The 288,358-nt window shown below is 40.5% G+C and overlaps 1 protein-coding gene and 2 non-coding genes across 3 annotated transcripts; 1 reads left to right on the top strand and 2 right to left on the bottom strand.

Moving 5' to 3' along the window:
• Positions 1 to 20,443: 20,443 nt before the first annotated feature.
• TRNAC-ACA lies at positions 20,444 to 20,515 on the top strand. The gene has a single exon. It is a non-coding gene; the product is annotated as a tRNA-Cys (tRNA).
• A 44,731-nt stretch (positions 20,516 to 65,246) lies between these two features.
• MEGF10 (multiple EGF like domains 10) lies at positions 65,247 to 250,882 on the bottom strand. The gene is made up of 25 exons (XM_040241755.1): positions 250,569 to 250,882; positions 204,723 to 204,855; positions 193,499 to 193,600; positions 192,064 to 192,164; positions 156,549 to 156,641; positions 127,409 to 127,655; positions 125,509 to 125,629; positions 121,471 to 121,607; positions 114,944 to 115,156; positions 108,326 to 108,500; positions 106,891 to 107,011; positions 105,943 to 106,106; positions 103,058 to 103,160; positions 92,559 to 92,705; positions 90,969 to 91,103; positions 90,323 to 90,451; positions 88,796 to 88,924; positions 86,181 to 86,309; positions 82,548 to 82,676; positions 79,375 to 79,611; positions 77,683 to 77,804; positions 76,202 to 76,325; positions 69,570 to 69,614; positions 68,127 to 68,333; positions 65,247 to 66,637 (listed from the first exon to the last, which is right to left on the bottom strand). The coding sequence occupies exons 2-25, from the start codon at positions 204,836 to 204,838 to the stop codon at positions 66,456 to 66,458; spliced, it is 3,408 nt and encodes a 1,135-aa protein (XP_040097689.1). The 5' UTR covers positions 204,839 to 204,855; positions 250,569 to 250,882; the 3' UTR covers positions 65,247 to 66,455.
• On the bottom strand, positions 238,468 to 238,540 carry TRNAW-CCA. The gene has a single exon. It is a non-coding gene; the product is annotated as a tRNA-Trp (tRNA).
• Positions 250,883 to 288,358: the final 37,476 nt, after the last annotated feature.

Raw genomic sequence — 288,358 nt, 5'->3', positions numbered from 1 at the left:
CAATTGCTTTATGGCTGGGGATGACAAAAAATGTGCCATCCTATCTCAAAAATACACATTGTGGGAGAGGGGCCTGGTGAAACTCCCTCAACCTTGAGGTGTTTCTTTTATCTGATTAGAAGCTCTCCAACAGACATAAAATGCCTTGCTAAAAACTAGCAAGGGGGCACTCTTTCTTTCCCCTTCTGATGTCTATGTCAGAAGCTTTCCCTATCTCTATTACACTTTAATAAAACTTTGCTATACAAAAATCTGTAAGTAATCAAGCCTCATCTCTGTCCCCAGATCAAAATCCTCTCCTCTGGAGGTCACAAATCCCGATGTAACACACGGCTTGCAGCAGCAACCTTTCAAATGGATAAAGAATCTGTGGTACATATATACAATGGAATATTACTCAGCCATAATATTTGAGTCAGTTCTAATGAGGAGGATGAACCTAGAACCTATTATACAGAGTGAAGTCAGAAAGAGAAAAACAAATGTCATATATTAATGTATAAATGGAATGTAGAAAGATGGTACTGATGAACCTTTTTGCAGAGCAGCAAGGGAGACGCAATCATAGAGAACAGACTTGTGGGCACAGTGGGGGAAGGAGATGGTGGGATGAATTGAGAGAGTAGCATTGAAACATCGACAGTGAAACTCATGTTTGTTTTCTAGACTCTTCTCTTCCTGCATCTTCCTCCATCCCCAGGCACCAGCCTCAAGGACCCGCTACCTCACAAGCCTTTGGTCTGTTCACTCCCTCTTCCTGACATGCCTTTTTCCCTTTCTGTGTTGTGATATGCTTAGTCACTCAGTTGTGTCCAACTCTTTGCCACCCCAGAGGACTGCCAGGCTCTGCTGTCCATGGGATTCTGCAGCCAAGAATACTGGAGTGGGCTACCATGCCCTTCTCCAGGGGATCCTCCTGACCCAGGGATTGAAACTAGGTCCCCCACATTGCAGGCGGACTCTTTTTACTGTCTGAGCCACTCCTCATTTTTCAAGAACCAGCTCAAAGTTTTCTTCCACTATAAATCTTTGTGCATTGCATTTTTGTTGGTTGTGTCTATATTCACTGTTCATTTATAAGTTCCTTGATGGCAATAACTTTGTCTTTAGAATCCCAGTATATTCAAATGCATAAGCAGAGTGAGTACTCTATAAACTTTTTTTTGAATGGATTTGAATTTTCTATGAAGATCTATGCATAGAACAATCACTGCATAAAACACTTATAATCATTTCCTTTTCTCCTCTAAATAAGATTTTGCTAAAAATAATTATGTAGGAGGCAGAACACATATGCTTCCTTTGGAAAATCTGAAATTTTACTTTAAACAAGAAACCAAGCAACTAAAATGAGTTTTCTGGTAAAACAAATGAAAAAAACCACACTGATAATATGTGATAATACTACAAAAGATTCTAAATCTTTTTAGACTTTTGTATTTTTACAAAGTTAAGTTTGCATAATTTTAACTAGTTGTTTCCAATGCATAATAACTCCTAAATACGTATATCTATAGTAGTGTTTCTCAAACCTTTGAATGTAAAAACACTCCACTTCTCCCCTCTAGGTTTTACATCATAGTTTAGAAAAAAGAAAAAGGAAAAATAACACAGTTGTTTTTAATAAGCACATTCATTTTCAAGCAATAATGACAGCTCAAAACTTGTATTTATTCTTTTGGCAATTCAGCATTCTCTTAAAGGCTTAGAAATGAAATTTTGGAAAGACAGCCTAGGAGATAAATGACTCTAGGTCACATGCACGCATGCTCAGTTGTTACAGTCATGTCTGATTCTGCGACCCAATGGATCATAGCCTGCCAGGCTCCTCTGTCTATAGGATTTGCCAGGCAAGAAATCTGGAGCAGGTTGCTAAGCCCTCCTCCAGGGGATCTTCCTAACCCAGGGATTGAACCCATGTCTCCTGCACTGCAGGCAGATTCTTTACTGATGAGCCACCGGGAAAGCCCCCTAGTTCACATATCACATACCAACCCAAAAGCATGTACATAGCCATTTGGTGTCTTCCCACTGGCATTCTTTTAGAACTGTTACTGAGCAGGTCATCAGAGTAAGGTAGAAAGCACATTAGACTAGAAATCTAATACTGCCAATAATTAACAATGCAACTCTGGAGTTACCTTCTCTGAGCTTCAATTTCCTTCCCTGACAAGTGAAGGGTTGCTAAGTGATTTCTGAGACAGATGTTAATTATGGTTGACTTCCGAACAACATTAGTCACACAGTCGTTTCAGACTCTCTGCAACCCCAGGGACTGTAGCCCGCCAGGCTCTTCTTTCCATAGGATTCTCCAGGCAAGAATACTGCAGTTGGTAGCTATTCCCTTCCCTGGGGGCTCTTCTGAACTGAGGTACTGAACGTGGGTCTCCTGCATCATAGGCAGATTCTTTATCATCAGAGACACCTGGAGAAGGAAATGGCTGCTCACTCCAGTATTCTTGCCTGGAGAATTCCATGGACAGAGGAGCAAGGATGGCTATAGTGTGTGCAGCCACAGAGTCAGACATGACTGAGTGACTAACACTTTCACTTTTACTTTCCTAACAACATAAGATGAGAAAATTAGGCATTGTATTCATGAATATAGATGAAGAGTACTAGATACAATGTTATAAAATGGAAGTGCAGAGGATACAACAATGATGACGGCAAGGATGATGATATACATTGTGATTAGGTTTTCTCCCCAGGAGTGCAAGGATGGTTCCATTTCAGAAGAATGTACTGATGATTTAATAAATTTTAAATGTGAGAAAATCAATCTAATAATACCATTGTGCCCTGTGCTTAGTCGCTTAGTTGTGTCCAACTCTTTGTTACCCCATGGACTATAAGCCCTTCTGTCCATGAGGATTCTTCAGACAAGAATACTGGAGTGGGTTGCCATTCCCTCCTCTAGGGGATCGTCCCAATCCAGGGATCAAACCCAGATCTCCCGCATTTCGGGCAGATTCTTTACCATCTGAGCCACCAGGAAGTCTATAATACCAACAGATACAGAAAAAAGCATCTGAGAAAGTTCTACTCTTATTCACAATAGCTCTTGGTTAGCTAGTTGGACACGGCTGAAGTGACTTGGCAGCAGCAGCAGCAACTAGAATTAGAAGGCATCTTTCACGTGATAAAGAGCATATGCAAAACAGCAAAGAAGATATACTTAATGTGGAGCTATCAGAAGATTTCACTTAAAGTCAGAAATAATGAAAAAAGATTAAAAGTTTTAACAGGAAAAGTAAAAACCAAAACTGTTCTCATTTGCAGTGAAACTTCCTGTTGAAATCTTAAAAAAAAAAAAAAACAAAAACAAAAACCCTGCACCCCTTTTTTCAAGTTCTTAGTGATCTAGTCCATGGCTTTAAATAGCATCTATATTCTAGAGATTCCACCATCTATATGTTCAACCATTAACTTTTCTCCTAAATTCTAACCTATTCAGTAGCTTTAGCTTTTTGGTATTTAATCAGAAGGCTAATTAAAACTCTTGATGTTTCCAAAATCACTCCGCTTATACTGTTCCTGGTCAATGAATGGCAATTCTGCTTATCCATATGCTCTCGTAAAAAAGTCACCTTGGCTCAAACTCAGCATCAACAGTGGTAAGCCATGTTGGTAGAGTCTATCCTCTATACAATGTGATGAAAGTAGCACTTTCTTCTGTAGTCTTCTTCCCAAAGACCCATAATCCTGAGGAACCATGAGAATATATATTCTACAACATATCTGACCAGTATTCCTCCAAACTGTCAAGGTCCATAAAAAGGAACATATTTGACTCAGTGCTAATAAGGTGGATGAACCTAGAGCCTATTTTAGACAGTGAAATAAGTTAGAAAGAAAATATTGTATACCAACACAACAAAATACAAAGAAACTATAAGGGGCTAAAAATAACTGAACACACAGAGCAGAGGAAAATTATGGACAAGATATAGAGAAGACCCAACAGCCCATTTGCCATGTCTGAGGAACCAAGAACAAAAGCAGGTTACAGCATATGCCCCCCGACCAGCCCTGCACACAACACCACACGCAAACCACCTAAGGCAGTCCTCTGGCCCAACCCCTGAACACCCTAACCCGCACCCTATATAAGGGACCAGCTTGTGCCCCCTCAGTGAGCCAGTGAGCACGGGAAACTGGTGTTTGCTCTAGTTATCGCTTGCTGCAGCAGGGGCCCCAGTAAAGCCTTGCCTGAATTTCATGTCTGTCCTCATCAATTTCTATTGATTAAGGAGGCCAAGAACCCTGGTCAGTAACATAATTTGTGGTAACCATGAAGGGACAATTGTCCCCTTCCCAGAAGATCCAGGCACCCTCAGGCCTACTTGAAAGCAGCTTCCCCACGGGTGACAAGCTATCACCTGACTGACTGTCTTGTCTCAGAGTTACTACATTTGGTAAGTCTGCCCTCCTGGCCCCTCACCCTCATTCGGGAAAGTTTGCCTTCTTCTCTTTGTCTTTTCTCCCTCACCATTTTCCCCTTCTCTCTCCTGAAATCTCTCTCCTTCTCCTCTCTCTGTCCTCTCCAGCTTGTGTCCTACCCATCCGAGACAGTGGATGTCAGACAGCCCCAGAATCATTCCTCTCAGCTTGTGAGACCTGCTCACTCTGGCTGGGACTGGCTCACCCTGATGGGTGACGAGTAGCAGGGGAGAGATTCCCCTCACACCGGGGAGACCTTGGTCTCTCCCAAATGGGAGATTCACAAGAATGATTGCGGTTCAGACCTCATGTCGTGCAGGGGCTGGAAGTCCTATCACCCCAGTACTCTCATCTGTACTTTCCTGCTGCCAAGAGAAGCCCCCTGGGAACAAGCTGAGGCGGCAGATTTCTACTGACTGGTGTATGCATAGATGAGAGTCCCACAGATGATGTACAACTGACTGGTTCCTGAGCTTGATCACCCTGGGGGACAGTGGACAGGGTGCTCCCTCCTTCACTCGTCCTTTCTAGAAGTGCACAGGTTGGCGCCTGAATAGACACCCACAGGGGTGCAGATTGAAATGGCAATCTCTCTCTTTCTGTCTCTTTCTCTTTTTCAATCTTTTCTGTCCTTCCTTCCTTTATCTCTCCCTTGGTGCTCACCTCTACACTCCCATCCCCTTCATCATGAAGACTCCTTGTTTGTGTCTTTAAGTTTCTGTCATTGGTGGTGGTTGTTGTTTAGAAGCTAAGTTGTGTCTGACTCTTTCCAACCCCATGGATTGTAGCTTGCCAGGCACCTCTGTCCCTGGGATTCTCCAGGCAAGAATACTGGAGTTGGCTGCCATTTCCTACTCTGGGGGAGCTTCCAGACCCAGGGATCGAATCCAATCTACTGCGTTGGCAGGCGGGTTCTTTACGATCTGAGCCGCCAGGGATGTCCTCCTTCTGTTATTGGTACATGTTTTTAAAAGGATCTTTCTTCTATGTACTTCTGCAAGTCTCTGTCTACAGTGTGGGCATAGTGGAGCATTCAAGTCTTGAAATGCAAAGACAGCCCACATTGCCTGAAACTCCAGCCTTGGGTTACTTAGTAGGATTTTAAAGAGTAAAACAATAGAAGAGAGGAGCTTGCATTTTTCTCCTCTGCCTTTGCAACGTAACTATTGTGCCCGGATCCACCTGGAGTCCCCCAGACCGAGGAAGAAAAAAGGAGACCTTTTACATTCAAGTGGAAAAACTATGAGATATCTGGCTTTGTCAAAAATTAACTTGTCTTGCTTAAACTTGTGGATTTAATACAGACCTGTCTTTAGAGTTATCAACATTAAGTATAATATTTTTCTTGTACCTTAGGTCACTGAAAATCACTAAGTACATATTGTTTCTGTTATCAACTTTGTCAGGAAGGAAAACTGCCCAATATGATTCCACTTTTAAGTAAATATAACTAGGATAAGAGCTTTTCAGTACTTCTATAGAATTTACTGAAAAGCTCTTGTCCTGTTATATTTACTTAAAAGTCCTTCCAGATTTTGATAACTTAAAACTAAGTTAAGTTAAATGATAGAAATTCACTGAGTTTTCAGGTCATTTTAAGTAAAATGAAATACTGGAACATTAATTGCTAAACAGGTCTATATTTACCCACTTTCATTTTCTCGTAAGAGGCAAACTAAAGATGTTTTGGTTTATTAGATACATCTTGCACCATATTAAGGAAAGGAACTGTGCTTTGGGAACACACATGTTTCTGGAGATTATAGGATATTCCAATCAGGGAATGCTAATGTCAAAGACACTTCATGGCTGCCACATGAGGCCCCTGGAGCATCCCAAAGAGAGATCCTAAACTAACTGGGTTCATCTGGTATGTTAAATTACACAGGAAACATTGTTCAAACTCACTGTTGCCTGTGTCAGATGGAATCATCAGGGTTTCCCCAGTTTTATCATGACTGCCAAACAGATAGTGGGGAGGGTTTGGGGTTCTACTTCTAGTCTCACAGCTTACTCTATGTGAAAAAAAAAAAAAATCCCCTGTGGGAATATTCCCTGTGGCGTTTTCCATTGTGCCCATCTCCAATTCCTCCGCGAGTTCCTTTCTGTACCTCTAGGACCCTCTTTGCTTCAGACTTTGACAGCCCAGGCACTGTGACAGACTTCATATTGGACTGGCCACTTCCGAGCAGCCAACATCCTAGACTTCACAGATGCTCAATCTCAAGAAACATCTTCAGTGTAGGGAAACTTATTATAGGACAAAAGCCTCCTGGTAAATGTTTCCAGACTTCACTTCTAGAAGGGCTCTTTATTGGTTGCAGGTTACTCAACATGCGAGGATCCTCTTCTAAGCCAGAAGAAACATCTCTGCAGTGTATCCTTAAAAACTGGAAAATTTTCAAAATAGGCTGGGAAGAGAAAAACTACTGTAACATTGCCTGGCCCTGGCATAAGTTAGGGAATGGAGGGAAATGGCCTGAAAATGGGTCTGTAAACTATAATGTTGTTGTTTAGTCCTCAGTTGTGTCCGACTCTTTGGGAGCCCATGGACTGTAAGCCCACCCAGGCTGCTCTGTCCACAGGATTCTCCAGGCAAGAATACTGGCATGGGTTGCCATTTCCTTCTCCAGGGATCTTCCAGACCCAGGGATTGAACCCTCATCTCCTGCATTGGCAGGTGGATTCTGTACCACTGAGCCATCAGGGAAGCCCTCTTTTCTGATTAGGAAGGAGAATTGATAGAAACCTACTTTTTATGATCAAAACACCAACATTCTGACCACTTCACCTTGTTTAATATAAAAATGGCAATAACAAATCTTTTCCATTATTAGGTCTACAGCCTATGGAGATTATAAATCCATCGGATTTATAGTCCATGAAGTCCTCCTTGAACCCTCAAAAAATTTCTTTTCTCTGAACCTTTATTAAATTTTATCTATATAAAATAACAGATAAAACTATCTGTTATAAACTATCTATCCCTTATAACTATCTGCCTTGCTTTGTTTCTTACTTTCTATCAGACTCCCAGGACAAAGACCACAGAAAACATGTTCAGTTCAGTTAAGTCACACAGTCGTGTCCGACTATTTGCGACCCCATGAATCGCAGCACGCCAGGCCTCCCTGTCCATCACCAACTCCCGGAGTTCACTCAAACTCATGACCATGGAGTTGGTGATGCCATCCAGCCATCTCATCCACATGTTAGCAGATATTAAAAAAATGATTTGCTTGATGTGACCTTCCTATTGAGACTTAAAAGAAACCATTAAACCATGTGGCAAACCTCATTGAAACCCACTAATTTTGAATGCCCCAGGTAACACTGAAAACAAAAATATCTGAAAAACATGTAACCTACTCAAAAGACAATTTGAAAGTGCCCATTTACAACCACTTGATTCACAATTTATAAGTCCCTATTTGGTGATGTTGATCTGATTGTATTATACAATCAGTACTGTGGTCCTTTGACAATGTTTTGTTAATTAGGCTGCCTTCCCTCTAGCTTATCTAAGAGAAAATCTGTGGTAAGAACAATCCTGGTAAATAAGAAATGACCCCGTCACCTGAAACATACTAGGTATATGATACTTACCATTTTGCAATTGGATCTTTGCTGTCACAAGATGGGAAAAATGAACTGAGGTTCTCTACATTCAAGCATTCATGATCCTTTACCAAAACCTCACTCTATGTGACTCCTGTAATCAAAAACTTGGGAAATCAGAAAACACTTACAACATCTTAAATGATCCCCTTTCAACCTTCCTCAGCTCTCAGGGACGAAATCAAGCCCCACCTGCATCCCTGGAGCCACCTACTTCTCAGGTCCTTCTTACCAATCCCAACTTCGCCTCTTTATATCCTTTTATCTCCTCCATCACACCAGGAAGGAGAGACTAATCCCTCTGGGGTAATGTGTAGAGGAACTTCCTGTCATCCAGAATCAGGTTCAAAGTTCACCCACCTCTGTCCCACAAGGCCTTCATGCCCTTCGTGAAGTAGCTGATGGGAACAGAGCAATTACTGGAGTGCACGTCCCCTTCTCAACAGGGGACTTAGGAATCTGTAAGGAGAGGTTTGGCAGGTTCTCAGAGAACCCTGACAAGTTTAGAGATGGATTTATCATGCTGGGGTTGACATTCTCTCTCACGTGGCAGGACATCATGGTTATTCTGGCCCACTGCTGTACCCCAGATGAAAAGGAGTGAATACCTAGAAAGGCCAGGAAACACGTAGATGGTCTAGTGGCCCCAATCCACATCAAATTTGTTAGGCAGGTGTGGATGCAATCCCAGAACATGACCCACGTGAGGACTATGAAGGTTGTGTAGGCCAGGCTAGGATGAGGTGTTATATTACTCGTCTGTCAGATGGACTGAAAGGTGTATGGTGAATCCTGTAAATTATGACAAGATCCGAGAGATAACACGGTAAAGATAAAAACCCACAGTCTTACTGAGCCAGCAGACAGAGGCCTTCAGCAGGCATACCAATACAGACCCTGAGTCCACAGAGGGGAGGACTCTACAGCTCATGCATTTTATTACCCAGGCTACTCCTAATACCCTGAGAAAATTGCAGTTACGTAGTTTTAGAACAGGGTGAAGTCCAAGGAGACAGAGAATTCAGAGAATACATCAATTAGTAGCCCCAAATACCCACCTGCTGGTCATCAAAATATTCCACAAGACATCCCCCAAGAAATGAGGAAATGAGTAGATCCTACAGTTTGGGATACCTCAGTGCCAGAAAGGGCAAGAAGTTTGAGGCTGGGCCACAAGTCCCATTGTCACCTTGGTAGAAGAGGCCTTCAAGATCTGTAACAACTGAGACTTCATGGAGAAAGCGAATTAGGTTAAGAGGTTAAGAAAGAAAACACAGCTTTTGGCTGCTATGATCCACCCACCATCTCGAGAGACAGACCCCTAGAAGCCACCTGGGCCCGAACCAACATGCCTTTTGCCAGAAGGAAGAGCATCAGAAAGGGGTCTGTCCTGAGCACCCTCCTATAGGATACCCGAGGGGCAACGCTGACCACCCCAGTTCCTTGCAAGTCTCTTGGATGAGAGGTTCCCGCACACTCACTGACGGGGCCCAAGTGCCTGCCTGGTTCCAGATCCCACTCGATCCATCCTCATTACTCCTACAGAGCCTCCGGTCACCCTCTGTGTGGCCGTAGAGAACTGAGTTTCTTGTAGATACTGGAGCTGCCTGCTCTGTTCTGACTTGGCCAGCCGGCCCCCTCTCCAACCGTGATTGTACTGTGACAGGAGCCGGTGGACAGCCAAAGGTAGGGCCGTCTCCCAGTGCCTGTGGTGTCGGGTCTACTATTATTATTCACTCCTTTTTGTATACACCAGAATGCCCTGTATCCCTCCTTGGAAGAGATTTGCTAAATAATGAGGAGCTAGAGATTCCCAGGTGACTCAGACAGCAAAGAATCTGCCTGCAATGCAGGAGACCCGAGTTTGATCCTTGGGTCTGGACGATCCCCTGGAAAAGGAAATGACAATCCACTCCAGTATTCTTGCCTGGAGAATCACACAGACAGAGGAGCCTGGCAGGCTACAGAACATGGAGTCGCAGAGTTGGACATGACTGAGTGAGTAACACTTGCACTTTACATAGTTTTAGAACAGGGTGAAGTCCAAGGAGATAGAGAATTCAGAGAATGCATCAATTAGTAGCCCCAAATACCCACCTGCTGGTCATCAAAATATTCCACAAGACATCCCCCAAGAAATGAGGAAATGAGTAGATCCTACAGTTTGGGATACCTCAGTGCCAGGAAGGGCAAAATGTGTTCCCCCAATAAAAATAAGGTTAAAACCTCAGGGAAATACCCCTGGAAAAGACAATATCCTTTAAAGCATGAGGCCCTGAGGGAAATCCAACTAGTGCTCACCGAATTCTAAAACACAGACTCATTAGGCCCTGCCAATCTCTTGCAACATCCTTCCCATTCAGAAGCCTAACAGAGAGTGTTGATTTATGAACAGTGAATGAGGCAGGCATCACTATTTACCCAAACCCACACCCAAGTACCTGGGAGTTCTCAACACTTCTCTGTTTTGAACCTCAAAGATGTGGGATTTTTTTTCCCTATATTCCCCTATATCGAGATCCTCAATATATCTTTTTGCCTTGAATGGAGGGGCTCTGACACCCAGGAAGCTACCAAGTATACCTGGACAGTGTTTCCACTGGGTTTTGGGAACAGCCCCCAGCTATTTGGAACTGAGGGAATGGAGTCTTGAGAAGGGAACTCTGCTACAATATGTTGATGATTTATTGATAAGTAGTGAGGGCAAACAAGATTCGAATAAAAGTACTGTTAGGGTCCTAAATTTTCTGGCAGAAAGGGAATATAAAGTGTCTCCAACCAAGGCTCAAATCTCACAGCAGTGGATTCAATATTTAGGATTTGATCCCAGGGGCACAAGCCCTGACCACAGATGGAAATACAGCAATTAGTGCAACCATCTCCAACCACAAAGAGGCAACTCTGAGTTTTTCTCGGGTTGGCTGGGCTCTCTTGTATCTGAGAGATTCCAAATTATGGCCTTATAAGCAAAACCCCTGTGCATGCATGCTCAGTTGCTCAGTAGAGTTTGACTCTTTGTGATCCTATAGACTATAGCCTGCCAGGCTCCTCTGTCCATGGGATTTTTCAGGCAATACTACGGGATTAGGTTGCCATTTCTTCCTACAGGGGATCTTCCCAACCCAGGGATTAAACCTGTGTCTCCTGTGTCCCCTGCATTGGCAGGTGAATTCTTTACCACCGAACCACCTGGGAAGTCCCAAACCCTTCTATGAGGCTCTAAAGTGAGAAGAAAGGGAACCCCTTCAATGGAATACAGAACACCAGTGGGCCTTGAGACTCTAAATATTGAGCTGAGTAGAGCACCAGCATTGGGGCTTTCAAATTTGGACAGCCTTTCACTCTCTACGTTCACAAGAGGTCAGGAATAACACTAGGAGTCCCAAAATATGGGACAAATCAGAGACCAACTACTTTCCAAAACAACTGGATTCAGTGGCCCTGGGATGGGCAAGCTGCCTGTACGGAGGAGCAATCATCAGTTCAGTTCAGGTCAGTCCCTCAGTTGTGTCTGACTCTTTGCAACCCCATGGATTGCATCATGCCAGGCTTCCCTGTCCATCACCAACTCCCATCATCAAACTCATATCCATTGAGTCAGTAAGGCCATCCAACCATCACATCCTCTGTTGTCCCCTTCTCCTCCTGCCTTCAATCTTTTGCAGCATCAGTGTCTTTTCCAATGAGTCAGTTATTCACATCAGGTGGCCAAAGTATTGGAGTTTCAGCTTCAACATCAGCCCTTCCAATGAATATTCAGGACTGATTTCCTTTAGGATGGACTGGTTGGATCTCCATGCAGTCCAAGGGACTCTCAAGAGTCTTCTCCAACACCACAGTTCAAAAGCATCAATTCCTCAGCACTCAGCTTTCTTTCTAGTCCAATTCTCACATCCATACATGACTACTGGAAAAACCATAGCTTTGACTAGATGGACATATTTTGGCAAAGTAATGTCTCTGATGTCTAGATTGGTCACAGCTTTTCTTCCAAGGGGCAAGTGTCTTTAATTTCATGGCTGCAGTCACCATCTGCAGTGATTTTGAAACCTAAAAAATAAAGTTTGTCACTGTTTCCATTGTTTCCCCATCTATCTGCCATGAAGTGATGGGACTGGATGTCATGATTTTCATTTTCTGAATGTTGATTTTTAAGCCAACTTTTTCACTCTCCTCTTTCACTTTCGTTAGGCTCTTTAGTTCTTTGCTTTCTGCCATAAGTATGATGTCATCTGCATATCTGAGGTTATTGATATTTCTCCCAGCAATCTTGATTCCAGCTTGTGCTTTATCCAGCCTGTCATTTCTCATGATGTACTCTGCATATAAGTTAAATAAGCAGGGTGACAATATATAGCCTTGACATATTCCTTTCCTCATTTGGAACCAATCTGTTGTTCTATGTCCTGTTCTAACTGTTGCTTCTTGACCTGCATACAGATTTCTCAGGAGGCCGGCCAGGTGGTCTGGTATTCCCATCTCTTTCAGAATTTTCCACAGTTTATTGTGATCCACACAGTCAAAGGCTTTGGCATAGTTAATAAAGCAGTAGGAGATGTTTTTCTGGAACGCTCTTGCTTTTTTGATGATCCAGTGGATGTTGGCAATTTGATCTTTGGTTCCTCTGCCTTTTCTAAATCCAGCTTGAATATCTGGAATTACATGGTTCATGTATTGTTTAAGCCTGGCTTGGAGAATTTTGAGCATTACGTTGCTAGTGTATGAGATGAGTGCAATTGTGTGGTAGTTTGAACATTCTTTGGCATTGCCCTTCTTGGGATTAAGAATGAAAACTGACCTTTTCCAGTCCTGTGGCCTCTGCTGAGTTTTCCAAATTTTCTGGCACATGGAGTGCAGCACTTTCACAGCATCATCTTTCAGGATTTGAAACAGCTCAACTGGAATTCCATCACCTCCACTAGCTTTGTTCGTAGTGATGCTTTCTAAGGCCCACTTGACTTCACATTCCAGGATGTCTGGCTCTAGGTGAGAGATCACACAATCGTGGTTATCTGGTTACCCAGATAAGATCTTTTCTGTATAGTTCTTCTATGTATTCTTGCCACCTCTTCTTAATATCTTCTGTTTCTGTTAGGTCCATATACCATTTCTGTCCTTTATTGTGCCCAGCTTTGCATGAAAAGTTCCCTTGGTATCTCTAATTTTCTTGAAGAGATTTGTGGTCTTTCCAATTCTAATGTTTTCCTGTATTTCTATGCACTGATCACTAAGAGAGGCTTTATTATCTCTCCTTGCTATTCTTTGGAACTCTGCAATCAAATGGGTTATTTTCCCTTTTCTCCTTTGCTTCTCTTCTTTTCTCAGCTATTTGTAAGACCTCCTCAGTCATTTTGCTTTTTTGCCTTTCTTTTTCTTGGGGATGGTTTTGATCACTGCCTCCTGCACAATGTCATGAACCTCTGGGACTAAACAAGATGGTGGAGTAGAAGGACATGCACTCATCTCACATACCTGTGAGAACTCCAAAATTGCAACTCACTGCTGAACAACTGTCGACTGGAGAATGTTGGATCACACCAAAAAAAAAAAAAAGATACCCCATGTCTGAGGACAAAGGAGAAGCTCCAGCAAGACAGTAGGATGCACAAAATTGCATTTAGAATCAAACCCCATACCCACCAGACACTCAGAGTGCTCAAACAAAACCTTTTCCACACCAGGAGACCCCACAGAGACTGAGTTTGAGCATTACCTGTGGAGGTATGGTTCAGCAGTGGCCTGTCGCAGGGGCAGGGGCTCTGGGTGCAGCAGATCTGAGCATGGCATAAGACCTTTTGGAGGAGGTCACCATTAACAGCACCATAGAGCCACCAGAACATACACAGGACTGGGGAAACAGACTCTTGGAGGGCACAAACAAAACCTTGTGCACACCAGGACCCAGGAGAAAGGAGCAGTGACTCCACAAGAGACTGACCCAGACTGGCCTGGGAGTGTCCAGGAGTTACCAGTGTAGGCACCCCAGGTTGGCAGGTGCCCAATATGCTAATGGAGAACAGTGGAGAAATAACTCCAGAAAGAATGAAGAGACGGAGCCAAAGGAAAAACACCACCCAGTTGTGGATGTGACTGGTAATGTGATTGGCAGAGGGATGGGTCAGCGGTGGCCTGCTGCAGGGTTGGGGGCACTGTGTGTGGCAGTGAATGCACGGACCTTTTGAAGGAGGTCGCCATTATCTTCATTACCTCCACCATAGTTAGGCCTCAGGTTAAACAACAGGGAGGGAACACAGCCCTGACCTGCAACAGAAAATTGAGTTAAAGATTTACTGAGTATAGCCCTGCCCATCAGAACAAGACCCAGTTTCCTCCACAGTCAGTCTCTCCCATCCTTCTCCATCAGAGGGAAGACAGAATGAAAACCACAGTCACAGAAAACTAATCATACTGACCACATGGACCACAACCTTGTCTAATTCAATGAAACTATGAGCCATGCCGTGTAGGGCCACCCAAGATGAACAGGTCATGGTGGAGAGTTCTGACAAAACGTGGTCCACTGGAGAAGGGAATGACAAACCACTTCTGTATTCTTGCCTTGAAAACCCCATGAGCAGTATGAAAAGGCAAAAAGACAGGACACTAAAAGATGAACTCCCTAGGTTGGTAGGTGCCCAATATGCTACTGAAGAACAGTGGAGAAATAACTCCAGAAACAATGAAGAGATGGATGGAGCTAAAGCAAAAACAACACCTAGTTGTGGATGTGACTGGTGATTGAAGTAAACGTTATTGTTGAGCTGTGAAAGATGCCAGGATTCTTGGCCTCTGAAGGAGAGGAATTCAATCTGGGACCAGTGGCGAGGCTTGATCGCTCAGAGTGTTTGTGTAATAAAGTTTTATCAAAGTATGATAGAGATAGAGAAAGCTTCTGACATAGACATCAGAAGGGGGCAGAAAGAGTGTCCCCCTGCTAGTATTAGCCAGATGTTATATAGTTACTAGCAGTCTGCTAATTGGAGAAAGGAAATGTCTCAAAACTCAGAGACTGGCATCAGGCCCCTCACCTATAACATGCATTTTGAGATAACATTGGCACAAGGTGAGTTGTCCCGGGCCATAAAATGATTGACATGAATCTTGAAGAAAGGCAGATTTCCAAGCAAATACAGGATCATTAACATAGCTTAAGAGAACATTTGCATGAGTAAAACATACTGGTTTGTTAAGTGGATTCTGAGTTTTAGGTGGAACCCACTTGAAGACAGAATCTAAGGTAAATACGTAGTTCATTAACAATGTATTTTTCCATAAGAAAAATACATTGGTTAGCTCAAGGTCTGAGAAAAGCTAAGTTCAGGTGGAACTAGGTGTCATCATGGCAACACAGAATTTTAAAAGAACCTCTTTTTAAATTTGTAGAGAGGAGGGGAAAATATCTAACACTTGTAGTTTATTTCCTCCTGCTGCTTAAGAGAGAGAGAAAAAATGTCTGACACTTGCAGCCTGTTTCCTCCATTTGGAGACCCCTGTCCTTCCTGCCTGTTACCTTCTCAGAAGTAAAGTCCAATGCTATAAAAAAACAATATTGCATAGGAATCTGGAATGTTAGGTCCATGAATCAAGGTAAATTGGAAGTGGTCAAACAGGAGATGGCAAGAGTGAACATCAACATTTTAGGAGTCAGTGAACTAAAATGGACTAGAATGGGTGAATTTAATTTAGATGACCATTGTAAATGGTCATCGTAGATGACTGTGGGCAAGAATCCCTTAGAAGAAATGGAGTAGCCCTCATAGTCAACAAAAGAGTCCGAAATGCAGTACTTGTGTTAGGTAGTTAGATTAGGAAAAAGGAGTCCAAAATGGTGGTGGCTAAAAGACAAAGGGAAAAGCCCAAGGAAATAGAACAAAGGAAGGTCCGAGGACTGGAGTGAGAACCTCAGGTAAAACAAACAGCACTCCTGGCTAGCCCAGTTTACATAGGGCAGGCTCAGGGGGAGGAGAAAAGACATATAAAATGAGGAGCCAAAATTGGGCCTGGGGACTTCTCTTCTCCTCATGCCTTTTGGGTCAGCCCACCCTCATGCCTCAAGGATGTATTTTCCTTCGCTTGCCAATAAAACTGAGTTATAACCCTGGTCCATCTGACACTTCAAATTTTTTGCTGTGGTGAGACAGAACTGAGGAAATTACACACTTCCCTGACACTTGGATGCAATCTCAAGAACAACAGAATGATCTCTGTTCATTTCTAAGGCAAACCACTCAGTATCACAATAATCCAAGTCTAGTCGGACACGACTGAGCAACTTCATTTTCACTTTTCACTTTCATGCACTGGAGAAGGAAATGGCAACCCACTCCAGTGTTCTTGTCTGGAGAATCCCAGGGACAGGAGAGCCTGGTGGGCTGCCATCTATGGGGTCACACAGTCGGACACGACTGAAGTGACTTAGTAGCAGCAACAGCAGCATCCCCCAACCAGTAATGCTGAAGAAGCTGAAGTTGAATGGTTCTATGAAGACTTACCTGACCACCTGACCTGCCCCTTCCAAAACCTATATGCAGGTCAGGAAGCAACAGTTAGAACTGGACATGGAACAACAGACTGGTTCCTAATCGGGAAAGGAGGACATCAAGGCTGTATATTGTCACCCTGCTTATATGCAGAGTACATCATGAGAAATGCCAGACTAGATGAAGCACAAGATGGAATCAAGATTGCTAGGAGAAATATCAATAATTTCAGAACTGCAGATGACACCACCCTTATGGCAGAAAGTGAAAAAGAACTAAAGAGCCTCTTGATGAAAGTGAAAGAGGAGAGGGAAAATTTTGGCTTAAAACTCAACATTCAGAAAACTAAGATCATGGCATCTGGTCCCATCACTTCATTGAAAACAGATGGGGAAACAATGGAAATAGTGACAGACTTTATTTTGGGAGGCTCCAAAATCACTACAGATGGTGATTGCAGCCATGAAATTAAAAGATGCTTGCTCCTCAGAAGAAAAGTTATGACTAACCAAGACAGCATATTAAAAAGCAGAGACATTATTTTGCCAACAAAGGTCCATCAAGTCAAAGCTATGGTTTTTCTAGTAGTCATGTGTGGATGTGAGAGTTGGACTAAAAAGAAAGTTAAGCACTAAAGAAGTGATGCTTTTGAACTGTGGTGTTGGAGAAGACTCATGAGAGTCCCTTGGACTGCAAGGAGATCCAACCAGTCCATCCTAAAGGAGATCAGTGCTGGGTATTCATTGGAAGGACTGATGCTGAAGCTGAAACTCCAATAGTTTGGCCTCCTGATGTGAAGAACTGACTCACTGGAAAAAGACCCTGATGCTGGGAAAGACTGAAGGTGGGAAGAGAAGGGGACAACAGAGGATGAGATGTTTGGATCATTTCACTGACTCAATGGACATGAATTTGAGTAAAGTCTGGGAGTTGGTGATAGAGAGGCCTGACGTGCCACAGTCCATGGGGTTGCAAAGAATCGAACATGACTGAGCTACTGAACTGAACTGATGAAGACCTACAAGACCTTCTAGAACTAACACACAAAAAAGATGACCTTTTCATTATAGGGGACTGGAATGCAAAAGTAGGAAATAAAGAGATACCTGAAGTAACAGGCAAATTTGGCCTTGGAGTAGAAAATGAAGCAGGGCAAAGGCTGACAGAGTTTTGCCAAGAGAACACAATGGTCATAGCCAACACCCTCTTCCAACACAAGAGAAGACTCTACACATGGACATCACCAGATGGTTAATATCAAAATCAGATTGATTATACTCTTTGCAGCCAAAGATGGAGAAGCTCTATACAGTCAGCAAAAACAAGTTGGGAGCTGACTATGGCTCAGATCATGAACTCCTTATTACCAAATTAAGACTTAAATTGAAGAAAGTAGGGAAAACCCCTAGACCACTTAGGTATGACCTAAATCAAATCCCTTATGATTATACAGTGGAAGTGAGAAATAGATTCAAGGGATTAGATCTGATATAGTGCCTGAAGAACTATGGGCAGAGGTTCATAATATTGTACAGGAGCAACCATATCCCTATTGGTTAATGAGGCTTCCAAGCTCACCCTAGGACAACACTTAGATGGGTTAACTCTTCAGTGGTACAATCTGTACTGAAGTCAAAGGACATCATTGGCTGGCTGCAGAAAGGTTAACAAGATATCAGGCTCTCCTAATGGACACCCCCAGATGACCTTAAAAGTATACCAACTCAACTCTGCTTCCAGTGGTTGAGAGTGGAGACAGCACAACAATGTATAGACACCACAGAACAAACTTATTCCAGCTGATTTGATCTTCTAGATGAACTTCTTCACAGTCCTGAGGTCGAATGATTTACTGATGGGACCAGTTTTATAGAAATAGTAATCCAAAGGGCAGGGTATGTATGCCTTAGTTAGTCTAGATGAAGTCACAGAAGCCAGGGCCCTGCCACCCCAGACATCAAAAACCAAACTAAACTAATTGCATTAATGAGAGCTTTGCAAGTAGGGAGGGATAAGAAATTAAATTTTTACTGACTCTAAGTATGGGTTCCATATGCTACATGTTCATGTTACAAAGAAGGAAGCATGTTAGCTGCTAGAAATTCCCCCAAAAAACATAAAGATGTGATTCTTGATCTTTTAGAAGGAAAGCAGCTCCTGACCCAGGCAGCAATAGTCTACTGGAGGGGCCAACAGAGGGATGGGCGGTCTGTGAGCCAAGGAAATAGCAAAACTGATTAGATTACAAAACAGGCAGCTCCTCGGCAGGAACCTGAACAAGTTATAGTTCTAGTGGTTGGCTCTCCCAGCCTCCCCAGTACTCCCCACAGGAACAAGAACATGCTGAGGATTGGGGCTCTGAGAAGGGAAGCACATATTGATATAAAAAGGAAGGGAAGTTTCTAATTCCTGACTCCCAACAATGGGAACTAAGAGCTTACATGATACCACCCCTTAATGGGAGAGATGCACTATGGGACTCAGTGCAAAAGGCTTTTTTCAGGGAAGGGGCTTAAAAGAACAAAAAAATAAGTGACACTTGCCTGTGATTTATGAGCCCATAATAATTCACAAGCCAATCCGATCTCTCCTTTGTCACTCAGGCCAATTTAGTACCGAGGGACATATCTCGAGGAAGACTGGCAGTTAAATTTCACCCAAATGCCGCCATGATCAGAGTATAAATACCTTCTGGTGTTTCTTGATACTTTCACAGAATGGGTTGTAGCCTTCTACATCCAATCTGGAAAGGCCATGGAAGTTGGTTCAGTTCAGTTCAGTCGCTCAGTCGTGTCCGACTCTTTGTGACCCCATGAATCGCAGCACTCCAGGCCTCCCTGTCCATCACCAACTCCCGGAGTTCACTCAGATTCACGTCCATCGAGTCAGTGATGCCATCCAGCCATCTCATCCTCTGTCGTCCCCTTCTCCTCCTGCCCCCAATCCCTCCCAGCATCAAAATATTTTCCAATCAGTCAATTCTTCACATGAGGTGGCCAAAATACTGGTCCCTTTTAAAGAAAATAATTGCTCAGTTTGGATTTCCAAAGTCCCTCTAGAGTGATAATGGGTCCTTTTTTATAGCCAAAAATCACACAGGGGCTCAAAATGACCCTAGGGATAGACTACAAGCTACATACCTCTTGGCATCCTCCCCCGACCACGACAGGTAAAAAAAATAAACCATACTTTGAAAAAAACCTTAGCAAAGTTCTGCCAAGAACCTATCAAACCCGGGACCAACTTGTTTTCTATTGCGCTCCTCAGGGTCTGTGTAGCCCCAAGGAAAGGTCTGAGGCTCAGTGCATTTAAAATGACCTATGAGAGGCCTTTCTTACTACTGACATTGCACTAGAGAAGGAAGTGAACCAGACCCTGAGGTTTATTATTAATCTAGGACAAGTTCAGAAGGCAATCTAGGACTATGCCCACAAAACACTGCCAGCTCCCATTAAAAATACAGAGGAAGGAACAGTTCACAGACAAACCCTGGGGACCAAATTCTTCTTAAAACCTGGAAAGAGGCTCCCCTGAAGACCAACTATTGCCAAGATGGAAGAGCCCTTATAAAGTAATTTTGGCCACACTCGCTGCTATCAAACTGCAAGGATACCTAGTTGGGTACATTTGTCCAGACTAAAGCTTTTACCTCCAGAAACCCCACAGGTCACAGCAGAGGAAAAAAATACATCTGTGAGCCAGTGGAAAACCTGAGATACCTATCCAAAAGACAGGCCCCATCAAAAGGTAGTTTGTGTGATACCTAATACTACCTGCTGCCCCTGGATCAATGCAACAGGACAGGCAGAAGTTAATATTAAGGAAATAAACGCCTGCACAGAGTGGCTTCACAATTTTGGCAGAGGCAATATTGCCTCCACTGCTGGACCAAGACTTGGACTTCCCTGGTGGCTCAGATGGTAAAGCATCTGCCTACAATGCAGGAGACCCAGGTTTGATCCCTGGGTTGGGAAGATCCTCTGGAGAAGGAAATGGCAACCCACTCCAGTACTCTTGCCTGGAAAATCTCATGGATGGAGGAGCATTGTAGGCTACAATCCATGGGGTCGCAAAGAGTCGGACACGACTGAGTGACTTCACTTTCCCAAAGTTAATCTGGTTCCTTCCCTTTCTAGGCTCTTTAATGGATATTATTGTTCTTCCCTTGTTTGTTTCAACTTCTGGTTAGGTTCGTGTCTTCTAGGCTCTAACAGTTTGAAGTAAGGCTCACTCACGATGGCTCAAGGTATTCGACCCATTTCAGGGGTGGCCCAGGTCCCTACAGTTCTTTGGAATAATCAGCAGGGAACTTCTATACCTCTAGGATAGGTTAAGATCTTCAGCCCCTGTCCAACAGAAAGAAGTTTCAGAAGAGACCTTCAGCCCCTTACCCTTTACGAATAATGGTGTAGCATCTCTCAGTGGGGACTCTGTGACAGGCTGGAACCTGGGACCCTTTGCTGCAATGCTTGCACCTGGACAAACATCTCCATGAACAAGATACAAAGAAACTATAAGGGACTAAAAATAACTGCGTGCCTGAAAAGTTGGGGAAAATTATGGACAAGATAAAAAAAAAAAAAAGACCAAAAAACCTAACTGTTACTTCTGAACAGCCAGGAACAAAAGTAGGGTCTAGAGCAAAGCAGGGTATTAGGCATGCCCCTTGGACACACCACCACAAAGGGGTGGGCAAGTCACCTAACCCACCCCTCTGACCCAACACCTGAAAACACCCCAACCCTCATTCCATATAAGGAACCAGCTTACCATCCCCTCAGTGAGTGAGTGACCAAGAGGGAACCTGTTACTTGGTTTTAACCCCTGCCTCCAAATCGCTGTAGGTATCCCAATAAAACCTTGCCAGAATGTCTCCTCTGGCCTCTCATCAATTTGTATTAATTAAGGAGGCCAAGAACCCTGTCAGTAACACATGCATGAATGCACACATATGCATACACACCTTGGAGCTATTTCCACATCATTCATTTCTGCTACTTCATTTATAAAGAGCTACATATATTGATACTTCCATTGAATGGATTAGATTGCCAATAATTTCTTTAACTTGTGCCAATTCCTAAACATTTAGTTCATTTCAATCTTCTGCTAATATCAGCAATGCTATATTGATTCTACTTGGATACATGCCATTTTACACCTCACCAGCATATCAGTAGAATAAATTCCCAAAGGTAGAGTTACTTAATCAAAGATATGTTTTTGGAATTTTGATAAATATTGTCAAATTTCTCTTCACTGGGGATGTTTTGATTTATACCCTCATCAGTAAGGTATGAGGCCTGCTTCTCTACTTCTTCTCCAACTAAGGTTTGTTACCAAATATTTGAATCTTTACTGATTTACAGGTGGAAAAAATATTCCTTTGCATTTATCTTATGAAGAGTGAGATTAAGCATTTTTGTATTTCTTTTGATGTGATCTCTGGTTTACATTATTGACTTTATAATTAGTTTATAGGCAGGAGAAGAAGGGGACGACAGAGGATGAGATGGCTGGATGGCATCCTGGACTCGATGGACGTGAGTCTGAGTGAACTCTGGGAGTTGGTGATGGACAGGGAGGCCTGGTGTGCTGCGATTCATGGGGTTGCAAAGAGTTGGACGTGACTGAGCAACTGAACTGAACTTCATACAGTAAAGAAATTAGGCATTTATATACAATACATATCACAAATATTTTGTCTTCTTTGTAATTTGGGTTTTGACTTTGTGTGTGTGTGTTTGGCCGTGCAGAAATTTTTTATCTTTCTCGTATCAAATTACTAGATCTTTATGATCAGTTCTTCTTTACTACAACAAAACTCAGATGATAAATTTTAATTGAGATCCTATCAGGAAAATTGCATTAAAGACAACATATCTTTATAGTGCTGTCTTGTCAAAAACAGTTTTTATGTGCCCTGATAGCATTTAATTTTTTAAAAAAATTAGAACTTAAATATTTCTTCATAAGTTTTTCTTAAGTATTTTATATTTTTTCTGCAATTGTCAATAGGGTCTTTTCTTCTATTGAATTTTTTAATGGATTATTGCTTTTATATGGGAAGGCTACTTATCTCATCATTTTAATTTTTTCACCAGTCATCTTACTGAATTGATTTGTATCCAATAGCCAATGAATTCATTTGCTTTTGTTAACCAATTATTTATAAATTTACACTTCTTATTCATATCATTTTTTTTAATTAATTTATTTATTTTTAATTTTTACTTTACAATTCTGTATTGGTTTTGGCATAGATTGACATGAATCCACCACAGGTGTACATGCGTTCCCAAACATGAGCCCCCCTCCCACCCCCCTCCCCACAACATCTCTCTGGGTCATCCCCGTGCGTCAGCCCCAAGCGTGTCATATCCTGCATCAGACATAAGAAGGGCATTCGGCCATTAGGTCTAAAACCATTAGGCCATTCAGGTATAAATCAAATACCTTATACAGTGGAGCTGACAAATAGATTCAAGGGACTAGATCTAGTAAACAGAGTGCCTGAGAAACAATAGACAGACGTTCATAACATTGTACAGGCAGCAACCAAAACCATCCCAAGAAAAAGAAATGTAAGAAGGCAAAGTGGTTGTCTGAGGAGGCCTTACAAATAGCTGAAGAAAGAGAAGTGAAAGGCAAAAGAGAAAGGGAAAGATGTACCCAACTGAATGCAGAGTACCAGAGAATAGCAAGGAGAGATAAGAAAGCCTTCTCCAGTGAACAATGCAAAGGAATAGAGGAAAACAATAGAATGGGAAAGACTAGAGATATCTTCAAGAATATTAGAGATACCAGGGTACATTTCATGCAAAGATGGGCACAATAAAGGACAAAAATGGCAAGGACCTAACAGAAGTACAAGAGATTAAGAAGAGGTGGCAAGAATATACAGAAGAATTGCACAAAAAAAACTCAATGACCCAGATAACCATGATGGTGTGATCACTCATCTAGAGCCAGACATCCTGGAGTGTGAGTTAAGTGGGCCTTAGGAAGCATTATTATGAACAAAGTCAGTGGAGGTGATGGAATTCCAGCTGAACTATTTCAAATTCTAAAAGCTGATGCTGTTAAAGTGCTACACTCAATATGCCAGCAAATTTGGAAAACTCAGCAGTGGCCACAGGACTGGGAAAAGTCAATTTTCATTCCAATCCCAAAGAGAGGCAATCAGTGCCAAAGAATGTTCAAATTACCATACACTTGCACTTATTTCACGTGCTAGCAAGATTATGCTCAAAATCCTTCAATCCAACTGCTTCAGCAGTACATAAACCGAGAACTTCCAGATGTATAAGCTGGATTTAGCAAAGGCAGAGGAACCAGAGATCAAATTGTCAACATCCACTGGATCATAGAAAAAGCAAGGGAATTCCAGAAAACATCAACTTCTGCTTCATTGACTAAGGTAAAGCATTTGACTAGGTGGATCACAACAAAATGTGGAAAATTCTTAAGGACATGGGAATTCAGACCATCTTACCTGTCTCCTGAGAAACCTGTATGCAGGACAAGAGGCAACAGTTAGGAGTGAACATTGAACAATGGACTGGTCAAAATTGGGAAAAGAGTACATCAAGGTTGTATATTGTCACCTTGCTTATTTAACTTATATGCAGATTACATCATTTGAAATGCTGAACTGGATGAAGCACAGGCTGGAATTAAAATTTCAAGGAGAAATAACAACTTCAGATATGCAGATGATACCAGTTTAATGGCAGAAAGTGAAGAGGAACTAAAGAGCCTCTTGATGAACGTGAAAAAGGAAAGTGAAAAAGCTGGCTTAAAATACAACATTCAAAAATGAAGATCATGGCATGTGGTCCCATCACTTAATGGTAAATAGACAAGAAAAAAGTGGAAACTGACAGATTTCATTTTCTTGGGCTCCAAAATCACTGCAAATGGTGACTGCAGCCATTAATTTAAAAGATGCTAGCTTCTTGGAAGGAAAGCTATGACAAACCTAGACTGCATATTAAAAAGCAGAGACATCATTTTGCTGACAAAGGCCTATATTGTCAAAGCTATGGTTTTTACCAGTAGTTATGTACAGATGTGAGAGCTGGACCATTAAAAAGACTGAGGACTGAAGAATTGGTGCTTTCAAACTGTGGTGCTGGAGAAGACTTTTGAGAATCCCTTGGACAGCAAGAAGATCAAACCAGTCAATTCTAAAGGACATCAACCCTGAATATTCACTGGAAAGGCTGATGCTGAAGTGCCAATACTTTGGCCACCTAACGTGAAGAGCCAACTCACTGGAAAAGACCCTGAAGCTGGCAAAGACTGAGGGCAAGAAAAGAAGGGGGTGGCAGAGGATGACATCACTGACTCAGTGGACATGAGTTTGAGCAAACTCAGGGAGATAGTGAAGGTCAAGGAAACCTGGCATGAGGTCGCAAAGAACTGGACACAACTTAGTGACTGAACAACCCTAGATTTAGCACTAGTCGTTTACAACTATTCCAAGCCCACTTTTAGATAACATTATATCACTTTACTTTCTCTAATGCTCTTCCTCTCTTTATGTAGATCAGTGTTTCTAATATATATTATTTTGTTTCAGAAATAGAACATCTTCTAACCTTTCTTGCTAGGCAGCCTACTAACAGGAAATTCCTTCTATTTGCTGAGAAAGTTTTTATTTCTCTTTCACTTTTGAAGAATAATTTTGCAGGGTACAGAATTCTAATTGGTATTTTTTTTCTTTGAATGCTTTAAATATTTCACACTATCTCTTTTTTACACATGCTATTAGGGGCCTTGAGTATATGCAGTCTTTATTTTTCTGTCCTGATTCCAGCTACCAATAAAGATTTTGTGAGTTAACATGATCACATAAGCACTCTACTTCACAGTCTGATCAGAAATACTAGTTATATTTACACCAAAATTTGTATTACAGGGGTCCCAGAAGGAGAAGAGAGAAAGGGTCTGAGAACATATTTGAAGATATTATAGCCAAAAACTTCCATAACATGGGAAAGAAAACACTCAAGTCCAGCCACAGCTAGACTCAAGAAAATTATAAATGGGAAAGCTCACCAGCAAAGGTAAACATGAAGTAAAGGTATGAAATCAGCCTCATACAAATATGATGTCAAAACCAATGCTCCTTTTTGTGGCTGAGTAATATTCCACTGTATATTTGTAGCACAACTTCCGTAGTTATTCATCTGCCAAAGGACATCTAGATTGCTTCCATGTCCTAGCTGTTGTAAACAGTGCTATTAAAACCAGGGATATATGTGTATATTCAATTATGGTTTTCTCAGGGTATATGCCCAGTAGTGGGATTGCTTGGTCATATGGCAGTTTTATTCCTAGTTTTTTAAGGAATCTCCATACTGGAGCTCAACCTACTACTCTGTGACAACCTAGAGGGGTAGGATAGGGTAGAGAGTGGTGGGGGAGGGTCAAGAGGAAGGGGACAAATGTGTATTTGTGGTTGATTCACGTTGTCATGTAGCAGAAGCCAACACAATATTATAAAGCAATTATCCTCCATTTAAAAACAAATGCTCCAACCAAAAGAGATAGATTGGCTCAATGGATACAAAAACAAGACCTTCCAAGACTGAACCAGGGAAAACTAGAAAATATGAAAAGACCAATCACAAGTACTGAAATGGAAACAAGTAATTTTAAAACCAAAAAAAAAAACAAAAAAACAAAAAATAAGTCTAGTCCAGATGGCTTCACAGGTGAATTTTATCAAAAATTTAGAGAAGTTAACATCCATCCTTCTGAAACTATTTCCAAAAAAATTGCAGAGAAGGAATACTCCCAAACTCATTTTATGAGGCCAATACCAGAACATCATCCCAATACCAGCACAAAGATACTACAAAATAAGAAAATTGCAGGCCAATATCACTGATGAACATAAATGTAAATGTCCTCAACAAAATACTAGAAAAACAAATTCAACAAAACATTAAACAAACTGTGCCCCATGATCAGGTGGGATTTATCTCAGGGATGCAAGGATCCTTCAGTATCAACAAATCAGTGTGATACATCACATCAAGAAACTGAAGAATAAAAGCCATATGATCCTTTCAACAGATGCAGAAAAAGCTTTTGACAAAATTCAATGCCTGTTTATGATAAAAAATAAAGCTCTCCATAAAGTGAGCATAGAGAGAACATACATCAACATAATTAAGGCCATATATGACAAACCTACAACTAACATCATCCTCAACAGTGAAAAGTTGAAAGCATTCCCTCCAAGATCAGGAACAAAACAAGGATGTTCATTCTCATCACTTATATTCAACATAGTTTTAGAAGTCCTAGCCACAGTAATCAGAAGAAAAAGAAGCAAATGAGTGCAAATTAGTAAAGAAGTAAAATTGTCACTGCTTGCAGATGACATGATACTATACATAGAAAATCCTAAAGATACTACCAGAAAACTACTAGAGCTCATCAATGAATTTGATTAAGTTACAGGATAGAAAATTAACACACAGAAATCTCTTGCATTCTATACACTAACAATGAAAGATCAGAAAGAGAAATCAAAGAAACAATACAATTTACCCTCGCATCAAAAAGAGTAAAATATATAGGAAAAAACCTACCTAAGGAGGCAAAAGACCTGTACTCAGAAAACTAAGATGCTGTTAAAAGAAATAAAAGATGACACAAACAGATGCAGAGATATACAATGTTCTGGGGTTGAGAAAATCAATATTGTGAAAATAGCTATACTACCCAAAGTGATCTATAGATTCAATCCATTCCCTATCAAATTACCAATGGCATTTTTCACAGAGTTAGAACAAAATATTTTACAATTTGTATGGAAACACAGAAGACCACGAATAGCCAAAACAAGCCTGATTAAATAAAGCAGAGCTGGAGGAATGAGGCTGCCTGACTTCAGACTATACTAAAAAGCTACAGTAAGCAAAACAGCATGATACTGGCAGAAAAACAGAAGTACTGATCAATGGAACAGGGTAGAAAGCCCAGAAATAAACTCATGTACCTACGGTGAATTAATCTATGACAAAGGACCCATAACTATACAATGGAGAAAACAACAGTCTCTTCAATAAGTGGTGCTGGAAAAACTGGACAACTACATGTAAAAAAAATAATTAGAACATTCTCTAATGCCATACATGAAAATTAACTTAAAATGGATTATAGATCTAAATGTAAGGCCAGACACTATGAAACTCTTAAAGGAAAACATTGGCAGAACGGTCTTTGACACGAATCATAGCAATATCTTTTTGGATTTATCTTTTAGAGTAATAAGGACAAAAATAAACAAATCAGACCTGGTTAAATTTAAAATTTTTGCAAAGTAAAGGAACCATAAACAAAACAAAAAGATGATGGAGAGTATCATGGAGCTATATACACTAACATATATAAAATAGATAGCCTGTGGGAATTTGCTACATGACTCAGGGAACTCAAGCCAGGGCTCTGTGATCGATGGGGTGGGAGATCCAAGAGGGAAGGGACATACGTATATCTGTGGCTGATCCATGTTGACGTGTGACAGAAACCAACATAATAATGTAATTATTCTTCAATTAAAAATAAATAAATTGAGGAAAAAAACCCAAAACAAAAAGACAAGTCATGGAATGGGAGAAAACATTCACAGACAAAGCAACCTACAGGGGAATTAATCTCCAAAACATACAGCTTATGTAGCTCTCTCTATATATATATACATATAAAATCAACCCAATCAAAAGTGAACAGAAGATCTAAATACTCGTTTCTCCAAAGAGACATACAGATGGCTAAAAAACACATGAAAAGATGCTCAACATCAATTTTGAGAGACATGCAAATCAAAACCACAATGAAGTATAACCTCACATCAGGCAGAATGGCCATCCTCAAAAAGTTTACCAGCAACTGATGAGGGTGTGGAGAAAGAACCTTCCTACACTGTTAGTGAGAATGGAGGTTGGTACAACCACCATGGAGAATAGTATGGAAGTTCCTTAAAAACTAAAAATAGACCTCCCGTATGATCCAGAAATCCCACTCTGGAGCATATGACCAGAGAAAACCATACTTCAAAAAGATATATGTACCCCAGTGTTCATTGCAGCACTCTTTACAGTAGCCAGTACATAGAAGCAACCTGGGCTTCCCACGTGGCGCTGGTGGTAAAGAACTCTCCTGTCAATGCAGAGACTTGAGAGATGAGGGTTTGATCCCTAGGTCTGGAAAATCCCCTGGAAGAGGGTACGGCAACCCACTCCAGTATTCTTGCCTGGAGAATCCCATGGACAGAGGAGTCTGGTGGGTCTCAGAGTGGGACATAACAAGCTATTTAGCACACACGCACGTACATACTTCTAACTGAATCACTTTTCTGTACACCTGAAACTAAGACAACATTGTAAATCAACAGCGTGCTGTGCTGTACTTAGTTGCTCAGTTGTGTCCAACTCTTTGCATCCTTACTGACTGTAGCCTGCCAGGCTCCTCTGTTCATGGGGATTCTCCAGGCAAGAATACTGGCATGGGTTGCCATGCCCTTCTCCAGGGGATCTTCGCAAGCCAGGGATTGAACCCAGATCTCCCGCATTGCAGGTGGAATCTTTACTCTCTGAGCCACCAACTGTACTCAAATGAAAAAAAAAAAAAAAATTACCAAGAAAATACAAATGAAAAAACATACACATTGAGAAGACATTCTGTTATTGTCATAAGTAAGTTTGTTACATTTCCTCAAGCATAAAATCACTGATTGGATTAAATAATATTGAGAGCCTCAACCAGGGCTCTCTCAATCATCCGATTTAATACTTTAATCTTGCAAGACATCTTTGTGTCATTTTTGCAAACCTCCACTAGGGGGAGGGCTAATGTATCTCTCATAAATAGTGTAGATGAAGTGAAAGGTTCTTCCAGCAGCATTTGAGTACACATCAATGCTTCACCATCACGGATGTTCCCGTTAAAGTGAAGCAGCAATGTGTTCTGAGAATTTTAAAACACCTTTATATGGGATTTATTATCTTATTATAGTTTCTTACTGTATCTGGGAAGTTTTTCTTTGGGCCTGTAGAGGGAGCTCAAAGCTTAATTTTTTTTCCCTCTGAGCTTTCAGCACTTAAAACTACCATTGTCATTAAGACCCTGAGTTTTACTAGATTTTTTAAAAAATAAATAAATAAACAAACTCTGTGAGATATTCTCAAAAATAAAGTAAAAAAAGTTTTTTAAAAAGTCACAAAGAGTATAAATGATCTATTACAATAAACTCTGTGATCAACACCCTATTGACATCTAATCAAGGTTAAAATCCTTCCTGTCTATAGGTAAATTTTTTTCCTACTATATATATTTAAATTTTCCTTTAAGTTAGATTTTAGGTGCCCAAGTTTTGATATGTAGGGACTATCTTTGTAATTCCATTCTAGTTACTTTCTAACCTTATAATAATTCTTTGACCCATGACTCATTTAGAATTGTATTTAAATTTACCAGTCTATGAAGATGTCGTCTTTTCATTGAGTTATATCTGTTTTCATTGCACTGAAATAAAGGAACACAGTCTGTATAATGTCAGTTCTTTGAGATGTGTTGAGACTTGCACTGGTTTTTGGGGCTTTAAACTATGAGTGCAAGGAAATGGTGTGTAATAAGATCCTAACTGACATTTATTGTTGGCTTAGTGTTTTCCAAAGTTGCATAGTTGTCGATGGACATCTTTGCTAGGCATTCTAAGAACACGTGGGGCGGGTTTTACAACCCTTAGACCATCACTCACTTCAATGGTGCATGATACTAGTCTAGGGAATTGGTTATGTGTTGATGAAAAGGCTGAGGAAGAAACGCTGCAGAGCCACGGTGTTTCTCCTCTCCATCCATATGTCGTGTTAATGCTCCTCTCATTTTAATCAAGGAGCCTGTTTCAAAAGAACCGATCAGAGAGCTGGACAGGTGTTTCCTAGACTCGGGGGATACTAATTGGTACCTGATTCATGAGTAAAGATGAGAGCCTGGCTGTAGGTCTGCCTGGATTTGGCCTGACTTTCAGAATCTGTTAGCAAAAAGAGATGCATAGTTCTCTCAAGATTTCACTGCTGCTTGGGAGGGAGATACTCCCAAGAGCATGATTTAGAAGAGACAAGGTGCCTAAAGCAGAAGGGTAGACTGTTAGCCAATCCAGGGATTTGTAAATTGCCAAGAAGTCTCCAAATAAATTTTCACAAAAGTAAGAGCCAGAGTTTGGGTATGACCACAAACCAAAGCTTCATGCCAGATTGTAACCCTGTAAACTTTCAAAAATTGTTCCCTTTTCCTTAATCCCCTTTTATGCCCCACCTCCTTTTCTCATTGGCCAACAACACATCTAGGAAGTAACAAAGGGAGATTTCCAAGGAAAAGGAAAGAAGCGAACCACATCAAGCTTTCCTGTGGTGGGCTTTCACACCTATGATAATTGAGCTTGGGAGAGAGAGTATCTAAGATCATGTGAATGTAGAGTTATTTATACCGGACCAGACTAGACTCTCATTCCCCAAAAACAACAGGAAGAGCTGGACTTGTTGAGATTACATTCAGGAGCAAAGTCCTTAGAAGATGAAAGATTTGCTGTTTTTCCTTGCATTTTATAAAAATTAATTTGATATTTCAATAAATCATACTTAAAGATACATCTTTATCCATGTCTATACCTGTATCACTATTATGTATATCTACACACACACACACTTATATAACTTTAGTGCAAGATTGTTAGATTTTTTAAAAATGCTACACTTTTCCCATTTTCCACTTTTCCTTGAAATTTTCTCACTGTTTCTTTATATAGATTGAAGCCACACTTTTAGGCTCACATGGATTCAAAATCATGGCTTCCAAGTAAATTATTTTATCCATGTGTAGGAATTATTTGTCCCTAATAAACTTTTGCCTTACAGCCTATTTTGATATTAATATAAAAATGAAAACTTTCTTTTGATTAGTGTTGCTTGATACATTTTTTCCATTTTTGAAATTTCTATCTTCCTACATTGTCATGCTTTAAGTATGTCTCTTTTAAACAAAACGGAGATGAGTTTATTATTTTATATGAGACTCTGACTTTTATCTGACTAGTATAATCTGTTACATTATTTTGTAATTTATAGATTTTTATGTTCTTAGTTTGTGCTTTTATATTTGTGGTATTGCTATGCTTCATTTTTCCTCCATTTTTACAAATTAATCAAAATGACCACATTTCTTTGTGTCCATCAGCTGATGAATGATGACAATGTGGTATATTATAACAATGGGATATTACTCAACTATAAAAATAAATGAAATAATACCATTTGCCAAAACATGGATGCACCTAGAGCTTATCAAACTGAGTGAAAGAGACAGAGAAAGATAAATATCATATGATGTCACTTATATGTGAAATCTAAAAAAAAGATACAAATGATCTTATTTACAAAGCAGAAATAGACTCCGAGACATAGAAAACAAACTTACGATTACCAAAGGGGAAAAGCATGGGTAGGGGGAGATAAACTGGGAGACAGGGATTGACATATACACACGGAACTACTGGATCACACAGGGAACTCTCCACAGTACTCTGTAATAACCTATATGGGAAAAGAATCTGAAAAAGAATGCATATACCACAGAAAGCTAACCAAAACGATCACATGGATTGACTGTGTTCTTTGCAGCCAAAGGCAGAGAAGCTCTATACAGTCAGCAAAAACAAAACCTGGAGCTGACTGTGGCTCAGATCATGACCACCTTATTACAAAATTCAGGCTTAAACTGAAGAAAGTGGGGAAAGCCACTAGGCCATTCAGGTATGACCTAAATCAATTCCCTTATGATTATATAGTGGAAGTGAGGAATAGACTCAAGGGATTAGATCTGGTAGACAGAGTGCCTGAGGAACTAAGGATGGAGGTTCATAACACTGTACAGGGCGCAGTGAGCAAAATCATCCCAAGAAAAAGAAATGCAAGAAGGCAAAGGGGTTTCCTGAGGCGGCCTTACAAAGAGCTGAGAAAAGAAGAGAAGCAAAAGACAAGGGAGACAGGAAAAGAGAACCCAACCAAATGCAGAGTTCCAGAGAATAAATAGGAGAGATAAGAAAGCCTTCTTAAGTGAACAATGCAAAGAAATAGAGGAAAATAATAGAATGGGAGAAACTAGAGATCTCTTCAAGGAAATTAGAGATACCAAGGGAACGTTTCATGCAAAGATGGGCACAATAAAGGACAGAAACGGCAAGGACCTAACAGAAGCAGAAGATATTAAGAAGAGGTGGCAAGAATACACAGAAGAACTATACAAAAAAGGTCTTAATGACCCAGAAAACCATGATGGTGTGATCACTCACCTAGAGTCAGACATCCTGGAGTGTGAGTCAAGTGGGCCTTAGGAAGCATCACTATGAACAAAGCTAGTGGAGGTGATGGAATTCCAGCTGAGTTATTTCAAATCCTAAAAGATGATGCTGTTAAACTGCTGCATTCAATATGCCAGCAAAATTTGGAAAGAGCAGTGGCCAACAGGACTAGAACAGGTCAGTTTTCATTCCAATCTCAAAGAAGGGCAATGCCAAAGAATGCTCAAACTACCATTTCCTGGTAACTCAGACAATAAAGAAATCTGCTTGCAATGTAGGAGACCTGGGTTAAATCCCTGGGTCAGGAAGATCCCCTGGAAAAGGGAATGGCTACCCACTCCAGTATTCTTGCCTGGAGAATTCCATGGACAGAGGAGCCTGGTGGGCTACAGTCACTGAGGTTGCAGAGAGTTGCAGACACGACTGAGCAACTAAAACACTTCACCATACAGTTGCACTCATTTCACATGCTAGCATGGTAAGGCTAAATATCCTTCAAGCTAGGTTTCAGAAGGATGTGAACTGAGAACTTCCAATGTACCTTTGATTTAGAAAAGGGAGAGGAACCAGAGATCAAATTGTCAAAATCTGCTGGATCATAGAAAAACCAAGGGAATTCCAAAAACAATCTACTTCTGCTTCACTGACTATATTAAAGCCTTTGACTGTGTGGATCACAACAAACTGTAGAGAATTCTTAAAGAGATGGGAATACCAGACCACCTTACCTGTCTCCTGAGAAACCTGTATGCAGGACAAGAAGCAACAGTTAGAACTGGACATGGAACAAGGGACTGGTTCAAAATTGGGAAAGGAGTATGTCAAACCTGCATATTGTCACCCTGCTTATTTAACTTATACACAAAGTACATCATGCAAAATGCCAGGCTGAATGAATCACAAGCTGGAATCAAGATTTCCTAGAGAAATATCAACCACCTCAGATATGCGGATGATATCATTCTAATGGCAGAAAGCAAAGAGGAACTTAAGAGCTTCTTGATGAAGGTGAAAGAGTGAAAAAGCCGGCTTAAACTCAACATTCAAAAAACTCAGATAATTGCATCCAGTCCCATCACTTCATGGCAAATAGATGGGGAAAAAAAATGGAAACAGTGACAGATTTCATCTTCTTGGGCTCCAAAATCACTGTGGATAGTGACTCCAGCCATGAAATTAAAAGATGCTTGCTCCTTGGAAGGAAAGCTATGATAAACCTAGACAGCATATTAAAGAGCAAAGATATCACTTTGCCAACAAAAATCTGTGTAATCAAAGCTATGGTTTTTCCAGTAGTCATGTATGAATGTGAGAGTTGGACCATAAACAAGGTTAAGCTCCGAAGAATTGATGCTTTCGAATTGTGGTGCTGGAGAAGACTCCTGAGGGTCCCTTGGACTTCAAGGAGATCAAACCAGTCAATCCTAAAGGAAATCAACTGTGAATATTCAATGGAAGGACTGATGCTGAAGCTGAAGCTCCAATGCTCTGGCTACCTGATGCAAAGAGTTGACATTGCAAAAGGCCCTGGTGCTGGGAAAGATGGAAGGCTGGTGGGGAATAGGGTGACAGAAGATGAGATGGTTGGATGTTGGATAGCATCACTGACTCAATGGACATGAGTTTGAGCAATCTTCAGGAGACAATCAAGGACAGGGAAGCCTGGCTTACTGAAGTCCATGGGGTTGGAGAGTCACACATGACTTACCACCTGAGGAACGAATAACAATATATACATCTGCATAAAAATATTCCCCATTTCCTTTTCTCCGCTTCACTGACTGCTCCCCATACTGACTTTCTTTTTATACTTTGTCGATTTTCTTAATCCAAAAGATTAATTTCCTTAAAGTAACACAAAAATGTTACAAAGTCAAAGCTTTAGTGCTTAGGTTTAGGATGAAAAGGAACAGGCTAACAACCCACTCCAGTACTCTTGCCTGGAAAATCCCATGGATGGAGGAGCCTGGTAGGCTGCAGTCCATGGGGTCACTAAGAGTTGGACACGATGGAGTGACTTCACTTTCACTTTTCACTTTCATGCATTGGAGAAGGAAATGGCAACCCACTCCAGTGTTCTTGCCTGGAGAATTCCAGGGACGGGGGAGCCTGGTGGGCTGCTGTTTATGGGGTCGCACAGAGTTGGAAACGACTGAAGTGACTTAGCAGCAGCAGCCTTCCTATTATTAAATCCCACTCCCCGGAAGCAACATCTTTGAACACTTTCAGCTCTTTCTTTGAATAATTATATTCATTTTATAAAATATTATTTTATGCTACTTTAAAAAATACTTACTCTAGACATAATCTACTGACTTAACCAGTATGACTACTTTCCTGGGATTTCCTCTTCATCATCATCCTGCTATTACTGTATTACCTCTGCTACCCCCATACTCCATGATTCTTGTTTCTTATTTTCCCAGCCTGTCTTGAGATTCTGAAAATTACTTCTGAAGATTACTTTACAAAAGGGTGCCTGGGATGCAGCTTTTTCTCCGAATTTGCACGTCTAAAGATGATTTATCATACTCTGACACTTGATTATTTGACTGAATATGGGGGTGTGAAATCTAAACCAACAATCATTATCCCTTAGAATCTCAAAAGCATTTTCCCATTCCTTATACTTTCCAATATTTCTGCTGAGAAGTACAATGTCATTCTGTATCTGATTCTGTGATTCCTCCTGGAAACTTTCAACTTTTTCTCTTAATCACCCATGTATTAAGGTACTGATGTTTCACAGTGATGTACTTTCTTAACAGACTTTTTGTTTCTTTTCATTCTACTCTGCAATCAGTGGGGCATCTTTAATCTGGAATCTCGTATCTTTGGATCATTAAGTTTTTCTCTATTAGATCTTTGACACTTTCCTACTTTTTTTGTTTCTTTTTTCTAAAGCTATTATTTGGCTGATAGAGCTCTTAATATGATCCTCTAATTTTCTTTCCTTTCTCTATTGCTGATCCATTAAATTCCTGTTCTGCTTTGTGGAATCATTTTTTAATTTTGTATTCTAGTTCTTCTATTAAAAATTTTGGTCCTGCAGTCCAAATTTTCCTTTCCAAAGCTTTTTTATGCTCTAATTTTTCAATGGGAATTTGTTATTATTTCAAAGGTGCAATACATTCTATTTTTCATAGAATATTAATCAATTATATTCAAATTATTTGCTCCATCTTCCAGATTACTTTCTGTTTATTCAATTATTTTTATGGCTCTCTTTTACTCTGGAAAATTTCCCTGAATGTCTAGTGCTCACGGGATGTCTATTCACATTTAAGAACAAGGCCCTTAAAAGCTAATTGAAATTTCTCTTATTGATATCCCCACATGATAGAGGATCTAGAATTGTTTTTTGTTTTCTGTTTCATTTGATTATCTTGGGCCAGTCAGTTTCATCAATGAGGGGTCTGGTCTTTGTATCATCTACCTGAGACTCTCGGCCTGGGTATCAGTCCTCTGAGAGCCCAGAGGAAAGGAGAGGACTGGGGAAGGAGCTTGCAGAATCTGACTCTTCTTTTAGTTTAGCACCTCACCCCTGCTCTTGGTCACACCAACCCAATAACACCAGAGCTTCTCGAGGACAGTGTCTTCAGAGAATAAACTTTTTTTTTTTTTTCTTGCTGTGGTGAGGGAAAAGCAGACATTTTGTTTGCAGCATGGAGGTGATTTGAGGTTTGAACTGCTTTCTGTGCTTTCAATCAATTCAACTCCACAACCCCACTCCCCCCACTCCCCACACCAACGCATGCTTTAACAAAACCTGTTATTTGCAATTCTCTGTCCTTTCCTAACTGTGTGATGTGAATTGGATTGTTTCTTATAGGTTTTACTCATTAAAGGCTCTTGTATTTCCTATTCCCCTGCTATAATGTATTTTTCTTTTTTTTTTTTATAATGTATTTTTCCAGTTAATACACTTTATGTCTTCAATTATTTTTAAACACAGGCTGGCTGTTGTCATCCCATTTTCTCTTCTCCTTTTCCTTGTGCGTTTATCTTTTATTTTTTTTGCCATTTTAATGGAATTTGGGAAATATGTGGTGCTAAACACGTGTTCAAACTAGCACGTTTATACGAGATCCTACCTTTCCCTTTTTGTGCTTTTGATTGGCAGTGAAAGTCGCTCAGTTGTGTCCGACTCTTTGCGACTCCATGGACTATAAAGTCCATGGAATTCTCCAGGCCAGAGTAGGTAGCCTTTCCCTTACTCCAAGGGATCTTCCCAACCCAGGGATCGAACCCAGGTCTCCCGCATTGCAGGTGGCTTCTTTACCAGCTGAGCCACAAGGGAAGCCCAAGAATACTGGAGTGGGCAGCCTATCTCTTCTCCAGTGGATCTTCCTGACACAGGAGTCAAACTGGGGTTTCCTGCATTGCAGGCAGATTCTTTACCAACTGAGTTATTGTGCTTACTTGACTTTAAAAGGATAAATTTACTCAAATATTTATCTTCTTCCTGAACAATAACTATTCCATAGAATGATTTAACTATTTTCCCATATTTCATGTTATCTATGACCTAGGGTTGTTTAAAAAAACTCTCATTAACTATGTCATTTGCTGTTTATAATTCTCATTTTAAAAATATCCATGTATTTATCATTATTTTCTAGGATCCGTGCCTTCATTTTGGGTTCAATATTCTTATTCCTGAATTATATCAGCAAACAGGATCTGTGAGTAAAATGCCTTACTTGTTGTCTTTTTAAAAACCAAAAATGTTTTAATTTTGCCCTTACTTTTGGATGATATAAACTATTACAGTCTTGCTTCTTGATAATTTTTCTGAGAACTCTATTTCAGATCTTGTTTCTGCATTTGTTTGGTCCCTATCAAGAAGGGTTTAGACAGCAAGAGCTTAATTGAAGGAAATGGTGGTGAAGGAGAAAAGGAGGGAACTGGAGGAAGTAGGGAGCTATCAGACTGGGGGTGCAAGTCTGACTCCTCAAAGGAGAGAGGGAAGGAAGGGTGTTGGATACATGGTGTTTTAAACTCCCTAAGGAAGTTTCTGCCAGGCCATTGGGAAACCTCAGGGCACAGTCACTCATTAGAAGACTTCTGAGTCTCAGAGAACTCAGTCTGCCTTAGTACCCCTAGAGTACTTAGCCACCAATTTGGATCAGGCTGTTGGAAGTATTGCCTCTGCCTGAATGTGGGGATAGATTCAGAGCAAAGCACCTGGAGCCATTCATCAATTACATTCCCTACCGGAGAGCTGACCTGCTCAGTTTCATGGCTGCTATAGATTCCTGTTTGTGTAATCTGCTGAGTAACCCTGACACTTTAAATGACTGTATGTTTCATTTCTAGAAATTTCATTTTATTCTTTCTCTAATCCACTTATTCTTTTGTCTTGATATGTTGGTTCTCCTTATGGATTTCATTCCTTTGTTTCAGTTTAGTTCAGTCACTCAGTCGTGTCCGACTCTCTGCGACCCCATGAATCGCAGCACGCCAGGCCTCCCTGTCCAACACCAACTCCTGGAGTTCACTCAGACTCACGTCCATTGAGTCCGTGATGCCATCCAGCCATCTCATCCTCGGTCGTCCCCTTCTCCTCCTGCCCCCAATCCCTCCCAGCATCAGAGTCTTTTCCAATGAGTCAACTCTTCGCATGAGGTGGCCAAAGTACTGGCATTTCAGCTTTAGCATCATTCCCTCCAAAGAAATCCCAGGGCTGATCTCCTTCAGAATGGACTGGTTAGATCTCCTTGCAGTCCAAGGGACTCTCAAGAGTCTTCTCCAACACCACAGTTCAAAAGCATCCTTTGTTTATCTCTCTATAAATATACATAAGTATTTTTTCCCTTTTCAGATGGATTATCTCAAATTCTTGAAGATGTTACTCTTCTGCTTACTGTATTTGCTAATTTCTAAGTATGATATATTTCCTCATTTGTTTGGTAATGTTTGTTGTAAGTCCATCTTCAGTAGGAATTGTTGTATCTTTAATATTTAATTGTTTATCTTTAATCCTATGTGGCTTGAGTTGTGCAAGTGACATTTTGGAATGATATTGATTTTTACAATATCTTTTATCTAGGGATATCACAAGCCACTGAATAATTTTTATGTCAGACTTTCATCTTAGATGAACTATTTACATTTTTTATGGAGATTTTTTCCCTATACATTGCTTTGGACATTCTTCCCCATTCTTGGTCCTGTAGATGTCACTTTTCTAGCTTCCTGTCATAAAGTGAGCAGCCTTTCTTGTCTTCATGCATGTTTTTAGCTCATATATGGAGGGCGAGACTCTTATTTCTAGGCAGACATTAAGTCTTCAGCTTCTAGGCCTGTAAGACCTGACTGTGGGTCTGAGATCCTACCTTCTGACCACAGTGGTAATAGTCTCTACTTCCACTGCTCTGCATTTCAGGAACTCTCTTTGATACCAAAAGGATTGTCCCCTCCCTTTTTTTTTATCTTACAGTCTCAACCATAGTATTTACATTATTTTTCCTATTTTTTCCCCAGAATCTTCAAGTGCTTGTATCAGGAAACAGTCCATGTTAGCTGAGTCTACCACAGTTTAGGAACCAGAGTTGTCCTCCTTTGAATATCCCTTCTACCTGGAATGGCCTTCTGCATCTTTTTTATAAGACCATGTTCTACTTATTCTTCAAGACCCATCCTGAGAGATGTTCTTCTGGGTCTTTCTTCCTACATCCTATTCCTTTAGCCAGAGATAATCATTCCCACCTTTGAACAGTAATACTACATTATTTATTATCTGCCTAAAGCACAGCATAGCCCCCTTTCATAATAGTTACTGCATTACCTCAGATTTTGAGAAAAATAGCCAGGCACTCAAGACAGCATTATCTATAAACAGAGGTGTAGTGGAAAAAAAACTGCATCAAATGTTACGTACCTAAGTGTCTTAACACCTTTTCACTTTACTTATCCATAAAATGAATTAGACACCCATTCTTAATTAACTTGCATGCTAATTTAAATGGATCTTTCATTTAAAGAGAAATAAACTTAATGATGAAAACAGCGAACCTAAATTGCATGTGACATTCTAGGAGAATTTATAAACCGGGAGTATTTCAGACACATTACAAAGAAATATTGCCTTGGTATTTAATTTAAAGTAGCATAAGATAAATCAGAATGTGAGGAAAACATAGTTTAGCTTCCACCTCTGCTAAGTCATCAGATTTCATTGGACAAATAAATTTCCTCATCCCACTTTCAAGGCACTTTGCTCAGGGCATCTGTGGAAGTATCCAGTAAAATCAGTTCTATGAAATCAACATTGCTTGGGTATGCATGGTATAATGGTTAGGAATGCAAGATCTGGAGTCAGACTGCTTGAGTTTAAAGGCTGGCTCTTCCACTTTCTGGTTAAATGAACTTGGAAAATTATTGAACCTCTGTTTTGTAATCTGTAAAATGGGGATAATAACAAGTTCACTCCTTATTATGAATATTAAGTAAGTTAATACATATGGAATTTTGAACAGCATCTGGCATGTATTCTAGTAGCTACAAGAGCAACTACTAATGGTCAGGCACTGGGTTAAGAACTGGGAATTGAAGCTGAAGAGGGTTCTTATAAGAAGACAGGAAACTGATCTTGAGTTAAATATTTATCAAAAGCACTGATTAATAGATTAATGGTTGGGTAGGAACACTTTGCAAAATCTTGGTGCAAACTATCAAATTATCTTTGATGCATTTAAGAAAAGTATATTTAGCACTAATTACTCCTGTGATAGAAGGGAAGAAGCAGTGGTGTCCAAGATCTGAAATTCATTTCCATTTGGCTTTAAAGAGCATGATGTTATTGTTAGGGGCCAATTTGTCTTCTGTGTGTCTTAGTGAAGTCAATATTAAATGATTTTTCACTTTATGATTGTAACAGTCCATCACAGAACTAATCAGCTCATAGCTTGGCAGGGAAAGTCAATCTGGATCATTAATTGGTTGCGGAGGATTCACACAGTACATAATACATAACATCAGTAAACTCACTCAAATGAAACAGGTGTTCAACATCAATGTAAAATCATTTTTATAGGGAGAGGGGTTAAAATTTAAGAACGTGTTCTATTGTATTCAGCAAAATACTTAATGTGAACAAAGTTAAAATTAATCTTTATTTACCACAAGTTAGATGATATTTGTACTGTTATAGCATGTGCTTTTAGGTAATAGAAATGATGATAAAATTATGTTACAATAACTTGGCTTCTTTTTTTCTTCCACCATCTAAACACTATCTGTTGTGGAATATGGAAAGAACTTTAGTTACATACAGAAATGAAAGTTTTCTTCTACTAGAAATAGTGGTATAAAAGGTCAAGTAATTCTAAATTGTGCTTGTCAGTTTTAGAAACTTCAAGTGAAAAATCATTTTGGAAGTACAGAAGGTAACATTTAATTCTCACCTTTATTCAGAAGCTTTGTAAATCCCTATTTACTCTATTTCCCTTCTTCCTTTGGCTTTTGTTGCAAACTGGCTGTTACCTAATGGGAAACCATTGCCTGAATCGTCTGCTGTAGGTATTTTCCACTTTCATTAACTAGAAAGCTTAAAGGGGCCGCAAGGGGACTCACTTACATTTTTTTCCTATTCATCTTGACTATATTAATTATTGGAATTGTCTTGGTAACAATTGAGATAAACTCTCAATATAAAAAAATTTTTTTTCAAGTATTTCTTAGACTACTGAGAAAGAAAAGGAGCAATGAGACATGCAGGAAAACAAAACTAACCAGTTTCTTTGTGACAGTGCAGAGATGCGGCGACTTTGGGGTTAAAGTGCGTTTTACAATTAAAGGCATTAAAAGTTAACATGAGATTTCTGAACCGTTCAAGAAAAATCTGCCAAACGGGGTCCTACAAACACAATACTTTTGCTGTTACAATAAGCTATTATGTTTCATACATTTAAAACATTCCATTTTTTTTTCCTGCCAAGCAAAAAAAGTTCAGAAGCATGGAATTCTGAACTCTAGCAGACAATGAACAGAAACCCGAAGATCAATGTGTTTCTAAAGGATTATATTGCGGCCAGTGCTTCCCAGACTGTTGGCTTATTGTGAGAAACTTAACTCCTTCAAGCTTTTCAGTAATTCACCCCTTTTGTCCATGTCAAGATGAAGTGGCCCCTTGTTTCTAACAATGGATCAGATCATCAAAATCCCCGCAAGTGCACAAAGCAAGGAGGCATGTCACACTGTGCAAACGGCCTTCAGCTTGACTGCCACGGCAGCATTACCATTGTGTCACATGCTGGCAGAGCCAGTGCTACAGGTCCAGAGCCACTGGGTCAGGCCATCATCCAGGGTGGAAGAATCCACTTAAAATATCAGCAGTTCATGAACAAACCCACGGACATATTTCACTTTACAAGTGACAGCAGCAAGCCATCAAGGTGATTCTCAACCCTGCCTGAGAGATGGCTGGAAATACAAGGAAAGAAAGGGGAAAAACAATCAGAGAAGACTGTATTGAAGAATGAGTCTTCCCACAGTGAGAATGGTATATTCTGTTTAGAAACAATTACTCAATTGGTAAATGAGGATTATTTTCCAAAAAAAAGTTGGAAGAAAAGAAAAGGAGGCCCCATCATGCAACACCTTCTCCTGCTTTTGCAAGAAAATATCTGTTGCCTTGCAGATACCAAAAATGAACTAGTGGTTACCAGAAAGGGAGAGGTTGCGGGAAGGACAAAATAGGAGAAGGGAATTACGAGGAACAAGCTACTAGGTACAAATAAGTTACAAATTATCCTCCAACTAAAGATAAATAAGTTACAAAGATGTAATGTATAGCACAGGGGATACTGTGTTTTATATATCTTATAATAACTCTGGAAATGTGCTAGTCACTCAATCATGTCTTACTCTTTGCAACCCCATGGACTGTAGCCTGCCTGGCTCCTTTGTCCACAGAATTGTCCAGGCAAGAATACTGGAGTAGGTAGCCTTTTCCTTTTCTGGGAAAAAACTTTGAAGTATAACCTATAAAACTATCAAATGCCTATGTCTTACATCTGAAACTAATATAATACTGTAGATCCACTATACTTAAAAAAAAAAAAAGTGGCTATTGCAGTTAGGCACTTCTTTTTTGCCACATCAACACAAATCTGGTTTATCATTTCTTACACCATATTCTAATTTTGAAGTAAATTATTAGTCTATAAGCTCCCCCATGCACATACATTTCCCTCATTCATTGTTTTGTACTTTTTGAGAATTTGTGAACCTTATATTTAGACATGGTTAATAAAAATCACCATCGAGTGGGCCTTAGAAAGCAACATTACAAACAAAGCTACTGGAGGTGATGGAATTTCAGTTGAGTTATTTCAAATCCTGAAAGATGATGCTGTGAAAGTGTTGCACTCAATATGCCGGCAAATTTGGAAAACTCAGCAGTGGCCACAGGATTGGAAAAGGTCAGTTTTCATTCCAATCCCTAAGAAAGGCAATGCCAAAGAACGCTCAAACTACCACACAATTGCACTCATCTCACAACGCTAGTAAAGTAATGCTCAATATTCTCCAAGCCAGGCTTCAGCAATACGTGAACCATGAACTTCCAGATGTTCAAGCTGGTTTTAGAAAAGGCAGAGGAACCAGAGATCAAATTGCCAACACCTGCTGGATCATGGGAAAAGCAAGAGAGTTCCAGAAAATCATCTATTTCTGCTTTATTGACTCTGCCAAAGCCTTTGACTGTGTGGATCACAATAAACTGTGGAAAATTCTGAAAGAGATGGGAATACCAGACCACCTGACCTACCTCTTGAGAAACATATATGCAGATCAGGAAGCAACAGTTAGAACTGGACATGGAACAACAGACTGGTTCTAAATAGGGAAAGGAGTACATCAAGGCTGTATATTGTCACGCTGCTTATTTAACTTATATGCAGAGTACATTATGAGAAATGCTGGGCTGGAAGAAGCACAAGCTGGAATCAAGATTGCCGGGAGAAATATCAATAACCTCAGATGTGCAGATGACACCACCCTTATGGCAGAAAGTGAAGAGGAACTAAAAAGCCTCTTGATGAAAGTGAAAGAGAAGAGTGAAAAAGTTGACTTAAAGCTCAACATTCAAAAAACTAAGATCATGGCATCTGGTCCCATCACTTCATGGGAAATAGATGGGGAAACAGTGGAAACAGTGTCAGACTTTATTTTTGGGGGCTCCAAAATCACTGCAAATGGTGACTGCAGCCATGAAATTAAAAGACGCTTACTCCTTGGAAGGAAAGTTATGACCAACCTGGATAGTATATTGAAAAGCAGCGATATTACCTTGCCAACAAATGTCCGTCTAGTCAAGGCTATGGTTTTTCCAGTGGTCATGTATGGATGCAAGAGTTGGACTGTGAAGAAAGCTGAGCGCTGAAGAATCGATGCTTTTGAACTGTGGTGTTGGAGAAGACTTTTGAGAGTCCCTTGGACTGCAAGGAGATCCAACCAGTCCATTCTGAAGGAGATCAGCCCTGGGATTTCTTTGGAAGGAATGATGCTAAAGCTGAAATTCCAGTACTTTGGCCACCTCTTGTGAAGAGTTGACTCATTGGAAATGACTCTGATGCTGGGAGGGATTGGGAGCAGGAGGAGAAGGGGATGACAGAGGATGAGATGGCTGGATGGCATCACCGACTTGATAGACGTGAGTCTGAGTGAACTCTGGGAGTTGGTGATGGACAGGGAGGCCTGGTGTGCTACAATTCATGGGGTCGCAAAGAGTTGGACACGACTGAGTGACTGAACTGAACTGACATATTACAAAACCTATTTCTGGATTGAAATAATTCACAAAGAGCCAGTACCAATTATTAAATAAAAATAATTATAAAGTCATTGAAAAAATAAACATCTTTAAAACATATCATAAGCCCAGGTATTTTTCTGATATTTTTACCAGTTTTTCACCTTGAACATATATTTACCATCTTACAACAACTGATTTGAGGGTATATACTCTAATTTACAACTTCTGTCAGACATCCTCAGTTTTAAATGTCATGGGAACACAGAATCAGTGTTGTGTTAACTCCTGAGTTGCAACCTCACTTTAAATGACTTAAGGTTCCCTTTTCATTTCTGACCCTATGGCCACCTTCTTGAGAGCTAAATTAAATTCTTTGTTGAGTCCATAAAATGAGGATCTGAGGCCCTTTTAGAGAATCTCCATTCAGGTCTACTGAGTTATTTCTCTCAGGATGAATAGAGATTATTAGGTTTAGAGATGAATATTACCTTTTATATTCCCAGGGGAAACATAAAAAGGAGACAGTTGTGACAAAATCTAAACTTGAACCTTTACTTTTAAAATGTGTTAAATACTAACTAGCAAACTGAATCCAACAACATATTAAAAGGATTGTACACTATGATAAGATGAAATTTAACCTAGGGATGCAAAGATTTTTCAGTCTCTACAAATCAGTATGATACGCCACATTAACAAGCTGAAGAACAAAAATCATACGATCATCTCAATAGATGCAGGAAAAGCTTTTGACAAAATTCAGTCCCCGTTTATGATAAAAACTCAACATAATACAGGCCATACATGAGAAATCCATAGCTAACATCACTATCAAAAATTATGATCATGGCATTCAGTCACTTTATGGCAAACAGAAGGGGAAAATGTCGAAGCAGTGACAGATTTTATATTCTTGGACTCCAAAATCTCTGTGGACAGTGACTACAGCCATGAAATTAAAATATGCTTGCTCCCTGGAAGAAAAGCTATGACAAACCTAGACAGTGTATTAAAAAGCAGAGACACCAGACTTTGCTGACCAAAGTCTGTATAGTCAAAGCTATGGTTTTTCTAGTAGTCATGTACAGATGTGAGAGTTGGACCATAAAGAAGGTTGAGCACCAAAGAATTAATGCTTTCAAATTATGGTGCTGGAGAAGACTCTTGAGAGTCCCTTGGATGGCAAGATCAAACCAGTCAATCCTAAAGGAAATGAACCCTGAATATTCATTGGAAGGACTGATGCTGAAGCTGAAGCTTCAGTACTTTGGCCACCTGATGCAAAGAGCCAACTCATTGGAAAACACTCTGATTCTGTTAAAGATTGAAGCCAAAGAAGTGGGCAGCAGAGGACGAGATGGTTAAACAGCATCACCAACTCCATGGACATGTGTGGCTTCCACATAGTGAAAGACAGAGGAACCTGGCATGCAACAATCCATTGGGTTGTTCAGACTCAGCGACTCAGACTCAACATCATTCTCAATGGTGAAAAGCTGAGAGCATTTCCTCTAAGATAAAGAACAAGACAAAGATGTTTACTCTCACCACTTTTATTCAATATAGATTTGAAAGTCCTCACCATGGCAATCAGAGGAGAGAAAGAAATAGCAGGAATTCATATTGGAAAAGAATTCAAACCAGCATTGGAGGTGACATGATATTTTACACAGAAAACCCTAAAGATGCTATCAGAGAACTACTAGAGCTCATCGATGAATTCAATAAAGTTGCAGGATACAAAGTTAATACACAGAAGTCTCTTGCATTTTTATGCACTAATAATGAAAGATCATAAAGAGAAGTTAAGAAAAAAAATCCCATTTACCATTGCATCAAAAAGACCAAGTTCAGTTCAGTCGCTCAGTCGTGTCCAACTCTTTGAGACCCCATGAATTGCAGCATGCCAGGCCTCCCTGTCCATCACCAACTCCTGGAGTTCACTCAGACTCACGTCAATCGAGTCGGTGATGCCATCCAGCCATCTCATCCTCTGTTGTCCCCTTCTCCTCCTGCTCCCAATCCCTCCCAGCATCAGAGTCTTTTCCAATGAGTCAACTCTTCACAAGAGGTGGCCAAAGTATTGGAGTTTCAGCTTTAGCATCATTCCTTCCAAAGAAATCCCAGGGCTGATCTCCTTCAGAATGGACTGGTTGGATCTCCTTGCAGTCCAAGGAACTCTCAAGAGGCTTCTCCAACACCACAGTTCAAAAGCATCAATTCTTTGGCGCTCAGCCTTCTTCACAGTCCAACTCTTGCATCCATACATGACCACTGGAAAAACCATAGCCTTGACTAGACGGACCTTTGTTGGTAAAGTAATGTCTCTGCTTTTGAATATGCTCTCTAGGTTGGTCATAACTTTTCTTCCAAGGAGTAAGCGTCTTTTAATTTCATGGCTGCAGTCACCATTTGCAGTGATTTTGGAGCCCCCCAAAATAAAGTCTGACACTGTTTCCCCATCTATTTCCCATGAAGTGATGGGACCGGATGCCATGATCTTTGTTTTCTGAATGTTGAGCTTTAAGCCAACTTTTTCACTCTCCACTTTCACTTTCAAGTAACCTGGAAATAAACCTACCTAAGGAGCCAAAAGACCTGTACTCTGAAAACAACAGAACACAGATGAAAGAAATTGAAGATGACACAGATAGAATGATACACCACGTTCTTGGATTGGAAAATTTAATATTGTGAAAATGACTATATTACCCAAAGCAATTCCCAAGGCGATCTACAGATCCAATGCAATCCCTATCAAAAGAATAATGGCACTTTTCACAAAACTAGAAAAAGAAGTTTTAGTCTGTATGGAAATACAAAGGACCCTGAAGAGCCAAAGCAATCCTGAGGGGGAAAAAGCACTGAAATAATCAGGTTTCCTCAGTTGAGAATATACTACAAAGCATCAGTCATCAAAACTGTATGGTACTGGCACAAAAACAGATATATTGATAAATGAAACAGGACAGAAAGTCTAGAAATAAACCCACACACCTGTGGTCATTAGTCTACGATAAAGGAGGAAAGAATATACCTGAATAAAAGACAGTCTCTTCAACAAGTAGTGCTAGGAAATCTGTACAGCTACATGTAAAAGAATGAAATTAGAATACTCTCTAACACCATACACAAAAATAAACTCAAAATGGATTAAAGACCGAAATGTAAGGTAAGATACTATAAAACTCTTAGAGGAAAACATAGAAAGAACACTCTCTGACATGAATAAAAGCAATATTGTTTTGGATCCACCTCCTAAAGTAATGAAAATAAAAACAAAAATCAACAAATGGGGGCTCATTAAACTTAAAAGCTTTTGCACAACACAGCAAGGGAAACCATATGAGAAATAATATTTGCAAATGATACAACCAACAAGTGATTAACCTCCATAAAATACATAACATACATGTGAGCTCACATGAAGCTCACAATCAATAAAAGCACATGAAAATGTGCTCAACATCAGTAATTATCAGTTCAGTTCAGCCGCTCAGTCATGTCCAACTCTTTGGGACCCCATGAATTGCAGCACGCCAGCCCTCCCTGTCCATCACCAACTTCCAGAGTTCACTCAGACTCACGTCCATCGAGTTGGTGATGCCATCCAGCCATCTCATCCTCTGTCGTCCCCTTCTCCATAATTACTAGAGACGTGCAAATAAAAACCACAGTGAGTTATAACCTCACACCAGTCAGAATGGCTATCATCAAAAATTCTACAAATAATAAATGCTGGGGTGGGGGGAACCCTCCTACACTATGGATGGAAATGTAAATTGGTACAACCAACATGGAGAACAGTACAGAAGTTCCTTATAAAACTAAGAGTAGAGCTCTCATATGATCCAGAAGTCCCACTCCAAGACCAATATCCAGAGAACACCATGCTTCAAAATGATACATGCAACTCAATGTTCATTACAGCACTATTTATAATAATGAATATATGGAAGCAACCTAAATGTCCATTGATAAATAAATGAATAAAGACGTGGTGTATATATATATATACCCAATGTAATATTACTCAACCACAAGAAAGAATGAAACAATGCCATTTGCAGCAAAATGGTTGGACCTAGAGATCGTACTAAGTGAATTAAGTCAGACAAATATCTCATGATATCACTTATATGAGGGATCTAAAAAAAAGATGCAAATAAACTTATTTACAAAACAAACAGATTCACAGACTTCAGAAACAAATGTATGGTTACCAAAGGGGAAACACAGTAGGGAGAGATAAATTAGGAATTTGACATTAACATATATACACTACTGTATATAAAATAGTTAACCAATAATGACCTACTTAATAGCACAGGAAACTACTCCATATTCTGTCTTAACCTATATGAAAAAAAACTGTGAAGAAGAATGGATATATGCATATGATCAACTGAATCACAAGCTAAACTCAAGACAAACTGCCTTTTACCTCTCTCCATCTCCTCTGACCTGGACAACCACACATAGGAATGTTTGCTGGGTTAGAGAGGACACACCGGATATTCACAAGATACCTGTACACATTGGTTTATTAATTCATGCTGCGTTTCTCCTCTGATTAGACACAAACTGATCAAAGGAACTAGGGTCCTTTGTTCAATATTTGGAAAGATTTCTCTTCCTCCCTGAGTTTGTATTGAGGCACAATTTCACTTCTTGGATAACTCATTTGATTTCTGACTGAACTTTGGTCCATGAGAATTCAAAGCCCTTCAGTGGAAATTGCCAAGTTATCATGAGCTTGAACTTCCTGTATTTCACATTAGCTGCCTCACAGAAACTTTACAGTGCTAAGAAAAGCAGTCAAGACCTAGGGGATTAAATCTGTGTGGATGTGGTCAGATTTTACACTCCAATGAGAGCTCAAAGCTGTGGACTATTGGGTTAAAAAAAAAAAAAAGCCCAGCCCCATCTCACTGATGTGCTGCAAAACTGTGAAAAAAATCTTTAGCTTTCAAAAATGGTAAATGACCATACTTCATTTTTATTCACGCCATGGAAATACTTAAAAAACAAACATAGACTAGATCACATATGATGCTGAATCTAGGCAAAACCCTGCTGATAGCAGAGATGGCAGCAAGTATCAAAAAGTCATAAGATCACTGCGCAAGGTAACTGAAAATAATTGCAGAGAAATAAAAGGTTAACAGAGGTATCCAAGCCCTATTTCTCTTGGGTTTGTCTTACTAATTTATGCAACTATTTGAATGTCTTGATCAAATATAAATGAAATCACTTGTTGCTTAAAATAGAAAGTCATTTATTGCCCAGCAGGGTTTTGACAGGAAAGGATTCAGCCATTATTCCATACATGTTTGGATAAGAAAATCAGGAGGGAAAAAGTGTAGAATTGGAAAGTTTGAATGAATTTTACACTCGTTCAAATGAATAAGTAATAACTTATTACCTGAGTAATAACTTAGATAATAACTGACTCAAGAAGTGAAAGAAATGTCTGATTACAATGATTTTAGTGGCTGTTTTTAAATAAATATTGTGAATCTTATTCTTGGGATGCATAGTTGCATTTTAATATTTTAGAACTTTTCATGGATTCATGAAGTACCAGTTACTGAGGAAACACATTAATACTTTTCCTCCTGGCTTTGCCATCAAACACCAGAAAGAATGGTGGCTACATACAAGGAAGAAAATTCAATTTAGACTAGAAGCTTCCAAAAGGTAAAAATAATTTTCTAAACGTACAACATTTCACTCTGCACCATATACATGGAAACCATTACGTGAAATACTAAAATGAAACTTTCAAAATGCACATTTTTTCCATTATCAAAAGAAAATAGCTAAAATGTTAATAATTGAGAATTTCCAGTAAAACAAAGTAGGCCCTTCTTAGTGTGGTATTGAACCGAGGAATAAGGATCTTTGGCACATTCAAGAGGAAAGAAAAATTCAGCACTTGTTTGCAACACAGTTTCACAGGCATAATTTTAAAAAGTCAAAATTTACTTAATATAAAAATGGTATTTTAGACTTCCAGCTTCCAGTCCTGCATGTAAGGAGCTTAGAAGTCGCCACTTCATTCAATAACCAGTAAAAAGTCAAACAGACTAAAGAATCAGCATAAAGATGGATTGTTCTTAAATCCATCAGAAAAGGGAGGTCACAGGGCAGACCACTGCTCTCCAAACTGAAGAGACAGATGGATAGAGAGAGTCATGACTCACCAGAGCAGAAACGGCTGCAGGAAGCAGTGCTGAGGCAGAAAAACCCAAACTGCAGTTAGTGAACTGCCGGAGGCTCAGTGTGGACAAATCTGAGAATTAAAAACTCCAGAGGGGCCCAGTCACGGGGGACCTCCACGCTTTCATGAGCTCAGGGAGCTCAGACTAGGTTCTCACAGTGAATATCAGAAAAAAATCCTCTCTAGCTTCTATCAGGGTGCGGGGTAGGGGAACCATTTTGCAACACACCAGAGCATGCCCTTAACAAACTTAACTCAGGAGAAACTAATTAACCACAGCCTAACCTGACTTGGGGGTTTCCCAGGTGGCACAGTGGTAAAGAATCCACATGCCAATGAAGGAAACCCAAGAGACGTGGTTCATCCCTGGGTCGGGAAGATCCCCTGGAGGAGGAAATGGCAACCCACTCCATTATTCTGGCCTGGAAAATTCCATGGACAGAAGAGCCTGGGAGGGAGTCGGACATGACTAAGCAAGTAAGCACACATGCAACTGACTGGCAGGAGGGAAATTTCAGCCTTTTCTCATCAACTTGTCCCACCTAAAAATTGAGAGCACCTGTGAAGTTCACAGCCCAGAAGCAAGGTTCAGGAAAAGCTGAGACCGATCACAGAGTTAAAGAACGCTTCCCCTGTTTGGGAGAGAATGGATACATGTATATGTATGGCTGAGTTCATTTGCTGTCCACCTGAAGCTATCACAACATTGTTAATTGGCTATACTCCAATATAAAATAAAAAGTTAAAAAAGAGAATGCTCTCCTTCCCTCCATACTTCATCACTGCTTTACTGAAGACCTATTTATCTCAGTTCCCTTTACCTAATACCTCATGTACATCTTTTAACAAAAAATTATGAGGCATAGTAAAAGGCAAAAGCCAAGTTTGAAGAGAACAAGCATCAGAACCAGAGTCAGACATGGCACCAAGGTTGGAATTACCAGACCAGGAATTTTAAAAAGCTATGATTAAGGGATGATTAGTGGCAAAATATACAACATGTAAGAACAGGTGGATAATATAAGCAGATAAATGGAAATTCTAAGAAAGAATAAAAAAGAAATGCTAGAGATCAAGAATACTGTAACAAAAATAAATGCATTTGATGGGTTCACAGTAGATTGAACACAACTGAGGAAAGAACCTCTGAGCTTGAGAATATAACAGAACTCCTAAAATTTGAAAGCAAAGAGAAAGAAAAACCAGAACAGAGTATTTTAGAACTGTGGGACAGCTATGCACAATGGGAATAGCAAAAGGAAAAGAAACAGACAGTATTTAAGCAATAATCAAGAATTTCCCCCAAATTAATGTCAGACACTAACCTACAGATGAAGTGGAGAAGGTTGGTGAAAGACTAGACCAACTGGGACAGAACAGACAGCACAGCAACAAGCCACGTAAATATAGTCAACCGATCTTTGATAAAGAAACAAAGGCAATATAATGGAGCAGGGACTGTTTTTTCAACAAACAGTGCTAGAGCAACTGGACATCCACTAGCAAACCATGAATCTAGACAAAGACTACACCCTTCACAAAAGTTAACTCAAAATGGATCAAAGACCTCAATACAAGATGCAAAACTATAAACTTCCTGTAAAATAACATAGGAAAAAACCTAGATGATCTTGGATACGATGATGTCTTTTTAGATTCATCATCAAGATATGATCCATAAAAGAAATAATTGATAAGCTGGACTTCATTAAAGTTGAAAACTTCTGCTCTGCAAAAGACAATATCAAAAGAATGAGAAGATAAGTCGCTAAATCAGCTATGTGTTGTTGTTCAGTTGTGTCCAGTTCTCTGAGATCCCATGGACTGTAGCCTGCCAGGCTCCTCTGTCCATGGGATTTCCCAGGCAAGAATATTACAGTGGGTTGCTGTTTCCTTCTCCAGGGGATCTTCCCAACTCAGAGATCCAACCCAAATCTCCTACATTGGCAAGTGGATTCTTTACCACTGAGTCACCAGGGAAACCCATTCATTGTAAGTGACAATGCAAAATGACCAGCCACTTTGAAAGACAGTTTGACAGTTTTTTACAACACTGAACATTTACTTGCTACACAATCCAATGATTACACTCCTTGGCTTTCATCTAAATGAATTGTAAACTTATGCCCACACAAAAACCTGCACATAGATACTTATTGCAGCTTTCTTTATAACTGTCAAAACTTGGAAGCAATCAAGATGTCATTTAGCAGGTGAATGGATAAACTGTGGTTCATCCACACAGTGGAGTATTATTTAACACCAAAGAGAAACAAGTTATCAAGCTATGAAAAGATATGGAGGAAGCTTTTCAATGTACACTACCAACTGGAAGAAGCCAATCTGAAAAAGCTACATACATATGATTCCAGCTATATGACATTCCAGGAAGTGCAAAACAACAGAGAGAGTAAAAAATCAGTGGTTGCCAGGGGTTAGTGGGGAGAGGGGAATGAATAGGTAGAATACAGAAGATTTTTAGGGCTATGAAGCCACTCTGTACAATACTACAATGATGGGTAAATGTCACTATACCTGTATGTACATTAGTCAAAATCCATAAAATGCACAACAGCAAGAATGAACCCTAAAGTAAACTACAGATTTTGAATCATAATGATGTGCCAATGGGAGTAAATGTACCACTTTGGTGAGGATATTGACATCAGGGAAGTGGTACAACAAGGAACATTTTTGGGGGAGCTCTACATACTTTTATGCTCAATTTTGATGTAAACCTAAGACCATTCTAAAAAATGAAGTTCATTAATTTATTTAAAAATAGTTTCCTAACATGAGATTATCCCTGTATTAAAATAATATTTGCTCTTTTCACAGCAGCATCATTCCACAAAGGTTAGGACTTTTCCACAAATTATCTCATGGACATTTTTCCCCCATCCTTATTTCTCTATTGTCATCAGTCGCTGGAAACACCAGATGTCACTCCTATAGTGTAAGGTAAAGTGATTTAAACAGAGCTACCCAGAAGGTTCATCTTACAGCTGAACAGGTTAAATCAGGATTTGGAACTACTAGTTTATCTTTTCCTATCCTTAGTGTCCACGAGTGGGTTGCCATTTCCTTTTCCAGGGGATCTTTCTGACCCAGGGATTGAACCCAGGTCTCCCGTGTTGCAGGCAGACACTTTAACCTCTGAGCCACCAGGGAAGCTCGACTAAGAATCTACTAAATGACTAATCACCTCAGAAGTGTATCTTATGCCATTCTACTAATTCTAGAAAATTACATTTATATCCCTTCTTCCTACAATGATAACTTTGGTAAATTTGAGCTTCAACAAACTATTTCAACATCTCAAAATTATTTTATATTATTTTTCAGTAAGTGGCACATTCACCTGGAGATTTCAAATATATACTTTACATCTTATGCCAATTCTAAGAAGAATAGTGTATCTTTTCAGGTGAATAGACTAGAGTCAAGTGAAATGAACTTTCATGATGAAGATCACAGGTGTCTAAACTAAAAATCACCAATCCTGCCACTCCATATTTCTTCTTTTTTTCCTATCATTCTCAAATGATATTGACTTAGAGTATGTGCTCATTCGGACAAAGAATTTAAAGTAGTCACATTAAAACCACTAATAAAGCACTGCAAAAGCAGGCAATGAAGATAGTAAGGTCTATGTAAAATAAATATGGAGACTTACTGCAACTGTAATTAACCATGGAATTGAGGTCAGAATCCCTTAAACATACTACCAATATTTTCTTTGCAGTATGAAGCAATGTCACTTGGAAGAGATGGTGTGGTCTGTATGCAGTGGGATGGACGTGGGGAAGGAGTTCATAGAAGGTTGAGAAGATCCTCTGCAGACTAGCAGAGAGAAATCAAGGAACATCTGATTCTATTAAGAAAGGCTGCAGGCCATCTACTCTAGTCAACAATGTAATGATTACACACAAGCAACAGGCTCCAGTTTGATGTGCTTTAGGTAACAAGATGCTGAGAATAGCTGTGAGTAAAAATGTCAAGAAGAAATCCACTGGGACTAGAGGATTTGGGTACTGGCTGATCACCCCCATAAGAGCTGAGGTCACCAGGCAGCTCTGTCATTGGGCCACAGTCCTTCCTGCTTCTCAGAGCAGTTGCTGGCTTTCCAAAATTCCTCTGAGGTTTTCCTGGGAGAACTGATTTTCTCTTAGCTTCTGAACCAATTTCTTACAATATAAGAGCTCTGACTAAAAAGTAGTGAGAGTCTAGGTTTTGTTTTAATGAATAATTCAGGATGGAAACACTAAGCAAAGTTTTCCTTGAAATAATCACCTTGGGCTGTGACAAAAATTTTTTTAGAGATACTGTCTTGACTTAAATCAGTCTGCCTTTAGAAACAGTAACTGCCAAAGAGGAAATTTGTATTATGCTTAAAGACTAAGCATAACATTTTAAAACATAGCCAAGTAGGAGACTCGGGTTCGATCTCTGGGTCGGGAAGAGTCCCTGGAGGAGGACACGGCAACTTACTCCAGTATTCTTGCCTGGGAATCCCCATGGACAGAGAAACTTGGCAGGCTATAGTCCATGAAGTTAGAGTCAGACATGACTGCGCGAATGAGCACGCACACTTGCAAAGCATTAATGAAGCACATCATGTTCTTACATGTGTTTGTTCAATCAAAATTACCTTATGAAGCCCTATTTTATTTATACCAGGTGCTCAGCTCATAGAACTGGTTACCCTACTAAATGAAACAGTGCTCTTTTCATATCCAAAAGACATTTTCTAGTGATTAATATGGCCCCATGGTTCCCCATTCTAGGTTTAAGTGTATCCATTGGTAATCACCTTATACTTTTCACTGTGAGGGAAAATAGCGGTATTTTCAGCCTCGGCATGTTTTCCCAGCTTTCTCCCCTCTTTGTATCCTTTTAAAATAATACATTCTTTCTGGAGATAAACATTTCAGTTTAGCCCCTCCAGCTTCTCTTTCAACATCTCAGGCAGGTAAGAAAAATCCTGCCTTTCATTCTGATGATTTAAAATTACCTTGGTCAAGTGACTTCACTCTAGTTTTTTTTCTACCAGAAAAGAAAATCTACCTACAGCACAAATAAAATATTCATAAAATTTTATATTTAATAAACATATGGCCACAATTCAAACATAAAGGACAGCAATTGATACTTAGCAATGCCCAGCTACTCAGTGAGTAGAAATACTAAAGTGAATCTTTTTAAGCTTAGAATTATTTTAATTTTAAACCGATGTACTTTTATTAGGAAAATGAAATTGGGAGAATGCTACAAATCCCTGCTTTTTCATTCTTTTCAGAGAGCTGACTGTTAAACATTTACCAGCGTACCACTGGGGTCACTAGGCTGAGACCAAGGAAAGAAAAGAGCCATGAGTTTAAGTAACAGAACCAAGTGCCACCATAAAGCAGAGCAGACAGAGGTGTTTGCACAGGGCCGATTTCACAACACGTATTTTTACCTCAGAATACTTGGGTCTATATTCTTCTTAGGCTGATGCAAGCCCAGTCCTGTGAAGCAGAGACAGAAGGAAGATCCTGGAGTACAAGCACAGTTTTAAGAAAGTTCAGGTCAGGCCAGTGGGGAGTCTTTGAGCCAAAGTCACCCATCAAAGGAGTTCCTCATTTCAAAGTTAAGGGCTTTCCTTGGTTTCCTTCCTGCACTCAATCATCGCCTGAGAGCAGCCCATGGAAAGCAAGGCCTTGGAGCAAATGTTGTGCAGGGAGACACGGGGACAAAGGGAGAGATGGGGAGAAGTGCGGGAAAGAAGACGGGGGAGGATTTGGGCACAGGATGAAGACCAGCATATGGCACAACTGAGCTGTAATAGAAGGTTCACGAATGTAAAGACTGGGAGAAGTTGAGTGTAACATTTTCCACTAAAATAAACTCCCTAGCAATAGCTGCCAGAAAATTCAGTGGAACTGCTCTTGACATCCAAAACCTCTGGAACTGGGGCTTTCAGGTTTATGGGCAAAATATGAAAGACCTGACTTAAGCTTTGAAATAAAATTTTAAAATATTTTGCTATACAGGTTGTAGTTATCCTATATCCCTTTATGTTACTAGCTTCCTGAATGTTTAGCTCTCATCACAAATTATTGCACTTGTAGAATGGGACAGAAGGAGCAACATTTCCAAGTCATCTAAAAAATATGCTGAGGAATAACAAAGTCAAACCTGGCATTGCCAAACTAAGCAGAAGCCATTATTCATTCATTCATTACTTAATCATTGTAACTTTCCTCTACAGTTGCATGTGGATATATTGACTATATTATTATATAATATAAAATACTATATTACTATCAAGCCAGGTCATCTATAAGAAATAGGTTATAAAAAAGTCTCTTTTTCATTAACCATAAAATCAATCTTAAAACATGATTCTGCATATTGGAAAGTGATGACACATACTAGCACCACTTTCTTCATAAACCTTTGTGGTGTGGCATGCTTGGTAGAACTCAAGCACGAATGCTAGCATGAACCTCCAAATCTGCATGGGACATAAAATGACTTCTATGTAAATGAACTTTGGCTTTCATCCACAATCACTGAATTCTTCACCTTGATCTCAATATGGCATCTAAAGTTCTATTCTAAACCCTTGGATGCAATGTCTCAAGTCTCCGACCATGGCTGGACCTTCAGAGAAGTTAGCGTTCCTATCTTCTCTTATTGTCCTAATATACGAGATGGAGCTAAACTAGCCTGTTTACAGGCTGAACTAACCTGTAAGGTTAAGTAGAAGCCTAGAAAAGGGAAAGGCTCAAGCATCAGTCTAGCAGTATTTTCTCTGTTTGTGATGTATTTAGTGGAGGTTTCAAGAAATTAATGGACTTCAAGTTCTGCTCTTACATATTGAAAGATCACTTGCTCTATAAACTTCTCAGTCATCTGCAAATCATTAAATACACTGTGGCAGGTTGGCTACTTCAAGGCATATGTGGATTTTTCTACTGCTTTATCATCAGTAAACAAGTCCAGGCCATCAATATAGGAGGAAGTACAACCCACCATAAGCTGACAGCCATGTACACGTTCACTGATTCCTTAATAATAATTCAGTAAAGGATGATTGGGCTTCCCTGCTAGTTCAGTCAGTGAAGAATCTGCCTGCAGTGCAGAGACCAGGGTTCGATCCCTGGGTTAGGAAGATAACCTGGAGAAAGAAATGGCAAACCACTCCAGTATTCTTGCTTGGAGAATCCCACAGATGGAGCACCCTGGTGGGCTACAGCCCATGGGGTTGCAAGTCAGACATGACTTTGTGATTAAACCATTACCACCAAAGGATGACTGGCTGGTGGTTTGGTATTTCTAGCTTATCCTGTGCCAGTCTGTCACACAGAGTCCTTTTTCTCTTTCTGTTGCCACAGTCTCTTCCTGATCTATGCCAGTTGGATCAGAGACTTCAAGAAGAATGAAATGGGGCTATTTAACAATCGCCTGTCAAGTAGCCATGCTGTCCTAGGAAGAGAGGAGCTGCTGCTGCAGAAGCATAGTAGGCAGGAGAACACGTCAGACAGTCTTTTACCCTTTCCTGCTTCCACCCTACACTCTCTCTATTCAATATATCTTACCTTTGTAAGCACTCTGTTAATTCTACTTGTACTATTTTAATTTTTTCTAGAAAATTCCATGGATGGAGGAGCCTGGTGGGCTATAGTCCATGGGGTCGCAAAGAGTCGGACACAACTGAGCGACTTCACTTCATTTCACCATTTTAATTTTTTCTAGTCTTAGAGTTTAGAAAACTCATCAGGACTTATCTGTTTCCATGTTTTTTCATTAATTCTCTTTCTTTTTTTTATTATTTCTTTATTTTTATTTTACTTTACAATTCTGTATTGGTTTTGCCATACATTGACATGAATCCACCACGGGTGTACATGCGTCGTCCAGTAGATCCTTTCATATCTGAAAGATCTAAAAAACTGAAAGATTCATAGTACACAAGAGTATAGATTATGGAATTTTTGTTCTATATTTTTTTGGTTACTACTTCAATTGTTTTCCCTTCTGTCTCACTACTGGGTCTCTTGGATGAGTCTTTCCCAATTCTCTTACTCATACTTACCATTTTTGAAATTTTCTCTTGATTGCATTTCTTAGTAGTTACCATACTTTTTGTTTTTATATTCCTCTATTAAATTGTCAAGTGGGCCTTAGGAAGCATCACTACAAACAAAGCTAGTGGAGGTGATGGAATTCCAGTTGAGCTATTTCAAATACTAAAAGATGATGCTCTTAAAGAGCTGCACTCAATATGCCAGCAAATTAAGGAAACTCAGCAGTGGCCACAGGACTGGAAAGGGTCAGTTTCCATTCCAATCCCAAAGAAGGGCAATGTCAAAGAATGTTCAAACTACCACACAACTGTACTCATCTCTCACGGTAGCAAAGTAATGCTCAAAATTCTCCAAGCCAGGCTTCAACAGTACGTGAACCGTGAACTCCCAGATGTTCAAGCTGATTTTAGAAAAGGCAGAGGAACCAGAGATCAAATTGCCAACATGTGTTGGATCATGGAAAAAGCAAGAGAGTTCCAGAAAAACTTCTACTTCTGCTTTATTGATTACTCCAAAGCCTTTGACTGTGTAGATCATAACACACTGTGGAAAATTCTTCAAGAGATGAGAATACCAGACCATCTTACCTGCCTCCTGAGAAATCTGTATGCAGGTCAAGAAGCAACTGTTAGAACTGAACATGGAACAACAGACTGGTTCTAAATAGGGAAAGGAGTACGTCAAGGCTGTATATTGTCACCTTGCTTATTTAACTTCTGTGCAGAGTACATCAGCCCAGAAATACTGGGCTGGAAGAAGCACAAGCTGGAATCAAGATTGCCTGGAGAAATATCAATAATCTCAGATACACAGATGACACCACCCTTATGGCAGAAAGTGAACAGTAACTAAAGAGCCCGTTGATGAAAGTGAAAGAGGAGAGTGAAAAGTTGGCTTAAAACTCAACATTCAGAAAACGAAGATCATGGCATCTGGTCCCATCACTTCATGGCAAATTGATGGGGAAACAATGGAAATAGTGACAGACTTTATTTTGGGGAGCTCCAAAATCACTGCAGATGATGACTCCAGCCATGAAATTAATAGATGCTTGCTCCTTGGAAAAAAAGTTATGACCAACCTAGACAGCATATTAAAAAGCAGAGACATTATTTTGCCAACAAAGTTCTGTCTAGTCAAAGCTATGGTTTTTCCAGTAGTCATGTATGGATGTGAGAGTTGGACTATAAAGAAAGCTAAGTGCTGAAGAATTGATGCTTTTCAACTGTGGTGTTGGAGAAGACTATTGAGAGTCCCTTGGATTGCAAGGAGATCCAACCAGTCCATCCTAAAGGAAATCAGTCCTGAATATTCATTGGAAGGACTGATGCTAAAGCTGAAACTCCAATATTTTGGCCACGTGATGCAAATAACTGACTCACTGGAAAAAGACCCTGATGCTGGGAAAGACTGAAGGTGGGAAGAGAAGGGGACAACAGAGGATGAGATGGTTGGGTGGCATCACTGACTTGATGGACATGAGTTTGAGCAAGCTCAGGGAGTTGGTGATGGACAGGGAAGCCTGGCATGCTGCAGTCCATGGGGTTGCAAAGAGTTGGACATGACTGAGCAACTGAACTGAACTGATTACATTTTCAAATTGAGAAATCCTTATCTTCAGTTCTAGGAAACTCATTCTGGTCCTATAATTATAAGTCTAGCTTCCCTGGTAGTTCAGCGGTAAAGAATCTGCCTGTCAATGCAAGAGATTCAGGTTCGATCCCTGAGTTGGGAAGATCTCCTGGAGAAGGGAATGGCAGCCCATTCCAGTATCCTTGCCTGCAGAGCTCCATGGACAGAAGAACCTGGCATGCTACAGTCCAGGGGATCACAAAGAGTCAGACACGACTGAAACGACTTAGCATGCGCGCACTCATACAGTTCAGCAGGCTCTCCCCACACTCCCTTCCCCACAGTGCAGCCCCATCCACTCTCAGCTGTCCTTCCATCTGCACCTGCTTTCAAAGACTTGATATCTCACTGTGTGTGGAAACTCTTCAGGTTGCCAAGGTCAGCCTTTGACTTTTTGGACGGCTGTATTCTCCAGGATAGGAATGTGAGGTCAGGTCACTATCTGCCCACAAACCCACAACCAAAAGTTTAAAAATAATTTTCAAATCCTAGGAAGATAACATATCACTGGAAGGTGAAATTATATTATTATGGCTTTTCTAAATTATATCTCTAGAAACTAAATATGCACAGAATATTTTTATAGTAAAAAAAAAATAGATCAGGATACATTCACACAAACATGTACTTTTTATAATATTCATTAAATGCTCACTTCTGATTTACTAGCTTCATCACTTACCTGGTTATTGCAAACTGGCTCCAATCCTTAGATAATTTTTCATCATAGTTATGATAGCTAACACTTTCCAACTATCTACTATGTATCAGGCACTAAAGTAAGTGTTTTGTAGGTATAAAGGTATTAAATTCTCACAAAACCCTTTGTAATAGGTACTATTATTTCCAACATATTATAATATAGAAACCAAGGTCCTGAGAAGTTAAGTGACTTACCAAAGTTATGCAGCTAAAGTAGATGCTTTATCCTTTTCATGAAATAATGAGCTACTTGAGCTCATATCTTCTATATCTCTGCAGCCCCAACTGCTCTTGGCACTCAGTCAGTTCAGTTCAGTTCAGTCACTCAGTTGTGTCCGACTCTTTGAGACCCCATGAATTGCAGCACGCAAGCCCTCAGTAAGTAAACAGTGATTGAGAAGCAATGCTTTATTCATATCTGAGCCCTAGAACAGAGGGCTATAAAGTGCTGCTGCTGCTGCTAAGTTGCTTCAGTCGTGTCTGACTCTGTGCGACCCCATAGACAGCAGCTCACCAGGCTCCCCTGTCCCTGGGATTCTCCAGGCAAGAACACTGGAGTGGGTTGCCCTTTCCTTCTCCAAGGCATGCATGCAGGCTAAGTCGCTTCAGTCATGTCTGACTCTGTGCGACCCCCTGGACAGCAGGCCACCAGGTACCTCTGTCCACAGGATTCTCCAGGCAAGAATACTGGAGTGGGTTGCCATTTCCTTCTCCAGCTATAAAGTGAGACCTCCAAAAAATTTTAAATTATAAAATGAAGCACTAACAGGTTACTGAGATTTAAAAAGCAAATCCACATAAGATAACCTGTTTTTTACAGAGACCTGAATCTCAGGCACTAACCTGGGTTCCAAATATGAACAAAAATGTTCCCTCTGTCTTTAAAGAACAAGTGATCTGGAGAAAAAGCAGGTATATAAGCAATTAAATATAATAAAATATAGTTGTTGTTTTTTTTAAATATATATAGTGCTAAGGGATCACATATGAAAAAATATTAAATTTTTTTTCCAGTAGCATCATAAGTTTTTTCTCCTCTTTAATTAACAATAGAATCAAACATAGAAATAAACAGTGAAGTTTTTATTAGAAAGTTTATTGCATTAATCTACAAACTCATTTAGTCGTCTATATAAGAATGTTGTCTAATACTGATGAAAGTTTAATCATCTTTGGGAAAAGAGATATTTTAACACCGAAAGCATTTTTTGTTTGCTACAATCACATACATCCTAATATGTTTTAATTCTTTTCCTTTTAAAAATATATATTGTGATTTATTCATATCAAAAGGAAGCCTAGACTAAATACTGAACTAGAATAGACAGACTAGTGTTAGGCATCAGTATTAAGGGGACCCTAAAACAGCAACTGGTCGTACATCTTTAGTTACTAGACAAACACCTGTGTGATACACACTTACACATCCAGGTACACGTCCATGACATAAAGCCTTTAAGACCAACACACTTCTTAAATACTTAATATGAATAATTAAGACATGTTACTTAAAGATAGAAAATCTATTATTTAAAGGACATAACCTTAAAACTCAAATTTTTAAAATGATTTCATCTCATTTTAAGTGACAAACAAACTAACATTGACATGAACCCTAAATGGTATCGTAATACTCTTTGCAACTTTGTAATATTTATAGTTTAAAATCCTAATAATTGATAACTATTATTGTGACTCTGAGGTCAAAATGGTTACATTTTCATCAAGTGGTTTGCATTTCTCACAACATAAAGTCACTGAGCTAGTGGATTTGTTTGGGCTTGATAACTGTCCTGTTACAAAATTCCACATTGGTTTTCCTGAATTTGGAGAATAATTTTCCAGAGAGATAATGAAAACACATTAAGCTCCCTGTTAACATTACTGCTGTAGCATAGGAGAGAAATTTATATCAAACATTGTAAATAATTATGAAATATTCTTTATTTATATAATTAACTACAAATAATTTTCTCTGTATTAAAGCAAGCATACAAACTATCATTTGGGCCAGTTTTGATGTATTTATATAGAAATACAAATAGGTTATAAATTTTCTGATACATAAACCTCTAGAGAAAGTATAATAGTTTGGCTGACATCCCTACATGAATGGTTTTTGGTACATGTCACCAAGTTCATTCACTTCTTTGACCACAATAGGATATAGAGAAGAGATTATTTTTAAGGTTTCAAATTAACATGGGTTCCCTGGTGGCTCAGACAGTAAAGAGTCTGCTTGCAATGTAGGAGATCTGGGTTAGATCCCTGGGTTGGAAAGATCCCCTGGAGAAAGAAATGGCAACCCACTCCAGTATTCTTGCCTGGAAAATCCCATGGACAGAGGAGCCTAACAGGCTACAGTCCATGGGGTTGCAAAGAGTCGAACACAACTGAGTGACTTTACTTTCAAAGGTCATGAAAACAGATTCACTGTATACAAAGCATAACATTACCATTAAATCGAATTTGATATATCTGAAAAAGCCCCAAACACTAATTTCAGGGGAAAAACTGTCAGATTCTTTTGTCTCCAATTCTCATTCTGACAAAAGTGTTTCTACCCAAAGGTATCTTTACCCAAGTCTTTATCAAAGTATCTAGAAATTTTTTACCTTTCAACTAGATCTCTTCAAATATAGCGTGTAGTTTTACAATATCCACAATGCTATGTGTAAGAGTTGCCTCCGGTCCAAATGTCGTTTTAGGACACCAGCCATCCCGAGGAGGCGATCTGTCAGAAAGATCGCACAAGGAGGAACACCAGTGCCCCTCTGGACCCGCCTCTGTTTCCTAGGTTTTCTATTTACATTGCTGTTGCCTTGGGACATGAAGGTTTCATTTTTTAAAAATAGGGGAATGAGAGAAAAAAAAGGTGTCTTTTTTTTTTTTCAAACTTATCTCCAGGGAGTAATGGGAAATCTCAACTTACCATGGAGCTCTGAAGAGATGAATCTTAAAAGTGGAAAGCTGCCTTCTTTTTTCTAACCAAAAAGGACTCTTGTGTGGTTATGAACCCAATTGTCTCAATTAGATCTCTATTCCCTAGAATCAAGGGCCAACCAGCAGGTCACTGTTGAAATAAATCAATTGTTTCTAAGGTGTGTTCCGGGCAATTCCCATTTCCCTGAATGAACTTTGGAGTTCCCTGAAAGAAACAGCTATCAAAGAAGTATATTTGTTCTCTCATCCACCTGATCAAACCAACATCAGAGGTGCAGGTGTGTGACATGAAAGCACAGGGTATCCCTGCTCGGTGACTGGCAAGGACAATGCCTTCTGTATACTACTGGCAGAATGGGAATACAATATGTATTTGTGAATTGACTTGCTGATACAGGACACCGCACAGGTTTTCACGTCTTTAAAAGATGGATGGCCACTGTTTTCTCTTACAAAATTGCTTCTTCATTCAGCTTTCAGCCCTTCAGGTTGCCCAGGTACATCAAAGAGAAACTGGTTTCCTTGCATGGAATCAGCATTCTCCTGAGGTAACTCCCTTGGAGTGAAAAATGTTAACTACATTAAGAATACGCAAGGTGAATATCTCTTCTGGTTGGCCTGTTAGAGTGCACATTTAAGCCCACTGTAGGATAATTATTCATAATGCCTTCATTTACTTTCAAAAGTGTCCCAGTTTGGATAATTGATTATATGATCACCCTAATGAAGGTCTTCAGTAAGATCAGTCTGTAATGATTCCCCCTTCCTCTTCTCTTTGGTTTAACCAAAACTCAGGACCCACAGATCAAGAGGAACTCCATTTTGGAATATTTAAATGCTTCTCCATTACCATTATAAATCATTTACTTGTTACTATACTATTTTAGTAATGCCCCATTTTAATGGATTCGATTTATATATTTTCTTCTCTTCCCTCCAAAAGAAACAAAAGCAATACATTTTTCTGAAGCAAAAAGAAAAGTGGCCATAACACAAGAAACAATAAACATATAATATTTTTTTCATTAACAATCCAAACACTACAAAACATAGAATATACAACTTAAAAATGAAAATACAAATTAATGAAAAATGGGGTACATGTCATATTAGCAATGCAAAAGACCAGCTTAAGCATAGTTTCTCTAAATCAACAATTAATCAAAGGAAAGTGCCCTTTTCTCAAATATGCACAAAAATATTTCGGTCACTTCTAGGGAAAAATTAATCAAAACTTTCTGCTAATTCTATATTACAGCATGTATTACTAATGGCTTACAAAACTTAAGCATCATCTTACACCTAACATTTACAACCTTTTCCAATCATTAGACACTCATTCAATCCAATCTGTCAAAAATAAAATTATTTCATTTCTATATGTATGAAATAATTACTGATATGTTATGGATCTCAAGTGGTCAATGTGTATGATTGGGACAGTGATCAGAATAACGTCATGGATCTAAAATGGGCCAAGAAACAGAGAAGCATCTCTGTCTGGCACATCTGTGTATTCATTGCTGCAGTAATTCTATTACTTCTAAAGTAATTCTAAATGTACATGTCCTCGTCCTACAAAAAAGTCTAAAGTTTTCATATGTAAATTTGCTCTGCCCCTCTAGAGTTTATGTGGAGTCTGTCTAGTAATGTCACTTGACAGAATGTTTCCTGCTGGGTTCCTATTATTCTTACAATAATGTGTCCCGCTGAAAAACGTTAAACAATAAGGACTCGATGAGATGGCCCTTTTCTTCTATGTGTTGAGCATGTGACACTTTAATGAAGTAAATTTCATGGTAAAATGCACAATCCTAGGTACAATTCTATGATGCAAATGAGAAAGAAAATATTTAAATTTTAATTTTTCAAGCAACAATACCAACATCCACTGCAACCCGTGTCTCTGAAAGAGTCCTGCACGGTCATGCTTTTAGCCAAGATTTTACAATAAGTCATGCTTCATGGGTGCAGTTCTAATACTAACAAAAATGGGAAATCACACTGATATCTCCTTCTGAGCCACCTGTATAAAAAGGACCTATGGTCAGTTAGCCTCAGCTTTGAGCTTTTGGGTTCATCTCCAACAATTGCCTGTGAAGTAGATTAACATTCACATAGGGTGGCAAACTTGAGGATGGAGAAGAACCGAACTGCAGTTCTGGAAAGGGGTCCAGTGGCTACCCAGTGGTCTTTGGTGTCATTCACTGCTGCTGCTGCTGCTGCTGCCACCATCCTCTTGCTTGGGGGAAGATGAACTGTCTCGGACTGGCAGCAGGTCATAATGGCAAGGGATGTGACTGTTCTTTGGGAGGTCATATGGATCCTGGGTGCGATGCCCATTATTGTTGAATATTCCTTGGACAACACTCACTGTAGGTTCTGTGACAACCAGGGACACATTAATTGATAAACAATGGGAAATTTAAAAATATACAATATGGCATTTCATGCAAGTATCAAACATGCCAGAGGAACGTTCATAAAAATATAAGAAAGTATTTTAAAAAAACAAACAATCCTTGTATAATTCCATAGAGGTGACTACTCTGTGGTTGGTAACCCACTGACACAAACGATGTTCAGAACAAAGGGTGACTGTGTGGTTGGGATGAAGACATCAAGGGAATATAAAGAAACCCTGGACATGAATCACTGTAAAACCTGGGGGATAATCTAGTCCAAGCCCCTTCCTGTACAGGTAACAACAACAAGGTCTTTGGCGATCACTTGATTCATGGAAACGTGTAACAAATTCACAGCTTTAGGATTCGGGACTCAGGCTTTCAGTTGTGTTCCCATCTCACAGTGGTGGGCTTAGGGGACAATTCAAAAGGGAACTGCTGCTCACTTCCAAAAATAAATTTAGTTCATCCTGGTTTCCATTTTAAAAAGCTGTCTTAATACTGTAAAAAGAGTCGCATATCTTTCTGTGACATTTCTATGGCATAAAATGAATGACTGGTGACTAGAGTTAAATAAGTCACTTCATTTACAAGTACAGTTGACCCTTGAACAACTCAGGGTTAGGGCTGCTCTACACATAACCCCAACCCACCACAACTTAAAATCCATAGTCAATCTTTAAATTGGCCCCACTATTTACCATCTCACATCCTTGGATTGAACCAACAGAAGAGTGCATAGAAGTATAGCATTTACTAGTGAAAAAAATCCGTGTATAAGTGGATTCATGCAGTTCCAACCCATGTTGTTCAAGGATCAACTAGAATAGAGAATTTTTTAAGGTTCAAATCATAAATACTGGGAAAGATATGGAGAAAGAAAAATGAAAATGTAAAGCTCTACTATCCAGGATTGCTCTGGTATGTTTTAGCTTCCTCAAATGGATGTGCAAGGGGCAATCAAAATAACATTAATTGAATTCTTATTAATTTGTATCAGATTCACAGCTGGGAATATTACTGATCTATTAGACAAATACAGAAGTAAAATGTTAAAATTCTGCTAAAAGCATTATATTGGTATAATGGATGCAACCAGGAAATGGAACCATCTGTTTAATCCACTTGAACCATTTGTTTTGGCTAACTCAACATATTAGCTAATATGATACACGTGCTGTTCCACATGCATGCTAGAATATTCACTATGGTTACAAAACAAAAGATGGATAACCAGGGAGGTAAGAAAAAACCTACTTTGACTTTTCGAAATAGTATTTTTCCTGCAAAGTTCATTCGACACCAACTAATATGGTCACCATAAACACAGGCTGAATTTAAAATACAGACCATTATTTACCATAAAATGTATATAAACTGCAACTACTGTATTCTCAAGGACTTTAAAATTGTTTCAAAAGAATATTCTCATTCACTAGATTCTTTCTTTGGTTAAGAAAACTTACCAACTTCATAGACATTCTTGTTGGCAGAGGCTGAGTTATTGATCTCTGCATATGGGGAATCTCTCCGCGCTGGTGACTTCATCTCCACATAACCACACTCTGAGTGTTTGGGAATAAGGACAGGTGGGTCTTTAATAGTGGCGTATGGGTTTTCAGAACTGCTTAGGGAGCAGTTACTTGAATTATATTCAGAATGCTTCCCCAGGTCTGTGAAGAGAGACAGAGGGGTGAAAAGCAAATGTTATTTCATAGGCAACAACATTTATTTTCTTGGCGATTAACAGATTACTTCTTTTTCTTTGCATCTAGTTTTATATCATTTCTAACGACAGAATACTATCCATTCTCCACTTATTTCGGAGAAAACCAGCTATAAAATTACCCATCCACAAAGTAATTGTGGCTCCTCTCTAAGGTGAGGATCAGTGTAAACATCATGGATTTGATTTCATTTTCTGACTCTTTGCGACCCCATGGACTATACAGTCCATGGAATTCTCCAGGCCAGAATACTGGAGTGGGTAACCGTTTCCTTCTCCAGGGGATCTTCCCAACCCAAGGATCGAACCCAGGTCTCCCACATTGCAGGTGGATTCTTTACCAGCTGAGTCACCAGGAAAGCCCCTTTTATTATCACACTCAAATAAAATTAACTCCACTCTATTTTACTAATAGTCTTTGGATCCTCAAAGGCTTTGACCAAGACCTCACATGTTGCTGGCTCCAGGAGCACAAGGAGGTTCTATTTTGATGGTGAGGAAGGCAATTGCGCTGTAAGGCTTCCTCATAAAACCTCAGGTCTGGGCACATGAAGTTATTATTCAAATTCTTCTCAAAAAGCTGTCTTCAGTGAACATGTAACCAGGCTGACCTCTTCCTCTTTTCCCTGCTTCTTCCTTCTTCGTATTTCTCTCTCTCCATAAGCCATATTTCTTTGAGGGGAATTATGAGTGTTTTCCCAGCAAACTAAGATCTTGGTTCTCTAAAACTTCTGCTCTAACAGGATCCACCTACATTCACACTCTTGCTGGCAGTCAAACCTGGCTGTGGGTTTGTTAGAGTAATTTACCACACTAACTGCCTTCCCAGGTGGGACTAGTGGTAAAGAATCCACCTGCTAATGCAGAAGACATAAGAGACACAGGTTCGATCCCTGGGTCAGGAAGATCCCCTGGAGAAGGGAATGGTAACCCACTCCAGTGCTCTCGCCTGGAGAATATCATGGACAGAGGAGCCTGGCAGGCTATCGTCCATGGGGGTCACAAAAGGGTCAGACATGACTGAAGCAACTTAGCACGCATGCACGCACCACAGTAACAATGCTACCTTTTCTCTGGAGTGCCAATTTTTCTGGTTTAACAAATTATTTTTGTCTCTGAGATTGAAAAACATTTTAAATTGTGATTCTGATAAATGTATTTCTTCTGCAAATTCAGGCAATACCTTTCAAGGATTTTCCCATATAACTTCTGTCAAGTCCAAAAGCACCTGTGACAAAGGAAGAAAAAAAATCCAGTGAGAACTGAAAGGAAGAGGAAAAAAAAAAAAAAGGAAGGGAAAACCCATCTACTAGTCTCAGGTCACTGGAGTATGATGGTTTGGGCACCCACAGTCTCCCCACTCCAGGAAATAACCAAGGCTGCTGTTCTCCAAACCTTGACACTGGATCACTTGGGTCAGATGTTGCAGTACTTCAGAGTTAACAAAATGTTATGTATCATCCTGAGCTTTCTCTTGCCTGTTTCAGTGGCTTTGGGAAAGGCTGGTCAACATGGGGTAGACACCGAGGAACCAATGAACCAAGAAGGTTGACTTGATTCAAGGTTGCTCAATGGAAAAGACACAGCCAGGCAGACTTGAGACAACGGACTGGACTCCATCACTTGTTAGCTGCATGACTTTACACAGACATTCAACTTGCTGAGCCTCAATTTTCATATCTCTAAAACAGGGAAAACATAACTCACCTTCTAAGCCTCACAGGGTTGTTGTGAACATAAAGTGAAACAGACCATATGGAAAGGCGTTGTAAATGCTGAGGTGTCATATAGATGAATGGTATTTCAGTTACCGTAATACTTTTTTAAAAAATTGATTTTGCTGACATATACCTGATTTACAATGTGTCAGTTTTTGTGGTAGAGCAAAGTGATTCAGTTATACATATATTTTTTCATTATAGATTATTTTAAGATATTGAATATTGTTTCCTCAAGAATCTGCCTGCAATGCAGAAGACCCAGCTTCGATCCCTGAGTTGGGAAGATTCCCTGGAAAAGGGAATGGATATCTATCTACTCCAGTATTCTTGCCTGGAGAATTCCATGGAGAGGAGCCTGGTGGGCTACAGTCCTTGGGGTCACAAAGAATCAGACACAACTGCATGACTAACACTTGCACTTTCCCTATACAGTAGGGCTTTATAATCTACATATAGTAGTTTATATGTGCTAATCCCAGACTCCTAATTTACCCCACCGTCTTCCCCCTTTGGTAACCATAAATTTGTTTTCTATGTTTGTGGGTATATTTCTGTTTTGTAAATAAGTTCATGTGTATCATTTTTAAAGATTCCACATATAAGTGACCTCACATGGTATTTGTCTTTATCTGATTGATTTACTTCATATAGTATAATTTCTAGGTCCACCCATGTTGCTGAAAATGCATTATTTCATTCTTTTGATGGCTGAGTGGTATTCCATATGTAGTATATACACGTGCATACCACATCTTTATCCATTCTTCTGTCGATGGACATTTAAGTCTCTTCCATGTCTTGACTATTTGACTATGAACATGGGGTGCATGTATCTTTTTGAATTATAGTTTTATCTGGATATATGTCCAAGAGTGGGATTGTTAGATCAGATGTGCATACATATGTGCAGTTACTTCAGTCGTGTCTGACTCTTTGTGACCCCATGGACTGTATCCCATCAGACTCCTCTGTCCATGGGATTTCACAGGTAAGAATACTGGAGTGGGTTGCCATGCCCTTCTCCACGGCATTCTTCCCAACCAAAGGGATTTAACCCACATCTCCTGCATTGGCAGGCAGATCCTATACCACTGGGCCACCAGGGAAGCCCTGTTAGACTCTGTGGTAGCTCTAGTTTTAGTTTTTTAAGGAACTTCCATACTGCTTTCCACAGTGGCTGCACCGATCAATTACTATAACACTTCGTGTGTCACTACACCCTCAGCTGCAGTCTATCTGTAAGCAATCCAGGGTATCTGCAATTATTCTTTAATAGAATGTCACGGATTTAGGTTAAAAACAGAAAGTAAAGTAGTAACTTGTGATGAATATTCAAATAACCATGAGAAGAGTAAGGAAATTATTTCCCTGCATGGCATGTCTGTGCATAATTTTCTTAGAGTGGTATTAAACTCAAGTTCAGAGGGTGATATTCCCTGGGGATACACATTTGTGGAGAAAGAGGGAGGATCCCTGAAGGAGAGAGTGTGTGTCTACTATCAATTGTTAGAGGACACGAAACAGGGATGTCTACCTCTCAGGCGTGCTCTCTTGAGTCTGGTATGTGAAGAATAGCCAGGCAAGCTCCCAGATAGTGGGAAAGGCACCAAGTTGTTCAGGAAGACAGGATAAAAGAATGTGTGGTGAAGAATCTGCCTTGCCATAAAGAGATCTGGCCTTTTTGCCCTTGGTTCCTGAGAGGTGATCTCTAAGTCCTTGGAATGTCCTGCCCAATACAAGTGTTTCTTTTACTTGGGGGCCTGGACAGTCTAACAACAGTGATTTATGTGAGGGGGTTGAGCCACTTGGTATCAGCTCACCCTCCAGATGGACTGAAGACTAAAGTCAGCCAGATGGACAGTCAACCATGTCTCTGTGACCAAGCCCCCCTAAAAACCCTAGACACTGACGCTGAAGTGAGCTTCCCTGGTTGGCGACACCCTGTGTACCGTCACACATTTTTGCTAGGAAAAGTTAGCACTTTCTATGATTCCGTTGGAAAAAGACAACTGGAAGTCTCACACTGTGAACTTTTCTGGACTCTGCCCCGTGTGATTTGAATCTGTATCTTTTTGCTGTGATAAACTGTAACCATAAGTGTAACAGCTTTTAGTGAGTTCTGTCTTTATAGTAAATTATTGATCCCAGGGGCAGTCTTAAAGACCTTCAAATTTGTAGTTGCTATCAGAAGTGAGGCTGCTCTTAGGGATTCCTGGACTTATTAAAGTGACTCTATGAAGACGAGTAGTGGCTGTGGCCTGAGAGCAGCTTAATCAAGGAAGTCTACACTGATGGTGAAGTCGCTCAGTCGTGTCTGACTCTTTGCGACCCCGTGGACTGTAACCTACTAGGCTTCTCCATCCATGGGATTCTCCAGGCAAGAATACTGGAGTGGATTGCCATTTTCTTCTCCAGGGGATCTTCCCAACCCAGGGATCGAACCCGGGTCTCCCGCATCGCAGGCAGACTCTTTAACCTCTGAGCCACCAGGGAAGATAAGTCTACACTACCCTTTGCCTAATTCTCTTGGCCACCTCCAAGCTGTGGCAGTCTTTTTAAATGTCCATCTTGATCTTAGCTGTGCAAGGTCTAGCCTTCCCCAAGGGAAAGCAACATGAAGGATAACAACTTAGGGAATAAGAGTGGGGCTATGAGATTAGCCATGCTTGGCAGATTCCGTCTCTTCTGCCCTGGTTGATCAGAGCGCAGTTTTAACAAAGGAGCAAGTGGGCTTTTTCATAAACTCCCATCTGTCTCAGTCTCTGAAGAGGTGTTTTCAAATGCTCAAATTAATCTACTTCATACAATAAGCCAGAACATGATCCTTATCTCTATTTTTGTGTGTTTTTGTTGTTCAGTTGTGTCTGACTCTTTGCAGCTCCATGGACTGCTGCACGCCAGCCTACTCTGTCCTCCAACATCGCCTGGAGTTTGCTTAAATTCATGTCCATTGAGTTGGTGAAGCTATCCAATTATCTTAACCTCTGCTACCCCCTTCTCCTTCTGCCTTCAGTTTTTCCCAATATCAGGGTCTTTTCCAGTGAGTCAGCTCTTTGCATCAGGTGGCCAAAGTATTAGAGCTTTAGCTTCAGCAACAGTCCTTCCAATGAATATTCAGGGTTGATTTCCTTTAGGATTGACTGCTTGGATCTCCTTGTGGCCCAAGGGACTCTCAAGAGTCTTCTCCAGCACCACAATTCAAAAGCATCAGCTCTTTAGCACTCAGCCTTCTTTATGGTCCAACTCTCACATATGTACATGACTGCTAGAAAAACCATAACTTTAACTATACAGACCTTGATCAGTAAAGGAATGTCTCTGCTTTTTAATACTCTATCTAGGTTTGCCATAGCTTTTCTTCTAAGGAGCAAGGGTCTTTTAAGTTCATGACTACAGAGACGATTTGCAGTGATTTGGGAGCCCAAGAAAATAAAATCTGTCACTGTTTCCATTTTCTCCCCTTCCATTTGCCATGAAGTGATGGGACTGGATCTCTATTTTACAAATGAACAAATCAGTCTTGAGAGGGTGAGTACAAGTGTCATACCACAGAACCAGGAATTGATTTCAGGGCCTTTGCGTCAAATTCTGGGCTCTTTCAGACAGCATTACAACTTTTCCATCATTTAAAACACTGCACACTTCATTATCCATAATAAGCCATATTCTGTTCTTTGTAAGAGAAGACTTTTTCTACGCCACAACTTCACAGGGATATTAAATGCAGAATTACTTTTGGATGGGAACAAACCAAGGAGATCCAGAATTTCCAATGAAGATTTTATGTTCCTAATAATCAGTCCCTTGGGTCTCACTGAGACAGAAAGCAGAGAAATTTATATGTGACCATTACAGTGACTGTGTATTCTGGAATCAAGACAAACTCCGTTAAGTGGAGATGGAATGAGAGAACTTTTCCCTCATTAGTGCTGGGTGGTATTTTACTAAGTACAGTTATCATCTTGATTTTACACACTTTCATCAGCCTTTTTGGAGAAGGAGATGGCAACCCACTCCAGTAATCTTGCCTGGAGAATCCCACGGACAAAGGAGCCTGGTGGGCTACAGTCCATGGAGTCGCAAGGAGCTGGACATGACTGAGCGACTAACACACACCACACACAATTCATGTACTTCTTTGAGCTAGATTATTAACCTTCCTAAACTTAAGTGATTTCACCAATAACTATACTGTAAATCTGGCATATAAATAATTTTACTGTAAGTGTGTAGATGTACACATCCTATTGATAATGTTAGTGAAGAATTCAGATAAAAGCTAAGAATTTGAACTTATTTTCTATTACAGTAGTAATAGGGGATTCCAGAGCCCACACATGGTTCCTGCAAGTGGCTTAGATGAATTGACATCTAAGGTGTTCACAGAAGGATCAGAGAGGGAGTGGGGAGAAGACCAACTATGAGACCCAGTTTTACCATCTTCCTTCCATGAAATCTTAGACAAGAGTTAACCTGTTTCTTCCTTTATAAAGCAAGATTTGTGGAAGGGCCCACACAATGAGGGGTGCCAGATTTGGCAAACAAAAACATAGCAAGTCCAGTTAAATTTGAATTTTAGAGAAACAACAAATAATTTTTTGAATAAGTGTGCCTTGTGCGATACTTGGGATATACTTATCCAAAAATTATTTGTTTCTTATCTGAAATTCCAAATTAATGGGACTTCCTTCCAACCTTATCATTAAATAAATACATATGAAAGGGTTTGCTTTCAATACATAGGAAAGTGACGATAAGACACTGCACCCATGTTAGTTACTATGTGGAGCTCCTCCCTGAGAATAAGAATATACCACATGCTGAATGGGGAGTCACAGCAGTTATTTAAGTGGAGTCACTCCAGGCCCTCTGCAAGAGAGCCCTGAGGTTAAAACAATTCTTGTCCTACTACAACACTGTTTGTCCTTTCCACTCTTATCCTCTCTAAGGTGGACAGTGGAGTTTCCCAGGAGCCACACCAAGTGTGACATCACTCTTGATTGGATGCAGAGCAGCTATGAAAATTCAGCTGACCTCTATTAAGTCAGATGTCATAAAAGTGTTAAACAGTGGCCGTTCTTCTCAGTAATTTTTTTGTTGTTTCATTTTGAAAAAAGTAGTCATTTTTCACAAAAATGCATTTTATATTATCAGGAAATAAGAGTTGTTATAATCAGTAAATTAATAAACAGCCCTCTGATTTTATTTCTACTCTGGCAAATATCAATAAATATAACCCATGTTAGTAGGGGCTTTTGGGGATCCTTGATTACTTTTTTAAAAATTAACTTATTTATTTTAATTGGAGGCTAATTACAACATTGTGGTGGTTTTTACCACACATCAACATGAATCAGCCACGGGTACTATATTAAAGTGTTTTGATTCCCAGATGTTTGAGAACCTCTGACTCACTATATTCCCAATGATATCTCCATTTTCTCACCTAAAAGAGGAAAGGGCCTCAAGTAAGGGTACCTCATTTTGTGAATGTGTGTGCTAAGTCGCTTCAGTTGTGTCTGACTCTTTGCCACCCTATGGACTGTAGCCCAGCAGGCTCCTCTGTCCATGGGATTCTCCAGCAAGAATACTGGAGTGGGTTGCCATGCTCTCCTCCAGGGATCGAACCTGTGTAGCAGAGAGCAAAGAGAAGCACACATGCGGGAACCAAGCTGACGGGGTTCAAATCCCAGCTCTACAATATCACAGGCTTTGAGGACTTCCACAGCTGACTTAACCTCGTTATGACTCAGTGTCACAATGGGAGCAGGGAGATGATGATGCCAATCATGGTACCTACAGCAGTACTTGTGAGAATTGAGTTGATACATGGAAAGGTGGGGTGTAAGCCACAAGCAGGCAGTGATCCTTGTCTCTTTATTGATTCCTTGTTCACAGTAAGAACTCAATACATGCTGAATAAATAAAGCACCTAGGACAGTAAAAGCCCCACACAGGGATTAGGTATAACGCTATGTCTTTCTTTTTCTGTGCATATTTTCAATAGTTGCTTTGGCACTGTTGTGGATCTCTGAGTGTTTGAAGTGACTAAAAGATAAAGATGCTGGTGGAGGTTGGGGGATGGGGAACTTGCCGAGCTCGTTGAGGTAGCCGCCATGTTTCCAGTCTGCAGGCAGTGTGCCTGTGTAATCTACCACAGGGCCTCTCTTCCCAGGATTCACATTTTTCAGATTCACAAACAGCTGATTATTTTTTGACTGTTAAAAATATAAACAACAAAAAGATTTTAAAAAGAAAATACAATATGGCACAGTGCAGTGTTACCCATCTAGGGGAAGCAAGTCCATGGAGCGTATCAAGGACTGGTCCTTACATGAGGATGCACCAAGGGACAGAGGTGACCACTTCTGACCTGGTGAGACTTAGAGGCAGCAGGAGTAGGTGCCCCTCAGCCCTAACCATTCCCTCCATCACCTTACTTCTACATTTTAAGTTGTTGCTCTGTGCCAATTAGGCCTCACTTGGATTTACATACATGGAACTTTGAACTAAAAAAAAAAAAAACAATTTCTGAGCCTTCCCATCAAACACTGTATAATCATGTATGAGTCATTCTTAGCAGTTTTCTTAGCTATAAGCATGAAGATAATATGATCAACTTTTCTCCCTCCCTGAATGGGAATGAGAACAAATTGTATGATAAATACCAAAGTCTCTGGAGAATATGAAATGCTATTTAACTATGAGGTACTATAATTAAAATCTAGCTGCATTAATTTAATTGCAACTGAATAATTTAATTAGCTTGGCTTTCTTCTAATAGAGAGCTGGAATTAGACAACGGAGATCGAAAATATAACTCGAGCACAGTTGGAAGGGAGAAATGTTTGGGATTTCAGAGCACTCTGGAAGAGGCCTGGTGGTGAGCTGGATGGGTCCAGGGGAGCTGCTCCAGTTTCTAGACAGCCCTGGGCCTCCAATCTCTCTGGGCCTCTGTAAAATAGGATAATCACTCAAGTCATAGGATTGGTATAAAGATTAAACAAATTTATATTTGTAAAGTGATTAGAAACACCTGGCACATAGTATTAGGTTGTTTTGTCTGGTAACTTTTTACCCACCAAACTGCAATTTCATATGGTTCAATGAAAATAAATAAATGCATATTATTATTGTTGTCATTACCCAAGTACAGGTGGCCAGGAAAGGGCACTAGAAGGTGATCACAAAAGACAAACCTGCCAGTTTTACCCGGGCTGGAGTCTGCTATAGGTCTGCTATGAGACATTATTTTAAAACCACATGCAATATTAGAAACACTTTCCAAAAGAAGTGCAATGGAAACAGTACAAGTTACAGAGACAGAGAGACTGACTCACCTCACTGCAGCCTCACTCACAAGCTATGTTTGGAAGTGACTTAAGTTCCCCGTTACTTAGGGCTTTTTTGTCAGTAAACTTGGGATCCTAATACACACCCATGGGACTGTTTGGAGGAATAAGTGAGATAATTGACGTACGTATGTGGAATGGCAGCTGGCCAACCGCGGCCCTCAGGCACGCCTGTTCCTTGCTCTTCCCCCGCCCCTCAGCGACCTGGACCGTCTCCTCTCACCTTGGCAATCCTGTCCCTGTTGTTGACGTGAGGGGATGCGGCACACTGGGTGAGCGTGTGGTAACTGGGATTGGTGAAGTAATGGCTGTTAGCATTTCCACCGCTGCCATGAGGAAGGGTTTCTGACAACAAAGAAGGAAACGGTTAAGATGGCAGGCTCCTTAAACGTGTGTGGGAAAGAGGGAAGTGAAGCAACAAGAACAACTGTTTGGACTGATTCCAGATCACAAGCGGGCAGAATCCCCTCCTGCCCGGCATGCTCAGCGAAGCCTGTGGAAGCAGCAGGCGCCTGCCTTTCTGTCCACCTCCTGGAAAAGTCTGAAAGCATCCACCAACAACTGTTCTCTGCTCTGGGGCTTGTACAAGCTGGGAAGGCATTGCTTTGAAGCTTCTTCCACTGTAACTTCCCTCTGTGTTTAAACACTTGAGCTCTTGAGACAATATTCTTTCTATTTCTCTATCTACTTATAAATCAATCTATCTACCTACCTAGCTACCTATCCATCCATCCATCCATCCATCCATCCATCCATCCATCCATCCATCCGTCTGTCTAACTGTGCTCGGTTTTAGTTGCAACATGTAGGATCTAGTTTCCTGATCAGGGATTGAAGTCAGGCCCCCTGCATTGGGAGCATGGAGTCTTAGCCACTGGACCACCAGGGAAGTCCAGACAATACTCTGCACTAGAAATGTACCACTAAGTAAATCAGCTACTTTATGGATTCCCACAGAATCACTTTATTTATAAACCTGAAACCCTTCACTGATTGCCCCCAAATTAACAAATGCCTTAAGGTTGCAAATTCTTCACTTATATGAATCTTCTGAAGACTGAATGCATCACTTAAAAATTTACTTTTATGGGGTCTTGTGACAAAAATGAAGATTCAGGGGTTTTATTAAAGAACAGCCTTGGTTCTTGGAGAAGGCAATGGCACCCGACTCCAGTACTCTTGCCTGGAAAATCCCATGGACGGGGGAGCCTGGTGGGCTGCCGTCCATGGGGTCGCAAAGAGTTGGACTTGACTGAGCAACTTCACTTTCATCCATTGGAGAAGGAAATGGCAAGCCACTCCAGTGTTCTTGCCTGGAGAATCCCAGGGACAGGGGGGCCTTGTGGGCTGCCATCTATGGGGTCACACAGAGTCGGACACAACTGAAGTGACTTAGCAGCTTAGCAGCAGCCTTGGTTTTTGCTAATCCCCTCAAACTGTTTATGTGAGTTGGTTGCTGTGTGGCTAATGATGTACATGGGCTCCAGGACAGGGTGGAGGGTACCTGGGAAGAACCCAAGGCCAAAGACAGAAGACCTGTTTTTTTTCTCTGATCTGCTCCATGACCTTGGTGAAGTTATGGCCACCTCTTCCTCTCCCCTCCCTGTCCCCCACATATGACAACAGCTTGGGATCAGGCGTCCAGCAAAGCTCCTTCTAGGTTGACATTTCCAACATTTAAAGCAACCATATAATGAACTCAATTTGAAATCTCTCATAAGAGAAAACAGTGTTGATTTTACCATTATTGACACATAAAACACATCTCTAACAATGCATCTTCTCCAAACATAAAAGCTGCTCAAGGCTAATTGACAGTACCAATGGGCAGCACAGCCAAACACTCGGTTTCAAAGAACCAGGATGAAGTCTCGCTTTTCATGGGGTGAAATGCCTCTAACGAGTCCAGTCTCACCTGAAATGGCATAGTCTGCATTCATGACCCTCATGGCGGGGGTGTAGGTAACCGCTGGCATGCTCGATTCCTTCCCCTTCTGCCTGTGTCTATAAATAATGAACAATGCCAGGAGGAACAGAACAACTAAGGCAAGAACAACGATGCCCGCGATGGCCCCGATCTGGTAGGAAGCAGCGGGGAGCGCCGTACTGGTCCTGCTCAGGCTGTTCAGATTGCCCACTATGATAACACCAGCTAGAAAAGGAAGAGGAGAGATGTGAGCAAGGATGACAATGTGCCAGACAGATATTTGATCTCTATTTACAAAAACCTCCCACAGTGCTAATAAAGCTTGGATATTTTCAGTACATGAAATCTTCATTTGGAAACTTGTGAAAACAGAGCAGGAAGGAAGAACAGACAGTCTTCATTTTCATACGTTGTTGGTTTGTCTGTGTCCAGAAGAAGTATTCACTAAGGTTCAGAAAAAAAAAAAAGAGAGAACCCAAAGATTCAACAGTAGGGTTTGGGAGCATCTCCCAGATTTCTGATTAAATGCTTAGACCAGAAATTAGTTGGGGATAACAATTTATCTAATTTTTACTGTTTTTTATTTACTGTCCAGCATTAAGCTTATGAGTGGCTAACTCAAGTCCCTAACTTAATATTATGTCTCTCTTTAGCATTTCTAAGAGGAAAGTAATTTTCCTTCCAATTAAGAATAAGTCCATTATAAATCTCGGAGAAGGCAATGGCACCCCACTCCAGTACTCTTGCCTGGAAAATTCCATGGACGGAGGAGCCTGGTAGGCTGCAGTCCATGCGGTCGCTAAGAGTCGGACACAACTGAGTGACTTCACTTTCACTTTTCATTTTCATGCACTGGAGAAGGAAATGGCAACCTACTCCAGTGTTCTTGCCTGGAAAATCCCAGGAACGGGGAAGCCTGGTGGGCTGCCGTCTATGGGGTCGCACAGAGTCGGACACGACTGAAGCGACTTAGCAGCAGCAGCGGCAGCAGCAGCAGCAGGCATTATAAATCTAGTCCAAGATCAGGATCTGTCTGGTCCCAATTTCAATAGGCCTTTTATATCAGAAAGTATATTCTATGCAGAATTTTCCAGGACAGAAAAGTCTGTCCCAATACCAAGTAACATCACCTCGCCTAAAACCTTACTTTTTAAAATTCAGAATTTCACTTTACATAGTTCTCCCTCAAGTTCCATCAAGTGAAGACCCAAGTGATATGAGCTGAGAGTCAAGAAACCTGGTATCTAAAAACAATTGATTCATACATTTTGAACTTTCCCTTAAGCTCCTAGGCTGCAGTTTCATCATCTGTAAAAGAGGAAGCTGGCCTCCAAGAAGGTTCTTCCAGCTCAAGTGTCCCTATGACCTTCTTATAAGACAACATGCCTTGAAAGGAACCAAGGCCAATGTAGTGTGATCACAATGGACAATGCATTGTAACAATGATGTGGCTGCGGAATATAATGTCAGACTTTTATGATGGCCAAGTACAAGTCATGGACATGTCAAAGTTATTTTATGAAAGAAAGTTAAATACAAATACCCACATAGTGTACAGTTTAAGATAACTCCACTTACAAGAATTTTATGAAATTTCTATATGAATTTTCTAAAGCCTTTATCACCTGTTTGTTTAAGACTACATGCACTAGGAGCGCTCATGTTTCTGAACCATCTTTCTTAAGGGTGCCATCTATCCCAGAATCAGAATTGCTCAAGTAGGACTGATTACGTTTACTATATTTGCAGATGACTGTGCCATGCATCCTAGTTAAGAACCAAGGGGACAAGTTTCTTAAGAAGCTAAACATGCAACCACCATACAACCCAATCCTTCTACTCCTATGAACTTGCCCAAAAGAAAAGAAACCCTGCTGCTGCTGCTGCTAAGTCGCTTCAGTCTGTCCGACTCTATGCAACCCCATAGACGGCAGCCCACCAGGCTCCCCCGTCCCTGGGATTCTCCAGGCAAGAACACTGGAGTGGGTTGCCATTTGCTTCTCCAATGCATGAAAGTGAAACGTGAAAGTGAAGTCGCTCAGTTGTGTCTGACTCTTCGCGACCCCATGGACTGCAGCCTACCAGGCTCCTCTGTCCATGGGATTCTCCAGGCAAGAGTACTGGAGTGGGGTGCCGTTGCCTTCTCCAAAGAAACCCTATGATGCCACAAAGACTTGAAACACTATTGTTCACAATAGTTTTATCTGCAGTAGCCCAAACTGGAAGCAGTCCAAATGTCCATTAACAGGTGAATGGATAGGTAGACAAATTATGGTATAACCACGCAATAGAACATTATTCAGCAACAGAAGGAATTGAAGTATGGAGATACACAACAACATGGTTCAATATCAAAATAATTATGCTGAGTAAATAAAATCAGATGAAAAAGAGGAGAGTATGGTTCTACATATATGAAATTCTAAGAAATGCAAACTAATCTCTAGTGACAGAAAGTAGATCACTTATCAACTGAGACCTAGAGGACAGCGGTGGTCGGGAACAGCATGAGGAAATTTTGGGGGGTGATGATATATTCATTATTTTTATTGTGGTGATAGTTTCATGGATGTATAGATATATCAGATTTTATCAAGTGGTATTCTTTGTTTTTTACATATGTGTTGTATTGGGCTGGCCAAAAAGTTCATTCAGGTTTCTCTGCACACTGTTATGAACTTTTTGCCCAACCCAATATATATATACACATATGTGTATGTGTGTATACAAAATATAATTATATATGTGTGTGTTGCTTTTTTACAGCTAATTATATCTCAATAGGGCTTCCCTTGTAGCTCAGTCGGTAAAGAATTTGCCTGCAGTGCAGGAGACCTGGGTTCGATCCCTGGGTTGGGCAGATCCCCTGGAGAAGGAAATGGCAACCCACTCCAGTATCCTTGCCTGGAAAATCTCATGGACAGAGGAACCTGGTGGATTGCAGTCCATGGGCTCACAAAGAGTCAGGCACGACTGAGCAACTAACACACATGTCTCAATAAAGCTGAAAAAATTGAAGGCACAGTGGAAAAGTCATGAGCTTCGGAAATCCTAATATATTCTACTACAGATATTAACATAGGTAACCTCGGGCAAATCACTCCGCTTCTTTGAGCTGCAGTGTCTCCACCTGAGTAATCATCTGTGACTAGCATCCTTACCTTGATCACATCGTGCCCCCTTCCATCCTGGGCTGCAGTAACAGGTTCCGGTGATGTGGTCACAGGTAGAGTTGTTCAGACAGTCACATATCTGGCGGCAGCCATAGCCATACGTCCCTGCAGGGCACTCTGAGAAGGAGATGAAAGTCCAATGTAGCTCTCCAGCCTTGGGAACCTGGGGTAAGGGTCTCACTGTATGATCTGGTGTGCCTGGAGGCCAGCCCTTTCAGGGGACCCCTGTCCAGGAGACCTGAACCATCCAGGGTGGCCTACAGCTGGCTGGCATTCCCTGAGTCACGCTGGGACTCTAGAGGCCAGGCGGCAACGGATTGGAGACTGACTCTCATCACAGCTCTTGGCTCTTTCAGAGTGTACATGCCCTCCTCCTTGATGGAGGCCTGTAGAGAGTCTCAGGAATCCCAATAGAACTGATGAAGACCATCATTAAGGGCAATCTGAGATGACGCCACCAGGCAAAACTATGGGGTAAAAGGGGACCACGCTGAAAAATATAGACTGGAGATGCTTCCTTGGGAAGATGCATGTTTTACTGTAAGCTTTAAGATCTGCCGAAGGCATATTCTGCCTTGGATTCGCTGGGAACTGGGAAGGGGGGAGAGGGCAAGTTTGTTAATGTTCTAGGTAAGAACTTCACTTACCATGCGTGTGCTTGGTCGCTCAGTCATGTCTGACTTTTTGGTACCCCATGGGCTGCTCTGTCCATGGGGATTCTCCAGGCAAGAATACTCGAGTGAGTTGCCAAACCCTCCTGCAGTGGAATCTTTCCAACCTAGGGATCCCACTGAGGTCTCCCACATTACAGGCGGATTCTTTACCGTCTGAGCCACCAGGGAAGCCTTCATTTACCACAAAAAGCCTCAAAATTTGGATTTGCAGGTTGAAGTCTGAGACACTAAAATAATGGGATTTTTATGATATAGTTGTGTAAGCGTTAGGCATGAATTTCAAAGAATAGACTGCTGCTGCTGCTGCTAAGTCGCTTTAGTCGTGTCCAACTCTGTGCGACCCCATAGACGGCAGCCCACCGATCTCCCCCGTCCCTGGGATTCTCCAGGCAAGAACACTGGAGTGGGTTGCCATTGCCTTCTCCAATGCATGAAAGTGAAAAGTGAAAGTGAAGTCCCTCAGTCATGTCGGACTCTTAGCGACCCCATGGACTGCAGCCTACCAGGCTCCTCTGTCCATGGGATTTTCCAGGCAAGAGTACTGGAGTGGGGTGCCATTGCCTAAAATAATGGGATTTTTATGATATAGTTGTGTAAGAGTTAGGCATGAATTTCAAAGAATAGACTAGGCATGTTAAATGTAAAAATGATCGTGACAAAATACAGATGCTTTTTGTAAAATGAGCAGCAGGGGGCGATGCACAATCATGATCAGAGTTCTCTGTCACACACAGGGTTTCTGTTTACACAGGAGCATTAGGAGAAGTCTCCAAAAATCAGGACGTTTTAATTTGATGTTCAGAGTAATCATGGAAGTACTCTAAGATGTGCTTATTTAATAAGACTATAAATAGTCTAGCATTTAAGTGAAAGTCAGTTTAAAGCCTATTCTGGCTTCCAGGTATATATACATGTGTATACATGTTTAGGGGGCTTCCCTGATAGCTCAGTTGGTAAAGAATCCACCTGCAATGCAGAAGACCCCGGTTCAATTCTTGGGTTGGGAAGATCCGCTGGAGAAGGAATAGGCTACCCACTCCAGTATTCTTGGGCTTCCCGAGGGGCTCAGCTGGTAAAGAAATCCACTTGCAATGCAGGAGACCTGGGTTCGATCCCTGAGTTGGGAAGATTCCCCTGGAGAAGGGAAAGGCTACCCACTCTAGTATTCTGGCCTAGAGAATTCCATGGGGTCGCAAAGAGTCGGACACGACTGAGCCACTCTCACTCACTTACTTACTTATACATGTTTAGACATGTACATACATAATTATATTGCATACACAAAGTGGTGTACAGGCAACTGTGCAACTAAGTACCTGTTTCATGGTTAAATGAACCATCAGTGCAAAACTAAAATGGGGCCATCTTTGTCCAGGCTAACTCCTGAATATCACTCTTGGTATTTACTAGATGCAAGGATATGCAAATATATTCTAGAGTTTAGGGTTTGGGCTTCCTAAGTGGCTCCAGTGGTATAGAACCTGCTTGCCACTGCCAGAGACAGAGATGCGTGCTCGATCCCTGGGTCAGGAAGATCCCCTGGAGAAGGAAATGGCAACCCACTCTAGTATTCTTGCCTTGAGAATCCCATGGGCAGAGGAGCCTGGCAGACTACAGCTCATAGGGTTGTAAAGAGTCAGACACCACTACAGCAACTTACTACAAGCATGATTCTAGAGTTTAGCAAATAAGATTGAGACAACCTGGCTGTCCAGTGGTGATAGGGGAGGGAGCCTGATGGAGGGAGCATGATGCTTTATTGCCAAAGACCTGCCAACCTTTCCAGGCAACAATGCCCCTACAGCCATGTAATCTTTGGTACGTCTTTCTCATGAGCACACCCTCTATAAGCAGGAAGTGTCCTGCACCTTTCCTGTCATTTATGATAAGAGAGTGAGCCTCATAAGCTCTAAGACCTGATTTATTCAGTGTGAACACTGAATGAAAGTCACAGAGAAAGGAATAATAAACTACCCTGAAACACGAAGTCTAAGGCTAATGTTCTTACAGCCCTGGGAGCAGCTGCATGGCTGCTAGGATAGAAATGGAAACATAAGGATGGGGAATTCCTACAGAGCATACTCTCCCTGAGTGGGAGTTTTTACAAGAACAAAAAAATGAAGGCAATATATTGTCTGGAAGGTTGTTAAGATTAAGATGAGGAGTAGTTAGTGGAAACAGTATAAAAACACTATTTAGAGAAAGTTGTCAAAAGCGTAGCCATATTTGCACAGACTCACCCCCACCCCTATAGTGGATCTGGCTCTGGGTTCCCAGCCCCTCTGAATGCACACTCCTCTTGGGTTCCTGTGGGCTTCTTTGGTGGCTCAGATGGTAAAGAATCTGCCTGCTAATGCGGGAGACCCAGGTTCGATCCCTGGGTCAGGAAGATCCCTTGGAGGAGGGCATGGCAGCCCACTCCAATATTCTTGCCTGAAGAATTCCACGGACAGAGGAGCCTGGTGGGCTACACCCATGGGGTCACAAAAAGGACACAACTGAATAACTAACACACACACCTGGGTGCCCAGCCCCCCTGAATGCACATTCCTCCATCGTGAGATCAGGTTCTGCCTCTGCCATGAAGAAAACTTGACTGGCTCTTTTAAAGCTCTGAGCAGCCATGTTCCAAAAACAAGAAGGGGAGGAAGAGAGAGCCAGCATGAACAGATGGAAAATTTGAATACTGTCTTTACCCTCGTAACCACACTCCCTCCACCCAGATCGCTGATCAGTTCCTCAGAAGAATTCTGAGGACAAAGACAGCCAGTCAGAATCCCAAGGTGGCCGGGTCTCTGGGAGGGGAGGTCAACTGTGCTGGGAAGTGACCAACCATCAGCTCAAACACCCTCAGAGCTGTGGGTCCTGCCTTCACATCGCCAGCTATGTAGGAACACTGACTCTAGGGAAACAGCAGCACCCAGAGATGCTACGCTCTCACACTCACTCTGCTCGCAGTGCTTCCCCATGAAGCCGGTGCGGCAAGTACACTGCCCGGAGATGTGGTCGCAGTCGGCTCCGTTTTGACACCGGCATACCAACGCGCAGTCCTTTCCATAAAAGCCCAGGGGACATCCTGTGCGAGAAAGAAGGACAGCAGTGTCAAGAGGCCATCGAGGAGAAACTCAGCTCTGCCTCCAACGTGTTTGAATCTGAAGGATGCTGAGCCAGCAGAGAGAGAATAAAGATAGTAATGCAATCAGAACTTCTTACAACAGCTTTTGTGGAGCTCTTTGGAGGAAGCTTCCTGAGCAGAAGGCAGAAGAGTTCCATGCCTGGGGCAGTTTAACCATCACTTGTATCCCAGGAGGCAGGCTGCTGTCTTCTTCTTCTTTTTTTTTAAACCATTTACTTTGTATTGGGGTATAGCCAGTTACCAGTATTGTGAGAGTTTCAGGTGAACAGCAAAGGGACCCAGTCATATACATCTATATATCCACTCTCCCTCAAACTCCCCTCCCATCCAGGCTGCCACATAACCTTGGGCAGATTTCCATGTGCTATACAGTAGGTCCTTGTTAGTTATCCATTTTAAATATAGCAGTGTGTACATGTCCATTCCAAACTCCCTAACTATCCCTTCCCGTCAGCAGCCATAAGTTCATTCTCTAAGTCTTTGAGTCACTTTCCGTTTTGTAAGGTAAGTTCATTTGTATTATTTCTTTTTAGGTAACACATAAAAGGTTTGGTGTCTTCTAAAAAAAAGCATCCCATCAACCCCAAGGATATCTGGGGACATTTCTTTTAGTTTTTTTTTTTTTTCACTCAACTATTAGAATCTTGGATTCAAATTCCATGAATTGAACTAAAGTACTTTATGCTAAAATTGCCTACATGCTTCTACTTACAATACAGAATGTCTCCAAGTCTGCTACTAGGCCTGTCTTCTGTATCTGTTACTAATTTAGATAATAGCATCTTCTTCCACAAAGATGTATAGTAGAATTCTGAACTTAAAAACAAAAACAAAACACTGTACTTCATAGGTGCATTGTTAAAAAAAAAAAGCAGCACTGAGCCTTCTTGCTGCTGCACAATGTCAAGACAAAGACCACTGGGCTGAGGACATGCACAAGTGATGCTGGCTTTCCTGGGCCAGAGTGGCCCTGCAGGAGAGTTCAGGGCTCTCCGCCATCATGAAAGCATCAACGCAGGCTGTTTCCAAGCATCACATGCGCTTTTTCTTACAGTGGTTTTAATGAAGGTTCATGTTTCAAGAAACAGAGGCAGAGTAAGGATGCCAGCAAGTGACATCATTGCTACATATCTATTTAGCACCTACCCTGTGCCAGATTCTTTTCCTACATCTTCTCATGAAATCTTTACAGTAGCCCAGAAACACAGGGATATTCTCCCTCTATAGAAGGGAATCGTGTCCACGTGACACAGCCAGCAAATGGCAGGATGGCAGGGCCACGATACAAACACGGGGAGGTCTGGCTCCAGACCCCATGTGCCTCCCACTGAGCTGTGCTATTTTTACTTTAAAAGGCCCTCTGATTGAAGCAGGTCCGAATTTTAGAATTACACACAGTGAGTTTTAAGTACTTTTCCCTGAAGAGCTGAAAAACTTTCTATATATACAATCTTGGCAGAATATGCTTGAGACACCATCACAGCTCAAGGTCTACCTCTCCTTCTAGAAACTTCCCAAAGACATGTTCAATGTATTCTCTAATTTTGTTCTCTAATTAGTATTAAATAAGAATTGCTTAACTTCCGACCCATCTTTCTTCCTTAGCTCATTTTCGTTATTTGAAATTTTATATTATTATCAATGATCACCATAATGCATGCTCTCTTGTCTTGCCTCCTTTACTGCATTGCAGACAAAAGGGCAGAGATCAGTCTTTTTTTTCCCCCCATAGCGCTGAGCTGTGAATTCCTTTGTACATTATACCGTATAATGCTAAAAGTCTCCTAGAAGAGATGGTGAGGACATTATGGGATATAAAATGGACGAAAGAATGAGTGGTTCTTGAAGCATGATCCCTGACTGATATCACCCCCTGGAAGGGTGTTAGCAGTGTGAATTCTCAGGTCCCACCCAGACCAGCTGAATCAGACACTCTGGGAGCAGGGCCAGCAGTCGTGCTAGTCCAGTCAGCCGGCTGACTGTGAAGCTCACTAAAATTCTAGAACCTCTGAATCAGTCTTCTCCCAGAGCACACATTAGGTCAGGCAGTGAGGCTTGCCGTCTTCACTGCATTTCTAATAACTGTCACTTATCTTAATCTTTGTGCTACTAGAACAACTGAGCCTTATAAATAGGGCCTGGTGAAAGCAGAGAAGAGAAAGAAGCTGCACGCTGTCACTTACAGCACTGTTCTGCCTCAGTGTCCTGATATGACACGGGGACAGCAAGCCTGAAACGTGGCAGCTCTTAACCGCCCAGAGGAATGCAGACATCTAGAGGTCACTAGGTGAAGAAGCCCTCCAATACCAGGAACCCTGATGAGCTCAGCTCATCCATGTGCAGGGTAGGGCCATGTCCCCAGGAGTGCCCCCCCCAACCCCCCGCCACCTTGACTTCTGGTGAGGCTCGGAAGGCGTGCCGCTTACTCTGAGTGCAGTAGAGCCCCGTCCAGCCTGGGGTGCATTTGCATTCCCCGTCGTAGGCGCTGCAGAAGGCCCCGTTGTGGCAGTTGCATGTGTGGATGCAGTTCGGGCCCCAGTGCGCCGGGGGACAAGCTGAAAGCACAGCACAGTGTGGAGAGTTCAGTGCGAGTCCCTAGGCCAGCACCCCACAGAGAGGATCCCACCCGCCTGACACAGCTCCTTCAGTGGACAGGTCAGTAGTGAGCATCAGGACTGAGAGCGACCATGCTCCACACAGGGCTCAAACCCAGATGGTGATGCTGACGCCAACAGTGCCATCATTACGATGTGATATTCATTCACGTGCTGCAGACCGAGGTGGGCAGAGCAAACATCAGCCCAAGTTTACAGAGTTAGTTACCTAACAAACCCACACTGAGCACCTAGATATGCCCAGCACTGTGCTAGGTCCAGGGGTGATGGCAGATAACAAGGCAAGGTCCACAGCACCCTCTGAAAGCTGACATTTTTGTAGGGGAGGCAGGCAAACCAATCAGCCAGCCACCCAGCCAGTCAACATAAGGGCAGTAAGGACTATAAGAAAAAATAAAATAGGGAATTGGGGACAAGACTGATGGGAGCTATTCCTTTATGGAAGGTATCTCTGGGGAGAGGACATTTGAGTAGAGATTAGACGGGCAAAATGGTGTGACTTGAGATAAGTACTCAAGGTCACATAATTCTTATCTGTGATCTCTAAACCTGCACTTGTCACTCCACTCTAGAGTTGTCCCTAGAGGCTTGTTTAAAACATGAAGTCTCCTATTTTCATGTGAGAACAGATTTACTATAAAAACTCTGAACTGGAAGAAGCAGAACATAATCAAACTAAATTATTAGGGGTCATCGCCTATCAACGAGCCATGAGAACCTCAGATAAAGGAAGATTATAGGGCAAAATGATTTGCTTTATATTCATACCAATGCTTCAAGAACATAACTACTTAAAAGAAGGAACACTTACAATTTCTATATGGTTATCCAGTAGGGAACATGGCCCCCAAAAGATGATAAATAAATGTGAAGTAATTTTAAAAAAGAAAAAAATTTCTCCCATAATTGTGTGTACCGTTTTTGCCCAAGAACAAAGGGAAAACAATAGGACACTTGAAGTCTGGAATGAAGCTTTGAGTGGCTTCTGAGTACAAGACCCTCATTTTGCAAAGGAAAATCATTTTAGTGAATAAGCAAAGTGCTAGCTATTTAGGTTCTTTCCAAGGCATGAGTTAGATTTAAATACAGTAAGCAGCCTCCAATTAAAATAAATAAATTTATTAAAAAAATAATAAAATAATGCAAAAAAAGATTTAAATACAGGATCATTGCATCGAACTCTTAATGAAGGGGGAAAAGCTACTTAAAAATTTTTTAAAATCTTCTAACTATTCATATATTATTTCTTGATTATTTAAATACTCATATTTTGATCCTAAAGAAAGTAAAAACAAATGGAAATACATGGCTGACCAGTTGTTCCCAAACAAGACTTACGTTGAGAGCAGTCATTGCCGATCCACCCTGGGTAACACTGACAAGATCTGTCAATGGGGTTACAGGTTCCATTGTTGGTACAGGTACAAATTCCTGCACAGTTTTTCCCAAATCTGCCACTGGGACACACTGTGAATAAATTGTAGGTCAGAAACTCATAATTACATCTCGTCTCACAGAAGCCTAGACTCAGGATAGGAACAACTTTAAAGGTCATCAACCCAGCTGTGCCTCTGGTAAGGTGCTTCCACTCAAGAGCATCCCTCATCCTAAATGGGCTCATTTTTGCAAACATCTGAAGCCAAAGACCCTCATTAAGGCATCACAAACCAGGAGACATCACCACACTTTTAGAAATCTCCACTGGCTTCTCGCTCAGGGAATCAAAATCCTTCCCTCATATTGATTTTTCATGGAAGGCTGTTTCCAATTAAAACTGAAGAGTAGCACGGCTCAAAGAATAAAGAGATTGTGCTGGACTGGCAAGCCAGCTTTCCCAAAGCTCAAAGCCATATTTACAGAAGCTGCAGACACAGCCTACTAGGAGCCGCCGCTAGCTGCAAATGTGTCCTTTGGGAAGCCTGAGGACAGACTGCATGGGGTGTGCTCACCACCACATGTTTCTGCCAAAGTCTGTGCACCCTACCTTCATTGCAGAGGGCGCCTGTGAAGCCAGGCAAGCAGTCACACAGGCCTGTGATGTGGTGGCAGGGCCCACTGCTGTGCACACACTGTGGGCACGTCTGGCTGCAGCGATGCCCATAAAAACCAGGGGAGCAGACTGAAAACAGAAAGGAAATAGTTATCTTCCCTGAGACATGTTTCTCCCGTATTCCACATAAGGATCTGGTTCAAGTTTGGGATAAAAAAAATTATTTTTAGTGATAGTGAGAATTTTCCAAGTATAAATCAACAACAAAAGGAATAAGGGCAGTTTTTTAAAATGAAAAGAAGCTGCTGCTGCTGCTGCTAAGTCACTTCAGTCATGTCTGACTCTGTGTGACCCATAGACGGCAGCCCATCAGGCTCCCCCATCCCTGATGTTCTTGCCTGGAGAGGCAAGAACACTGGAGTGGGTGGCCATTGCCTTATCCAATGCATGAAAGTGAAAAGTGAAAGGGAAGTCGCTCAGTCATGTCGGACTCTTAGCGACCCCATGGACTGCAGCCTACCAGGCTCCTCCGTCCATGGGATTTTCCAGGCAAGAGTACTGGAGTGGGGTGCCATCGCCTTCTCCGTGAAAAGAAGCTAGCAAACTCTGAATTGCTTGAGGGCAAGCAAATGTCTTAGTTCTCTTTATTTTCCCATTTATGGCCCCAATTAGCTTGAAGCTTGGCATAGAGCAAGGGCCTGGAGAATTTTCACTGAGCGAATAAATGAGAGAAGGAAAATTCTAAATACTAACAAGGCCCAAATAAATACATGTTAATCCTTTATTCCTTAAGAGTCATTACTGGCAATAAATAGATCTACAGTTAGAATTAAAAGATTGTCCCTCCTCAAAATGGTTCAGGTTAATGATTGTGATTGAAAAGTGAAAAAGCAAAATGCTTCATAATTAGGTTCTTCACAAGACATTATTTGGATTTAAGTATAGAAAGACAGCATAGATCTCTTATACAGAAACTAATAATTAAAAAATAGAATAATGTATCTTATAATTAGTCATATATTCATTTTTTATTACATTTACTAAAAGACTTAGGGAAATCTTATGGATTCATACTCTCTAACTCAAAAATTCTATTGACCCATGTCATCAGTCCCCATTTTTACCTCTGCAACCCTTTTTTCCCCAGAGCACTGGCTTTCAGACTACTAGCAGGGTGTATAATTTGCCGCTAGGTTTGGCTGATGTTGACTTCTGGTAATTGAGGTAAGGCCAATGCCAAAATGGCTGAATAAAATAGTTACAGGTCAATGGATTTCTGGAACACCATTTGCAAGGTTTAAGGCAGGATCAAGAAACTGACGATGGTGCCAATGAGGCAATGAAATCATTACTGAGAAGAAATGGCTAGAGCCCCATCTGTTAGCTTAGTCCTGAGGGATGGGAAAAATGAAGCCTTTGGGGCAGGGCTATGGAGCTAGGACAGCTCTGTAAAGGACAGGATGACCTACGCCGCTCCTCTGCCCTCGACTGCAACAGACCATCTCTATGAACTGAGAGGTGATCATTTTGTCCACGGTGATCTGAGAAGGGGAGATGGGAAGTGCCGGCTAGCGAGACACTTACTTCTCTGACAGGTGGTGCCTCGGAACCCCGGCGCACACTCGCAGACGCCGTCCTCGGGGGAGCAGGAAGCCCCGTTTTCGCAGTAGCAGGGGAGGGAGCAGGTCGGGCCCCAGCGCCCCTCGGCACACACGCTGTCACAGTGGATTCCTGGAACGAGGCACACGGGGGCTGGGTGAGACGCCGCGAGGGCGCGCGCCTCGGGGCGCTGAGTCAGGGGCCAGGACCAAGGCCGCCGCAGCACACCCGAGCTATCCTGGGCGGCAGTGAGCAGGGATGACCCGAACCCTAAAATCCGCGCATACACAGCAGTTCATCATCATATAGTGCATCACATATCATAGCACTAAAAGAATCCCAGGACTACTCTCTACAGCATCATAAAGGAGAAGAGACAAAACATCTTTCTTATACCGATTTTTCTGCCTTAGGAGGAGAAAGCAGAGAAGAAGCCCAAGGGCTCTGTGTATTGAAGGTAAAATTTATCAAAAATACTATATGATTTAGCCGTCAGTGCCTTCCTCCCTTCCCTATTCTTTATTTTTTATAGAAAAGTAGGCAAACCATAGAAAGATAAAGTAAGAAAAAGGTGGTTAAGTAATTTTACCTAAAGAAAATCTTCCCCTGGAGCAAACAAACATAATCTTAAAATATTTTGAAAATACATTATGCAAGACAGAAAGATATACTAATCTGTGCCGCCAAAGTCCTCTTTAAACATTTAATCCAGCACAGGCAGGATATCACAAATGATCTTACTCATAGCTGTTATCTAAGTGATTGATTATTGAGAACCCATGTGCAGGTATTTAACTCTTAGTCTGGAAATAGGGAAACTTTAGAGTCATTCACCAGTGAACAAATGCCTAAAAGAAACAGAGAGAAAATCCAAAGTTGCAAAAAATAAAACCAGGTTTTATTTCAGATAAATGGAACTCTCCTTTGTAAATTCGTATTCGAAATACCATAGGGGCCTCTTTCTTGTAAGTCACAGTACTTCACAACTCAGAGAAATGCTGTCTGAATTGAGAGGCAATAAGAATGAGTTCTAATTAGGAGTGAACCAGCGACTGCTGGCCTCAGACCAAGTGAAAACATGGTAAGAAGGAGCCCACTCCCACTCTTGACGATTCCAGAATGAGAATTCTGCTTGCACTAAGGAGGCGGACAAGTCCATGTTTTGTATTACAGTTTTTGCTCTTAAACTGATTAGGAGAAAAGTTACCGTGGCCTGAACCTTAATACAGAAGCAGTTCCAAACCCTAACGTGAACACTGTTAATTGGTGGCCAGTCATTTCTACTGAAATAACTCCACTTTTCACTCTTCCTGGTTTTCTCCATCTGAAAGTCTTCTGCGTGGTAAAGGCCGTTAAGTAGGCATGAAAAAGCACAGGCCTCATTGTGTCTCACTGGAATTGACAACAGACTGTTATTTCAGCCTGGACTGCTGGCTGAAGAAAGGCGAGCAGGCCTGTTAGAAGCCAACTGGGGTTTAAGTGTTCCCCATAGAATAAAATGCAGAATTCTGGTCTACTATGATTTTTTTCCCCTTGAGCTCACAAATATTTGATCTCTCTTGCAAATCTCTTTTGAAAAACTGAGATGGGATTGCAAATGCTCTACTCTCTAAGCACGCTAAAACAGTCCCAAAGTCTAAGCTAGTGTTCTGACTCACAATTACTAGGCAGACGCAGCAAAGGGACTGAGGACCAAACCACTTAGAAAGAGGCTGCAAATGTAGTTTGTTTTGCAAACTTGAAAGAAGTACCCACAAAGGTAACCTGTTTCATTCTCTAATTCAAGTTCAGGTTCCGATCTTGAGCCAGGACTCCTGCGTTACAGCAGGTAAAATGAGACACTTGTCTCATAGAGACCCAGACAACCCTAGCCATTTTGGTCCGGAGTTACCTAGGCAAATCCCACTTAGGATTTTAGAGAAGTGGAAGCTGAGTGAATATTTGGATAATCTGAAAGTCACCCTGAAAATTAATCCTGAGTTTTGACACTGTTTTTTGGGGGTAGGAGTTTGAGGGAGGTAGAGATATAGACATTTACATGGTTTAGTTTATCAGCTACTTAACAGATTTTTACAAGACATTTCATAAAATGCAGTTAAAATGGAACGGAATACACTCTAGATCAAAAAGTATATGCTGCTTTTCCATATTAGAGATTATCATGATTTACATATTAATTAGCACATTCTCAGTTAGAGCATGTTAAGAAAAATAACTCCAGGGCAGATTGGCAAATCAGAATAAAGGGATCCTTTTTTTATACCTATTTCCTCCTCTGTAATAAGTTTGTCCAGCTGGTTAGCATAACAATCAGTGAAAATCAACTTTATCAAGGTAATTTTCATAGATGTAACAAGGCCCCTGATATAGCAAGGAGATCCATAGCAGAGGTAAGCTTTTTTTCACGTAATTTACCCATCACTTCATTTCTGGAGAATCAGGTAATTCTAGAGATCACCTATCAAGACTTCTTTCTCTAATCACATGAGTATATTTCAACAAAATCAAGCTTATATTTAAATAATTTATTTTAGGGCTGCAAAGAAGTCTTTTTTTGGCAAGTAAATTTTAACAATTCTATTACCAACTCCCCCTGAAAATTCAATTCCTTTTCTTTTTCTCTATCACTAGTAACAGTCAGTCATCATTTTGCAGATATTAATGCCAAGTCTATTTGGAGACAAATATAAGGCATGTCTCAGTCAGGTGGCAACTCCAGGAAAAAGGCATGAAGCTGTCTTTTCCCCTTTTGCTTCACCTTTTTCTCCGGTTGCTATTCATCCCTTTCAGACCTCTGTGGCCTTCTGTTATCTTTTGCTTCATCTTATAGTCAGAAAGGGATAAGATAAATTTATTATTACTGAGGGGTTATCACCTTTAGAAAATTAGTATTTTAGAAAGCATACCTGTTAGAAGCCTAAGAAATAAATCACTGTGAAATTTAAATCTGTAAGGCTAATAGAAATTCAGGAAGTAGCCCTGGGGTAAGTGCTTTTCTAGGTCACAGTTAGTGTATGGACACTGATGTGCCCTCCATATAAGGCTAACCCTAAAGTGAAACTTTTTCCAGAATAGGGAATTATAAGTTTGCTTTAACTATTTTGTGGGGTAAGGTAGGCAGCTGGGTGTTGTGTGTGAGTGTCTGTTTTATGCCTTACTTATTTCCACTGATTTCATCTTACTCTTTGCCAACCTTGCTGGAGTCCTATAAGACACCTTTTTGTTTCCTTGTTTCAAAAACAGAAAAGAGAATTCAGCTCAATAAAAATTGAAGGGGTCTAGACACTGCTGGCTTGCTAATGACAGGTTCTCTAAGAAAGACCTCCAACTCTAGAGTGACGATGGCCCCAGGAAAGACATATTCAATCCTGTCTGGAGATGATGATCAGGGAAGGAAGTAGCTTGTGAAAGTGGAGGAGGGTCCCAGGCTAATAAAATGGTGGTGCAAGCCCTAAGAAGTATGTGTCTATCCTTCAGAAGTCAAAAGTGTTGGCGACGGCTGAACTGGTGCTGGGAAAAGCAAGAAAGACAGTGAGGCAGCCAGGCAGTGGTCACAAGAGGAGGAGCCAAGGATGCCATTCTATGGAGTATGAGCTTCCTCCTGGGTTAACAGTGAAAACAATGGCAAGGTCTTGAACTAAATCAATGGCACCTGAGGGAGATGAATTCCAGAGAAGTAGAGAAGAGAATGCAGATGAAAGACCACTCTCCAGCCCATCCTCCATCCAGGGTAATATAAGAAATCTCACAGCCCCATGAGAGTTGGTGCCTACTATTCTCACTGCAGTGGCCAGTACATGAAGGATGCTAAATAAATGTCTTTTGAATGAGTCAATAAGCACAGTTCCTCTTTCCAACATAATATTCAGGACCATTTTCTAATTGGATGGAGCAACCATACCATTCTTTGTTTCTCTGAAGAAGATATGAGAAGAACATTCAAACCAGGAAGCCCAACATGTTAATGTTCTGTATACCTAAAATGAGGACCCTTGCTAGCTAAGGGAGTGGAAATGTCTGCCTTACTTATCTGGGGCAAGACAGACTTTCATTAGCTCAGGTCTGTGATTTTAAATGTTAGTCCAGATTATAAAGCAACCGGAGATCTAAAGGGTATCTTGAGGAAATTCCTTTGGAATCTTTCTCAAAGTACAGATAGAGGCTTTAATATGAGTTACTTTGGGAAACAATTTCCTACACTATTTGGAAGAAGGGACAAAACAGAAAGGGGATATCTTTAAATTTGTAGGATTCTCTGGTTCAATGGAAGTATTTTTTTCCTGATAAATGTTCTAATGCTGATAAGGAAATCTATGAGGGACTGCTTTTGCCAGGACCAAGGACAAAGAGCTCTTTGATAGCCCTCAAGAGTTGCTAGGCAATGGCTGAGTGACCGTGATAAACTTCAACTAAGCAGCTCTAAAGAAATGCTCATGCATTTAATGCCTGATGCATTATGCCTGCGGCCTTCACGTGAAATCAGCATTCACTAGGCATTTGTGATTATGTGAATGCAGTAAATAAATCATTTGGGGTGTTATTATTTCCCTCTCTCAGAGATCTAACCCAAACTCCTGGTCTTGCTTAATTGTTTATATTCCTTATGCCAGTATTGCAATATTTGGGCATCAGTGAATGAAGGAAATGATTTCAACTCGATGTCCTGTTCCCAAGCAACCAACTACTAAATATCTATTACAGTGAAGAGTGATTTCTTAATAATCACTGGGTTTGGTGATTATAGGAGAGAGGAATCGAAGACACTCAGCAACTGAATACTTGGTCATAACACTGTCCCTGATTTCTAATCCTCTGGACACCCAAGGCATACAGTAGTGCAGACAAGCAACTCTCCAGCGTATCGACCTCTGCCCGCCCAGTGCCTTCCCTGGGAGCTATAAGCACCTTCCTGCCACCAGGAGCCGGTACCACCTCATCTTCCCGCTCCCAGCACCAAACACTGCAGTGGCATACAAGGTGGAGACACTCTGCAAATGGTTGTTAAATCAAAGTTTTCTCTTTGTATACTATTCATGTAAATGTTAAAGGTCCATTAGAAAGGATCTGCTGTTGGTCACCAGGTTGAAAACAATCTTCATAAGTAAGTAATGTAAATCAGAGATGTTTGCATTTGCAGTGGCAACAGCAAACACCAGAAATCCTGGTCTGCCTTCATCTGGACTCAGATAAAAGCAAACAGGACAGAATGCTGGGCAGACTGGTGAAGCTAGAAGCTCGGCTTTCTCTGCAGCCTCTCTTTTAGGAAGGTGAGTGCCTCCCTTCACCCTCCCTTTAGGGACCCCATGTTTTGCTTTTAAGTTACTGCCTCTCCCAAGCCCACAAGACACGTAACAAAGCATATGCTACATTTCCCCACTCCCCTGTCCACCCCCAATACCTTGAAGGGTCAAGTAGTGAGTCATTCATTTGCTTACTATGACAATTCGGGCGTCACAGATCAGTACCTGGTGTTGCAGCTCCCTTACTCAGCTGGGCAAAGTTCGTGTGTGTAGAGCCACTTAGAAAGGTATCTCTAAGCTTTTTCTAGTCTTCTGCCACTGGCTAGGAGGCTTTCTGTAGCAGAAATGCTCCCCTGGACTTCCAACTTCTTCACTCATTAGAATAGCAAGGTAGAGCAGAGGCCAGCCCACAGATGGGTAATCGCTACTACAATTACTGGGGTTACTTTTCAAGTAACAGACAAAACCACCAAGTAAGGCTGTGCAGGTTGCACACTGCACAAAAGCCTTTGGCTAAAGGGCTAAGTCAGAGTATAAATCTAGCCTGTTGCTTTCTACTACCAAGAAGCACACTCTGAGGCATTTCAAACCTTTTCTAAATTTATACAAAAGGTACTTTATGGGCTGGCAATGGCTCTATCCTTCTCACCCACCCTCCAGATTGTCATTCAGTAGGTCTGAAGTGGGGCCAAGAATATACAAGTTAAAGGAGCTTCCAGGTGACAATGATCTTAGCCGGGGTTGGGAACCAGGCTGGAGGCTACTTATCTTCCCAGACAGCTGGAAAGAAATCTTGATTAGCTGTAACACTCAGCAAAGAGGTGATCTAGCTGACTGAAGTCAGAGAGGAAAGGAAGGAGAAAAGAACAGTGGCATGTTTCTAGTGTTTTGGGGAAGTACTTTACAAAGCATATCACTCCACTACTCTGGAAACACACATACACATACACATAGACCTAATTATATTTCTGGAATTTCAGGATAATGAGTTTGAAAAGTCATCTCACTTATGTGTGTGTGTGTGTGTGTGTGTTGTGTGTGTGTGTGTGTGTGTGTGTCTGTGTGTGTTTAACAGAGGTGTGGGGGACGAAGCCCGGGACACAAGGATGTTTCATTCTTCTCTTTCTCTCTTTTTTTTCTTTTCTTTCTTTCTTTCTTTTTTTTTTTTTTTTACTGCAATCTGCCTCTGTTTGATAAAGTAACCTATCGGCTAAACACATCAATAAATTAAGGTTTTAATTAACAGCATATAATAAAAGTGTATGTCTCTCCTTTTGAAAAATGGTACATTTCTTTTGGAAATAGTATCTAGGATGTCAGATGCAATTTTGGTGAGTGTTTATGGCAGTACATTTTGAAGACTTATTTTATGACTAGGCAAAATGGGACAATCAATTATAGTATAAATAAATAAGAGTCTCATTTCCTTTAAGAAAAAAAAGACCGTCAAACATTAGAAAAGAGAATGAAGTTACAAGGGTGGTGAATGAGCACCTTGGTGAGACAGCAAGCTGACTCCCTCTGTATATCATGTTAGAGCCTGGCTTCCTCAGTGTAGGTATGTCCATTTCTTTGTAAGGAGGGATAAAGCTCTCCTGACCCTTTTTTTTTTTTTTAATCTCCACACTCCTAGGCTAGATCTGTCTCTCCTCAGTGTCCTCAGCAGCCGAGCACTGTTAGTGTCCCTACAGATCAAATCTCGATAATTTGGTCAAGGGAAGAGTCCAGGTTTCCAAGTTAGATTTCACTGATTCTTTTGCAAAGGCCATGCTTTTATCCCACATATTTGCTACCCTCTCTAGCAATTCTCTACATATCACCGAGAGCAAACTCTACAGCAAGGAGAAAGGAAACAGAATCACTTGCTTCCCTGAACTGAGGTTATTTATTTTGTCCAAAACCTGATATCTAAATGAAAAGCAAAGTTTTTTATTTCAAAATGTCCATATGAGGTACTCATTCAAAATAAGTTTGTGATGAAAAATGATAAGTCTACCCAGTGTTGACAATGAAATAATACAGAATCTACTTTTCTTTTAAAAAAACAAGGCAATTCTTGATCCAATTGTAGGGTGTTTTTCAAAACTTCAGGAATTTTCTTTTCCTGTATACACATTTGCTTATACAAGTGTGTTCTGTGAGTGTGGGGGATGACCTCTCTAAACCATGTCTCCCAGCAGCCTTAGATTCTTAGCAGACCAAGAGTCCACACAGAAGACCCAGAGAAGTAAGACACTGGTGCCAGGAAGCAAAGAGATGGTGAGCAACAAGTGATAGAACAATGAAGCAGCAAAACTTCCTCTGCTTTGGAGAAGCAGACCAGTCACAGATGGACAGAGGATTACAAGATTATGCCGTGTGACAAAGCCACTGCATTCCCGCAGGAGCTCCACAGGTCTAAGGCCAGATGGGATCATTTGTCTTACCCCATGACCCAGACTATGGAATGCAACTAACACATTTTCTGGCTGGCTTCAGGCCAAATCATATCTCCTGGTTTTCTCATGTATACAACAGCATGCTTTTCACAAGCTGGTTCTAAACCATCAAAGCAGGTGTATACTTGATCAATGACTGGTGGGTCCAGGAATATGTCACATTTCCTCTACATTCATAAGACAAAAGTAGCCTTGGTGGAGTATGGCCCAAAACAAATGATGTGGCTTCGCTATTAGAAAAGCCCTGAATACGCCAGGGGGTTAAAAACGCTATTTGCTTCACTGTGGTCATTGAGAACTTAGTAGTGGTCACTCCATTTGAGAACTTCAGTAACCCTTGCGAAGTCACAAAATCTGGTTTAATTTCTATGTATTAATAGTTTTAACATGTAGTAATTGAGAACCAAGTAGAAACATGGGAAAGTGGAATTTCATACTGTAGAGTCGGAGTTATCTCAGTCTTTGCAAGTCAAGGAGGAACTGGAGGACTGTGGAGTCTGTTTCAGTGGGTAGCTCCTAGTGACAGAAAATAAAGTCTATTACACAAGCCTTGACCTGTTCCCAAGATAGCTCTCAGACACTAGAAATCAAACATAAGACATTTTGTCTCAGTTTGTCAGAAGCCTAAGAAGCTCTCAACAAATTGCAAAGAGCTGAGAGATACCACTCCTGAGGTTACTGATGGCATCCTTATTTTCAAAGATCTGAAGACTTAATATTGTTAAGTTGGCACTATTCCTGTCATGGATATATAGACTCAATTCTCTTTAAATTTCCACTCTGTTTCTTTGCAGGAATTAACATGCTGATCCAGAAACACAAAGGGAAATTCAAGGAACCCAGGCTAGCCAAACAATCTTGAAAAAGACCAAAGTTGAAAGACACACTTTCCAATTTTAAAATTTTCTACAAAGTTACAGCAATCAAAACAGTACGTTACTTACATAAGGATAGACATATTTGTCAATGGAATAAAACTGAGAGCCCAGAAATAAATAAGTCACATTTATGGTCCACTGATTTCTGACAAGGTTATCAAGAAAATACAGTGGGGGAAACAATTCTCTTCTCATCAAATGGTGCTGGGACAGCAGGATTTTGACATAAACAATGGATGAATTTGGGCCCTTATGCACACCATATGCAAAAACAAACTCAAAATGTATCAAAGACTTAAATGTAAAAGCTAAAATTATAAAACTCTAAGAAGAATACAGAGGCATAAATCTCTGTTATCTAGGACTAGGCAATGTTTTCTTAGACACCAAAAGTACAAGCAGCAAAAGAAAAAGTAGATAAACTGAACTTTATAAAACCTTTCTGGTGGCAAAAGACATCATCAAGAAAGTTAAAAATAACTCACGGAGGAAAAATATTTGCAACTTACATATATGAAAAGGTCATAGAGCTAGGGGACAAAGAAACATTATAACTCAATAATAATAAGACAGATCCAAGTCAAAAAATGAGCAAAGTATCTGAAGACATTTCTACAAACAAGATACACAGACGGCCAATAAACACATGAAAAGATGCTCAACATCATTACTTATTGAGGAAATGGAAATCAAGAACACAGAGATAAGATTTCACACCCACCAGGATGGCTGTAACCAAAAAAGATGGATAAATAACAATTGTGGTGGGGAGTAGAAATCTCATACATTGCTGGTAGGAATGCAAAATGGTGCAGATGCTTTGGAAAACAAGTGTAGTAGTTCTTGAAAAGGTTAAGCTTAGAGTTACCATACAACCCAGCAATTTCACTCCTAAGTATATACCAAAAATATATACATCCACACAAAAGTTGTACATGAATAACAGCATTTTTCATAATATCCAATTAAGGTGGAAACAATTCCAATATTTATTAATGGACAAATGGGTAAATAAAATGTGGTCTATCCAAGCAATGGAATATTATTTGGCAGTCAAAAGGAATGAAGTACTGATATACACTCCAATATGGAAGAACCTTAAAAACATACACTAACAGAAGGAATCCAGATACAAAACACCACATATAGGCAAGTTTACAGAAACAGAAAGTGGTTGCCTAGGGTAGGGCAAAGGGGGTGGGGCCGTGAATTGGGAGTAAATGAAGACTAACTGCTAATAAGTACTAATGGGGTTTTGGGAGGGACAATGAAAATTTTCTAAAATTGATAACTGTACAATTCTTTGACTATACTAAAACATACTGAATTCTACACTTTAAATAGGTGAATTCTATGATATGAGAGTCTATCTGTCTATTTACCTATCTATATACCTATCTATATATCTATCTATAAAGAAGTTGCTAGTTATCTGCACTGATAGTGAGACCTTACCTGAAGGCTCAAGAGAACTGCCATTGCATGATTCAACAAGAAGTCATCCCTGGATTATAGACTGATTGTTGGTGTTGTTCAGTCGCTAAGTCATATCTGACTCTTAGCGATCCCATGGACTGTAGCCCACCAGGCTCCTCTGTCCATCAGATTTCCCAGGCAAGAATACTGGAGTGGGTTGCCATTTCCTCCTCCAGGGTACCTTCCTGGATCAGGGATTGAACCCATGTCTCCTGCATTGACAGACAGATTCTTTACCACTGAGCCACCAGGGAAGCCCACAGATTAATTAGGCCTAGTAGTAATATTTTGAGGGTAAAGATTTATCACCTTACTGGAGATATTACCATATTTTCATTTTTGGGGGGTGGGGGGAAAGATTGACCTGTGAGTGTTTCTCTGAGGTAGCAAGGGACAGCACTAGGTACAAATTGGCATGTTTCCCATTTCAAGTAGTGGCCCGCGGCTCTCACCTGACCATCCGGGGAGGCAGCGGCAGTGACCCGTGGTGGGGTGGCAGCCATCCGCATGGCTGCAGTCACAACGCTCAGCACAGTTCAGCCCATAAGTGCCATCCTACATGGAAGACAGCGGTGAGGGATGGGAATCCCACAGCGGGCGACCTCAGTCAGCCGTTTAACAAACAGCACCCTCCCCTCCAAAACACCTCTCAACAGCATGAATTACAATCACCTCTTTCCGTGTCTTCTTGGTTCCTAAAATACTGGCTGCAAGGGGTTAGTGTTTTCAAAACACTCAAACCTTAGTTTACGTCTAGCATACAAATGGTGAAACCAACTATGTCAATATGCTGGTGTGTGTATGTGCAAAGATAGGTAAACATGCCAATTAATTAAAAGAATCTTTATCTCATTGGGAGCCATAACTCATAAAAATATTGTCTTTTTGTTCCTAAAGATTTTTATAAAATAGTTCAGTACTCCTTACAGGGTATTCTTTTTCCCCACTGAGGTATAATTCACATATGTTACATTAGTTTCAGGGGTAAAACATAATGATTTGATATTTATATATATTGTGAAATGATTACCACAATAAGTTTAGTTAATATCCATCCCCACACACAATCCCAGAATTTTTTTTTTTCTCCTACAGAACGTTCTATTTGTTAGTGGAAAAAGAAGATTCTGATCCACATAAAGAAGCCCATTACGTGGAATCTTAAAAAAAAAAAAAAAAGTGGTACAAATCAACTTATTTACAAAACAGAAGTAGAATCACAGATGTAGAAAACAAACTTGTGGTTATCAGGGGGTAAGGGGACAGAGGAGGGGTAAATTGGGAGATTGGGACTGACAAATACATACTTCTAAATATAAACTGGATAACTAATAAGGACCCACTATTTAGCACAGAGAAATCTACTTAGCACTCTGTATATGGCAAAGAATCTAAAAAAAAAAGAGTGGATATATGTATATGTATAACTGATTCACTTTGCTGTAGACCTGAAATTAACACAATGTTGTAAATGAACTATACTCCAATAATGTTTTTTTAAAAGAAGCCCTAAAATTTAAAAAACAACATAGTTCTAATTGAATTAAGATCATGTCCATAAGTTGTCAGTGAGATATACAGAACTATAAGGAGAAATGAATACCTTTTGTCACTTTTTCCTAATCAGCATCCTCTCTCCCATGATGACATCTGAACAGCACGAGGCATTCTGATTCAAGCTCCTAGGCAGGGGTGGACTGCGTGCTGGCACACCCTCCCCTTCATCCCCTCCCAAACCTTAATGTTTTCACATGCACATCCGCGTTGGTGGTCCAGCGGAGATGAGACTCTTCACGGACGTGACCATTTAGTTTGTGGGAGAGGAATGAAAGCTCCACATTTACAAGCCCCGATCCTTCATGCCAGGTCCTGAGGAACTAAGGGAGGGCACTGCAAACCTCCCACAGCACCGAGCACTAAGGAAAACAGGGGCTGTGAAATTACCAACAGGGAGGCACCCAGAACCAGCATTCAATAGGCGCCTGCATGCTCAGTCACTCAGTTGTGTCCAACTCTTTGCAACTCCATGGACTATAGCCCGCCAGGTTTCTCTGTCCGTGGGGTTTTCCAGGCAAGAATACTGGAGTGGGTTGCCATTTTAGTAGGTGTTAAATGACATATTCATTTGTCTAGTGATTAATAAGATAAAACATTTTTTTAAATTAAGTTCTGCTAATGTTTGCCCAGGCTTTTAGGATTTCGCTTTGCCATAATATGAGCCACTAAAAACCATTTCCAGCCGTGTCTGATTTACTAATGCATCTAATAACATACCAAAAAACAGCCAAGATGGTGTAGATTTGATTTGTCTACGCTTAGACTTGCGTAAGTGAAAGGTGATCTTGAAGCCCGTCTCAGAGCACTGATAATCTGCTCACTGGCGGGTGACAGGAGGCAAAACTAACGAAACTGTGTCCTAGGGGTTTGGAGGGCATGGGGTAGCACCCCGGGCTCTTTAGCTGGGAAATGGGTTGCCCTTAATGAGGAGGCAGCCCGGGGAGAAAAGCGCTGTGTGGAAGGGCCCCCTGGAGCTGTCCAGTTCAGGGGGTCATGCTGTCACTTCCTCATCACGTGACCCCCAGGGGGTACAGCATTCACACCACTGAGAGAATGCTCAATGGGTTGGGAAAAAACAACTGCCTAGGGAGAGAAAGCTATGGAATAGAGGGAAGGAAACTGGCCCTGTACTTTAGAGGGAGAAAGTGAAATGGGCTGTTACTACAGAATGCACTGTCCATTGCCCACTCTTGTTGGCCTGTGGCAGACTCAGTACGGGGGCGGGGGCGTATCTCCAAAGTAGGTGAAGAGGAGGGAGTCGGCACTGAACCATGGAAATATATGGAGATCTGGGTGACTCCAGAGATATTTGTGCTGAAAGATGGCTGTTTCCAAACCTTTCACCATCTCACTGAGCCCTTCTGTGACACCATCACCACCCCCCTTTCAATGCCCTGCCACTTTCTACCCCAAAGGCTGGGGGATTCCCATTATAATGGAAACACAATGTTTGGAGAGTTGACAGGCATACACTGGCTGTTTGACAAATACTGATGACTGGTTGCCATGAAGAGATGGGTATATCAGAACAGAGAAAACAGAGGGGAGAGGTGGGAGGAACTAGGAGAGAGAGGATAAAAGGGATTCTCACAAAGCTGCCTAACCAATTTCTGCATCTTTCCCTCTTCTTACCCTGTATCCAATCTGAGTTCAAACATTTCAATTCTTCTACAGTGGCGCTATTTTGGTTCACAATAAGGGACCTTAAATCATGAAGTCTGCAAAAAATAAGGTAACCCTCTGCCATTGGATCCTCCCAGGCCTCCCAGCTGAGTCATACCTGGCAGGGAAATTCACATTTCTCCCCACGCCATCCAGGTGCACAGGTACAGGTTCCATCCAGGGTGTTGCAGGCTCCGCCATTGAGGCACTGGCATGTTAAGTTGCAGCCAAAACCCCATGTGCCACTGGGGCAGCTGATGGAGCAGTCCACCCCATGCCAGCCTGCCATGACAAGAGTGCCAGGGCACGTGAACAAACAAAGGCAGCACGGAGCTGGCCAGCCTCTCCCAGCCACACTTCCCTTTAGAAACATCTTGGAGGTAAGCAGCAGTGGCCCTGCCCTAGCGCAGGGAGCATGGCTCTGCCGTGCCACGTAAAGCCTTTCTCAGAACTGAACCAGAGCACCAGCACAGCGGTCAAGTGAGAAGCACTACTGGGCTACTGGGGGAAAAGAGATCAAGTTGGGGGTACCTCACTATCTGACATGCAGTGATACACACTGTGGAGTGTGGAGTTTTGTGCAGGTCAGGAAATAAAATATTTATATGGGAAGGAAAAGGAAAGTGCGTTTGAAAGAACATCCCCATCTTTAAAGCAGGACCCCATGAACCATGAACAGTGAATGTCCACAATCCTGGCTGCTGCAGAAACTGCGGATAAAGATGCTCTGGCCCCCACGTACAATCGGGTGCTTGACTGCATCTTTTGTTAGGACTCCAGGCCAGTCTGTTTAGGGGCACAGACACAGGTCTGCTTGCTTACTCTTCCCCAAAGCACAGAGACTCATTGAGTTTGGGGCTGGCAGCGACTTCAGAGATCATCTCACGGGAGCCTCTCCCCTTGACTCTGGAAAGCAGGAGCGCCCTTCCCAGGTGAGGGTCTTTGCTGAGTCCGGGCACTGTATTTTGGCAAAGCTGGAGCTAGAATCCTGGTCAAGGTTTCTTTCCTGTGTCTTTAGGAGCTAACAGGACTGGGAATCAGATAACAGACTCATTCACACACTCACCTGCATTGCAAGTACAAGATCCATCCACAGGAGAGCAGACAGCGTCATTTTTACAGCTGCAGAGCGAGGAACAGTTTATCCCATAGGTCCCCAGAGGGCATGGGATGGAGCAGTCAATTCCCTAGACAAGCGCAAATAGGAAAATGCGTGCAGTTTGACCACCTGAAATACGGCCAACACAAATATACAAAAATATATCTTGGCTGTGCTGATTATACTCTCTCTCTCATTTTAACACATTGTATTTTTTTAAGAGTTTTATAACTATTCAGATGTACAAACTGTACAGATCCAAGGGCAATGCCACCTGGCCTATATTTAGGGTACAGGTATTGAATATGACCCCCAAAACCCTGCTGCCTTCATTACTTTTCCTTGGTAGCAAACACAAAATCCTCTGTCCTTGCTCATACACATAGATATAAAACAACAAGCTGCAGCTGTAAAATTATGGCCTATAAATAAACATAAATATGAACTATACATTAAATTGCAATGATTCCTAGACTGCTTTATGTAATATGTAATATGATCAGTCGGTAAGGCAAAGAAACAGAACACATTTAGCCTGCAGCATGATTCAATTTATTATCTGACAGGGAGCATTAAACACAGAAGCTGGTCACCGAAGGTGACTGGAGGTCACCTCCTTTAAAAGCAGAAGAGACAAAGAGACTCTTAAGGCTAATTCAAGGGCTCAACCAAAGCATTGTGACCCAGGTTAGAAAACCCTGTAAAGATCTCAGCTCTGAGATTTTGTGACCCACTCGTTCTATATTATATGTTCTGGAATAATCATCAACATTCTTCACAGTTTAATGTTCTATTTAAAATGGGAGAAAATAATTCAAGAGCAGCCCATTTTCCTTTAAAACAAAAATTACTAATCTGTGGCTAAGAAATCCTGGAAACTAGCAAAATTCTGCTTTATGAGCTTATAGGCATATTTGAAAGGTCTGGATTCTCAAAGGGACTGAAAAACTTACATACTACTAATCCTTGGCTGTTAATACATAATAAATGCTAACTATGCCTTCAAATTGCATGGAATTAAAACATAAACTGTGGACAATAAAACATATCCTATTTGGAAAAGTAATTTCTTTGCTGTCTATAAATTATCTACATGATGAGATGATTACATAGTTACATAAGGAATAATTAAAATACATCTTACTTCATGATATGTATTAATTAAATTATTAAATATTAATGCCACTTTAGAGTTTTACCAGCTTGCCCAGGCATCATTCTCAAGTAATTATTTATACCTCTTATTATTTTTTTCTCTTTATTTTCTTCCTTGTTAATGATGCGATCGGTTTTTTGCACACTCACTGGACTTCAGAGAAAGGTCATATAAATCATGGTATCAATGTGCCCTAAGTTCCACCCCTCCTCTCCTCCTTCTGTGGAAGTAGCCCAAGCCACTCACTTTGAATCCTGGGGCACAGATGCACTTTCCTGTCACACTGTCGCAGTCAGCCCCATTCTGGCAGCTGCAGATCTGTTGGCAAGCTTCCCCATAGAATCCAGGAGAACACGTCTCATTACAGTAGAGTCCCGACCAGCCTGGCTTGCAGGCACACTCTCCAGACATGGGGTGACAGCTGAGGGATGTGGATGAAAAGAGCAAGTCACTCGCGGGTAAACATGACACCCAAGGCTTGTACAAATGTTGCTCTAGCCGTGATCACGAAATGTGTTGGTAATTCCATACACAACAATTTAAACTTCATTCTCAGGCTTGATATGCTTTAATTAATCGGCTGAAACCTGACTGGTACCACAAATGGTGCATGAAATCAGCATCATGCTCTAGCAGGATGACTCTTGTAACTGTGTCCCTTTGTCTGAAACTCATTTTAATTTTTGTCAAGTGAAAGCACTAACACAATAAGAGGTCAACTAGATAAGAGGATCTGAAGAACTCAATCCAACGAACACCACCAAGTCAGTTAGCAAGGGTCATGTCCAAGGAACCCCAGAAGCAGTGACCTTTTCAGCCTAGCCTACTTCTCTCAGCTCCCCATACCTGGTGGCGGAGCAGCTGTCTCTACCTGAAACGGCAGCCACATTGATGGGCCAGGCACCCAGCTGTCATTCCACAGCAAATGGACACATCAGCTGTGCTGAGGCATGGGTTAACAAGGCTCACACAATAGGGTGCTCTGTATCGCTCAAAACACATGTGCTTCTCGCCAAAGGAAAATCTGAACAAGCAAACCAGCTCTGCTCACAACTGGAAGACTGTTGAAGATGGTCTTCCTCCCCTAATGGAGATAAAACCCTCCCCTTAACTTGGGCTATAACAAAACCCACTGTCTCATCTAGACGTCTGCTAAATGACCTCCCACCAGAGGACTGTTCACAGATTTTCTGCAAAGAACCATGACCTGGAAGGGATAAGGACTGAGGCTGTGAATTCCAGCTCTCCCACAACCTGGCCAACCACAGTGGAAGCACATAACTTCCCTGGGCCTGACATCCTAATCTGTCAAATGAGGGTCTCGCCACACCTAATCTCATTTCCTGTCTTTTTCTGAAAGAAAATGGCTGTAGGTTAGACAGTTTGCTACTCATTTTCAGAAATTTATTTAAATATGCTTTTGGACCCCTGTTGCAACTAAGTGCCCATAAACAAAGGCTTAGGCATCCATCACAAGCATGACTCAGGAAACATGGAAGGAAGGAATATCCAAGCACTATATATAAGATGCTTTCTTGGGTATAGAAGATTTGGATTCCAAAAACAAGATCTGAATCTCAAATCTACTTAGAATTACTCAGATCTATGTGTCTTGTATTTACCATTGGGCAAAACACCCAACATCTCCATGGCTTCTCAAACTTAACCCATTAAACATGGAGCCCTGGCTCTTCTCTTTCTTCATTCCTCACTCAGTGTTTCCTCTCCATTGCTGCTACTGCTACTAAGTCACTTCAGTCGTGTCCGACTCTGTGAGAACCCACAGATGGCAGCCCACCAGGCTCTGCCGTCCCTGGGATTCTCCAGGCAAGAGTGCTGGAGTGGGTTGCCCTTGCCTTCTCCAATGCATGAAAGTGAAAAGTGAAAGTGAAGTCGCTCAGTCATGTCCGACTCTTAGCGCCCCCATGGACTGCAGCCCACCGGGCTCCTCCGTCCATGGGATTTTCCAGGCAAGAGTACTGGAGTGGGGTGCCATTCCTCTCCATTACTTCCCACTAAAGCAATGGAACCAACCAGCCACTCAGCGGTTTAAGTTAAAAACCTCAGTTATTCTTAATAACTCTCTCTCTCTCATCTCCTGTATTGCCTTCATCACTAGGACCTGACCATTCGAACTCCACAATATATCTCAACTCTATCCACATCTCTCCATCTCCAGTGTCACCATCCTACTCCAGGGCAAGGGTATCTGTCTTCTCCACTCCTGAAGAGCCTTTCAATCTTCCTTCCTGTGTTCACTCATGAATCATCAACTAAAAAACAGATCATATGGTATCATCTTCCTTAAAATTCTTCAAAGCCTCCCTTAGAAGCCTACACTCAGAGTAAAATGCATACTGTTTAATATAGGTAGAGTGAAAATTATTTGCTGTCTAAACCAGGGCATTTTTAAGAATAAAGAGAAAGTTACTAACAATTACATTAGGACAACAGACCTAAACCAAACAGTTCCGAGACATTTATCCGAGACATCGGATAAATGATGACCTTAGGAGTCGGTGATGGACAGAGAAGGCTGGCGTGCTGCAGTACAATCTTATTTTTACCATCCTTCCCTTGTTACCGTCCTTCCCTTGTTTCCCTTCCCCTCTAGGCTTCGAGCTCCAGAAGAACGAGAATTAAGCGTGTTTCGTTACCATACAGTGTGCCCATGGTAAACACAGATTGAGTGAACAGGTGAAAACATCAGAGTTGATGTGTGTGTATGTCAGCAGGGGTGGGAAGCTGGGCATAGAATCTGCCTCCCCTGATCTCTCCAAGTCACCCAGCCTTGTTAAAGTATAATCTGTATGTCTGCATACAAAGGCCAGATGTCCCCTAAAATTAGTTTTTAAAATCTCAACTTTATAGCTTAAAAAGAATCACCATTAATTGCAGGGAATAGTCATTTAAGTGACATTTATGATGATACTGCAAGCAGATGTACAGACCAGCGCTGAATGTGTGCTAACACCATGCTAAGCAATCCATGTGGATGATTTCATTTAAGGCTCACAATGTTAGGTATGACTCTATTTTTTAAATGAGGAATAGAGATCTGGAAAGAGGTACTAATTATTCCAAGTCTCGCACAGGTAATGGCAGAATCAAACTTGAACCCAGATTTCTTTCTCTGTTTCCACACCAAAGGAAAAGGAAATTTGATAGCAGTCTGCTAGGAGGGCTAGATATGAAAAGGAATTGTTAAAACTTAGGATTTTGCACAGATAAAAGGGTTATTATTAGGACCAATAGAAGCCTGAATTGTGCAAAAAGCAGGGGCAAATTTAATTTTATTTTAGCAAGGCCCTACATATGACAAAAAGAAAAGAAATATTCCAAATGATGAACTGGTTAAAGTAGTTTACCTTAAGATAGATACTATTTTTAAAAAGGACATCTTTTGGTAGGAAATGTTACTCAATAATAAAAAGCAAAAAGCAATATACATGGTATAGATATAAATGTTAAACAGAATAGACAATTCAGGGACAGGAAATTGAACTAAGCTAGAGGCAGACAGAGAAATTGATATTCAATGCCCCCTGGTGAGTATTAGTACAGCATACTGGTTCTCAGATTGATTGACACCAAAATTAGTATTCTGCAATTTGTAATTAGATGTAGGAAACTAGAGCACTTTGGAGGCATTTGATGGGCTCTCATGCAGGCAGCTTAATTGGTAATGAGATTTACATGTCGTTGTTAGAGGAGCAGAGTGGAGGTTGAAGGGTAATATCCTCCTACCTGATTTCTTTCTAAACAACAGATCACTTTGTGTAATATGGAAATCGGATTATACACAGATAGGAATACCTACCATTTTATACATGTATATATATAACTAGATAAAAACATTCTAGTAAGTTTTTCAATTTAAGAGTTCAATTATCACAGGTATCCAATATAATGCTGGCTAAAATAGAGTCACTGAACTTCTTTGTATTCATTTCCTTAGCTATTATTAAAGCTCAAATATATGACAATTAGGTGGCATTTGCAAGTAGGCACATCCTGATTGCCCACAGCTATTAAATGTCCTTATTAACAAGAGCTAATATACATATCTCATGTGGAATCTCAGTGAATCTTGAATTTTGTTTTCCTATTCAAAATTATTTCCACTACAAAAGTCAGTTTTAAGAATTCTAGGTCACAGAGAATGCCCTTAGGCTCTATAATAGTACTGTAATTGAAAATACTAACATCACTTATAAATATATTTAAATTCATTTCAACCTTATGGTAGCTTGAAAAATAAAAATGGTTACAGATGCATGGTAACTCCGCCCCCTAAGAGATGGAGTATAAGGAAGCTGGACTTGGTTATGATGCCTTCTCTGTCTGGAGAGACATTAGCAAATGTGGAATAACCAAAGGTTTGGAAAGCATTTGCATATTGGGGCTTGCCCTGTCTCTTACAGCTGTTGAGAAGCCAGTTACCATGTACAGACACTCAGGCTAATGTGCTAGATTGCTCAGTGACTCCCATCACTCAGCCAAATGCTAGACACATGAGAGACACAGGAATTCCAGCCTCTAGTTGATCTGCCAACTGAATACACACAGACCACCAGAAGAACCACCAAGCTGAGCCCAACCCAAAGAGTCAAGCAAGAAATCACCAGCTAATACATAAATGTTGTTTTAAATCCTTAAGTTTGGGATAGGTTTTTGTTTTGTTTTGTTTTATACAGCAAAACTAACTTATACAAACCCTTACTCAAATATATGGCTTCAATATATGTAAATATGTGAACATTCATAGAACTCAAAATTTACCTAGAGATACTATAAATTAATAGTTTTCATTTCATTAGTTATCTCAATAATTATAACAAAGGATTTTAGGATAGACATCATGTATTATGCAATAGCAAGCTACACTCTTGTCTGACTAAATGGTAGGCTAAACTTTGAATTAATACAAAGATTCTATGCCTTTTGGTTCAAAGGAACTTTGTGTTTTCAGGAATTTTACATAGAATTCTGAGATTTTAGAGTAGAAGGGTGGCTCCAACTGTGAATTCAAGAAGACAAGAGTCATATAATCAATGGTCAACTGGTTTTAATAAGAATTTGTACAAGTTAATCTTTTAAAATAGCTTTTATTATTTGGGGAAGCACTTCATAGGCTAACGGTCTTTGATCTTCTGATTATTTGTTATATATTATCAGACAGATTTTAGTGTTCTTTTGATCTATGTAACTATCAAATAAGTTCATTTACTTCTTTGTTAAAGCATATGTGCTTAGGTACACATGACCTATGTCAAATTTATACAATATTGACATCAATCAAATAACTGTCAACTTGTACCCTGCATCTACTATTATGATAACTAATTTCAGCAAAATCAACATTTCCTCTGCTTCTCCAATTCTTCTCAAAGCAGAGATCCTTTGTATAGGTTTATTAACCTATTTGATTTCAGACTGTATCTACATTCAATGAAACAGCACACTGGCATTAAAAAGTCCTTAGCTATTACTAATGAGAATTACCTTTCATTGGGACAAACCAAATGCAACACTGGAGAGTTGAAAAACAACCAAAAGCCTGTAGAGATTATTCATTTTTACTCTCCAAATGTTTGTTTAACCTGTCCTGTAAAGATGGTGACATTTCCCAATGAAGAAGACCAGAAATTGACTAAAGAAGCTTGCTAACTGCTGGAGACACATTAAGAAAGCACTTCTTTAATATGCCCACTAAAATGTATTTCAGTGCATGCACACACACTGCAAAGTCTTTTTTTTTTTTTTTTTGCTCCCAACAATGGTTTAAAGAAGAGACCAACCACAGGCTTCTATTTACTTTTAACTTTAGTACATTTGAGATTTAATGTGACCAAAAGTTATCCTTCAGAAGGATAAATGAAGTAACAGCTGTGCTGAATGCAAATAAAGGTAATTCTGGTATCATCTGAACTGCTATATAATGTACCACATTATAGTCAAACTCAACTTTTCCAGCAGTATGTAAACGAGGCCCAGAATTCTAAGTGATGTGTATCTGGTCCTTGGGGGAGGCAGAGGAAGAAATGGTTGGAAAGACATTTTCAGGGGCAGACAAAGTACAGTAAAGTGGGTGGGACTTTGGTTTCCTGTTCTTAAGTTCTTCGAGCGATTTTTGAGCCTTTAAAAGACCCCTGTGAGTTCTATGTTCAAGTAATCAGTTCTGAACACACATCTCACATGTGACAACCACAAGTGAAGCACTTTCTCAAAACTTCCCCTAGTACACTTCCTGCCTATACAGACGTTGAGTAAAGAGGCTGCCATGAGAATCATTCTGTGATGGTTTTACATACCCAACTGGGCTTAACCTGTCTCTCATTGCATCTTGGCTGCTAAGGGAATGTCACAGAATCCCTCTCTTAGGGAAACATTGTACTAACCTCAGCAAGTTTAATTTTTTCCAGTGGTCATTAACAGAGAATAGGATTTCATATCCATCCACAGCCAGAACAACTTTAGCACTTCTGACTTGGACCATTGAGTGTAAAAGTTTTCCATATACTGAGTGGTTGCTGCCCAGGATGATCCAGAGGCAGGAAGGGTCTCAGGACGGGAATATCTCTACTGATGCCTTCTTCCAAATAGTGGATAGTTGTGTTAGTCACTCAGTCGTGTCTGACTCTGTGACCCCAAGGACTATAGCCTGACAGGCTCCTCTGTCCATGAAATTCTCCAGGCAAGAATATTGGAGTGGGTTGCCATTTCCTCCTCCAGGAGATCATCCCAACCCAAGGATCGAACCTGAGTCTCCTGCATTGCAGGTAGATTCTTTACCATCCGAGTCAGGGATCCTGCAGTGAAAACTTTAACAGAACACATCACACAGGGGCAGCTGACCCTCACCTGAGAGTGTTGTCCCCATGGCAGGGACACCGCTTGTCACATCTGATGCCATAGAGTCCTTCTGGACACAGGCGCGCTTCACAGCGGTCGCCAGAAAAACCTGCTTCGCAGAGGCAAGAGCCACTCACGTGGTAACACTTCCCTCCGTTGACACACTGGCAGGTCTCCGCACAGCGAGCTCCATAGGTGCCAACGGGACACTCATCCTGGCACCTGTCATGCAGGAGGTGGGAGTGTAAGATTAGTCAGTACCTTGTGAAAATAAACAGTAGGTTCAAATGGGCTTTGTGGTATACATACTTCGATCCTTTTCGGATTTGATATTTACTTAGTGATTGTCCCATCATAGATATGAAAAGCATTAAGAAAAATTAGAATAGTAACAGTCATATAATCTGTTTAAAGAAATAGTAAAATCAAAAACAAAATATGAATTTGGGATGGGAAGCATGTTTTATCCCTAGTCCTTGCTAAAGGTATACATAGCACTTTAGTAGATACCAGGAAAGGGAGAAAATGAATTGCCCAGGGAATTAAAACATATGCTGTCTCTTAAAAAATGAAATAATTCTATTTGCAGTAAACATGGATGGACCTGGATATTATCATGTTGAGTAAAGTAAGTCCGAGAAAGACAAACATCATATAATACCACCTATATATGGAATCTAAACAAATGACATAAATGAATTTATCTACAAAACAGAAACAGACTCATAGACACAGAAAACAAACTTACAGTTACCAAAGTGGGTAGTGGGCAGAGGGAGATAAATTAGGAGTTTGGTATTAACAGAAACACACTACTATATTCAAAATAGGCAAACAAAAGGACCTACTATATATAGCATGGGGAACTATACTCAGTATCTTTTAATAACCTAACATGGAAAAGAATCTGAAAAAGAATAGGTATGTATAATTGCATCACTTTGTTGTTCACTTGAAACTAACACAAGATTGTAAATTAACTATTCTTAAATAAAATAAAATATATGCTTTCCCCATTTCAAAATGAAAACTTTGGAGCAAATTCGAAACCAAATGTTAATTCTCTTGGCTTTTATGTTGATATTAATTTTTAACCTCGCCACAGGTCTATCCTTTCAAAGCTGAATGGCAATAACTGCTCCTTATTCAGAAAGTTTTGTAACTTGACAAAGAAAGTCTGAGCTATTGAAATCAGGTGTCCTCAATTTCAACATGGGAAACTCCCACCAGGAGGCAGTAGAGAGACTGTGAGTTCCCCAGCACAAAATTTTTATTAAGTGGGGTTTTGTCCTCTTGGAAAGAAGGGCTACCAAACAGCAAGGGGAAAAAAAAAATTAGATTTCAAAAATCCACCTTATTGTCTTTTAAAAAATGGCCTTAGATTGTGGGATGAAGATATGCTCTGGGTAAGTTAGATCGGGTGGGAAGCCGAGGTGCTGGAGGGACTCAAGAAGAGAAAATCCTCATGGCTCCATGGAGCGTATGCCCCCCTTTTGGGCCAGCTTTTTCTTTCTGACCAGGCAAGGTGACTTGATAGGATTTTCCGCAGCAGCAGGAGTGCTTTCTGCCAAGGGAGAGGCAGCCGGAGTCTTGCCTAGCCAGAGAGCTGCCACAAGCAGAGTACTCTTTGTAGTCTCATCAGCCACTTCCCATGTGGCTCTCAAGTCATGCCAGACCCAGAGTCAAAAATGTAGGTCAGCACTGCATTTTTTCAGATGGGTACAAGGCAAGCAGCAAGTGCACGATAATGAATCCAAGCAGACTTCAAAGCAACAGGAAAGGGGCTGAAAAGCAAACATTTTCCACAAGGCTTTGCATATTGTTAATGATAGAGTGTGAGGACTAATAATACCAGGGCTGGATAGGATTCTAGTTAAGAGCAAAGGATAAATCTTGAGAACCCTTTGATATTTTTCTGGTTAACTCTGGTTCTGACATATTTAAGGAAAAGGGACTCTTGCAAATTTGGTTTTACAGACTGTAGACTTTTTTTCAATAGGCAAAGTCTTCAAATCAATCACTCGACAAAGCATTAGAAAAGTTCTGGAGTAACTGAACTAAGTTCATTTAGCATAAAATCAGATGTGTGTTGCAAAGTTACACACGAGTATACCTATTTTTAGACCAGAGTGTTTTTTAAAGGCACTCTATTTTTAACTTCTAAGCAGCTTTACTAAGCCAAGTCAGTTAGTTTACTTCCCAAAATGTAAACTTTAGAGAAAGAAATGCTGTCAGTCAATCATCCGGCCTCTTCATGGCTCTGCTAAAGGTTGGCAAGACGGTTTGGCAACCTGTCTGTGCAGATGTCCTTGCAAGGCAATATCAGAAAAAAAGAAAAAGTTATGCTCAAGGTAAATCATATTACTAAAAGAAACCCAAATGCTACATTTTGGGCTCCAGGATTTTAACTTGAGGAAAAGCAAAGCCCTAAAAATGGGGAACAGGAGAGAAATGGGAAGCATGGGAAAATGCCACCAAAGACAGGGGAGTGTGTGACTATTCTATCTTGGCAAAGATTTCCTTCTCTCTGAGCAAACAGAATCCATAATAGCTGGGCATGACCCAGATTTACCTTTCTAACCTATAATTAAACACACTACTAAGTTTGTGTTTCAAACGGCAAAAAGCCATTCGAATTTTTCTTACAAAAGTAGTCAGTAAAGCTTGGTTCACCATCCTGCTTCTTTTCATCAGTGTTGCACTTGTAAGAGAATCATGTTGGTTTCCACCTACCACACCAAAATGGTAGGATATCTTTCTGGAAGTAGATCTTTTCCATCTTGAAAATAAACACAGTGGTGAAGTAGATTACACCCTTCTCATTGGCTGAGTTAAGAGTCTTTGTCAAGCAGTCTTACCTCCCTTTTGGGCTCATTTTTCCAAAAGAAGCATCATTTCCCAACAAATTTTATGCCCTCAATGTTGCTTTTGGTCCCATGTGGAATAAGGAAAGTAATCTTAGAAGTCATTAAAAGAGGAAATACTTCCTTTCTTAAGAGATGGCAGAGAGGCAGGTAAAAATATAGCAATAAATACTGGCTACAGTAGAAATATGAAAATATGAAGTTCCTATTTTATTTTACTTTTTTAAAGATTTTTTGAAATAATACCCTGGAATTTGGAAAAATGGACACACATTAAGTTGTGATAATCTAGTAAAACATGACACTAAGGCCCAAACCAATGAGGGTCATAGACTTGACTATCACTTTGGTTATCTTATTGCATCTCACAGTGAACTTATGGAAAAGAAAGTGCATTAGCAGGGAAGGGGTGCCAGGTCCCCTTTTCTCCTTTGTCCTTTTATATATGGCCTTCCAGAGTGACAGGGATAATTGGGCCAAACCATGATTTACTGTGAAAGAATCACATTCCTCATCAGACCGGGATCAATAGATCTGCTGCCTGCCTTTCAAACACCTGAAACTTCTGCTCTTGGGAAAATATTCATATAAAGAACACTGGGAAAGAGTCAGCTTTTCCTCCATACTGGAAGCAGAAAAGACTGCCTCTGTTGAAGGCTACTTCTGCATTCCCCCAATTGCTGTCTCTAACTCTGGACTTCCCCTCCTTTGGCCCACATTCTTCTTCACTGTGAGGATGGTACAGAACACAGCATAGCGTAACATTCTGGGGCTTCCCCTTAACAGAGTCCATAATTGATCCACAGACCTCTCCACCTAGCTAACACGTAGGAGGCAACAATCACGTACATGGACTCACGCTAGGCCATCAGAAGCCCCGGTGCAGTGACGCCATGACAACCCATCAGCACTGAGAACACTCTTTCAGCCCCTTCAGGAGGATTTGTGTGAGGATCTGAGAGCCACCATAGTTGGCTGTGCCACATGACCCTCCCTCACCACACTGTCCTCTGAAACCACCCCACAAACCCTACAGCCTATTATGGGGGCATCCCATGAGCTGCTCTGTCTGCCTACGAGGTGCCTGTTTTGTTTGTTCTGTGTCCTCTCTGCCTGGGAGGGCCATCCCCACATCTGGGGTGCACTCTGGGCCAGCTGCCTGTGGTGGTACTTGCTCCCCTCTGGCCTGACCTCAGTGGTCATGTTTTGCTGACTTCTCAAAACCGGGGAAAGGGCAAATGGCCCCTGGACTGCTTTCCCCACACCTTCTGCCACAAATGATTACATAACCACTCACTGTCTCTTTCACGATGACAAATGTGCTTGATATCATTGTGTTGTGTGTACTGTGTGTTTCCGTGTATCAGAGTAGAATTGGAAACAGGAGTCATGTCATCAGTTCATCAGAAAAAAAAAAAAAAAACTACAACCGTTATAAAAACAAGTTAAGAAACAAGTTCCTTCTTCACTTTCCTCTCTTACTCTGGCTCTTTGCCTGCCTGGCCTCAAATCAAAAATTCACCTGAAAATTAGCTGTTATCCCCTTTCCCTATGTTCTAAATGAGTATAAGCCTGCCTGTATGTTTGCTAATTTTATGTTCCTTGAATTTGAGACTTAAATCCAGACAGGGCAATAAAACTAATATATTTAAATTTTTAGTGTCCAAAAATATTACACAGAACTATTACTTAGGGTTCTGCTTGGTCCCATGCCTCTCTTGCCCTGATTCATCTTTTTATGTTAAGACTTTAATACAACATGGATCCAGAATTCATCTAACAACCTCATTTTCCAAAATACAACCATAAACCAGGAAGCAGGGCCCAAAAACTTTCTGAGTACCCCAATTACATGTTATAGAAACCATGTGCTAAAGGTGCCAATAATTCATAACGTCAAAAATTAAGGAAAATACATAATTGTATTAATGAAACTAAATAGATATTACTTTAAAAGTTTCTAATAAAAACAGAGATTTTTTAAAAACTACTCAAAGATGAAAAAGACCATCTACTAGAAACCAGTAACAAACAGGAAACTATACTGGAGCCATTTTCAATTAAATTAGGAAGAAGATAGGAATTCCCACTTTTATCTGTATTTGTCAACATTCATTTAGAAGTTTGGGCTTCCCTCATAGCTCAGTTGGTAAAGAATCCACCTTCAATGCAAGAGACCCCGGTTTGATTTCTGGGTCAGGAAGATCCACTGGAGAAGGGATAGGCTACCCACTCCAGTTTTCTGGCCTGGAGAATTCCATGGACTATAGAGTCCATGTGGTCGCAAAGAGTCAGACACCACTGAGCAACTTTCACTATTCCACTATACTATTTAGAAGTTTAAATTAATGCAATCACTCAAGTAAATGACATAATACAAATACTGAAAAGAAGAGACTAATTTATCTTTATCTGTAGATAATAAAATAACCTTAGTGTTTGCTAAAAGTAACATGAGAATTAAATAAGAAGTTTGGTAGAGTGACTAAATAAAAAATAAATATTCAAAGACAAGATTTTCTTTATCCAGTAATGTCCAATTAAAACTTAAATGGGATTCTTCAAAAATTATAAAATACTTATAAATAAATTTCCTAAGAAAGTGTGAAGCCTAAATTGGAGGGGGAAAACACCCTACAGTATCTTATTAAAAGTCATAGACCAGAATTTTAGAAAGAAAAACATCAGAGAGGAGAGTGAAAGGAATTTTTAATTCATAGATATAAAAAAATAATGATAGCTGATAGCTAATATTTATACAGTTTCTAGATATCATTCAAGTTAATAATCACTAGTATTTATACAGTTCATAGAATCACTCAACTACAATAGTAGCTAATATTTGGAAGATTTAGCACTGTTCTAAAAGCTTTAATGTACTCATTTAATTCTTACAACCCTAGAAGAAATTACAATTATTGTTTGAACATTATAGATGAGCATATTTCCAAGGACAGAGGTTTCAAATTCTTTGTTTGGGGCTAATATACTCTTCTGCCTCTCAAGCCTCTTTCTCTAATTTTACAGACAAGCTAACGAGTTTGGTTATCAAATCTTTCAGGATATAATGGATTAAAGAGCAAATTAGAAGCTGTAAGCTAAACAAAGCACTCTGGGTAACACTTTACCACCTAACACACAAAACGGACAAGCTGTGGATATAAAACCACACACCACACAAGCATCAGGAGAGACCTGTAAGTCCCACCGGGTCTTATTCCTATCACCACCACACAGTTAAACGACACACATTGTTAAGAGTACACGGCGTCGTAGGAAGGAAGCTTTATGCCTGACATATTTTTTAAAGATACCTGAGTACACACCCTATTTTAAAATAAATCTATCCAAAATCTTTAAAATGTTAGAAGTGTTGGGGTTTGAAGTGGCTGCCCTCATCATGTAACTGTAGGAATGAGCCATTATGGGTTTCTGATATTTTCTCATTTTTTAAAAAAAATGCTTTCTCTGCATCTTCAATTCACCATCGTTGTCAGTGGTCCAGTCGCTATGCACTGAGTTGGGAAGGAATCTGTCAAATACACTGATACCTTAGAGATGCTTCTCGGAAGATTATGGAATAGTCACAGACAAATGGCAGTAAGTGTGCTCCCTGGACCCTCCCAGCTTCGCTTCCAGGCCATAGTCAGAGAGGCGCAAGGCTGCCCTTACCTTTCCCCGGTGAACCCGGGACTGCAGTGACATTGGCCTGTGGCAGCATCGCATACCCCTCCATTATGGCACTGGCATTCTTGCGAACAGTTCTTTCCAAAGCGACCCTCGGGGCAAGGCTGGCCACACACTGTGCCCTGCATTCAAAGAGACTTGGAAAATTAGCTGCGCCTCCAGTCGGGGAAGGGTCAAAGAAGAGAGAGAAGGGAGGAAAGAGAGGAAGCAGGAAGGGAAGGCAGGGTATGGGAACAGGGCTGCACAAAGGTTAGATAAAGGAGATTTTAGAACACAAACTCTGTTTATCACCTCAAAGCTGTTAGAAATTCTAAATTGACTTTTTTTCTTAGTAAGCCTAAATCTCAAGATAGACGCATAGGTGGCAGCACAGTAATCATAAGAAATACCTATGTTAAAAAAACAAAGTCACCTCAAATGATTATGGGAACCTAAGGCATTCACACATCCTCCTAAGTGTTCTTCCTTGTGTCTTACATGTACAGTAAGTGAACAGCACTTATTGAGCATCCATTACATAAATGATAACATCTGGCCCAAATGGAATATTCAAATACTTTACCATATGCTCTAGAGAAAATACACCTTATTGTTGGTTTTACTTCTTATAAGGAAGCATTGAAAAAAGGATTGACATTTTGTGTATCTGAATTAACATTAACATTGCCTAAGAAATACTTCAACAGAAACAATTCTAGACATTTTATTTTGGAAGAAAAGACACTTTTATTTTCAGCAGGTTCAACAAACATTGCTGGGCCAAGATCAATAGGAAAACTAATTTCCTGGGAGAGAAATCGAGAGAGTAACTTGGACACATCTTCTCACCCTAGAGGCTGTCTGTCTTGTCAGATATTGTCATATTTATTCCAGTCCTATGTGGAGAAGCATAAGATACTTTACCGATAAGTCAATGAAATACTCTACTATTTTCTACTTCCTTTGGCTACATAACTTGGCTTTGTAGTTTATCATGTATTTATTGGAGTTACTATTACATCAAACAAAATAACCCCAAATAACAGGGATTTTTACAATGTTTTTAACTGTTGGAAGCTGTTGCTTTGTCCTCCTTCTCTATAAAAAAGACAGACTGTGGGCACTCTGAAATTGGAGGCTAGCGAACACCAGATGGTTTTGTAAATGTTTATTCTGGATAGCATAAGAAAATACATTTCCTCTAACTCCTGGCTACCCACAAAGGCAGTTGGTGTGCTAATTAAGTCTCCTCTGGTGGTTTCTAGCTATCTACCAATGAGAAAAGTTCTTCCAGAATCTTGGAACTGAAAAAGCCTTTGAGAGATGATTCAAATCAGTGCTTAAGTGAGAATCATCTATGTGCCAGGCATCGTGCTAAGCTCTGAGAATCAAAGATAAAGTCACAACCTTTAATTAGCTCACAATATGATGAGGGAGACAGATATAAAAATAGCTCTAACCCCTCATTCTAGCACAACATATTAACATGACTAGATGAAATAAATATGTCAAGGGTCAATCCATGGTAAGCCAGGGTTCTGGTGAAAATTCTCACTCTCTCAGGAACTACTCACATTTTGTAATGGTCCCACATAAGCTTTAGAGATGCTGTTGAAATAGTGTTTGCAAAGAAGGATTAATGTGAGTCAATAGCTTTAAGTAGAATATTATTGGGCTTCCCAGGTGGCTCTAGTGCTAAAGAAGCTGCCTGCCAAAAAAAAAAAGAAAGAAAGAACCGCCTGCCAGTGCAGGAGACACGGGATACATGTGTTCGACCCCTGGGTCAGAAAGATCCCCTGGAGGAAGGCATGGCGACCCACTCGAGTATTCATGCCTGGAGAACCAGGGACAGAGGAGCCTGGTGGGCCACAGTCTATAGAGTAGCAGAGAGTCAGATACGAATGAAGTAACTTAGCATGCACACAGGACATTATTAGTTGAAATATATACTTGTGTATGTGTAATAGGAATATATAGCCACCTATGAAAAGCACCTGGGATTACTGCACAAATAAAATGTTACAAAGAGAAGTGTAACTGAGAAGCTCAGCTGCACTTAGAGAAAAATGACCTGAAACATTCAGTAAGAAACATCCATCAGGGTAGGGGTGCAGAATATATGGGAGGCTCTACTCGGCTGATGGAGAGGGCCATGTGTCCTCCTACTGGGACTCACGGTAACCAAACTTGTGGTTATCAGCATCCTACCTCATGACCACTCCAACCCAGAAGAAGAAGGCTTCAACCTCAAGATGAGGCAACCCTGCAGACAATATCTACACAAAAATTCTGCAAGTAACATTTCTACAGCTCATCCAAAGAACAATGTAATGACCAGCGTTTGCAAAAGGCTGACTATAAGACATAAAAGAAGAGAAGGAATCAAAGATATGTCAGCATTTCTACTTTGGGCAACTAAGAGAGAAGTGTTGGTTTTAATGAAGACAAAAAAAAAAAGTAAAAAGAGAATCACCTTAAGAAAGGTTTAGGTGTATGACAAATCTGGTTTTACAAACACCGACTTTGACAGGGCTGCTTCCAAGTCAGTAGTTTTCCAAGAGCTTCTCTATTTGCCTCACCATCATGCACTCAATAAAAGGCCCCTTGCACTGACTCTATTGCTCCATGGAGTTTCTCCAGGCTCTGCTTCCTTGTCTTGTCTGCTTATCATTTCCAACTCTTGCCTTGGGTCTGATATTTCTTTTTCACCTCTCCTAGTGGTCTTACCATCTTGAACCCCATCTTACTTCCCATGATTCTGACTGGAAGTGGACTCCAAGTCTTCTTTGCTCTATTCCTACAACAAGGGCAATACCATGTCTGCCTCCTAAGGCTCCAGCCTAGGCATAGTTCAGGCAGATAGTGACCCATGTCTTTAGGTGAAACTAGGGTGGGGGGTCTAACAGCACAGTGACAAATACATATCTGTGTTCAGATCAGAGAAAGTCAAGGTTGAGAAAAATCAGCTGATGACTGTTAAAGTAACGGATCTTAATGAGACTTCCAGGAAAGATGTATCAGGAGAAAAGAGAAAGACTGGTGTGAAACACAGGAAATAAAATGGTATATAAAAAAAGAGAGATTAGGAAAAGAGATCTTTAATAACAGAGGAGGGAGAAGGGGTTATCAAAGAAGTGGAGAGAGAGATTAGGAAAGGGAGGTGAATGAGCCACAGAGTCAAAAGCTTCGGAGGAACGAAGTAGAATGAAGATGGAGGAGCTGTTATTGAATCTGGCAATTACATCACTTGCACCCCGGCAAGAGCAACTTCAGTACAGCTCATGGAGATGGAAGATAATCATGAAGTAAACTGCTGTTTTGTTTTCTGTATGTTCATGAAGGAAACAGACATTGGTTATTCACTCTTCTGTCTTCAAGCAGACTTTTACAGAAACCAACTCAGAGAAACATGAACCAATACTATTGCCTGATTTTAGAGTAATCTACCTAGTAAACCAGCTTTGACATTGTGTATTCCACATAAGATCAAGCCTGTGAGATACTACACAAAGAAAGAGCATCACGGTCAAAATTGCAAAGTGTAGTAAGGTACAGATCATTACACTAAAGGCTCTGAGTTCTTCAATACTTGGAAAACTTGATTTACCTCAATGAGTCTCCAGATTCAAAGACCAAATAACTTTTTCACACAACACTTAACCTGTTGAGAATAATGTTCCCAAAGAATAATAATGATCCATAGAACATAATTATGAAAATGCTTATTTGAATCCTTACAGTGTTTAACAGCTTTTGCTGTCATGTGAAAGGCAAGATACTTCCCTTTCATATCCTGAAGGGAGATGCAGGACAGATGGCCTACTAACTTTTCCATGAGGACCCTTAGTAAACTTCAAGTTCAGGATTTAATCACCTTCTGCCTTCTCTGGACTAAAAAATTCCTGCTGTGAAATGGTCAGATATTTCCAATTTTGAAATTTTTATCCATTGATGTGACATTCTTTTGTATTAAAGTTCTCCCCATGCATTTTCACTCGGGTATCCTGAAACAGGGGGCTTTGGCGGGTGGGGTGGGATGCTTACCAGCCAACCAGAAGGACAAGAGCACTCTCCAGTGACGTGATGACATACACCTCCATTCTGGCAGGGGCATCTCTGCTCACACTGTGGTCCATGCTTGCCAGGGGGACAAAGGTCCTCACAGCTGAGGGATTAACATGTGACAAAGGACACCATAGTTTATTCCAACCTATGACCCTTAGGTTCACAAACACAGCAGCACCCAGGACCCTAAAACAGACAAGCTCCTCTGTTCAATATTGTTCGTTTCATTAACATCAAGAGCACCAATCATATTGACTGGAAGGGTCAAGGGGTCACCTACTCCTTCCCTTTTGGGGGGATATTTTCTATTGAAACCATTTCAATTTGAGGAGAATCTGTCCTATCAGAGAGATGACTCTCGCTGGCCACACACTCCTTAGTGACAGGAGCTATCCAGGCAACTCTCAAAAAGCCCATGCGTTACACTGGAAGTGTACTTGGTGTGTTTGTTCTAATCTCAAAGAAGAAAGAAACATCTTCACATCAACTGATTAGTACATATTCCTTGTACTCAATTTTTAGCATTCTCTTCTTCAAAATGATGAGCCTCCTCCACAGTAAATGAGTATACCTCCTACTCTAAGCCTCCGCCTTTTTTACTCTCCTATGAAATTGCTTCAAATTTCTCAAAACCTTATTCAACTGGGACCTTGATAAAAACCCATAAAAGCAACATTAACAATTAAATAGTCTGAGATGCTCATCCATTTTTCTGAAAATCAGGGCTTTCTTGGCTAATTCAGTTTTTTCTTTAGCTCTACTTTACAGCCTTAACCCTGTCAGCAGGAAGCAGCTACCTAATGAGCCACATTTTTTTCAAGTTTTAGTTCTGTGATTTACAGGTGTGATTTTCTCAGTAAGGGAACAAGATTTTTTAAATCTCACTTTTTTGGGAAAATTCTGCCTCTTAGTCTGTTTGCTAATACAAGCAAACCGAAGAATGCCCTTCCCACAAAATAAAGAAAGTAGTAGAGACAAGGGCTTCCTTGGGAGCTCAGCTGATAAAGAATCCACCTGCAACGCAGGAGACCTTGGCTCAATTTCTGAGTCGGGAAGATCCCCTGGAGAAGGTATAGGCTACCCACTCCAGTATTCTTGAGATTCCCTGGTGGCTCAGACAGTAAAGAATCTGCCTCCAATGCAGGAGGCCTAGGTTCCATCCCTGGGTTGGGAAGATTCCCTGGAGGAGGTCATGGCAACCCACTCTAGTATTCTTGTCTGGAGAATCCCCATAGACAGAGGAGCCTGGTGGGTGTCGCCAAGAGTCAGACACAACTGAGCAACTAAGCGTAACACAGTAGAGATTAAGTACTTGCTTCTGTGTTTTCCAGAAAGAATTAAACTGTGTGCACATATACTACACAAATGTGATACAAGTCCTTTTATATTCACAAAACAACACATGCATATTTATGAGCCTTAAATAACCCAGCTAACCTTTGAGCATAAACTATTTCTAACATCTATTTCCTTCTCTAAGGCACTGAACTCATCCTCTTTTATCCATCTAATTAACTGCCACACAGAGCAGAACAACATGGACCATTAATAGCCAAAAGTGTAAAATGAACGCAATCGAGGAAGTGTCAGATCTGCCCCAGAAACCCCAAATATTGCTACTCAACACACCATCCAGGCCCCTCTATCTCTGCTCTGCCAAAGAAAGGCAGGGAAGCTGGTTCTGAGACCCTGACTGAGCTCTGATGCTCGACAAACAAACAGCAGGAGCACCTAGCGGCCGTCACTGCCTGGAGTCCTGTCCCCTCAGTAACTCCTTAGGCAGCCAGAGAGACAGAAGTACAGGAATATGAGGCTGGCAGCAGCGGGAACAGAGAGGGTGGGAGGGCTCTGCCACGCTGCCCAGGGGCGCATCACTTACAAGGCTCCAGTGTATCCGGGTGGGCAGCGGCACTCCCCGGTGACATGATCGCAGGTCGCTCCATTCTGGCACTGGCATCTCTGGTGACAATCGTTACCGTAGGTGCCCTGCTCACAGCGCTCCTCACAGCGCCAGCCCCGGAAGCCCGCAGCGCAGTGGCAAGCCCCCGTGATGGGGTTGCACAGGGCCCCATTTTTGCACTGGCACCGGCTGCTGCAATGAGGCCCCCAGTGATCACCGTCACAGGCTGAGGTTGGGGAAAGAAACAGTGGAGGGCATCAGAGTGTGGGTGTGGATAATGGCCAGCTCTTCAGTACCAGCTTTCCTCTCCCCTTGGAGAGAGTGGCTGGATGACCCTTTGTCACCGTTTCTCCACTGAGCAGCAGGGCTTGGGTACACACCTACGGCAATATTTCACTGGTGCTCAGCCCTGGACCACTTTCTATCACTGCATTCCTCAAGCATCGCTTGAGGCCTGTGCTCAGCCTGCTCCCTGCACCTGGAGTGTTGTGTGTGATATGGGCAAAGTCACTGGCTTGGGGAGGGTGTGAGCAGTTGTGGGCAGAGAGGAGGCTGACTAGGCAGGTGGGAATGGTCAGCTTATGCAGGGGTTTTATACACATCAAGAAGTTTGGATTGTATCTAGTTGACAGAGGATTGGTAATAAAGGATTTTAAGCACTGAGGGTCAATGGAGATTTGCCTTCTAGTAAGATCAGCTGCCTGCAGCATGAAGAAAGGGCAGGAAGGAACTGACAAGAGCCAGGAGACCGGGCAAGAAGCATGGTAGTCAGCGGCTTAGTGAGGAGGCCTGGACTCCCTCAGTGACCAGAGGGACAAAGAAATGAGCCTCATGCAGTCCACTGTGCGGTGGGCTGATCCTGCTAGCTATGGGCCTGGGCCGAGCTCCCGAAAAGGAAACTGATGTGCTTTCACGATAAATCAGTCAAAATATGTGTGACTGGAAGGTAACAAGAAAAGGCAGGAAAAAAAAAAAAAAACTGACTAAAATGTTTAAGTCATTGACTTATTTTAAAAATATAACAAACCAGAACCTGAAAGTGGACAGCAAATAAACAGATAAGAGGTAGATAAAACCAGGAAAGACAAAGGCAAAAAAACCCAGCATTTAAAAAGCTTTAAGATGCATTTCCCAAGAAAAGGAATAATGGCTTTGATTCAAGTCAAAGAGCTGGAAAAAGCAGAGAAGAAAAAAAACTTCAGTCACAAACATTCTAAAATTTATCAAGAGTGACAATAAGCAAAGTCTACTCTTAACATGCATTGCCTAGTCAGTCATCCATTTATTAATTAGATGCTATAAAAATCACTGGGGAAGAAGTACCCTGCCTAGAGTTCCTAGGATAAATTGCCTTTATGATGAAACAAAGTTTCATCTCATAAAAATTTTGTAATACAGAATAAACTATTGAAAAAAACAAAACTAGGTACACAGAAAACAACTTTTTAGACTTGCAGGATTCAGCTTCCAGTATTAGAACCTACCTTTCATTTCATAATATCAAAAAATTTAAATGAATAATTCCATTTCTAATAAGTATGGCTTTAGTCTTATTAGTACTTTAATAAACATACTTTAACACAATTAAATAAAAGCAGTGAGAAAGAATTATTGAACCTAAAGCAGATCAAGAAAGCAATTACCTAAGAACAATCTTCTTTCACAAAATAAGATTAGGTGATGGTTCCAAGATGAGATTTCAGCTTAACTATTATTCATAAGAGTATTTTTTTTAATTGACTGTGGATATGGACAACCCTCCTTTTTCTTTCAGTTTTAATTCTTTCAATCTAAGATCCATTCTTAAAAAAATTACATGGTGTGTTTCTTGAAATCCTCCCAGCTATCTCAGTTGGAAAGGAATCTATCTTGTTCTGAAGGTTCCCCCAAAGTAAACAAGTCCTTTGTAACTAGTGCCCTGGTTCATCAGTCCTAAGAGTAAGGAAAACCATTCTATGTAAGTCAAAGGCATTATTCTACAGTTTGATCTTCTCGTTCCCCCACATCTTCTTCACAGTATAGTCAATCTAGCGTAGCATTGTTCTCTATATTATAAATGATTTTACTCCTTAAATGTAAATACATCCTTGATGCCAGTATAGCCCAAATATATACTAAATACTACAACTTCAATACTTTGATGCATTTTTTTAAAGTTTATTCAATTTCACACATTTTCTCTGCTGAATCCTCTCCAAAATGTCCATATTCCTTTCAACTTCTGGGAACCTCATTTTAAATTAAAGATACATTTTTCCTTATGTATAATGGAGAATTAATTAATTGACAAAAGAAAACAATGTAGCTAATAAATCTACCTTGATAAGGATATCATGATCATGTTAAAAGAATTAAAACAGACAAACAAAACAACTCATGAAGGGTTAGAGTCCTTTCCCCTCACTGTGAAACTGGGTTTAAGGGTGGGCTGGAGCATATACATTTTATAGAGTATATTTTACAATAAGAGGTGAGTGGTAGGAAGAAGCCAAGTACTGAGGGGACAGAGCTGGTCTCTCCTCTCCTTCATAATTCATTTATTTGCCCACCCACTTCAACAGCTTGTCTCCCAGCACAGCAGTCAGGCAGATATCAGTTCTATTATGATCAGACAAAAACAAAACTCGTAAGATATCTCCTTGTGGTAGAAACAAGCTTATAGCAGAAATTGATGACTATCAGCATCAATCCATCAACCTATGTAACACAGTAGTCAAGAGACATGAGATCGATCCCTGGGTTGGGAAGATCCCTGGAGAAGGAAATGGCAACCCATTCCAGTAATCTTGCTGGAAAATCCCATGGACAGAAGAGGTTGGCAGGCTACAGTCAATGGAGTCGCAAAGAGTCAGACACTACTGAGCGCACACACATACACACACATCAGCATCAAAGAAAGGGTTAAAGCATTAAGGAAACATTATCTGGCCGACATGGTTAATTTTCTGGCTGTGTCTAAGCATTGTGGCATGCTTTGAAGTGACAGCTTCTCCCCTCGGGGTTGTATTTCCCTAAAAAACCCATTGATACACATGCCTCACAATGTGAGTACGAGACACCAACATGGACTCCGTTGGGAGGAAAACCCACAGACAGAAGTCTACAGAAAAACAGACAGGAAGTAGAGTAAGTAAGATACAGAAGCCTGGCTTGAATGTTGGCGTCACTGTGACTTCCTTTTTTCATTTGTCAGATTTAACTGCTTCAGTACATCCACTGTTAAATGTACCCCAGTGAGTTACACAGTTTATCACACAAAAGCCAGCTTTCTTCCCTGATTACTACATACACAAGAGTATGTTGAGTGTCCTGACAAGAGGCAGCATTTGTTCCTTATATTTAATGCCAAGCTTGGACATTTATCCTGAATTCAACTACTGCATTTGGAAAGACAGTTTGAAGAGAGTGAACTCAAATTATCTGGCATCTTTTAGTTAACATTTCACACAAATTTCAAGGGGCAAATGTTTCACTCCTCAAGAAAAAGGGACTAGGTTGGTTTCTCCTACTGACAACCTTTCAAAAAATATATGTATAACTGAACCACTGTGTTGTACATCAGAAATTAACACAATATTGTAAATCAATTATACTTCAATAAAATACATTAAAAAAAAAAAACAATGTAGTTAACATGGAAATAGCTTGACTAGCCTAACAGGAAAAGGTAAATGAACAAAATTTTGTTTCAGATTAAAGAACTCAGATGCTAATAAGGGGGTGATGCTTCCTTTACAGCTACTGGTTTCAGCTCTCATTGTGCTAACAGCTAGAAACAGGCTGTCAGAGGCCATGTGCCCAGATTAATGCAGATATTTCAGGAGACAGCTTATCGAGGGTCTCAGCATAGACAGCTTACTCTAAGAAGTTCTCATAATAAATTAAACAAATAAAAGGAAAAAAAAGGAATTTAAAACTACTATGCAATATCAGAAGTGTACAGTCCATGCTACAAACCCTTAAGGACAACTAGCAGAGCACTGAAGAGAATGGACTTACCCCTGGGCCCTTATGGCTGTAACTTCTAGTGACCAGAGGTTACACTCAAGGGCTAGGGACTGAAATTGACTCAAGCCTAAATCTTTTAAGTACATGCTTTCTGCCAGGCGTGGTACTAGACCTTGACTTCAAACAAGAATAATAAAGCTCATGTTTCTACAAGCTTACAGTTTAATGACAAGGTGTCAAGTTAGTAGGCAAGAGCATAAATACGCTGTGATAAGCGGTAAGGTAAGCATATGGACTGGGTACAATGGGAAACACAGGGATGATATTAACTAGTGTTGGTGAGTAGGGAAAGGCTTCCCTAACAAAATGATGTCTAAGATGAGACATAATGGCATAGTGAACCATATATAGGTAAAGTCTGAAGGATTTGTGTGTAGAATAAAGGAGGAACTGCGAGAGGGAGGCTGCAGGCAGTTTTACATTCAGAAAGAATGATACGTGCAACAACCAAAAGGTTTTGAAAAGACCATCATGAATGCTCTCTTGGGGTTCTACGCTATTACATCATTGCCCTCATCATCTTTCTTAGCTGTGTGCATAACAAAAAGAAGAACAGAAATAAGCAGAGAGGAAGAAATATTAGACATGTCCCCTCCATCAGTCCTCCCTAGCCTGCCACACTCAGTCCAGAACCTCTGAGCTTCAGGTCCATTCTACAGACCCAATCTGAGATGCTCTCTGAAAAACGCATTGTGTGTTTTCCATGACACTAACTTAGCACTTAGATCACAGTTTTTATATATGTTTGCCTTTTTTCACATCCCTCAAACTGAATTTCACAGATGTTAAGACACAGGCCTGGCGTGCTGCGATTCATGGGGTCGCAAAGAGTCGGACACGACTGAGCAACTGGACTGAACTGAACTAAGACACATAGACACCCTTGTACATTTATCAAATGTCAGCAGAAGGTTTCATACAACCATGTCCTGGCAGTCACCTGACTGACAATGATAAAGAGAAGCATTCTGATTCAGAGATGTTGCTGTTGTTGTTCAGTTGCGAAGTCATGTCTGACTCTTTGTGACCCCGTGGACCGCAACACACCAGACTTCCCTATCCTTCACTGTGTCCCGGAGTGTGCTCAAGTTCATGTCCATTGAGTCGGTGATGCTATCTAAAGAGCTCATCCTCTGCCATCCTCTTCTCCTTTTGCCTTCAATCTTTCCCAGCATCAGCGTCTTTTCCAATGAGTCAGAGATATTAAGCTGTGAAAAACTGTGCCCCTGAGTCATGAAGTAGTATAATAATGACAATGAGCTTGATCCTAACAGTGAGGATGATAATAACTCCCTTTCTGGGAACACCAGCACTCTTTGCACTACTGTGGGAGTTCAGATACTATATCCAGTTTAGAGATTAGCCTGGGAAAATGTATGAGAAGCCCTTGACTCATAAATTCATCTTTGGGGATTTTTCCAAAGGAAAAAAACATAAGTATATAAAGATGACATCAATTCACTATAGTTAACTCACTAATAATATTTACAAATTGTGCCCACCGATACTGTTGAAAGCACCTGAGACAGATGAACGACCAGTGTCCCTATGAAGCAGGGACTACAGTCATCCTTATTTTATTGAAGAAACTGAGAACAGTTGATATGCTTAAAGTCATACAGGTAAAAAGGAGTGAAGAACAGATCTCCTGTCTGTTTTCTAAACCACAATATTCTTCCCCCTCCAAAGCTATAAGGATGTTTATCCCAGTGCTGTTTATAATAACAAAAAAAAATTTGAAACAACCTAATTTTCTAGAAGTAGAAGACTGGTAAAAAAAAATTGGTATAATCATACAACAGAATACCATGCATCAATTGAAAGTGATATTATAGAAGAATACTTAGTGAACTTGAAAAGTGAAAGTGAAACTTGCTCAGTTGTGTCTGACTCTTTGAGACCCCATGGATTATACAGTCCATGGAATTCCTCATGCCAAAATACTGGAGTGGGTAGCCTTTCCCTTCTCCAGGGGATCTTCACAATCCAGGGATCAAACCCAAATTCTCCACATTGCAGGTGGATTCTTTACCAGCTGAGCCACAAGGGAAGTCCAAGTGAACTTGAAAGGTGTTTGTAAATATCGTTAACTGTAAAAAGTAGACTAAAAATATGTATCACATGATTCAATTTCAGCAACAGACTAGAATCAACTACATGAAACTGTCATTAATTTAGGTTATAAATGACCTCATGTTGGCCACTGTATATGACTGGCCCTAATGTATGGGGGAGAGAGGAGAAGAGGGAGAATGAAAAAGACACAGAGACAGATACTGAAAAGGTCTGTGGTCACATGGGAACACTTGGTTATTCTGGATCTTAAGACTGTGTGTGATTTTTCTCTAATTCATCCGAATTAACTAGATTTTCTAAATTCTCTGTAATTGAATGTATCCTTCTGGTGGGAGGAGAAAAGCAAGCGAAAAGTTCTGCTTCTAAATAGTTGGATCTGCTAAGCATCTGTACTGTGTCATGCCCTATGCTCCGTGCTTTACCCACCTCTCTCTAGTCCCTACAGCACCAACAAAGTGGTATAATTATCACCTTTAGCACACAGAGGACATTTAGGATGAGAACACTTAGGTAAAACATCCAAAAACACTCAGCTGTGGCATCAGTATTCAAACCCAAGGTTGTCGGCAAACAAAAGTCCAGACACTGGTCACAAGGCCATTCTGCTCCTGAGGCAGTGAAATTAAGTATTTTGGTTAAACATAATACCTCACAATGATGTGTTTCATCTAATATGATCCATTAAGGTGGAGCAGCCAATGATAAGACCTTCCACTGAGCAAGCTTATGGGGTCAGCTGGTGACTCAACATCGAGGGGCACTAAGAATAGGAAATTATCTCAGAGGTGAAAACATAGGGTGTTTATCAAAGAGAAAATAAAATGAAGGGGACAATCAGATCTGAAGAGCTGTAAGTTGAAAATGATTCTATGTAAACAAAAAAGCCAGTGAGCTCACTGTGAAAACAGTACTGATGCCATTAGTTGAGTACTCTGACCAGAAAATTAGGTCCACACAGTACCTGGTACAGGGCTGCTCTCAAGATGCAGATGGTGAGTGAGTGAAAGTGAGAGCACACACAGAACAGGGTAACTAACATGGACAAGCAGTTCAGTTCAATTCAGTCACTCAGTCGTGTCCGACTCTTTGCAACCCCATGAATCGCAGCACACCAGGCCTCCCTGTCCATCACCAACTCCCAGAGTTCACCCAAACTCATGTGCATCCAGTCAGTGATGCCATCCAGCCATCCCATCCTCTGTCGTCCCCTTCTCCTCCTGCCCCCACTGCCTCCCAGCATCAGGGTCTTTTCCAATAAGTCAACTCTTCACATGAGGTGGCCAAAGTACTGGAGTTTCAGCTTCAGCATCAGTCCTTCCAAAGAAATCCCAGGGCTGATCTCCTTCAGAATGGACTGGCTGGATCTCCTGCAGTCCAAGGGACTCTCAAGAGTCTTCTCCAACACTACAATTCAAATGCATCAATTCTTCAGCACTCAGCCTTCTTCACAGTCCAACTCTCATATCCATACATGAACACAGGAAAAACCATAGCCTTGACTAGATGGACCTCAGTTGGCAAAGTAATGTCTTTGCTTTTCAATATGCTATCTAGGTTGCTCATAACTTTCCTTCCAAGGAGTAAGTGTCTTTTAATTTCATGGCTGCAACACCATCTGCAGTGATTTTGGAGCCCAAGAAAATAAAGTCTGACACTGTTTCCACATCTATTTCCCATGAAGTGATGGGACCAGATGCCATGATCTTCGTTTTCTGAATGTTGAGCTTTAAGCCAACTTTTTCACTCTCCTCTTTCACTTTCAGGCTTTTTAGTTCCTCTTCACTTTCTGCCATAAGGGTGGTGTCATCTGCATATCTGAGGTTACTGATATTTTGCCTGGCAATCTTGATTCCAGCTTGTGCTTCTTCCAGCCCAGCGTTTCTCATGATGTACTCTGCAGAGAAGTTAAATAAACAGGGTGACAATATACAGCCTTGATGTACTCCTTTTCCTATTTGGAACCAGTCTGTTGTTCCATGTCCAGTTCTAACTGTTGCTTCCTGACCTGCATATAAGTTTCTCAAGAGGCAGGTCAGGTGGTCTGGTATTCCCATCTCTTTCAGAATTTCCCACAGTTTATTGTGATCCACACAGTCAAAATCTTTGGCAGAGTCAACAAAGCAGAAATAGATGCTTTTCTGGAACTCTCTTGCTTTTTCGATGATTCGTTGGATGTTGGAAATTTGATCTCTGGTTCTTCTGCCTTTTCTAAAACCAGCTTGAACATCTGGAAGTTCACGGTTTACGTATTGCTGAAGCCTGGTTGGAGAATTTTGAGCATTACGTTACTAGCGTGTGAGATGAGTGCAATTGTGTGGTAGTTTGAACATTCTTTGGCATTGCCTTTCTTTGGGATTGGAATGAAAACTGACCTTTTCCAGTCCTGTGGCCACTGCTGAGTTTTCCAAATTTGCTGGCATATTGAGTGCAGCACTTTCACAGCATCATCTTCCAGGATTTGAAACAGCTCAACTGGAATTCCATCACCTCCACTAGCTTTGTTTGTAGTGAAGCTTCCTAAGGCTCATTTGACTTCACATTCCAGGATGCCTGGCTCTAGGTGAGTGATCACACCATCATGATTATCTTGGTCGTGAAGCTCTTTTTTGTACAGTTCTTCTGTATATTCTTTCGACCTCTTCTTAATATCTTCTGCTTCTGTTAGGTCCATACCATCTCTGTCCTTTATTGAGCCCATCTTTGCATGAAATGTTCCCTTGGTATCTCTCATTTTCTTGAAGAGATCTCTAGTCTTTCCCATTCTGTTCTTTTCCTCTATTTCTTTGCATTGATTGCTACGGAAGGCTTTCTTATCTCTCCTTGCTATTCTTTGGAACTCCGAATTCAGATGCTTATATCTTTCCTTTTCTCCTTTGCTTTTCACTTCTCTTCTTTTCACAGTTATTTGTAAGGCCTCCCCAAACAGCCATTTTGCTTTTTTGCATTTCTTTTCCATGGGGATGGTCTTGATCCCTGTCTCCTGTACAATATCACAAACCTTATTCCATAGACAAGCAGAGAAACCTGCAAAACAATTATCACAATTCTAGGTACATTCTCCCCTCCTAACCTACTTCAGGTCCGTCTAGTCAAGGCTATGGTTTTTCCTGTGGTCATGTATGGATGTTAGAGTTGGACTGTGAAGAAGGCTGAGCACCGAAGAATTGATCCTTTTGAACTGTGGTGGTGGAGAAGACTCTTGAGAGTCCCTTGGACTGCAAGGAGATCCAACTAGTCCATCACAAAGGAGACCAGTCCTAGGTGTTCATTGGATGCTAAAGCTGAAACTCCAATACTTTGGCCACCTCTTGTGAAGAGTTGACTCATTGGAAAAGACCCTGATGCTGGGAGGCACTGGGGGCAGGAGGAGAAGGGGCCGACAGAGGATGAGATGGCTGGATGGCGTCACTGACTCGATGGACATGAGTTTGAATGAACTCTGGGAGTTGGTGATGGACAGGGAGGCCTGGCGTGCTGCGATTCATGGGGTTGCAAAGAGTCAGACATTACTGAGTGACTGAACTGAACTGACTGAACTGAACCTACTTCAAACCCTCAGTCTAGCTTTCCATGCAAGAAACAGGGAAAGAGAGAAGAGATTTCAAGATGCATCGAGTTTTGAAGATGTGTCAGCATATGCAGCTATTTCATTTTATCCTCATAACTCAATGAGCGAGGTATAATTATTCCACCATATCATGTGAAAAATGGACTTAGATGATAATTTGCTCAAAGTCACTTAGCGTTCAAGTAGCAAAAGCAAGAGTTCAATCCAAACCCAGCAGGGCCTCCCAAGCTGTGATCTTGCACGTGCCCTGCAGACTATCCCATGTCACCAACACCATTACAGGTCCTGCTACCATTGCACGTCACTGGCCTTTGCCAGCTTTTCAGGGGGGAACAGCGTAGGACACAAGTCACACAGGTGTTTTGAGAAGTAATGCTTGTTTGCCTCAATGACAGTTCCCAGGTTCCAAAGTGTTAGTACAGGCTCATCAGAACGGCTTGATAAGGAATGTTCCAACACGTCCACAGCCACACACGTATTGACAAAACCAAGGCCATAGGAAAAAATCTTTGAACAAATGAGAGATGGTTTAGTAAATCTCTTGTTTCTGTATAGACCAAGAATAAAGAAAGGAGAACAAGTAGAGATACAGAGAAGTACTAAATGGAGAGAGACTCCCAGAGGAAGGAACAAGGACACATTAATACAGTGTCTTACCCAAAGGACTCCTTCATCAGAGGGAAAAAAAAAAAGGATGAAATCATTTTTCCCTGAGAGAAAAGAGTAATGTTTACCATCACATTCACCTTGTTATAAAATTCATCAATCACTTAGCTGGGGTACAATCACTTAACACTGGACAGGCCTGGACCTTAGGAGGGACACTGCAACTTCTTAGCCATGAAATTTGAACAAGTTCCTGACTTTCATTATATTTAATTTTCTGTCATATGGGGATGGTGAAACATACTAATTACATCTAAAATACTTGTTGGTATGTATGACACAGCACAGATCTGGTGGCAGCAGAAATTTTATTCTGTGGTTGGCTCAGTGAAATGTCCCAACCCTGAAAAAAAAAAATCCTCCAGCTGTGTATGAGGCTGGAATAACAGGCCTGTCGTTCGTTTGTATTATTTGTTTGTCTTGCATGAATCATTCACGCCAAAAAGGACAAGTTGGTTCTCACAATGTGAATTCCAAAAAAAAACAAAAAAAAAAACAACTTGCCAAGTAACTCCATATAGTAAAAACCAAGCCCTGGTATCCCTCTTTTCATCCATTTTTTTAGTAAAGCCAATTGGAAAAAGCTCAGGCCTGGGATGAAACCCAGTGTTAATTTACATCCTATTCTTAAATGTCAATTAAAAACTGGATTTAGAAATTTCTCATTTGCTGATGATTAACGTGTCCAGAGAGGTGCAGGCTCACACATGAAGCTCAGAAATGTAAACGGATAAACTTAGAAACAAATATGTGAGCTTCTTAGAAATTGTCCTCTTGGACTAAAGAAGTAGATGGTGATAAATAAAATCTCGAAGATCTGCCATATTAGAAGGCATCAATCCCAGCACTTGATTTTTCCCCGGCTTATCTACATCCACGAAGACCACAGAAACAGCCTTGAAACACATTTTGAAGTATAATGTACTTTCTTAAAACAACTGGTTCTGAATTATAGAGAATAACAAAAGAGCTCAATTCTGTGTACTTGTGTTAGGGCTAAACAAACCCTAGATGAGCTGAGTAGTCCATTTTTTGTTCTTTGCTTTTCTTTTGTCTCGGTTTAATATTTCTGGAATCAAAGAAGTAAAATTGTGGAACTATATGGAATTCTAGAACCTTGTGGATACATCTCTGCTGCCGCTGCTAAGTCACTTCAGTCGAGTCTGACTCTGTGCGACCCATCTCTACCAGACACTTAAAACGGGAAAATGTATTGAATCTTAGAACTCATGTTTATCATAGGGAAAGTGACGTCAGTTTATAATACATAACTACCCTCACCAGGGTTGCTGTTTAAAGTAACTATGTCTATAAGTGCCCTTAACATCTAAATGTCAAGCATCTATTAGGTTATATCAGTCAGCTATATGGACGTAAAAATACATTTTTACGTGGAGTTTCACTGTGATGTTCTCCATTGACTTTAAACACAGGATAATCTGTGATTATTAGAGAAATTAACAGGAAAGAAAATTCAGCCTTTCATAGTCTCATATGTAAACAAAGAACCAATAAGTCATTTTCAAGAAAGTATCTCTATAGAGTGAGTAGGTTTTAGAAGAGACCAAAATAATTTTTTGCTGTCTCAAAGGATAGAAAAACACGATTCTTCCTGAAACATATACCCTTTCTTCCCAAGCCGTGGTTCCCTCAGGGTCTTTTATCTCCCTGTGATTTCATTCCTTGTGCCTCAGGCTAACAAGTCTATGGTGTGTCATTCCCTTTTGTTAATGTAAAAGAAAAGATCCTCATTCAAAACATCAAGTGCTTTAAAAATAAAACAAGTTTGTAAAGCTTCTCCATCCATGAAGAAGAACAATAAAAATGTATTTTCCAGATCCTCTGAAAGCACTAAAACCTCATGTCCTTCACATGTCAAAAAGCCGGCTGGAGAGCTGACAGAGTGCCAGCAATCGCTGTTGACAACCACCCAGTACTGTTTATATTAATATTATTCAGTGGCTGAGAGAGAACCTTTATTCTTCTTCTTCAAAAAATGTTTATTAAATGAAGTTCTGAAGCATGAACTGTCATTTTTTAACTACAGTGGATGCTTATCCCAAGCGATGAGCTGGGGCAAAGGGCGTGAAATGTTTATTCTTTAAAGTGTCTAAATATAAATGTTGATGTCTCTCAATGAGAGCATATTGATGACTCTATTCACGGTGCAGGAAAATCTCCAGGATATAAATTGTAGGCTGGGATTTGTAAGGGATTTGGGGGGATTATATTTATATTCACTGAAGTCAAAAGCATAGCAACAGCCTCGAGAGCCATTACAGGGTGTTTTGCTCTATAAAGTCTTGCTATAGTTTTGCTCTTTTGCTCATTCATTCTTTCATTAAAAAGGTACTAAGCAGTTTCCAACCTAGACAGCATAATGAAAAGCAGAGACATTATTTTACCAACAAAGGTCCGTCTAGTTAAGGCTATGGTTTTTCCAGTGGTCATGTATGGATGTGAGAGTTGGACTGTGAAAAAAGCTGAGCACCGAAGAATTGATGCATTTGAATTGTAGTGTTGGAGAAGACTCTTGAGAGTCCCTTGGACTGCAAGGAGATCCAACCAGTCCATTCTGAAAGAGATCAGCCCTGGGATTTCTTTGGAAGGACTGATGCTGGGGCTGAAACTCCAGTACTTTGGCCACCTCATGCGAAGTGTTGACTCGTTGGAAAAGACTCTGATGCTGGGAGGGATTGGGGGCAGGAGGAGAAGGGGACAACAGAGGATGAGATGGCTGGATGGCATCACGGACTCGATGGACGTGAGTCTGAGTGAACTCCGGGAGCTGGTGATGGACAGGGAGGCCTGGCGTGCTGCGATTCATGAGGTTGCAAAGAGTCGGACACAAAGAGCAACTGAACTGAACTGAACTGAAGCAGTTTCCATGGCTACTAAGTTCTTTTTGTTGAGCACTTACTATTGCTCCTCCCTAAGACCTGTCCTATAGTTTTCTTTATCTACTGGAAGAGACTGGCCCATAGTGAGACTTATCAGAAAAGAACGTGCTAATATAATAAGCCTGCTTTGGTGTTGGAGAAGACTCTTGAGAGTCCCTTGGACAGCAAGGAGATCAACCAGTCCATCCTAAAGGAAATTAACCCTGAATATTCACTGGAAGGACTGATGTTGAAGCTGAAGTTCCAATACTTCAGCCACCTGATGCGAAGAGCCAACTCATTGGAAAGGACCCTGATACTGGGAAAGATTGAGGGCAGGAGGAGAAGGGGACAACAGAGGATGAGATGGCTGGATGGCATCCCTGACTCAATGGACATGACTTTGAGCAAATTCCTGGAGATGGTGAAGGACAAGGAAGCCTGGCATACTGAAATCCATGGGGACACAGAGTCAGACACGACTGAGTAGTTGAACAACAATAAGCCTTGCAGTGCACAGGATGCTTGAGGAACACAGAGGCCTTCCATCCATTGCCTTATATCCAGAGGCCTTATATCCTCTGGGCAGAGGAGAGCAAGGACAGCGGAAGGCTCCCAGAGGAGGAGGGCTGGAGGTGAGTACCCAAGGATATGTACTCAGGACTACCACTATGCAAATACTTATTATCTCCATCCTGGATGTGAGAGGCTGAAAGGCCTTAAATGATTTGCTTAAACTCAAACAGTAAGGAAAACCAGGCCCCAAACCCTCAATGCTAACAGGATGGTCTGAAAATTTTAAGTTTTCTTGAGTAAAAAAAAAAAAAAAAATTTAATCAGAAGACCAGTTCTATTTAATACTACAGCAAAGGCTCACAAACCCACAACCTAGAATTAACTGTTATGAGCAGTGCATCACATTTGCTTCATCACTTAAGGAAAGAAATAACACATTATAAAGTCCCTTTTATCTCCTTTGTACCTTATTTTCAGTTCTTTCCCTACTCCTTCTCCAGAAGGAACCCCTGTCAGGATTTTAATGTGTATCCTTCTAGTCTGTGTGTCCAGAAATAATGTATTGAATTATTTTATTTATTGGTTTTACAAAAAAAATGTGTATATAACTGTGCATCTTGATTTTTCACCCAATATTATGATAACTGAGATCTACTAATATTGATAACACTTATTAATATGATGTATTATCAATACTAGATAGAAGTTTATAGGAATGAATGGTTACATGGCATTACACTGTGTTAACAATCTCCAATAAATTTATCTTTTCTCTTATATAATGCCATTTTTACTTGTCTCTGAATTTTCACTGTTACAAAGATGCAAAGACTATATCCCCTATACATGAATGCAAAAGTTTCTCCAAGGTATACAAATTATAAATAAGTAAAAATACTGAATCATATGGTGTACACAAAGAATAATTTTACTCTAGAGCAGCCAAACCACTCTCTAAATTTATTCTGCCAACTTGCTCTCCTGAGAGCAGGGTGTGGAGGCTTCCTTTCACATTCTCATCCAACATGCAACATTGTCAGACTTCTAACCTTTTGCCAATCAGATGGTGAAAAATGACATTGTGTTCCTTTATCATGCACTTCCTCAGTTATTACAAGGATAAATATATTCTCACATGCTTATTAGCCAATCAGGTTTCCTTGCCTCTGAATTACCTTACTGTATCTTTTGCCTTATTTAAATTTGAGAGGTTTTTTTTTTTTTCTTATTGATTTGAGAGTTCTTTATATAGTCTATCAACACTAATCTTTTGTTTTATATGTTACAAAAATATTTCCATTCTCTTCCTTCTCTTTTACTTTTGCTTATGGTGTCTTGTCCTAAAGAATCATTTAACTTTGGTGTAGTCTAATTATTTTAAGGACTAACTTTCAGCATGGATAAATCTGCTTTGTGTAATACTCATTTTACAACATTAGGCTATTTTTATTTGTAAAGGTGCTTTTCTTTAGTGTATGAACAAAAATTCACAGCTATATACTAATCAAGTTCAAATCAATTCCATTAAAATTTAAACTTTCTTTGGAAGTTACTTCCATTCATTGTGTGCAAGAGTAGCAAAACTATTAGGTTTTCATAGAATTATGGGCCAAGATCAAGGCACTTATAACCTCTACTATACTTATCCTACTGAAACAGTCTTTATAAGTAGTATAAATACCACTGTTTCATTACTTTCTACCCTTTATTGAATTATTAGTTTTATAAAAAAATGTGTATGGTATTGTGCATCTTGATTTTCACCCAATATTATGATATTGAGATCTACTAATATTGATAACACTTATTAATATGGTATATTATCAATACTATATAGAAGTTTATAGGAATGAATGGCTACATGGCTATACTGTGTTAACAATCTCCAATAAATCTACCTTTTCTCATATTCAATGCCATTTTTATTTGTCTCTGAATTTTCACTGTTACAAAGATGCAAAGATTATATCCCATGACTTCAAACATGATTACTGTGCTCTAACACACATGTACAAATATTCAAACTTTTTAAAGTCAACTAGGTTGTCAATTAATTAAAAGGTATTTTGACCAAAGAAGGAATAAAACAGTTTTTGTTTAGTCTTATCTTCCTGGAAGAAAGTTTCAAGTATTTAAAAAAATATATATTCTTTGACACAATCACAAACAATAAGACATTTGAAACAGTCATAAAAGATACTGGACTATATATTAAACCAGAGCACTTAATTTTAGATAATTAACACACACATAACCTTATGAGAGGAAATGTACATGGCTTTACTAAAATCAGATATTAGCCTGCTTGATATTACAGGTAAGGTAACAAGTGAGGCTACAGAACCATCTAACATTGTATATTTCATCCCTTTACTCTGCACAGAACAGCTAGGAAGCACATTACTGCCATCAGAATATGGTTGCCATGTGATTTGAAATACTCTGTAGTCTGAATTCTTCACCTAATTTCTTACTATTCATACTCTGCTGCTGCTGCTAAGTCGCTTCAGTCGTGTCCGACTCTGTGCGACCCCATAGACGGCAGCCCATGAGGCTCCCCTGTCCCTGGGATTCTCCAGGCAAGAACAGTGGAGTGGGTTGCCATTTCCTTTTCCAATGCATGAAAGTGAAAAGTGAACGTGAAGATGCTCAGTCGTATCCGACTCTTAGCGACCCCATGGACTGCAGCCTACCAGGCTCCTCCATCCATGGGATTTTCCAGGCAAGAGTACTGGAGTGGGGTGCCATTGCCTTCTCCAATTCATACTCTGTCTTGGTACAAATTATTAGCTAAGTTTTATATCCTCATATAAAATTTCTACTTTGAGAAGTAATATCCTCAAGTTTAGATGACAACATTTTTAATAAGCCTTCTCCATTCAAGTAAGGACTAATTTTCAAATACCTTTTTTAGTCATGGGGCCACCATTTCAGAAATCACAATACCATGTGAGTATACCCACTCCGGTATTCTTGCCTAGAGAATCCTGAGGACGGAGAGGCTTGGTGGGCTACAGTCCACGGGTCACAAACAGTCGGATACGACTGAGCGACTTCACTTTCACTATACTATACAGACTTTTTTCTCTTTAAGGTGAGTTGCTGCCTATGTACACAGTGTCTTCAGTCTATGGAAACCACACCTAGTCCATCTCACCTGGCTTCTACAATCTCATTGCAGCTGCCAGTGCATGGAAATTTACCAAGGATGAAAGAATCTGCAGTGTACACAGCCGAGGGGAATCCTGAAATCACTGGAGCCTGAGCCCCCTCAAGGTCTCAGAAGGAAGGACTTCAGGTCATAACCTTTTCTAGAAGACATTTGACCACTTCCTCCTTTACTCCTTTTGCCTATGTATTTGTAGATGGACTTCCAAAACTATTAAACTGAAAGCATTTGAAAACAGAGGTAGAACCATATTCATCCCTCATATCTCCTGTTTATATCCATTACTGCTCCTAAAACATTTATGCCTTCATTCTTTCCTTCCACAAATATTTACTGAGAATCATTGGGTACCCAGAACTGTGCTAGACATTAGGTGAATAAATTAGGTAGGCAGCAGTGAAAAAAACAGACAAAATTCATGTTTCTATGGGCCTCATATCCTGGAGGGAAATACAGACCAAAAAAGAAGTGAACAAATGAAATATTTTCAAATAGTGCCATAAAAAATTAAAAAGAAGATGTAATAGATAGTTATGAGGGAATATTCTTTATATAGAGTCAGGGAAAGCCACTCCTGGTGGCGACACTTAGCAAGTCCATTGGCCTTAAGAAGCCAGCCATGCACAGTTCCAAGGAGGAGAGCCTTTTTGTCAGAGGAAATATCAAGTGCAGAGGCAAAAAACGGAACTACTGTGTTCCAGGAAAAAGAGGCAGAGGCTAAGCAGTGTGGTACCCTGAGTGATTGGTGGGATGAAAAGGGGGCAGGAAGGTATGGACGGACAGATCAAACAGGGCTTGGTGGACGACATCAGGGCTTTGGCATTTATTCTAACAGTAATGGGAAATACTGGGGAGTTTGTGGAAGGGGAGCGGCATGTTCTGAAGGACATTTTGACAAGATCACTCTGGTCTCAGTAGAGAGAACTGACCCCAGTGGGGCTTGAGTAGATGCAACAGTAGGGAGACTATCAGTTCACTTCAGTTCAGTCGCTCAGTCGTGTCCGACTCTGCGACCCCATGAATCGCAGCACACCAGGCCTCCCTGTCCATCACCATCTCCCGGAGTTCACTCAGACTCACGTCCATCGAGTCCGTGATGCCATCCAGCCATCTCATCCTCGGTCGTCCCCTTCTCCTCCTGCCCCCAATCCCTCCCAGCATCAGAGTCTTTTCCAATGAGTCAACTCTTCCCATGAGGTGGCCAAAGCACTGGAGCTTCAGCTTTAGCATCAGTCCTTCCAAAGAAATCCCGGGGCTGATCTCCTTCAGAATGGACTGGTTGGATCTCCTTGCAGTCCAAGGGACTCTCAAGAGTCTTCTCCAACACCACAGTTCAAAAGCATCAATTCTTCGGCACTCAGCCTTCTTCACAGTCCAACTCTCACATCCATACATGACTACTGGAAAAACCATAGCCTTGACTAGACGGACCTTAGTCGGCAAAGTAATGTCTCTGCTTTTGAATATATTATCTAGGTTGATTATAACTTTTCTTCCAAGGAGTAAGTGTCTTTTAATCTCATGGCTGCAGTCACCATCTGCAGTGATTCTGGAGCCTAAAAAAATAAAGTCTGACACTGTTTCCCCATCTTTTTCCCATGAAGTGATGGAACCGGGTGCCATGATCTTCATTTTCTGAATGTTGAGCTTTAAGCCAACTTTTTCGCTCTCCTCTTTCACTTTCATCAAGAGGCTTTTTAGTTCCTCTTCACTTTCTGCCATAAGGGTGGTGTCATCTGCATATCTGAGGTTACTGATATTTTGCCTGGCAATCTTGATTCCAGCTTGTGCTTCTTCCAGTCCAGCGTTTCTCATGATGTACTCTGCATAGAAGTTAAATAAGCAGGGTGACAATATACAGCCTTGATGTACTCCTTTTCCTATTTGGAACCAGTCTGTTGTTCCATGTCCAGTTCTAACTGTTGCTTCCTGACCTGCATACAGATTTCTCAAGAGGCAGGTCAGGTGGTCTGGTATTCCCATCTCTTTCAGAATTTCCCACAGTTTATTGTGATCCACACAGTCAAAGGCTTTGGCATAGTCAATAAAGCAGAAATAGATGTTTTTCTGAAACTCTTTTGCTTTTTCCATGATCCAGTGGATGTTGGCAATTTGATCTCTGGTTCCTCTGCTTTTTCTAAACCCAGCTTGAACATCAGGAAGTTCACGGTTCATGTATTGCTGAAGCCTGGCTTGGAGAATTTTGAGCATTACGTTACTAGCATGTGAGATGAGTGCAATTGTGTGGTAGTTTGAGCATTCTTTGGCATTGCCTTTCTTTGGGATTGGAATGAAAACTGACCTTTTCCAGTCCTGTGGCCACTGCTGAGTTTTCCAAATTTGCTGGCATATTGAGTACAGCACTTTCACAGCATCATCTTCCAGTATTTGAAACAACTCAACTGGAATTCCATCACCTCCACTAGCTTTGTTCGTAATGATGCTTTCTAAGGCCCACTTGACTTCACATTCCAGGATGTCTGGCTCTAGGTGAATGATCACACCATCATGATTATCTGGGTCATAAAGATCTTTTTTGTACAGTTCTTCCATGTATTCTTGCCACCTCTTCTTAATATCTTCTGCTTCTGTTAGGTCCATACCATTTCTGTCCTTTATCGAGCCCATCTTTGCATGAAATGTTCCCTTGGTATCTCTAATTTTCTTGAAGAGATCTCTAGTCTTTCCCATTCTGTTCTTTTCCTCTGTTTCTTTGCATTGACCGCTGAAGAAGGCTTTCTTATCTCTTCTTGCTATTCTTTGAAACTCTGCATTCAAATGCTTATATCTTTCCTTTTCTCCTTTGCTTTTCGCCTCTCTTCTTTTCACAGCTATTTGTAGGGCCTCCTCAGACAGCCATTTTGCTTTTTTCCATTTCTTTTCCATGGGGATGGTCTTGATCCCTGTCTCCTGTACAATGTCACGAACCTCATTCCATAGTTCATCATGCACTCTATCTATCAGATCTAGGCCCTTAAATCTATTTCTCACTCCCACTGTATAATCATAAGGGATTTATCACAATTAAGAAAGAATGGTGGCTTGGATTTGAATAGCACCAGGAAAGAGTAGCAAAAGGTTAGATGTTTGAGGTTGAACCAGGATTTTCTGATAAACGGATATACAGGGCAATTACTCAAAGCTATAAAAAAGGAAAAAATCAATAAATGATGTGTAGTGAAGTTAAATAAAATGACAGTCCAGCCTTGTATTTACAGCTTATGAACTGATTAGCGCGGGTAACATAAACATGTATAGTGTTCTCAGGATGCCCAGAGCAACACAAACCAAACATGAATTCATCTGGTAAGGACATTCATGGTCAGAGGTTGGGAGAAAAACAACACCAGAGGCTCTGTCTGGGGAGCCTCTTGGCAAGCAGCTGTGAAGGGAGAGAGGCTCCTGCTCAAGAAGGGTGTGGCCTTCAGGGCAAAATGTGTTTGTGCACGGGTGTTAAGTCATGTCCGACTCTGTGACCCCATGGACTGCAGCCCACCAGGCTCCTCTGTCCATGGGATTTTCCAGGCAAGAAATGCTAGAGTGTGTGCTGTCATTTTCCTTCTCTAGGGGATCGTCCCAACTCAGGGATTGAACTCACGTCTCTGGTATTTCCTGCACTGGCTGGTGGATTCTTTACCACTGCGTCACCTAGAAATGAGATATCCACAAAGAGCCGCTCCATCTATTCTCTAGTCCACAGACTGGACTGATTCGAAGTCTGGTGGGAGGCACATTTGTCACACAAGGAATTGTTAAGTAAGTAGGACTTCTGTGGTGTTGAAATGGTAAACAATCTGCCTGCAATGCAGGAGACCCAGGTTTGATCCCTGGGTCAGGAAGGTCCACTGGAGAAGGGAATGGCAACCCACTCTGGTATTCTTGCCTGGAGAATCCCCATGGACAGAGGATCCTGGCGGGCTACCGTTCATAGGGTCGCAGAGTTGGACAGGACTGAGTGACTAACATGTTCACATCATTTGTTGATCTGTTATCATGCCGCCAGGCACAGTGCTGAGTGCTGAGTACTCAGCAGGTATTGTATCATTTAATTCTCACAAGTATATCACATAGATACTTTGAAACTTCTTTTAAGCTTAGGAAAGTGAGGCGTCGAAACAGCACAGAATTGAGAACCATGAAGTCTACTGCCATTCAGTTCCAAAAGGGAGTTGGGTGAGTAGAAGTGGAAGAGATTGTCTGCCCCTCCAAAGAGGAACCAACAACAGCCCAGATTTCAGACTTTCACGAGGGCAAAATCAGCAGTTTCTGTGTGTGACCGCTATCACTCACGCAGTCCATCAGTGAAATTGCTTTCATGCAGTTCTGATGAAACATTCATTCTGAGCTCAGTCCTTCCCACCTGCCATCAATGTCTGGCCCCCAGGCCAGTGAACCCAAATGATCCACTCTTATTCCTGCTGCTCCATCAACCTGATTTCTAAAGCAATTCTGACAGTGCGATGGGTATGTTAACAACTTGCCACAAGGACTGGGCTCCAGTATCTTCTCTCCCCAGACAACATCGATCCTCCATTGTGTCCAGTCAATAGACCTTTCCATCAACAGACCTTGCTGGCAAACAAGTCAGCTTTTTGTGCCTTACAATTTCTGGCTTGTAATATCTTTCAAATGGATTCCCCCATTCGAATATCCTGCAGGCAAATTCTTATTACTTACTCCAAGCAGCACAGCATGTTTGCTTTATCTAAAAGGTTATCTGTGTTCTTAATGCTGTATTGGAAATGTTTGGGCAAATTTGGCCTCCTAGGCATGTTTTCACTAACTCTAAGTACATTTAACCAGAAATGCTATTGATGACTAAAATAAACCTCAGTCTGGATATTTTAGACCAAAATTAATTTCCATTTTTTGTTCTACTTGGTACTAATGTGAAAAGTCTGGGGAACAAGCATTTGAGAACTATTTGCTGGCTGCTGGCTGACTCAGGATATGTGTCTCTGTGTGTTTCTGGATATGCCCTCTCGCCAGAGGATAAATAAATTTCTCTATAGACCTTTAGAAAATCACAAATAGAATTATATGGGCTGAGAGAACAAATGTGTTATTGCTACTCATACAAAAGGTTTAAAGGGTTTCTGAAACAAAGAAAGGTCTTGGGGATTGCAGACACATACTTATGAGAGTAAATCACACACAAAATCATAGGTTTAAAAGGGATGATACATATAATCTGGCCCAACATCCTTAATGTTACAAATGAGGAAATTACAAATTACTAAGGCATCCAACCAAATTGGTGTCATTTTAAATGACATGTTTGTACACCCTCCACATCTCTCAGGAATTTTCCTTTGCTATTTTGTCTGGTGGTGTCAGTCTTGCCTCCTGTTGTCATTCCCCTCGGTATCCCTGACCTTGTCACCTTCGTGAAACCTCCTTTCCCACTTCAGAAGGCACCATACGCTTGTGGTTAAAATTTCTGGCTCTGAATGAGATGCAAGTCCAGCTCCATTCTTTACCAGAAGTATAAGCGTAGGCCAGACACTTAACTTTTCTGTGCCTCCATTTTCTCATCTGTAAAATAGGAACAAGAACTGTAACTCTCTCATCTTGTTGAGCATTGAATGAGGTTATTTCCTATAAAGCCCTTGCAATAATGCTTGGCACACAGGGAGTGCTGGTTAACGATGACGCTGTCGTCATCAGCGTGTCTACCTTCTGCCCCTCTTGGTATCAGCAGGTCATCTCTTCTCCAGTTCACCAAAAGAAGAAAGGTCACCAAATATGAATCCGCTCAGATCCTCCTCCCCACTGCCCAGGAGCTCCTGAGCTCAGAAACCTATCCACATTGCTGCCAGCCACTCTTTCCTCCCTCATTCTGTTGGGAACCGGAAATACTTTGTACTTCAATCCTTCCATCAGAGTCAGGATGCCATCTGTCTTCTCAGGAGCCATGTTCCCTCATTTAAATGACCTCTCAATTAAACCTCCAGACTTTCCCTCTCTCACTTCCCTCTCAGCCTCTTTAACCTTAAAACACAATCAAAAGCAAACAAACACACACAAAATTTGCTCTTGAGCTTGCATCTATTACTAACTCCCTGTCTCTTTGTTCCTTCTTGTTGACCTTCCAGCTAAGTTTCTGGAAGATGAGTCTATGCTTTAGCATCTTTGCAACACCCCTCACCACTGCTACTGCTACTGCTACTGCTAAGTTGCTTCAGTCGTGTCCGACTCTGTGCGACCCCATAGACGGCAGCCCACCAGGCTCCCCCGTCCCTGGGATTCTCCAGGCAAGAACACTGGAGTGGGTTGCCATTTCCTTCTCCAATGCATGAAAGTGAAAAGTGAAAGGGAAGTCGCTCAGTCGTGTCTGATTCTTCGCGACCCCGTGGACTGCAGCCTACCAGGCTCCTCCGTCCATGGAATTTTCCAGGCAAGAGTACTGGAGTGGGGTGCCATTGCCTTCTCCGACCCCTCACCACACAGCAGTCTTCTTTCTGTTTCCAGCACTACATCAGGTCCTTCTTTTTAGTCCACCCGGAACATCTCTCACTGCTCCACCCAGGACCATTTCTGGCTCCTTCCATCCACCTCTTCTCTTGAGGCTGTTCTCTTCCCCAGGACAAGACACTTACATGTCTGTCTACTTTTCTACGGACTTCCATCTCTGTGGGTCCAGCAACTGCCAATGGTTTCTCTATCCCCAGCATCCAGCACAGTTCCTTGCACACAGTAATCAATGAAAGTTCACATCATGAACACATGAATGACCATCTCAGAGTCACACATTCAATCTCGTTAAATGAAACAAACATTCCCTGTGCTCCAGTCACATGACAGCAGAGTGGAGGCTAAAGAGATTAATAATACACAGCCCCTACCCTCCAGGAGCTGTTTATCATCCAGTGAGAAAGAGAAATCCAGGATTGATGAACAGACCCAAGATATTGATGGGGTGGGAACAGAGAGAGAACAGGAAAGAGGAGGAAAGAACGAAGTGGAGGTAAGATAGATTAACATCATATAGGCTAGGGTACACATCAAGATGCCAGTAAACATAAAATACGTGTGTGCTTTTTAAAAAAATCATTTAATCAAATCTAAAAAGAAGCAATATGCCTAAGTCTAGTTAAATAAACCATGATTTCACTCCACGCAAACAAACTCTGCTCAGTTCTCTCACACACCTGGTTTTTCATACAGAGGATACATTGAGACTCAGGAACACTGATTATATACCACATATAGGAATCTGTCCATCCACTGACAAGGTGAACAGTCATACTAAATCTCCAAAGGCAGCCTTTGTAAACTTGTGCTTGGGAAGGTAACTGTCAGACTTAATCTCTCATGTATATATTGAAAAGGAAAAAATATACAAGACAGATAGTTGTGTGTGACAGTTATCAATTTATTCATTTTAAACTCATAATGTAAATAAAAGGAGCTATTCTGGTTGGAATGACTTATCCTGATCATCGGGGGGGGGGGGGGTTGGGTTGCTGCTACATAGTGGGAGAAAGCTGAACTCTGTCTGGAACCCAAGGGATTCTGTGGGGCACCTCTTGGAACTCACATGCCCAGTAGTAAAGGTTAATGGAAAGGGTCAACGAGCAAAGAAAGGCAGGACAACTGAGAATTCAGGAGTGGAGGTTTGAGTCATTCCTCCAGGCAAAGAACCCTAAGCAGCTGAGGTCTGGGCTGAGAAGGGAGATATCTGAAATGGGGAAAAAAGAGTCCATATACCCAAGTACAGCCTGTGCGTCATTACAGAAAAGAGTTCTCTTTGCTTGTAACATCTACAGGTTTATTTGTAGAAGCTATTTTTTCTTTTCTTTCTTTGCATTTTATCTTATATAAAATAAAAGTTGTTGGAAGGTAACTTTACTATCTAGGTAACAAAATATTTGACTTCCTTGGTGGCTCAGGAATAAAGAACTTGCCTGCCAATGTAGGAGACATGGGTTTGATCCCTGAGTTGGGAAGATCCCCTGGAGATGAAAATGGCAATCCATTCTAGTATTTCTGCCTGGGAAATCCCATGGACAGAGGAGCCTGGCAGGCTACAGTCCATGGGGTTTCAAAAGAGCCGGACATAGCAACTAAACAACAGCAACAACAAAATATTCAGTGGAACTTCATATGAATTTCAGGAAAATTTAACATAAGCAGCAAAGGATACTACGACTGTTGGTACCTACATCTCTTTATTTTGAGGAAAGAGCAAAGAGCATCCTAACTTGTAAGATGGCAGGCTGTGTTTTATTAGATGGAAATGCTGAGTTGTTTTGTTTATCTGCAAGAATTCAAATGTGTATAGAAAGGTGTACAGGAGACCTAAGGAACCAAAGGAGTAGATTGTACGTACTTTATTGCCTCTCAGTGCTAAAGTTATCCTCCATTTTTATCTACAAAATGGATATGGGCCATGTAAATACCCTTCCTTGCCAGCTGGCTGACTGTTAAGCACTTTCCTAGGGTGCTGAGAGACACTGCGAGAGGAAGGCGCGTCCCATTGTCTTTCTAGTGTGCCAGCTCAGCTGACTCCTAAAATGCCTGCTCCTCCAGTGTGGGCAACTTCTTCAACATTCAGCTCCTACAGTGCATTGTGACGAGCAGCACCTATTAGCTAGCAACATCCCGGGCACCTCCCTCGGGCTACCAGTAAAAGAGTGCTTCTGATAAGACATTTCTCCAGAACAGCTTTCTCAGGCATCCTACAGAACAGATTTCTAGCAAGTTCCAGACAGCAGATTTCCAGCAAGTCCCATGAGGAGTAAACCACAGCAGCCTCTCTGCCATTCAGTAAGCTGTGGCTGTGTTCTCATAGGGTCTGTACCATACCCCTACTGGGGCTTCCTCTTTGAATATTCTATCTCAGCCCTGGGAGTATGGGTGTCCCTTATATTTGCCATTCTTGGATTCCTTTCAGTGTTATCTACTTTTTACTAGCCAATGCCCACCACAATTTCCTGTTACAGCTAATAATCCTTTTTAATAAACCTTCCCTGCTCAAGTTACAATATTTTCCAGGAGCAACGAGCACATCCAGTATCCAGATCTTGGTTTCTAAATACAATTCTTTAATGGCTCATTCTAGGATTGAAGTAGGAAAAACACAAAATGAGACTGAAGAATCCTACAGTAGCAGAAAGTAAGGAAGTGCTCAAAAGACAGAACAAAACATAAGAGCCAAACAAAAGCATCAGGGCATGTCAAAAGGACACAGAAGCCACCTAAAACAATGCCCAATTGCCAAATCTAGAACAATTTAAGCAACAAAATAATATATTGATTTTTCATATAAATATATATAAGCCCACACTGATATAAATGACTGACTAAATGGGAGAGAATAAATAAATCTTCTTTACAGATGAATTCCAAATAACATATATAGATAATCTCTCCTCCCAAAACCATGGAGCTTAATCCCTATCTTTCACCCTTGGGGGCAGACTAGACTTAGTGACTTATTTCTGGAGAACAGAAATGGAAAAGAGAAAAATAATAACTTTATGTGGAGAAATCTGGCAAATGATGAAGGTTAACCGAGTGATGACGTCATCGGTGACGTCATGTGAATACCATCATAGAATGATATGAGGTGGGCACTTCAACTTTGTGACATTCTTTTAAAAACTTGTACCCCTAGTCTAGTCATGAGGAAAACACAAACTGAGAGACATTCTGTAGGATACCTGGCTAGTTGTCAAGGTTACGAAAAACAAAGGCTGAGTAATTGTCACAGACCAGAGGGGACTGGAGGGACAGGACGATGCAGTGTAGTGCCCAGGACTGGATCTTGGCAAAGAAAGAGGACTTGAACAACAACAAAAATACTAACAATGAAATTCAAACAAAGTCTCGAGTTTAACAGCAATATACTGGTAGTGAACTAACTGTAGTGACCAGTAGTGAACTACTGGTAGTGACCTGAGCTGCATTCAGGTCAGTTTCTTTTGGCAATTAGTTTTGCCAAGCTAATGCTAACTTAAGATGTTAAAGGAAAAACTAGGTGTGGGTATATATGGAAGCTCTCTACTATCTTGTAACTAAAATTGTTCCAAAATGAAAGGTTTCGTCAAAAAAATTATTGCAATTTCTGTCTCCTGAATGGACCCTGACTAATACAAGGAATTGATCTAATTAAAAAAGAAATCATTTTCTCAGTCTAACATATAGTATCAAATATATGCATAATGATAACCAGAGAGGAAGATACAGAGAGATAAAAGTCCTTGGGAACTAGGTCATTTTAACTCTGCTACTTAATAGGTTACTAGAGTATGCATTTGCTTCAAGAATTATTTGGCTGAGAGTATTAAATCACACACCTCCTAATGAGGCATATTAGGGTAACAACTACAGACAAAACCCAGGCAACAAAATTCAGTGCTCTGACTCAGAACAGAATGTAGGTGCTTAAAAAAGGTGTTAGAAATGTTTTCTCAGATATCTGTCCACGTTTACTGATGCTTCTGTTCATGATAATACCAAAACATGGGCTGTGGAGAATAAACTAAAAGTCACCTCAGTATCTTCACCCAGAATTGAAAGAACATGTGTTTCTTTCTAGAAGAATTCTAGAGGCTTCATTAAAAAGTTCATCAATTCCAAAACAAAGCAACGGTTAATTTTCTAGAAGGCCTAAGTCAGTTCTAGAGAGTCTGAAACCCATGTTGGCTTTCCTTTCGTTTATACACACTTCAGCCTGATCTCTTAGCATGAGGTAAGCTGCAGCTCTTAGGAGACAAAGTGTGACTATGACTAAAATCATTCCACAACTTCCCGCCTGAAATTAGTAATAACAAATCTCATTTTTCAGATGAAGAATACAGCCACTCTTCTCTTTCTCAATGGTTTATACAATAATGTTATTTTTCTTCTAAATGTGTAGGCACAACTGATCTTTAAGCTGGAAAAGTCAGTGAAAGCAACATTGCATTTGAGGTCAGTTAGCCAAAAAAATGGACATGAGCCAGATCCCACATCCTAAACATTTTGCCTCAACAGTGTGAACAAAATGCCCACTCTCCTCCTGATCTCCAGCAGAAGCCAAACAAAACCCTGCAAGACAGTTACCCATTGGAATGGGACAGAGAGCCATGTACACACTCTCCCTAAGACACAATAAAAAGGCTCTTTCACATGGGATGTTCTGTGCACAGACAGCACAGGACCTCCCCTGGAGATCGATGCTGTTTTAGAGACAGCCAGGAAATCACAAGCTTAAAACAACGTAGTTCTAACAAGATAAAGAATAACTTCCCCAATTCCAAAGGGAAGCAAGTAAAAATTCCTAAAACCAGCTTGTCTATTATACATAGCCTGATGTTCTTTTTGACTGGTTTCAGAAATTCTTTGGTGGCAATGAGGACAAATCTGAGTTGTCGTGAGAGCTTGGTAATTTGAAAACTATTATTCCCTTTCTCTAAATGTTAACATTTCATGCATTACAATTGAGTTGCACTTCAGCTCTTTCTCACATTTTTCAAGGCAAAATGAAGTATAAAGGAACAGGAAGAGTACACAATTACACGCACAGCAAGGAGTTAGCCAGAAAACTTAAGTTTTAACTGTGAAATTTAGGAAAGCAACTGTATTACATGACATTCCATCATTTAATCCTCATAATCATGAATACAGGATTTTTAGTGCAATTTGTTTATCATCCAAAACACCATCATTTTAGAATTATAATTCTAATACAATGGAGACAAATTATATGTTATGAATTAGTACCTAAATGGTCACGAATTTTCATTTACTACCAGTAATTCACCCCAGTTATCTGAAAAAGTACTTATTATTGGTACCTCAGAGTTCAGAGATAAATAAACAAGCATTGAAAATATCAATTTTGCTTCTGCTTTAAAACCAACAAGTGGTAAATTGTCATCACCAAGAAAATATATTAGATATATGAACAAGTGAAAACAGATGTCAGAATACAATAGCTGTGTTACCACAACTGCCTTACTGAATGAAGGAATCTGAATTCTGGATCCGACTCTGGAATATGTATTCACATTCATAGAAGTATCAGAATCAGATTGCTGAGATCTCCTGCTTTCCAAGTGTCTTTCTTTATACTCTATTCATAACAGTCCTATGTATAACACGTGTAGAGGTTTCAAAGAAACACTGTTTGTGAGCTGGGTTGGGGATCCACACCACATTCTGCACTGGGCTGCAGAGGGAAACCCATGGAGACAAGGGGCTCATACAGCAAAAACATCCGGAGACAGACAACGGCAGGTGCACACTCACCACTGGAGCAGTTGGTCCCACCCCAGCCAGGCTCACACTGACAGGTGTTTGGAGCAATGCAGCGACCATGGACACATTTATCAGCACAGTGGGCTGTCAGAGAGAAAAATCAATCAAATAAGGAAAGTTGGCACAAGAAAAAAAACCCCAACAACACAGCTGTTTCACATATCAGTCTCAAGTATCGCTTAAAAACAACATGCATGCTTGATAATTGTCTTCATTCCGTTCCTCGGTCCTCTTGCAGCCCACTGTGTAACCAGACAATTCCCCTTCTTATTTTGATACCTCCAAATAAATGCCTTCATGTCTACTATTTAATTCTACTTCATGCTAAGTTAGAAAAGAAGTTTCAAGGAAAACTGCCTGATCTACTTTTTAAAAAATTATCAATGACTACCAAATACAGCCTCTTTGTTTCAGCAGACGCATATGTAGATGCACAAACATACCACAAAGCAAGATCTCAGGACTCCAAGGCAACAGAGGAGACCAAAAGGTATTCCCTTCACATAACACCTTTACTAGAAACAACAGTCAAGTTTCTCTGTGCATGTGTTGTTCATAACTATGACACAGCAGAGCTAGATATCCTTTGTTGAGGAGAATAGCTGAAAAATGTCATCCAGGTCTTTAGGAAATAGTAAATCTCAGATCCCATTTCATTACTGCATATTATTGGTATGACCCAACCTGTGAAGATAGGGGATATCATTGCAAACATGAGCAGATGGGTAGTCTGATGATTTCCAAAACAAAGCTCAATGGATAGATAGAAGGGGACATCAGAAAGATGCGGTGTTGAACATCAGTGTCACTCACATGGTTAAACCTTCTTTAAAGTATCTGGATATATGAGTAATTGTGAAAACAATTCAGAAGAGTTTGGATTTAAGATCTTCCAAAATTTTACTTAAGGATGGTATAAGCTGTCCTATGCTTGAGAGATAAGTTTTATTAATTCATTTGTTATTATAAAGATAAAATGGAGCTACTGCCCAATCAAAATACCAACAAGCAAAATAAACCTGTCTCTTAGGGGAAAGAAGAAAATTACAATATTTTCAATTTATATTTCCTCAATAAAATGGGAAAAAATCTTTCCGTGTCATTAAATATCTTTAGTGTGATTTATATACTGTTGTAAGTCTACATTGTCTATATATTTATTATATATTATATTATTATCAGATATACACATATATATATATGTTGCTGAGTCAAAAGTGATCATCACTTTTAAGGTTTTTATCAAGAAAATTCAGACATTAAGAGATATAAGGAAAAGACATTTTAGGTGAAGAGACAGCAAAAGCAAGAGTAGAAGGAAAAATAAATGGAAGTGAGAAGATCTGTCTGGGTGCAGTGTTTGGAGCAGTATCTTTGGAAAGAGAAAGAGAGATACTTTGAAAATCAAAGTATCAGGACTTGATTCTGAGAATTAGTGGAGAATATTCTAAAGAAAGATATAAATTTGTTACAAGAAACCATCAGGTAGGTCAGCTGATAAGGACACTACAACAGAATAGAGTGATCAAAATTTCAGGAAATAAAAGTTTATGTCCTATTACCAAAATGATTCCTTAATACCCAAGCAATTTGGTGAGGGGTACCTGCCATACGAGCTAGAGATTTTGACACTAGAGTTCCAAGGAGTTGCTTGTATGTGTGTGCTCAGTCACTCAGTCGTGTCCAGCTCTTTGCAGCCCCATGGACTGTAACCCATCAGGCTCCTCTGTCCGTGGGATTCTCCAGGCAAGGGTACTGGAGTAGACTGCCATTTCCTTCTCCAGGGGAATCTTCCCCACCCAGGGACTGACCCATGTCTCCTTCTTTGGCAGATGGGTTCTTTACCACTGAGCCACAGTTACATATGTAACTGTAATTAAAAGCAAAATCTGTGACGTATGAACACACTGCCCTGTAACATGCTGACTCATGCTGCCAGGTTAAGTCGATATGTGCCCATTTTAGGATTCAATGTCTCCTGCCATTTCCATGCATGTTTCATATCGTAGATGGGTCATTCATTCAAAAGGACTTACTATTATTTCTTTCAGTTTTAGGTATGCAAGTACAAGACAGCAAAATGCCATAACTGGAGTATGTAAGGTTCCACAAAATGTCACACAATGCCCAGAAGATGTAATAGGACGTTTAATAGGATGAAAACTTGTATTTCCTGACATTCCTCTATACTGTTGCAGTATCTTCATCAGGTGACCTACCTGATGATTTCTTGTAACCAATTTATATCTTTCTTTAGAATGCTCCTGCTGCTGCTGCTAAGTCAATTCAGTCCTGTCTGACTCTGGGCAACCCCATAGACAGCAGCCCATCAGGCTCCCTTGTCCCTGGGATTCTCCAGGCAAGAACACTGGAGTGGGTTGCCATTTCCTTCTCCAATGCATGAAAGTGAAAAGTGAAAGTGAAGTCGCTCAGTTGTGTCTGACTCTTAGCGACCCCATGGACTGCAGCCCACCAGCTTCCCCCATCCATGGGATTTTCCAGGCAAGAGTACTGGAGTAGGGTGCCATTGCCTTCTCCATTCTTTAGAATATTCCCCAGTAATTCTCAGAATAAAGTCTGATACCTTACTTTGATTTTCAAAGTATCTCTCTTTCCAAAGATATTGCTCCAAACACTGCACCCAGACAGATCTCACTTCCACTTATTTTTCTTTCTACTCTTGCTTTTGCTTTCTCTTCACCTAAAATGTGTTTTCCTTATATCTCTTCATGTCTGAACTTTCTTGATAAAAACCTTAAAAGTGATGATCACTTTTGGCTCAACAATATATATGGGTGTGTATCTTATAATAATATAATATATAATTTCCCCTAATTGTGCAGGGGATGGTCTGGATCCTGAATCACACTGTTACATGGTAGCATGTACAGGACACTCACATCTTACAGAGGATGCTGGCACCCTTTGTAAACACGCAGATTTGACAGTGTTTGGTGCAACTTGGCTAACGGAGTGATGACATCTATGTTTGCAACATATTGTTAGTGATCAGTCTTCAGACATCCAGTTTCCAATTTCTCCTCCTTCAAGATAGTAAATCTACTTAAAATTCTGTTTCCACTTTCAAGTTTGAGAAGTTTGAAAAATTAGATACTATTTCTCTTTAATATGAAACCAGAGTTTTCTGTTACTGTGCATTTAAAAGAAAACACAGAAATTGTTTATACTGGTAGATGAAAAGAAGTACCATTCATATTCTCAAATTTCAATATTTATGTCTATTTAAAATATTCTTGTTCTCATCCATTCATTTTATACTAAGCAAATGTTATAAATGTTAACTTATAAGGTAAATTGATATTAATAAAACACAACTTTGTCTTTATATCTTAGGCATCTACATATAATTTCATTTGATCAAAAAAATCAGTTCCACCGCTTGAAACTTGCAAAATCTCTGGGTACCCAGGTCATTGGATTGGATGACAGTAACCTGGGGGTTTATATCTACAAAGAGCATGCAGCCAGGAGAGGAGGAGTTTGGGGGATACTCCATGGGCAAGTCTCGATTTGCTCCTCTCCCTTTTTCCTCTCTCATTTTTTTCATTCCTTATCTTCCTTTATGCTTTCTTTTACTGCACATCTTTCTCTCCTCCAAACTATGTCTTTGATATGCACAGTCATGATACAGACTATAAACTAAACTGTGGTTTTAGGTGTAGTTTAGCTCTTCGCCCCTGGGTGACACCAAAAGATTTTGCACTGTACCTACCTGAACCAACCAGAAAGAAAGGACTAAGCAAACCGGTCTAGAATCTTTTCTCTAATATATTACTAAAATGGGTAAAAAAAAAAAAAAATGCATGGTAAGTTGAACCTGGGTATGAAAAGGTTAGGGATCAGAATTGCATATGCTTGGATACCAGTTGATTGATCTTTGTTGCTTTTGTTTTGTTGATTCCAAGAAAGGATACTAAGTGAATTCCAACATGTAAACATCAAAGAAGATCTGCTTCAAAATGCTTTGAGATTGCTGAATACTCATACAAATGCTCTCGTGTTTGATTCCTGATGATACAAACTCTGTATTTTATGAAATGAACACCAAGAAGACTAGTCAATTGTCATAGACGAAAAACTCCTATGATGGTATTTTTTAAATCTAATTGTTTTTTTAAATGAAAACCTTGAAATAACTTTTGGCTAAAGTCTAAAGCAAAACATAAGTAGATAGCAGAAAACAAATTAGACTGCAAGTTAATTAGGAATTGGAAGGCACAATCTGCTTTCCTAACAATTTTTTTTTCCTTCCTTAAAGCTAGAGTCAAAGGAATCACCTCAAGGCATTGAAGCCTAAAGTCAAATAATGATCTAAACAATGAAATATATTGTTGGTACAGATCCTCAAAGGAAAGAACACATGCTACGTGGTACAGAATCCACATGGCATTAGACTGCAGCACAAGCATCTTCTCTGTTCCATGCCCTGTCCCATAGCTCGGGACTCCCCACACCCAGCAGCATTTCTCATCAAGAACCCACAGACCAGTGAGAGCAAAGACAGACAATGGAGGAGATGAGAGCAAGCTAGAAAACTTTATGTCCTCTGATGTACCAATTCTCCAAGTTGCAGGAAAACGACCATAGCATCTGTGGTGATAAACAGACTCTCCCTCTAGGAAGCTGGTTGAGCTAGACCCCTACCCTAGTTTCATCTTTCCTCTTTCAGCCTCAAATGCCACCTACTCTGGGTGCTGAGCTTTCAGGACTAACAACCTCCACGTGAGGAACCATGGTGAGTTAAAGACATGAATTTGTCATATAGAAAATTCCAGGGTCAGCTGGAGAAGAAGACAGGGAACAGCGGTCACTTGTAGCAAATGCTCAACAGCTTAAATTTCAAGAAGCACAAAAGAACCATCCTAAGTATGGCGTTCTCATCCATGGGAAACTGTCATTTTATTCCCTATTCTATTACTATTTTTTAAAAATATTTCTTTCTTTATTTTTGCCTGTGCTGGGTCTTCATTGCTGACTTTTGTTTAGTTGCAGAGAACAAGGAATACTCTCTAGTTGCTGTACATGGGCTTCTCATTGAGGCAGCTTCCCCTATTGCAGAGCACAGGCTCTCTGGTACTCAGGCTTCAGTAGCTGGGACACGTGGGCTCAGTAGCTGCAGCTCCCAGGCTCTGGAGCACAGCCTCAATAGCTGTGCCACAGGGGCTTAGTTGCTCTGTAGTATGTGGCATCTTCCCAGATCAGGGGTCGAACCTGAGACCCTTGCATTGGCAGGCAAATTCTTGACCACTGAGCCACCAGGGAAGCCCTGTTCTTATTTTCAGAAATGCAATTAATAACAGGAAAATGCTAACAAAGACAGTCTACCCAATATGATTCTTTTTCACATCTCTCTTTAAGAAAATGGTGAAGAATCACATTCTGAGTTTTCAATCATCTTTTAGACACTGATGTAAGCTGACTATGTGGAGCCATTTGGTATACCACTGCAGACACATCAGGTTTACCAGGGGCAGGCAAGGCATCCTCTTCCCTCAAGAACTAGGGGGCAAGACACACTGATGAGAAAAACATGCTCTATCTTTGAAGTGAAAGCTGTGGACAGCCTGTCTGCCTGATGGACAGGTGAGGACTGACCTCATGACCCTGGAATCTTCTCTAATGAGGATCCTGTTTCAGCCTTAGTTCCTAAATCCATTTAAATCCCATTACCAGTTACATGGCTCTCATTCCTTTCACTTGTAAATACTTGCTTTTAATACTGGGAGCTACTAACTACACTCAATAGTTTTCTCTTCTGCCATAAACATCTCCCTTTGGATTTACACCTAAGCTATGGAAGAAAGGTGGAAGTAAGAGTAGACAGACTAGAGATGCCTTTAAACCAGTGGCATCATTAAACAGAATACCTACTGTGTCTTAAAAGGATATATTATAATCAATGCATTTAAGTCAATTTGAAAAATGCTTCCATGACCATCTCTTGTAAATAACTGTCCACTAGAAACACACCAGATGGTCAATACCAAAATCCGATTGATTAAACTCTTTTCAGCCAAAGATGGAGAAGCTCTATACAGTCAGCAAAAATAAGACCAGGAGTTGACTGTGGCTCAGATCATGAACTCCTTATTGCCAAATTCACACTTAAATTGAAGAAAGTAGGGAAAATCACTAGACCATCCAGGTATGACCTAAATCAAATCCCTTACAATCATACAGTGGATGTCACAAATAGATTCAAGGGATTAGATATGATAGATAGAGTGCCTGAAGAACTATGGATGGAGGTTTGTGACACTGTACAGGAGACAGGGATCAAGACCATCCCCAAGAAAAAGAAAGGCAAAAAGGCAAAATGGTTGTCTGAGGAGGCCTTACAAATAGCTGAGAAAAGAAGAGAAGCCAAAAGCAAAGGAGAAAAGGAAAGATATAAGCATCTGAATGCAGAGTTTCAGAGAATAGTAAGGAGAGATAAGAAAGCCTTCCTCAGTGATAAATGCAAAGAAATAGAGGAAAACAATAGAATGGGAAAAACTAGAGATCTCTTCAAGAAAATGAGAGATACCAAGGGAACATTTCATAAAAAGATGGGCTCAATAAAGGACAGAAATGGTATGGACCTAACAGAAGCAGAAGATATTAAGAAGAGGTGGCAAGAATACACAGAAGAACTGTATAAAAAAGATCTTCATGACCCAGATAATCATGATGGTGTGATCACTCACCTAGAGCCAGACATTCTGGAACGTGAAGTCAAGTGGGCCTTAGGAAGCATCACTACAAACAAAGTTAGTGGAGGTGATAGAATTCCAGTTGAGCTGTTTCAAATCCTAAAAGATGATGTTGTGAAAGTGCTGCACTCAATACACCAGCAAATTTGGAAAACTCAGCAGTGGCCACAGGACTGGACAAGATCAGTTTTCATTCCAATCCCAAAGAAAGGCAATGCCAAAGAATGTTCAAACTACCGCAAAATTGCACTCATCTCACATGCTAGTAATGCTCAAAATTCTCCAAGCCAGGCTCCAGCAATACGTGAACCGTGAAGTTCCAGATGTTCAAGCTGGATTTAGAAAAGGCAGAAGAACCAGAGATCAAATTGCCAACATCCGTTGGATCATCGAAAAAGTAAGAGTTCCAGAAAAACATTTACTTCTGCTTTACTGACTACGCCAAAGCCTTTGACTATGTGGATCACAACAAACTGTGGAAAATTCTTAGAGATGGGAATACCAGACCACCTAACCTGTCTCCTGAGAAATCTGTATGAAGGTCAAGAAGCAACCGTTAGAACTGGACATGGAACAACAGACTGGTTGCAAATTGGGAAAGGAGTAAGTCAAGGCTGTATACTGTCACCCTACTTATTTAACGTATATGCAGAGTACATCATGCGAAACGCTGGGCTGGATGAAGCACAAGCTGGAATCAACATTGCTGGGAGAAATATCAACAACCTCAGATATGCAGATGACACCACCCTTAAGGCAGAAAGCGAAGAAGAACTAAAGAGCCTCTTGATGAAAGTGAAAAAGGAGAGTGAAAAAGTTGGCTTAAAACTCAACATTCAGAAAACTAAGATCATAGCACCCAGTCTCATCACCTTATGGCAAATAGATGGGAAACAATGGAAACAGTGACAGACTTTATTTTCTTGGGCTCCAAAATCACTGCAGATGGTGTCTGCAAACATGAAATTAAAAGATGCTTGCTCCTTGGAAGAAAAGCTATGACCAACCTAGACAACATATTAAAAAGCAGAGACATTGCTTTACCAACAAAAGTCCATCTAGTCAAAGCTATAGTATTTCCAGTAGTCAAGTATGGATGTGAGAGTTGGACTATAGAGAAAGCTGAGCATTGAAAAATTGATGCTTTTGAACTGTAGTGTTGGAGAAGACTCTTGAGAGTCCCTTGAATTGCAAGGAGATCCAACCAGTCAATCCTAAAGGAAATTAGTCCTGAATATTCATTGGAAGGACTGATGCTGTAGCTGAAACTCCAATACCTTGGCCACCTGATGCGAAGAACTGACCCACTGGAAAAGACCCTGATGTTGGGAAGGATTGAAGGTGGGAGGAGAAGGGGATGACAGAGGATGAGATTATTGGATGGCATCACCGACTCAATGGACATGAGTTTGAATAAGCTCTCGGAGTTAGTTGATGATGGACAGGGAAGCCTGGCGTGCTGCAGTCCATGGGTTGCAAAGAGTTGGACACAACTCAGCAACTGAACTGAGAAACACACACCTTCCAGCTAATCCATCTTTCCTGAGAAGTCCATCTTTCCTGAGAAGTCTATCTTGGTGCCATGAATAAAAAGTGACAAACTTTGTTTTGCTCATTTTTTTAAATTCTGAATTGCTACAGAGGAATATAGATTTTTTAGAGTTAAAGGTGCCTTTGCTAAACACCATTCCCACATTTTTCAGATAAGAAAACTGGGACGTGGAAAATGGAATGATTTTCCCAATATTTGCAGTGACATTAGAGGCAGCAGGAGTGACTCCAGTGTCTGAATCTCAGTTGGCCAAAATGTCTGATGAGTTTTGATGGGATTGAGGAAGCAGGAAAGAAAGGATGATAGCAGCTTCACTGGGTCAGATACTAGGGCAGGTATGCTAGATGGCTGCAAGTCAGGAGTTAGAAGATTCAGATGAGAAAAACAGAGAAAGTAGAGAATTGGCTTCTAAGATAAATTTTATCCACTCCATATTTTTGTTTGTGGCCAATTATATGCAATGTCTTTATAAAAGTCAAATTGTTGCTACAGTGTTCACTACAGAGAGGAATCATTTTGTTTTCATATTTGCAAACATTACATTGCAGCCTGCCTTCTTGTGTTTTGTTTTGTTTTTTTTTATGAAAAGGAATGGATTCCCTTCTCCTTCAATTCAAGGATGTTACTGAGGTAGCAGGCACATTCCTGGACACTACTATGGACACAAAAATGGCAGACCAGGAGCTCTTAGTCTGCAAAGGAAGTCAAATATAGGCTCCCCAAACCCAAAAAATGCAGAGTGGAATGCAGGTGTAATACAGGGAAAGAATCTGCCTGCAATGCAGGAGACCAGGTTCAGTCCCTGGGTTGCGAAGATCTCCTGGAGAAGGAAATGGCAACCCATCCTAGTATTCTTGTCTGGAGAATCCCTTGGGCAGAGGAGCCTGGTAGGCTACAGTCCATGGGGTGCTAAGGAGTCAGACACAAATGAGCGATTAACAATACCCTAGTACATGAACAAACACTGTGAAGCATATTCAATGTTTCCATTTATACGTAATCCAAATAGGCAAATCTATAGAGACAGAAAGTATATTAGTTGTTGACTAGGGCTGGGAGGGACTAAGTGTGAATGTGGAGTGATGGCTAATGGGTACAGGGTTTTACTGAGGAAATAAAAATATTCTAAAATTGATTGTGTCCTGGTTGTACAACTCTGTAAAGATGCTAAAACCCACTAAATTATTAATGGCTGAATACTATGGTATTGAACTACATCTCAAAAAAGTAATCATAAAATATTGAAGACAGCAATTAATTCCACCTGGAGTGAGAACAAGGAGAGTCTCAGGAAAGCGAGAATATCTGATCTGGGGAAGCAGACATCTCTGGAATAAACTTGCAGGAAAGAGAAGCCAACAGCAGCTGCCTCAGACTCCATTCTCTTTTCATCCCACCCCCAAAGATACATAACGCACTGCATAGGGCAAGGGGCTCTCGCCCCACAGCCACCACAAGTTCATATACGTGATATGCATTGATGGCTGATCAGTCATGGAGAGTGAGAAAACACGGGGAGTCTAGAAAGCTGAAGTTAGTAAAGGTATTTTTAAAAATCCACACCTAAACTTCCTTCCCTTCCATTACTGACAGAGCTTTCATGACAGAGCTGGAAGGACAAGTACAAAGAACAATTACTGCCAATGTCTTTGGCAGACATCTTTAATTGTATACCTAATGTACAGTCTTCTTTCTACCTTAATTAACAGAATACCACTGTCACTAAGGACAATGACATGACCAGCAACAAACCACATTCCCAGCCCTCTTTCTGGATTGAAGTGTAGAGGGATAGGCTCAATGGTAAGTGCAATTTCCCATCTCTTTCTTCTTCCTGATGCCCAGTATGTGGACAAAAAGGCTGAATCTGAAAACACCATCTGGCAACCTTGAGGGAGGGACTTCCCAGGTGGTGCAGTGGTAAAGAATCCACCTGCCAATATAGGAAACACAAGAGATACAGGCTCAATCCTTGGGTTGGGAAGATCTCCTACATTAGGAAATGGCAACCCACTCCAGTATTCTCACCGGGAAAATTTCACAGAGAAACCTGGTGGGTTACAGTCCATGGGGTCGCAAAGACTTGGACATGACTGAGCATGCACACACACACACACACACTCACACACACACACACTCACACACACACACACACACACACAAAAAAAAAAACCTTGAGGGAAGGGCCTAGGGAATCCTGGAACTCTTTGCTCTGAATTTCTTGCATGAATGAACAAATGCCATAAACCACTAACTTCTAGACATTTTATTACATAAAAAATAAAACATTCCTCAGTAAATGTTTCCATTTTTCAACTATCTACTTATTGCAGCCAAACATGATTCCTAACATACACTTTGGAAGATTTTTCAGATCAGTCAGCTCCTGAGTTTAAAAAAAACTCTATAATAGCAGAAAATAAGTATCTGAAAAATATCCCAAAAACACTTGGCAAAATCCAACATCCATTTCTGAAAAGAATTCTCTACAAACTGAGATTACTTCAAAAAAAAAAAAAAAAGAGCTTCCCTGACCTAAAGGGGCAAATATGAAAAACCTATCACTAAGATTAGACTCAACATTAAAACAATGACACTTGACCCCTTAGATTAGGAACAAGACAAGGGTGTCTGCTCCTGTAATTGCTATTCAGCGAGGTTCTAGCAAGGTAATAATGCAAGAAAACAGAAGTATCAATAAAAGATTGGGAAGGAAGAAGTAAAACTGTCTTTGCTTACAGATTATTGAAATATATGTATGTATGCAGAAAATCTACTCAAAAAAAAGGAACTAAAATAATAAGAGAGTTTAACAAGTTTGCCGATAAAAACCAATATAAAAAACTTAATTATATCTCCATATACAAGGGGGAAACAATCAGCAATGGAAATTTTAAAAGCCATTTAAAATAACACCAAAAATATGAAAAATTTAGGGATAAATCTGACCAAAGATGTGAAAGACCTATACACTAATAACTAACAACACTGCTGACAGAAATTAATTAAGCTACCAAGCAAAGTGACCTATTTGACATTTACAGAACACCTCACCCAACAACCACAGAATATACGTGATATTCTCTCCAAATGTACACCCGTGGCAGATTCATGCTGATGTATGGCAAAACCAATACAGTATTGTAAAGTAAAAAAAATAAAATTAAATTAAAAAATAGAAAAAAAAAATGAAGAAAAAAAAAGAGACATTACTTACAAATCAGATGACTCACTACTGTTTAGATTAGTTTTCTCGCAAATAGATTGACAGATTCAATGCAATATCACTTAAAATCCAAACAGTTTCTTTGGTTGAAATTGACAAGCTGATTTTAAAATTCATATGTAAATACAAAGGACCTACAATAGCCAAAACAACTCAGAAAAGATAAAGACTAATACTATTTGATTTAAAGACCCAAAAACTACAGTAATTAAGCCAGTGTGATATTGATGTGTGTGCTTAGTCTCTCAGTTGTGTCCAACTCTTTGTGACCCTTTGGACTGTAGCCCACCAAGCTTCCTCTGTCCATGGTATTTTTCAGGCAAAGAAACTAGAGTAGGTTGCCATTTCCTCCTCCAATATTGATGTATATTTATAGACAAACAGATCAAGGGAACAGAAGATAGTGAAACAATCCACACATATATGGACAGTTATCCTTTGACAGGGGCACAAAGATAATTCAATGAAGAAAGAATAGTCTTCTCAATGGTATTGGAAAATGTGGATATCTATGTGCAAATAAATAAACATGGATATATAACTTTGCTGCTACTGCTACTGCTGCTAAGTCACTTCAGTCGTGTCCAACTCTGTGTGACCCCAGAGACAGCATACTGTGATTGCATGTGTTAATATAAAGCTCTAGAAAATGCAAAGACACTGGAGTGGGTTGCAAGAACACTGGAGTGGGTTGCCATTTCCTTCTCCAATGCATGAAAGTGAAAAGTGAAAGTGAAGTGGCTCAGTCGTGTCAGACTCTTTGCGACCCCATGGACTGCAGCCCACCAGGCTCCTCCGTCCATGGGATTTTCCAGGCAAGAGTACTGGAGTGCGGTGCCATTGCCTTCTCCGATATAACTTTGTACCACATACAAATATTAACTCAAAAGGAATCATACACCTAAATATAAAACTTAAAAGTATATAGCCTCTAGAAAAAAACGTAGGAAAAAAACCTTTGTGACCTTGAATTGGGCAAAGACTTCTTAGATGTGGTACTAAAAGTACAACTTGCAAAGAACAAATTAATAAATTTATCCATCAAAACTACAAAACTCTGCTCTTCAAAAAATATCATTAAGAGATTGAAAAGATGAGTCACAGAAGGGAAGAAATATTTATTTAAAAACTAGCTGATAAAGAACTGGTACTCAGAATATACAAAAAAATACTAAAGATAAACAGCTCAATTACAAATAAATAAACAGACAAAAGATTTCCTCACTTCACCAAATAATATGTAGTAACAGTACATACGTCTTGAAAAGATGCTCAATATGACTAGGCACCAGAAGAGTATGAATTAAAACTACAATAAAATAATATTACATATCCACTCAAATGACTGAAATGAGAAAGACTGACTGTACCAAGGATTGGATAAATTAGAACTGTCATTACATTGCCAGTTGACCTACTCTGGAAATTTTATTCAGTTTCTTACATTGCTTATGGACATTTGTATTACTTTCAGCTTTTGGTTACTACAGACAAAACATCTCTACACTGTGTACAAAGACTGTACCAAATGATTCAGCCATCCTACACCAAGGTATTACCCAAAAGAAATGAAGGCATACATCCATACCAAGACTTTCACACAAATTCTCAGAGAAACTTTACTTGTAATTTCCAAAACCCAGAAACAATCCAAGTGTCCATAAATAGATGAAAGAATAAATAAATTACGGTATATCTATATAACAGAATACTACTCAGCACTAAAAAGAAATAACTCAATAATATATCTGACAATATGGATAAATCCCAAAGTGATCATGCTCAGTGAAAGAGACCAGAAGCAAAAAAGAACATACTGTGATTGCATGTGTTAATATAAAGCTCTAGAAAATGCAAACCAACCTAAAGTGACTGCAGGTAGACCAGTGGTTGCCGGAGGGTGGCCGCCCCCCCGGGGGGTGCAGGCAGGAATGGCTGGGAGGAATTACAAAGGGACATGAGCGAATATTTCTGCATGATGAACAAGTTCACTATCGTGATTGATGTGATTTCATGACTATAGACATCTGTCAGTACCTATCAACTCATACCCTTAAGTATGTGCAGTTAATTTTAGGACAACTTTACCTCAGTAAAGCTCTTCTTAAAAAAGGAAAGGTAGAATGTGAGAAGAACTTCCAGAGAGGGGAGGAGCAAAGAGACCTCTCTCTATACAAATCAGTCAGTTCAGTTCAGTTCAGTCTCTCAGTCATGTCCGAGTCTTGCAACCCCATGAATCGCAGCACGCCAGGCCTCCCTGTCCATCCCCAACTCCCGGAGTCCACTCAGACTCACGTTCATCGAGGCCGTGATGCCATCCAGCCATCTCATGCTCTGTTGTCCCCTTCTCCTCCTGCCCCCAATCCCTCCCAGCATCAAAGTCTTTTCCAATGAGTCAACTCTTCGCATGAGGTGGCCAAAGTACTGGAGTTTCAGCTTTAGCATCAGTCCTTCCAAAGAAATCCCAGGGCTGATCTCCTTCAGAATGGACCGGTTGGATCTCCTTGCAGTCCAAGGGACTCTCAAGAGTCTTCTCCAACACCACACTTCAAAAGCATCAATTCTTCGGCGTTCAGCTTTCTTCACAATCCAACTCTCATATCCATACATGACCACAGGAAAAACTATAGCCTTGTCTAAATGGACCTTAGTCGGCAAAGTAATGTCTCTACTTTTGAATATACTGTCTAGGTTGGTCATAACTTTTCTTCCAAGGAGTAAGCGTCTTTTAATCTCATGGCTGCAGTCACCATCTGCAGTGATTTTGGAGCCCAGAAAAATAAAGTCTGACACTGTTTCCACTGTTTCCCCATCTATTTGCCATGAAGTGATGGGACCGGATACCATGATCTTCATTTTCTGAATGTTGTGCTTTAAGCCAACTTTTTCACTTTCCTCTTTCACTTTCATCAAGAGGCTTTTTAGTTCCTCTTCACTATCTGCCATAAATGTGGTGTCATCTGCATATCTGGGGTTATTGATATTTCTCCCGACACTCTTGATTCCAGCTTGTGCTTCTTCCAGTCCAGCGTTTCTCATGATGTACTCTGCATAGAAGTTAAATAAGCAGCGTGACAATATACAGCCTTGATGTACTCCTTTTCCTATTTGGAACCAGTCTGTTGTTCCATGTCCAGTTCTAACTGTTGCTTCCTGACCTGCATACAGATTTCTCAAGAGGCAGGTCAGGTGGTCTGGTATTCCCATCTATTTCAGAATTTTCCACAGTTTATTGTGATCCACACAGTCAAAGGCTTTGGCATAGTCAATAAAGCAGAAATAGATGCTTTTCTGGAACTCTCTTGCTTTCTCCATGATCCAGCGATGTTGGCAATTTGATCTCTGGTTCCTCTGCCTTTTCTAAAACCAGCTTGAACATCAGGAATTTCACGGTTCACATATTGCTGAAGCCTGGCTTGGAGAATTTTGAGCATTACTTTACTAGCATCTGAGCTAACACTAAAACACTATAAACATACTTTGCAATTTCAGTAAGTGTGGTCATAGGAGAATGGGCTCTCCAAATGTTTATGAAGATATTTGTTTTAGAGCCTCCCAATACATATTTATTTTGGGAAATGCCAATATGACAAACTCACAATGCAATGTTCTACACTAAGCTTCTCTACAAAGTAAATGACATATACAAGGGAAACAATGAAATTGACTATTGTAATAGATCCCACACAAGGGATTGTAATGCCATCTGTGGAGCACATAATCCTATTCATTTATTTAAAAATGGAAAGTTTTCAGCTTAATTCCACACATACACAGGCATTAGCTCTTCTGGCCACAACTCCCCCACTGTGTCTCTTTAAGTTAAATCAGATTTGAATAATATAAGTAACATGATCCTAATGGACCAGAGTTTCAAAAAGTTAACAAGTGCTGAAATAAACTCTAATTCTCCTAAGCACAAATTCCTAACAAACCAGCCTACAAACTGGTTTGGTGCCACAACGGCAAACCGATTCAATTTGGGAGGGTTTCAGAATCATCAGGAGACAGTTGAGAGAAGAAATCAGAAGGAAGATACCTTCATTTGGGATAAATTCTTTTCCTTCCTGTCTGGTCATGCTTGTATCTACTGGGAAAGCATGGTGATTCTGTGGGAACTGCCACACCAGGCTCTCCTGTTTTTAGAATGGCATTCCTCTTGGTCTGACCACTTTCTACGGAGCCATGGAATTCTGTGACAAATGTGCCTTCCCACAGCGTGCTTTGCACCCCCATGACATCTCTCTGTCTGCCCTATTTCATTGCACTGATACTTGTTTCCAGATACTTTGCTTCTGGCCCTCCAACAAGTTTGAATCACACGTTAATAATAAACGCCAGCTCCAGGGAAAGTGAAGAGGGCAGTGGTGGTCACAGTTGCCACTTTTCCCATTCAGTGTCTTTCCTCCTTGGTGATGGCCCCTGGACATTTCCTTCTGGACTCTGGTGCCCTCATGTCCTCTATGTTCTCCTTCTCTGTCAGTGCTAACTTGAGAATAAATGGAGTTCTCATAGCCAAGAATCAATGACTAATTATAACAAATAAGGTTATTTCCCTTGTCAGGGACATTTGCATTCCACTATGGAAGCCTTAAGCCAAATGTCTATATTAAGTGGCAGAAGTTCTTCAGAAAGGGGAAGATCAAACATCTAAAAGAAAGCTGGCAGCAGGATCATTGTTATAGAAGGGCTCATAAAAACCAGGGAACACAAACTCAAATGCCTGCAGGACCCAGGGGGATCAATGAAAAGAGTAAGTAGGTCAGTTAAGGCCTGGAAAATCCAGAGAGCATGTGCTCATTTAAAATGGAGCAGCTCCAGGGGGGTCAAAAGGTACAAACTGCCAGGTATAAAATAAAAAATAAGTCATGGGAACGTAATGTACAGGATGGTAACTATACTTAATAATCCTGTAGAGCATATCTAAAAGTTGCTAAGAGAAAAGACCATAAAAATCCTCATCACAAGACAAAACCATTTTGTAACTATGTGTGGTGACAAGCATTAACTAGCCCTACTGTGGGCTAAGTGGACCAAACAAAACATGACTATGTGTCAAATCATTCAGCCTGCTAGTTTGTCACCTCCAACAGAGAGTACTGGACTGCTTTATAAACACATCGGTGACGGTCTTAAAATGTTCAGAATAAAGAGCCGTAAAGCTCTTTGACAAACTGTGTTTTAAACTTATCCATCCTTTTCTCTTAATTTTAGTATTTACTCTTGTACTAACTACAAATCTATGATTTATACAGCCATTTCAATTTAATATCAAAATCAGCTTCATACACAGAAGCAGATAACTCATTGACAACTTCACTTTTGGTAAACAACCATGTGCCATGAAATAGCTCTATTAATAATAGTTCTGCACTTGGAAGGAAGGCCCAGCCAATGCTGTACCAATTGATGAAGATAGTAACTAGGTGTATTGTCTATACAATGATGAAAGGAAGGAAGTGTCTGCTATATTCTGTCATGACTCAGCTAAAATTTCTCTTTCTTGAGTTGTTTAAACAGACATTATCGCTGTCCTTAAAGGACATTACAGAGCGACACAGCCAACATGCCTGAAAAAGACATCTATCACGGTATTCCCCTTTAAGAACAATGATTCAGCACTCACCCACAGACAAAAAGCCTTCATGGGAGCTATGGGATCCAACACCATATACCAGGGGACCCAGAAGCAGTCTCACCTAACCACACATCAAGTAATGGACATACAGAGCTGTTCCCAGCGGTGGACACTGAATGGCCTGTGAACTCTCCAGCCCATCTTGGCTATGGTCTAGGAACCCCAAGAGAACAATGTATTAGACAATAACACCTGGATGAGATAGCCTTTGAGAAGTACCAGGTGTCCAGAGGAGAAGCTCTAGCACATCACTGGAAAAAAAAAAAAAAAAAGATATATCAGTTTGGACACACTGGAGAGGGTAAGGGGAATGGTTAGACTTTATGCCCACCACCCCTCCCAGAGCACATGTTGAGAGAGTCCTTCTCATCCTGTGATTTCTCATGTGGGGGCAAGCTAGTACATATGAATGAGTGGAGCTTCCCCCCAGCTGTGTAGGACTTTGTCAAAGAAGCCTCTTTCTCTCTTACTATGTCCAAGAGTATGGAGTTGTGAGCTACATGACCAAGAGGAGGGAAGAAGACTGGGAGGAAAGCAGAAAGAAATCTCAGAGGGCATTAAAGAAACGTGGATCCAACTATGCACGTCATAGGGTCTATCAAGAAGCCCACCCATGTGCCAAAGCGGATGTTGAGCCTGTGGATACCCCCAGTTGGTCCACGGGCATTCCCAGTAGTCTGTGTACCTCAACCAACACCACCCCCTACTATTTATCCAGCTTACTGTGCAAGCTGCCAACACAGCTTCAACATCAGTCCTTCCAGTGAATATTCAGGAATGATTTCCTTAGGATGGACTGGTTGGACCTCCTTGCAGTCCAAGGGACTCTCAAGAGTCTTCTTCAACATCACAGTTCAAAAGCATCAATTCTTCAGCGTTCAGCTTTCTTTATAGTCCAATTCTCACATCCATACATGACTACTGGAAAAACCATAGCTTTGACTTGATGGACCATTGTTGGCAAAGTAATGTCTCTGCTTTTGAATATGCTGTAGTGTGGTCATAGTTTTTCTTCCAAGGAGAAAGCGTCTTTTAAATTCATGGCTGCAGTCACCATCTGCAGTGATTTTGGAGCCCAAGAAAATAAACTCTGTTACTGTTTCCATTGTTTCTCCATTTATTAATCAGTTCCCCATCTATTCCCCATCTACTGATCAGTGATCAATGCAAAGAAATAGAGGAAAACAATAGAATGGGAAAGACTAGAGATCTCTTCAAGAAAATTAGATACTAAAGGAACATTTCATGCAAAGATAGGCACAATAAAGGACAAAAATGGTATGGAACTAACAGAAGCAGAAGATATTAAGAAGAGGTGGCAAGAATACACAGAACTATACAAAAGATGTTCATGACCCAGATAACCATGATGGCATATCAATAGAAGGTCTCAGAAAGTCTCAGAATCCCCAGCAGAGCTGACAGAAGACATTTTATCTACCAAAATCAGTAAGGGAAGACTGAGGAGGTGACTGCTATTGCAAAAGGGAAAACAGAAACAAAAGAACATTAAATATCAAGGAGACATGACATCACCAAAGAAGCATAATAATCCTCTGGTAACCAACATCAAAGACATGGAGACCTGAGATTTACCTAATAAAGAATTCAAAACAGCTTTTTAAAAAGAAGCTCAGTAAACTACAAGAAAACATGGAAAGACAATTCAATAAGATCAAGATAAATACACAAGCAAGAAGCTTAATAAAGCAATGGAAATCATAAAAAAAGAACCAAACAAATTCTGGATCTGAAGAATATAATGAATGAAATGAAACAATACAATAGAGAGCATCAACAAAGGAATTTATCAAACAGAAAAAAGAATCTGTGAAAAGGAAGACAGACATTTTAATAGCATCCCGTCAGAGGAGAACAAAGAAAAAAAGAATAAAAAGGAGTTAAGAAAGCCTAGTTATCTATAGGGTACCATAAAGGGAATCAACAGCAAATCATGAAAGAAAAGAGAGGGAAAAGGAAGCAGAAAGCTTATTTAAATAAATAATGGCTGAGAACGTCCTAAGTGTAGGAGAGATTTGGATGTTTAAGTACATGAACCTCATAAGTCACCAAACAAATTTAACTTAAAGAGATCTTCTTTAAGTCACATTATTTAAAAACTGTCAAAAATTTAAGACAAAGAGGAATCTTAAAAGCAGCACGAGAAAATAAGCTTGTAACTTACAAATGAGCCCTCATAAAACTGTGGGCTGATTCCTCAGTAGAAAGCTTAAAAGCCTGGAGATAAAGATGTATTCAAAGTTTCAAAAGAAAAAAAACACGAAGCAAGAATACTCTATCCAGCAGTTGTCCCTCAAAATGCAGGAGAATAAAAAACTCTCCCACAGAAACAAAAGCTGAAGGAGTTCATCACCATCATAACTTCCTTTAAGAAATTCTAAAAAGCTTTCTAAGTCTGTGAGTCTCTGTTTTTTTAGTAAGTTCATTTGTTTCATTTCTTTTTAGATTCCACATTTAAGGATGTCACACGATATTTCTCTACAATACAAAATAAAAAGTTTCAAGTTTGGAGGGGAAAATGCTAAAAAGAGTTCTTTGAGCTGAAATAAAGGGATGCTAATTACTGACATAAAAATATGAAAATATATAACACACTGGTACAGGCAAATATAAGTCAAATTTAGAATACTCTGATACAAACAGGATACATGCACTCTCAATTCACTATGGCACCCCACTCCAGTCCTCTTGCCTGGAAAATCCCATGGATGGAGGAGTCTGGTAGGCTGCAGTCCATGGGGTCGCTAAGAGTCGGACACGACTGAGCGACTTCAATTTCAATTCAATAATTCACATAAGATATGGAAATAAACAAAATGCCCACCAATGGATGCCTAAAAGAAATGAAAACATTCCTAGAAACATACCAACTTCCAAGACCAAGTCAAGAAGTAGATAATCAGAGCAGACCAACTACTAGTAATGAATCTGAATCAGCAACTAAAAATCTTTCAACAAACAAAGTCCAGCACTGGACAGTTTCACATAATAATATAACCAAACAAATAAAGAGTTAATACCTATCCTTCTCAAACTCTGCTAAAACTCCCAAACTCCCAAACTACGAGGCCATCACTTGTTCTTCAGTTGTTAAGTCATGTCTGACTCTTTGCAGCCCCAAGGATTGCAGCATGCCAGATTTCCCTGTCCTTCACTATTTCCTGGAGTTTGCTCAGATTCATGTCCATTGAGTCAATGATGCCATCTAATCATACCTTGTTACCAAAACCAGACAGAGACTCTCAAAAAAAAAAAAAAATTACAGGCCAATATTTCTGATGAATAAATATACAAAATTCCCCCAACAAAATATTAGCAAACTGAATTCAGTAATATATAAAAGGGTCATACACTAAAACAGGTACATGAAAAGGTGCTTGTCATCACAATTATCAGGAAAATGCAAATCAAAACCACAAGGAGGGTTCACCTTACCTCACACCTGTTAGAATGGCTATCATCAAAAAAACGAGATAACAAGTGTCCGTAAGGATATAGAGAAAATGGAACACTTTTGCACTGTTAGTGGGAATGAAAAATGATATGGTCACTGTGGAAAATAGTATGTAGGCTACTGAAAAAATAAAAAATTGAACTTCCATATGAGTCAGCAATCCTATTTCTGGGTACATATACACGGGAAATAAAATCAGTATCTCAAAGAGACATCTGCACTACCCTGTTTAATGCACGAGCGTTCATAATAGCCAAGATGTGAAAACAATCCAAATTTCCTTTGGCTGATGAGTGGATAAAAAAATGTGAGATCATATAATATGTGTGTATATATGTGTGTGTGTGTGTATACATACACACCTACATACGTATACATACATATTCAACCAACTATTACTTATTCATAAAAAAGAAGGAAATTCTGCCACTTGTGACATGGATGGCCCTGAAGGCATTATTCTAAGTGAAGTAAATCAGACAGAGAAACAGAAATACTGTATGATATCACTTATATGTGGAATCTGAAAAAGATAGACTAATAGAAAGTAGAATGGTGGTTTCCAGGGGGTGGGAGTGAGAGGAATGGGGAGATGTTTGTCCAGGGGCACAAACGTTGAGTTGTAAGATGAATAATTTCTTGGGAGCTAATGTACAGCAGAGTGATTATAGATAACAACATTATACTACATACTTAAAAGCCGTTAAGAGAGTAAATTTTAAATATTCTCACCACAAAAAAATACAATGGTAATTATGTTAGATGAAGGAGGTGTTAACTAATGATTACCTCTTATGGTAATCATTTTGCAATATGTAAGTCTATCAAATCATCACACTGTATACCTTAAACTTACACAATGATATTTGTCAATAATATCTCAATAAAGTTGAAGAAAACAAGAAAATAAACATCTAAAGAGTTTCTGATAGAGTTCAGTTCAGTTCAGTCACTCAGTTGTGTCCGACTCTTTGCAACCCCATGAATCACAGCACGCCAGGCCTCCCTGTCGATCACCAACTCCCAGAGTTCACTCAAACTCATGTCCATCAAGTCAGTGATGCCATCCAGCCATCTCATCCTCTGTCGTCCCCTTCTCCTCTCGCCCTCAATCCCTCCCAGCATCAAAGTCTTTTCCAATGAGTCAATTCTTCGCATGAGGTGGCCAAAGTACTGGAGTTTCAGCTTTAGCATCATTCCTTCCAAAGAAATCCCAGGACTGATCTCCTTTAGAATGGACTGGTTGGATCTCCTTGCAGTCCAAGGGACTCTCAAAGGGTCTTCGCCAACACCACAGTTCAAAAGCATCGATTCTTTGGCACTCAGCTTTCTTCACAGTCCAATTCTCACATCCATACATGACCATTGGAGAAACTATAGCCTTGACTAGACGGACCTTTGTTGGCAAAGTAATGTCTCTGCTTTTTAATATTCTATCTAGGTTGGTCATAACTTTTCTTCCAAGGAGTAAGCGTCTTTTAATTTCATGGCTGCAATCACCATCTGCAGTGATTTTGGAGCCCCCCAAAATAAAGTTTGACACTATTTCCACTGTTTCCCCATCTATTTCCCACGAAGTGATGGGACCAGATGCCATGATCTTCATTTTCTGAATGTTGAGCTTTAAGCCAACTTTTTCGCTTTCCTCTTTCACTTTCATCAAGAGGCTTTTTAGTTCCTCTTCACTTTCTGCCATAAGGGTGGTGTCATCTGCCTATCTGAGGTTATTGATATTTCTATCAGCAATCTTGATTCCAGCTTGTGTTTCTTCCAGCCCAGAGTTTCTCATGATGTACTCTGCATAAAAGTTAAATAAGCAGGGTGACAATATACAGCCTTGACATACTCCTTTTCCTGTTTGGAACCAGTCTATTGTTTCAGGTCCAGTTCTAACTGTTGCTTCCTGACATGCATATAGGTTTCTCAAGAGGCAGGTCAGGTGATCTGTTTCCCATTTCTTTGGAACCAGTCTGTTGTTCCATGTCCAGTTAAATATTTATAATTACCAGTCTAAGGTTATATAAAAGCAAATCAAAGGCCTTACAGCATCATTTCCCAAATAAATAGACTCTAGAAACTATCAGTTCCATTGTGTTCTTAGAAGACATAGAAAAGAAGGGTAGAGGGGTAGGGAATTTCATGGTCAAGTAAGTTTGAGATATGCCTTTACTCCAACAAAAATTTAAAAGTCAAATTTAAATTTTTGAGAAAGGCAATCTAGGAAAAGGCATTTTCCAATTTTACTGGCTAAATGCAACTGTGAATTCTGCAAAAAGAGTACTCAGTAGCTCACCCCAGGGCCATGGAATTACACATAATGCCCAGGGGGTCCAAGTCTCTGGACTTCTCTGGATCAACAGATGGATTTCATCTGAGGTAGCACATTTCTTTATGTATCCCTAGATTACATGCTAAGTTCAATCAACTGATTCAGTTGTTTTTTAAAGCTTGGGGCTTCCCTGGTGGCTCAGTGGTAAAGAATCCACCTGCCAATGCAGGAGATGCAAGTTCAATCCATGGATCAGGAAGATCACCTAGAGAAGGGAATAGCAACCCACTCCAGTATTCTTGCCTGGGAAATCCCATGGACAGAGGAGCCTAGAGGGCTGTGGTCCATGGGATTGCGGAGTTGAACACGACTTAGCACCTAAAACAAACAACAAAATTAAAGTTTAAACCTCAGTTTGGGTGGCATATCTGTAGACTTGCCATACAGCCTTTGCTTCTTCAATGAGCCCAGCTGGTCAGGGAGGCCCACCTCCACACCATGCTGCCCTCTGCGACCTAACTAAGATGGCTGCTTTTCTATGTGGTGGTTCTCTTGGAACTCTAGATAATTTCCTTTCAATCTTTTTAAGAATTACTCATTAAGGAAAAAAAGGAAAAAACTCCATCTGGAACTTGGGCTATTGCTATAGCTTCAGGAAAGAACACTGGCTTCCCCGGTGGCTCAGTGGGAAAGAATCTGCATGCGATGCAGGAGACTGGGTTCGATCCCTGCATCAGGAAAATCGCCTGGAGAAGGAAATGGCAACCTACTCCAGCATTCTTGCCTGGAGAATCCCATGGACAGAGGAGCTTGGTGGGCTGCAGTCCATGGGGTCACAAAGAGTCGGACACAACTGAGCAACCACATTTCCAAGCTTGTGTAAGATTATCTCCTGGAAGAGGCAATGGCACCAATATTCTTACCTGGAGAATCCCACAGACAGAGGAGCCTGGCGGGCTACAGTCCACAGAGTCACAATGAGTGTGACACGACTGAGCGACTGAGTACACAGACCAGGAAAGATCAGTACCCACAGAGCACTGCCTGTATCAATCTCTCCCTTTAGCATCTGTGTATGTGGTTGGAGGGATGTACTAAGTTTACCACTGGATTAATTGTGAAAGTGCTGACAGCAGCTATCCCAGGCTAAAAAATGCAAGTGCATCATCACCTGGTCATGTCAATATTTTGTGGTTGGTCACTTAGATCAAAATATAATTTTCCCCTTACTTTTAAATTAGTTTTCTCTAAAAAGTTATAGTGTAATAAAAAAATTGCTTCTCAGTTCTGAGCATTTATATTAGCTATTATTTATCCCCATAAGGAGACTGCATACATGATTGGAACTGTAAAAATTCTCCCTGTCTGCAAAGACTGAAATAGCAGAAACTAATTTTCTGGAGATAAGGTAAAGCTTTCCATTGTTTTCCTTTGGCCCTGTCTCCATGGGACTCTAAAGTCGAACTTTCTTAAGGAAAAAACAGGCAGAAGACAAGATTTCCATCTGTTTAGATGGAGGCTAAACATAGAAGTTTTATTATCATTATTAAGTTCAGGGTTTCTATCTATAAGATCCTAAGTATTCAGCATGAATTACAAGCAATAAAACAAAAAAGGTTTCCTGCATTGTTTATCAGATTTCCAATCTTCACTATTATCAGAAACCAAAGACCTAAATCAGAAAACATGTTAGGTTCAAATAGATGTGTGGGAAAACTGGAATTTCTGCTGGTGCAGTATGTGGACAAAGAATCTTTCCCAGTATTTACTGGTACATTCCTCTGAACCAAGTCGGGCTCCATGGCAACAGAAGGCAGGGTCCCTATGGAAACATGAAAAAAATCCACTGCAAGTGGCAGAAAGGGCAACACGGGTAGGTGTACTTAGGAACATACCATCTGGTTTCGCTGTCAGTTCAGGGTCTCTTTGGATAGCTTAACAAGATTGTCTCACTTTTATCTGTACTCAAAAGGGTCTGCTTAAGAGAGTCTACACACCAAGGTTGTTTGGAAATATTTGACAAGATCACAACTTTATTATTAAACAAGTCTATGAGTGTGAGAGTCAAACAAATCAGGAACAGAAAGCTCTGATTGCCTTCAACTTCAGAGAGATGCTCTTTCTCCCCCTAAATACTCACCATGTTCCCTGAATGCTCCAGAAAAGCACCGCTCACCCCAAAACAGTCCTCTGCCAAAGGCTGAATCTTCACAGCCCCAAACAAGGCTTTTGCCCTGTACTCTAGCTCTTCTCATCCAGAAAAATCTGAGTCCAAAACTTTTCAGCAGCAATAGATCAAAATGACATGAAGCCTGGACAAAAAATTAAATGTGTCCCTCCATCGTCTCCCTTGGATAGCAAAGAGATCAAACCAGTCAACCCCAAAGGACTTCAACCCTGAATATTTATTGGAAGGACTGATACTACAGCTGAAGCTCGAAAACTCTGGCCACCTGATAAGAAGAGCCAACTCACTGGAAAAGACCCTGATGCTGGGAAAGATTGAGGGCAAGAGGAGAAGTGGGTGACAGAGGATGAGATGGTTGAATGGCTTCACTGACTCAATGGACATGTGTTTGCGCAAACTCAAGGAGATAGTGAAGGATAGGCAAGTCGGACATGCTGCTCTCCACAGGGTTGCAAAGAGTTTGGCATGAGCAACTGAACAACAATAGCAACTCCATCATCTCCAGGTGAGGGAAACAAGAACCCACAGGGAAGTTCTTTCCAAAATCCTTGCCCACTCAGCCAGTTCTCCAAGCCTGCGTTTCCCCTCCAGTGGCTGAGAGTGGGGCAAAGTATAGCCATTGAAAATGTTTTTCCATTCCTTAAACAAAATTGCTGACAATATTATCCTGAGTTAGCTTGCCAAATGTTCCAGCTCACAAAGAGGAAACCCATTCTTCCTGGAGACAAGGGCAAGAATAGTTCATATAACTTCCCAGTTAATTGGAGAAGGTATAACATGAACCTATGACCAGGTGCATAATTCAGGAACCTCAACTGATGATATCTCCATGACTTAAGAGGTCCAAAATGTCATAGGAGGCCAGAAAGAGTCTAACACAGGGATGGCAAATGTGGCGCACTCGGGCCACCCAATGACCGTGACAGAAATCATTAATGAGTCACTCTGCTCTCCCTCTTAGCACAGACATGGTCTCATGATGCTCTCACTCTCACGGTCTCACTCTCTTCTAAACATGATGTTCTAGGTAGTGACTCCTAAGAGATATTACCCTCTCCCTGCAAAGGGAAACTTTTTGTTAATTCCAGTTCAATATAACATAACATTCCAATATAAAAGACATAGGAAGAAATCTATGCTGCTGCTGCTAAGTCACTTCAGTCGTGCCCGACTTGTGACAAACAGCCTAACTGGGCCCCCTGAAGAGCCACCTGTATGGCATATCTGTCTCCTGGAAGGAAAACAGTCCTGGGTAAGTGAGCTGCAGATGTCTTTAAGGTCTTAACCCCAAATTTCAGTTTACAACCCACTGCTTACTGAAACATGACATTCAAGCAAGGGTCAAGCTCATTTGCAGGAATTATTTATTACATAAACCCAGACCAGAGTTCTAGCTCCTTCTTTGCCTCCAGCCAGTTCAGTTTTTTTCACAAAACTGGCCAAGTGAAAAATCAGCTGTGAATATTCATTCAGTGCTATGGTAATCAATTGTCACACTGCTCTCTGCTAAGCACAGGAAACCATATACAGTTCAGTGTGTGGGAGTGAAGCCTTCTTATTTACGGTTCCAAAGTTCTCTTACTGAGTGCAAAGACAGCCAGGGCACATCCATGGGAACGGGTCCTCTACCACCAGGGCTGGCCTACAAGACAACAGGGTGACAGCTCAGTCCCAAACCTCTTCCTGTGTCTCCCCTGCAAGCCACACAGGCTGCAAAGCCCCCATCACAGCTTTAACTTGAAGTGAGTGGTTGACCTCCACCATCTCATAGAAGGGGCTTCCCAGGTGGTGCTGGTGGTAAAGAACCCGCCTGACAATGCAGGAGATGTTAAGAGACATGGATTTGACCCTTGGGTTGAAAAGATCCCCTGGAGGAGGACATGGCAACGTACTGCAGTCTTCTTGCCTGGAGAATCCCACGGACAGAGGAGCCTGGTGGGCTACAGCCCACGGGGCTCCAAAGAGTTGGACAGGACTGAAGCAACTTAGCACACGCATATGCATCTAACACAAGTAGGGTAACAGAGTCAAGTTCACCACAGAGGAAACAGTCATCTCAACAGTCCTTTCCTCTGCAGCAGCATCCAGCAACAGAAGACGGGGCAAACAGACTGAGGACGGGAGCTGCCCGGGAGAAGAGCCCCAAGCCATGCCCTTCGTCCGCTCACAATCCTGCTGCAAGCAGCCCTGCTCCCAGTGATCTGCTTTCTCTGCCATCAGTCAAGGACGTGGGAGGGAGAATGCATTTCTAGTCTCATCTTTGGATTAGCCAATCCTTCCCAAGGAGGGACAGTTGCCAACTTCTTATTCTGCTATTTTGCTATGAGCTTTTCCTAGTCCCAAGAAACCAAATTTACAAGCAACTCCCACTTGTACCAAAGACGTGTTTGGAAATCAGTCGTGTGTAAACCCAATACATCTTCCTGAAGTTCTAATGTTGCTAATAATGGTTAGATGCCTAGGCCAGCCTCAAGTCCTTATTCACCACTCAAGTACAAGAACATGATGATCAGGAGTCCGGGTCTCAACTCCTTTCCACCGACCCACAAGCTCACGTGTCGCTGTCTAGGACTGCTCAGGGTGCTCTCACTGCTACAGGGGAAGAGATCATGGTTCTCTCCTTGGTGTTGATAGTGGGAGGGCTGTGGGAGAAGTCAAGCGGCCACGCTGGCTCCAAACCGTTCCTGAAGCTACAAACAGGTGAGGCCCTGGGAGAGGAGGACCTGTGGACTTAAGGATGGGGAGAATGAATCCTAGTGATAGTGGTAAGAGTAAGGAGCTCGAAGCACCTGCTGGTTTAACTCCTGGCATTTATCATTCAAGTCTCAGTCTCAAACTATCTCTTTTACCAGCTGGGAAATCAGCCCATTTCTCTCTCCACTGCCACCTATTGTTTCTAAACAGCATTTCTATAGCTGTTTGAAGAACAAAGCAGTCTACTTGATCACCCTGGAAACCAAAATACAAGTAGCTCACAAATATATATTTCTTAAGAGAACAGAAACACTAATAAGTAAGGAAATACAAAGAAAAGCAAGGTACTCTTGTCACCCAGAAACCTGAAAGCAATAATCACATCTAGTGTTGGTAAGAATACAGGGAAGTGGGTACCCTCATATATTCCTTGAGGGCAGACAAGTTGTTAGAACCAATTTAGATAGCAATTTGGAAGTTTGTATCAAAAAGTCTTAAAACGTGACTCAGATTTCTCCTTTCTCCTAATATTCCATTATTCCCTTCCTATAGAAATATATTTTTACTGGGCTCCTGACCACTCAGAATAAAGATGCCCATGCAGCTCAATGAGGTCACGTAACTAGGTACCCACCAAAGAAGAAATGGATGGGATCACTTCTAGGAACTCTTCTCAGGAAATAGCTGGCATTGTCATTTGCCTCTTCTACTCTCCGCTGGAGACCTAGACTGATGTGAGGAAATCAATAATGGCACATGAAGATGAAGCCTGCACCCTAGAGATGGTGGAGCAGAAAGGTGGAAATTTCTGGGTTTCCTATTGATTTACCAACCTCTGGACTCATGTGAGAAAGAAACAAACTTTTATCTCACAGCCAAATCTAATCTTTTCTGATACAAAATACATACTCTTTGTCCCAGAAATCCTACTAAATTTGTCTTATGAATCTTTCACGTGTACAAAGAGATTCAAAATAGTTTAGTGGCTACCGTGAGCAACATTTAAGTGTCCAACATTAGAATGAGTAGATAGGCAGGAAGGCAGAAAGGAAGGAAAGAAAGAAGAAAGGAAGAAAATGTAAGTGAGACAGTCAAAAAGTGAGGAGGAAATAGATGTTAACGGATAAACTTGGAATACTGCATGTAAGCCAGTCTGTGCTGTGCACCTTTTCATTTTAGGAACAAGATCAAAAATTTAAAGGAAAGAATTATATGAAATCTTGAGGGATCAAGGTTGAGAAGATGGAAGATAGGAAGTGTCTAAGACTACTGATCTTGTGGAGGGAGGGCCAAACAATGTCTACTCTCATGACTTCAGAGAATACATGGGACCAGCACCAAGGCAAGGTGGGAGAGGATGAGCAAGATGACCTCAGAGGTTGTGATTTGAAATTCAAACATAGCCATGACATCTGCAAAATGCAACCAGACGCTAATATTTATAAGGGATGTGTGGTCATGAAAGATAAGAACTATATGAAAAGAATACATAATTGTAGCAATTACCATGGTGGTTAAAGTTAGGCATATATATATATATATATATATATACACATACACACACCCATTTATATATCTTAATGGCAAAAGATACAAAAAAAATCAATCACTGATTAGTAAAATATCTGTCAGGTGAATTTAGCTTAAGAACAAGTAGGTTTTGTTATTTCTGTTGTTTTTTTTATTGAAGTAGAGCTGATTTATAATATTGTGATAGTTTCAGGTGTACAACAAAGTGATTCGGTTATATTTTTCAGATTGTTTTCCAATTTAGGTTATTATAAGATACTGAATATAGTTCCCTGTATTGTATAGTAAATCCTTGTTGTTTGTCTACTTTATTGATAGCACTGTGTGTCTCCTAATCCCATATTCCTAATTTATCTCTCCACCTTCCCTTTCCCCTTTGGTAACCATAAGTTCTTTTTCTATGTCAAGAAACAACTAGGTTTTGGATTTATAATTTTAGTAAATTAAAATTAATTGCTAGTACTAATTTTAAAAGTGATCAGGAAAATAAATTAATGAAAAAATTCCCATTTATAATGGCATGAAAAAGAATTTAAAACCTAGGAATAATTTAACTAAAGAAGTGAAAGACCTTTACACTAAAAACTATAATAAGTTGATGAAAGAAACTGAATATACAAATACATAAAGCCTTACTCAGATACATTTGATACATTCCATGCTCATGGTTGGAAGAATTTATATTGTCAAACTGTCCATACTAACAAAGCCACCCAGAGAAGGCAATGGCACCCCACTCCAGCACTCTTGCCTGGAAAATCCCACGGACGGAGGAGCCTGGCAGGCTGCAGTCCATGGGGTCTCGAAGAGTCGGACACGACTGAGCGACTTCCCTTTCACTTTTCACTTTCATGCATTGGAGAAGGAAATAGCAACCCACTCCAGTGTTCTTGCCTGGAGAATCCCAGGGACGGGGAAGCCTGATGGGCTGCCGTCTATGGGGTTGCACAGAGTTGGACATGACTGAAGCGACTTAGCAGCAGCAGCAACAAAGCCACCATTTACAGGTTCAATTCAATCTCTATCAAAAACCCAATGGTATTTTTCACAGAAATAGAAAAAACAATCCTAAAATTTGCATGGAACCACAAATGACTCCAGATAGCTAAAGTGATCTTGAGAAAGAACAAAGCTAGAGGTATCCACATTCTGTGATTTCAAACTTTATTACAAAGTTGTAGTAATCAGTATAGTACTAGCATAAAAACAGACTCATAGATCAGTGGAACAGAATACAGAGTCCAGAAACAAACCCATACATATATGGTCAATTAATTTGTGACAAAAGAGTCGAGAACATAAAGCAATCTTTTCAATCAATGGTGTTGGGAAAACTGTACAACCCTATGCAAAAAAGTGAAACTGGATCATATATTACACCATACACAAAAATCTACTCAAAATGGATTAAAGACTTGAACGCAAGACCTGAAACCATAAAACTCTTAGAAGAAAACATAGGTGTAAAGTCCTTGACATGGGTTTCAGTGATGATTCTTTGGATTTACACCAAAAGCAAAGACTACAAAAGCAAAAATAAACGAGACTGCATCAAACTAAAAGCCTACTGCAAAGCAAACACGCACAAGAGTATCAACAAGCAAAAAACCAACCTGGTTAAAACATGCGCAAAGGATTTGAAAATATATTTTTCTAAAGAAGACATACAGATGGCCAACAGGTACATGAAAAGGTGCTCATCATCACTAATCATCAGGGAAATGCAAATTAAAACCACAATGAGATATCACCTCACATTTGTTAGCATAGCTATCATCAAATAGACAAGATACAATAAATGTCGGTGAGGATGTGGGGAAAAGGGAATCCTCATGCAATGCTGGTGGGAATGTAAGATAGTACAGCTACTATGAAAAACTGTATGGAGGTTCCTCAAAACAATTAAAAATAGAACTACCACATGCTCTAGCAATTCCACTTCTGTGTGTTTATCTGATGGAAACAAAACACTAACACAAAAAGATTATCTGCACCTCATGTTCACTGAAGCATTATTTACAAAAGCCAACACATGGAAACAACCTGGTGTCTGCCAATGGATAAACGGATAAAGAAGATGCGATATACAGATATAGAGGGATACTATTCAGCCATAAAAAGAGTGAACTTTTGCTATTTCCAACAATATGAATAGGTCTAGAGGGTATTGTGTGGGTTCAATCCCTGGGTTGGGAAGATTCCCCTGAATGAGGGCATGGCAGCCCACTCCAATATTCTTGCCTAGAGAATCCCCATAGACAGAGGAGCCTGTCGGCATACGGTCCATAGTGTCTCAAAGAGTTGGACAAGACTGAAGCAACTGAGCATGCACACAGAGGGTATTATGCTAAGTGAAACGAGTTAGACATAAAAAAGACAACTACTGTCTGGTTCTAATTGTATGTGAAATCTAAAAACAAAATGAAAACAGAATCACAGCTACAGAGAATAAATGAGTGGTTTCTGACATTGGGGTGTGAGGGTGAAATGGGTGAAGGGGAATTAAGAAGCAAAACCCTCCAGTCATAAAATAAGCCACATAGATATAATATGAATATAACACTAAGAATACAGTTAATAATATTATAATAGCTTTGTAATAATTTTAACAGATAGTTATTAGATTTATCCTGGAGATTATTTGTTAATATATGCAAATGTCAAATCACTAACCTGAAACTAACATATTTTATGTCAACTCTATTTCAATTTTTTAAGTCAAAAAAATAAATGATATTCCAGTTTTTAAAAATAATGAAACACAATCAGGCGATAATAGGAACTTTAAAAAGCGAATAACCTTACAAGTGTAATTTTATGAATAGGTTAAAACCGAATTACAGACATCTTCATGTCCCACAATATTTTCTTCTTGGAAAATTTTCCAATCCATTCTTTTTTCCAGCCAGATTCTTAGGAAAGGCTTCTAACCACACTGTTCCCTACATTTTTTGTTTTGGCTCTTCCTGCCTGATGGTAAATGTCTGTCTTCTGAACACAGAGCCTTGTTACCCAAAGTGTGCTCTGTGGACCAACAGCTTCTGTATAGCCTGAGAGTTTAGTAGAAATGAATAGTCTTGGGCAGGATGAAGCAGGGGGAGGGAGGGATGGGAAGATGGGACTTGCTCTCCAGGGGAGCTACCTTAGTCACGTAAAAGAAGCTATTTTTTCTAATATAGGTTGTTATGTGAAACCATCAATTTTTTGCCTTCTAGGTAAACTGATTAACAAAATTAAACCAAAATTATAACCAATTCGTGTGTTTCATTTCCTCTTGATAACTTGCTGAAACCAGTTAAAATGGTGACTGTGCTGGGTGCCTGGCAGCAAAACCTAGTTGGAAAAAAAAAGATTATGAAAGCAGAAACAAGAATCATGTGTTCTCTCTTCCTTCTCTATCCACAAGGGTGTCTCACTAGTGCCAGCTGTTGAGAGAACAGAAGATGTACCAGAGGCATCCCTGAGAACAAGGAAGTAACAGAAGCATGCTCGTCCTCTGGGGTTAAGCTATGAAATCAAGACATCAGAGTGGAGAGATACAAAAATACCCTTAAAGAGACGAAATAGCTCCCAGGCCTCGGAGACCAGACAGTGAGCTGATTAAATGTATTAACATACTTAAGGAAAACTGCAAGAAAAGGAAAATTTTAGTGACAAATGCTAGAGATGGCCATCCAAGTAGTCAGGAGTCATACTGGCTAGTATGAGACTTATCTCAAGGAAGAGTTAAAGTATCTTTACCATCACATTATGGCAATAATTTTTACCAGGTATGACGGTCCTGTGGGATTGCCCTGCTTTCTGAGATTAGCTGTATTACTGATGGAGGCACTGGGCTCTGGAAGGCTAGAACCATGAAGCACTGAAATTTCTAACTAACCTTGCTCAGGTCCATAATCCCTACATCAGCTGCCAATAAAATTTAGTTTCCCACATGCCAGATCTTCAAGGAGAGAAGGTATGACCAGGATACCATGTCAGCACCTCTCCAAGTTCTGTGTAACAATGAATTAGCACCCTGACTTCATATATGACTCTTAGGATTTGGATTAACAAAAAAAATCCACAATAGATAGAGCTATTTTCTCAATGTCCTGAAAACTAGGCTTATAGGTTTGAATCCTGGCAAGTACACCAAGATAATGTCTCCTTGAAGCATCTGGGAAGTGGCCAGCCCGACCAGCCAGGCCTTCCAACTCTCCAAGCTGTGTGTATTCAAGGCCCTCCTTTGAAAATTTCCCATAAGCCTAGGCCACAGAGATCAGTTCATGATTATTCTCAAAGATGTTTGACTATAAACATAATTTTTCTTATTCCACACCATTATTAATCAAACACATGCAAATTAAGAAAAATAGCAAAAGGAAAATTGGCACAGGTAAGCAAAAAGATGGGCTTTCCTGGTGGTTCAGTTGGTAAAGAATCCACCTGCAATGCAGGAAACCTGGGTTCAATCCCTGGGTAGGGAAGATCCCCTGGAGAAAGAAATGGCAACCTACTCCAGTATTCTTGCCTGGGAAATCCCATGGACTGGAGTAGCTGGAGAGCTACAGTCCACGGGGTTGCAAAGAGTCAGACACAACTTAATGACTAAATCACCACCACCATTTAAACAAAAAGACATTCTACACTGCTGGTGGCGGTATAAATTGAAAACACACCAAACATTCTAGGAATATGTGTATGCCTCTAACCCAGAAATTCTACTTCTATGAAGGTATCATTACCTATTAATTATGTAGATGAACAAAGATTTAATCACAATGACATCTTCTAAATTAGTCCATAATAGTTAAAACTTGGAAATCATGTAAATATTCAAGAGCTGAGATCAGTTAAATAAACATCTATAATGCAATAAACACTGTCATTTGTAAATTGTTGCAGAAGTACATTTACTGACCAGGAAAAACATTCACAATATATTTGTATTTTCTCCTTTTTTGCTTAGTTACATTTTCTAATTTCTCTTCAATTAACATTTATTATGATATATAGCCTTGGTTTTGAATCAAATTTGAGATATCACTCTTTCTATATACCCTGCAGAACAGAATGGCAACCCACTCCAGGATTCTTGCCTGGAGAATTCCATGGACAGAGGAGCCTGGAGGGCTTCAGTCCGTGGGGTCACAAACAGTCGGACATGACTTGAGTGACTAACGCTACACCCTTTCTATATAAAGAATAGACTCCAAAGGTTAGAAGGAAGATGATACATATACTGGTCCAAGCCCTCTCTTTATTTAGAGCAAATTAGCCATCTATGGGGTCACATGGAGTTGGACACAACTGAAGTGACTTAGCAGCAGCAGCAGCCTCAAATAAAATTATAAACCCATTTATAAATGGTTTGTCCAAGGCCACCCCGTGCTATCATTCAGTTCTGTGGAGTCTCAAGCCCAGACATAATCAGAAGTTTCTAGTGCCTCCACGCTAGAGCAGAACTCTGTCTCTTTTTACTACTCAATATCAGCATCTCATCTCAGAAAGCAAAAGTGTCCTTCTAGCTTTTTGTTGAGCCAAAATATATGAATAAAATCATTTTTAATAATACCTATCTTAAGTGTCTCTAACAGTCCTACACACAATAGTTAGAAAACACAATTGCAAACTACATGATATTCTAAGATTTCCTAAAGTGTTTCATAAAAACCAAACTTCTCTTAAGATATCTCAAAATGAATCAGTGAGATGGGGAGGGGAGGGACGAAAGAAATGACAATGAAAAGAGAAGGTCTACTTCATGATTCAGACTTGCAGCCATTTCATATTGTGAAAGCTCCTTAATAAGCCTTTCAGTCTATGCACCAGAAAAGAACATGCTGGCCCCTTGGAAGTTGACTCAAGACTCTGGTGAGTTGCTGCAGGAAGCTTACATCTCTCTTCTCTTCTCTGATGACTCCCTGACTGATTTCCAAACAGACTTTTCTTGAAGAATTGTAATGAACATTGCAGCATCCAACCTTGAATCATCTTTCTACAACTTCTGCTTTCTCCCCAAGCGAATTTCATGTCGAGACTTGTGACAGGATAGAGGGACATAGTGAACGCTTCCCTGCTTACACAGGCCGAGACAGCAGCAGTGAGTATAAGGGAAGGATCCAAGATGCCCCATCTCCACAGGCCTCAGTCTCCATCTCCACAGGCTGCCATTAACAGATGCAAACCAACACTGGGGAAAATAAATGAACTTCCAAGAAATGTTAAGTCTTACTTACGGACACACATTTCCCTGCTCTCATAAAATCCAGGACAACACTGGGACTTGCGCCTGTACATAGTTTTTTCTCCATGTCGATAGGCGGTCCGATAACTGATTCTATACAGAGGTCAAAAAAAAAATCACATCGTTACATCTTTTGATCTGCAATTTGATTAGAAATCAAAAATTTATATTCTAATACAAAAAAAACTGTCAAACATGATATAGGTATAAAAAACAAGGTCCTCCAAAATAATAAAGAAGAAACATGGGGTATATATTTTGAGCAATACTATACTAACTCACCAATTTGCTAAGAATACACTGAATGGACATTTAAGTCCACCAGCACTTTTTCCAAGGAATCAGAAGCTTCATGTCTTCTCTACTTCACTTGAGATATTTTATAAGATTACGATCAGTTCCATATACATTACTTATCTAATCACTCATCATTTATCTATATAGGTTTTAGAGGAAGAATTTGGAGAAATCCTTTAAAAATCTATGTTAGTGCATTTTTACCCTACTACAAAATAGGACACCAAAAGATAAAGAACTTTACATATAACTCAAGCTTCATTCATTTACCGATCCATTTATATAACACATGTTTATCAAGCACGTACTATATTCCAGGCATTGGGGAAAGAGCTCACAGTGAGTGAAAGAATATAAAGCTCTTGCCCTCAAGGAATTTACATTCTCCTGGGGAAGACAGACCTGTATAATTTAAGATATACACTCAACAAATAAATATATTATCAAATAATGGCTGGTAATGATTAAATGCTATCAAAAAATAAAGCTTGAGTAAGGTAATAGATTGTGACATGAAGGAATGTTGGTTGAGACACAGCAGTCAAGGGAAGTTTGTCCTAAGAAATAATAATGAGTGTGACATCATTCAATGCGGCATAAATCAGCAGGTACCACAGTCCGCCCACAACCCAGACAACAAGTATTTTCCTGATGAAATCCAGACAGTTTTCTTCCATATTAACATGACTATTTAACAGTGTTTTTGTTTCCTGTTTTCACTTTTATAGAAAAAATAAGCATGTGGCTTATTTTTCTTAAGTTCAATTCAAATTTAAGTTAGTCTAAATTAAATTCGACGTTCAAGTAGAAACATAGTCTAAGAGAGTTTTTTGATATTTAGCGATACCCATATTTAAGAGTGTCTCCCCAGTTATGCTCAACAGCTGGGTGACTTCAGCTCATCAAATGATGGTGATCAGTAGATGTTTTCTGTGTAAGTTCCTCGAGGGACAGACAATCTTTTTGTGTTTCCGTATCTCCTGCAGCTTGGAACATGGCTACAACAACCACCCGCACTCAGCAGCTATTCACTCTGTGAATGGGCCCGCCTTCCCAAGGGCTTACTCTCTCTGACTGTCAGACTCCATTCCACCATGCCAAATAAATAAACACGCCTGAGTTCCCATTACCTGTGCCGTGTGCATTTAAACCAGTTCAGAATGTCAGTGCAGCTAGTGTAGTAAATTTGATCAAAGGGATGTGGGTATGACTCTTGCACAGTCACGGAGTAGCTGGAAAGAAAAGAGAAGCAGTCAGCATTTCTCTTACATTAATGATAGACTCTGTACCAAAAAACAGTCACTGGCTAACTTATCTGTACGTCCATCTCCACACTGACTTTTAACAGAATCTCCATGTTTTGATGGGTTTCTATTTGAACTTGAACCCTAAAAGTTCCAACATTAAAATATTTAAAACACAAGAGTTTATGCTATAAATTTCAAAAAAATTTCTCATTTACTATTCACCCCAAACTCTGATATTACTAAATTTAAAAGCATACCATTTCAGGGACTTCCCTGGTGATCCAGTGACTAAGACTCCATGATCCCAATGCAGGGGGCCTGGGTTCAATCGCTAGTCAGAGAACTAGATTCCATGTACTGCAACTAAGAACCAAGGCAGCCAAATAAATAAATATTTTTTTTCAAATCACCACATATTTTTCTGTAATTTTTAGTTCCATCCCATACCTTGTGGTCCAGGGATATCAAAACCTTTCAAAAAAAGTTTTCATCATAGGCCTCAATAAATAATACCCATAGCTGAGCTGGTAAAGAATCTGCCTGCAATGCAGGAGACTTGGGTCAAGAAGATCCCCTGGAGAACAGATAGGCTACCCACTCCAGTATTCTGGCCTGGAGAATTCCATGGACTACAGTCCATGGGGTCACAAAGAGTTGGACATGACTTAGCAATTTTCAATTCAAAAATTAAATAAGTGTAATCAGCAAATCTGAGTACATTTTGCTTCTGATTTTGGAAAATCAGAAAGTATATTTCTCTGATTGGAACTCCGAATGATTTTGTTTCTTGGACCTGCCCTACCTTCAGGTAATGGAAGAATATATACAGCCTCTACATAGAAACTACAAAGAAGCCTTTAAACCTGATTCTAAACATATGGCTGAGACAGCCTGAAATAATCATACTAACAAGCAGATGCTACTTAAACAGTCTGTTTTTCAATATATTTTCATTCATAATAAGAGTAAAAACATGCAATCAGATAGGTCTAAGAATGTGGCTGAAAAGATCCCCAAAATATAAAGAATATTCCTTGTTCAATTTCTTACTTTATTTCAAAGCAGTCTATTGCATGCTCAAGAGCTTAGATTTCTTGCCTACAGGAAAATCGTGAGAATCCTCTTTTCAAAACAATTTGTTTTATATTTTTTAGTAGTCTCATAAAGATTTCCACTAAAATCTTTAATTCATGCTAACAACAATAACAACAAAAGTAGGCCACAATCATGGACTCACTTGGTGCAGATCAATAGGCCAACTTCATTAAAAAGAACTATGAACCACAGAAAGTCTGGGAGGAATGGGGTTAAAATTTTCTACATGAATAAATTCAGGTTAGATAAAGAAAAGAGACTCTTGATTTGAAAGCTAAGCTGTACTGGCCTCACACACGGTACTATTTCTTTCTCCAGGTGATCTCTCTCAGTCATCATGAGACATCCATGAACTCATCATACTGTTCAAACTCCGCGTATTTGGGACACTGCAACTTGATTTCTAGGTAAATTTAGGGATCCTCCATAGGTCTGAGGCAAATGTAGTAGGTCCTTGTGAAAAGACCACTGGATTAGAAGGCAAGATTATTAGCATCCTGATCTGATACTGAGAACCTGGCTGACCTTCAGGAAAGAATCTCACTTCTCAGGATTTATCACATCGTAAAACAACGGGGTAAGAGATGTTCTTGAAGATCCCTTCCCACTAGACTCCTGCATTTCTAACATACATTTCACATAACTACTTCCTTCTACTCCAGCAGATGACACCTGCAAGAACAGGTTCAGACGAGCATCGAGTATGCAATCACCAACCTCTCTGATATAACTCCTCTTGGGTAAACCAAGAGGTCTCTGTTAAATTATAAATTTTCTTGGAATGAAATATCACATGAAGCTATTCAGATTTTCTTCAGAGCCCTAGCAGTGACCTGAGGTTTGTTGTGGTTGTTGTGCTTTAGTCACTAAGCCGTGTCTGACTCTTTGTGCCTCCATGGACTGTAGCCCACCAGGCTCTGTGGAATTTCTGTGGGATTTCCCAGGCAACAATACCGGAGTAGGTTGCCATTTCCTCTTCCAGGGGATCTTCCCAACCCAGGGATCAAACCTGTGTCTCCTGCCTTGGCGGGCAGATTCTTTACCACTGAGTCACCTGGGAAGCATCCTGAAGGTCATATTGATGCAAATTCTAAGCCTTTCTTCACCAATTCTTTTCCCTCCCAATCCAGAGTCCCTTGGATGACAAGCAGATCCAACCAGGCCATCCTAAAGGAAATCAACCCTGAATATTCACTGGAAGGACTGATGCTAAAGCTGAAGCTGTGGTACTTTGGTCACCTGATACTGAGCCAACTCACTGGAAAAGACCTTGATGCAATTCATTGTTAAACACTGAGCTCATGGAGCTTCCATTCTTAGATTAAAAGTCATGTACTTTTTAAAACCGTCTTTTTATCCAGGAAAATATATTGAAATCATGCTACTGAGCCTCATTTCCTCTGAAGTTTTGGTTCAGTGTTCTTTTATCATAAAACATAAACTAACAGTTTAAAATTTACTGATGTATATTTAAAGCCAATAAACTGTTTTCATTGATAACAAATCATGTGACGTGTCCCAGTTACAGATGTTAAGTGTTGGAAGTGTGTTTTTCATGATAGACTGTTTACTGAGTCAGTTTACTGAGTCAGGTCCACGGATGCAGCTGTTCAAGTCTATACACCCCATGCAGCCCACAGACAGGTGAAGAAGTGAGGTGTGGAGTGTCATGGAAACAGTCTCCACTACCTTGACCTCGTTTCTTGTGTTTTGCAAGACAATTTTTTTAGTAAATATTTTTCTCAGGTTAAAAGAAGATGCCACTCTAAGTGGCATTGCCTCAAAAACTGGGACCAACCAAAATGTCAACTGTTTTACCTTAAAAGATGCTATTCAACCCAAATTCATGTTGGGCCCCAAAGGCCACATCGATGACAGACGATGAGCAAAGTTCACAACTCTTTAATGAAGTATGATGTTTCAGTGGTCTGTAAGGAGCATAGTTCCCTTGACACAAATGGCACAAACTACACCTGGAGAATTTTGATGGTAACTGTGCATAATTACGGTGTTCACAGCATTGAGGATGCCCAGACAAAGTCAAGTCATGGCATTAAAACCTGGTAGCTCTTTGTAATTTTAATTTATTAGCCATAGCAGTCTCTGTCTCAACTCTCTCCTTCTTTGACCTTCCCTTCAACCAGCCATCATGACATTTACCATGAATTTCCTCCTTCAAGAATTTGGACTGCCCATCAGATTGTTGCCCCACACAATTGCCTCTGTATCTCTGTATGAAATAAAAGGTCATTCGTTTGTTAAAAAAAAAAAGAAAGAAAGAAAGAAAGGCAGGAGGAGAAGGGGATTACAGAGGATGAGGTGGTTGGATGGCATCAATGACTCAATGGAGATGAGTCTGAGCAAGCTCCAGGAGATGGTGAAGGACAGGGAAGCCTGGCGTGCTGTAGTCCTTGGGATGGCAAAGAGTTGGACACAACTGAGTGACTAAACAACAAACCAACAGCTTCCAAATAAATGAATCTTGAGGCCTGCAGCATTATTTCTCCATTACATTTCTAGCGGAGAGAGTGTCCTCTGTGTGTGGACCTGCCGTCTAGGCCGTCTCACATTCAGTTCAGTTCAGTTGCTCAGTCGTGTCCGACTCTTTGTAGCACCATGAATCGCAGCACACCAGGCCTCCCTGTCCATCACCAACTACCACAGTTCACTCAAACTCATGTCCATCGAGTTGGTCATGCTATCCAGCCATCTCATCTTCTGTATTCCCCTTCTCCTCCTGCCCCCAATCCCTCCCAGCATCAGGGTCTTTTCCAATGAGTCAACTCTTCGCATGAGGTGGCCAAAGTACTGGAGTTTCAGCTTTAGCATCATTCCTTCCAAAGAAATCCCAGGGCTGATCTCCTTCAGAATGGACTGGTTGGATCTCCTTGCAGTCCAAGGGACTCTCAAGAGTCTTCTCCAACACCACAGTTCAAAAGGATCAATTCTTCGGCACTCAGCTTTCTTCACAGTCCAACTCTCACATCCATACATGACCACTGGAAAAACCATAGCCTTGACTAGACAGACCTTTGTTGGCAAAGTAATGTCTTTGCTTTTCAGTATGCTATCTAGGTTGCTCATAACTTTCCTTTCAAGGAGTAAGCATCTTTTAATTTCATGGCTGCAATCACAATCTGCAGTGATTTTGGAGCCCCAAAAAATAAAAGTCTGACACTTTCTACTGTTTCCCCATCTATTTCCCATGAAGTGATAGGATCAGATGCTATGATCTTAGTTTTCTGAATGTTGAGTTTTAAGCCAACTTTTTCACTCTCCTCTTTCACTTTCTTCAAGAGGCTTTTTAGTTCCTCTTCACTTTCTTCCATAAGGGTGGTGTCATCTGCATATCTGAGGTTATTGATATTTCTTCCGGCAATCTTGATTCCAGCTTGTGCTTCTTCCAGTCCAGCGTTTCTCATGATTTACTCTGTGTATAAGTTAAATAAGCAGGGTGACAATATACAGCCTTGACATACTCCTTTTCCTATTTGGAATCAGTCTGTTGTTCCATGTCCAGTTCTAACTGCTGCTTCCTGACCTGTATACAGATTTCTCAAGAGGTGGTCTGATATTTCCATCTCTTTCAGAATTTTCCACAGTTTATTGTGATCTACACAGTTAAAGGCTTTGGCATAGTCAATAAAGCAGAAGTAGATGTTTTTCTGGAACTCTCTTCCTTTTTCCACGATCCAGTAGATGTTGGCAATTTGATCTCTGGTTCCTCTGCCTTTTCTAAAACCAGCTTGAACATCTGGAAGTTCATGGTTCACATATTGCTGAAGCCTGGCTTGGAGAATTTTAAGCATCACTCTACTAACGTGTGAGATGAGTGCAATTGCACGGTAGTTTGAGTATTCTTTGTCATTGCCTTTTTTTGGGATTGGAATGAAAACTGACCTTTTCCAGTCCTGTGGCCACTGCTGAGTTTTCCAAATTTGCTGGCATATTGAGTGCAGCACTTTTACAGCTTCATCTTTCAGGATTTGAAAGAGCTCAACTGGAATTCCATCACCTCCACTAGCTTTGTTCATAGTGATGCTTCCTAAGGCCCACTTGACTTCACTTTCCAGGATGTCTGGCTCTAGGTGAGTGATCACACCATCATGATTATCTGGGTCGTGAAGATCTTTTTTGTATAGTTCTTTTGTGTATTCTTGCTACCTCTTAATATCTTCTGCTTCTGTTAGTAATCCTAAAGGAGATCAATGCTGGGTGTTTATTGGAAGGACTGATGTTGAAGCTGAAACTCCAATACTTTGGCCACCTGATGTGGAGAGCTGACTCATTGGAAAAGACCCTGATGCTGGGAAAGATTGAGGGCAGGAGGAGAAGGGGATGACAGGGGATGAGATGGTTGGATGGTATCACCGACTTGATGGACATGGGTTTGGGTGGACTCCAGGAGTTAGTGATGGACAGGGAGGCCTGGCATGCTGTGGTTCATGGGGTCGCAGAGTTGCACACGACTGAGCAACTGAACTGAACTGAACTAAATTAGTTTGTTAGAACTAGATCTGATGCAGTATTCCCATAATTTCACATGCTATGTTATAGTGTTAAGATCCAAATGCCTTGGAGTACAAAAGCAATAATCAACTAAGGGACCTTGGCCAAACACTCGCCATTACATATGATGGGGGAGCTGACTCCACAACCAAATGTGAAAAGTGTTTTCATTAATTTCTTGCAGCCTGGAAGGTTTCCTCAATAAGAGAAAATGTTAAAGCATATGAATTTCCTCTTCTGGACATTTGCTGCTCATTAATAGCTTACATTTGCAGGATGTTTCTCTGCTTTTAGGATATAAAAAAGCTCTTCTCTATAAAAGGGTAATTAAACCATTAAGGTTTCCAATTCAACACACATTTATTAAACAAATTCTATGTAATTCTCAAAGGGCTCTTAAAAGAGGCCAGCACATAAAAGCTAAAACAACCTGCTTTTACTTTAACAGAGAAATATATACATTTGGGGGGGAATCAAACCATAAAATTTACCATGGTTGAGTATTTCCCTTCAGTCTTCTGATTAGAATTACTCATAGTCTCAAACTTAATGAATAACAGGCTAAATATAAATTACTTTTCACATTGATCAGATACTGAGGTTTCCATTCAAATTTAAAGGAGAACGATTCTGAGCCTCTTCACCCCAAATTTCCTTTCTGTTCTTTTTCATACATTCTTTTTCTAACCAATCTCTGCTTTTTATTTTTCATTTTTAGTGATATTATAATCACACCAGAAAATCTGGAAAACAATTTTTAAGAAGAAAGGGAGAAAATTGTATAACTCTTACCTAATTACCCATAGCATTTTCCTGCACTTCTCTTACCATCTCTAGGGGTTTTTAGCTTTTAGCTTTAGTTTAGCTTTTTTCGCTTTTAAATTTTCATACTCATGCTAGCCACATAATTTTAAGTCTACTTTTTGAATTTAAGGGTATGTCATAAGAATTTTTCCCTGTTAGTAAATAGTCTTCAAATTATGACTGCCAAATACTTGTGACTACACCTAATTTGCTCAGTACCCACCTATCATTAAACAATCAAGTTGTCCTTTTCCAAGGGGCCACTTTCTGGAAGCTGTATGCTCACACCATGAAGGCAAATGTCTCCAAGAACTGGAGGGCATCCCCTGCTCCTTAGCACTACTTCTTTGGATAATACCTGGGTTGCTGTTTGAACTCAGTTAGCATCTAGGCTAACAGTCCACACCGCCATGTTCATCTGCAGCTGCTCTTAAAGTCACAGAATGGGAAGCGATCTTTTTGATTGTCTAGTCCAGACGTCCCCAACCTTTCTGGTACTAGGGACCAGTTTTGTGGAAGACAGTTCTTCCACAGACCAGGACAGGGCTGGGGAGGGGGAAGGTTAGGGGATGATTCAAGCACATTACATTAACTGTGCACTTTATTTCTATTATTATTACATCAGCTCTACCTCAGATCATCAGGCTTTAGATCCTGGAGTTTGGGGACACCTGGTCTAGTCCAATCCCATTTTCATCACAAATAAGCCACACTGAGCTCCTGGTACTAGTGGTCAGTCTAGAGCTGGCACTTTAACACCAAGAGGCCCAGACAACATCCTGTACCTCTGCTGCCTCTCAGATATTATAGAACATCGAAAGCTTCTAAAGCAAGCAGTGAAACTGTGGTATAAAAACTGTAGGTCCCAACTCTACACTATTTTCAGGCTCAAGATGCAAAACCCTTTATTTCCTGCTTGTTTGTTTCATCTTCTCAAACACACTGTAAACATATCATCACCATGGTTTTAACCTATTAAGTATTATCTGGGGAGGAACCCCAGCAAGATTTAATTTAAGGTCAAAGAACAGGGTAGGGGAAGCCATCATCACTTGGACTCATTCCAAAGTGGTTAATTACATTTTATCTGCCGAAATTATCCTGTTACTTTAATCAAATATGGTAATAATTATCATTTCTTATCTCTGCTCACTTCAGGAATGCAGCTTCAATTATTACCACTCCTGTGTCCCACCCCCAAGGGGTTGGACAGAGAATGTTTCTCTTCATTTGTGTCTTCTTTAGAAGAAACCCTCGTAGGTGGAAATACTTAAACTCACACAACAGGGAAAGGAGGTGGGGAGAAGGGACAGATGATTCATGGAGTTATTCATTTTCCAAAGGGATGCTGTTCAGAATTTCTCTAATAACAAGTTTCTCTTGTGTATTTTAAATGATTTAATTCTCCTTAATTTTACTTCGGGCTTCCCTGACATTGGCTGATAAAGAATCCAGCTACAATGCAGGAGACCCCACTTTGGTTCCTGTATCGGGAAGATCCGCTGGAGAAGGGACAGGCTACCCACTCCAGTATTCTTGGGCTTTCCTTGTGACTCAGCTGGTAAAGAATCCACCTGCAATGCGGGAGATTTGGGTTTAACCTCCAAGTTGGGAAGATCCTCTGGAGAAGGGAAAGGCTACCCACTCCAGTATTCGGGCCTGGAGAACTCCATGGACTATACAGTCCATGGGGTTGTAAAGAGTTGGACACAACTTCTAAGAATCACAATTGCTGCCTTAAAATGAAGTATACTTTTATTTGAAAATAAATGATTCAGCAGGTCTGGGGAGGGACCTGAGAGTCTCCAATTCCAAAAAGCTCCCAGCTGAGGTTCCTGCCATCACAGCTCCACAGACTCCACTCTGAGGAGCAAGACTGCAGGTGATTCCATGGCTCGGAACCACTGGTGACAGGTGGGTTTTAGTATAAGGAAAATCTACGATGAGTACTACTGGGCCTTACTACCAAAAATTTTCTCCCTGAAACTCATCTCCCCCTCCCCAATTCAATTCAAGCTCATTTCAGTTTTTGAAAATATAGGAGAATCTGTCACCTGCACCTTTATCTGTTCATTTTAATTTATACTCTTCTTGTCCGTTCTTATAAAACAAATTCTACTTTTCTTTAACCTTTCTTCAAAGAATCATTATCTAGCTGTGTAACAGAAAATTTATCAATGAGAAGATTGCAGCTGTCAACTTTTTCTTTTTAGTAGTTCATAGCAAAAATATAGGCAGGAGAAAATCTCCATCATTTTCCTATTTTTTCACATTGAATTTTCTTCCCCATTCGTATTTTCTCAGTTACTCCAATCACTTGTACAACAGTGAAATTATATTAGGTTTAGAGTCTCCCCTGCTCACCACAACTACAGAAAGCCCACAGGCAGCAACAAAGACCCAGAACAGCCAAAAATAAATATATTCATTCATTTGTTAAAAAAAAAAGAAAAGAGACTCATGCAAGATCACTGGACTCCTTCAATGAAAAAAACAAAAGAAAACAGGGTTATTCTAAGCTAGTATCCTTTCTTATAAGGCCTTTTTGTCCATGACAATTATAAGCTAGGGCAATGTAAGACAAACCGGAGGAAGGATCTTTTTCATGTTTTTTTTAAATGAAAAGTTAAGCATTCATCTAGGCCTGTATTTCAAATTGATCTTATCAATACAAAGTGGCAAAACCACACGAATCTCTTCCCTGTCAAATCAGCTCTCTTCCTTTTATCTCTCCATATGTGATCACCGACCCAACAGACACGAGTTTGAGCAAACTCCAGGAGATAGTGAAGGACAGGGAAACTTGGCGTGGTACAGTTCATGGGGTCACCAAGAGTCAAACACGAATTAGCAAAACAACAACAATGTCCAGTGACACGCCCACTCTTCCACACAGCCGGTTCTAAATCTCAGCCTTTTCTGCCTCTTTCACATTCATAGTTAATGTATTACCAAGATCTCTTGATTTTTATTTCACAGTACCTAACAAACTTGATTTTTTCTCCTATTTCAAAGCTATCATCCTCCAAAAGTTCAACTACCAATGGACTCTCCCTTTTCTAAATTTGATATGTTCTTATTCATGTATTCATCAATTTATTTTTATTACTATAATCCTATTTATTAAGTATTTTGCTGGTGAAATGTTTTATGGGAAGTTCTATGAAAATTATAAAGATAATAGGCATTCCCTCCTCTTAAATTCTGTATAATATAGTTAATATCAAATATATAGAACTTTATTACATATACATATTTCCACTTAAAGTTTCATAATGATAGAAGACTCTGTTGATCAATCAGGAAAATACGTTTTGTTACCCTGCTGTAATACTGCCAGCAGAGATGGGGATGAGCCCTCACTGAAACCTAACACTGTGAATGAGGAATCAGTGGGCCCTAGAATAACACAGCTGCCATGCTTGAAAAACTCTGAGCTTTGAGCATCCTTCCAGCGGGTGACACAGTGACTGGGATGTATGCTCTGTGCTGTACTCTTCTCGGTACTGAGGGTGACAGGAAAAAGAGGCCAAGAGTTTAATGTCATTGCATTTACAGCTACTACAACTACGTACTACTCTCTAGTACTTGACACCTTCTATTTGTTTGAAAAACCTGCAAGCGCAACGTTCATTTTGGATAAAGAAACATGTACACCCTTTTTTAGGGAGATAAGTAACAGAGTAAGCTGCATGTGACTGCACTTCAGTATGACTAGATCATTTGTGCTATTTCTGTGTTCCAAAAGGGGCTGTAAGTTTACCCAGATCTGGAGACTACCCCATTTGCTTTCATATAATGTAGTCAATCTTGCCCTCCTCCTGTATTGTATCGACGCTAGTGACGGTAATGCGTTGGCCTGCAATACGGGAGACCCGGGTTCGATTCCTGGGTCGGGAAGATCCCCTGGAGAAGGAAATGGCAATCCACTCCAGCACTCTTGCCTGGAAAATCCAATGGACGGAGAAGCCTGATAGGCTACAGTCCACGGGGTGGCAAAGAGTCGGACACGACTGAGAGACTTCGCTTTCACTTTCACTAGACTTATTGGGTACGGTCCTTAGTGGTCTGCATGGCACTGGTTTCAAACTACCTTCCCTCCTGGGACGCCTGCCAATCACTGTCACCCACTGGTCTTTTTCAAGTCTTCAAGGACCTCTCAGGTGACACTGCTTCCATGCAGCCTACCCAGTTACTCCAGAAATCAAGTCTTTCCTTTCAGGTCACCTTCCACACTTTTTATGCCGTCCATTTCAATGTTCCAGGACATTATTCCACACTGTCTTTCACTGCTCTCTCATTGATTCCCATGCGTAAGTAGGAACTCCACCATAATCCATATGCCCATAAGTTCAGCTCCACCAAATCATTGCAAACAGATACAGAGCAGAGGTAAGACCTCCCGGAGATCATTTTAACTGATCTATGAATCTGTAATGTTTTCCCCTATTTTACAAAAACACCTCTGTTAGAATTAATATTGCAAGCTTAATATACATAACATATACTCTCTAAGACCAAGGTGAATTATACTACCTAATTTATTATATATAATGAAATATTTTTACATGAAAGCAATTTTATAATCTCTTCTCAAATTCTAATTTTATATGTGATACTGATATTGATAGCATACAAAGGAATCCATCAGAAATTATTTCTCAGACTACCAAGAAATATTGCTTCTCAGAACTATTACCTTTCCCAGTGGCTACACACATTAGGATCTTCAAGGTTCAGAGAGGATGCCGTCCTGATCCAGTGGCATAACAATAAACAGATAAAGCCCAGGCATGAGTTCAAGGAAATAACCATTGTTCCTGAAGAACAACCTACAAGAAAAAGAAATTCAAATTAAAGATGCATTAAAATGACCCCCAAAGAATTCTTTTCAGTACAGTAACTATAAAGTGCCAGTTGTCACTAGGACTGAAACATGAATAACGAGTCTTAGATTTAAATAGATGGGTCACCAGCTTTCATGGTCCAGGAGAGAGAGATATTTCTTATGTTGTCAGGATGGCCACTATTTTGTAAATTACTAAAAAGTGCAAATCATCATTAATTGCCACCATAACAAAAGACCTTCTCATCCATGCCAGCCGACATTAAAGGAATCTACCAGAACAACTCAGGGCAACACAGGCTTCCAGATTCTCTCAGCAGGCATATTTCCCTTCTGGAAGGAGAGGGCACACAGAGGAATCTGGCCTCCTTTGTCCTAGAGGATAAATAATGGAACAGAAGGTCCATTGACTCAAGAGAGAGGCACCTCAGGCTTAAACTGAGGGTCATTCAGGAATTCATTCAACGTTCACTGAATGGCTACTCTATCCTAGGCACTGTGCAAACGCTGGACGTGAAACACTGATCTAGTTCTCGTTCCTGCCCACTACGATCTTTATAATTTAGTAATCGTGACACACATCTCTTATATTTAGTGCTTCTGTCCCACCATCTGCTGAACAGAAACTAAACCAGTTGTTTTATAGAGGTTTCTACATAGGTGTACAGATAAAAAGTGTAAAGCTGTTTGGAGGTCAGTATTGGAAAAAAAATGAACCTGGTATTATTGTTGAGAGGAGGAAAGACCAAAAGAGGAAAACAAATAGCAACACATCTACCAAAGAGTTAGGCCCACAAAGGAGATAGAAGAGGGAGGAGAATGTTCAAGGCAGAGGGGACACAGGTAAGGGAAGATCAGGCCCACTTACTGAGCTCAAATTAGCTCAGCTGGAGAAAGATATGGGATGGGGCACATCACCATGGATTTTATGACATGGCAACGTATGTGAACCTCATCCAAGGATTACAGAGAACTAGGGAAGGGTGCAGGGTGACATTAGAAAGAGTCCTGGCTGCAGGGGGAGCATGAACCGCAGGTGCAGGCTATTAGACGGAGGTCAGGGGAGAGACGACTGAGGGTGAAATACGGAAGAAACACTGGGGTTGCAGGGAACTGAGCGGATCTGGGAGTTTTTCAGGAGGTGAAATGGACAGGATTTGGTGACTGGAACGTGGGAGTCAGAGCAAGGAGGGACGCCTGTTACAGCCCCTTGAGTGGAGGGTGAGCCACTCCTGGAGATGGAAGCACAGAAGCTCTCTTCCTGAGAGGAAGGGCAGGGCCATGGTGGGGGGAATTTGGCACTTAATGAGGAAAAGTTTGTCTCACTATATAAAATGGCTTCATATAATAATTATAAAAATAGACATGGAATTAGAAATAGCTGATCCAGGACCTCCCTGGCAGTTCAGTGGTTAAGAATCAGCGTTTCCAATGCAAGGGGTGGGCAGTGAAGGGGGAGGGGGGGTTGATCCCTAGTCAGGGAAGTAAGATCCCACACGCCACACAACTCCCTCCAAAAAGGGGATCCATTTGCAAATTAAAAAGAAAAGAAGCATTAGCCTTCTTGTTGGTAAGCCAGTGAAACTAGTAAAAATTGACCAGATTATGGGGCCCAGCAGTTACTTTTTGGGTGAGAGCTGGCATTCTGAGAAGTTATACTAACTTTCCACACCATGAAGTTACCAGCTTTTAGTATCTGGGAACAAAATTTATTGAGTGATAATCTTGGGGTATTAAAAGGCAAGTTTATCTTAAATAAGTAATAACAATACTGGCAAACAGTGATCCTTAGGTAACAGTTTATCCTTCAAATTCAAAATAGAAAAATTCCTTCTGTTCAAAATAGAAAAATGAAGAAACATTAAATTCTTTAAAATCAAAACTGTTTATAGGCACAAGTATATACAGTGTATTAGTACTGTAGCCCACCAGGCACCTCTGTCTATGGGATTTCCCAGGCAAGAATACTGGAGTGGGTTGCCATTTCCTTCTCCAGTTATGACAGGTTATCTATCTCTGATCCACAAAGGCTAAAACAAAAGAAACTGTTTGATTTGGAATATGGATAAATGTCATGAATTCACAGGATAATTAAAAGATAGTGTAAGCCACTACGAGAAGCAGTCAAATCTTTAAAAGGGGGATTCTAATCATCACGAAGTAATTCCAACATACAAAGCATAAATGACTAGCCAAAATATGGCTTATAAATTAATTCAAATTACAGATGTTTCTCACAGGCTAATCATCATGAAGTTGTAAAATCTGAAGCTTAACATTATACAATTAAAGAAGCTATTCTGCTTAACAGGGAGGGATAAATAAAAAGTAATGATAATGATGATGATAAACAACAACAGCTATCATTTCCTGACCAGTTCGTGTGTGCTAGGCACAGTACTGAACCTTTCACATGAATTATCTATTTAATCCACACAGTAACTTAAGTAGGCATTTTTACCATCCCCATTTCACAGCTGAAGACACATCATATATTGTAATGTTTTCCTCATCCATCAAAAAAGTAATCCTTTCATATACTATATTTGGTTGTAACAAATAAGCATGGCAAATATCTCTGTCTCATTGCCTTATCTATACCAGGTAAATATTCTGTTTCAACAAAGTATGAAGTATGCATCTTAACTTTCATCCTTTCCTCAGAGACAAAACAAGAGCCAGTCAGCAGTAATCTGCCATCCACTCACAAACAATTATCCCAAATTGGAAAGTTTATATCCTGAGTCACCATCTCAGACTCAACCCATTCATTTCCCAATTAGAAATGTTTAGTCTGTACAAAGTTGGAAACTGCTGGAAGCAATGAATAAAACTGCCAAGAAAAGGGAAGAGTCTGTTCTCTTTGAATGCAAAAATTTTAGCGTTAATTTGGTATCTCTTTCTGCTTTGCACTTGATGCACTGCCCTGTGAAGGCTTTAACCTTTCTACAGGGATGTCAGAGAAAAAAAAAAGAAAAAGCAGAATTTGGTCATCTCCTTATTGCTTCTGAAATTCAGCACAGAGGAAAATCAAACCGCATTGCAAAGTTGCTGGTGGTGTTCACGGAAGGGAAAATGTCAGTACATTTATAACAAAAGTGAATATATGTAGCTCATGGGGTCGCAAAGAGTCGGACACGACTGAGCGACTTCTCTTTCAATTTTCACTTTCATGCATTGGAGAAGGAAATGGCAACCCACTCCAGTGTTCTTGCCTGGAGAATCCCAGGGACGGGGGAGCCTGGTGGGCTGCCATCTATGGGGTCACACAGACTCGCACACGACTGAAGTGACTTAGCAGCAGCAGCAGCCTTATTCCCGGAGCATTTGCCAAATCAAAATTAGAAAATTAACTGAGTTTTAGAACAATCTACATTAAAGTATATAATGTTCAAGGCAAAAAAATTGCTAGATCAAGAAGGGAAGGTGCAAATTCACACAAAGTGATTAAAATCACTTGAGAAAATAATTCAAATATTATACATGGTAGGGGAAGAAGACATTTTACAAATGTGCCAATGAGCTATAAAGGAGTGTAGAAATGCAACATTTCCCTGTATTCAGAAACATGGGCGGTCCTTCCTTTTGTTTGTCTTGTCACTGATAGGCAATCAAAACAAGTGGATAGGGCATCTCATATACTCTTTCCCTATTTGATTCGTTTTCTTTCATAAGGTTTGAGGAGTAAATGTGTGTACCTTTTTTTCTTTGTGTCTACCCTGAGGGAAGAAAGTTCCATGAATGTTTTTCTTCATTTCTCTTTTAAACTATATCATCTTGTCTGAGGCTATAATCTTTCCACCTTAGGGTGTACATGAAAACAAAATACAATCCTTTAAAAATAGCATTATTTCAATTGAAAAAAAAAGGCAACACAGATATGCTTTCTTGAAACAGACATTTTAAAAATATTCAAAACTCTAAATTGGTTGTTAAACTACCCCTACCTACCCAGTCTTTGCCTTCAAATAACGTTCCTTGTGGTTATGTTTAACAAAATTTTAAACATTAAAAAAATAGTCATTTGCATGAACCCCCTAGTGTCAAACTTGATTGCATTCCATATCATTCACTTAATTATGATAGAAAAATCAAAACAGAAAATCAGTACAACTGATTAGCATTGCTAAAGTGCTCCTATTAGAAAGAGGAAACACAGCAGGCAGAGTTAACTCTTACTGCCTACTCTGAAGGCAGGCTTTGCCCATTCTGATATAAAAACCACAGTAAACAATCAGGTTGAATAAAATCATCACAATGGATGAGTCTGCGTTGTGATGACAGGGAGCAGTTTCTCTATCAGTGTGATAGGGGGAAATAAATAACGGGGCGTTGACTTGCTAATTTATTTTTGCAACAACAGAAGGATAAATGATTCCAGACAATTCTTTCTGGCTCTAAAATTTATCCCCTTGCTAGAAATATTACTGCACACATAGAAATGATGTGGGGGCCCTCGCCCAGTGTTGTTTCAAGCTTGCTACTCTAAAATGCTCTCATAGTTCTCTAGATGAAGTGATTTATTACAAACAGCCACATTCTTATAATTTCACACCCCTCCCCCAGGGTACCAAAGAGTCACCTAGTCCACTGATCACTGTATCATGTTATTTACAAGTGTTCAAAGTGTTAGCTGCTCAGTCGTGTCTGACTCTGTGAAACCCCATGGACTGTAGCCCACCAGGCTCCTCCTCATGAAATTCTCCAGGCAAGAATACTGGCGTGGTTAGCCATTTTCTTCTGCAGGGGATCTTCCCAATGCAGGGATCGAATCTGGGTCTCCCACATTACAGGCAGATTCTTTACCCTCTGAGCTACCAGGGAAGCCCTCATGTTATGTATAAGGGACGTACTAACTTTACCTGGAGCCACACAGAAAGGCTACCCAGATGTGCTGTGTTCTTCCCGGAGCTCTGAGCCTGTGAATAGCATATCAGAGGTCCAGCTTCAGGGTATTTAAGATGTCAAAAGAGTAACGCTTGCCTGGTTGCCCCAAGAATAACCTCAGATGAAAACTTCCATGGAAATACTACTTCACTAATCAAAGGGATCCTTGAGGCACTGTCCTGATTTCTATTTGCCCCATCCGAAGCTAGTTATTTCAACCACATTTTACTTTACTCAAGCGTAACTATTCACTGGAGGCAGTACAATGCTATCCATTTTTGTCTGGGCATCCTCATGTCATGTTGCTAACATCAAATACCACACCCAAGATATGCTTCTAAGTCAAACTAAATCACGTTGCGATGGCAGCCACCCAGAATTCCTTGGAAGCTTCTAAAAGCAAAAGGTAAATGAGTGTGGCTATTAACATTTAATACAAGAAAAATATTCTCAAGTCTTATTTTATAAACTTAAAAAGGTTTTATAATCAACCCCAAAATAAATAAATAAATAAAAACCCCTATACATTAGCATGAACTGGATATTCTGGCATTCACTGAGCACTTTACATCAAGCAAAAACTGGGCAAACCCCTGAGGATGCCAGCCACCGAATTACCTGAGGGGGCTCACACCACACACAATGAGGGGGCCGAAACAGACCATCTCAAGGAACAGCCATGATTAAGGATTAAGACTAAAAGAGCTGCTAGGGGAACACAGAGGTATAGCCTTACCTACTTAAGCAGCCAACCCCACAAGTGTAATTAAGTGGCATTCAGGGAGAGTTTAGGGGAGGCCAGGGTCACCGCTTATCATCAACTCTGGAAAGCATCCTACAACATCCCTATAAATCCGTGTCCTACAACATATGGGGGGAATCCACATACAATATTCACTGAGGATCTAAGCACAAGCAACTATGAGGAGTATTACATCTTATAAGGCATGGTCTCTAGCTTTAAAAGTTCAAAATCTACTAGGGAGAAAGATTATAAATAAAATTATTTGCCAGATGAGTCAGTGCAAAAAGAAAATGCCAAGAGTTTTAAGAGGAAAAAAAAAATCAGTGTGAGCAATGAAGGCTCATGAAAGAGCAAACTTAAAAGAAGTTTTCAAAAGGAAAAGAACTAGAAATCACTGAGTCTACGCCTCACAGCTCTCAGATGTAATTTCATTGGCTGAGATTAAATGCTTTACCTGAAATCAATGGCACCCCTCTCCAGTACTCTTGCCTGGAAAATCCTATGGACGGAGGAGCCTGGTAGTCTGCAGTCCATGGGGTTGCTAAGAGTCGGATATGACTGAGCGACTTTACTTTCACTTCTTACTTTCATGCATTGGAGAAGGAAATGGCAACCCACTCCAGGGTTCTTGCCTCCCCAGGGATGGGGGAGCCTGGTGGGCTGCCGTCTATGGGGCTGCACAGAGTCGGACACGACTGAAGTGACTTAGCAGCAGCAGTGATTTAAACAGGGCTGGCTATGACTGCAATGTCTGCTATCTGCCTTAGGCATCACTTCAGGATTAAAGGAAGACTTTGGGTAAAAATGAGTACAATGGGGAGGGGCCATGAGGCAGACAGAAAAGCATGAGCCAAGCCTCAGTGAGGACAAAAGAAGATCTTATAAGGAACTGTGAGCAACAGTGCTAGAAAGGAAGGAACGCTTTTTGATGAAGGGGCTTGAACTTTAGGCTAAGGAGTTCAGATGGATTTTATCCCGTCTGCAGTGGAGAACACTTGAGTCTTTGAGCAGGGTGCATTATTTGATAACAGAGACATTTTAGACATTAACACGGAGTAGGTGTTCAAAATTCAACCAAGGAAACGGCATCAGCCTCCTGCAGGGAAAATGGGTGCATTCAGGTTTGGGGTGGAACTGCCTGTCCAAGGTTGGTTGGTCATCTAAGGAATAGGAAATACATGAGAAACCAATGAAAGAAAGCATTGGCAGATTTGGGAGAAACACAGAAAATAAGGTCAATATTAGGGAGAGTTATTTGGGGTTTAAACCATTTTGAATCCCAGTTATATTTTCTCAGTCTGGTCTATTTTAATCTCCCTCTGGGAAAAAAAAATACATCTCTTCTTTAATAGAAAAAGACTTCAAATACTACTTCTCATTCCAGAATTTACTAAATAAAATTATATCTATTTTCCTAAATGTCTTACAATTTCACATTCTTCAGTAACATTCCTACCGATTCTTCCCAACATCAGTTCAGTTCAGTTCAGTCGCTCAGTCGTGTCCGACTCTTTGCGACCCCGTGAACTGCAGCACACCAGGCCTCCCTGTCCATCACCAACTCCCAGAGTCCACCCAAACCCATGTCCATTGAGTCGGTGATGCCATCCAACCATCTCATCCTCTGTCGTCCCTTTCTCCTCCTGCCCCTAATCCCTCCCAGCATCAGAGTCTTTTCCAATGAGTCAACTCTTCGCATGAGGTGGCCAAAGTACTGGAGTTTCAGCTTTAGCATCAGTCCTTCCAAAGAAATCCCAGGGCTGATCTCCTTCAGAATGGACTGGTTGGATCTCCTTGCAGTCCAAGGGACTCTCAAGAGTCTTCTCCAAGACCACAGTTCAAATGCATCAATTCTTCGGCACTCAGCTTTCTTCACAGTCCAACTCTCACATCCATACACAACTATTGGAAAAACCATAGCCTTGACTAGACAGACCTTTGTTGGCAAAGTAATGTCTCTGCTTTTTAATATGCTGTCTAGGTTGGTCACAACTTTCCTTCCAAGCAGTAAGCATCTTTTAATTTCATGGCTGCAATCACCATCTGCAGTGATTTTGGAGCCTAAAAAAATAAAATCAGCCACTGTTTCCACTGTTTCCCCATCTATTTCCCATGAAGTGACGGGACCAGATGCCATGATCTTTTTTTTCTGAATGTTGAGCTTTAAGCCACTTTTTCACTCTCCTCTTTCACTTTCATCATGAGGCTCTTTAGTTCTTCTTCACTTTCTGCCATAAGGGTGGTGTCATCTGCATATCTGAGGTTATTGATATTTCTCCCGGCAATCTTGATTCCAGCTTGTGCTTCTTCCAGCCCAGCGTTTCTCATGATGTACTCTGCATAGAAGTTAAATAAGCAGGGTGACAATATACAGCCTTGATGTACTCCTTTTCCTATTTGGAACCAGTCTGTTCCATGTCCAGTTCTAACTGTTGCTTCCTGACCTGTATACAGACAGGTTTCTCAAGGGGCAGGTCAGGTGGTCTGGTATTCCCATCTCTTTCAGAATTTTCCACAGTTTATTTTGATCCACACAGTCAAAGGCTTTGGCAGAGTCAGTAAAGCAGAAATAGATGTTTTTCTGCAACCCTCTTGCTTTTACAATGATCCAGTGGATGTTGGCAATTTGATCTCTAGTTCCTCTGTCTTTTCTAAAACCAGCTTGAACATCTGGAAGTTCATGGTTCACGTATTGCTGAAGCCTGGCCTGGAGCATTTTGAGCATTACTTTACTAGCATGTGAGATGAGTGCAATTGTGCAGTAGTTTGAGCATTCTTTGGCATTGCCTATGAAAAGTACTCATTTTTTGGCCTGTACAAAAACAACAACAAAGAAAAGCCCTATATCTCTTTTATAAGGTACACTCTTTCCCTTTTACGATAATTATGTTTTGGCAGTGCTAGTTACACCCTGTTGTTGTAGCCAGCCTCCCAGATGGCCACCAATGAATTCTGTCTTGTGTAAACCCTTCTTACAATGAATAGACTTATGTAACCAACGATATTATAAAACTGACAGAATATAACTTCCATACTTAGGTCATCAAAGGCACCACAGTTTCCATCTTGCTTTGTGGATCACCTCTGCAGAAAACCAGCTGCCATGTTATTAGGACACATCAACTGAGGCCTCCTGCCATCAGCCATGTGAGTGGATCCTCCAGTCCCTGTCAACCTTCAGATGACTGCAGCCCTTGCTGACATACTGGCTACAACCTCATGAGACCCTGAGCCAGAACCACCAACCAAGCTTCTCTCCAATTCCTGACCCACATAAGCTACAAGATAATCAATGTTTGTTGCTTTAAGCCACTAAGTTTTGAGGTATTTTGTTACACAGCAATAGATACCCAATATGCCTATATTTCAAATATGGCTAATACAGAAAGTATTTTGACATCGAAAACAGTTCTCAAAAATGCCCACCATTAGTTGGCATCTTCACTATCAGTTGTCCATGGAAGAAACCACCCACAATGCTTCTGAAATCTTTTCTCTGCACTAAAACTCCTGTCAAGAGCTCACCATCTTCTAACTGCAGTTTAACTTACTGTGTCCCCAGAGGCATGACCTTACAAAGCCTGTGTTTTAAGGTACATCTGCCACTTTTCCACACAAAGCACTGTCCCAAATTATTCTGCTATTTATTCTTAACCATTTAACATTAGACTATCCAGAGGAATTGACCTGCTTCACAATAATTTAGAGAGTTTATGCTGTGCTCTGTGCAACGTCATTTGTAAAATATTAAGTGAATGGATTTTGGAATCTTCCCTAGGTAATTTTTCATCTACAAATAAATTTTCCTTTATTCCTAGTTTTCTATAATTATTTTTGATTAGATGGTATACAAAATTTGTTACATTTTGTTAACACTTCATTTTAAAATAATTTCAAATGTACTTGAAAGCCATAAAAATAGAGACTTGCCAGTTGCTAACACTTTGCCACATTTACTTTATCACTATCTACCCACACATACATAGGCAATATATATACATTTCATTAACCATTTGAAAGTAAATTGAGTAAACTGTATATATGCTAATACTTCTAAATACTTCAATTTACATTTCCTAAGAATAAGAATGTTCACCCATATAGTCCAATTGTCTAAGTGAGGAAATTTAACACTGATGCTATACTACCATTTAATATGTAGACCTATTTCAAATTTCACTATGTCCTAATAATGTAATTATTTTAACAATCTTTCACACAGATACTTTTCAAAGCCTTTGCTGAAAAACAAACATTTGTTCTCTCAATCAGCAAACAGTGGTGAAGGTGATCTCTGCCCTCAATGAGTTTACAACATAATGTGAGAGGTATATCATTGTTGTTCAGTTGCCAGGTCATGTCTGACCCTCTGTGATCCCATTGAGTTGGTTATATCATAACAAGACAATAAAACTGTGATTAGGGTCCAAATAAGTTACAAAGTAAGTATGGGAGTTTGGAAAGTATTTCTAGCTGGCGAGCAGGGATAAGAGGTGCCATATTGAGGACTGTGCTGGGTAGACAGCGTAGAAGAGGTTGCACCAGAAGGAACTAGGAGGTGCAAAAGCAGAAAGCAGATTCCCAGAGGGAAGAGCCAATGGGCAAGGCTGTCTGGACCACAGAGTGGAAAAGCTTGTGAATGGAAGAGGAACTATAGAGACAGGCCAGGGATGGTACTGAATGTTATGGTTTAAAATTCACTCAAGATGAAATATCCAAACACAACATGAGACCTCAGGCAGTCTAAGAATAAATGTGTATAAGAAAAATGAACTAGAAAATAAAATTTGATCAGCCCAGAAAGAAAGGGAGACTTACTGCTTTTTGTTTTCTTTCAATCAACAACACTGATTAAAGAAGCTGAACATTTCAGGTTTGACCAATCCCTTGACACAATACAAACAGGAAAAAAATCCAATGGAAACAGAATGAATAACAAAAGAAGGCAATCTCCTTTAGAAAGGAAAAGTCAAATTAAGATAAAGGTTGGTGGTGGTTTAGTTGACAAGTCATGTCTGACTCTTTGGGGACCCCATGGACTATAGCTCACCAGGTTCCTCTGTCCAAGGTATTTTCCAGGCAAGAATACCGGAGTGGGTTGCCATTTCCCTCTCAAGTGGATCTTCCCCACACAGGGATTGAACCTGGGTCTCCTGCCCTCCTGGAGAAGGGACAGGCTACCCACTCCAGTGTTCTTGGGCTTCTCTAGTGGCTCAGCTGGTAAGGAATCCACCTGCAGTGCAGGAGACCTGGGTTCAATCCCTGGGTTGGGAAGATCCCCTGGAGAAGGGAAAGGCTGCCCACTCCAGTATTCCAGCCTGGAGAAGTCCATGGACTGTATAGTTCATGGGGTCGCAAAGAGTCAGACACGACTGAGCGACTTTCTCTTTCACTCCTGCACTGCAGGCAGATTCTTTACCAACTGAGCCACTAGGAGGGTAAGAGGAGAAATTAGTTCTCTGATGTGCAGCAGGATGCTTGAGTGTGAGCAGAATCTTAGGTTTTTTCTTGCACCCGGGGGTAGGGGAAAGACAAAGATAATAGTATTTGCACAATCCCTCTCTCAGAAGGGTCCTTTTCAGTGGCACATACTGCTATAGTAGGATAGATGATGGTCATTCTGCACCATCGCTGGCATGACAAGGGACACCTACATGTCACCTGCTTGCCAACTCTAGGTCATTGTGCTAGCCCTCAGTTCCTGAGCTACTCAACCATCAGGTACATCTGAGCAATCCAAGTCAAGCCTTCCTTTCCCCCAAGGTCATTTCTTAGAATAGAAAATACAGAGAAACACAAACCCCATAAGGAGAAGACTTTCTATGGAATTAAGATGTTATACAGAGGATGAGATGACTGGATGGCATCACCGACTCAATGGACATGAGTCTGAGTAAGCTCCGGGAGTTGGTGATGAACAGGGAAGCCTGGCATGCTGCAGTCTATGGGGTCATAAAGAGTCAGACACAACTGAGCAACTGAACTGAACTGAAGATGTCAGAAAATTTCCCCGTCAATTGCATCTATCTAGACTCTATTAAGGCAAACACACATAGAATATTGCTCTACTTTTAATACTTCCTAACATGCTATATAATTAACATTATATATATACCTTAACATTCATTTGGCTCCCCCAAATTTTCCAGGGCACTATATATATCCTGGATCAACAGAGCTTTTGTGCTAAAAAAAAAAAAAAAAAAAAAAAGGACAGAAAGTTACAGTTTAAGGCCTTATGGAATCCAATCAAAACTCTTTCATTTTATGGATGGAATAACTGAAGCTCTAATGATGGATGACTCCACCATGATCCAGAGCTAATTTGTGAGTGGTTCAAAACTAGAACCCAGAACTCAGGTTTCTTAACTCCAGTCAAACTACCTCTCCATCAGGTATAACAGTCATAGTCTTTCTAAAATAATACTCTGTCTGAGCATTGGAGCCCGTTAAAATGCGAATTCATTCAAAGTTAGATTTCTAAGTGACTAAGCTATTTCCTGGTCAAAACTGAAAATGTGAATTAGAAAGTACACAAGGTATTTCCATGTTTAGACTGCCCAGATGTTTCAAATACTCCGTGACAGCACAACCCCATGGCCATTCTTCCCTGGGCTACTCAGTTCAGAACCACTAACCCAGACCAGGATGCGGAGTGACCACAGACATCTCAAGCAGTAGGCATTGCCACAGAAAGAGTCTGGACACATTTAGCCTCGTGGTTTTAAACCCACATGGTGAAAAGCTTTGAAGAGTTCAGACAAAATGTGGGGGAACTGCTGAGGAAGTGCAAGTAGGCAGAAGGTAATTACTCAAAGCTGCACTTGGCCAGGACGTTCAGGAGAAAACGCAGGGGCTGTCATCCCTCCCACTTCCACTTCCTCACCAACAGCATCTATATGCAAATCTGAGAAGCCACAACCCAAACCCCAACTTTATGGTTCTTAAAATAGGACTTTGTTTTAGCAGCTAAAGTGACACATGCTGAACCAGCAGCACCGCTTCCTGTGGTATCTAGACAGATCTTTAAAAACAAAAAAAAGTATAAAAAAATAAATAAAATAAAATCAAGGTTTTGAGTTGGTTAAAAAAAAAAAAAAAGTGACCCTGTCTGACCCTGAATAATAGTTGGAAAAACTTCATATTGTTAGGAAAGTTAGCAGCTATTCGCCATACTACTTCCTTCATTCACATTATCCGTAACAATCTCTTCCGATTCCCCGGCATCTCCTTATTTGTCCTTCTCCATCATTTTCAGGGAAATTCAGCATCTGGATGCTATGGCAACCAAAAGGTATAGCAACTGACATTGTAATCTGGCCCAGAATCAAACTTCAATCACTAATGGTTTCACTCGTTCTCACTTTGCTTTGCTTCCAGCTCAGAAATATTAGCCAGGAAAGGAGCTTTAATAGCAATGTGTCTTTCTTATAAACCTCCAGAATGCCTAAAATTCATCTACTTTTTGTGTGAAAATAGCTATTGGCAGGAAGTTGGTCCCATACTCTAATGTCATGGACAATGATGCCATGATCAAGTGAAATTCTGTGTACACCCAAGGTCACAAACCTACTTCATAAACAGCTTCTCAAGATCCTTGTACAACATTATGACTTGCTACACGTAAAGATAATAAAGATGAAATTACTTTTGTTTCCCTGCAACTGATGTCAGTCTTAGCAGAATAGAAATACACAAATTATAGGCTCCAGAGTTCTTATAAAAGTTTGTCACTAAAATACTGACAAAATGGCCCAAACTTTAATCAGGCAACTAGTGAATGCTCCTTTTCATTCCAAGGAGGAGGAGTTCACTCACAGTGGGTTATGCCCACCCAATCTGTGCATGGAAGGAGCGGAGTAGACACAGCCTCATAAAAGCTTTGCTAATGGCTGAGGCAAAGGAGCTGATGAAAGGTAAATAGACATTCCAAATCCTCAGCACAGTGATGCCTTTTTTGTTCTTTGTGATATCCTTAGTACCTAGAACAGCACCTCACAGGGAGGAGGGCAAAAGAATGAATGAAGAACAAACGACTAAATGAATTCAAAGCATAATAAAGTACAGAGAAGAGTCAAGTATGTAGACTTAACTCAAGACTTTAAGAAGACTAGCTTGAAGAAAAAGATTTGGGTCTGGTAGGACTTCGCAAGCAAGATTTGGAACTGGGGAACTGAACAAATCAAAATCTGTTGAAAGCAAATATATTCCAAACCATGGGTTTTTCAAGAACTAATAATGTTTATGTACTATGAGGCCATTGTGCGTCTCTTATATAACTTTAACTTCCTTTTATTTTTAAAAAATTCTGGTGGAAGACTAGGTTACTTTGAAATAGGGCATAATTTTACAACTCTTATGGGTATTTAATTTTTCTCTCTCATTCTCAGCCAATTATGCTTGATCTTCTTATTGGCAATGTTTCTTGTTAATCTATTTTTCATTACTTTTTAGGGCTTAAGGCAATTTTCCAATGGCAAAATCATTACAAGAGTTGTCATTTCTTATCTCAAGTTTTTATAAGCTTTGTATATTCTAGGGTGATTTTACAACTATCTTTTAACATAATCTTTGGCAATTTTATCGGCTTTCCAAAGTACTTTTAAAATTCATTTTCAGTCAGTAATGCCAATTGTATCTAAAATCTCACAGAAAAACTCAACCAAATTTTTTGGCCAACTCAATACTTAGAATGGTCCCAGCACTTTAAATTCCTTATCACTTTTATATCTTAGCAAAAAACTATCAGGAATGAGGAAATGGCCAATATTTTTTGGCTCTTCCTAAGTCATTAAGTTTTTAAATTTTATTTTAATATTGATATCTGAAATAAAGAGTTGAGAGATATATGCCTCTATCGTTTATTTTTAACTTAGTTTCTCTCTTCATTCTAACTACAGCAATGAACCATTCAGTAGTATTGGTCTTTTAGTTTGACCTTTTGCTGCAAAGATAAAGTAGGTTTTAAAGCCAAGTTTTTAAACTTATCTTTTTTTCCAGTTAACCTCCAATTCGTCCTCCATGTTGTCACCAACTCTCTCAAAACACAAATCAGAACGTCAGAATTTCGTACTTAAAGCTTTTGAGAACTCACCTTTGTGGTAAAGTCCAAACTGGCCTTCATTCAGTCAACATGATCTGAGTGAGCCGTGTCACCCAGCAAGTTCACACAGCTACTTATCACTTCTAAATATCACTTGAGCAATCCTTGCTACTTGAATTTCCCCAAATATTACATGTTCTCACCCCTCTCTCTTTCCCCATACTATTCTCTCTTCTTGGAATGCCTGTAACTATCTGGTCAACTTAATTCTCACCAGTTCCTCAAGAATCAAAAGCTACTTCCTCTTAGAATAGCTCCCAGGCCAATCTAAACATTCTTCTTTGCCCTCATAATCCCTGGGGCATGAGGGAATAGATGACGTGGACTTTGTCAGAGTAAAAACACATTATTTTCTTGGCCATTTTCTTACTCATCTCTCCACTAGCTGCTGAATTCCCTGACAGGGAATTCATCTCTACATGTTCATCTCTACATGTTCTTACCATATATGCTGCTGCTGCTAAGTCGCTTCAGTCGTGTTCGACTCTGTGCGACCCCACAGACCATATATGCAGTCCTCAATAATGTTTCTTAACCACTGATTGAATGAATTCATTACCCATAGGAAAAAGATAAACCTCAGAACATGTACATCAGTTGTCCTGTATCTTGAAATATTTTCCCAATATTAAAAAAAAAAGAAATGAAAGGTCAAAGTTTTATCCCATTTAATTGTTAAACTAGACTACTGCAAAAGGAAATCCTGGAGTTGAAATAAAATGATTGCAATACCAGTGAATATAAACACAGAAAAACAATGAAAGCTTTACTAGAAAAATATTTGCTCTAATTAGAGAAAAAAGGCATTGCTTCTATAGAGAACTTATAGATATTTTTCAAGGGCTTAATTAAAGTTTGTTATTCTGTGAATTCATTTAAAAGCTCAAGGCTTTCTTTTCATTGGCATTCCTTTATTCTCAGTATGTGGCCCTGCTCAAACATGGCTGCATTTGGTCCATATTCATTGCTGCGGGTCCATATTCATCTCAGCTGTGGGCAAAGGGAGGCGACCATGAGCATATACTTGGGAGCGGCAAAGATAGAAATCAGGATGTGTTGAGATTCAGGCACTATAAGGAATGAAGGAAGGTACAGGAGTCGGGGACAAAGGAACAGTGGAACCAAACTCTCAATGAGCCTTTTGCTGTGCCTGCTGCTACTAAGTTGCGTCAGTCGTGTCCAACTCTGTGCAACCCCATAGACAGCAGCCCACCAGGCTCCCCTGTCCCTGGGATTCTCCAGACAAGAACATTGGGTTGCCAGGGTTGCCATTTCCTTCTCCAATGCATGAAAGTGAAAAATGAAAGTGAGTCGCTCAGTCATGTCAGACTCTTAGCAACTCCGTGGACTGCAGCCTACCAGGCTCCTCCATCCATGGGATTTTCCAGGCAACAGTACTGGAGTGGGGTGCCTAGAACTTGTGAAAAGTTGAGTCCCCATGGCTGAAGGGTACAGTTCCTAGGGCCTTTCTGTGTGAGTTGGTAGAGAGACGCATCTCAGCAAACTTAACCAGAAAAACAATATCTGGAACACACCATAACAAACCCCCAGTAATTAGCAGATTACTACAGTCTATAATAACTGAAAAATCACCACATTTCAATGAGTTGATGAAGTGAAATATAAAAAGTTTAGAAAAGGAAAAGGTTAATATAAAATATTTATTTTTTTCTTTCTAACTTACTTCACTCTGTATAATAAGTTCTAGGTTCATCCACCTCATTGGAATTGAATCAAATGTATTCTTTTTACAGCTGGGTAATATTCCATTGTATATATGTAGCACAATTTCTTTATCCATTCATCTGTCGATGGACATCAAGGTTGCTTCCATGTCCGAGCTATTGTAAATAGCGCTGCAATGAACACTGGGTACATGTCTTTTTCAATTATGGTTTCTTCAGGGTATATACCTATTATATATGGAATCTAGAAAGATAGTACTGATAATCCTATATGCAAGGGAGCAATGGAGATGCAGACATAGTGAGTAGACTTGGTGACACAGTAGGGAAGGAGAGTGTGGCATGAATTGAGAGAGTAACATGGAAACATATATATTACCATATGTAAAATAGATAGCCAGTGGTGATTGGCTATATGACACAGGAAGCTCAAATCCAGTGCTCTGTGACAATCTAGAGGGTGGGATGGGGTGGGAGATGGGAGAGAGGTTCAAGAGGGAGGGGACATACATATACCTATGGTTGATTAATGTTGATGTTTGGCAGAAATCAACACAATATTGTAAAGCAACTATCCCCAATTAAAAATAAATAAATAAAAAACCATTCAAACCTAAAAAAAAAGGGAAATGTTATAAAGCAATTCAAAATATATACTTGAAATATAGAAAGTAAAAGATAGGGATTCATATACTTTTAGGCTTAATTTTGAGAATTCTCTAAGGTCTTTGATAGTGTCTGATGAAGGTCATATTGTTGCTACAAGCAAAAGAACACTCCGAATGCACATGTGTGTTTTTTCGTTACCCAAATAAGGAAAGAAAGTGAGAAGCACAGGTGGACATTAATGCACATCAAATATAATGTTAAGAATAAATAAATAAATAAACTGTAACATTAACATCGATATAGACAGGTTTCATGGTGAATAATAACCTTTACTTTCAAGCAGATTCTAATAACTCTTTAAGGGCAGTTTGGACCAAAAAGGCTCGAGGTAACTGAACTAAAGCCATGTGTTCTGAACTCTGCAGGACTACAGGCTTTTCAACTTGTGACATTTTCTTTAATCTCTTTCCTTCCTCTGTTCTTGATCTTTTAAATGTTATTTCCTTTTTGCCTTTATTATAAATACCCTTCGTTGACTCTTTAATTTCAAAATCTCTAATAGCAGTATCTTCACTTTATCATAAATATTGGAAACTACAGACAGCAGAAAGCATTCAAGATTAAGTTGACCCTATCATACTGAACACATTAATTTCCTTCTTATGAAGATATCCCTATAAACTATATTACTGTCATTTGTTCAAGGTTTTAAACTTTCTAATCATTTAATTTTAAAAGGAAAAATAAAATCTAATGAATTTAAAGTATACATGCAGCCTATCTCAATTGAAGAATCTATGGAAGATGGAAATAGTTTCCTGCATGGATTATATTTTTCTTGCCCTGCTAATTTGAAAGGGTCTATGATTCATTTCTGTGATTCCCTGTGGTGAACATGTACGCCTCGCTAATTGTTTGAAATTCAAACCATTACATAAGCTTCCTGTAAACTTATTTCTCTCTTTGCAATAATTTATTCTCTCATCCCACGTCTAGTTAACAATGTTTCCAGGACATAAGCAAAAGTATTTTTTATGCTTCTCACTAAAAACTGCATAGAATTCTCTGCTGGAACCAACTCTCCACATCCTTCTTCTGGTACAGGAAGTTACCTTGGGCTGCTGGTCATCTTTTCACATAGCCAACCCCTTCTCCTCAACTAGCTACAAACTCCTTAAATGCAGAGCTCAAGTCACTGTCTTGTCTTTCATTCCACTCCTCTTTAATTTTTACTACTCTCCCCATCTGCAAGAATACAACAGATGTTCAATAAACGGTTGTTAATTGAAATAGGTCAAAACTTGGGGCACACACCATTCACACTGCATTAACTAGTGATCTGAGAGGCTGAAGGGCAGTCAAGGGATTGTATCCTGTGAGTCACAGACAGTTGATATGAGTCTAGAGGCTTCAGGTGAGAGATTAATAAACTTGAGAATGGGATCCATACCTGAGGAAAACAAACCCCTGAGTAGTTTTGAAAAACCATCCTGGTGATACATTCCACCAGGAGGTGGCGCTTTAGCTCAGGACCACTCTTGGCCAAGTTTCCGCTTCGTTCAAAAGGTGACGCTATGAACTTATAGAAACATTTACCCAGCAATGGAACTTATAGAAACATGAATTCTGTCATCCCAGATCTTGCTGTTGTTAGGGGAAATATAAGAAAACATATTAGAATCTTATTTAAAGAAAAGTTTTGCTTTTCCAGCAACTGTATAATCCTAGCAACAGTGTTTTTCCTTGAACCACAGGTCTTTTCTACTATACCTAGGAGGTCTCACTTTTTCATGCAAGGTGTACATAGAGATGGTTTCTAAAAATAGATTTAATGTGGTAAGGTCTGAGTTTGTACATGCCTACCTTTATATTTGGCAAAAATATGTTTGGCATCAATGGTAGAAAACGTCTAAATGGATAAATGTGGTAAAAAAAAAAAAATTAGATGACATTTGAGGTAACAAGGGGCTTTCCGGTGGCTCAGATGGTAAAGATTCTACATGCAATCCAGGAGACTCAGGTTTGATCCTTGGGTCCAGAAGATCCCCTGGAGAAGGGAATGGCAACCCACTCCAGTATACTTGCCTGGAGAATTCTATGGACAGAGGAGCCTGAAAGCCTATTTAGTCTATGAAGTCGCACAGAGTCAGACATGACTGAGTGACTAACACATTTTGAGTAAACAAATATGGACTGCCATTAACATTGGTATCCCTTTCCATAGATGTTTGTGTACAAATATTAAGTACACACAAGTTGCTGGTTCAAGGTTAATCAGATGAGCAGGTCAAGTTTATGCTTTATTAATACCAAGATTGAAACTAAATTAAATCCTGACTTTGTGTTATGAATCATCTGCTTCACAGGGCTAGATTAAAAGAGCTGAATTTCAGAATATAATCAACTAGAAATTCTCTTGGAAATACCGTAAAAAACTCAAAATTATGCATTAGGAGACACAGAAATGAACCAATAATTTTATAAAATGGGATCCAGGGCCTTTTCAAAATATTTAAACATCTCTAAGCTTATGGCCACCCTGGATTAGAAAGAAACAAAAAGTCATCTCCATGATATAAATGCTGTTTTCAAATCTACACTATCCAAGAGTCATGTAGAAACGTATAAACAATGAGCAGTGTTTGGCTGTCTTTCCCAAGAGCACCAATAGACCCACCTCTAAACAATTCAGGAAGTGCTCCAGAGAAAGTTTCAAGCCACATTTTCTTACTATTGAGGACACTTTTTCCACCTGTCCCTAGCTACTAGATTCATTTTCTCTAATAATGTGCCAGACTCATGTTCATCATTAAAAAAGAAAGAAGGAAAAACAACTTAATGACGACATTTGCCTTATCAACTGCCACAATCAAAGACAGAAATTTTCAGATGTAATTAATTATTTTCCAAGATAATTTATCTTATTAAAATATGGTAATTTACCATGGTTTCAGGTTATTTGAAACCTTTCTGGGATTGAAAGCTGAAGTTAATTTCTTGCTATAAACAGCATAATTTGAACTGAAGATATTCAGGGAGCATTTTATATTCACACAAGCACATAAAAGCTAAAATTGTTTATTCATATCCAAGGTACTTTAAGGAATCTGATGGTACCCCAGGAATCTGCATACGCTTCAGTACTGGAGTGCAAAGGGAAGATCAAAAAGGACAGAACTATCCTCTCAAAACTGATCCAACCTGTGCTGGCTGGATCCTAGGCTGATAAGGACTTAGGAAGAAAGCCCTTGCAAAGATGTCATTTTTGACGACATCAGGATGCCCAAATCAAAAATCAGTGGGATTGGAGGCTTAATGAGGCACTTTGTTATGCCCTGCAATAAAAAATAGAGACGGAGTTCTTCAGGCTTAATTACCACATCTGTTATTAGGCACTTTACCGTGATTGACTGGAGTGTATGTCGGACACAGTGCCAAAAAAGCCTCCCCATGAAAGCAGCTCCTCGCTCGCTGCCTGAATGGCAGCAGCCTCTGTTACAACCAGGATTTCCATGGCCAACAATCACAGCCTGGTGTGCACAAGCCTCTGTGCCAGCTGAAGGCACTTTTCCCTGGTGCCAGTTAAACTGGAAGCACGGCCTGGGCTGCTTGCTCTGACTTCTTTTTTTTCTCTCTCTCCTGTGGACTCCATTTCTATCATGCTCACCCAAGGCCCATGATAAACAACAGGCCCAGTGGGGAGAGGAAGGAGTAGGGCAAGACCAGGAGGGCCCAGCTCTGGCTCTGCTGTGGTCTTACCTGCAGCCACGCACATTAGGAGCTCTGATGGGATCCTGCCAATGAAGTGCATTTATTAGTTACCGAGCTAATCATGACTTGAAAACATGAATCTAATCTGCAAAACCAGGATGCTGTTTTCTCAGGACCCCTAGATCCTTGGATGCCTTGCACCCCACGAACCAACCACCAAATTGAATTTTAGGAACTTATCATCTCATTCCTTAATCTTCGCAAGCCCATGGATTGTAGCCACACCCCCTCCTCCCTGCACCTCCCACCTCCCACCCCAGGCTCCTCTGTCCATGGAACTCTCCAGGCAAGAATACTGGAGTGAGTTGCCATTTCCTTCTCCAGGGTATCTTCCAGACCCAGGGATCAAACTCAGGTCTCCTGCATTGCAGGCAGTTTCTTTACCATCTGAGCCATTGGGGATTTCTAACATATATATTAGAGAAACTTAAAGCCATCTCTCTGTGTCCCCAGTAAAGCTGTTCACTGATTCTTCCAAGTCTGTGTATGGAGGTAAGTGGGCATCTACTAATTAAACTGCAATTCATTTGAAAACAGCTGCCTTTTTAAAATATGCCATCCTTCAACTTAAGACTGCAAAAATCCAGACACCCACAGCTCTCTGTATCTCTAAATCAAATTACTGTGCAGGCAGAAGCACTGGGACAATTATTAGCACAGAAAACCATTCTTCAGACCAGACATAAAGGCAGGAAATCTCTTACCCAAACACATGCCAGGTAGGGAAACAAACAAACACTCACCTAACCAGAGCTGTCTAAAGTAAACAATGGCCCAGTGCAAGAGAAGTTGTGACATATGGTTGTAACGTAAGAGATGAGAAAAGATTACAACATATATACCTTGTAAATATTCTTCTGGAACAATCAAGTATAAAGAAGAATGTCCTTGAGGCCTTCTCTCTGTGTTTAATTTGCTCTTAGAGGATGAGATTATATAAATTTATGATGCACTCCCCAGTTGCATTTTTATACCAAGCAATACCCATGGTGTTTTGGGTGTGTGGTTACTCTCAGTGGTGATCTGTGCATAGACTATAACTCAGAAATAACAGTGAATAAACTATGAGAAGTTGGCAAGCAGGAAAAGGACTTTCTACTCTATTACAAAAATCAGAGCGGCATTTAATAAAAATAAAAGGAATGTATGGTTTTCTGAAAAGGAATGAACATTTATAAAAGTCACTGTCTATACATTTGGAGGCATTTCAGATATGACATTTTCTCTGCCTTGGGATGGAGACTGTCAGTTCCCTAGAGGTTCACCCATGACGCCTGCCCACTTTTCAGCAATTTTTTCAGCTTATGAGGGGAGGGAGGAAACGGGCTCTAGTAGACAGACCTCAGACTTCTCAGACAAATGGCAGTCCATTTTACTGTGACACACTTCCTGCAAGTCACAATTGCTGAAGAGTCCTCTCACATTCCTCAGACTTCTGAAGTGTGGCCTTTCTCTCCTCAATCCCTATAATATAAATGATTGAGGCTCTTTTTTAAACTAAGCTTTTCCCTTATTCTCCTTTCTGTTTATCCACAATGAGCTTTTGTGATCCCCTAAGAAAAGAAGAGAGATAGTAGAGCAGGGTGGAAGTGGAATCAACCAATTGTGAAATTATATAAAGTCTACTCTGACAGCAACAACAAAAAGAGAGCGATTTCAAAGCAACATTCATTCAAAAGATAAAATTATACAAATAATGGTTTTTGTGGTATTACAGAGTAAGAAGCTATACATTAAAATACCTAAAAGCAATTTGGCAATAATTTCTCAGATATGATACCAAAACCACAAGCAACAAAAGAAAAACGAGGTAAACTGGACTTCATAAAAATTAAAAACTTTAATTTTTAATCAAAGGACATTAGCAACAGAGAAAAGGCAACCCACACAATGGGAAAAAATATTTGCAAATTATATATCTGATAAGGGATCAATATCCAGACTATTAAAAAACAAAGACTCTAATAACTCAGCAACAAAAAATTATTTCATTAAAATGGGCACAGAACTTGAATAGATATTTCTTTAAAGAAGATACAGTTTTGGCCAATATGCACAGGAAAAGGTGTTCAACATCACTAATCACTAGGAAAATGCAAACTGAAACCATGAGATACCCCTCCACATCCATTAGGATTGCTATTATCAAAACATAAAACAATAAAAAACCAGAAAATAGCAAGTGTTGGTAAGGATGAGAAGAATTTGGAAACGTGTGCATTGTTGGTGGGAATGTAAAACATTATGCTGCTGTGGAAAACAGCATGGCTATTTCAATTAACTAAAACAATTAGACATGAAATTGCCATATGATACAATTCCACTTCTAGGTATATACTCCAAAAGATTTGAAAGCAGTGGCTCAAACAGATTTGTATACCAATGTTCACAACAGAATTATGCACACTATCCAAAAAGTAGGAGTAATACAAACGTCAATTAATGGAGAAATAGATAAACAACATGCAGTATATTTATACAATGGAATATTATTCACCCTTAAAAAAGGACGTTCTGACACATGCTACAACACGAAGGAAACGGAGACATTACGCTAAGTGAAACAAGCCAGCCACAAGAGCATAAACATTGCATGATTTCCCTTATACTAGGACTGCAAGGAGATCCAACCAGTCCATTCTGAAGGAGAGGAGTCCTGGGTGTCCTTTGGAAGGAATGATGCTAAAGCTGAAGCTCCAGTACTTTGGCCACCTCATGTGAAGAGTTGACTCATTGGAAAAGACTCTGATGCTGGGAGGGATTGGGGGCAGGAGGAGAAGGGGACGACTGAGGATGAGATGGCTGGATGGCATCACGGACTCGATGGACGTGAGTCTGAGTGAACTCCAGGAGTTGATGATGGACAGGGAGGCCTGGCATGCTGCGATTCATGGGGTCCCAAAGAGTCGGACACGACTGAGCGACTGACCTGAACTGAACTGACTGAGGTACCTAGAGTAGTCACATCAGTAGCCAGAAAGTATAGAATGGTGGTGGCCAGGGGCTGGGGTCACAGGGACATCGGTATTTGCTGTTTAAAGGGTGCAGAGTTTCCACTGGGAAAATGAAAAGGTTCTGCAGATGGTGATGGCAATAGTTGCACAACAACAGGAGTAAACTTAATGCCACATAACAGTACACTTAAACATGGCAAACATTACACCTCTTTTATCACAATTTAAAAAAAGAAATAACGAGGACTAAGCCAAGTTCTAAGGAGTGAGTAACAGATACCTGCCCCAGAGGTAGGGACTTCTTGTTTGCCTTTCTTTTTCACCTGTCTGCATGATTTAAACACACATTGTGCGTTCTTCCACAGATCATGGGACCCTAAGCCAGTCGCTAGAACTCAAGGGTAGAAGGAGGGAAATGTCAGTAACCCAATAACAACAGAGGGATCCTATGTCTGTTCAGCACCACCACTGCCTTCTCTGCAGGATTAGGGGTGCAAAATGTCCCCTCTCTGCTCTCCTAGAGAGCTCTAAACAGAAGACGATTCCTCCGGAACCCACCAACAGAAGCCAAAATAGACAATTTAGCGCGCTCTCTCTCAACTTTAAGGAAATGGAAACCAAAGGGCATTTAGCATTTTGAAGCCCCTGTGCCTGTCAGAATCCCAGCTCTCTACCCCTGTCTGCCTGAATTCAAAACTCCATTTCGCTCATTTAACTTGCAATGAATGGACTTAGCGATGCGGACTGGTGTGCACATCTTACTTTCTCAGAGAAGTTATTAGGAATTTGAGGTTAAAACCGAGTAACTTGCCTTCCTCGATTTCAATTCTAAATTCCTCCACTTGATTTTCTGAGTCAAACAAAACAAAGTAGCTTTGCTTTGGAGTTTTATTCCCCTCCGCCCCCGCCAACTCGTCTAATAACTAATGAAGTTAAGATGACACAAAACAATGCTTTTTTGAGTGCAGAATGCACATCTCAATCCCTTCTGGCAGGTACTCCTACAGAACAGTTGTTATTTATAATACCTATAAGGGAGAGAGGAGATTAAAAGATTAAGTCCCACTGCACTTCTCCACAAAGCCAGCCACAGCTGTATCGGGGCTTCGGAGCAACTGGTCGGCAAGGAGACAGCAAGCCTTCTGTTCTGCAGGGTCTGTTCAGGTCACTGCATGTGGTGTGGATTAGACAGTCCCCGGTCTCTGTTACCGAGAGGGGCAGGATCCACCCTCCTGAACTAGGGCTCTGTGCCATCATCAGACGCTCTCTTCACAGTCTCATGGGGAACAGTAGCAGATATCAGATTTTAAACGCTAACAATTTCTTTGCTTCTTCTTTTTTTTTTAATGTATGTGTAGATTTTTTTTTAAGAGAAACAGAAAGCACATTTGTACCTGTTTTTCCTGAAGATCTGTCATAACGAAGTAGAAGAAATTATATCCATCACGGATAGAAGAAGGTAGTTTAGATTTGGTGTGATGTTAGCCATAACTGAGGACTTTGCTAAAGTCATGCTTTAAGTTCCACATTTTGGGGCCCAGCTGTGCAATAACCAGAAGCCAGTACACAGGAAGAGTCCCCAGGAAGGCAGCCATCCCCAGACTCATCCCAGGCTCCTCCAGGGCAGAGAAGGGATGGGGAGCAAGCTCTGTGAGCCACACAATCGTGCTTCCTCCATTCGGTGTCAAGCCCCTCAGACAGCTCTGCTCGCTGCCAGCGCTAAGCCCTCACCCACCTTAGTCTCACCTGCCCATTCAGCCATACCCTGCACTCCAGACTCACCCCAGAGGCTTCCTGGTCAAGGTCATGGCATTGCAAAGGACCCTTTTGACCTCTTCATCTCATCAATAAGAAATCAGGCATGAGACAGTTTTTTAGGTGCCTACGATCAAACAGTGGTGGATTTAGATCTCAAGTCAAGAGCTCCAGGCTCCAGATGCATTCACTGATCATCCTACTATTCTGGACCACCTAGCAGGGCTCTGAGCATGCTCCCGTACTCTAGAAGTATTTGCTTATTTCAGTCAAGGCCATGCAAGTGTGTGTGTATATGTGTGTGTTAGTCACTCAGTCCTGTCCGACTCTTTGCAACCCCATGGACTGGAGCCCACCAGGCTCCTCTGTCCTTGGGATTTCCCAGGCAAGAATACTGGAGTGGGTTGCCATTCCCTTTTCCAGTGTGTATGAAGATAGACAGATAGATAGATACAGATTAGTGACACTAATCTTGAGATTCACACCCCCGTGTATGCTTTTCATTGGCACCAAGAGGAGAAAACACAAAAAACCACCTCAAAGTGATACAATTCTAAAAGTGGGCAGCTACACTCATGAGTAATGCTGGAATTTCAACCTTGGGTGATCCCACCACCTCCCACAACTCCGCACGAAGTACATTTAAGGTAAAGCTTGAACCAAATCAATGAAGTGAAACTCTTAAAAGTCCCTCTCTCTTTAAGTAATTTTGCTTCATCTGGACTTCTCTCCCCTAACCATGGGGTTCCCACTGGGGCTTCAACAATGATCCCGGGGCCTGACTCTGACCTCCCACAGGCATCTTCGCTTTCCCAGCTGCTCAGCCGCCAATAACTGCAGCCCACCAACAACGAGCGGGACGGTCACTGCACATGGCTTTTCCTCTGTGGGCACAGTAGTCAAAGCCTGGCGGAGGTCATCTCACATCTCAGAGAAGAGGCCACAGAAGAAAGCCCACTGCGGTTCTCCACAGGTTTGCTCTGCCTCGAGTCTTCCTTGTGGTGGATCCAACTCCTACACAGACGGCGAAGCTGCTTTTGTTTTAAAGAACTGGCTCTTAGAACTCAGTGACAAAACTCGCCTGGCTTCCAAAGCCCTGTGTTTACTGACTGACACTTTGTTCTGCAAATCTGCCTGCCAGGCCGTGGTTGCCATCCTCCTCAGCAGCAGAGCCTGACACATTCCCCAACAAAGGAAACAGACAAGGCTCAGCACCCACCAACCCATGCAAACACCGCGGTCTCCTCCTGTGCCAGGGGAGGAATCTACATGCCACGGGGGCCCTAATGACATGGCCTCGTTTTCACACACAGTACAACCTAGCCAAGAAATAAAAAAGGCTCTTTTGAATTCTCCCAACTACATAAGAGCTTCCTCAGATCAAGCTATAAGAAATCCTCCAGGGATAGAGAACGTCCCTGTCTGCCCCGCCTGAACTCTGCAAATTCAGAAAGAACGGAGTTTTGTCCTTTAGTGAGGGGGCCTCACATAAGTACCCACTTCAAATTCTAAAAGTGAATTTAGGGGATCACTTTCAGAAGCTCTCTGGATATTGTAACAATACAATATCCTCAATCAAAGACAATTACGCTGGAAGGTGACAACTGGACCTAGAGGGTTAGCTTATAGGATGATGATCACAATCATAAAAATTACTCTATACCAGTGACGGGCTGCAGGGAGGCCCACGGAACAATCCCCAGCGGCTGCATAAACAAAACTACAAAGCATCATTTGCATCCTGCCTTGAAAAAAACAAGGCCAGGATTTTTTTTTTTTTTTCCTGCCCTACCTTGGCAGAGCTCCACGTCATAAGCTTTTTGCTTTTGTTTTTGAACAGTGGAAGAAAAGTGCCTTTGCTCCAGGCGGGTCTTCACCAAAATAAAAGTAGACCATCTGGCTAGCTATCCTGAGGAACTCTCTGCACTTGAGTCCTTGCCTGGGCTTAGGCAGAGTTCTCACCCTTTTGGAAGGAGGATGTCTTCTCAGTGGAAAGATCCACCTGACCTCTCCTGGCCCAGGTGAGGTGCTGTCTGGCTGGCACAGCCTCTGTTACTGACCCTCCCTTCACACTCTCACCACTTCAATTCCTCTGCATCCTATGAAAGGAGAGCTAGGAGGTCAACTCTTCAAAACCTGAAAGTCAAAGCACAAACTATCCACCCCTTACCTCACCTTGCATCCTTCAGACAATGGTTCTCACTCACTCTTGACTATTCACCACTCATTAGCATCTCCAGTAGAGGAAAGATGAGGTCTTGGAGAAAGTTTCTCATCAAGCAATGATGCTACCTTGTGGCCTCACTGGTGTACAGTGGGAGACAAGGTCAAGATTATCCATTCAATAGGATGGTGGGTCAGGTTCTCTTCTTCATGTTATTCTTCTATACCCATAGTTCTGAATAATCTCAAAAATAGTCAAGCCCACAAATGCTTGAGTTCCTATTCTATGAAAGAAAGAAGGAAAGGAAGGCAAGAAGAAGAGAGGGAGGAAAAAAGTAAGGGAGGGAATGGGAAGAAAAAAGAAAATGTTTACATGTCTTGGTTTGCTCAGGCTGCCATATCAAAATACCACAGACTGGGTGACTTAACAACATAAAGTTATTTCTCATAGTTCTGGAAGTCCAAGATCAAGGTGCTGGCCAATTCAGGCTCGTGGAGAACTCTCTGCCTGACTTGCAGATGGCCCCCTTCTCATTGTGTCCTTGCGTGATGGAAAGAGAGAGTTCCAGGGTCTCCTCCTCGTCTAGTAAGGGCGCCAGCTCTAGACGATTAGGGCCCCACGTTATGACCTCATTTAACCTTCATCACCTCCTCACAGGGCCCATCTCTATATATAGTCACACTGAGGGGACAGGACTTCAACAGATGAATTTGGGGAGACACAACCAAGTCCATGGCATTATGCCTGACCATTTGGGGATGGCATGGCAAACCAGACATATCCCATGTGCTCAGGAAATTTATATTCTAGAATTAATTTATGCTAAAAGCAGAAGGGCCCTCAAACTTTACACAGTCTTTTCCCACAAGCTCCAAGGATTACTTCCAGAAATATTCCAAGAAGGTACCTTCTGATAGGGGGCAAGGGCTGGCTATTTTACCCTAATTCACAGAAAGGGCCACAGAGGCACAGAGAGCTGAGGTGGCCAGGGCACTTGTGATGAGGTAACATAAAGAAATTAAACTCAGAGTGTGCCTCTATCTCCAGAGGGAGACGATACCATAAGGTCTGAGGCACCAACCACATTCCTTATCTCTAGACTCTTAATACTGAAAGGGCAGAATCTGTCAGGCCAAGATGTTCAAAAAGACTTTGTGATTCAGTTTGCAGAAGGAACATTATTTGGAAACTTTTGTCCAAGCCAAGATCAGAACTGTAGCTTGTTAGAGGGAGGAACTCTACTGCTTTCCTGAATTCTGAAGGAAGAGTTTCTATGCTTACTGATTCAACAAGCTCAATATCCAAAATAGTACAGCATACGAAAGAGAGTGTAGACCCGAGGTACAACACACCAGGATTCCACAATAGCCTCACTGAATCAAAAATGGTAGTGACCTAGACAAATCCTTGAGTAGAAATTAATCAATCCAATACAATCAAGTAAAATTTACTGAGTGTTTACTATATACCAGATAAGTCATAAGTCTTTTCCATTTATCATCTCAATTAATCCTCATGATAGCTCTTTGAGAAAGTTAATATTCTCCCTACTTAATTGATAAAGAAACTGAAGTCTGGAGTAACTGGCTCATGGTTATACATCTAGTAAACACAGAGCAGACCAGAATTCAAACCCAGGTAGTCTGGTTCTAGAACCCACACTTTAAACCACATTATAGCACAACCTGTGCCTTAGCTTTTCAACTACAGCTGTCCATTGGACACAGTGATCAATATTTGAAATGTATAACTAGAATCTAAGTGCAAGAAGGCAGAGACCTTGCTTATCTTAGGTAATGCATAGAAAATTGCATGGAATGTAATAGGTAGTCCATGAATATTTATTACATAAATAAATAACAGATTGTATTAGATTTAGTGCAATTACTATATTAGTTTCTTTATCGTCTTCCCCATTTTTATGTCATTTTCTACTCCTGTCAGCAATGATAACCCTCTTTAATAATCACTGTCTAGTAAATTTAAGTAGTTTTCAAAGATTTCCCAACTTGGCTCCAACCTCCTGCAATTTTATTTCTTAATATCTCCATTAGCAGACATGCCACTCTGGCCATCTCTGCCTGCCCCTGTTCCTGCCCTCACCCACTCTCACCCAGCCCTGAATTTCTATCAGCTGAGTTACTCTCTCCCTCTTCTCCATTACAGGATGCTCACTTATCTTTCAAAGTCCCATCTCTTCTAAGAAGCCTTCTCAACAAATCCACAGTGATCTCTCCCTCTTCCAAGACAGGTTCACTTAGAACATATCACCTCCTTCCCTATTTTTCCTGTCCCCAGACAAGCAGTGTGCTGAGGGCAGGTACCAGACCTTGACATGTTGAATATCCTCTCCAACATGCAGCAAAGACTTGGCTGTTCAGACACATCATGAAGAGAGATCGACTGACTGATACAGATACATCTCATCTAAAAGCAAAACATTTGCTCATTTCTTTTTAATAAAGGCCAAAAAAATAATTGAAGTAAAATCCACATGATGTAAAATTCATCATTTAACCACATTGTACCACCATTACCCCATCTACTTCCAGAACATTTCATCACCCCAAAAAGAAATCCTGTATGAGCCAATCACTGTTCATTCCTCTTGTAAGCATTAATCCACTTTTTAGCTCCATGGATTTGCCTGTGCTTAACAAATGAAATCATACAGCATGTAGCTTTCAGGTCTGGTTTCTTTCACAAGCATTATATTTTCAAGATTCATCCATATCCTAACATGTATCATACTTTATTCCTTTTTAGGGATGAATAATATTCCATTGTAATCCAAGTCTATGGATTACCCAACCAGTAATGCTGAAAGCTGAAGTTGAACAGTTCTATGAAGACCTACAAGACCTTTTAGAACTAACACCCAAAAAAGATGTCCTTTTCATTGTGTCCTTTTCATTTCCAGGGGACTGGAATGCAAAAGTAGAAAGTCAAGAAACACCTGGGGTAACAGGCAAATTTGGCCTTGGAATAGGGAATGAAGCAGGGGAAAGGCTAATAGAGTTTTGCCAAGAGAACGCACTTCTCAGAGCAAATGCCCTCTTCCAACAACACAAGAGAAGATTCTACACATGGACATCACCAGATGGTCAACACTGAAATCAGATTGATTATATTATTTGCAGCCAAAGATGGAGAAGCTCTATACAGTCAGCAAAAACAAGACCGGGAGCTGACTGTGGCTCAGCTCCTGAACTCCTTATTGCCAAATTCAGATTTAAATTGAAGAAAGTGAGGAAAACCACTAGACCATTCAGGTATGACCTAAATCAAATCCCTTATGATTATACAGTGGAAGTGAGAAATAGACTTAAGGGACTAGATCTGATAGATAGAGTGCCTGATGAACTATGGATGGAGGTTCGTGACACTGTACAGGAGACAGGGATCAAGACCATCCCCATGGAAAAGAAATGCAAAAAAGCAAAATGGCTGTCTGGGGAGGCCCTACAAATAGCTATGAAAAGAAGAGAAGCAAAAAGCAAAGGAGGAAAGGAAAGATATAAGCATCTGAATGCAGAGTTCCAAAGAATAGCAAGGAGAGATAAGAAAACCTTCCTCAGCGATCAATGCAAAGAAATAGAGGAAAACAACAGAATGAGAAAGATTAGAGATCTCTTCAAGAAAATTTAGAGATCTCAAGGGAACATATCATGCAAAGATGGGCTCGATAAAGGACAGAAATGGTATGGACCTAACAGAAGCAGAAGATATTAAGAAGAGGTGGCAAGAATACACAGAAGAACTGTACAGAAAAGGTCTTCATGACCCAGATAATCACAGTAGTGTGATCACTCACCTAGAGCCAGACATCCTGGAATATGAAGTCAAGTGGGCCTTAGAAAGCATCACTACAAACAAAGCTAGTGGAGGTGATGGAATTCCAGTTGAGCTCTTTCAAATCCAGAAAGATGATGCTGTGAAAGTGCTGCACCCAATATGCCAGCAAATTTGGAAAACTCAGCAGTGGCCACAGGACTGGAAAAGGTCAGTTTTCATTCCAATCCCAAAGAAAGCCAATGCCAAAGAATGCTCAAACTACCACACAATTTCACTCATCTCACATGCTAGTAAAGTAATGCTCAAAATTCTCCAAGCTAGGCTTCAGCAATATGTGAACCGTGAACTTCCAGATGTTCAAGCTGGTTTTAGAAAAGGCAGAGGAACCAGAGATCAAATTGCCAACATCCGCTGGATCATCAAAAAGCAAGAGAGTTCCCGAAAAGCATCTATTTCTGCTTTATTGACTCTGCCAAAGCCTTTAACTGTGTGGATCACAATAAACTGTGGGAAATTCTGAAAGAGATGGGAATACCAGACCACCTGGCCTGCCTCTTGAGAAATCTGTATGCAGGTCAGGAAGCAACAGTTAGAACTGGACATGGAACAACAGACTGGTTCCAAATAGGAAAAGGAGTACATCAAGGCTGTATATTGTCACCCTGCTTATTTAACTTCTATGCAGAGTACATCATGAGAAACGCTGGACTGGAAGAAGCACAAGCAGGAATCAAGATTGCCGGGAGAAATATCAACAACCTCAGATATGCAGATGACACCACCCTTCTGGCAGAAAGTGAAGAGGAACTAAAAAGCCTCTTGATGAAAGTGAAAGAGGAGAGTAAAAAGTTGGCTTAAAGCTCAACATTCAGAAAACAAAGATCATGGCATCTGGTCCCATCACTTCATGGGAAATAGATGGGGAAACAGTGGAAACAGTGTCAGACTTTATTTTGGGGGGCTCCAAAATCACTGCAGATGGTGACTGCAGCCATGAAATTAAAAGACGCTTACTCCTTGGAAGGAAAGTTATGACCAACCTAGATAACATATTCAAAAGCAGAGATACTACTTTGCCAACAAAGGTCCATCTAGTCAAGGCTATGGTTTTTCCTGTGGTCATGTATGGATGTGAGAGTTGGACTGTGAAGAAAGCTGAGCACCAAAGAATTGATGCTTTTGATCTGTGGTGTTGGAGAAGACTCTTGAGAGTCCCTTGGACTACAAGGATATCCAACCAGTCCATCCTAAAGGAGAGCAGTCCTGAATGTTCTTTGGAAGGACTGATGCTAAAGCTGAAACTCCAGTACTTTGGCCACCTCATGCGAAGAGTTGACTCACTGGAAAAGACTCTGATGCTGGGAGGGATTGGGGGCAGGAGAAGAAGGGGACGACAGAGGATGAGATGATTGGATGGACTCAATGGACATGAGTTTGGGTGAACTCCAAGAGTTGGTGGTGGACAGGGAGCCCTGGCGTGCTGCAGTTCATGGGGTTGCAAAGAGTCGGACACGACTGAGCGACTGAACTGAACTGAAGTGAATATTCCATTGTACAGAGATATGACATTTGTGTATCCAGTCTCCAATCATCAGTTAGTGGGCATTTGGGTTGTTTTCACCTTTTAGGTTCGTGAGTAATGCTGCCACATGTTTTTGTTTAAATCCCTCAAGTCTGCTCACATCTTACCAGAAAAGAACAAATTTATTGACTAAAAGAGCTAGTTGCTAAGTCATATCCAACTCTTTGCAACCCCATGGACTATAGCCCGCCAGGCTCCTCTGTCCATGGGATTCTCTGGGCAAGATACTGGAGTGGGTTGCCACGTCCTTCTCCAGGTCATCTTCTGGATCCAGGAATCCAACCTGGGTCTCATGCACTGCAGGCAGATTCTCTACTGTCTGAGCCACCAGGAAAGCCCCTGGTTCTGTAGTAGAGATAAATAACTTTTCTCTTAGTAAAATACTGTCATCATTAAAAAATATTCAGGTTCATGAGCAAATGTAATTGTTGCTGTATTCCACAATATTTTGAATTCCTTATTGTTTATACCATAGTATATCATAGGCTATATTTTCTAACTTCTGTATTTAATTAATATAATCATAGTTAGTTCCTTCTCCAGGGGATCCCCCTGACCCAGGAATCGAACCTGGGTCTCCTGCATTGGAGGCAGACGCTTTAACCTCTGAGCCATCAGGGAAACCCAAGTGTTATTATAATATATAATTAATATAATCATACATAATTCTCTCATAAAGTCATAAGCAAACCTTATTCCTAGACATGTTAATTATTCTTCTCTATTTTAAACATTTTTAACATTATTTGGTGTTAAATAATAACTAAGATTTATTGAGAGCTTACTACATACCTACGTAACACCCTTTGAAGTATATACTGTTAGCATTTCACAGGGGTTGAAAAGAGGCTTAGAGAAGATAAGTAGCCTGCCAAGATCACAAGGGTTTGGGCTGGAGATCAGACCCTCACCAGGGTTATCATATTTCATACAGTAAATGACAAGGTCAGCCAGGAGTAGACCCTGACCATCAACGTCTTGTCTCCTCGTTCATGACTTTAATAACGAGTTTGTGTAAAATCAACAGTGAACCTTTAAGCCCAATGCCCAAACGAAGTGTACAGAATGGATACTCAAACCTCTCACAGATGTGCCAAAACCATTTCAAAGTCAACAATTCCAAAATCTCCTTCAGGAACGAAAAAAAAAACAACAACTATTTTTTCCATCTGAGTCTATCAGTTGTATGTGGTAACAGCAAGTTAGGATGTTCCCATAGGTACATGGAACAATCCACATTGATGGTGAACAATGTCTTCTACACAGAAAAAGGACCACAGGCCACCCACATGCTGGAAACATCATTTTGCTTATAGGGCATAGGCCCATTCCACCATCACAGGTATTGCTCCTGGAGCTCACTGCAGCTCAGGAAGTGATGGCTGAAAAAAGTGAGAGGGGTGAGCCAACATCTTACTATGTCCCAGTTAGAAAAATAAAAGAAATAAATGAAGGCATTTAAATATTAGACTTTGGGAGAGATATCGTCTGAAGATTCAGGAAAACATCCATCCCCCAGAGTTGCTCTCTGATTTCTCCTGACAGATTACAATGAACAGAAGAGTGGAAAGCAGGAATGGGAAGGTTTGCTAGCTGATCAACTTGGAAGGGTGATTTTGTTTTAGATTTGAAGAGTGGGGCTCTGCTGACGCTGCTGACCTCTTAGGCACTGGATTTGCTGCCTGGAAAAGTACAACAATCAACTATGATGGTGCTGTTCTGTTGCTTTCTGACACACAGCTCTTCTGGCTATGGAAGTAAGGACAAATTAAAGGATGTTTAAAGGTTCAGGCCTCCTTAGCCCCTCCAAGACCCAAATTTTGTGACAGTTGGGATTCTGGGTTTATTGTTTTCCATCACTATTACAGCTGTAATTCTGTATTAAACATGATGCTTTAAAAGTTTTTCAAACTTTTTACTGAAGTATAAAATATGTATCACAAATGTATACAAATCAAAATTAAATAGCTCAATACATTTTCATCAGCTGAACACATCCATTTACCCTGCCCCCAAGGGGCTTTCCAGGTGGCTCAGAGGGTAAAGAATCTGCCTGCAATGCTGGAGACCTAGGTTCAATCCCTGGGTCAGGAAGATATCCAGGAGAAGAGAATGGCAATGCACTGCAATATTCTTGTCTGAAGAATTCCATGGATAGAGGAGACTGGTGGGCTCCATGGTCACAAAGAGTCAGACACAACTGAGTGACTAACACTCACTTTTCATATGAGCATGGCCGTGCCCACTAAAGCAAGACCCAGTTTTCCCCACGGCCAGTCTTTCCCATTAGGAAGCTTGCAAAAATCTCTTATCTTTATGCATCAGATGGCAGACAGAAGAAGCAAGGACTATAATCCCACACCTCCAGAAAAAAAACACAACCACAGAAAGCTATCCCAAATGACCACATGGATCACAGTCTTGTGTAACTCAGTGAAGCTATGAGCCATGCCACGCAGGGCCACCCAAGCTGCAAGGGTCATGATGGAGAGTTCTGACAAAACAGGGTCCACTGGAGAAGGGAATGGCAAACCACTTCGGTATTCTTGCCTTGAGAACCTCATCAAGAGTATGAAAAGGCAAAAAGATATGACACCAGAAGTGAGTTTGATCTAACTCCAAGAGATAGTGAAGGACAGGGAAGCCGGGCATGCTGCAGTTCACGGGGCTGCAAAAAGTCAGACATGACTTAATGACTGAACAACATTAAACAGAACAATATGAGCATTTCAGAAGCCCTCCTTGGCCAGAGCTTTAATCCTAACACAAAAAATAAGTCCCAGCAAGCACCCTGTGCCTAAAAAGTGCATTTAGCATCCAATGTGCTCCTTGGGACATGAGTACAATAATGTGGCAAGCCATCACTGCTGTGTTTTTTCAGCACAAGCAGCAGCATCCACAAAGAACCTCAAGCAGAGCACAGTACGCATCCCTCACAGTACCGAGGGGCGAGCCTCTGTAAATCACAGGAATGGAGCCAAATTAACAGGCCTAATGACAACGCATTGAGAATTAATTAGCTAATCAGAAGCGTGCTGAATACAATTCTTCTGCCACCTGCAAAGAACAGTCTCCTCTTCCCCTTCTCCACTTCAAAGGCATCTCTATCTTGGTAAAAACCAAATACCCACTTAGTAAAGGATAAACAAACTGCAAGGGGGTGGGGGAGTGGAAACAGGAATAAATAAACCACTTGCCTCTCTGCAATCCACTTGCTTCTCCTCCTTTAATGGACTCACAATGATAGTCTGTAATCAAGGTGCCGTGATGGACTCAGTTACAAGAAGCTCTAAGTGACCTCAAGCGAGTCATGTATTGCTTTCTCCTGGGTACCAGCCTCCTTTAGCCTGATACTCCCAGTCAGAAAACCTCTTATCTCAGACACAAAAGGATTCCTACAGCCACTGAGCAGCAGCTGCCTGAACACTGCATAAATGGGCTCTCCACAACCCATCACATCCAGGAAAGGCTTCTGCCATTTGACCTCACTCAAGGCTATACTCTTTGCCTAACTGGGGGGGAAAAAAAAACAGCCACCTACAAATATCCACAGGAACAAGGGACAGAGTTTCCCTTTAAAAGAAACCCAGAGGCAAAGGCTGAATGAATGGCATACTTTTTCATAAATCAGGCTAAAAGAACAATCCTGTGTGAAAAGTCCGTGACCTTTCCTGAGGCTCTGACCTTGAATTTGAATCTTTTTCTGATGCAAAGAATGTAGCCAATTGTCGGGCTCTGGATTAGATCTTTACAGGAAGTTTACAACCCTTTCCCTTCAGTGCTAGAATCCAGTCTGGAAGTTGGGGGTGAGAAATGGTATCTACCTAACATCTGGGGAGTCCCCCAACCTCATAACTGTCCTAACATATCAATAATTTTCTAATGCATTTAACAGTATTTGAATCTCACAAGATTCTCAGCTTCTAAACTAACATCTGAATCTAGATTTGGACAGAAACTTTTAAGACATTATTCACATGGTGATCATACCACAGAATAAAGAATCATTCTCTGAGATCAGAGGCCTTATGTAGGTCAGATCAGATTCTTGTGGAGAAGGCAATGGCACCCCACTCCAGTACTCTTGCCTGGAAAATCTGATGGACGGAGGAGCCTGGTGGGCTGCAGTCCATGGGGTCGCGAAGAGGGGAGCGACTTCCCTTTCACTTTTCACTTTCATGCAGTAGAGAAGGAAATGGCAACCCACTCCAGTGTTCTTGCCTGGAGAATCCCAGGGACGGGGGAGCCTGGTGGGCCGCTGTCTATGGGGTCGCACAGAGTCGGACACGACTGAAGCGACTTAGCAGCAGCAGCAGATTCTTGTCTTTGATGAAGCTGGGGAAAAGAAGCCCAGAAATGTACCTTTGTCTATATGATAGCCTCATATCATGTGAGATATGAGGCACATCTCACATTTTTAAAATCAATAATAAAATCTTTCCATAAGAGAAGTCAATGGGTATAGCAGGAAACAACTCTTCTTTGGCCAGATATCAGCGGGGGGTTCTAACAGACTTGTGGCCCTTTAGTGCCATGTCATATGTACCCAGTTGCTCAGTCACGTCAGACTCTTTGTGACCCCATGGACTGTATAGCTCACCAGGCTCCTCTGTTCATGGGATTTCCCAGGCAAGAATACTGGAGTGGGTCGCCAGTTCCTTCTCCAGGGGATCTTCCCGACGCAGGGATCAAAACTGCATCTCCTGTGTCTCCTCCATTGGCAGGCAAATTCTTTACCACTGCGCCACCCGAGATGATCTTAATGCCATGTCTCATACCCCCAAACCAGCAGATTAATGATGCTTCCGCAAAATTACTTTCTTCTTTCCCAAATCCTACATCTGACACATTGCTGCAAGTATTTTAACTGTGGAAGGCCTTGACCTCCTTTCTTTGTCTCTCTGATTCAAGTGTGTCTGTTTCCTTGGGGCTACCAAGCTCAGTTGGATGGCTGGCCAGAGAGGAATGGAGCATCAGCCAAGCCCTGAACAATGGGCTCCTTTCTCCGGCTGTCACATGAACAGCGTTGTGTTACAGTCATTGTCCCTCCAAGCAGAGACGGAGAGGCACGGGTTCTCACAGACCAGCTATTCTCTCCGACCCCCTCTGACCAAGTCACTAAATATTAGAAATGAAGAGAAAAGAAAAGGAAAGAATATTTGCGCCTTTGGAGCAATACAGCCCTAACAAGGATTATTAGTGTACCCACAGACCACCTGTGTCAGAAGACCCTGTCAGAAACACCCATCCCCAGTGCCCACTTCGGCAGCAGGTATACTAAAAATGCACAGCCCTGGGCCCCACGGCACGCCTGCCTGCCAGTGTGTACTCAGTCATGCCCGACTCTTTGCAACCCTATGGACTGTAGTCTACCAGGTTCCTCTGTCCATGGGATTCTCCAGGCAAGAATACTGGAGTGGGGTGCCATTTCCTCCTCCTCCTTACTGACCCAGGGATCAAACTCGCATCTTCTGCATCCTCCGCTTTGCAGGCGGATTCTTTACCACTGAGCCATTGGGGACGTTCACAGTACTAAAAACTACCCAGCCCTGGGCTCCACTGCACACCCGCTAAATCAAAATTAGAGGTAAGCCAGTATCTGCCAGTGATTCTTATGCTCCTAAAGTTTGAAAGCAGAGGCCTCAAGCATTTCTCACCGCACTGATGGCCTGATTTTGCACACCTATCTGTTCAAGGAACACACACAGGAGATGAGCGGATATTGAAAGAGCATGTACTTCAACACTATGGTGATCCAGTCTTCATGTGAGGAGAAATGAGTGGGAGGAGAGAGATGAGAAAAACGTGGGCACCAAGTAATGTGGGGAATGAGACAGGAAAGTTAAAAACTAATAATAATGACTGTTGAGAAGATAATAGGAAGTTGGGGGTAGGAGGAGCAATGAGGAAGAAGAGGGAGATAAGGGGAGAATAAAAGGAGGTGCTGACGCAAGCTGGCAGAGGCTGCACCTTCAGCAAAGGAGGAACGGTGAGAAAGCTCCAGTGGTGGGACAAACAGATGACAACAAACGAGCATGTTGCATATTTAGTTCAAAGTTTTAAGATGGGAATTTCCTCCATAGTTTTCAGCCTTAAAAGTCAGCCACTTAGAGTTGAATGTTTGGTGATACTGTATGAAATGAAGTAGATATGAAGTGATATCCATGGTTGGGCTGATGACCTCATGCTAAAAAGATAGTAGAGTGGTGTGGCAAGGTCATCTCTAAATTAAACTTCTTAAAGGAAAATATGAATTCAGATCTAAATGATGTTAGAAGAAACTTAAGTCCTGTCTTCATCCACACCCCTGAAGAATCTCTACAATGGCTGAAAGAACAGTTTTCTCATTTCATACCTTCTCATGGAACAGGGGCTCAATTTTTACTTGACTCTCAATTGGGTGCCCCAAACCACATTGGGTTTATATAATAAAATAATTGCAGTATAATGTGATGGGCCCTTTTAATGCACATAAGTTCTGTGGGAGCAGGTAGAATCTAGTCCTATAGTCCCAGACGTGGTTGTCATAAAACAGTTCTCAAATGTTAAGTCATTACTCCTATGGAATGGTTTAGTCACTATTGCTTAAAGGTGGCTTACAAATTCCTGAGGCCGTGTGTTTACACTTCCCTGTCTAAAATGCCTCATTCACTCAAGTCCTCTCTCCTTCAAGGCCCCACGCTGTCAGGATGCCTCTGGCGAGCACACAGCCCTCTCTCTAGGATGAGCCCTCAAGAGCAGCTCTCAGAACTGCACACCAGGCCCTCACTACACCCAGCCTTAAACCATCACTGAAGTTTTGTAATCTATTTTTTTAAGGCGAATATCTTGGTACTTACACATAGTGTGTATCCCTATGTCCTATATACACCAAACACACATCTGATGGAGGCAAAATAAAACTCACTCTAATTACTTTCTCACAGATCAAAAGTCACATTTTATCACTGATTTCTTGTGCAAAAAAAAGAAAAGAAAAAATGAAGTATCCTTCACAAAATATCAGTGGAAGTAGATAATTGAAAGTTTTCGTCTCGATTGTAGAATTAATCCTCTAGACCCAAAACAAAGATTTCATACTTTTATTTTGTTCTGTGTGAAACAAACTAAATTTGTGGGGTTTGATTTTCAATTTGCCATCTTTTTAAAAGACAAGCATGATCCTTCACTAGAAGGTATTTAAAAGACTCATCACGGGAATGATCATCTGTGGTGAGGTTCTAGAGCTAAGCCAGTCTATGCAGCTCAGCCAGCTCAGCCAGGATGTCAAGGGCAAGGTGCTCAGTCACCCTCTAGATGGGGCCTCCTTGGTCCCAAAGATAAGATGTTTTTAACAGATGCTGATATCCTGTGCATGTATGTGTCAAGATGAGGCTTTCTATACTGAAATACTGTGTTTCTTTGTCTTGGGAAGAGGGGGATGGTACCATTTATTGCCCTCTAAATAGAAAATTGAAGTGGTTAAAATGCTTTACATAGTTTCTTTATCTAGGAGTATAAATCACTGGAAATGAAACCAGAGGAAATCACTAGTAATGAACATCCATAATGACAGGATATATTATCACATTCACACTTTCCAGACTGGCTAATGGCACAAAGTATACGTCATCAAATAGAAGCCGCACGGTGACCTGCAGTTTTACAAATAAAGTTGTATCAAGGAGAATAACATTGGTTTGCATCTTAGTTTTTCCTGATAGTATAAGAAATCCTTTTATTAAGTTCTATAAATTCATCTTCTGCAAAAACTATTTTGAAAAGGAGAATGATTGTAGTGAAAAATAATCTTAAATTGGGAAGAAAAGGGAGTCAAGCGATAAATATAAAATCTTGGGAAATTCAGAGAGCAGGAATAAATGAATGAATAAGTAAATAAAGAGATTAGGAGATCAGTTAAGAGACTTTTGAAAGTACAGCAGATGCAAGCTTAAATTAAGGTAGAAAAAGTTCATACTGGAAATAATGAAAAAGAAGACTAATTAACAGAAGGCAGTGAGTCTCGTTTTAATTCTTAAAGCTAAGTTAATATTTTTAATGAAATACTGGGTACACATCCTTGAGAAAATGAGAGCCAAGGCAGTTCTTAATATTGCTTTGCTTGAAATCCAAACAATCTGCACATTTGTACTTAATTCATCGATGCTCCTACCTTCCTGCTCTATGTCATTGGAAATCTCTTACATCAACCTATGAATGAACATTGCTTTGTTGTTTATTTTATGGTGGTGCTGCCCATGAGCTAAAAGTTCGATTTTTGAAGCATCATCATCTTTGTCATTACCCTGCAATTTGTTCATTTGTTAAAATAGTATTACATATTTCCATTATTACAAAACAATGAGTGGGAAATAAAAAAATTAAAAGCATAATCATAATTATAAGAAGACTCTGTCTCATAAACTTAATATGTGAAATGAAGATGGAAGTTATTAGGCATGCCCCAAATGGCAAATCTTTAGTCTGAATCAGATACTTATTTAATTTGAACAAGTTAACTGGGACTCAAACAGGAGGAAATATCAAAATTATAGAGCACTTTAAAAAGAAAAAGAAGAAAACACTGAATAGTGTGTCTTTGACTATTGGAAAAGACTCTGATGCTGGGAGGGAGGAGGAGAAGGGGGCAGGAGGAGAAGGGGACGACAGAGGATGAGATGGCTGGATGGCATCACCGACTTGAAGGACGTGAGTCTGAGTGAACTCTGGGAGTTGGTGATGGACAGGGAGGCCTGGCGTGCTGCAATTCATGGGGTCGCAAAGAGTCAGACACGACTAAGTGACTGAACTGAACTGAACTGAAGTGGCAAGATGTAATTAAAAATTTATAATATGCTTTTCTCTCTAGGCCCAGCATCCCCTATAACATGTAAGATTTTGTACAACCTTTGAATCTGTTTTTAGGACTGCATCCTACTCTACTTAAGTAGGAAAAACAATATTGAATGAGTCACCATGTTTCTGATCAAATATAAAAACAAATGGAAAGGTGTTTTATAAATTAAAAAGCACAGGGTAAACCACTACAGTGCCCTGACATTCACAACCAAAACTATCCCCAAAGTATGATAAATTCAGCTCTTGAATCATAATACGAATATAGTTTTGAACTTACAACATTAATTCAGGGGCATCTGGTGTTTCATAAGTCTTCTTAGGATATTCTATCTTGTCCTTTTTCCACTCTATGTTATTAATTTTGTAGACTCTGTCTAGCCAAATTGTAAATTCTTGAATGGCTTGTCCACAATCCTAAGTATGTACTTAGTGACTAACCCAAATACTTGGTGTGTCAATAAAAAGTCAAATGCATTCATTCATTCATTCTTCCTCCACATTCTTTAGGTATTTTTTAGGTAATTACTATGTGCCTACCAGTCATTTGGATAGAGGCTCAGAGTAAGGAATGATAAACTCACCGATCAGTTGGAAAATAATTCAGGTAACAGAGTTGACACAGTATGAGAGATGCTATATTAAAATTATCCACAAAGCAGAATATGACTCACATGAGATACCACTGTTTATGTAAAATGACGAGGAAAAGCTTCACAGGAAACACCTTAATTAAACTGCATCTTGAAGGAGAGTCGGTAGTAAGAAGGTAGTTAGACCAAAAAGAGGAACAAAGACATTTCCTGCAGAGGGAAAAGCATACACAGCCTGGTCAGCGAGGAGTGAATGAGGCAATGCATTCTTTAAGAAATAGTAACAAGATCAACATCAATGGGGCTGAAAGGCTAAAGAACAGGGTAGCAAGAGAAGTAACCCTAAGAAGATGATGCCAAGTTGGTCTTATGTATGGTGTTAAGAGGTTAGGCTTTATGCCATAAGTCAGTATTTCTCCAAATGTGATTTGAGGTCACCTCTACCAGATTCATTCAGGGATCCGCTCAAACGCAGATTTCTGGCCCTTACGTGTGGGGTGAAGCTCCAGAATCTGCATTTTCCATAAGTACCCAGGTGACACTGACGACACCATCTGAGGAGTTGCCAAAGATTATTAAATACGGGAATGACATAATCAGATGTGTATTTTACAAATACGCTATTAAACAATCATGAGGAAAGTAAATCCGTGGTTGCTAAATGAGCACGTGCAAACTTGGGTTAGCATTAGAACCATCTGGAGAGCTTGTAAAACTGCAGACTTTTCACATCTCACCCAGGACTTACTGCACCTGAATCCAAGTGGAAGGAGCAAGGATTTATATTTGGTAGAAATACATGAAATCACAATTTTACCGGGGTCAAAAATAGTCAAATTTTAGCAGTTTCTCACGGATCCATCTCATACTTTTAACAAGTCCTCCTCTATGTTTTTGATATACATCTGAGAATAGCTGATGAAATACAAGCAGAGTCAAATGCTTTTCTTTTTTTATTAGCAGTGTCATTATTCACTTTGACTGACATGGAATGAAGTAAGTAACATAACTTATGAACCTAAAACAAATGTTAAAAGAAAAAAAGGATATTCAAAAAACAACCACCAATGAACTAAGGCAGCTAATTTAAGGATGTTAGAGCCAGAGGAACACCAGAGATTACACAGTTCTTTCCCTACCTCCCCACACATGATGAAACTGATGGGAAAAGCGCCCTGCTAGAGGTTATACTGCATATTTTGTTCAGTCCCTCAGCGATCAGGCTTTTCATTTTAACAGGTATTGAAATCATCAGGGCTAAAAAGCATTGGGGACTTAATTTATAGAGTAATAATCCCACATGAAGTTCTAAACGTGTGTGTGTGTGTGTGTGTGTGTGTGTCTGGGGAGGGGTAGGCATAAAGCAAATACTCGTGCATTTCCATTTCTAAAATGAAGCACACAAATTTAAATAATATAGAACCTAGAACAGTGCTTGAACTGTAATAGATGCTTGATAAATATTTATTGAACAAATGATTTGAACTCTTAAAAAAACAGGTTTAAGGAGGTAAAGTAATGCAGCAAGTTTCTAAGGCACTATAGTTTACAGGTTGTAAACTGAGTGTAGACTTCCCACCTGCTCACCAGTCCCAAGCACCTTTTGACACTCGACCATGACCCGTCCTCTACAAATCCCAGCCCTGCAATTTGCACCTTTCCTCTAAACAAGCCCCAGCAGCAAGCAATACAAAGACCATGTCTGAGCAAAGTTTGACAATGCATCACATTCAAGGTGGGAGTGAAGCCTACATGAGCACAGTTTTCAAAGCTCATCCAAACAGAAAGAATGGCTAACATTTACTGATAACGAACAAAAACTATATCATCACGATACGAGTTAACACTGTTAGAATAATAATGATGATGATGCTAATAATAGCTAATATGTGCTTACTATTGCCAGGCATGTTAGCATTCCACACACACGTTAACTTATTTAATCCTTTGAACTACCCTCTGGTATAGCATTGTTATTATTTTTCTGACTTTGCACCTGAGGAGAGAAAGGTTAAGTAACACCCAAAATCATACAACTGGATAGTGGCAGAGTTAGCAGTTTCCCCCAGGTCCCCTGGTCCCAGAGCATCCCCTCTATTGAACACTCTCACCTCACAGCAGGACAACAAAAAGTACCCTGCAAGCTGACCTCTTGGAGCGTTCACATCAGAAAAATGATCTGGTCCTAGTCTTTTCATCCGTAAGAAGTGAAACATCACATACAGTGAAGACTATATACAAAGTGAGGCTCAGAATATAAAGGAGAAAGGCCAGGGAAGCCCATTTTAGGAATAATAAAATCTCGAACTTTAACTCTCCCTGAAGAATTTGGATTTTCCTATGGGGATATTTTCTAAAGGAGTATCAAAGGTGTCACTACATTTCATTTACTCAGTGGTATCACTCATTTCCAGAAAGAAAGACAAAACACTTTTGTTAATCAGGGCTAAAAATCCTAGATCCAAGGAATTTAAAAGACCAACAGGAGATAGATCTTTTCATGGTAACTATACTGGAGGAGGAAATGGCATCCCAGTCCGGTATTCTTGTCTGAAGAATCCCATGGACAGAGGAGCCTGGCAGGCTACCGTCCATGGAACGGCAAAACAGTCGGACACGACAGAGCCACTTTCACACATGGCTGGAAGAACCGCCCTTGCCAACATCCCCTGAGGTACCAGGTATTCAAACAGGTAAGAGACACCTCCAGTCACCCAGCCTGTGATCCTGATGCCCCCTAAAAGACCGTGAGAACACAGGAGGAGGGAACATCCCAGTCTGACCGCACGATCTGAATAGCAAGTCCTGGAGAAAGAGAAGTTTAGAAAACAAGATCCCAGAGGAGAAGCAAAGTGGACCGGATAGCAAGGACCCCGCCAAAACTGTTTTATTCCCAGTCTCCCCAAATCTCCCTACACACATCTATGACACTGATCAACAGAGAATCAACACAAACAAGGAAATACAAGGGCAGAAATTATGCAAAACAAGATGCATAACGGGGGCATCTCACGAAGAATACTCCAAGAAGTTCTACCCAGCTCCCAGGACAAGACCAAATCCAAACACTAACAATAAACCCTGGAAACCAGTAAACAAGCCAGACCGAGCCCATCTCGCCCCACCTCACGGGGCACCCGGGGTATCCTGGCTAAGGAAAGTCTGCCCCCCATCCGGCCAAGGTCCAGCGGCTGCCAGAAGGGAGTTTGCCCAACTCTTACCCGAGATCCTGAGATTCACAGCGCAACACTTTCCCCCGGGTTTTCACGCAGCGCCAGCGTAGAAACAGAATCTGTTCCAAAAGGCGCAGTTCGGTTCCGAGCAGCGTCCCCAAAAGAGCAATACTTCGGAGTCTTGGTTCAGGCTTAGAGGCTCGGGAAAGAAGACCGGTCTCCGTGCGTTTCCAGACCCCCGGTTTCGCGCACCGAGAAAGTACTCGCTGCAAACTTGAGTCAGGTTTTCTTCATCTGGCCCGAGATGCTGAAGGAGGAGGGGAGTAACCCGAGCCCGGCGCGGGATGCGAGCAGTTGCCGCTGCTGCAGCTGCTGCCGCCGGGACAGACTGCTGGGGGGCGGGCGGGGGTTGGGGGGTCGCTGGGCGCGGCGGGCAGTCCCTAGTGTGACCTGCAGGATCCTCCCGGCCCAGTTCCTGCGCCCCGATCACGGGCTGTCCCTGTCCCCAGAGGCTTCCACCGCCCAGAGAGACTCCGCCAATAGTCTGGCTACTAAACTGGCACACCTTGGGGTTACCTCGTGGGGTTTCCCAAGGGGTAGCGGAGAGAGTGCCCGTCTGAGTCTCAATTCACTCTCAGGGCCCCAGTGTCAAAGTCCCCAGAGGTGCTCTGGAGCCCCTGTGAAGACTGGGGGGAGTGGGGACAGCACCCGAGCAACCAGTAGGAGTGGATGGCACGTCCCCAGCGGTGCCAGGGAGCGAGCGCAACCGCGGGACAGAGAAGGGAGGAGTGACCTCGTGGTTCAAAAGTGTGCGCTGCAGCAACAAAGTGGTTGGAGAGGTGGGGCGTGGGGTGAGGGAGTCCTGCGGAGGCGGAGCGGAGAGACAACTCCGGGCCAGCAGCAAAATCCCTCCAGGCCAGCTAAGACATCCCGGGCGGAGATTTCTTGGGGAATGGCTCCCTCTGCCGACTCTCCAGGGAGACCCCAGGAGACCCAAAGACGTAAAGCGATAAGGATGAAAAGGCTTTTCCCTGTGTATTTGGGGAGACATGAATTTTGGAATCTCCTTCTCTGATCACCATCCTCTTTCTTAGGAAACAATTAACCTGCATGAGAACGACCTGAGAAGATACATACTTCTTATCCATGGAAAGTTGTTAGCTTTTTTTTTTTCAATATTAAGCTGATTTCTATCCTCCCCACTACCCAAAAGACTTGTGCTCCATATTCACACCAGATGAGCCACTCCTGTTCCTTACATTAATATAAACTCTTTCTTTTTAGAGAGACCTCAAATGCATATGCGACCCCAGTCAGTAACAGTACAGGGCAAACAGTCCATGCTCAAAGTTATACTTGAATGGAATGAATGAGCATGTATATTTGAAGCCCCTCACTATTCTCCTTGGTCACTCCTGGAAATAAACAGTGGAAGACTGTTTCTGATTGTTTGTTTACCAGATAACATCACCCTTTCTTCTGGTTAACAGTACCTTCCTTCCTTTCTCTTGAGGGACCACCCCTGCCACATTTAGGGCATTCTGGATGGGAAGGTCATTCAGGATGGTCCAGCTTTTCTGAGTCCAAGAATGGGCACCTGACCTAAGCTAGTCCCCTCAGACCTTCTCTTCCAGGAATACTAACTCTGACCAGAGCAGCACAAGGAGGAATAAATCTAGTGCCGATTGATCCATATGACAGTGTTCTAGAGACTGACCTTTAGGTCGTGTCATTTATACCCCAAAGCTCCCTGCTTTATACTTTATGAAACCTGGTTACTTCACTTCCTTTGATTTTTTAATTAACTTTATTGAGATATGATTTACATTCAATATATTGCTGTCATACCAAAGATAGAGTTTGAGAAGTTTTGAATAAGGTACACACCCATGGAACCACAACTACAATCAAGATAATGAACAATTATTCCCAGAAAGTTCTCTTTTACCTCTTTTGAATTCAGTTACCCACCTAATTTTATCCCTGACCCACTCAACTGCTTTCCGTAGCTATAGATTTGTCCTTCCTTCCATTGTAGAAGGTTCTTCTACAATGGAATCATATAATATGTATTCCTTTATGTCTGACTTCTTCACTCAGCATAATGTTTCTGAAATTCATCAAAATAGTTTGTAAAAGTAGGTTGCTTTCTCTTTATTCGTGAGTATTATTCCATTGTATGGATATACTGCCATTTGCCCATCCACCAAATGTTTTCAATTTAGGATTATAATAAGTAAAGCAGCTAGGAACTTTCATGTAAAAGTTTTTTGGACATACATTGTTATTGCTCTTATTTCACAGGAGTGGAATTACTGGATTATACAGTGTGTGTTTACATATTAATAGAGATCAACTGTTTTCCGAAATTAATGCATCACTTTACATTCCCAATAGCAACGTATGACAGTTGCTCCACATTATCATCAACACTTGGTATTGTCTGCCTTTTTATTTTAACCATTCCATTGAGTATATAGTAGTATCTCATTATGGCTTTAATTTGCATTTCCATAATGACTAATGATTTTCCCAGGTGGCAGAGTGGTAAAGAATCTGCCAATGCAAAAGATGCAAGAGACAGGGGTTTGAACCCTGGGTCAGAAAGATCTCCTGGGGGTAGGAAATGGCAATGCACTACAGTATTCTAGCCTGGGAAATCCCGTGGACAGAGGAGCCTGGCAGGCTATATTCCATGGGGTCGCAAAGAGTCTAAGACACGACTTCGAGACTAAATAAGAACAAAAAATAACTAATGATGGTGAACAAAGATGTTTGCCATCTTTTCATGTGCTTGCATTCCATTAGTTCTTTGATGAAGTAGCCAAAGTTTCTTGTCCAATTTTTAAGCAGATCATTTGTCTTCTTGTTATTGGGTTGTATGAATTCACATATTCTAAAAATCAGGCATTTGTCATATACGTGTATAACAAATATACCGTTTCAGTTTGTCTCTTGCCTTTTATTTCTCAATGTTTCTTTCAAACAACAGAATTTTTTTTTGACAAAGTCTAATTTATCAGCTGTTTCTTTTACAGCTGTGTTTTCCATGTTTTATCTAAGAGATCTTTGCTGACCCCAAGGTCAAGAAGATTTTCTCCCACTATTTCTTCCAAAATTTATAATTTAAGCTGTTATGTTTAGGTCTGCTCCATCTACTTCTGCTTCATTGACTCGCCTACAGCCCTTGGCTATGTGGATCACAACAAACTATGAAAATTCATAAAGAGACAGGAATACCAGACCACCTTACCTGACTCCCGAGAAACCTGTATGTTGGTCAAGAAGCAACATTTAGAGCCGAACACGGAACAATGGACTGGTTCAAAACTGGGAAAGAAGTACATCAAGGCTGTATATTGTCACCCTGCTTATTTAACTTCTATGCAGAGTACATTATGCAAAATGCCAGGCTGAATGAAGCACAAACTGGAATCAAGATTGCTAGAAGAAATATCAACAACCTCAAATACATAGATGATACCACCCTGATGTCAGAAAGTGAAGAGGAATTGAAGAGCTTCTTGATGAGGGTAAAAGAGGAGAGTGAAAAAGCTGGCTTAAAACTCAATATTCAAAAAACTAAAATCAGGGCACCTGGTCCTATCATTTTATGAAAAATAGATGGGGAAACAATGGAAACAGTGAGAGACTTTATTTTCTTGGGCTCCCAAATCACTGCAGATGGTGACTGCAGCCATTAAATTAAAAGATGCTTGCTCCTTGGAAGAAAAGCTATGACAAACCTAGACTGCATATTCAAATGCAAAGACCTCACTTTACTGACAAAGGTCCATCTAGTCAAAGCTGTGGTTTTCCCAGTAGTCATGTATAGATGTGAGAATTGGACCATAAAGAAGGCTGAGTGCCAAAGAAGTGATGCTTTCAAACTGTGGTGTTGGAAAAGACTCTTGAGAGTCCTTTGGACTTCGAGGAGATCAAATCAGTCCATCCTAAAGGAAATCACCCCTGAATATTGATTGGAATGACTGATACTGAAGTGGAAGCTCCAATACTTCGGCCACCTGATGTGAAGAGCCAACTCATTGGAAAAGACTCTGATGCTGAGAAAGATTGAAGACAAAAGGAGAAGGGGGAGGCAGAGGATAAGATCGTTAGACAGCATTACTGACTCAATGGACATGAATCTGAACGAACTCCAGAAAACAGTAAAGGACAGGGAAACCTGGCGTGCTGCAGTCCATGAGGTCACAGACAGCTGGACACTACTTAGTGAATGAACAACTATACCATAATAAGACTTTGATTTCCAACTTCCCTTTTTTCCCAAGATTTGCTTAGCTTTCCTAAATTTGGGGCTTTTTTAAATTTCCTATGTGAATTGCAGAATTAGCTTGTCAGTGTTTAAAAACTCACTTTAATTGAGAATGCCTTGAATATATTGATAACTTCAAGAACTGGCATGTTAGTTGAATCCTCCAATTATAAACATGTATTGCTCCATTAATTTAGATCATTTTTACCATCTCTCAGCAATATTTTAGTTCTCAGCATGCCAGTTTTTCACATATTTAAAAAAATTTACCCCTAAATATTTTAAAATTTTTGGTGCTACTGTCAACAGACTTGTTTTTGAATTTCAATTTTTAACTGTTTGTTGCTAACATGGAGAAACACAATGGAATTTTGTACAATAGCTTCATATGTTGCAACCTGACTAAATTTACTGATTAGTGCTAGCAGTTTTTCTAAAATTCTTTAGGATTTACTACATACAAATAAATACAATTTTGCTACTTTTATTTCTCTTTCTTGCTTTCTTGCTCTGGATAGGATGCCCAGAACAACGTTGAATAAGATGTTAATGTTGATAAAAGTTAAAATCTTTGCCTTGTTCTCCATCTTAGAGCAAAAATAAACAGTCTTTCACCAGGAAGTAGGATGTTAGCTGTAGGCTTTTCATGAGTGAGTGAGTGAAGTCGCTTAGTCATGTCCGACTCTTTGCGACCCCATGGGTCCTCCGTCCATGGGATTTTCCAGGCAAGAGTGCTGGAGTGATTGCCATTTCCTTCTCCAAGGGATTTTCCCAACCCAGGAATCGAACCCAGGTCTCCCGCATTGCGGGCAGACGCTTTACCGTCTGAGCCACCAGGGAAGCCCTTTTCATAGACACCTTTTATTGGTTGAAAAATCCCTTCACTAAAAGTTTCTACCATACATGACTGTTGAATTTCATTAAATGTTTTTTTCTGCATCAATTGAAATGACTGTATGGTTTTCCTCCTTTTATCTCGTTAAGTGAATTGATTGTTAAAACTGCCTTTGCCTTCCTGGGTTAAAGCCTACTTGGCCAATGTGTATGACAGGTTTTGTGTACTATTGGATTTGATTTGCTAACATTTTGTTCAGATGTGTCTATATTCAGAAAGAATATTGGTCTATATTTTTATTTTCTTGTGACTCTTTGTTAGGCAAGAGATTCATTCATATTTTGATCTATTCGATGGACCTCATAGCCCCATTTTAGCATAGTGATAAGTGTCCTGCAGCCCTCTCCGTTAAAGATAGTGCCCTGAAGGTCTTCTGCTTGTTTCATCCCTCTAAAGCCTCCTGCCCACGCTGGTACTCCAATTGCCTCTTTAGTCATGGGCTACAGTCACGGGCTTTAGTCGTGGGCTACAGTTCATGGGGTTGCAAAAGAGTTGGACACAACTTGGCAGCTAAAACAACAACAACAACAGGATGGGCACACAGGGAGAGTAGTATTTCTATAGGAACACTTTGGACCACACTGAGCCACATAGGGACCTGGAGAGTGGACAGCAGCTCAGTAGACGCTTTCTAGTTCACAGGCAAGCAGTGCAGGGAATTGTAGAGGGTGCAGCACTCACATCTCCTGCATTAGCAGGAATTCTTTACCACTGAGCCACCAGGGAAGCCACCTGTCACTAATTACCAGTGTTTTACCAGCACTGCAGAGGGTTGCCTTTTGATGGCTTAGGGATTGTAGAATAGCTCCAGCCTGGGCAAACCAGCAAACTTCTGTGCTCACCAGCGGATTGAACTATACCTTCTCCAGTGAGATCTGAACCCCTTCCAGTTTTGTTCTTTCTTAAGCACCTTGTCAGCCCTAGAACACCATCCAGAATTGTTGTATCTAATAGTCACTTTTTACCAGAGTTAATAATTTGTTACATGAACTCCCCCCAACTCCCTTTAACCCACTGTGGTTTCTATCTCTTAACTGGACCCAGAATGACACATTATTGGGCTTACCTGGTAGCTCAGCTGGTAAAGAATCCACCTTCAAAGCAGGATACCCCCGGTTCGATTCCTGGGTTGGGAAGATCCCCTGGAAAAGGGACACGCTACTCATTCCAGTATTCTTGGGCTTCCCTGGTGGCTCAGATGGTAAAGAATCTGCCTACCATGTGGGAGACCTGAGTTTGATCCCTGGGTTGGGAAGATACCCCAGAGAAGGGAATAGCTACTCACTCCAGTATTCTGGCCTAGAGAATTCCATGGACAGAGGAGCCTGGCAGGCTACTGGGAATTGTTCAGCTTACAGCTTCTTGATGGGTGTGTACCTGTCTTATACAGTCTTACCCTAATCATCCTGAATTATTATTCAGCAACAGAAGGACCCTATGCAAGTTTATGGAAGTTTTTCTTGGTTTAATTCTCTCCTCTTTAGCACACTGCTCTCCAAATTCCAGCCACCTTAGCCTCTCTGAATTCCAGTGCCTGTCTCCTGTGCTCAGCTGCACTGTGGTCCAGGAAATACCTCTGGTCAGAAAGCCAGAGAGATTCTAGGGTTCACCTCATTTGCTTATTTTTCCTTTGGGACCACAATCTTCTTGCCCAGTGTCTAAAAAGAACTGCTTTCACTTCAGTTGTTCAAAGCAGGATCCTAAGACCAGTCTAGTTAATCATTTATGGACAGAAAGATAAATTCTTTGCCTTTGATTTCTAGGAGCTACTCTTTGAACAAATTACTTCACATGTTTAGTATGTTTTTATTTATTTTCCTTGAGTTGGATAGACTTGGTTTCTGTTGCTTGAGAACTCTGGGCAATACCCATGTGGTAGCCAAAATGAACATATAAAGCATTTCAGATAGAGCCTGAACAACCTGGATTAGAGTGAAACTTTTAGTACCTTTATTCTGAATACCATAAGCATTATTCATATAAGATTAAATGGGATTTTTAATTGGTGACTATACTATTCTGTCAACTATACTATAGAATTTAGAATCTACTAAAACTTCAATTATTCTTCATGGTTGTTATTAAATCTGACTTTTTAAAATATTATTTATATAATTAGTTGTAGCTTTCATAGTAATTTTATAGAACTATTCATTTAGCCCTATGAAATTCTGTTTTTCTATATGCAGTCCATTTCAGAACTTGTTGATATCTTGGAGGAGCTAATTCTTATCCTACTATACTGGCTAGGGAGTTCAAAATCAATATATTTGAAGTTTGATCAGCAGGCCACAAAGCTCTTGAGCAAATACCTATTAAACATGTGGAAGCAGGTGAAAGTCAAAGGCATATTCTGACAAGGCCTTCATTTTCCATTTACAGTTCTTTTCATCCCATAGTGCAGTCATTTAACCACTTACAAACACCATAGCTCTATTACATCAGCCCACATCCTTCATCTGACCCACATGGATGTCATGGGATACTTTTTTCAATTATCTCATAAATCCAAATGTATTCTCATTCCTTCAACTTACCTGTCTGATAATATTTCCAGTAAAGAAAGTGAAGTCAGCCTAGCAGGTCTGCTTCTTAGCAAACAAGGTTGACTTCTTATAGCCATGGCCTCCTCTCTGTAGTGCTCTCAATCACGTCTTTAAACCTATGATTTAAAAGCTTGCTTAGTGACAGCAACCTACTTGTGCTCACAGAACACACCTCCCAGTGGCTGACAGTCAGGCCTCCCAGTGGATGGCTGGTAGCTTCTGCATCCCTCTGATTTGTTTTGAGGCTTGGCTGCCATTTTCCTATCTGCTCACTGCCCCCCACCCCATATAGGGTACCATTCAATACTCTGGATGAGGCTAAAGAGAAGTGAGTCTCTTTGGTAGCATCCTTCTCAGCTGGGAAGTAGGGCACTCCCTCACAAGCTCTCTCTCTCTCTCTCTCATGGGCTCCTCTGGCACTGAGCTGTGCCACACGGAGGGAGGGGTGACATGGATAACATTAACCCATTTCTCATATCTTTCCCACCGAGTCCAATCTTGTATTATTTTTTCCTCCAGTGACATGCTAGAACTTCCGCCATTGCACTCTTGGACTACTCCAAAAGCTTGCTCAAAAGTGGGTGACTGCCAAAGGCAATATTCTCCAGGGGCTCTTGGACCTCAGCTAAGAGGAACTGAATTGGTTCACGGGCCACTTTACAGTCCGCAGCCCAGAGCAAGGTCGGTATGCCTAGGACCCAATGCACAGGTGGGCAAGACTCCTCCCAGATCCTTTGGTGTTTGATGCTAGCTCCCACAGCTTCCGCGGCCACTTTTGTCTATGAACTGAAGCCAAATTGTTGTTGGGAGGTGGGAATGTAATAAAAGGAACCTTACTGAGCTATCTCCCTTATGTCACTCTCTCTAACTTTTTTTTTACTGTGACCCACAGGAAGAAGTACATTTTTCATCATAATCAAATTCATATTTTCATAGGTATATGATTGGAACAAGTTTCATCAAACAAACTTACTATATGTCATGTCCTCTGATATTTTCTATATTCTAGTGCTCCTCAAATGTCAATGTACATGTTAAACAGCTAGGGATTTTGTTAACATGTAATTCTGATCCAGTATCTGGGGTGGCGCCTACATTTTAACAAACTCCTAAGGTGATATGTCTCTTGGATGCACCTTGAGTAGCTAAGCTCTTTTTCATTTTATTTTGTTTTATTTAAGTGCTAAATCACTCTTCAAACTTTCAAGTGTATTGGGACTATCAATTTGTAAAAGCACTACTGGTATATTTCCACCTGTGACACTATGCTTGGAGAAGCTGTTGAATCAACAACAGGCTATCTAGGATATTCCTGCAAAAGTCTATGTGTGATGTGGTATCATGCTTGGAAGGCTTTCAACAGAAAACAACTTCATCTTCTATATAGTAAGGCCAGAAAGTGACACAAGTAAAGAGACTGACATCTTTCTGACCTTGCTTTTTAAAACTGTAACATTTGATACAATAAATAAATCTATTCCAATTGAGAATATATAAATGTAAGTGCTATTAAAATAAGAATCTTCATAACTGTATATGAAAAGAAAATTACAGAGATGACCAAAAGTGACCATGGAAATGAGATGAATATCAGGAAAAAAGAAAAAAAAATTCCCGTGGTGTGTATGATTTGCTGGTATGGGGTGATTTCCTTTAGTCTGCAGTATCAGTGTTTACTACATCAGTCCAGGTTCTTATTTCAAGTAACAAATGTCAACTCTAACTTAATAAAAAGAAAATCGGAAGAGGCTAAACTTGAATTCAAGTAGGACTTCCTCTAGAGGGTCCCAAAGACTCAGAGCAGAAACAGCCTGGTCATGCTATTTCCACCTGGATTAATGAACTTGAATAATTTTTTACCGAGTCTTCACACCACACTCTCAAGATCACAGTTATAACAGAGACCATCCATTGGCTAAACTTGGGTTTTGCATTCCCTCTTGCCAGACCTGAAATAACATGAACTATCTGGCCCTTGAAACTTCTATGGAAGAAGGATGATTTGATATACCATTCCTCTAAGAGTATAAAAAGATAGGGAGAGGAAATGTCCCAAAAGTAAATCGGAGTGCCATTGGTAAGAGGAAATAGGTGCTGAGCTACAAATAAACATTATATGACAAGGACTTCCCTGGTGGTCCAGTGGCTAAGACTCCATGCTCCCCACGCAGGGGGCCTGGGTTCCATCCCTGGTCAGAGAACAAGATCCCACAGCCCACAGCTAAAGATTCTGCACGCCACAGTGAAGACCATCGCAGTCAAATTAATTAATTTTTAAAAAAAAACTACACATGACGGAGCACTGTGAATCAGCAAGGGCACTTATTGCAAGTACAACAGGATGGTGAATGAGGTTTTCTGCTTGTTTGGGAATTGTATCTATAGTCTCAGACACAAAGAGAATAGAGGCTGACTGACACACACTTTAAAGAAAGCATATAGACACAACCTTCGCAAAACTTAATAATTAAAAAAAAAATCAAGCTCTGATAGCACTATCACGTACTACAACACACTCCCTTCCCCACCACACACACACACACACACACACACGCGCACACACACACACACACACACACACACACACACACACACACACAATGTCTATCCCTTTACCCCCACAGGAAAAAAACTAAAGAATTCCAGACGAGTTGACAGAATTCCTGCTGTATAGAAGTTGCCACCCAAATGGTGACTTTTCTCCTCCCCATATTAGAGGGAAGGGAACTATTTCTTCCCTCCCTATGGCAAGTTAACTGAAGATGTAGGGGAAGGCAAGGAAAACAATCACAAGATGAGGAGTGCTGGCCAGGGGCAGAAGCTGGCATCGCCACCCCTAGGCAGACTTCTGCTCACATAGAGCAAGCAGCTCTCCCCACATGTTAGAAGAGGAGGAAAGGTATTATCAAGGGACAACAGAGTGAAACTCCTACTCCCGCTGCTTGATGATATGAGAATGCCTGGGAAATAATTCATCTTTAAAAAAGAATGCTCAGGTTCCCTTAAGGCCAAATGGATACCATGGGAGGGTAGCTAGGCTTAAGCAATTTTGTCACAATCTAGCCTAAAAGGGTTGACTGCTAGTGGGAGGTTGCAGCGAAGGAACAGGAGCTGAAAGCACAGAAGGCAGAAGAACTTGGGTTGTAAGAATCACTCATGTTGGAGGCCTGGGCAACTGAGGCCTCTGCAAGCCTTCCTGAAGAGCCCACACACGCACTCCACTTCTGCCATATCTAGATGTCTCCTCTGCAGGCCGAGGACTGATGAGCCGATGTCAGTCCCTTCCTCGTTCTGCCTCCAGGACCTGACACTTAGAAAGAGACAAAGATGAACCCAAAAGATGAAGCAAGAGAAGAAAGTGGAGGCGGGGGAGACAAGCAAAGCACACCAAACCCCCCAGGATGGGACCATCTGCACGACTGGTCACAGCTGGACCTAGGGAGGGAGGAGTGTGAAACTGGATGTGAGGTTGAAGCTGTACAGTGGACTACTACACTGTCCTCGATTGTTCCGAAACCTGCAAGTCTCTGAAATGCTACAGGAGCTGCCCAAGATGCTGTGAAGGGACAGAAAACAAGACTCCATCAAAGCAAACCTGGAGAAAGAGAATGAAGCGTTTTCACGCTAGGATCCCACCGAGCTCAGACTCTCCAGTAAACTGGTTACATGGTGAAAGAAACTGACTAATTTAAGCAGAAAAGGAATTTATTGAGAAGCTACTGGGGTGAGCTGGTGAGATGCCAGGCAGGTCGGAGGACTGGCTCGGGAAGGTGCCCAGGGATAGTGAGGTTCCACACTCTGAGCTAAAATCACTTTGTGGAATTGGTCTCAGGAAGCCCTGCCCCAGTGCTGGATCCAGGATGATAGAGGTCTCTCCACCAACGCCTCCAGCGCTAGACACTGACTGAGATCACCACTGCCTCTAGGAATGTTGTTGCCTCCCCTGAGCTGCTGGGAAGAATTCTCCTGTGTCCCAGTTACCGAGTCAAAGGCAAATACATTCAACTGGCGGAGCCACAACCCAGTGGCAAAGGGGTCCGAAGAAGCAAGTATTTGTCCTTTGTGCTTCTATACCAAAAGAAAGGCTCTTCCTCTGATCAACTCTCACAAGCAGGATTGCTATTAGCCTCTACAGTGCTTTGTGCAAATGAAGAAAATGCATGCCTCCAGCTGACAAAATTAGAACGAGTATTTCCTTTCTCCGGTGCCACCATCAGGGCTTAGGGGACAGAGCACTCTTGGATTTTAGCCTCACTTGCCCTCTCTGCTGGGAGCCTGTGTGCAGAGCACAGACTATACAGCTGTATGCAGTAACTCTGCTCATAAGGGGAATCGCTCTCAAAAACAACAGCTGAGATGACAGGTATATAAAGGAAGATGTTCAGCTTAGGGAAAAATATGGTTAAGAGATAATGAGCACATAGCTTGATGAAGACCAGTAAAGAAATGTTATCACGGACCCTGGGCAAGTGAATAAAAACTAGGCAAAACTTGGACCTTCCTGAATAATCACTTAATGTGAAACAACCACCATCAGTAGGCAAATCTCTCTTCTTGCACCACGTGTGGAATTTGGCCTCCAATGAATGGAGGCCCCCAGCGGTATGACCCAGGGTAGGCACATTTCAATCATTACACAGAATTACTTGGAACCATTAAAAGTTTAAATAAGTACACTAACTAAAGATTTACATCAACTCTCCTCCGCATTCATGAAGTAGCTTTCTCATGCTTAACAAAAAAGAGATTTATGAAAATGTTTATATATTTTCATGTTAAAATGAACCATCATTTGTTCACAATTGCTACAATAATTCAGTTAAGTATTTGTGAAAGAAAAGGTGCATATCATTTTAAAACTGCTTAATAATTACATAAAAAATTATCTTGCCAAAATATGCATTATGAAATTAAAAGTAATATTAGTAAGTTATTCCCATTTTTATTCTGAAAACAGTAAGAATACTAAAGACAAGCAAACTGACCAGATCATTCCATTTGACTAATTGAGGGGGAAAAGTAGATGTGATTTAATGAAATGACTGGACTATAACATCTTCCTATATCAGCTCGATTTTATTGTGTGTGTTGTACAGTCAGTGCTTCTGGGTTGGTTGTTTTTTACAGATGCTACGTCTGGAGTTTTGACAGTGAAGAAGTTGATTGAAAGTCTATTTGAAGGAAACTGAAGACAATAGAAAGATAGGTATTTGACACTGACAAGTCTTTCACATTTTGCTCTCAACTGCAGCAGAAAAGTGAATTATTTAGGAATGAAGGATCAAAGGAAGGTTTTCTGGGGTAGAGAGAATTACGATGTTTGTGTATCCTGTTGAGAATGAGCCAGTGTGGGTGGGGAAATGGCTCACTGTCACTCTTAACACTATTTATGAGCATTCTGGGCTATTTTAGCCACCATCCATGACCATAATGCCTTCATCTTGCAAAACTAAGATTCCATACCTATTGAATAATAGTTCCCCATTCCTCTTTGCCCCTAGCCCCTGGCAATGACCGTTTAACTTTCTGCCGCTATGAATATGACTACTCTAGTTATCTCACATAAGTGGAATCAAGCAGTATTTATTTGTCTTTGTGACCGGCTTATTTCACTTCGTATAATGCCTTCATGGTTTATCTGCTTGTAGGATGTGCCAGAATGTCCTTCCTTTTTAATGCTAATAATATTGCATTGTAGATCTCGTTAACCATTCATCTGTAGATGGATGCTTCGGTTTCTTCCAGTTTGGGCTCTTGTAAATAATGCTACTATGAACATGGATGGACAAAAGTCACCTTAGAGACCCTGCGTTCAATTTGGGAGTATAAATGCCCAAAAGCGGGCTTGCCAGATCCTATGACAGTCCTATTTCTCACTTTTCTGAGAACTGCCCTACTGTTCTCCATGCGGCGGCACCACTTCACAGTTTCAGCCAACAGTGAACAAGGGTTTCACTGGGGTTTCGATTTGCCTTTCCCTACATTACTTTGCCAACAAAGGTCCGTCTAGTCAAGGTTATGGTTTTCCCTATGGTCATGTATGGATGTGAGAGTTGGACTGTGAAGAAGGCTGAGCACCGAAGAATTGATGCTTTTGAACTGTGGTGTTGGAGAAGACTCTTGAGAGTCCCTTGGACTGCAAGGAGATCACACCAGTCCATTCTGAAGGAGATCAGCCCTGGGATTTCTTTGGAAGGAATGATGCTAAAGCCAGTACTTTGGCCACCTCATGCGAGGAGTTGACTCATTGGAAAAGACTCTGATGCTGGGAGGGATTGGGAGCAGGAGGAGAAGGGGATGACCGAGGATGAGATGGCTGGATGGCATCACCGACTCGATGGACGTGAGTCTGAGTGAACTCCGGGAGCTGGTGATGGACAGGGAGGCCTGGCGTGCTGCGATTCATGGGGTCACAAAGAGTCGGACTCGACTAAGCGACTGAGCTGAACTGAACTGAATGACTGGTTATACTGAGCATCTTTTCAGGTTGTTGGTCATTTGTATCTCCCTTTTGGAGAAATGTCTATTGAAGTTTTGTACTCATTTTTTAATCAAGTTGTTTTTTAAGTTATAGGAGTTCTTTATATACTCTACTGCCTTCTTGCCCACCTTGCTCTGGACACATTGGCCTCCCTTCTTTCCCTCAAACCCCAGCCGTGTTTCCCCATTAGAGCCCTTGCTATTCCCTCTGCCTGGCATATGTGGCTTGGTCCCTCATCTCCTTATGTCTAACTCAAATTGTGCCTTCTCATAACTCACCCCTGCTCCCCTGATACATTTAATCTCCTTTAAAGTGCTCTACTTTTTCTTTTTTATATATTGCTTTTATCTTCTAATATCCTGTATAACTTATTCATATTTTACATATTCAAATATAAACTTCTCAAGGACAGGCATCTTTGTCTATTTTCTTTACAGATATATTTCAAACACCAAGTGGAATCCTTGTGCACCATTAATTCCTCAAAAATATATACTTTATATTTAAAGTATATACTTTAAATATATTTATACTTAGTGTCAGTGAATATATTTTAAGCAAAAAAAAAAATTTAACTTGGTAGAGGATTTTTACTTTGCACTTGGAAATTATCTCTTCTAAGTGGAAATTATTTTAAGATCAGAGGCTTCTGAACATGAATTTCCTTAATTCATTTAATAATTTGCCCAAACCACAGAGTTGCACAAATACAGCTCTCGGAAGATTTAGTCTTATCTCTCAGACTATAATAATTATCTCACTCTTGCTATAAAAGTCAAGAAAAGGAGGAGGAGATAAAGAATTAATTAATCAAGGCTTTTACTTTTCTGAAAACCCAGGGAATTTTTATCAGCTGCTTTGTTATTTACCCAGCATTACTCTCTGGAATATCAATACTATATGCTGAGATTTACATAATGGCCATGATGTATTCACACAAGTGAAGAGCAAGTGCCCTGAAAGAGTCATTGCTTATACTTCTTGTACATTAATTCACTTCGGAGCCTTCATATTCAGGAATATCAGTCACACTGAGACAACAGAAGACTGCTTTACTAAAATACAGTGCCTTACAGCCTTTCTCATCATACACTAAGATGACAGTGATGATCATACAGCATCCTGGGATAGACAAGGGAATTGGAGTCCGTGGCAAGGCTTCTGTGACCACCTAGCCCTGCTCGGCAACGTCCACAGGACTGGTTGACCCACCTGATGAGAAGCTCTTGCTAGGTTAGATGATGTTACAGGAAGTTAATTCTTACTAGTTGGTGGGTAAAACCAATTCTCTCTTACAAACGTAAATTATAACTTCATATTGTTTTCTTCATCAAATATTCTAATATATTTTCCTACATAGTCCTTCAAAATTTCAAATCAACAATGCTTTGAATTTTTTTCAATACTACCTTTTCTTTAAACTTATTTTTTTATTGAAGGATAATTGCTTTACAGAATTTTGTGGTTTTCTGTCATACATCAACAAGAACCAGCCGTAGGTACACCCGTGTCCCCTCCCTCCCAAACCTCTCTCCCATCTCCCTCCCCCTCCCACCCTTCTAGATTGTCACAGAGCCCCTGTTTGAGTTCCTCGAGACATACAACAAATTCCCATTGACTATCTATTTTACATATGGCATTGTAAGTTTCCAGGTTACTTTCTCCATACATCTCACCCTCTCCCTCCTCCCCTCCCGCTGTGTCCATAGGTTTGTTCTCTATGTCTATTTCTGCATTGCTGCCCTGCAAATAAATTCATCAGTACCATCTTTTTAGATTCCATATATTTGCGTCAGTATATGATTTTTTAAATAAGAATTTGAATACTGTAGGAAAGCTCCTCACTCCTACTGTTGGGTTTGTCTATTTGACATCCAGTCCACTGGAAAAACCTTTCTGTCTCTTCCTTACATTGCAGAGGCTGGAAGCCTGAGAAGTATATTTCTCTGATACCCTAGGCAGCAAAGTTTTTGATGCATATGTAGGCTCTATCTTAAACTCAAGTATGATACTTGAAAGGCAGCAGGGAGGCTGGAGTCATTGTTCTTTGCTCTCTGGCAACAGTAGAAGGCAGAGCAGGAGCCTTCTAAATGTGAATTTCTGGAGTGGCTTCTCTCCCCCCTGCTATTCCACTCATCTTGAAGCTACAAAGCCCCAGGAGATGGATAGGAGTTTCTTTTTTTTTTTAATATTTATGAATTTATTTCTGGCTGTGTCAAGTCTTAGCTGCAACACACGGGCTCTTCGTTGCAGTGCTTGGGTTTCTCTCTGGTTGTGGCACATGGCTTAGTTGCCCCGCAGCATGCCCCTAAGTAGAGATCTTAGGTCCCTGGCCAGGGATCAAACCCACATCCCCTGCATTGAAAGGCAGATTCTTAACCACTGGATCACCAGGGATTCCCAGATAGGAGTTTCTTGCGTGATCTTAACGCTACCAGCAGAGGCTCTGTAACTTCCGTGGTGATGCCCCTGAAGGCCAGTTCTCTGTCTCACCTCCTTCAGCCCCTGTACTGGCTCTGCAGGCACTAGCTGATTGTATTAAAGTATGGCAAACCCACCACAATATTGTAAAGAAATTAGCCTCCAATTAAAATAAATACATTTTTAAAAATAAATAAACAACTACAGTGCTTTTTATATTCTTGTCTGAGCCATGACTGAAACAGTCTTCTCAGGCAACAGACATAGAAACTCCACTTCTTTATATAATACATGTAATAAACATTCAGCTTTAACTTTCATTTTATAGGACAGGTATGTGAAAACACTCTAAACTTTTTTTCCTTCTGAATAGGATATAATGGCTAACACAGGGCTTATATGCTCACATCTCAGCCAAATCCCATTCTTTAAACTTGCCATTAAACTACCAATGAAGGCTATGGTTTCTGTTCCAGTTCTTTTCAGCCAAGAAGAAATTTTTAAGTATCAGGCTTATAATGTTTTACTTCTGTGTTACCCAAAACACATGACCAGAAAATGAAAGGACTATAGATCACTAAATGAAAATAAAGAGCTCTTTCTAGAAAAAAAAAGATGAATGAATTCAAAGCAAATGGCAAATATTCTCTACCATCTAACTACCGAATCTTCTTCTTCTATATTACACCAGAACAAATCTCAAACTATTAAAATAATTATATTAAAAGAAATGACCCAATGGATTAAAGATCAAAATGTAAGACAGGACACAATAAAATTCTTGGGGGAAAACATAAGAAGAACACTTTTTGACATAAATCATATCCACCTCTTAGAGTAATGAAAATAAAACCAAAAATAAACAAAAAGGACCTAATTAAACCTAAAAGCTTTTGCATAGCAAAGGAAACCATAGACAAGATGAAAAGACAACCCTCAGAACAGGAGAAACTATTTGTAAACAAAGCAATAGATAAGGGAATTATCTCCAAAATGTATAAAGAGCTCAGACAGCTCAGTAAAAAAAAAACCCCAAACAACCCAATCGAAAAATGGATGGAAGACCTAGACATTTTTCCAAAGAAGGTGTCCAGAAGATGTTCATGAAAAGATGTTCAACATCACTAATTATTAAAGCTTAGTCGCTCAGTTGTATCCAACTCTTTGCAACCCCATGGAATGTAGCCTGTCAGTTTCCTTTGTCCATAAGGATTCTCTAGGCAAGAATACCGGAGTTGGTTGCCATGCCCTCCTCCAGGGGATCGTCCCAACCCAGGGATTGAACCCAGGTCTCCTGCATTGCAGGCAGATTCTTTACCATCTGAGCCACCAGGGAAGCCCCATTAATTATTATAGAAGTAAAAATCAAAGCTACAATGAGGTATTTACCTCATACCAGTCAGAGTGCTGCTGCTGCTGCTACGTCACTTCAGTCCTGTCCAACTCTGTGCGACCCCATAGACGGCAGCCCACCAGGCTCCCCCGTCCCTGGGATTCTCCAGGCAAGAACACTGGAGTGGGTTGCCATTTCCTTCTCCAATACATGAAAGTGAAAGTGAAGACGCTCAGTCGTGTCCGACTCTTAGCAACCCCATGGACCGCAGCCCACCAGGCTCCTCCATCCATGGGATTTTCCAGGCAAGAGTACTGGAGTGGGGTGCCATTGAGTTCTCCGACCAGTCAGAATGGCCATCATCAAAAAATCTACAAACAATAAGTGTTGGAGAGGATGTGGAGAAAAGGGAACCCTCCTACACTATTGGTGTGAATATAAACTGATACAGCCATTACGGAAAACAGTCTGGAGATCCCTTTAAAAACTAGGAATAAATCTGCCATATGACCTAGCAATCCCACTACTGGGTGTATAACCTGAGAAAATCAAAATTCAAAAAAACCCCACACACAACCCAACGTTCACTGCAGCACTGTTTACAAAAGCCAGGGCATGAAAGCAGCCTAAATGTTCATCAGCTGAGGAACGGATAAAGAAGACATGGTACATATATAGAATGGAATATTACTCAGCCATAAAAATGGATGAAATTTGGTCATCTGCAGTGATGTGGATGCACCTGGAACCTGTTATATAGAGTGAAGTAAGTGAGAAAGATAAAAACAAATATTGTATATTAACACATATATATGAAATCTAGAAAAATGGCACTGATAACCTATTTGCAGGGCAGGAATACAGATGCAGATGTAGAGAATGGACTTGTGGAGACAGTGGGAAGGAGAAGGGGGAACGAACTGAGAGAGTAGCATTGACAATATATACGCTGTTGTAGGTAAAACAGATAGCTAGAGGGAAGCTGCTGTGTAATTCTTCCTGTACATAGCAGGTACTACTATGTACTATACTACCTAGTACATTACTAGTATACTGTAGTACTACTATAGTACGACCTACGTACTATAGGATAAATGTTAACCCTATTCTATTTTCTATGTATTTTTAAAGAATGTTATGCAGTATATTATCATAAACAAATATGGAATGAAGCTGTATGTATGACTTTACAGTGTGATTAATACCTTTCCTACAGCAGAGAAGTAAAAGTCATTGTTTACTTCTGAAATCCTTAGGATTCATAGCAGTTGCTATAGTTCTCAGGTTATCTCCATGATCTAAATGAAAAAAAAATCTCAGAAATTGTGCAGTTATTCTGAAGTCCTTATCTGCATCTTCAACATATATACATAAGGCTTAAGAGTTAGAATTCACATTTTCTGAAATAGCTGGCCCTGATCATTCACTTTTCTTTCAGACTGCTTATAGTGTGTGGTTAGGACTACTTAGACCAAGCTACGATAATCAATTTTAATACTGTGACTTTTCTTCCAACTTAGAAAGAGAATCTCTTTTTCCCTGGGATTGAAGCTGAAACTCCTGAGAGCCTGCCTGACAGTGAGTGTAACACAGAGGGAAGTAGAACTGAGTCACAGAACCCAACCCATGGTTGGCCCCTGGATCCAACCATGCCTGTAGCAGGCATGGTTGAATGAGGAGGATCATGTCTACACTTTGCAGTTTTATGAGCCAATATATTCCTTATTTCCCCGTACTTAATTTGAATAGTGTTTCTTTCTGTCTTTGGACCTAAAAGGGTGCTGTCAAAATGTAATGACCACAAGAGCATATAATTTGGAATCAGACAAATTAGATCTCTGATCTAGTTTCCACATTCAGAGATAATAATGCCTTCCTATTAGGTCTATCATGAGGACAAAATAAAATAATATTATCTACAAGTGAGAGACACTGAGTACACAGGTTCCCTTTCTTAATCTCCCCTCTGAGTTACATATATATTTTTGAAGTATAGTTGATTTACAGTGTTTCAAGTGTATAGCAAAGTGATTTATCTATTAGTTCAGTTCAGTCACTTAGTCATGTCCGACTCTTTGTGACCCCATGGATTGCAGCACGCCAACTCCAAAAGCTTGCTTAAACTCACGTCCATCGAATCAGTGATACCATCCAAACATCTCATCCTCTGTCGTCCCCTTCTCCTCCTGCCTTCAATCTTTCCCAGCATCAGAGTCTTTTCAAAGGAGTCATTTCTTTGCATCAGGTGGCCAAAGTATTGGAGTTTCAGCTTCAGCATCAGTCCTTCCAATGAATATTCAGGACTGATCTCCTTTAGGATGGACGGGTTGGATCTCTTTGCAGTCCAAGGGACTCTCAAGAGTCTTCTCCAACACCACACTTCAAAAGCATCAATTCTTTGGGGCTCAGCTTTCTTTATAGTCCAACTCTCACCTCCATACATGACTACTGGAAAAACCATAGCTTTGACTAGACAGACCTTTGTTGGCAAAGTAATGTCTCTGCTCTTTAATATGCTGTCTAGGTTGGTCATATCTTTTCTTCCAGGAGCAAGTGTCTTTTAATTTCATGGCTGCAGTCACCATCTGCAGTGATTTTGGAGCCCAAGAAAATAAAGTCTCTCACTGTTTCCATTGTTTCCCCACTTATTTGCCATGAGGTGATAGGATCAGACGCCATAATCTTAGTTTTTTAAATGTTGAGTCTTAAACCAGCTTTTTCACTCTCCTCTTTCACTTTCATGAATATTAGGGTACATATATCTTTTTGAATTAAAGTTTTCATCTTTTCTGAACATATGCCCAGGAGTGGAATTGCTGGATCATACAGTAACTCTATTTTTAGTTTTTTAAGGAAACTCCATACTGTTTTCCATAGTGGCTGCACCAATTTACATTCCCACCAACAGTATAGGAGGGTTCCCTTTTCCCTGGGAGCTACACTGATATCACACCCTTGAGTTCTTATATAATGTTTTCCTTTTCTACTGCTCATTTTAAAGCTCTCCATTCACACCCATATATAATGTGAAGTCATCTGAACCTAAATTTAAAATGGAGAAGGATATTTCTTATAGCTGGCAATATAATGTTCCCCACCTAGTTTCATAAAAGAATCAGTTTAGGGAGCAAGAATATTTGTCTTCAGGAATACAGACTCAAAAGGATGGCTGTGAATTTGTATTCCTCTTCACACAGTCTCTACCTTTTTGGTTTATGTCTTCAGTGTAACATGAATTTAATCTTATTCAGGTTCTGGTCACATGGTGCAGTTTCTTTTGTCTTCTTATATATAACCCATGTGTAGAATCTCCTCTATTGGCACAAAAGATTTACTCATCTTTTATGATCATATTGGATTTCAGTTAAGTAGTTTGATAATCACACAGAATATAATTAATCGTTTACAGGATTACCTAAGCTAAACAACGGTACAATAAAATACAGTGAATATGTTTATGTCCATCTAAATCTCTGTATTAATAAATGTGATCAAATTATACAATTCAAATGATTTTCAGGAAAACATTCCTGGCACAGAGGATTAGAAATATGTTTAAGCTAAATTTAGAATTCAGGAAAAGCAATCCTACAGCTTAGTTTCCATTATTGTTTTTCCCTTCAACTAAGCTCTTTAAGCTGAATAAATTAAAGTTCCCAAGATGTTTAAACAGTTCAGTATATAGTAATATGTTATGGTTTATTATAAAATATAGTGGTAAAAGCATTGCCAGATTACCCCTAATACCTACATGGTCATAACTGGAAATCTCTAGCAAAAGCATCAATGTCTTACTTACTCTTTAGTGTCAGCTCCTTATCTGTAATTGCTCACTTCCCCCTTGAGAATCTCTCCTCCTTTCCTAAAGTCTCATCCTTCTCTCTGGAGAACTGTGTTACAGTCACAAAACCATATCCCAACCTGTCAGGCAAAATGTCACTTTCTATTGTCTAATAATCTATCTAAAATAATCTCATACACCTTGATTTTTTTCATTCTTTTAAAAAGCTCACCATGGTATATTTCAAACTTTCAAAATCAAGGAAAGCAATGCAAGACGTCTTTAAAGGCAGACAACACCCAGTACCATATATATTTCTTAAAGCAGAAGAAAAATTTTATTGTTGCTTTTTTGTCTTAGCATGGCACTTACTTTATAATTTTTAGCAACTGTTAATAAGGATTTGCCCCACTTCACACTCACCTCATCTCTATTTTCACCCCATGAGCAGCATGACCCTATGTTGCAGGACAATACTTCGAACTACTGATCCAACACTGTCCCCTTCTCTATCAAGACCCTACTTTTTAGCACAGGCAGTTTGGCTTGAAGACTCAGTCTAGGAGAGGGAAGAGATAAAGTTAGAAAACAAAAGCACATAAAACAGAAATGTGCTTAGTCTCTCAGTTGTGTCCTCCTCTTTGCAACCCCACGGACTGGAGCCCACCAGGCTCCTCTATGCATGGGGATTCTGGATACTGGAGAATATTGGAGTGGGTTGCCATGCTCTCCTCCAGGGGATGTTCCCAACCCAGGAATCAAATCCAGGTCTTCCACATTGCAGGCAGATTCTTTACTGTCTGTGCTACCAGGGAAGCCTGAAAATTCTTGAGTGGGTAGCCTATCCCTTCTCCAGGGGATCTTCCCAACCCAGGAATCAAACCAGGATCTCCTGCATTGCAGGCAGATTCTTTACCAGCTGAGCTACCAGGGAATCCCCTAAAACAGAAATACCTCAAAAGAAATGTTACAGAGTTTTTCTTAGACTCAATTTTAGAATTCTTTTAACTGGGGAGAGGGAAGAACAGAAAGGAGAGAAATAGGATAAAGTAAGTTGGGGCCCTATATCCTGTAGCCCTCCAAAGACCTGAGGGTGATGAATGGATTCTATATAGAATCTTTGAACACAGGGGACTTGTAGCCTGCTTTCTGTCTAGACAGTAAAGATACAGCAAATCCCCATAGAAGGCTAATGTGTTAGTTGTTTGCTGAGTACTACAGGTTGGTTCCCACCCATCTAAGCTCTCCCTTATATCACCGGGGCTAGAAGTCTAGAAGCTACATTTCCCAACCCATCTCCCCACCCCCACCCCCATCCCCCACCCAGCCCTTGTAGGCAGGTTTCATTTCAAGACCTGTGAGTAGAAAGAACTTGTACAAGATTAAAGTGAACTGCTGGGACAACTGGATAGTCACAAGCAAAGATTGAATTTGGGCCCCTATCTCAAATCATATATAGAAATCAGCTCAAAATGGATCTAAGACCTAACTCCATGAAATAAAAGTATAAAATTGTGATTTTGTGATAGATTCTTAAATAGGATAACAAAATATAGGCAGCAAAAGAAAAACAAATAAACTAGACTTTTATCAAAATAAAAAACTTGCAGATGCCAATGGACATTATCAAAAAAGTGAAAAGACAGCTCACAATATGGGATAAAACATTTGTAAATCATATACACGATAAGGAACTTGTTATCTAGACTCTGTTAAGAACTATTGTGTGCCGTGTGCTGTGCTAAGTTGCTTCAGTCGTGTCCGACTCTTTGTGACCCTATGGACGGAAGCCCACCAGGCTCCTCTGTCGATGGAATTCCCCAGGCAAGAATACCAGAGTAGGTCGCCATGCCCTCTTCCAGGGCATCTTTTTGACTCAGGGATAGCACTAGTGTCTTTTGCTCAGTAGGCAGGTTCTTTACCACTGAGCCACTTGGGAAGCCCAATGTTACCATGTAACCGAGCAGTTCAACTCCTAGGCACTATATACCCAACATATATACATCCACACAAAAACTTACACATGAATGTTCATATCACCATTATCAATAATAGCCAAAAAGCTGAAATAACCCAAATGCCTATTAACTGATGAATGGATAAATGAAATGTGGTATATTCATACAATGAAATAGTATTCGTCAATAAAAGCAAATATTGATACATGCTACAACATGCATGAACCTTGAGAATAGGCTATGCAAAAGAATCCAACCACAAAGGACGATATATTTTAAGATTCTATTTATACAAAATGTCCAGAGTAGTCAAATCTATAGAGATGAAAAGTCAGTTAGAGTTTACCTAGGGGGATGTTTACCTGGGGAGGGTGATGGTGGTGGGGGTGAGGAGGGGGGGGGGTTGAGGGGTGACACCTAAGGAGAAGGAATTTCTTTCGAGGATAATGAAAATGTTCCAGAATGGATGTACAACTCTGAATATACTAAAGCTAGTGAATTATACACTTTAAATGGCTGGACTGCATGCTATATAAATTATATCTCAGTAAATCTGTTTTTTAAAAATAGATTAAAGTGAGGAAGAAAGGCAGGGCCACAAGTAGAGGGGTGCAAGAGCAGTGCACCCCTCTAGCAACTGCACTGGCCCTGCAAGGGTACAAGAGCACCCACCAGTCAGAGCAATCCAGGATTAGACATGTGCGGTTCCCTACAGGGCCTGCAGCAGCTTCCTGGAGTCCCTAAACACTGAGTAACACCAATTTCCTCTCCTTCCTTTTTTCTCTTTCATTCCTTCCAGCAAAACTGTAGCTTAATTCCCTGGGTTAAATCTCACTCTGCTTGAAATTCCTAGAGTGATTTGTTTTCCTAACCAAACCCTTGCTGTTATTATTGCCTAGAGAACATTCAGTCTCCTTGTTGTCTTCCTAACAAATCCCATATTTCATTCAGGTCCTCACTCCTCCCCAACATAGACAAATGCCTGACAAGACTGTGAGTCTCCCCCTGCCCTTCCTGCCTCAGCTTCAGGGTTCAGCCTGATTCTGGTCTAAGGGTAATCCCATTCTTCTTACTAAAAACTGGTTTAGAAATAGGCCTCTGGCTCAGTTATACAAACAAAAGATAAAAAGGGGTTTGCCAGAGACTTCTAGGAATGTTCTTCATTCTTAAGAAAGAAGTATGAAAAAAAAAAAAAAAGAAAGAAAGAAGCATGAAAGACCAATTATATAAGAGAGAAAACCCTAGTTTCTGCAGGCAGCTATCATATAACCTAGACAGTAGCCCACCTTAGAATGAAGATGACTGGCAGAAGGCAGAGCAGAGTGAACCCAACTCTTTAACTGTTGAATCTAGACACTCTGAAGCTCACCTCACCTCTTGACTTCTAAAAGGGGCTAATAACTTGCCTCAAGGCAATTTGAGGGAACTTTCCTTTTATCACTAGAAACATCTTAATTTATGCCCTGAGCCACTTTGAAATGGTAGCCCCTCCAGGCATAAAGGGCATGAGATAACTCCTTAGTTTCCCATAGTGGCATGAAATATCATGTAAAAGATACCTCTAAAAACTGAGAAATTTAGCCAAGTTGGGGCTGGTGGGCCTGGAGGGGACTGGCAGCCAGGATGAGAAGACACGAGGCAAGAACTACACAAAACCAGAGATGAGGTAGGAATGCAGACATCAGGAGAGAAGGGTAATGACAACCAGGAACCAGATGATCTCCTACATCCCAGCAAACGCCACACAGGACAACTGATGACCTGGGCTACACCCTCCCTTCCCCCAACCTGCATCCCTCAAGCCTTAGGAGGATGATGAATTGACAGGATTAATTTCCCACCAACAAACAGAAAAGAAGTTCAAAATGAAGATTGTTGGATCATGGGAAAATGAAAGAAGTTATGGAGGGAGAAAATCATAGCCCAAGGAGTGTACCTCCCACTCATGCAGAACTCGTTCTTCAGCCACTGAGTGGCAGGGTAAGCATGATCATCTTGATTCCCAAGCCCACCCAACATTTATCAACCTTGTCTTCAAGGAGGGTCACAGTCCACTTTGTCAAATCCTCCTCTGCAACCTGCTCTCATCTGGAGTTGTTCAAAGTTCAGGCTTAAACCATCTCATGAATGGAATTTATATTACAAGAGGCTCATGGGTGCAATCCTGATGGGAAGGCTTAGTATAGAACTCTTGCCTTCAACCACTCCATTACCACTGTCTTCCTGATCAAAAAAATGATATATAATTAGGTAAGAGAAACTCAGAGAAATGCTTATATATCCTGTTCCGCCACCCTAAGCCTTTTTCCTTACATGTCTTCCAATGTCACACCACTCCAAATCTGAAGAAGAGAATACATTTTAAATCATTACTGATGGATAATATGCAACTCAAAGTGGGTCTAACTTGGAATGTGAAAGTTCTTAGCACTTTTCTCTGACTGAGCTTATAAAATTTAAGTGGCACAGTGCTTGAAAACAACTGTTGTCATTATATAATTTCTTATTTCTTAACATTCTTCATTGCATCATTCTTCATGTCATTTGGTCTCTATCCTGAAATTAAGAAAAATTTTTCATTTTCATTCCACAGGGAAGAGAATTCACTACACAAATCACGAATACTGAACACAACTAGAAAAGCAAAGTTGAGCATCAGATTGATGGTTCTGTACTTATTCCTGTTATCATCCTTCTATTAAAAAATGTTAAACCTTTGCATATCCAGAAAATAATTTAACCTCTATATTTCACTTCTATGTTAAATATATTCTTTAGTTGAGCACTGATAGAAAATTCTACTGATGCATAGAAGCACATTTTAACTTTTCATAAATGTGAAAAGGTGAAATTCTTTTCATTCCTTATGCTAGCAATCACAGCTTTATAAATGGATATTAATTATATACATACCTATTACAAAGAAATTTAAATGAAAACTAGACATTCTATATCTTGTCACTGAAAATCTGAGTTTCTACATAAGTCTAGTTGCTAAGGACAGAACTTTATTAAAATATTTGAAGGTTTATTTTTAATATTCTACCAAATGCTGACTTTCAAATTGCAATTAGACCATGTGTTATGGATTACTTTGTTTGTTGAAATATATGCTTAAAATTAAAATATTTGCTTAAAATTGTTGTAAATGTTTGCTTAATAAACTACATTTTCTTTAACATGGTGTTACCCACCAAGTTGATGAGACTAAACCCATCTGGACACCACCTGATCTATCTCAAGTTATTCCAACCTGAGCAGAAGGAATGAAGATTTTGTTAACATTAACCTTTCTTAACATTTAGAAACATGGCTTATAAAGATTTATTTAAAGGCCCTAACAGCTAATTTTAAAGCACTGTTCCAGGCACATGAGCCTTCTGGGCATCATGGGGGGCAGTGAAGGCAGTCCGCACTTCCCAGGTGCCAGTGGTTGGCGTGAGATGGAGTGGCAGAGCTGATGGCACTTCTCTCCAGTGTCTGGCGGGGCTGTGGCAGTCGCGTTTCTCCTAGGCCAGTTCCAAGGCACAGCTTTCTAGAATCTACTAGATGAAGTGCTCCCCACAGACTAGGGTATAAACCATAAAAGAGACACGCAACCCCACAAATGCATGCTCCAACATGAGGAAAAGGAATGTCCCGAGGATGACAATGGACGGAAGGCCCTGAAAAGGTGTGACAGCACGTGTGGAGAGTAACCAGGTCCAGTGTGAAGTGAAAAGATGGTCCAGGACGCATATTTTCAAGAACTGAATTCCTATACTTTTTTATGAGTGCTTGACTGAATTTAGAGGTTCATCCTTTTGGTTTTTCTCTCTCTCTCGTCCTCATTTCTCTCCATCTTCCCCTCCCTCCTTCCCCATCCCCCACCCCCCCATTACCATGCCCCCCCCATCAACTGAATCAATCACAAAGCAAATTTAAAAGTGAGCAATTATTAACTCCCTCCAAAAGTAAGTTGTCTATGAGAGGAAATTGTAGGACACTGTGTATAAGAATATTTACACAGACATACTAATTTTGACATTAGATACTGATAGACTCAAAAGTATTGTCAGTGAGGAGAAGAAGGTGAAATGTGTGCTCATTTATGTGGTGTGTATTTGTGTTGGGGGAAGAGCTGTTGAGGAGTGGATCAGAAACCTAAACCTTACTTTTCACAATAGGAAGTGAAGTGATAATCTTCAAAACTGAAAGAAAAAGTTAGAAACTGCTCAAAGTGTCGGAAACTGTTGACTTTGGCAGTTGGAATCAGAAGCTGAAAAGAGTAAAGCTGAGAACTGTTATAATAAGCTAGCAGAACTCATCATATTTAAAGTATGTGTAATTCTGACAAAAAGATTAAAATTTTAGAGACAAATAGTTTTTAAATTCCCCCCAAATTCCATCATTATTTTCATTAGAATTTCACTGAATTTATACATAAACAATTTAGGAAGAATTGACATCTTTATAATTCCAATTATTTCTCTCTAAAAATATTGTTAAAACTTATTTCTGTCCTCAGAGTTTTATCATCTTGTTATATATCCTGTGCATTTTCTATTGTGTGTGTCAAAGCATCTATATTACTCTTTGCTATTATAATGACATCTTTTTCCATTATGTATTATAACTATTACTAGTATATAATGATTTTTCTATATCTATTTGTATTTATTATTTATAAAATTTATATTATTTCTATATTTTCTTATAACTTGTCAGCTTACTGAACATTTCTAATATTTTTCAACTGTCTTTAGTTTTTAGATAGACCATCATATAAATGCACAATTATAATTGTATATTATAATTTTTCTTTTCAAATATGTGTAATATTTCTTTTAGTTATCCCATTACATTGGTTAAAATTTGTTAAATACAGCTCTAAAAATAAGAGACAGTGGCTGTGTTGCTTTCAACTTGAATGGATATAATCTTAGTTTTCTCAAACATTATTTTTACTGATTTCAGCAAACACTTGACCATCTATTTCTCCTATTTATAGTATTTCCCTATCTAAATATTAATACCTCTTCATACTTTATCATTTGTCATCTAGCCTTTGTCTAGTTACCTATTTTTCTCCTTACAATGTATGCTCCTAGTGGTATGGAACAGTGTTTTGTCTAATGCCAGAACTGAAAAGAATGGCTGGCTCAATAGAAATGTGTTAAATGAATGAACTGATCAATGACGGGCAGGTCACCTCTAGACAGTCAGATGCTCTATCTCTTTTAATCTGTGAAAAGCATTAAGAGCTGTCATAGTATTAAAATACCTTCACATTTATATAATAACATTACTTCAAAGTGGTATGTAACTGTATTTCCTAGTGTTTTACTTTAAGTGTTTGCATCTGTACTTATGAGCATGAACTGTAGCTTTGTTATATGTTATCTTTGTCAGGTTTTTTTTTTAATGTTAACCATATTAAATTAATTAAAATATTTCATATGTTTGCTCTATAACAGTTTCAAGGTTATATGAATTGACTGCTAAATTAAGAGCATTCAAGGAGAAAGTAATCTGCATCCTGATGCTTCTGCCACTTTTCATTTCAAGTCATTATTCTTCTATTATGTTTCACTGATCTTATTATATAAGATGTATGTGACAATGCTTTCATTAAAATTAAAACTATATGTAAGTGTAAAGACTAAAAATACGAGGTTCTCTCTCACCCCATACCAGAGTTAACCATGATTAACAGTTCAATACTTTCATTTCAGTATTTTTTCTGTGACTTCCCACACTTGTGTGTGCATATGTGTGTAAAAATAATGGAGGTATGATCCTGAAATTTACTTTTTTTCACTTTCCACATATATATTAAAATATGAAATTCATGTACTATATCCTTGTTAATAACTGTATGGTATTTAACTGCTCTTCTGATGATGAATATTTAGCTTTTCCCCATTTTTCACGATAATAAATATTCCTGCCGTGATCATTGCTGTACATAAAACTTGAAGTCTATGTGCATGAGAAGTAGTCTTTAGAATAAAGACTGCCAACTCAACAAAAATGGGCAGTTTTATCTTACTCAATACTGAAAAATTTATCTCCAAAAAAAGTGTTTGCTCTCTTACCCTCCTATCAATAGAATATCAGAGTGCCCCTTTGCCACATCCTTATATGTTTACTAATCTGGTTTTAGAAAAGGCAGAGGAACCAGAGATCAAATTGCCAACATCCGCTGGGTCATCAAAAAAGCAAGAGAGTTCCAGAAAAACATCTATTTGTGCTTTATTGACTCTGCCAAAGCCTTTGACTGTATGGATCACAATAAACTGTGGGAAATTCTGAAAGAAATGGGAATACCAGACCACCTGACCTGCCTCTTGAGAAACCTATATACAGGTCAGGAAGCAACAGTTAGAACTGGACACGGAACAACAGACTGGTTCCAAACAGGAAAAGGAGTACGTCAAGGCTGTATATTGTCACCCTGCTTATTTAACTTACATGCAGAATACATCATGAGAAACGCTGGGCTGGAAGAAGCACAAGGTGGAATCAAGATTGTCAGAAGAAATATCAATAACCTCAGATATGCAGGTGACACCACCCTTATGGCAGAAAGGGAAGAGGAACCAAAAAGCCTCTTGATGAAATTGAAAGAGGAGAGTGAAAAAGTTGGCTTAAAGCTCAACACTCAGAAAACGAAGATCATGGCAACTGGTCGCATCACTTCATGGGAAATTGATGGGGAAACAGTGGAAACAGTGTCAGACTTTATTTTTTTGGGCTCCAAAATCACTGCAGATGGTGACTGCAGCCATGAAATTAAAAGACGCTTACTCCTTGGAAGGAAAGTTATGACCAACCTGGATAGCATATTGAAAAGCAAAGACATTACTTTGCCAACAAAGGTCCATCTAGTCAAAGCTATGGTTTTTCCAGTGCGCCAGGAGCCAGCACAAGGAATCCCACCCATGGCAAAGGTCATGAGGAAGAGACTTGACAGGCAGAGGCGAGTTGGATCTCGAGGGAACCTCCCTGGACCTACTCGAGCATCTACCCCAAAACCAGAATCTGTCTGCCTTACTACATTATGCCTTTCACCAACTCCTCTGACATTAACAGGGGACTGCACCCCACCACCTTTTTCTGGAAAAAGTTAATTTAGAGCTTTTAGATAATAAGTCTCCTGGGCATAATAAGAGTGTTTCAATCCAAAAACCCCTCTGATGGCTTTCTAGCCTGCCTGAAAGGTTTATCCAGAATCTTACAGCTACGCATGTGATTGTTTACAGCCTCCCAACCGCAAGAGGCACAGGAAGCTTAAAATATCCTAGGAATGTAGGGCCTTCCAAGGAGTCAAAATCATTAAAATAGGATTGATTAAGGGTTTCATTGTTGAGCCAATACTTGCTGCCAAGTTTTCATATCTTTTATTTGTTGATATAGTTGGTATGTAGAAAAAACAGGTAGTAGCCTTGGCATTAGCAACATTAGATCTTTGAGTTAAGTACTTTCTTTGTTATAACCCACTGCACTTTTGTTCTACAGGAATGTAACTTTATTTAGTATTTTGAGGGTAATGCAGATTAAAGAAAAAACACTTCAAGGGAAAATGACTTTTCTGGTTGATAGACTTTTATCTAGGAAGAGAGCCATAAAAATGTTAACAGGCCTCTTGGCCTGAAGATAATGTAAATCACCTGAGACCTTTTATACACAGGAGGGTATGCAAAAAGAAAGCCTGGTCTCAATAAGGGTCATGACTGCTGCCCCTGCATAACTCTGCATATTCCATTATTTCTTTAGGTACAACTTGGGGTATATAAGCTGCATTTGAAAATAAAGTTGTGGGTCTTGCACTGATGCTTGGCTCCCCCATGTTGTTCTTTTCTTATTCTCCCTTTTCAGGCTGAATTCCCATCTGGAGCATAAAGGCTCCCCGTGTCTACTTATTTGCCTGGGCTTCTAAGACCCATGCAAGAGGGAGCCCAAGGTGGGGCACTCTCTGCTATTCAAGCGGGCACCTGCGGCCTACATAGACGGTGCAAGTTCCTTGCCTTGGGACTTTATTGGCTTTCTATGTAAACCAAGGAATACAGCCTCTTTTCTCCTCTATTTTCTCCACTACACTTGTTAGGACCAAACGGAAGCCAGGACAGACACTCAGGGGCAGGCTAGGCCTGAGAAAAGCTGAGGCTCTGGGAACTCCCGCAGGCAGTGTAGCTCGACCAATCAGAAAAATCCCCGTAGCCCCCGCCCGCGCCAGACCCGAGCCAATCCAGATAGGGATGCAAGGTTTAAAAGTCCCACACGCACATATGGTTTAACCAATCAGCTATGCTGTTACAGAAACAAAGAACCATCTGTATAAAAGTATATGTGATTCAGAGCTCAGGGCCTTTGTTGGATTCCACTGTGCTGGATGAAACCTAGGCCCTGGCTCGAGCTAGTAATAAACCCCTTTATGCTTTTGCATTGCTGTGGACATCTTATTCTCTCAGTTTTGGGGATTCGGACTCTGGGCATAACACACTATTCTTTCCTAATCTTTCTTTATATCTCTAAATAAATAAGTCTCTCCTTGCTGATGCTGTCCCCGCTTCAAATTCCCTGGATCCACCGGGGCTGGACCCCAGCACCAGTGGTCATGTATGGATGCATGGATGTATGGATGTGAGAGTTGGACTGTGAAGAAAGCTAAGCACCAAAGAATTGATGCTTTTGAACTGTGGTGTTGGAGAAGACTCTTGAGAGTCCCTTGGATTGCAAGGAGATCACACCAGTCCATTCTGAAGGAGATCAGCCCTGGGATTTCTTTGGAAGAAATGATGCTAAAGCTGAAACTCCAGTACTTTGGCCACCTCATGCGAAGAGTTGACTCATTGGAAAAGATTCTGATGCTGGGAGGGATTGGGGGCAGGAGGAGAAGGGGACAACAGAGGATGAGATGGCTGGATGGCATCACTGACTCGACGGACATGAGTCTGAGTGAACTCCAGGAGTTGGTGATGGACAGGGAGGCCTGGAGTGCTGTGATTCATGGGGTCGTAAAGAGTCGGACACAACTGGGCAACTGAACTGAACTGAACTGAACTGAATCTGATGCATGAAGATTGATTGAAATGTATCATTAATTTACCAATGACTTTGTGCATTTTTGTGGAGTTTATTGAACATTTGTATTTCTTTTATGTAACGTGCTTTTCATACCTATTGCTAACTTTTCTACTGGAGTGTTTTCTTTTTCCTATTGATTCATAATGATATTAATCCTTTATTAATATAATATAGATATATTACTAGGCTGTGGGTTGTTCATTAATGCTGTTTCTTTGTGTACAGATGTTTTTAGTTTTTATATATTTAAATGTGACTATTTTCCTTTAGGACTTTAATATTTTATATCTTTGATACGACTTCTTCACCCCAAGCTTATGAATGTCTTCATGTCTTTTCTACATTTTTATCTGATAATTTCATGGGGCTTCCCAGGTAATAGAGTCTCTTGCCAGTGCAGGAGATGTGGGTTTAACCCCTGGGTCAGGGAGATCCCCTGGAGCAGGAAATGACAACCCACTCTAATACTCTTGCCTGGAGAATTCCATGGACAGTGGAACCTGGTGTGTTATAGTCCATGGGGTCACAGAGTCGGACGTAATTGAGCATGCATGCATGCATGTGTCTGATACTTTTATATCTTTTGTATATAGCATAAGGTATGTATCTAAATATTTCTCTCAAAATGGACAACTAATTACCTCAACTATATTTTTTCAAAATAAATAACTGAACTTCACCCTGTGTTGAAAGGTAATTCAATATCTTCCAACTAATTTACCATCTTTATCATTGATAGCAACTAGTATTTACATAGTTCTGACCATATTCTTCTAAGTTCTGGCCAAGCACTCTTCTAAGGGCTTTATGTATATCAATGTATTTAATCTTCACAACAATCATAAGATGCAGGTGACATGCTGCTGCTGCTAAGTCAATTCAGTTGTGTCCGACTCTGTGCGACCCCATAGATGGCAGCCCACCAGGCTCTCCCGTCCCTGGGATTTTCCAGGCAAGAACACTGGAGTGGGTTGCCATTTCCTTCTCCAGTGTATGAAAGGGTAAAGAGAAGGGGAAGTCGCTCAGTTGTGTCCGACTCTTCGCGACCCCATGGACTGCAGCCTACCAGGCTCCTCCGCCCATGAGATTTCCCAGGCAAGAGTACTGGAGTGGGGTGCCATTGTAATCCTTATTTTACAAATAAGGAAACTGAGGAATAGAAAGTGTAATTAACTTTCCTAAGAATGCACAGCTACTTTGTGGCCTGGCTTGTGATTCAGAGTTTTTAACTATTATATAAAATAGCAGTGTATACCCCTATTTCTAAGTTCTAGTCAACCTTATTAATCAATATCTGTCTGTATCTGTACCAACCCTATACTTTCACAATTATATTTTCAAAAATGTTTTAATTTCTAAAAGAAGTTTCTCCCATTTATTTTTTCTTAGAATTTTCCAGGTAATTACTACCATTTGATCTACAGAATGAACTTGTTAAGTCTAACAAGAATGATGAGGATTGTATTACATTTCTAAATTAACTTGGGAAAGATTAATATCTCAAAAATATTGTATATTTAGGAAGGGGCTATCTATCTGCATCTATTGAATCTTATTACATCTTTTTTCCTATAGTTTTATAGTTTCCAACAGATGAATCTTATATTTTTGTTATTGAGAATGGATTCCATTCTCTCTGTTTTATTCTTTAATATATTGTCAATAATACATAGGAAAGCACTGGTTTTTTCCTATACTAATTTTGTATATAGTCATCACACTGAAATCTTTACTGCTGCTGCTGCTGCTAAGTTGCTTCAGTCATGTCCGACTCTGTGCGACCCCAGAGACGGCAGCCCACCAGGTTCCCCCATCCCTGGGATTCTCCAGGCAAGAACACTGGAGTGGATTGCCATTTCATAATCTTTTATGCAAATAATTATATTTGTGTCTTTGTCTTATAGTGGGTATATATATATACACACACATATATATATTATTCTTTTTGCCTTACTGCATTACAGTCTGATTCCACTTAAAGAGTAATAATGCTAGGAGCTAATTTATCTTATTTCTAATATTAGCAGGAATGTTTCTTATGTTTTACATTAAATATGATATTTGCTTTTGGTATATGCTAACCTTTACTAAAGGAAGTTTCCTTCTATTGATCACTTGCCAAGACTTATTGTTTACTTGTTTTTAATCAAGCGTAATTGTTGTATTTCAACAAATATATCTTTGCTCATACTGAAATGTCATGAAATTTTCCTCCTTTGATCTATCTACTTAGTGAATTTCAGTAATGGATTCCTTGTGTTGAGTTATCCTTGAATTAATTGTATTTACATGTGCCAAGAGCTATGAATACACATTTAAGACTGTTGTATCTTCTCAACAAACTGACTTTTCTATTGTGAAATTTGTTAATAGGAACATCTAGTGCATTTGCATTGAACATAATTATTAATTTGGCTTAATGGGCTTAATTCTGCCATCTTGCAATTAGTTTTTTATTTGCCCCATCTCATGTTTGTTTCTTTGTTGGTTCTTTTCTGCTTTCTTAGGCCAATAAAATACTTGTATTACTCCATTTTATTGCCTCTTTTTCTTTCTCTCTCTCCTTTTCTTTCTGTATATGGATGTGTATACTAGTGATTGCTCTTAGGATTATAGTACACATCCTTTACTTATCATAGGCTAGTTCTAATTAATATTATACTATTTCATGTAGAATATAAGAATCTTCCAACAATAGAACTCCATTTATCCCATTCGACTCTTAACACTACTATCATATTCATCACTGCATATGTTAGAAATGCTAAAGCACAGTTATTATTTTTGCTTGAATCAATCAATTATCTTTTTAAAATTTTTTTAAAAATAAAATATATTTCATTTACCATTTTCAACAATCTTTATTTCTTCTTATAATTCTAAGTTTTATCCTCACCCCAGTGAACTTTCTTTAGCACTTCTTTTAGTGTGTGACGACTATAAACAAAGTCTTTCAGTTTAGAGTCATCTGAAAAATATGTCCTCCCTGTCCTTCATCATCTCCCAAAGTTTGCCCAAATTCATGTCCATTGTATCAGTGAGGCCATCCAGTCGTCTCATTCTCTGATGGCCCCTTCTCCTTCTGCCCTCAATCTATCCTAACATCAGGGACTTTTCCAAAGAGCTGGCTGTTTGCGTCAGGTGACCAAAACACTGGAGCTTCAGCATCAGTCCTTCCAATGAGTATTCAGAGTTGATTTCCCTTAAGATTGACTGGTTTGATCTCCTTGCTGTCCAAGGGACTCTCAGGAGTCATCTCCAGCACCACAGCTCAATACTTTTTAATTGATACTTTCCTAACTCCAAAATTTTAGTTAGCTCAAGATCTTTCTTTTGCTTGTTTTTTGTCTTTATTATGGGTCCCATTTTCCTACTCCTTTGCACATGTAGTAATGTTTTTATTGAATATTGCATGTTATGGACAATATAGTGTAGAGCATCTGGTTTATGCTGTCTCTCTTTTAAAGGTACAACTTTTTTTTCTGGCCAGCAACTACATAGCTGGATAATTCTCCTGATTCATTGGGCTTCATTTTATGCTTTGTTTGGGCAAGTATATATTCATTTGACTTAACTATAGGATATGGTCTTATTCCTGGTTCCTAAAGAGTGGCCTTTCTAAGATCTCAGTTTAATGACTGATGTGCTCAGTGAAGTTTTTCCACTATGACTGGACCAAAACTTCAATGTCTTTTAGCACTGCATAATCTCTGGCATTTCTATTCATTTCTTAACTCCACATCAGCTGCTGTCTTGTTGGATCTCGGGTTCTTGCAGAATCTTAGTATAAGTCTCAGACCAGCTCTTAGTCAAAGAGCTATAGAGAATCTGTGCACTGACTTCTGAGACCTTAATCTGTACAGCTTACTTCTCTCAGAAATCCTATTCTGCTAATTCCAGCTACCTTTACAACCTCTCTGTTTTAATTTCTACCTCCTCATCTCAGTGAGACTGATGTTTTTCACTTGGGCTTCATAACTCTGTGCCACATTCAAGGAAGTGCCCATAGACATAAAACAAGGTTGAATGTCGTGCTTATCTCATGACATCTGGACTTTACAGGACTCTAGTCCTGCACTGCTTATTATCCAATGCCTATTAATAAAAAGAGCCACCACATATTTTGTTCAGCTTTAAAATGGAAGAGTAAATTCAACAGCAGTTACTCCATGACAGCCTGGAAGTACACGTCTAATAGAGGAAACTCTTATTGTTTTACTCCTTGTATCTTATTTCATCAGTTCTTTTTATTTTATTTTTTGCTACTACCCCACTAAACACATTCACATATACACCTACACTTTGGCACTTTTAGAATAATGATGGTTTTTTTAGAATAATAATGGTTATTAGAATAATAATGGTTTATTATTTTAGAATAATAGTGGTTTTTTTCTCTAACAGCCTCATTGAATATTGATTTTGCTTAAAAAAACTTTTAAAGATATTTTAATTTATTCTCTATCAATATCAATGTCAAATTTACAGTTACAAATATGGATCCTCCTTGTTTGACATTGAAACTTTACCATATTTTACTTTCTCTTTTCCACCTCTCTCCTCACCTAATATTTCTAGGGAAATTTTCTTTTATAGTATACGTTTGTCTTTTTAAAATTGCTTGTTATAAATTGACTTAGTTTCACAACCACATTAAAAACAATTCTTTAGACTTAAATCTAAGGTTTTATTGCTCACTGCACTTTTTTCTAAAAACACAGCTTCATCTTTATTAAATTCTACATTTTGATGATTTTTTTCTTTAAGGTCTACTTTAAGTTACATTTTTTCCAAAAAGCACACATGAATCATATAATTACTAAATTCTTAAAAATCTGAACCAGACTTTCATTTGGCTTTGCATTTAGATAATGGCTTGGTTCAGTCTATAATTCTTAGAACATAATTCTTTTGCTTCAGAAGTCTTTACGTTCTCTCTGAGGTTTTCTGGCATTAGTGTTGCAAATAAGAAAACTAATGTCATGTTTTTGGTGACTCCCCCCCCCCCCCTTTTTTTTTTTTACAGTTGGCTGCTTCCAGCATTTTCTCTTTATCCAGGACATGGAAAACCATCTGAA

This window comes from Oryx dammah, unplaced genomic scaffold (assembly GCF_014754425.2).
Source record: "Oryx dammah isolate SB20612 unplaced genomic scaffold, SCBI_Odam_1.1 HiC_scaffold_5, whole genome shotgun sequence".
Taxonomy (NCBI): Eukaryota; Metazoa; Chordata; class Mammalia; order Artiodactyla; family Bovidae; genus Oryx; species Oryx dammah.
The sequence above is the reverse complement of the archived record's forward strand: the minus strand, read 5'-3'. Positions and strand labels throughout refer to the sequence as shown.

Excerpts from the sequence above, each read along its gene's own strand:
- MEGF10 (XM_040241755.1), bottom strand. The coding sequence starts at position 204,838 with ATGGTTATTTCCTTGAACTCATGCCTGGGCTTTATCTGTTTATTGTTA. Across the intron at positions 106,107-106,890 it reads ATCTTGTACTTGCAATGCAG|GCTGGCATGGGGTGGACTGC; the intron begins GTGAGTGTGTGA and ends TTGTCATGGCAG. Across the intron at positions 92,706-103,057 it reads CTGCCTCCCCGGATGGTCAG|GAATCCACTGTGACAGCGTG; the intron begins GTGAGAGCCGCG and ends GCCTCGTTCCAG.